At 41.6% G+C, this 288,358-nt stretch overlaps 3 protein-coding genes and 1 pseudogene across 13 annotated transcripts in view; 3 read left to right on the forward strand and 1 right to left on the reverse strand.

Annotated features, from left to right (window-relative positions):
* The first annotated feature begins 25,904 nt into the window (after window positions 1–25,904).
* Window positions 25,905–95,901, forward strand: SGMS2 (sphingomyelin synthase 2). 4 transcript variants are annotated; one of them, XM_074950721.1, is made up of 7 exons: window positions 25,905–26,388; window positions 34,872–34,970; window positions 80,182–80,854; window positions 82,037–82,154; window positions 86,010–86,163; window positions 91,188–91,354; window positions 92,108–95,901. In XM_074950721.1, exons 3-7 carry the CDS (start codon window positions 80,400–80,402, stop codon window positions 92,309–92,311), a joined length of 1,098 nt encoding a protein of 365 aa, XP_074806822.1. In that variant the 5' UTR covers window positions 25,905–26,388; window positions 34,872–34,970; window positions 80,182–80,399; the 3' UTR covers window positions 92,312–95,901. The 4 variants fall into 4 exon arrangements, with proteins under 4 accessions (XP_074806822.1, XP_074806819.1, XP_074806818.1 ...); XM_074950718.1 differs by lacking the exon at window positions 34,872–34,970 and adding an exon at window positions 26,432–26,569 and having other exon boundaries at window positions 25,905–26,197; XM_074950717.1 differs by lacking the exon at window positions 34,872–34,970 and having other exon boundaries at window positions 25,905–26,569.
* A 12,411-nt stretch (window positions 95,902–108,312) lies between these two features.
* Window positions 108,313–171,759, forward strand: LOC141986330 (hydroxyacyl-coenzyme A dehydrogenase, mitochondrial-like). 3 transcript variants are annotated; one of them, XM_074950722.1, is made up of 12 exons: window positions 108,313–108,724; window positions 116,799–117,434; window positions 121,524–121,685; window positions 123,573–123,740; window positions 124,368–124,525; window positions 142,273–142,401; window positions 147,576–147,733; window positions 154,891–155,017; window positions 161,709–161,798; window positions 163,449–163,521; window positions 167,969–168,085; window positions 171,252–171,759. In XM_074950722.1, exons 1-12 carry the CDS (start codon window positions 108,313–108,315, stop codon window positions 171,368–171,370), a joined length of 2,349 nt encoding a protein of 782 aa, XP_074806823.1. In that variant the 3' UTR covers window positions 171,371–171,759. The 3 variants fall into 3 exon arrangements, 2 of the variants coding, with proteins under 2 accessions (XP_074806823.1, XP_074806824.1); XM_074950723.1 differs by lacking the exons at window positions 108,313–108,724; window positions 116,799–117,434; window positions 121,524–121,685; window positions 123,573–123,740; window positions 124,368–124,525 and adding an exon at window positions 136,697–136,868 and having other exon boundaries at window positions 171,252–171,751; XR_012639251.1 differs by lacking the exons at window positions 147,576–147,733; window positions 154,891–155,017; window positions 161,709–161,798; ... (1 more) ...; window positions 167,969–168,085; window positions 171,252–171,759 and having other exon boundaries at window positions 124,273–124,525; window positions 142,273–142,384.
* Window positions 171,760–183,064: 11,305 nt separating this feature from the next.
* The window catches only part of LEF1 (lymphoid enhancer binding factor 1), a 106,790-nt gene continuing 1,496 nt past the window's right edge, over window positions 183,065–288,358 (reverse strand). The window contains exons 3-13 of one of the 6 annotated variants that reach the window (XM_074950724.1): window positions 285,798–285,861; window positions 284,245–284,378; window positions 227,684–227,816; window positions 222,739–222,829; window positions 219,614–219,697; window positions 217,693–217,815; window positions 216,418–216,580; window positions 207,145–207,252; window positions 202,506–202,554; window positions 195,538–195,561; window positions 183,069–184,087 (exon numbers count right to left, since the gene is read on the reverse strand). In XM_074950724.1, coding sequence (XP_074806825.1) covers window positions 184,008–184,087; window positions 195,538–195,561; window positions 202,506–202,554; window positions 207,145–207,252; window positions 216,418–216,580; window positions 217,693–217,815; window positions 219,614–219,697; window positions 222,739–222,829; window positions 227,684–227,816; window positions 284,245–284,378; window positions 285,798–285,861 — 1,053 coding nt within the window. In that variant the 3' untranslated portion in view covers window positions 183,069–184,007. Of the gene's footprint in view, window positions 184,088–195,537; window positions 195,562–201,814; window positions 201,856–202,505; window positions 202,555–207,144; window positions 207,253–216,417; window positions 216,581–217,692; window positions 217,816–219,613; window positions 219,698–222,738; window positions 222,830–227,683; window positions 227,817–284,244; window positions 284,379–285,797; window positions 285,862–288,358 lie in introns of all 6 variants that reach the window. The other 5 variants (XM_074950726.1, XM_074950729.1, XM_074950727.1 and 2 more) reach the window with 5 other exon arrangements.
* LOC141986048 (OTU domain-containing protein 7B pseudogene) lies at window positions 197,918–201,036 on the forward strand (annotated as a pseudogene).

Here is a 288,358-nt window from a genome sequence, read left to right on the forward strand (position 1 = left end):
CTGTCTCTGCCAGAACAGTTGAGAGGTGTGTAAGCGAAATGGCAGAAAACATTAACGAAAAACAGACAACTGCATTAAAAGACACAGCAGTGCTTAGCAGTTGATGAGAGAATGGATATAAATGACGTTCCATGTTTGGCAGTTGTTGCAAGATATTGTGCTTCTAATGAAATCCAAGAGGAATTTTGTTGCCTAAAACCCCTGCATGGCACAACAAAGGGGAAAGATATAGTGGAAAGTTTTGTAAACCATTTTGAAGAACGAGGAGTTGACATCAGAAAAATATTTTGTGTGACAACAGATGGTGCTCCTGCTGTGGTCAGAAAACAGAAGGGATTTGTAAAGTTACTTGAAGATCAAATTGGCCACCCGACAGTCAAATTTCACTGTATCATCCATCTAGAAAACCTGTGTGCTAAAATTTCTAATTCAGAGCTTAATAATGTGATGAATTCAGTGGTGCGAATTGTGAATTTCCTTGTTGCGCAATCTGCATTGACTCGCAGACAGTTTCAAGCACTGCTAGAAGAGATTGACAATGCTTATAACGACATTCCACTTCACAGCAGCATTTAGTGGCTAAGTTGTGGCAAAGTTTTGGTGCGCCTTGTCAACTGCTTTGATGCAATCAAGGCCTTTTTGTCAGAAAAAGGACAAAACTACCCCAAACTGGATGATGATAAATGGCTGTGTAAGCTCATGTTTCTAATTGACATCACCGCTCACCTAAACGAACTCAACCTCTGTCTCCAGGGTGCAGGGCAAACGGTTCTGGATCTTTATGAAACCTGGAAGGCATTTGTTGTAAAACTAGCAGTTTTTTCTCGGGATATTCGAACTTCGACTTTCCGCTACTTCCAACACATAAAAGAGCTATTGACATGTTGCACTGTCAGTGTCGATGAGATTGAAATGTACATGGAAGAACTGAAATCAGAATTTTCTGACAGATTTAAAGATTTCCAGCAATTTGGCCCAATGCTTTCTTTTCTAATTAAACCTGAAAAGTTCAATGAAAGCGACTTGGATTTGTCTGTATTTCAGTGGATGGGTGCTGAAGATTTCGAAATGCAGCTCATTCAGTTAAAAAGCTCAGAATTGTGGGCATCAAAGTTTGGAGATCTGCGGAGTGCACTTGAAGCTACCCAGAGAGATCATGGGGCCTCTATTCTGACCTGCTGGATGTCCCTGCCAGTGAAATTTAATGGTTTGAAGAAAATTGCGTTTGCAATGCTTTCAGCATTTGGATCCACATACCTGTGTGAACAGGTATTTTCACATATGAAATCTGTCCTCTCTCCCTCTCGGAGCCGGTTAACTGATCATTCAGAAGCCTGTGTGCAGGTTAAAGGACCCAAATACGTGCCAGACACTGGAAAACTCAGCAAGGAAAAGCAAGGGCAAGAATCACACTAAACTGATAAGATCTGCATTTTAATTTAATTTTAAATGAAGCTTCTTAAACATTTTAAAAATTTTACTTTACATACAACAATCGTTTAGTTATATATTGGAGAGAGACCTTCTAAAAACATCAAGCAAAACCTTAAATTAGAGTGAATAAATGAAGACTTGGCACACCAATTCTGAAAGGTTGCCGACACCTGTTATACACACTCACATGTAAGATTTCTTCCATATAAGCCAGCCTCTCATTTAAGCAGTGTTGAAACCAATAGTATTGACTTGTCTACAAGCACTCCACCCTCTCACCCCAAATGATGAGTGGAAATGTATGCATAAATTTTGTAGCATGTACACTAATATATGTTGTTAAACGTGTAACAAACGGGCACAGAAGATTCTGTAGCAAGCTATACTTCCTGTAGTAACACTATCATGGGCTGACTTGCACTCGTGATGAGCAGCAGTCTGACTAAATCACAAGACTGGCTGTACAGTTTGTGTTGGTGTGTTTTTTTGGGGGGTTTTTTGTGTAAAGTCTAAACTTTTAAAAACACTGTTTTGTGAACAAATGGGGTGGGATAGGATGTGGAGTGAACTGTTGGACTATGAAGCGAGGTAGAATATCAAGAGAGATAAAATTTCCCCCTTGATATTTTCCCCACACTCTTTTCTTGCCTCGTAGAATTCCAAAGCCAGAAGATGATGAAGTATGATAATCATGGGAACCATTGTGACAAAGAAGACAACAGGTAACAAACAAGAAACAATTTAGATTCCAAACTCCTCTAATCAAGGTAACTCAAAACATGAGAGCGGCACATGAAGTTCTCTCCAAATCAATCATTTCATTTCTGCTTGCTGTGAAATATTATTTCCCCTCTCAATGTTTTAAATTGCTTGATTCAGGTACAGTGTTTTCATATAAAATTCACTATTTTGTTTGTATTTGTTCCTAGTCTTGCTGATTTCTTGTCCTATGGTTTGGTAAGTTTGGGGACATTTTTCCTTACTTGGCTTGAGGCTGATCTTGCTTTTAAGAGTTTATTTTGAACGGCTGGCTCGCCACCAGCCATTGTTTATACTGGTTACAGTTTCTCTCCCTGTGATACCAAGCATCTGTGTCTAATACCTTTGATCTGGTTAAACTGCACGATATTATAAAATTACCTCACATCTTTCTTCCACTCACATTTCATGCTGATTTGTGTGCCTGGAATAATATCCCTTTCCTTATGCACTAAAACACATACCTCCCTCTCACCCTCCTTTCATTTTACTCTCTCTTTAACAAAACACTCTTTATGTAGTCTTTCATGATAATCAGCGCTAATCGTTATGGATCTCTCTCTGTATATAAACAGTTATCAAATTAGGATGTAATTTATCTCCCTGCACCAAAACCACTGGGCATTTGTCCACTTTGGTCCCTGAAATCTGCTCAGTGACAGCTGCAGAGGGGACCAAGAAGAAGGCAATACAACTCTGAGTTGAAGTAACTTTTTGCTTAGATTTCTGCATGGAAACCTACATAAGAAGGAGGAAATGGTGGTATCCTTCCTGCTCCCAGCCATTCGCGGAGCCTGAGGGCATCCTTGGATGGGGGTAGAGGACATCTGCTCAGAGACAGGGAAGGGGAAAATGGGGCCATAGAGTCAGCACTCCACCTGCTACTCTGAAAATTCAGAAATCCAGACAAGAAAGGAGTCCTCAGGGTGTGGATCGACAGAGGATAAACTGGGGGCATAATTTTTAAAGTGCTTTGAGATAAAGGGTGCTATAGTAAATGTAGAACTATTACCACAGTACAGTCTACTTCATTGGAATAAGCTGTCCAGACTCCCTCATCAATATAAAGTGAATAAAATTTTCCAAATAAAAAACATAGGGCATCTGTCAGTCAAGGTACAGGGTGGGCAGGCGAAGGTGTGGTACTTGTCATATAGGCAGGATCAGGCTCTGTGTTGAGGAGAATCTCCTCAAGTGGCTGGGAAGAATGTCTTCCAAGAGCCCACAGCAGCAACCTGTGCTATGGAAGAAGAACAAAGGGAGCTGCTGAGCATAGAATGGGAGACTTGCTCCAAATTCTGGGACAAAATCCTGAAAAAATAGGACTGTCCTGGAGAAAACAAGATATATGCTCACTTTATATAGTCTTATGAAGTTACTAAGTATTGATTTTAAGGTTGTTTGATGGCTACTGTGACTCTTTATTCTAATCTTTTTTGGTTTTATAAAGAGCTAAAAATGAACAGAGGGATTTTCCTAGAACCTGTAGTTAGGGCAGCAGATGACACAGTCAGTGAAAATTGCAACAGATGAGAGCCTAGTGCAATTACTGTGGGAAACCACATCAAGCACCAGTCTGTGTTTATTTACACAGCAGCCAATAAAACATATTCTGATCTGACATATGACAGTGTCCTCCATAATTTTTATGTGTAATTTAAAGTTTTAGAAGCACACTTTAATGGATCTCTCTTGGCACAGGGAATGCATTCGTCCTCTGAGAATTTAGTATCTCTTGGGACATTTCCCAGAGATGCAAGTAAGCAGGGAAGAGGTTTCCTATCAAAAAACAGGGGGTAGAAAAGTACAAAAGGGGGACAAGCAAGCCAAAATAAGCAAATTACACATAGTCTTCTTTCAAACTTTGGGGAGGGGGCAGTTGAGGGTAGAAATCTAAACCAGACTAAGATTATAAAGGCAGCTTTATCTGGTTTGACAGGTACTAACTCAGATAACAGGTACTAACTCACCAGATAGCCAAAGTCATGGTGACCACTGGCAGCACAGCATGGGTCATGCTTTCACAGAGAGGAACACTTCGTCCAGTGTGTAAGGTACAAACAAGCTTTTCTTCATAGGCTTTCCCACCCACCTACCCCCATCTCCCAATCTCCCTTTCAAACAATACAGAAGAGTTTTTAAAATGTAATTAGCTCAGATTCAGCATTTGCTTTTCAGTGGCTTGCTGCTTGGTTAAATTTATAGCAGACTAGGTTGAAGTACAGAAAGGTCATGGTCTTGCCCCAAGGTGGCCCAGGGAATCAGCATCTCTCATTGGATTAGAAAATGGGACGGACAACCCCTTGTTGAAATACAATAACCAGCCCAAAACTATGTGCGTCCCATACGGAATAGAATCTAAACCTTCTTTAGGTTCAGATAAGTCACCCCTGACCCCACTATAGCTTCCCTCCTTCCAACCTACAGCCATAACTTCCAGCCCATTAATTTCTCATGGCCCCATTAGAGCATTAGATGTTTGACAATTTCTTGTGTTGCATCCAGATGCTATTTCTTCAGATCTTGTAATGACATTGGAGCTTCCCCATTAATGATACTTCAGAGTGTATAATACATGTTTGAAGTGCCTTAGCCATTCAGATTTAAAATGCTTTGAAACTATAGGGCACAAAGTCCACTCTTGAGTAATGATGAAGTCCAAGGTTTTGCAAAGAGTGAAAGAGAGCGAGAGCCCAGAGGAGAGCCACAAAAATGATAAAAGGTTTAGAAAACCTGACCCATGAGGAAAGGTTTGAAAAACTGGGCATGTTCTGTCTTGGGAAAAGGAGGAGGACTGGTAATAGTCTTCAAATAAGTTAAGGTCTGTTATAAAGAGGATAGTGATCAATTGTTCTCCACTGAAGTTAGGACAAGACGTAATGGACTTAACCTACAGCAAGGAAGATTTAGGTTAAACATTACGAAAATCTATCTTGATAAAAGAGTACTTAATTTCTAGAATAGGTTTCCCAGGGAGGTTTGTGGAATCCCCATCTCTGCAGGCTTTTAAGAACAGGTTGGACAAACACCTGTCAGGGATGAACTAGATATACTTGGTCCACCCTCAGAACAAGGGGCTGGACTTGATGACTTTCAACCTTACATTTCTATGATTCCATGACCAACATTCGATGACAAGACCAGCAATCTGTGACGCCAAGCACATGGAGGCCAGTACAGAGATGAATCTTCAGGGTCAGGGTCTTAGAGGAAGCTGCCCTGAAGAACCAGAAAGCCAACTTAAGAGCTGAATGGGATGCTCACAGAATCAGTAGAGAGTTACTGGCAGCTTAGGGAAGAGCTATTTTACTAAGCCAAGTGGCGGGGAAATGGCCTCCATTGAAGACCAGATCCATGGGCTATGCTTCCAGCAGACAGATCTCTGAAGGGAACTTGTTTTTCTAAAGAGTAGATGGTTAAAGGGGTAACTGCACTGTTGGGACAACTGGTGGACCTGACTCAATACTGAAACTATCATAATTAATTTAAAGGGTCAAGAGGTTTTGGCCTTCGTACTACACACACAGATGTACAGATAGAGATTTAAGATTTACCTCCATCCTGTTGAAAGCAGAGGTTTCTCTCACCCATTAGTGCTATGGAATCTATTGTAACTATACACTTTAGAAGGTCCCATCAGGGCTAACTCTCACACTAAAAATCATGAGATTTTAACAAAAATAATGAATTTGGGGATCTGGTTCTTGAACCTTTCGGGTACACTTGGTCACATTTTCAAGCTGTTCTTCACAACTGTGAGGGCTCAGTTTCAAGTTTTGGAGAACCTGATGAGTCTATTTTTTCCTATAATAAATAGCATTCTCAACAGTTATAACAGTGTCAATACAGTGACATTTTCCCAAGCCGCTACTGCGGGTGCATGTGTCCCCCTCCATTTTGGCAATTATGCTTTTGCTCCTATCAGGGCAACTAAGGGTTTATCTTCACTGTGATAAAGACTTAGGGCGGGATTCTATCTGCTACTATTGCACCTGTACAATACGATAAAAGACCCTTAGCCAGCACAGGCATCCTTGCAAGTCCTGGCATGGGGTGAGGGCTTGTCATGGGAATTTCCTTTTTACCCAAAACATGTGTAGCTGTGGAGATCCTTCACTGCTGCGGAGCAGCCCACAGGCAGCAGGTGGAAGGTGGATAATTTAGAGCAGCTCCTGGCTGCTCTGATTTATGCTGGGGACTGTTTTGGTCTCCAAACAGCCTGAATCAGATGAGTGCAAAGGTGACATAAATCCACCTTTGCTACCTCTCCTCCTGGGCTGTGCCTCACTGTACTGTGCCTTCTGGAGGTTCAGCACAGATCTCGGCCCTAGTTTTTAAATCACCATTTCTGAAGTGGTGCTGAATACAGTGTGTCCTTGTCTACACTTGCAACCATGCAATGTTCAGCACTGGTTCAGCTGCACCTATTGCCGATGCCTGTGGTCAGCAACCTGTCTTTTGCAATGTTGAAAAGGCTTAAGAGTGGTTAGGTTTTTTAAACCAGTTTTATTTGAAGCACTGAGGTGTCACCAAATAGGGTTGAATGGCCAGAGCCTACTGAAGTCAACGTGAGTGATTCCAGCTGTGGATAAGGCTCCGAACTGTAATGGACTGGCTGAGCCTTAGTGTCCCAGCATAGTGTGGTGAATCTGCTGGGGGTGAATCTGCTGCTGCTCTTTTCCTCCTGCTTAGCAGGGATACGGGTCACCAGGAGAAGAAGTTGCCATGGCAGTTGGAAGGCCGTTGGTGAGGAGGGGGGTCAGGGAGGCGGGTGCCTGGGGACCTTTGAGTGGTGGCTGGAGGCACTGGGCAGAGTTCTGTCTGGAGCTTGCCAGGTGACCAACCGTCTAGCAGCTGAAAGCCCTGCAGCACTTGCCTAAGAGTGGTACCTGTCACCCTGTGGGGGACTGATGACTGCACTGCAACAGCGCTCATCATAGTGGGTGGTGATTAAAATTTTTTATTTAGGGATACATTTTATAGCAAGGATATTATAAAGGCATAGGAAAATTCCCTCTCTCCTCCCTCCCAGCCCCAGTGTTTATATAGGGATGTAAAATAAACAGCAAAAGGCAACATTTACAATTTCCAGAACAACTATGCCCTAAACCAGTAATAAAGAGACATCTGTCTAGAACTTTGAAATACTGTCATGGTTTCCAAGCCCAACATTTGCCTCTCCTGGCCCTTAATATGACCAACTGGGTGGAGCTTTGGGCTTTATATTTGTGTGTGTATACTTAACCATCTGCCTCTCCATCAGTGAACTTTTTTAAAACCCATTGTTTTCTACATAGAAAAAGATAAAATATTGTTAAGGGGAGCTGTATTTTCAAGTTCTTAAGCATATTACAAAAACTTAGAGTGAAAGTAAATTAAAACTGACAATATGTCTTTGATTTACACTTGAATTATAAATCAAACCCTGCTTTAATCTCACTTGAGAAAAAGGAAGCCTTTACAACAACTTTTGATCTCCCCCACCAGGCACACATACAAACAATCTGCTTAGGAATTTTCCTCCCATTGAATGTTTTTCCCCCATAATTTCAAACAGGAACACTTTTTTCTTTAAATTAACGACATTGGATCCCAGGATGTTCAACAGGGTAAAAACAGGGAAAAAACAAAACAAACAAACAAAGCAAAATACATAGGGAGACAGAATTTAGGATCATCACATTTGGAACTCCTCTGTTGCTATACTACCCAGTGTTGTGGTGTTTAACATACAAAGATTTTAACAACTAGTATTCAGAGGATATTACTAAAGCCACTAAGTGTAAGGAGCTAGAAAACAGCCCTGATGCAACTTCATTGGTCTGATTCTTCTTTCACCTAACTTTTGTCTGTTAGAAAACTTGCACGGGTGAACCTAAAATTGATCCAGTTACAATGGTGCAGCCCATAATATAAATGCACTTAAACAGATTTAAATTGTCCTTAAACCAGTTTAAACTGATTTAAGTGCATCTCTATTAGGGACTTACAGTGGTGTAACTGGATAGATTTTTAATTACATTGATGAAAGTTTTGTTATCTAGACAGTGCCGTGAACCCATTTTACCCTGGTGTAACTGTTTTCAATGGAATTATTCCATTATAAGAGAGAGGGAATCAGGGCCCACACATTAGAACTACATCTGAAAAGAGGCTCCAAAGGGCCTTAAGAAAATATTTATTTTATAGAGTCATTGTGTTGTATTTAACTATATTATTTATGTTCCATTTATTTAATTTCTTAATCTGTGCTTCAGATTTATTTACTTTATGTTATTTATTTTAGTGAATGTAGTTCTCTTGAAAGCTTCTGAATGGGCCTGGACACAAATCTTCTGTTTGTCCCAGAACAGTTGTAACACACACTGTGGCAATGCAAGGTCCCTACATTGCCTCACAACTGTGCCACATTCCTAACCTGGATCACGTTTGTGGTGAGAGGGCAACTCCGCCTCCATGTCCATTTTTAACTTGGCATGCCTTCAGAGAGAGTCAACATTTCTTCCAAATACTCAAGGGTTAAATTAATAGAGAGTGCGCTCTTCTTCCCCTGCTAAAAGCAAGGGATCAGCTCCCACTCCTCTCTTTGGCTGGGGTAAGCAGTGCTCCCCTTTCTCCTTGGCTGGTGCAGTGAGAGCTCCCCCCTCCTGTTTGTCTACTTTAGCCATTGCAAATAGTCACAATCGCAGTGATGTTTTGTGATGTAAGCATATATCCACTGGAAACTGGACTGTGAACACCAACTAAATTAATACAGAACTCAATTGGTATGGCATTCTGGTCCCTTTCAAACTGTGTTGGATTAGAATTAGTATCCTATCAGTATTAATAGGTCTAGACCACTTCAATTACCAGTTCCTGGATCCATCTACCGGGGTCGGTTCCAAATACATATGGGGATTAGTGGTCAGAGCACAGGAAGTTCCAGAGCACAAGAAGGTCAATTGTCTTCTTCTGTGACAAATTTATTAACCTTGCTGACACCTTTTCCCAATCTCTTAAATGGGAGAAATATTTACCTACTTCGCAGGATTGATGTAAGGATTATTTCCTTAGTCTTCACTTTGAAGAGAAAAAAAGTGCTAATATTGGGATGCTTTAATCTCAGAGCAAATGGATCCTGCAGCATTTTATTTTATACTGTGCACTTATGTTAATATCTTTTGCTCCTTATACTCGAACAGAAGACACCACTTGGTGTTGGGCATTTTACCAATTGGTGTAATAAAACAATGTTGTGCACTGGGGAGATTTTCCTTCCAGTGGTGTGATTCACCACGCTCTGGATTCTACTGAATCATGCCTTCTGGAGACAGCTTTTAGTTCTGGAGCTCATAAAAATATTTCAGAAGAGTAAACAGTATTTTAAACTTTTGGAATGTATCAGATTGCACTATCAGATACTGTCAACTTTTTTCTGTTGTAGAATGCACCCAATCCCCATTCCTTTATAAGGTCATCACCCTGCCCCAATCTGCACCCCTCACTTCACAATATACAAGTTGAATAGTGTGTAACTATACATTGCTATCAATACACTTACTATATATCAGGGGTTCTCAAACTGGGGGTCGGGACCCCTGCGGGGGTAACAAGGTTATTACATGAGGGGGTTGTGAGCTGTCAGCCTCCACCCCAAACCCCACTTTGCCTCCAGCATTTATAATGGTGTTAAATATATTAAAAAGTGTTTTTAATTTATAAGTGGGGGTGGCACTCAGAGGCTTGTTATGTGAAAGGGGTCAGTACAAAAGTTTGAGAACCTCTGGTATATGTGAGCCAGATCCTGAAATACTCATTCACAAGTAATCTTTACTCATGCAGCTTGTCCTAGTGATGTTCATGGGAGTATTTGAATGCATAAGAATTACTCATGTAAGTGATGATTGAAGATCAGGATGTATACTGTTTGAGACCAAAGGGAAATTTTTGCTGCAGAAGGGCACTTAATATAATTGTTTGCCAGGTGGTGAATATGAGAAAGCCTTTTCATTTACATAGGAAAACATATGAATAGAGTCCCCAATTCACCTCTCATGTCAGCATGGTCCTGCCTACATGGGGTTTATCAAAAGCTAAAAGGAAAAATTTATGTGGGAGCCCTTCATTAAAATATTGCACTGTCAGCACATCATTGGACTGTTATTGGAAACACAATAGTAAAATATCCTATTAGCAAATGAACTAATTTACAGTTACTACCCAAAACCACCACACATCTTACATCTGTTATGAAAAATAATGATGTTATAAAGATTTATTGAGCCCTTTCAGAAAAATATGGTGATTCTTAATCATAAGTGGAAAGGCCAATTTAGATGCTGTAAAAAGCAACTGAAACAAACCATTGATTGAAATACCTTGAGCCTGCGATGCTACACAATCGCATGTGTCCACACACAAATGTAATCACCATTATTTACAACTGTTGATTGTACCAGGGGTTACAATGCTTTCGATGAGGTCTTTAGCTCAGGTCTACATGAAGTGATATAATCTACGATAATTTTGCCCCAATGTGAACAGGAATCCAGAGGCCTGTTGTTGGTTCTGTTCAGCCAGTCCTCCTAATTCCATCCCACAATACAGAACCTTGAATTTAGAAATTACCCAAAAGCCAAGTGCTAGATAGGTATGCCATTTGCTAATAGATAGGTGCTCCAGACATCCCAGGGTGCACTGGTACAATTTAAGGGGAAAGAAGGAATAGCTTCAGGGACAATGTTGTCTCATATCTGATCAAATTCCTTGTTACATGCTTGAAGACAGTGGCTTTTCTGTGATTTCTTGTCATTGTCACATAACACCTCTCCAAGTACTGACCCAACCTGAAACCTGCTTGGCTTAAGATCCAATGGGATCATAACACAAAGTGGCATAGCTGCACACTATGCCAGTTACAAATATTCAAGACACATGCTTTGACCTTCCCCCCACTCCCAAGAATCACCAAGTCAATGGCTGCAATCCAGAATTCCTAAGAAACCCCACCCTATGCCAACATTTAAGTGTGTGTGCAGATTGAAGGGAAAGCCAGTTGGAGTAAATTAAAAGGAGAGATTTTCCAGCTGCCACTGAGTTATTTTAACTTTAAGTAATACCTCAATAACCGTCCTTTCAAAATGGAAAAAGCAAATTATATCTACCTGTCATCTCTTTAGATTACAGGATCCAGCTCAGATTTCTGGAGCAAATAGCCTGAAGACAAGATATATTTGTAGCTACCAATTTCAAGCTATCACTACTTATCACAAAAATATCTATCCACTTCATTTTCTGAATAGGGAGTACGTTATACTTTTTATTGCTACACATTATTGGATCCATGCCTTGCATTCCCAGAACACCAAGAGGAGCTTGATCCTGCAACAGTTGTCCACATGTACAAATCTCCCACTGAAATAAACAGTGGGCTTGTGTTCACAGTGACTGCAGGATCAGGCTGCCAAAGGAAGTTTACAGAAATGCATATAAGCAAACATGATGACCTGATATGTGGAGAGGCCCATTTGAATGAATGACAAATTATGTGATAATCTGAGGGGCAGGGTAATAATTAATAATGTTTTTGATGACAATTTCTAATTCTAAATAATTAGAAAGGATAATTCCATAATGGGCAAAAGAAAATGTTAACAGCATTTTACTGGTTTCCTCTATTTTTACAGGTTTTTCCAGACCTGCTGCACTAAAATGAAGGGTGAGTAAAGACAAATATTTGGATTTAGTACAATGTATACTTATTTCAACCTATGCATTATTCAACCTATGTAAACTATTGAATTCCATCAAGACTTGCAAAAGTGACAAGTGATTTTGGCTGCCTCCATTTTTGTGTGCCGAGTTTAAGACAATTTAAAGAGCCCAGATTTTCAACAAATGCTCAGCATAAAACCTCTGAAAATCAGGGCTCTTTAAAGTGTCTCAAGCTGGATACTCAAAAACTGAGGAACCCCAAATAGGGTGACCAGACAGCAAGTGTGAAAAATCGGGATAGGGGTTGGGGGGAGGAGGGGGAAATAGGTGCCTATATAAAACAAAGCCCCAAATATTGGGACTGTCCCTATAAAATTGGGACATCTGGTCACCCTTACCCCAAATCACTAGTCACTTTTGAAACTATTTGCTACTAGTTATTCAATGTTGGCTCAGTTCTGCCACCCTTACTTACACTGCATTGTATCTTACTGCAAAGTAAGGGTCTAATCCAATTCCTCTTGAAGGTTGATTAGGCCCATAGTCCCATTCAGTGAGACTACTACGTAGTGAGGTACTATTCAATGTGATTAAGAGTGACAGAATCAGGCCCCATGTGATTAATTTATTTAAGTCACATGCCAACATGGTATTGTTTCTGGTCCCTGAGACAGAAAGAGGGCCAGCACTTTTGGCACAAATAGAGAATAACCATATATGCACACAAATACCTATGTATGTAAATATAGGCATTTGCACAAACAGGCTTTCCTCAACATTAATGTGAGCAAAAATCCACCCACACAAATCTTTTTGGTAATGTGAACATAAAAGAGTGCAAACATGGCAAACTGGAAAATGATTCACAAATCACAAAAATATTCAGGAAAAAAATTCTCACTACTTGGCCAGTTGTACTCATTATGCATCAATAGCTTTATTTTTCAATGTTTGAGAATAGCTTTTCGTATAATTGGTGGAGTATTATTGGTAACTGAATGGTTGTCAGAAATCACTATAGAAAAGCCAGCTGACTTTACAGTTCTGTTGCTCTTACATGGATTGCAGTCAGGTTCTCTTCAGGTACCTGATTTATCTTAGATATGCATAATTTATGGAGTGTTTACAAAACACCATCAAGGATCAATGCATATATAAAATATATCAACTATTGTAAATTCGTAAACAACAGCAATTGCAAAATGTCATGCTGTTCTTTTCCCAGAATGAACTACAAACAATAATATGGATTTAATACAGATTGTTTTCCTTAAATTATGCAATCCCTAACTGAAATTCATGACAGTTCTGTGGAAAGGGCTACCCACACATGCATCAGATGAGCTAGTAGTGAATGTAAAGACTGTTAGTTCTTATAAATTTTTACTAATTATACTGTCAGGTAACAAGAAAGAAGAAAGATGTTTCTTATCAATGTTCAGATTAGACAAAAATAAAGAATGGATATGCTCTTCTCAAGAGCCATTCACTTTTTCTAGCTACGCCCATAATCCTAGAGAGCTCCATGTTTCTGCCTAAAAAATCAGTAATGAAATGGTAACAATGTTGACAGTTAGAGCCTGATTTTTCAAAATGAAGGTTGGCAAGGTGTTTTACATGTACATTACCATAGCAACACATTTGTGTGCTAAATACCCAGAAGTGCATTTGAAAATTAGATATTTTTAGTGCAAATAGTTAGGTGTCCTACTATCCATTTGCTTGCCTTTCTATCCAGAGATAGACATGCAGCTTGGGTAATTGCACGTAAATGCATTTGAGGGAGCATCTGTTTTTTTGGGGAGGGAGGTTGTAAAACAAATTTAAAAAAATAAAATCAGCTCTTTTATTGTCGTAAATAGGCTCCAAAATCAGCATTAGTATGAATGGGGCTATGCAGTCCTGTTTTAGATCATTTGGGCCAGATTCAGAAGTTCTTTTCTAAGGCTGAGACACATAAGTGAGGGAACATAAGCAATCAATATATGCAACAGAATGGAGAACATATCTAAATTTGTTCCATAAGTACCGTGAATCATCAGTGTGTAAATAAAGCTTTGAATTGAAGTCTACTGTCTACTCTAAATGACATGTGTTTAATACCAGAAAATCCCAATGTGAGGATGATGACAGAACTAGAGTGGTTAGTATCTGCAAATAGCAACATGTTCTGAAAATGTATTACATATACAACACACCCAGAATTAATGGTTTTAGCTGTGCGGCTTTCTATTTAAACCTCAGAAACTTATGGCAGACTGCATACGTGGAGAGTTCTCTGCCCATCAGTTACAGTATAATACCATTGTACCAGGGGTTACAATGCTTTCGATGAGGTCTTTAGCTCAGGTCTTCGCCTGGTTGGGGGGAAAAAAAAACAAATTGATGTTTCTGTAAGCCATTTTGATAAGAGAGAAGGTAAAGATTTAACCTAGTTACATTTCTGCATACAATTAAACCAATATCACAAATTTTGCCAAAATTGGGCCAGAAAGAGAGAATGACTCTTTAGCCCAGTGGTTAGGGCACTCACCTCCCACCGGTGGCCCCGCTGATCAACTGCTCAGGGTACAGACACCCTGCTCCAATGAATGTTTAATTAAGAATCAATGGGAGAGACAGAGAGACCTGCCCCAAAATACTCTGTAGCCTCGTAGTTTGGACACACACCTGGAATGGAGGATGACCAAGTTAAAATCCCTCCTGGCTGAATGCCCTAACTATTGGGCTAAACAGGGGCGTGGATAGCAACCTCTCTTCCTCTGGCTATTTTGTGTAACTTTAGGTATGCAATGAGAATGCCTACTTGATCACAAGGTCCCACAAGGGAATGCATAGTTTGAGGGTCCCACTGAGGTTTACACATGGGATACATGCCTAGACTAAGGCAGCTTCTTTCCACGTCTCTTTAGGGTGAAGAGGCTATCTCTTGAGCCAGCTGAAGACAAAATTGAGTGGTTTCCAGGGGCTTATATGGTCTTTCTCTTGTGGGTGGAACTCAACTCCTCTCCTGTGTAAAATCCCCTCAACAAGATGGAGTTTTGCAGTCACCTGGGAAAGTCACATGTCTATGAATGATTCAGCTTTTTGCAGGCCGAAGCTATTGTTTACATGTTAGTTTGAACATTCCCAGGAAAGCTCAGATGTGGATTGGTGTCTCTCAAGGTTCATTATTCGCTGAGTACTCCCAGTTACTCGAATAACCCCTTCACACTATGTTGACCAAATCTGCCTTATGTGCTTCCTACAGCAAACACTTTAAATACAAGCATAGAGCCAACACTTATAACTTCAGATATAAAAATGATACATGCATATGGAAAGGATGAATACATGCAGTGGAACATAACCTTTGCAAAGATATGTTACACGGCATATCTAGCATAAAACATATTCCAGTTATGTCATATTTACACTCATAAGCATATTTCTGTAAAGCACTATGGGGTTCAACATCACAGGGAGGTCTGGCCTCAGAAGGAATTGAGGATGAATTCTGTTTGGGTGGGGACTATCTTGGAGCATGGGGACAAGAAAAGGGTGGAAAGGAGTGGATAAAAGTAGGAGAAGGTGAGCTAATTACTCCAGCTGTTGGCAGGTTTGTTCACAGCTCAGTAGTCTTCTCTTGTTTCTGGTGTATTTCATGTCATTTCTAGAAGACGATTGTGAGTGCTGTGGATTCACCTTCATAGTCTGCTTTCTGCTGCCTGACCGTCATCCTTTTGATTTACTAGTTATTTCCAAAAATATGTTTTTTATTTTTCTCAAAGAGGGTGAGCATTTCCCCTAGACCTTTTTCTTTAAACTGTTTTCTATGGGGATGTCTATCTTTAAACTTCTCAATGCAGAGAATAAGCTAGAATTGATCCCGTGTTGCCCCTTCATTTCCTATTCCCAAACCTTTCAGCCAGGGCTCTTGCTTCTAGGATTTGTTTTCCTTTCAAAATGTCATAGCTGAGATTTAATAGCTCTACGAAACCTTGTGGTCCCTCATGTGGAGCCAAAGCATTTTTTCAAGAGATGTTTCTGTACCTAAAAGCACTACAAAGCTGGAGTCAATAATTCTTGTAAATCTGGCTAAATGTAACAAACCAAAAAGAGTATATTTGCAGGGATTAAACAAGCCAAGCTTCAAAAAAGTTTGTGTTGCTCCCAATAAAGGGAAGTTTGGGAAAAGCGTTTTTATTTTTAAGCAAATAAAGGTATAACTCAAAAAGTGGAGAGGAGGAGGGTTTTCAGGCAGAGAATACAAAAGCCATCTGAAGTGGGTTGTAGTTTCTGTTGTCTCCTGTTACTTATCTAATTGAAATTTGAAGAAGAAAATGGTTTGGGTTTTTTTGAGAACTGTATTTTTTGTTTTAATCCTTCATAGCTGTCAACATCAGGCCATTTTTTCACAATTATTCATGGGTCGTATTGAGCAATGCAGGTTTAGTGAAGCTTCAGCAACTTTTACCAGTAATTATCCAAGAGGAATATCCTCAGTAATTCAACATGTATCTCTTTAGACTTTAAGGGCATTGGAAGAATTCTGATAGCCCCTGTTAAGACACTTCTGATAATGCAAATGACTAATATCCCAATCTCTGAAGAACATCCAATGGACAAATATATAGTATACAACAGTATGATTATTAAAAGGGAAGAATGACAACAGATCCGCTAAGTATCAGATATGAATGAAAAAAAACCCACTTCTGTTAATAAAGCAAATGAAGGAACTCTCATGTTAACCATACACTTTACTTCCAGCAGTCCCAGTTTGGCCAGGACAGCTTTCACTACTTTTCTAGGTGAACTGGTGTTATTACCAATGGCCTGGGACAGTGGCAACAGTTATCTTCCATACTCTGCTTCTACCCTACCTCCAGGAAAACAGTTAGCAGCTTCTTGTCTACTGGTTTTGTGGGTGGGTGGGGGGTAGAGAGGATGGGGTAGCTAAAAGGTTAAAAGCTTACATAAGAAATACTGTGAATGGAGTATGTGTGGTGTGACAAGCAGTTGTGGCCCAGAGCCTTGGACGTATTTAGGTTCCTAACTTTCATTGATTGCAATAGAAGAATCTGGGCTTCTGCATTCTTAGCACAGCCAGTACCTCTCCCACCTACTCAATCTCCCCGTCCCCCATGGCTGGCTTCCTTCCTCATAGTAAACCTGCAGGAAGCTATCTGCCAGCTCCACCCCCTGTTGTAGGCAGAAGATGAGGCAGCCAGTTCAGAGGACCAGTTTAGGAGTTTGTGTGCAATGCAGGCAAAGAGGTGAGATTAGTACTGGTGGCTAGAATGGGAATGTGCCTTCCTTCCCTGGAGGGATAGCTTGTGAAATAAACAGTTGGGGGAGGGCTTTCAGTTTATTCTGCTGGGGTGGGCTTTTTTCCTCTCAACCTTCTAAAAAGAAAAATCCTAACATTCACTAGAATGAGTACACGCAGTTACAAGAGGGGAGCTAGTAGTACCTAGACCCTTGGCTTTTTAGGAAAATTGACTCTGGCAGGAATAGTTACATATTGGTAATTGTGCTATGGGTCATCACTACTAGCTGAAGTTTTGACAGTTATGTAGAAACACTGTCAAATTCAGAGCAAAAGTGTTTTTATGTACATCAAATGATTAGGAACCTGGGTTCAGATTCTGATTGAACTCATTAACTCATTCTATGGCTTTAGGCAATTAGTTTTGGCTTGAATTTCAGAAGTGCTGACCATCTCCAGCTGACATCAGATGGAATATCTGGATGTTCATCATCTTTGACTCCTTGTGTCTATCAGTCTTTGAAGTGAAGTTAGGTTTAAAAAAAATCTTCATAACTAGATACTGTTGTGACGGGTTGGATCACAGAAACCCCCTGGGGCTGCCAACTGATGGGCCAAGACTACTTCTGCCCCTGCCTTCCCTGATAGCTTGGGACTCCAGAACCCTGCCTGGTTGTGCTAGACACGCTTGCCGACCACAAACACAGACCCAGGTCTGAACCACGTCCCACAAACTGCAGGCTTAACTGAAAGCAGCTTACGAAGTGTTCCTGTCTTTAAGACTCAGGTGCCCAACTCCCAATGGGGTCCAAACCCCAAATAAATCCATTTTACCCTGTATAAAGCTTATACTGGGTAAACTCATAAATTGTTCGCCCACTCTAACACTGATAGAGATATACGCAGAGCTGTTTGCCCCCCCCCCCCAGTATTAATACATACTCTGGGTTAAATAATAAGTAAAAAGTGATTTCATTAAATACAGAAAGTAGGATTTAAGTGGTTCCAAGTAATAGCAGACAGAACAAAGTAAATTACCAAACAAAATAAAACAAAAACATGCAAGTCTAAGCTTAATACAGTAGGAAATTAAATGCAGGTAAATCTCACCCTCAGAGATGTTCCAATAAGCTTCTTTGACAGACTATACTCCTTCCTAGCCTGGGTCCAGAAATCACTCACACCCCCATAGGTACTGTCCTTTGTTCCAGTTTCTTTCCACATCTCTTTAGGGTGGAGAGGCTATCTCTTGAGCCAGCTGAAGAGAAAATTGAGGGGTTTCCAGGGGCTTATGTGGTCTTTCTCTTGTGGGTGGAACTCAACTCCTCTCCTGTGTAAAATCCCCTCAACAAGATGAAGTTTTGCAGTCAGCTGGGAAAGTCAAATGTCCATGCATCACTCAGTTTTTACAGGCAGCATTCATTGTTCACATTCTACCTTGAACGTCCTCAGGTAGACTTCTTATGTGGATTGGAGCCTTCCAAGATCCCTTGTCCATTAAGTGTTTCTCGATTGGACACTTAACTTGCACATTCCTCTCTAAAGAAGCTGACCAAATACCTTACTAAAACCTACTTAAAATCAAACAAGTATACAGCCAATATTCATAGCTTCAAGTACAAAAATGATACATGCATACAAATAGGAGGAATGTATTCAGTAGATCATAACCTTTACAGAGATATGTTACATGGCATGTGTTGCATAAAACATGTTCCGGTTATGTCATATATACATTCATAAGCATATTCCCATAAAGCATTATGGGGTGCAATGTCACAACTGTATCTGAATGAACTCTTCTGAACAAATAGAAAAGGAGTACAGACTAACACGGCTGTTACTCTGAATTCTGAACAAATAGTTCATCTTTATTCTCTACATACTTCCTTTTTGCACAACCCATCCTAGCCGTTCTCTTAATATGTTGCCATGCAGTAACAATGATTTATTGAATGTTTGTTTGTGTCCCAGCTTTCTGGAAATGCAAAGTCAGGCTTTCCATCAAAACAGTTTAGACAAGCCAGGACCTGTACTGATTACTATAGCAGATAAGCATCTCTGTTTCTTACAGTTTTTCCAATCAGTATAGCAATGTAATGTTTGTATAGCGCAAATCACAACTATAGTTTACAGACTGATAGTGAAACATTTGATTAAATTAAAATGTTTGTTCTGAGTACCTTTTCTTAAATGCTATATTCATTAGGCTACTCTAGCCCTTTTTAGAGGATAAGATTTCATTTACTGGTAAATCAATTAGGCTGACTTTTTTGTAAAATGTTTTGAGATATCTAGAGTGTGAAGAAGCTATAAGAGCCTTGTTCTATGGAAGGGATAACAGTTAGGAAGATGGAGCTGAAATTGTGTTGAATAAATAGCATTCCTGTTCATTATATATCTGATTCTAAAATTTTGCCATTTACTTAGGTTTGTAGAAAATGGGCATTTCACACATACCAACTTGAGCTGGAATCTACTAATGTGCTGGTTTTCTATATAAATATGGTCTAGTACACTTCAATTCCATTCTTAAATCTTTGCTTCATGACCAGAGAAAATTAACTTCCCTTTGACTCAGTTTACCCATCTTTAAATTGGGAATAACAAATAATGTGTACCTACAGTACATAGGGCTGTTGTGAGAACTAGACTCCAGTTTTCCAACTGGAACTGTGTGGGCACATTGCTGGATCAGGATCTTGGTTTTTAAAGCACCTAAAGATTGTCAGATGAAAGAGGAGCTCTGCTCTAAGGATGGGTTTATGCTACAAAAAACCGTTGTCTTTAAATCTCCCACTGGTGCAGCTGCACAGCAGGAGTGTAGCATGTGTGGAGCTTGGGAGGCCAATGGTTGTAAAACTTCAATGGGACTGAACAAATAGGTAAAGTTAAGCATGTTCATGCATGTTTGCAGGATCTACCCATTAGGTTTGCATCCTGAAATATTCTCTGAAAGGGTGGCCCCCTGTGTCCATGCAGAGCCCCATTGACTTCCACATACCTGCCAAAGTCTGCCTGCCTGTATCTTATTGCAGGATTAGGCCATAGTTTGTACCCCTGTTTACCTTGACTATAAACTGTAAGATCAGTTTGAATGAGAAATTCCTATAAACTTATTCAGTATTCTGATGCTTCCCCACACCCCCTCATCACAGATACAGCTTTAGTTCTGTCCCATGGGCCATGTACAGCATTCTAACTGCAGTGTTGCCTTTGAAAATTGCCTGGCATCTTTTTGGAAACACTGTAATTACAATTTTAATGCACAAGCTGGCTTTGTCCATTTATAGTATTACGGTTTCCAATAATATCCCTGATGATCTCATGGAAGAAAAAACAGTAATGAAAAAGATGCTTGGGTTTGCTTCAGCTGACATGAACAGTAAGCTCTCTCTGATCTTTCTTTTTCTCTCCTCCCCACCCTCAAAAATGCTTAGGGAAAAATTATATACTCTGATCTGCCCATGTTGGAGAGAGCCACATTTTGGAGAACAGATTTTTTTCCTTACAATGATAATATCCTTTGAAGATCTTAAAGGGCCACGTTCTCCTATAGTTATTTTAAAGGGACAGTCTCAGCTTAAAATCTAATTCGTTTCAAGTAATGAATTTATGGTCGTTTCAGAACTATACTGTCCCTGAGTCCCCCTGCCAATTTTTGTGACTTCACAGTTATTTACTTATTTTTAATATGTTTTTCTTCTCCTTTCTTGTTGTGTGAAAGACTCCTGCAAAAAATAGAGAAAAGCAACTCTGGCCCAGATCCTGCAAGCTGATCTGCACGGATGGATCTTTGTGCTCACACGGAGCCTCAGTGATTTCAGGGGTTCCACACTGACACAAATGTCCACCTACATGGCTCAGCGCTAATTTGGTATAAGCGAAGTGCTGTCATGGACATAATAAATAAATGAAAACAGTGGATACACATTTTTTTCCCCTCAGATGATCTCTTTCAGCTATAGTAGTCTAAGGTATTACATGTAACCAAAGTAAATGTAACATTTTCAAAAAAAAAAAAAAAAAAGGCTATTAACTGTTCACCTTGTTTCCTTTACATAATAAAATGTATCAAAGACAAATGAGTTTTAAAAAGAAAAATTTGACAGATTTGTTAAACTAAATGTACTTCTATGCCCACTGTAAGAAACTCTTACTACTGTAACCCTTATTTTCCTGGCACATTCCTCTACCCATTCTTTGTTACCCTCTCATTATATCGCATCTTCAGCTAAGATCCAATCCTATACATTTGAGCATAAGTAGGATCAGGACTTTAGGCTTTAAGTCCTTCATAGGAATCATAGAATCATAGAATATCAGGGTTGGAAGGGACCTCAGGAGGTCATCTAGTCCAATCCCCCTGCTCAAAGCAGGACCAATCCCCAACTAAATCATCCCAGCCAGGGCTTTGTCAAGCCTGACCTTAAAAACTTCTAAGGAGGGAGATTCCACCACTTCCCTAGGTAACGCATTCCAGTGTTTCACCACCCTCCTAGTGAAAAAGTTTTTCCTAATATACAACCTAAACTTCCACCACTGCAACTTGAGACCATTACTCCTTGTTCTGTCATTTGCTACCACTGAGAACAGTCTAGATCCATCTTCTTTGGAACCCCCTTTCAGGTAGTTGAAAGCAGCTATCAAATCCCCCCTCATTCTTCTCTTCTGCAGACTAAACAATCGCAGTTCCCTCAGCCTCTCCTCATAAGTCATGTGTTCCAGTCCCCTAATCATTTTTGTTGCCCTCTGCTGGACGTTTTCCAATTTTTCCACATCCTTCTTGTAGTGGCCCCTATGTGGGGCCCAAAACTGGACACTGTACTCCAGATGAGGCCTCACCAATGTCGAATAGAGGGGAACGATCACATCCCTTGATCTGCTGGCAGTGCCCCTACTTATACATCCCAAATGCCATTGGCCTTCTTGGCAACAAGGGGACACTGTTGACTCATATCCAGCTTCTCGTCCACTGTAACCCCTAGGTCCTTTTCTGCAGACCTGCTGCCTAGCCATTCGGTCCCTAGTCTGTAGCGGTGCATGGGATTCTTCCATCCTAAGTGCAGGACTCTGCACTTGTCCTTGTTGAACCTCATCAGATTTCTTTTGGCCCAATCCTCTAATTTGTCTAGGTCCCTCTGTATCCTATCCCTACCCTCCAGCGTATCTACCTATCCTCCCAGTTTCGTGTCATCTGCAAACTTGCTGAGGGTGCAATCCACGCCATCCTCCAGATCATTAATGAAGATATTGAACAAAACCGGCCCGAGGACCGACCATTGGGGCACTCCACTTGATACCAGCTGCCAACTAGACATGGAGCCATTGATCACTACCCATTGAGCCTGACAATCTAGCCAGCTTTCTGCCCACCTTATAGTCCGCTCATCCAGCCCATACTTCTTTAACTTGCTGGCAAGAATACTGTGGGAGACTGTGTCAAAAGCTTTGCTAAAGTCAAGGAACAACACGTCCACTGCTTTCCCCTCATCCACAGAGCCAGCTATCTCGTCATAGAAGGCAATTAGATTAGTCAGGCATGACTTGCCCTTGGTGAATCCATGCTGACTGTTTCTGATCACTTTCCCCTCCTCTAAGTGCTTCAGAATTGATTTCTTGAGGACCTGCTCCATGATTTTTCCAGGGACTGAGGTGAGGCTGACTGACCTGTAGTTCCCAGGATCCTCCTCCTTCCCTTTTTTAAAGATGGGCACTACATTAGCCTTTTTCCAGTCATCCGGGACCTCCCCTGATTGCCATGAGTTTTCAAAGATAATGGCCAATGGCTCTGCAATCACATCCGCCAACTCCTTTAGCACTCTCGGATGCAGCGCATCCGGCCCCATGGACTTGTGCTCGTCCAGCTTTTCTAAATAGTCCCGAACCACTTCTTTCTCCACAGAGGGCTGGTCACCTCCTCCCCATGCTGTGCTGCCCAGTGCAGTAGTCTGGGAGCTGACCTAGTTCGTGAAGACAGAGGCAAAAAAAGCATTGAGTACATTAGCTTTTTCCACATCCTCTGTCACTAGGTTGCCTCCCTCATTCAGTAAGGGGCCCACACTTTCCTTGACTTTCTTCTTGTTGCTAACATACCTGAAGAAACCCTTCTTGTTACTCTTAACATCTCTTGCTAGTTGCAACTCCAAGTGTGATTTGGCCTTCCTGACTTCACTCCTGCATGCCTGAGCAATATTTTTATACTCTTCCCTGGTCATTTGTCCAGTCTTCCACTTCTTGTAAGCTTCTTTTTTGTGTTTAAGATCAGCAAGGATTTCACTGTTCAGCCAAGCTGGTCGCCTGCCATATTTACTATTCTTTCTACACATCGGGTTGGTTTGTCCCTGTAACCTCAATTTGTTACATTTGAATCTCATTTGTTTTTATTGTTCCATTCCTGTAAAGGAACTAACAAACTTTTGGATGCTGTAAAAATAATAGATCATTTTTACAGCACCAAAAGACCATTTTGCACTTTACAGATGGAAGTATAGACGTATTTCTCACTGTTGCAGGAATATTTCTGCATATCTATTAGTGATAGCACAAAGAGGAGCATTAGTATAGATCAGTTGCCATTGCATAAAGCATTCTCATCCAGTGCTGCCCATACTAGCTCTGACTCTAGAAGATGCAGTACTTACAACTTTGATGGCCACCAGCAATCTGTGTATACTAGCATTTCCGCTGTTGCTACTACTGCTTGTGCAATCACAAGACATTTTAAGAAAAATGCTACTGTAGATAAGACCACAAATAGTAAGAAGACATGGGCTAAACCTGAGCTAGGGGCCCTGTACAAGTGCACATTGTGCACATGTCTAGTTGGCAGCCGGTGTCAAGTGGAGTGCCCCAGGGGTCGGTCCTGGGGCCGGTTTTGTTCAATATCTTCATAAATGATCTGGAGGATGGTGTGGATTGCACTCTCAGCAAATTTGCGGATGATACTAAACTGGGAGGAGTGGTAGATACGTTGGAGGGCAGAGATAGGATACAGAGGGATCTAGGCAAATTGGAGGATTGGGCCAAAAGAAACCTGATGAGGTTCAATAAGGATAAGTGCAGGGTCCTGCACTTAGGACGGAAGAACCCAATGCACAGCTACAGACTAGGGACCGAATGGCTAGGCAGCAGTTCTGCGGAAAAGGACCTAGGGCTTACAGTGGACGAGAAGCTGGATATGAGTCAGCAGTGTGCCCTTGTTGCCAAGAAGGCCAATGGCATTTTGGGATGTATAAGTAGGGGCATAGCGAGCAGATCGAGGGACGTGATCGTTCCCCTCTATTCGACATTGGTGAGGCCTCATCTAGAGTACTGTGTCCAGTTTTGGGCCCCGCACTACAAGAAGGATGTGGATAAATTGGAGAGAGTCCAGCGAAGGGCAACAAAAATGATTAGGGGTCTGGAACACATGACTTATGAGGAGAGGCTGAGGGAACTGGGATTGTTTAGTCTGCAGAAGAGAAGAATGAGGGGGGATTTGATAGCTGCTTTCAACTACCTGAGAGGTGGTTCCAAAGAGGATGGTTCTAGACTATTCTCAGTGGTAGAAGATGACAGGACAAGGAGTAATGGTCTCAAGTTGCAGTGGGGGAGGTTTAGGTTGGATATTAGGAAAAACTTTTTCACTAGGAGGGTGGTGAAACACTGGAATGCGTTACCTAGGGAGGTGGTGGAATCTCCTTCCTTAGAAGTTTTTAAGGTCAGGCTTGACAAAGCCCTGGCTGGGATGATTTAATTGGGGATTGGTCCTGCTTTGAGCAGGGGGTTGGACTAGATGACCTCCTGAGGTCCCTTCCAACCCTGATATTCTATGAATCCAGGCCTGATTTCTGTGGGTACAGTTGCACCCACAGCATGGACCCAAGATAAAGCTGCCCCAGGTGAAACTTTAAAAAGTGCCTAAGTCCCAATGACTTTAAGTGAGTGTTGGACTCCCTTTTGAAAATGGGATTTAGGTTCACTAGTCACGTTAGCACTTTTGAAATTTTATCCTCAGGTGCCTCTCCCAAAGAGTCTGTGGCTTCAATTTTGCAAACAGGCATGAGCTTAACTTTGCACACATGGATAGTCTCTTGGAGGTCAGTGGAACTTTTCACATGCCTAAAGTTAAGCACCTCTGCAGGATCAGGGCCAATGTGACTGAGCAATGAAGTTTAACACACATCTTGTTATGGTTCTGTAGTCTTGGATATTCTGTGGTTTGGATGTTTTTTTAATATATATGTATTTTTGTCAGCCAGTTGAATATGGCTTTGAGGGGGAGGGTTTAGATGTCTCCTGGAGGAAAACTGTTTTAATCAGGAGAGGACGTGGGCATGGAGGGTTAGGATAGGGAGTGGACTTCAGCATAGGGAGAAAGCAAGGAGGTCTGCCAGAAGCTCACACACTGAGCTCATTTGTTTGGGTATTAATTTTAAGGCAGCTTATACACGTTCGGAAGAGCTTTGCGGTGCGTTTTGAGTCAGACAAATGCAATTTCACCCATTCACATTGTCCCTGCCTGACAGCTCTCTACCTCAAGTGCTTGTAACAACAGTAGCAAGTAAGCAGGCAGGCACTGAGCAAACTCATTCCTTATTTCAGTGCCAAGCTCTCTCTCCACCTTTAGTTGGGGGGTGGTGGGGGGGGTTCTTTACCGGTGTTACCAGTTTTTCTAGCCTTGCCTTTGAATAGCGGCAGCACTGGGGTGAGTCACTGTTTGGAAATGGAGTGGGCGGGAGTGTGTAAGAGAATTAATGATGTCAGGCAAGATCCAGGCTCGCGGGGGGGAAGCAAAGAGCATGAAACTGAGTGTAAACACAGCAGTAGCACGCAGAGAAAGCTGCCTCGAGTTTACCCCCGCCCTCCCTTCTGCCTGGAGCCGCCCTCTATCAGGAGAGCTTCTCCAGCTGTAGCATTGCTGAGGTAACGGTGCATACGGATCTGGCAATCATTTCAAGGAAACCTTACTAAGAAGTGTCGCCCTCCCCATCGCCCTTAAGGCCAGTCCCTGTTGCCAGGAAGGAGAAGAGGAGTAAGAAGCAGTGAGAGAAGGAATTGCAGGGGAAGATAAAGGTGTGGGCAAACTTTTCTAGCTGCTTTTTGCTTCAGCTACCACCCCAGAAGTGGGAGTGTCTGTGTCTTTGGCCATAAAGAGCTGCAAAGCCCAAATGTCAAAGAGTCCTGAGGCTGCAAAGGAGACTTCCCTGCTGCCTTTGGAGGAGGAACTACCTTCAGCTCCAGTGTTTCCATATACAACTAAGTGGGTATGTTGAATGACACAAATCAATACAACTTTGTATTCTGCAGAGTAAGGATGGGAATGCTGGAATGTGGCTTGTTACCGACGTGTACCACGACAGCTTGAGAATTTCACATAAGATGTCCAAAACTAGATGGACAGAGTACTAGAAATGCAACTGTAGAGAGCAATCCTGCATTGGCAAGGTAATCTAATAGGTCTCTTCCATTTCTAACATGATTTATTAATTTCTTTTACAGACTGTTCACTTCCCTGCGTTTGCCTCTGCCAAATAATTTTTACTTTAAAAAAAAAACTGTTACATTATTTTCCCCCGTTAAAGAAAGTGTATGAGTGATACTATAGGCTGCTTTCAGAGTAGTAGCCGTGTTAGTCTGTATCCGCAAAAAGAACAGGAGTACTTGTGGCACCTTAGAGACTAACAAATTTATTTGAGCATAAGCTTTTGTGAGCTACAGCTCACTTCATCAGATGCATAGGCTGCTTTGTTTGTCTTGTAAATATCTATTTAATGTGGGGAACATATTTATGTATCTTTTAAAATGTACATTCGTTACCCAAGAGTTATAATGGGGCCCTCTGGAGCTGTGCTACGTGCATATTTGAGCAATGGTTTGTAAGAACTTTTAAATGTTTGAACTTTTTAAAATGTTTGTACATTCTAGACCACAGTGGCTTTGTAAAAGTCAGTTTCTTGCTCCTATTGATGCTGATTGGAGTCTTGCCATTGGCTTCAGTGGGAGCAGAGTCTGGCTATAAATCTTTATGAACTTACCTTCTAGATTCATTAGATTAATGCATACTTAAGAGGCACCTTTTGCAGAGTAAAATAAAACTTAAAAATCCTTATGAAATGTAGTTACAGCACAGGAGAAACTGATTGAAATGCAGAATCATGGTAACTTTTTTTTTTTTTCTTCCCAAAACCCAGGTGATTAGATTGTACTATGGACTCGTTGCTTTTCAACTTTTTTTTGCAAATGAAACTGTCTGATCTTAATGCTTTGAGCTTTATAAAATCAAATAAAACAACCCAAACTTCTCAAGCCAGCCAACTTTTTTTATATTCAGGACTCAAGAACCTGTACGGTTTGTTTTTGACATGGGAAAGAAAATTCTATTCTAAAAATGTCTGTCAAGTTTTGTTTGAATGAAAGTTTCCTATCAGATAATAACCCTATAAATAGATTTTTATAAATCTGAAATGTTAATATTGTAATGATATCTCAGTGGGACTACTACCGGTGTAAAGTTAACCAAGTACTTAAAATTTGCTGGATTGGGACCTACAGTAGCATTAGTGGTCGCGTTTAAATTAAAATGTAGTCCTCATATTTGGGTTAAATTAAAGAATGATACATTGTCCTGATAGAAAGTATTATGTGTTTTCATTCTCCCTCTTTGGATCTTGTATTTATAGAAGATGGTAGCTCTGTATAAGAGCTAGGTATTAGGCATTATAGTGTAGTTATGGTGTTTAGAGGTGCTGTTATTTGAGAGATTATTTTAGTGTATTTTTTTAGGAATAAATTATGTTACCTGTGTAATTTTTAATTTCATTTACCTTTATAAAATTAGGATAGGGTTTAGATATGTAAGTTAAATAAAAGCAGATCTAGAACCTGATCCATTGCCCATTAAAGTCAATGGGAGTCTTTCCTTTCCATTGGTTACAGCGGGCATGGTATAGGGTCCTTAGTGCTGTTGGGCAAGACCTTTGATACCTAAGAAATATATGGAGATGTTTGTGTTCTTCCCAAGGACATTTTAAAAATGTTCCATACAAAGTAGGCTCAGTAAGCGATGGCATTTGGAAAAACCCATAACATTTTAATGGAGATGGGGCTTTTCCCAACTGTATTCGATAAGTTTTATGATGTTGACCCAAGAATTGCAGAATGAAGAAACAACCAAGTCTTCCAGACTTGTCCTGGTGGGCATCTAGGGAGTATGATGGTCTCTAGATAGTGATACACTTTATTTAGTAACCAACTAAGAAAACCAATCTTCCAAATGAGCTCACACAGCAGAGAGGACAGTAGTTAGGGCACAGAATGAATATGAGAGGAAAAAGTATGACTGGAAAACAGGACTGTGACACTCAGTAACATTTCAAAATAAAAATGTTTGAGTTAGTCTATACGCAACTTGAGTTTTCACAAGCTTTCTGAAAGAACTCCTATTTTTGAGCTTTGGTTGAGGAGTTGACTTGCAAATGTCCCTTTCCAGGCCAAAAACCTCCTTCTGATTAACATTTCTTTTAACCTTACAAACAGGCTAGTTGTCACAATTAAGGGCCAAATGCTGGTTTAGGTTGCACTGATAACAATTGTCTACAATGGAGTTATTCCTTGTTTCCACCAGCACTACTGAGAATGGAATGTCAACCAAGGTATTTAGATTCAACAATGTAATTCTACTGTGGCCCTCATTACAAGACTTTGAAATTACATTCTGCATTACCAGTTTGGATTTCTGCATACACTGCGTTCTCCATCAGCATCTCCTGTCATTTTGTTTGCTCTCCTGAAAAAACAATAATTTATATAAAATCACTTATGCACCATTTTAGGACTCACCCTGTTATCAATCCCCACTGACTGAAATTTTCCATTGACTTCAAGGGGAGTTCTGTGTGCAAAATGATTGCTGATTGGGCACAGTAATTACGTATCAATATACTTTCACAGAAATTATTTCTTTTCTGAATTTTGCCAGATGCCTAGATTTTAAAAGTGCCTGTATTAAGAAAAATTTAACAGCAGACAATCATGTGAACACAGGTTTCAGAGTAGCAGCCGTGTTAGTCTGTATTCGCAAAAAGAAAAGGAGTACTAGTGGCACGTTAGAGACTAACCAATTTATTTGAGCATGAGCTTTCATGAATACAGTTTCCTGAAAGACTGTTCTCTTGTCAGTCACAGAACAGAATATTTCTCTGGAGACCCAAATTATACACCAGGAACACTGTAATTTGTAACATTTTTTGTCTAAATAGATCTATTTAGAGACAATCTGTGAGGCCACACACTTACACTTAGGTTTGCAAATGTCATGAGTTTTTAGGAGGAGTTTGCTTTGACAATGTACATTGATATATCACAGATGATGATCTACCATACCACCAGCTATTTGCCTCCTCAAAGTGCAAAGGTTAAATACCTAAACTCTCAGCTTTGATATCTGTGAACATAAAACCATTTCCCCGTCAATAATGTTCTCTTACAATAGGAAGACCTGTTAATAGGCTATGGTTATTTTGAGGCAATTGACACCCTTGGGCATTAAAACTATATAGTCACACCTTGTAAGGAGCCTGTTGTCTTGGCTAGTATAAACTTGGACAAAAGTCAAGTTCAGTTTCCTGAGAAGGAAGTACAGGATTGGGTCCACAAATACAAACCTAATTTTTATTCCTAGAACTTTATTCTATTTTGCCGAGTAATTTCTGTACAAAGGAAGTGACTAATCTGTTTTCATTATCTGTGCTGTGAAACATACATAAAGTACACAAACAGAAAAAAGTAGGAAACAATTATATTTTTATATTCTTCCTATTTATTGACACAAGTCAGGATTTTTCTTAAGGAACAGTGTTCTGGAATATTATTCTTCTAAATTTTCTTATCTAATACAAGACTTTACTGTGAAGCTGAAATTATTAGTAACCAATACATATTTTTGTTTAATTTATACTTCTATAGGCTATCAGCTCACAAGATAGTTTCACAATATTAAAACAGGATAGACAATGCATATGGTATGACACTTTATTTAGCATGGATACAATACTACAGTACTCCTAACAGATGCTGGGAAGATTAATATAACAGACACTACTGTCTTCATAGATCTGTGTCTGCTGGGAGAATTATTGTACCATGAACACTACTGTCCCAGATGATGCTGTGAGACTTTAGGAGCTAAAACAGGCATTGATGGGAAAGTTTATGTAACACAGATACTACTGTCTTCTCGGATCTGTATCTGCTGAGAGAACTGCTTAACCATACTGGGCATTACTGTTCCAGCAGGTGCTATGATATTTTAATGACAACAGGCCCCACTGTCCCAGCATATCTTTGTTTGCACTATCACTGTTACAGATTGTTAGTATGTGTAACATTCACACTAATAGAAAATAATGTAGCTAATGTGCGGGGATGGGGTGGGGGGGAAAAAGCTATATTAACAAATACTTATGGTCACTGTTACAAAGCTCAGTGGAATTAAGCCTCATTGTAGTGAAATATAATGTCCTTTACCCAAGTTCATTAGTAAGTCCTTTTGTATTAATTTTGTTGGAAGATGGATATTTGTATTGCCAAAGGTTCTAGGATGCTCAAACTACTTCTGAGCCTCAAGGGGTGGAGGGCCGTGCAGTCATTCATTATGGCTTCTCACCCTGGGGATGCCTGTGGTCTTGACAGATTCCTGCCCGACCCTGCCCCCTCACACTAGATGCAAAGTAATGAATAGATCCTCTCCGTAGTTTTTATAGTATGTGCTGTTGGCTTGCAGAACAGTCCCCCAGTATCAATGATGAAAATATATTCAGTTTTTAAAAATTCCCAAAGGGCGGTTTTCTTAGAGAAATCCTGATAATGCTACATTTTGTTTGCAAGGGGTTCTTTTTGTTTGTTTTTGTTTTTTAGTTCAGCAATTTTAGGACCCATGACAATTTTGAGTTTTGGGGATTCCTTGTATTTGATTTTCCCTTTTTGCAAAAGTGTAGGTATGATCACTACATGCCCCTTTTTTATCACCAGGCAAGATACGATAGAGCTACTGCCATGCTTTCTTGCTATTACAGTAATTATTTCAATCTAGTTTTAGTGAAACGGCCTTTACCAGGTATGGTGACCCATGTGGCCATGAACATGGGAGATGTCACAGTTCTCGGGGCCTGTCCCAGGCACTTTATTGAAAAAAAGTGATTGTTCAGGTGTCTACATAGTCTTCACTCTGGCCAGCTGAGCCGTTGAAATTGACAAGAGGCTATCTTAAAGCACATGTGAATGTCAAGGACCTCCCAACTAGGATATTTTTTTAAAAAAATTGGTAAACAAGAGAAGTTAATGAATCCCTCTCAGGTGAACTATAAAACTTCTAAAGTGTACACTTAACTAATATGTGCAGTTTTGCATTCCTGGAACTGTTGCCCTTGTTCCTACCTACTCCCCGCTATGCACCTGTTGCATCTTGTACCTATTTAGATTGTAATCTCTTTGTGGCATGGAATTGTTTTTTAATATTCATACAGTGCCCCACATAATGGAACCTCAACCCTGAATGAGGCATCTGGACACTAGTGTCCAAACACAAATAACAAAATATTGCTACTCTGTTTTACCCATGTATCGCTAAGTCAGTCTCCCTCTCCACTCAAGTCCTCATCAGTCTTTCAGTCTCCACATAATCAGATCCTCATATGTTCAGACTTATTCTGATTAAGGGCACTTCTGTGAGCAGCTCAGTTCAGCATTAACCCATTTTCTTCTGATCACCAATCTGCAAGCACACTGTTGGAGAGCCTCCTGGGTTTCCAATGGAGAGCAAACCAATCAAGCATTTTGCAAAATGAGCCGCTTCTTGGTAATGCGCATGGTGGGCAGCAAAGTTTTTCCACAGTGCACGATGGTCCTAGTGCTAGAGCATCCACATTTCAGTGGTAGGGGGTGCTATGGACTCTGGGATATGGTTACTTTGACTCAGGTTTGTGCACTGCAGAGTGGACACCAGAGCCCTAGGTTTGAGCATAGATTAGAAAAGTCTCTTAACATAGGGTTAAAATACAATGTAGATGCTCAAGCCCCAGGATTCCCTAACAAGGGTCAGCTGACTCGAGTTCCATTAACCCTGGTCTTATATTGCAGTGTAGACATAGCCAAAGTAAATTTGTTTTTCAATCCATGATCTAATCTCAGATCACTCTGTTTTCATTGCATCTGTGCAAAACTGCCTGAAACAGTTCAGAATTATTTTCTGATTAACTGAATGAGTGATAAATGTCAGAAGGAACTTGCCTAGACAAAGGTAGCTAACCCCAAGTTAATGGGTCAGTTGTCATTCCCATCAATGTGCCAATGTATCACTGCTGAAAATGGTAAAAGGTTATTTTACAAATTCTAGTAATTTTCAAGTGGCAAAAACTCCTTTCATCCAGTGTAGTTCAGTGATACCTTATTTCTAGGTAAGATATAACATCTTGTTGCTATTGGAACACTTTAAATTTGACCCCTTTGCTTTCCAAAATTGGTAATTTGTAAACGTATCTACATACATCATCATCTTGGTGTTGATGTCTGATTTTTCTGCTATTGCTGAACTAACTAGGTATAGAAAGCCTGAAAGTAGAATACATTTTAGGCCATAGTGTGAAGCTGTGTTCCCTCAAAACTAAAAGCAATTTGCATACCCAAAATATTATTTACGGTTATTTTGTGTTGTTTGTTTTTTATACACATTTCTTTGGTATATATCACCATTGTATCTGAACACCACAAAACCACTAATTTATCCTGACAACATCAGGGAGGTATTATTAGGGATAGACAAGTTTAAGTGATTAGTCCAAGGTCAAACAGGAGATCTCTGGCAGGAGCAACAATATAGAACTGAGATTTCCTGACTCCCAGTTTAGTGACCTAAGTATAAGATCATCCTTCCCTATATTTCAATACAGGTAGAGTTATTTGCATCAAGCCAATACTTTTCTTTATTTATTGTTCACCTGCTCTTCCTATATGTTTCCCACATGAAATGTTTATCCAGATTTTCAGGTGTTGAGTGCTTTAAGAAAGCTTAACTTATTTATTTTGTTAAGACTCAAAGTATCTTGCACTGCTAACCAATTAATTAACAGAGAGAGCAAGGAATACTGAATTGTTTCTCACAGTTTGTTACATTTAATTTACATAAACCAGTGACAAATTGTTTGCTTACTCACATCCCAAGATCCTACTTACATTGACACATTGAAGTTCAATGGTGCTGAGTAGTGAAGCAATTGTACAGACTTCCTGTATTATCTTAAGGAACATAATAGCTGTTAAAGTGGAATGACAACAGGGACAAAGGTCATGCTCCCATGGTAATTTTTTTTTTTTTACTTAGGGAGGGCACAATAAAAGTCAAACACCTGGTAGGTGGCTCTGTATATTTCCTGTCACAGCAATTCCAGCTTGCTTCTGCTGCTTTTGTCCCTCCCCCATATCAACCTCATAAATGGGGAAACAGCACTTGCTATTTGAAGATGCTTTATTAGGATGCCAAATGCTGCAGCCAGTGTCCGTTTGAATCTGAACACAGGCTGTATTGAAGCAAAGTGTTCCCATCACCACAGCCTCAAAAGAACATGTTAAAATTGGAATGCCACATTCTTGCCTTGGCAGTGCTAAAAAAACATGCTGAATGTCGTAATGTCCAATTATGTAGTTTGATCTCTTCTCATTATTCCCGTTTAAATTTCTATACCATACAAATATTTAATTCTAAAGAATTAAAAATAACTTTAAAAGACAGGTTTTCTAGTTCTAAATTTAACATCTAGAAACACGAAGTGCTAAAGTTTTAATTGGCTTAATTCATACTTATATGTTCAGATTTGCTGATAATTTGTTAGCGTTGTAGGGCTCATTTTGAGGGATGTTGATGATTTAGATTTTACTTCTAACCAACTATTTCAACTTTTAAAAGTGTGCCCATATAATTTTTCTTTTGTGGTGCTGTGTATTAAGGACCTGATCCAGTTCCCACTGGAGTCTTTCCATTGACTTCAATGGGAATTGGATCAGACTCTAAGGGTATTTCTACACAGCAACTACAAACTTGTCCCATGCCAACCAATTCTGGCTCATGGGGCTCGGGCCAGTCACAGGTGTCCTGTTGCTGTGTAGACATACCCTAAGAATGCTATGTAAATGACAGTGGATGAGTAAAGTTAAATTCCATTTTTGGAAGCATGAGCATGGTTCCTGGTGACTTCACTAGGAGCTTGCACTCAAATCCAGCCGCATAATGTGACCATAAGACCCCATTCCTGTCCTCCAGCATACCCATGCAACTTCTGTTGACTTTAACAGGGGTTGTATATGAGGATTGAATTTGGCTCTCACAAGCTTATTAGGTAACAAGGCCAAATAAAGATGCGGTTGCGCTGTTAAAGTTACTGAAGTGTAGATGCTGTAGGGTCTGCAGTCCGCACAGAGTGGTTTTGTTTTTATGTGTATGTATGCTTTGCATGGAGCTTTGAGGTGTGATTTGGAAAGTAAAATCAATTACACTATTTTGCAATGTGATGCAAAATTAAGAAAAGATTTCAAATGAAAAATAAGATGTCGTAACTACCATGTTGGTATTTTTCTTCAAAATAAGATAGAAATTAGAACACAGCTAGGAAAATAGTCAGTTCTTTTTTTCACAGCCTGAAAAAGAGCCTAAGGCTGACGCATTGTTTTGAAGCTTGCTTTTCTGTTTTTAATGCAGGATTACTTGGAACAATAAAAAATATATTTTTCCAGGTCATTTTAGAAGGATTTTGGGCTTTCATATTAGACTGCAGTCTCAACAACAAACAAACCCAAAGTAAGTCCCTTACCTTTTGAAATATAATGAATTGCTTCAAGGAATTTCTTCCTTCAAGCTTCTCAGACACTCTTAGATATTATGTCACAAGACCATTTACTGAAGAATCATTGACAAAATGTATGATGTGTTTTTTCAAAGATGATGTCCTCTGTTGCGATTATATCCTATATTTGTAGGCAGTTGTGCTCAATAATAAGTCTTTTTCCATTTCTGCTGCTATTTTATAAGGTGCATCCAACTTAAAAAAAAGTCAATTTATTCAACTTCATTTGAGGTTTCATGTCAAATATCTTTGACCTGCAAGCACACTGTTCTGAGTTACAATCATGGTTATCTTTAAAACTGGTAATTTAGTTTTAATATTAAAGAGAGAACATTAGCTTGAAATCTACTCAATTTTTTTAAATGAGTTAAAAGTAGATTCAGATTGCTCCTGCCAGTGATTTGTGGTTTTACAGTAACTTCTTCCTGCTCAATGTTTTTTTCACCTCCCTTTTGTATGAAAGACCCCTCTGAACAGAGGAAATGGACTATCAGACTGACTATATCAGCAGTTCTTAAACTCTTGCTTGTAGGCTGCAATCAATATTACTAAAATCTAGAATCAGAATAAGAATTGGTTTAAATTACACTAATTAAAATTAAGATGGCATACTAAGAACCATTTAGTTTTTGATGTGGTACTATACGTAGATTTCACGCAAAGTGCTGTCAAATGTACAAACTAAATAAACAAGATTAAATAGAGAAACTTTTGTTGTTTGTTTATCCCTTTCAGCTACAGTAGTAATAGTAGTTTTGAAATGATCACACTTCTATTTGAAAATTCCGTAGGAAAATTTTCCTCTAACATTTAGGCCCTTCCCAATGTTGAGAAGATGTTTTGCAAGGAATAGAGTAATCTGTCAGATTACAGCTGGTTTATACTACTATGGTTGTAAGACTTTATAAACAAGCATAGAGTAATCAGCAATTTTAGGAAATTAACTTGCATTGCAGCATGGATATTTTTTGTAACAGGTTTCTGTAGTCTTTCAATTTGAATATATGGACATACTAAAATATCATAGTTCTCTCATGCTAAAGGGAACATTTAAGCATACAAAAATCCACCTGCCTTTCAAATGATGTCGTTATACATGACGTTTTTTAATATATTGGTTAGTTGGAAGCTAATTTTGTATTTTACTCCTTCACCACTGAATATATTTGAATTATTGCTCATGTGCAGGGTGAATCTGGGAGTTGGGCGGGAAGTTCTTGAGGGGAACGAGGGCCATGTGCTGCACTCCTCTGTTTACATAGCTGTACCCATCTGGGGTCAACAGATTAAACAGTAGTGTGTTTTGCACAGATTCATCCTAATCTTATTTCATCCTACACTCGAGTCATAAAGCTGGTCTTTTGGTATCACAAGTCTTTCCAGAACAACAGACTGTCTTATGAAGACATAAACACAAGTTTGACTTCACTGGGGTATCAAGCTGAAGGAAAAGTTGACCTACGAGCTAGGGAGCTCTTGCAATTGTTAACACAGTTGTGACGCTGTAAGTAGAGTACAGAAGATGAGTACTTACGATATTTCTTCAGATATAGAAACTGTCAGTGTGAAAGTCCCTCTTCAAGTAAAATATCATTCCAGAAGTTTGTTCATTTGTTATTTCATCAAAAAGGCCAACATCTTGTAAATGGCAGGGGACTGTATTTGTCGTGATGCCTCTGTATAATGATGTGGCTCCGTAAATTGAGACCTATAATTTTGCTTTTAGTTGTGGAGAGAAAAATTTTACTTGTGTGCACCAGTCATCTCCTTTTCATGTCAGTCATGACTAATATGTTTAATCAATATTACAGATATTCTTTTCATTTCTCTCGTTTTCTTCCCAAACTCCATTTGTCACAGATCAGCTAATTCTTGGATAGACAGCTGTACTGCATCTTTTTTGTTACTGCTGTTATAAATTCTGTATTGTGTGGCAAGATTAAACTTGGGAAGGGATTTTTAAAAGCACTTCTTTGTTGGTTCAATGGACCATGCTCACAACTGTGTTAATTAGCAAAAGGGTAAAGGAAAGGTCTGTGTCTCCAGCTCCACCTCCCTCTTATCAAGTGTCTTGTTAGGAAGCTTGACCATCTCTGTGGACAGCATCCTCCTCAGAGCCCAAGCCTGGACAGTGCCCCCTCACCAGCCAGGCAGGAAAGATGCTGGGCAGGTTTGGAGAGACCAACTCTGCTATGGGAGATGCAGGCACTGTCTCAGCAGCCCAGTCCCAGTAGGGTCACCTTGCTTGTTGTCCTCAAACTCCCCCCAATCCTAGGTAGAAAACAAGGCAAGCAGGCAGGAGTGGAAAAGCTGGCTGCAGGGACAAGTAGCTCCCCATCCCCATGAAGGGGGCAACTCCAGAAGGGCAGCATGCCCTGTAGAAGGTTGCATCTAAATCCCTAGAACCCATCGCAGCAGCCATGCTCCTGATTACAGAGCTCAGCCACTTCCCCTAGTCAGGGCACAGTTGAAGGGTACTGAATGCAGCATGGATGCTGCTAGTTAAGTGCATTAAAAGGTCATCAAGCCCTATCACTTCTATAACAAGTCTTCCAGGGCTTTTCTGTTGATGTTCCAGGATAACGCCTTCAGAGGGAAATGCAGATTCATCAGTCTTGTGGAGAGTCCATTCTTGAATCACATCCCACTTTTTGAGAGACCCAGAATGACCCCATCCCTGAGTGACAGGGGAGATAATAAGCCCACCTTATTCAAGGGCAGGAACAGTCCTGATTAAACAGAAACTTTTCTGTTGTACTCCCTAAGCCCAGTTTCTTTATCACACTCTGAAGCAGCATTGGAGGGCCAACATTCAAGGGGGAAAGAAAATATTTTTTTAAAAACCCAAAACATCACCTTCATGGAATGCAGCAGTAGAGAGGAGGAAATATTGTTACAGGTTCGAATGAAAAGAGGAAATGAATTCCTCACACCTGGTTGAGAGAAAGGAGAAGACTGTTCTCCTGTTAATAGCAAAACTTGAACTTGCAATCTTACCAAAATCAAACAAGTAGGAAGTTACAGAACTATTTGGCTATGATAATTTAAAAAATTGTTTTTTCATGTAAAATACCACCCACCAAATCTATGAAACACAACAAAAGAACTCTGAATAAGGGTTTTCATACAAGTTCTGGTGATGTCACAAACCCCTCCAGCTTTGCTCTCATGGTTACCAGCATGTTATTGGAATCCTTTTATATTGCCTTTGAGTTCATTCCTTGTATGTAAGTTTTTTGTTTTGTTTTGTTTTTTTACTTCCCACTCAGGCATGTATATAGGAAGAACATGGATTAGATGGTAGTTAAGATAGACTTATGAGCAGTCACTTTTGCACACTGCTTCATGAAGCTCTGGCATCACTTTCAAAAAGATATGGAGTGAAGTAACATGCATTGGTAGCAGGTCAGACATAGTGGGGAGTGGCAGTAGTAGCTATGGGGTGGCTTTTGAGAGGAGGGAAACTTATTTTCCTGTGTCAGTGCCATTTGAATGTGGCATTCTCAAGTATCCAGCCCTTCACTCTCTTGATTGAGATCAGCAGTGATGCCTTAAATCTTACTAACTAAGGCACATGGTGATGACTTAGTACTTGGATGAAAGACATCCAAAGATCTTCCGAAGAACGTACGAATTGTCTCTCCCCTTGTGGGTTTCAGGAAAAGCTGGTCCAAGAAGCAGTTGTTTACAAATTTTATCTCTGCATCCCCTTTCTGAGGTGACACATACCTACTCAATAGGAGGATAGTATAAATCCCCATTATTATTGCATTTTTTGCCTTTGTAGCCTCTCCAGTCTCTCTGAGCATTTCACAATCGCCACCGCATCCTGGTCAGGTAGTCGGTAGTATATTCCTACTGCTGTACTCTTTAGTAATGGAGAATGGACTTAGTGATTTGGGGCAGGTGTACACAACAGCCTAAGTTGACATAATTTTTCACTCAGGATTATGAAAAAGCCACCCCTCCCCCGAGCAACACAAGTTTCATGCTGTAAGCACCCTTGCTACATTGGCAGGAGATGCTCTCCCACCGACATAGATTCTGTTTCTCGACAAGGTGGTGTAATTATGCCAATGGAAGAGCGCTCTTCCATCGGCATAGCGCGTCTTAACCAGATGCACTACAGTGGCACAGTTGCTTCAGGGCCGATGTAGTGCTGTAGTGTAGACTTGCCCTCAGTAAATGGAGCTCTTCGAAATAAATAATGAACAGGAATCTTTAGGGCTTCTCTATACAGGTAATGCTCAGGAAGGATATGCCAAATCAACTAAAGGTGTGAATTTAAAGTGTGTTAATGAAAGCACATTTAAACCTTTGTATGGATACTATTGTTCAGAAGTGAAATGGCCCGAGTTTGGTTTAATTTTATCCAATGAATTCAATTCTATATCTGTTAATTCACTGAATAAGCTAAAACAAACTAAGCCATTTTACTTCTGAAAGAGAGGGTTCAGACAGCAGGTTTAATTTGCTGTAACTGATTCACTTAAATTTGCACCTTAGTATACAAGCCCTTAGTATAGTGCTAAGAGGTGCAGTTGGAGATTCTGACTTGCAGATAAAATATGAAATGGAGGCCCTGATTATTTGTGGCTTTGACTATTAAAAACACGTTTTTTGCAAGAGTATGGATGTTGTTCCTGATATTCTGATCAAATTCCATTTTGAATTTATTACATTTGCCCTACCTTGTATATTGTTGCTGTGAACTGTTGGAGCTGTCACATTCAACCTCAGAGGTGAAGTGTGCGTCAACTGGTAGGCAAAGTGATTCCCGTGGTGCAAAAGATGGACCCTGCTGTTGAAGCACTTTGGACGCTTTTGGGATCAAAGAGGCTACATATTCATTCTTTGTCCATCACTCTTGAAGTTTTAGGTGAGTAGCTTTTATTGAAATATTTTTTACTGAAATATTTTCAGGATGAGACACAGTGGGTGAGGTAATATATTTTATTGGACCAGTTTCTGTTGGTGAGAGAGGCAAGCTTTCGAGCCACACAGAACTCTTGTTCAGGTCCGGGAAAAGTATTCTGAGCATACAGCTAAATACAGAGTGTTACCTCACCCACCTTATCTCTCTTCTATCCTGGCACCAACACAGCTATAACTACACTGCATATTTTCAGGATGTCTCATGCACAGAGTGAACTGTTATCAGGAAGTGCATGACTTCCTTTTTTTTTTATTAACTGCCGATTGACACACCCTATAGCAGAGGCACTTTACTCAATGCAGTCTCCACCCTTTAGACACAGTGACTAAACTCTTACTCTCTCTTTACATTCTGAGGCTCTCTGTTTCAACCTTTACCTCTCTGCAACTAGGGAAAAGATTTTGAATTGGAAAGAAGAGAGCAAGTGTTGTATGTGACAACTTTAACGTGGAAGTAAAATCCCTGCAAGCTGCGTGGAAACTTTTTAAAGACACCATAATAGAGGCTCAACTTTAAATGTATACCCCAATTGAAAAAACACAGTAAGAGAGCCAAAAAAGAGCCACTGTGGTTAAACAACGAAGTAAAAGAAGCAGTGAGAGGCAAAAAGGCATCCTTTTAAAATGTGAAAGATAAATCCTAATGAGGAAAATAGAAAAGAGCATAAACTCTGGCAAATGAAGTGTAAAAATATCATTAGAAAGACCAAAAAAGAATTTGAAGAACAGCTAGCCAAATGCTCCAATAATAGCAAAATATTTTTAAATACATCAGAAGCAGAAAGCCTGCTAAACAACCAGTGGGGCCACTGGACGATCGAGATGCTAAAGGGGCACTCAAAGACAATAAGGCCATTGTGGAGAAACTAAATGAATTCTTTGCATCAGTCTTCACTGTTGAGGATGTGAGGGAGATTCCCAAACCTGAGCCATTCTTTTTGGGTGACAGATCTAAGGAACTGTCCCAAATTGAGGTGTCATTAGAGGAGGTTTTGGAATAAATTGATAAACTAAACAGTAATAAGTCTCCAGGACCTGATGGTATTCACCCAAGAGTTCTGAAGGAACTCAAATGTGAAATTGCAGGACTACTAATTGTCATCTGTAACCTATCATTTAAATCAGCTTCTGTACCAAATGACTGAAGGATAGCTAATGTGAAGCTAATTTTTAAAAAGGGCTCCAGATGTGACCCTGGCAACTACAGGCCAGTAAGCCTCACTTCAGTACCAGGCAAATTGGTTGAAACCATTGTAAAGAACAAAATTGTCAGACACATAATTTTGTTGGAAAATGGTCAACATGCTTTTTGTAAAAGGAAATCATGCCTCGCCAATCTACTAGAATTCTTTGACGGGGTCAACAAGCATGCGCACGAAGGAGATCCAGTGGATATAGTGTATTTAGAGTCTCAGAAAGCCTTTGACGAGGTCCCTCAAAGGCTTTTAGGCAAAATAAGCAGTCATGAGATAAAAGGGAAGGTTCTCTTATGGATTGATAACTGGTTAAAAGATAGGAAACAAAGGGTAGGAATAAATGGTGAGTTTTCAGAATGGAGAGAGGTAAATAGTGGTGTCCCCCAGGGATCTGTACTGGGCCCAGTCCTATTTAACACATTCATAAATGATCTGGAAAAAGGGGTAAACAGTGAGATGGCAAAATTTGCAGATGATACAAAACTACTCAAGATAGTTAAGTCCCAGGCAGACTGCGAAGAGCTACAAAAGGATCTCGCAAAACTGGGTGACTGGGCAACAAAATGGCAGATGAAATTTAAAGTTGATAAATGCAAAGTAATGCACATTGGAAAACATAATCCTAACTATACATATACAATGATGGGGTCTAAATTAGCTGTTACCACTCAAGAAAGAGATCTTGGAGTCATTGTGAAGGAAATAGACTTCTAGGATGGAGGCTGGCACAACTGATTAAGAGAGCTTTAAACTAGGAATTTGGGGGAGATGGTTGGGAGATGTCCAGGTAATCTCCATGCCAGATTTTAGCATTGAGAGGGAAGAAAATGAAGTAAGAAAGGATACAGCTGTTGGTAGGAGAATGTATATAAGGAGGAAGGGCGGTGTGGATACCAGTCTAATAGGTCATACTGGCTGTAAAATGACCGTGCCTAATAGGGTACAGAATGTGAGCGAGGCCAGACAGCAAAAATTAAGATGTTTGTACACCAATGCAAGGAGCCTAGGTAACAAAATGGCGGAACTAGAGCTACTGGTGCAGGAAGTGAAACCAGACATTATAGGGATAACAGAAACATGGTGGAACAGTAGTCATGACTGGACTACAGGTATTGAAAGGTATGTGCTGTTTAGGAAAGACCAAAATAAAGGTAAAGGTGGTGGAGTAGCATTGTATATCAATGATGAGGTAGAATGCAAAGAAATAAGAAGCGATGGAATGGAGAAGACAGAGTCCGTCTGGGCAAAAATTACATTGGGGAAGAAAACTATTAGAGCCTCTCCTGGGATAGTGCTTGGGGTGTGCTATAGACTGCTGGGATCTAATTTGGATATGGATAGAGCCCTTTTTAATGTTTTTAATAAAGTAAATACTAATGGAAACTGCATGATCATGGGAGACTTTAACTTCCCAGATATAGACTGGAGGACGAGTGCTAGTAATAATAGGGCTCAGATTTTCCTAGATGCGATAGCTGATGGATTCCTTCATCAGGTAGTTGCTGAACCGACTAGAGGGGATGCCATTTTAGATTTGGTTTTGGTGAGTAACGAGGACCTCATAGAAGAAATGGTTGTAGGGGATAATCTTGGTTCAAGTGATCATGAGCTAATTCAGTTCAAACTGAACAGAAGGATTAACAAAAATAAATCTGCAACTAGGATTTTTTATTTCAAAAGGGCTGACTTTCAAAAATTAAGGAAATTAGTTAGGGAAGTGGATTGGACTGAAGAATTTATGGATCTAAAGGTAGAGGAGGCCTGGGATTACTTTAAATCAAAGCTGCAGAAGCTATCGGAAGCCTGCATCCCAAGAAAGGGGGAAAAATTCATAGGCAGGAATTGTAGACCAAGCTGGATGAGCAAGCATCTCGGAGAAGTGATTAAGAAAAAGCAGAAAGCATACAGGGAGTGGAAGATGGGAGGGATCAGCAAGGAAAGCTACCTTATTGAGGTCAGAACATGTAGGGATAAAATGAGACAGGCTAAAAGTCAAGTAGAGTTGGACCTTGCAAAGGGAATTAAAACCAATAGTAAAAGGTTCTATTGCCATATAAATAAGAAGAAAACAAAGAAAGAAGAAGTGGGACCGCTAAACACTGAGGATGGAGTGGAGGTCAAGGATAATCTAGGCATGGCCCAATATCTAAACAAATACTTTGCCTCAGTCTTTAATAAGGCTAAAGAGGATCTTAGGGATAATGGTAGAATGACAAATGGGAATGAGGATATGGAGGTAGATATTCCCATATCTGAGGTAGAAGCAAAACTCAAACAGCTTAATGGGACTAGATCGGGGGGCCCAGATAATCTTCATCCAAGAATATTAAAGGAATTGGCACCCGAAATTGCAAGCCCATTAGCAAGAATTTTTAATGAATCTGTAAACTCAGGGGTTGTACCATATGATTGGAGAATTGCTAACATAGTTCCTATTTTTAAGAAAGGGAAAAAAAGTGATCCGGGTAACTACAGGCCTGTTAGTTTGACATCTGTAGTATGCAAGGTCTTGGAAAAAATTTTGAAGGAGAAAGTAGTTAAGGACATTGAAGTCAATGGTAAATGGGACAAAATACAACATGGTTTTACAAAGGGTAGATCATGCCAAACCAACCTGATCGCCTTCTTTGAGAAAGTAACAGATTTTTTAAACAAAGGAAACGCAGTGGATCTAATTTACCTAGATTTCAGTAAGGCATTTGATACCGTGCCAAATGGGGAATTATTAGTTAAATTGGAAAAGATGGGGATCAATATGAAAATTGAAAGGTGGATAAGGAATTGGTTAAAGGGGAGACTACAACAGGTCCTACTGAAAGGTGAACTGTCAGGCTGGAGGGGGAGGTTACCAGTGGAGTTCCTCAAGGATCAGTTTTGGGTCCAATCTTATTTAATCTTTTTGTGGTGCCTGGGTTGCCAAGAAACCTTGACAACTATTCTGTTTTTCACAGGATAATCTTTTGTTATATAGTGCTGCACTGACACTGGCCAGTGCAGCAGCAGTAGAAAATCTGAGTCAAAGAACATGACTATGTTGATAAAAACAGCAGACCCCCATAAAAAGTGGGACCCATTGGACTGGTCATACAGAGATTTTTCCTTTTATTTAAAAAAAAGTGATTTTTTTTCTCTTCTCATTATGCCAGATATTCCTCCTCAGCAGTTCATGCCAGGGAGGCTTGCCAGCTAGCTGGATCCCCCTAGAGATAAACCTTGCCCATGTGCAAACTTCAGCCTCCACACTTTTTTTCAGAAAAGGGAGGGGGGGGGAAGCCCCTATAAAGCCATTCTCAGTACCATCCACGGAAGAGGTTTAGTCAAAATATATATATTATGTACAAACTTTCTTCAGTACCTCAAAACAAAAGCCATTTCAAATCAAGATTACTGGATTTTCTTGTGGCTGTAATTCCTTGTTCTGCTTGACCTTTTAAAATCTTTTCAGGCAGAGTAAAACTACCTCACCACCATAAGTCTATAAAGTTAGTTGTGAAGAAGATCTACACTTCTGTGAGTGGCAAGATAACTGTAATATTTCTCTGTAGTGTTACTGAATATACAGCAGTAGAATCCTTATTTATTTTTGCATTGACTGAAAGTTGTCTGGATTAAGAGGTTAATTGAGTGTTTCTGAGTCATAACTTTGCCTCTGCAGTTTTTAAATTTAACTTATTGCATTTTTCTGTTTAGATCTAACCATACTGAAATTCCTTTGACCCCAGTAAAGGACAGATGCTTTAAGATGTGGGATTAAATGCTTTTAGTAGCTATTATATGACCCACAGAATTTGTGGCTAGATAACAAAAGTGCAAAAGTTTTGTTAATAGCAGTTTTGAGGGCATAGTTGTTATCCTTAAAGTCCCTGGTACAAAGTTACCAATATCTGGCAAGCTCTAAGACAGTGCTCTGTATGCAAAAAGATATTCTAAATAAACCTATGATTTTGGCCAAATTGTGGAAGCTAACTTTTTTTTTTTTTTCCATTGTCTGAAAGGATGAGGAGAGGTAACACTTACCATTGATAGTGCTGCTCATCTTCAGAGAGCTGTAGAAGCATTAGCAGGGCGGTAGAGATCTGTCCCTATTTTATAGACAAGGAAACTAGGCAGAGACCAAACAGTTATTCCCTTTGCAACTATCAGAGCTCATGTAAGAACGCAGGTGATCATTACTTCCAGCCCTGTTGCCTCTTCCCCAGTGGGGTCTACAGAAGTGCAAACCCCACTGCCAAGGACTGAGTCTTTTGATATTTGGTGTTGGGGGAAGGGGGGGGTTCCTGTCCCCTGTTGCTCCCTTTCTCTCTGGTGGCTCCACAAGGGAGAGGCATAAAGGCCTCCTGGTTGCTTGAAGACAGGGGTCTCCGAGTTCCATGGTAGGCAGGAGGAGCAGCTACAGTATCTATCCACAACCCAATGTAAGAAGGAAGATCACAGCTGGAACATGGGCAAGCACAATGTGGCTGCCAAATAACAGGGTCACCCAAGTTGCAAGACGCTACCCAGTGCTGCAGAGCTACTACTAGTGATGATGCATAAGAACGAAAGAACGCAGCTAGACTGAATCCCAGATTGAGAATATAAAACTAGATGGGAGCCGAGGGGAGGGAGCAGGGAAAGAAATTATCCAACTTCTATAAACTGACAGCATTTGTTCTGGGAATCCTTGAGGGACAAATGTAGAATTCCAACTGCCTTTTTTGCAAAGTCATGTTTCACAGTGAAATAACTCTTTAAGAATGTACCTATGATAATGAGGTTCTGCATCTGTGTGCATGTCAGAACTTCTCATTATTCTGAAATGCACAATAAATGCAGGGTCAAGTTCAAAGACTATATCCATTTATGGATAGTGCTGTTGTGGCTTCATAAGAGCTCAGTCCCACTCCCACTAAAATCAACAGGAATCTTTCCATTGACTTCAGTAGCTGCTGGACTGGGCCTTCATTAAGGAAAGGAGCACTGAAAAACAATCCTCTATTCTGAAGAAAACCATTGTTTCATTCCAGGGAAACTGTACCATTGCAATCCAATCTTAAGTCTCCTATTGAGCTTTAGTTTGGGTGCAACAGCTGAACAGGCAGGGTATCAAGGAATTTCTCTCAATTCCTAAACAGTTCTCTTAAGACATCAGTTTATTCTCATAGACATATGTTTATACAGGTGTGGGTACAAGCATCAGTACTGCAGTTCTTCAAGTTTTCAAGTGAAGTACTGATGAGCATATTCACTGTTGGAAAATATTTTATGTAATAAGTAAATCTATGAAAATATTTGAGAATTTTGTAAACAAATTTGTTCACACTTAATGTTTTGTTATGATCTTGGCTCAAGTCAAGTCTGACAGTTTTTTATTTTCACAGACATGAGTTCTAGACTAGACATGAATGGCAGCACTGCAGATCTGAAAGCTTTCAAGGGCCCTGTCCAGCAATGTGCTGAGCACTGTCCTCTTCCATTGCCTTCAGTGGGAGTTGGGGGCACGGAGTACCTCTTTGTGTTCTGATCCCAGCTGCATCCTAGATCATATTCATTGTAGGAAAGTATGATTTATAATGTATGTCATAAGTAAACATTTGAGAAACTAGCAGTTTATTGACATATGTTTTGTATGATCGAAGATCAGGAAACATCATGTAAAAGATGGTTATTGGTGCTATACCTGATCTCTCAGAGTAAGTAGCTTAGCTATTTCTTAACTCTCTCCAAACAGTACATATACTGATCTGTCTCTGGCATTCCTTTCAATACACCTCAACCACCAAATATAAAACACACACAAATACTATTTAGAATTGTTTTCATAATTATGCACATGCCCTAATAAAGCAATTTTGCTTTGAAAATAAAATTATTGGGAAACTGATTTAAATTTAAATCTAAATTTATAGAACAGCACATATTTAACATGGAAACTAATGAAAAGATGCCCATAATAGTAATATTTATTTTAAAATCTTCTCCAAGGGCATTTTTATCATTGTAACAGGAATACCTGATTATCCTAGCTTACAGTAGCATAATTAAAAATTGAAAAGAAATTTGTAAGTTCAGAAATTCTCTGCAGGTGTTCCAAGCTTCTGCAGTAAAGAATCTGATACATGCAATAATCCTAAAATTTGTGTATTTTAAGAAATGCATGTTGGTTAAATATTTAAAAATCAGTGTAAATGTTTCAAATCTTGGAAATAACTAGCACAAAGAAAGAATGAACCTTGCATGAAAATCTTGAGATTGACAAAGAAGTTGAATAAATTGCATATGGTCTTATGCACTTACCTCTTCACACCAAAGCTTTCTTAAAATAACAACGTTGCTGAAAATAAAATAATTGATTGGTTATACAGCCCAGAGAAGATTTCTTGTCTGTAACAGTCAAGAGAGGACTACTTGCCAAGAATGATAAGAGCATTCTGCTACCACACATTTAGAAACTGCTTGTAGTTTATTACAGCCATTTACCTTTTTGTTTTATACTTGCTTTTTTTCTCTCCAAATTTGTCATCTTTGAAATACGTTAATTACATTAGTAATTCCTATTCTTAAGACAACATCACTAGCTAAGCAACTCTGCTTCTTGAAAAGGATGGGGGTTTTTTTGGTTTTTTTTTAATTTTTAACAGAAATGTCTTTCTGTTTACCTCAGTCTTTGCAGCTCAATCCTAAGTGGCTCATTTAGGGAAATTAAAATCTCATCAGCCATATTGTAGAAGGCAACATACCACAGTGATATGTTCTTATGGCTACGAAGTATAAGTCTGAAGGACTGGATCCCAAAATGATGCAAAGATGATATAGTTCTGTTTTTTCTTGGGCTTCTTCCAATGTTGCTATAGATACAATGGAACCTTTCCATTTCAGTCTTCCTGCAGTGCAGTCTATTAATAAAACAAAACTAAAGTTTGGCCAGCTAGATAACTTTAGTGGGTAGTTGTCACAGGCTGACTGGTTCCTTTTAAGAGGGAACAGTTGGGCCAGTGCACATGTGACTCAATTGGGCTTAAAAGAGGACACTGAGCCCTAGAGGGGAAAAGATTTGGTGAGTCAGAGCCTGAGAGGGGTCAGGAAGAGGCAGATGAGGCTGCCTGAGAGAGGCTACCTTTAACTTTTAAAGCATATGGAAGTTTCAAATATTTGAGGAAAGACAATGAAAACCTATATACTCTTTCCCTGGGGCTATGCTGACCTCTTCGTGTGAGTCCTACGTTAGGTGAATAGACCTCTTTCTTGAGTCCTTCTGTTGTCTGGGAATGGTCAGCCAGACAGAGAGAGCCTGGAGCAGATTCTGCTCTTAAATAAGGTCTTAGTTACCTCTCTCATGTGACCACCTGATCAGCTTCAGAACCCCAGTCAGGTGGCTAACTGGTAAGTGCCGGCCCCCCTTCTCCCAACTCCAAACTGGGAAGACCAGTTTCCTTTGGTCTGGCCACTTTCTGTAGCAAAACTATTGTTCTAGGGGTGGACCCCTTTGATTGGAAGACAATCAAAGTTGATTACTCTTGTGTAGCCGTTCAGAGCATTGTCAGGCATTATAGTAAGCTGTCATTGGTCTGTCCTTGACAGGTAGGTAATTATAATGTAGGTCACATTCTTAAAAATGGTGCAACTAGCAATTCAAAGTTAGTTTGATACAGACATTATACCGATCCTTCACACGACTGGAAAAATATTTGTATTGTTCTAAGAAGCAAGCTGAAATTCTGAAAGAATGTGATAGTTTATATTCTGTAATGGATTGTCAGCTGTCAATTAATCTTCAACAGTACTAAATATACAGAGTAACTGCTTACTGATTCACTGTTCCATTCACCTGTCTCTTAGAAGGTGCAAGCATCCCTGCGGTATAAATCTAAAGCTGTCATTATCATTAGTTGAGTTTGCCCTATGGTGAGTATTGGGGAGCGCAAAGTGCATTTCTCATGGTTTCCATTGATAGTCTATAGATTTAAAAAATATAAAGACTTTGTCTAAATCTTGTGATGTTATAGCTGAAATAGTCCAGTGTTATATTAATAGAAATGTGAAATTTATAATCTTTTCCTCTACTTTGCACATCTGAGATAACAACTAGTTAAAAAGCAATATTGCCATACTTGCATAAATACAGGGTTTGGGGGTATTTCTTAGGCCATCAAAACTGCCTCCAAAATCTCAGGATTCTTGTTTGGGCTACAGATACTGGGCAGCAGACTATGCGACCATGATAATGGCATGAAATAGGGTAAAGAAGAGAGTTGAAGGAGATTTCAAACAAGATAATTGGAGTTCTTGAGCCCTTACCATTATCAGTCTACCTAAAGTGGCTGTTGCTTTAAATTAAACCTTGACCACAAAGCATGCTTTGCTTCACATGATCTTGCTATACATGAAGCATGAGAAATGGAAGATCAATATACTTTAACTTCCTCAGTAAAGTTTCAAGAAACAAGCACTTCTCCCATAAACTTTGAGTAACTTTTGTTTTAAATACGCAGTTAATAAATGTGCCTGACTGTCCATAAGTTTGGTTTGAGTTAGGGTTATCCTTTATTTTGATGGTGATCTTCTATGTCCTGGAAGCTACACTTCAAAGTCATCAAGTGTCCTGAAAAATCAAATATCATTGGGGCCAAAGCATCGTCATCACATCATTGTGTATTGAAGACTGTTCTCTTTTTTTTTTTTTAATTAAATTGTAATGTGGAGGTGAGGGAATAAAGGAAAAACTGCTGTCTGGACCTTCTAGTATATGATGGTCATTCACTTTTGTAATTTTTCATAACTAAAACTTCTCTGCTTCTCTGGGACCATTCTGGGTATAGAAGAGAGCTTTTTTTTTTTTCCCCCTCCAAATCTTGTGGACATAATTTGATGTGAATAGAGGTCTTTATAATATCCTCTCAGGTGAATATGTAGGTAGATTCTAAGTAAAAATATTTTTGGGAATCAAGGGCAGGCTAAAGCTGGTAATTTTCCTTATATTGCCTCATATGAAGACCTAGAAAATGGAGCTCTTGGATAGCTCCACTAGATGTGTTCATCAGGTCAGATATCTTCCTCTAATCCTTGTTGAATGCATGTAGTATCATAAGGGATAGATATATTTGAGAGAGAATTTTGATTTTGGGGGGTCTCTGGGTTAGCCATTGACCAGTTTGTTTGGTTTTGTATAGGACAATGCCCAAAGCTATTAAGTATGGTGATGTATTATGTAAGTGTCTGTTGAACTCTCAAACTACAGATTGGAGCCCATAGTTGACTGTGTCTTTAAGAACAAATATTTTTAATGCATAAAAATTGTCCTAATATAGGAGGAACAATCCTGATATTTCGTAAGCAAAATATTTACTATTTTGTCATACTGTCCATCCAAAACACCTAACATATTTTAAGATTTAAAAAGTATGTGCCTATATTTTTCCAGCAAATGTCCCTGTTATTGCATTCAAACATTGGCGGGGATGAAAGATCAAGGGAGAGCTTTCAAAGGGTGACTTAGATCTTCTTGGCATTTAGGTATATGAAGTGTCTGAATTGTATGCTTTGGAAAAAGGGGACTGGGCTACCAACAAGTTAGATGACCTTGATAGGCAATGTGAGGAGGAGATATAGGTGCTGTTTTCAAGTACAGTTTTAATCTCTTTATCTGCTGGTTGACCAGGTTAATCATAAATGTCTTGGACTGGTCCAGAAGAACTAGTTTAAATAGTCATTTTACTGGTAGTAAAATTATAATTTCCTAGGAATGCATTCAGGCCTTCATATGTAGGGTATATTTAAAGAAAAGAAAAGAAAATACAAGGAACTAAATTTTACCCATACCGGTGCAAAGCCATTTACTTCAGTGGGATTGCAGTAGTGCAACTGAGGAAAGTACATGGCTCTGTGATGGGGCACCTTCAGTTCCCTTTCTCTTTGCCTTGCACAGACTGCTCAGAGACCTTCTTTTGTGTAGATTCCACCATGCAGTTTATTTACAGTGTTGCACTCTACCACCTTCTACATAGGAGTGCATTCACAGTATTTATGATGTCTTTTAGTTTTACTATCTCTTCTCCAAAGGGTGGGGAGAAAATGTGTCTCCTCCTAGAGAATGCCCTTTTGTCAGGCCCTACTAGCTTCTGTCTCTTCTGCTTCTCTCCCCTTGCACTTCCTTCCTGTGCTCTTTTGTCCAGTCTCCTAGTTAAGGGACTAATCAGCCCATTAGCTATCTGGCCCCAATCTGATCTAGTAATCAGAAACTCCTCTCCTTAATTAGGAGTTGGATTTAGCTTGGGGGGGAGGAGGGGAGATAAGTGTTCCCTTCTAAGATACTTTTTATAGTTAATGAAATCTGTCATCTAAATTCAGTCCTGCTTGGCCACCTTTGAAGTCAGTGGGTGTTCTCTGTGCAGACGACTTAAAAGATTCGGACCTTTGCTCTTCAGAGTATTATCGAAAGGACATGTAAGACTTTCTGAAGGATGGAAAGGGGATTTGAGAAGGCTACACTCAGGGTCCTCCACCCAGGAACTAGCATTTTAGTTGTCTGGCTAGCTTGAAAGGACCATGTACAATCTCCTCCAAAACAATACCAGAGGACATAAAAAAAACTTCAGTTGAGGGTGAGTTTCAGTCACCATATGTCTGGTAATCTGAGGTGGTACTGCTGTGTGTTAACAAGGCAGGATGTGGAATACATTCTTAAAATGTCACTAACAGGGAAAGAGGCAGTTAAATCCTGGGAAAAAATAGATTTTAGGTCCAATATTAGATAACACAGCAATCTTTATGTGCCTCCTTCCTTCGTATGAGTGTTTCAGTTAATACAAACGAAATTAAGTATAGAGCTACTCATGTAGCTTCCTGATAAAAATACCCATTATGTATCCATGTTAAAGTGACCTGACTGCTTAGAGGTTTCTTCAGATTGTTGCATTTTGCTTAAATCTCAGTCACAGGAGCATATTTAGATAGAACTTTTAAAAGTTCTCTTACATATCTTGTCCACATAGGTTAATACAATGCGTGCCTAAATATGTACAATATAAAACAAAATGGGAAAGGACCCAGACCTGAAGAAGAGCTCTGTATAGCTCAAAACCTTGAATAAAAGAGGATTTATAAATAGTTTTTGCACAAGGCCTTATCAAAGAAAGGGAAGCCCAGCAAAAACCGGAAGAGCCCTTCTCTTTTTGCTTCCTCTTTCTTTTGTCAACTCCCAGAATATAGAAGTAAAATCACACAAGGAAATGACCAAAATTATTAAGATAAATAGGATTCTTTACACGCTCAATCCAGACAAGACCGGCTTCTTCCCTAGGAATATTTTGAAACTATTAAGGGCAGTAGCTGCTCTTGACTCTTTCTTTTCCCTGATAAATCACTCAAGAGTTAGAAGTAGGAAGAAAGGAAAAGCAGAGAAATCATGCAAAAATATTTTCCCACGGGCTCTATGCTATATAGCGTATATCTTTATGCTTAAGAAATTATGTAACTAAGTCAGAATGGGGCTCCCCAGTAAACCTAAAATGCCTTCAGCAGCTCCAACTTGTTTTGCAAGAGCTATTCTGACATGGAGAGGTGACCTCATCAGTATCCGTGCCATGTAAAATCAAGAAAACACAAGCCTAGGGGCAAATTTAGAGATCTCTGGGCTTCTTTATTTTTGACACATTCCCCGGATACACTACATTCCTGACTGGTCAATAACTTCTCATGCAAGCACATGTGGCTCTGGAAGTGGAAAGCAGCTGTTGGATACTTCAAAATTATTAGGAGATCTTTTTGAGGATCCATTAGACAAGGCTAAGAAACTAAAAGATTTCTCCTACCCACTTGGTAATACCTAGAATAGAATATTACAAAATTAAGTAATCTTTTTGACCATATTAATTCCTCAAGGAAATATGAAAAGAGGAGAAAGTCAATGAAACAGGATGAGGGTGATTCAGGAGAGAAATATGTTAAGTGACAAGGTGATCCTTGGTATGCAGTATTTTGTGAAAACTGTATACCAAGGAAGTCCTGAGCAAATGGTTCATTTGGGTGAAGGATATTACATTTCATCCTTCACCTTTCATCCTTCAAATGGTTCATTTGGGTGAAGGATATTTTTCCTTCCTGAGTTGTATACATCTCCTCCTAAAAATCCTGCAGTGAAAATCTGTGGACTTTCTTATCATGAAGAATAGAAAATTCTTTTTTTACCTAAAATTGTTTTTCTTCAAATCAGCAGGTCCATAAATCTGACCCACCCAAGATCAATTTGGGACTCAGGGAGAGTTGTCACTCTGCAGTAGCACAATTTCTCATTACATTATCTGACAAATTACAGTCTCCCATTACCTAAGCTAGTGTCCTCACCACTGAACCATCTTTCCTCTTCTTGTATGATCACCATATTTGGGGTCGGGAAGGAATTTTCCTCCAGGGCAGATTGGAAGAGGCCCTGGAGGTTTTTCACCTTCCTCTGTAGCATGGGGCATGGGTCACTTGCTGGAGGATTCTCTGGTCCTTGAAGTCTTTAAACCACGATTTGAGGACTTCAGTAGCTCAGACATAGGGAGAGGTTTTTCGCAGGAGTGGATGGGTGAGATTCTGTGGCCTGCGTTGCGCAGGAGGTCAGACTAGATGATCATAATGGTCCCTTCTGACCTTAATATCTGTGAATCTATGGAAAGCTATTCAAAGGGAAAGATTTGGCCTGTTACTGACTGAGGGGCCTAGAATTACTTCCAGAGTTGCAAGTAGACTAAAGATCCACTGGGCGGATCTGTGGATCTGCTTTATATAAAGAGAGAGGAGAACATTCAGGTAAGTGGAAGCACATTTATCCTAGAATAAACATTATGGGCTCAAGACAGCTAATTTTCCTGAGGCTAAAATGACACAAAGATATTCTCCTTATTGTTAAATTTGGTAGTATTTTTCTTGAGTAGGACAGTAAACCTTTTAAGCAGTCATATTTTTTAATCTTGCTAACGTATCAAAGTCTGAGTATATAATTTCCAACCGTGTTAAGAGTACAGTTTTGCTTTACTTCTGGAGCCTCAGCAGCCATGTCCTGAATGGCTTCTGTAGAGAACAGAGTTAATCTTTTATTATCTGTGTACAATTTGAGTACAGCACAAACAGAGCTTAGGTGGTTGATGATATAGGTGAATGTGCATTTTATACATATACCCACTTATGCCCCAATCCTGCTAATACTTACTTGCATGCTTAACTTTTATGTGTATGAGAAGTCTTGTTCAAGTCAATAGAAATAATCCTATGAATAAAGACAGGTTTCAGAGTAACAGCCGTGTTAGTCTGTATTCGCAAAAAGAAGAGGAGGAGTACTTGTGGCACCTTAGAGACTAACCAATTTATTTGAGCATAAGCTTTCGTGAGCTACAGCTCACTTCATCGGATGCATCCGATGAAGTGAGCTGTAGCTCACGAAAGCTTATGCTCAAATAAATTGGTTAGTCTCTAAGGTGCCACAAGTACTCCTCCTTTTCTTCCTATGAATAAAGTTATGCACATGCTTAAATGTTTGTAGGATCTACAAATTTAGAAGATCAGAATAAACTGATAAGTCTTCAGATATGTTATGGGCTGTTATAAAAAGGATGGTGATCAATTGTTTTCCATGGCCACAGAAGGTAGGACAAGAAGTAATGGGCTGCATCAAGGGAGATTTAGGTTAGATATTAGGAAAGGCTTTCTAACTATAAGAGTAGTTGAGCTCTGGAATAGGGCTCCCAGGGAGGTTGTGGAATCACCACCATTGGTGGTTTTTAAGCGCAGGTTGGATGGACGACAAAACACCTGCCAGGGATGATCTAGGTTTATTGGCCCTGCCTTAGTGAAGAGGGCTGGGCTAGATGACTTCTTGAGGTTCCTTACAGCCCAGCGTTTCTATGATTCCAAAATATTTTATATGAGATGGTAATATAATGGCAGTTTCTGAGCTGTATTCCACTGATCCATTTGACTCTTCTGGAGTAATTTCCAGGCACCATTATTTATTTCAGTATGTGATTGAATGTAACGATTTGTAAACAAATAATCTTGTAACATAAAATACAAAATATGAAAAATTTAGGGAAAATATATATATGTGCTGCTGCTGGCTGCCTTTTGGTTTTATATTTAAAAATAAATTAAAACCAATACAGTTAGGTGCCACACATTTCCAGACAAAAAAAAATTATTAAATTAGTCACAGTTGCTACAGTAATATACACCTTGCAAAAAATACATACCAGAAACATTCCTGTTAATGGGACCTATGGAATAAAAAGTATGGAAATGGTCAATTAAGGAAACAAGGATAAATATTGCAATACCCTTACAGTTCATAGTTTTTCTTAAAATTGTAGATATGAAAATTCTAACTACTTGAGTCGCTTCATTGAAGTGGACTGGAGAGAAAAATATGCTCCTAAAAATACTGCTTATTTATTTATTTCTTGAAAACAATCCTGTATACAAGATTATGAGGAAGATTATTTACTAAGTAAGGCCTTGATCCTGCAATCTATTCTTCGGGAGCAGATCCCTATGCCCCCACACAATGCAAGTTCAAGGCCTAAATCTTTAGCTTGATAACAAGAAAATGGTAGAAACTTCACAAATTTCAGAACAGTCATTTCTAGAACTGAAAAAATGTTTTTCTCCAATTTCCTTCACATTTTGAGAAAAATTGCTACTTTTGACAGCTAATCTTAGTGAGCTGTAGCTCACGAAAGCTTATGCTTAAATAAATTTGTTAGTCACTAAGTACTCCTAAGTAAGTGCCACAAGTCCTCCTTTTGTTTTTGCGAATACAGACTAACACGGCTGCTACTCTGAAACCAGACTTTTCTCAGTGTTACAAAATGGAGAGTTAAAGGTGAAAAATCACCATTACAATTTTCTCCTCATCTATGGCATGATATCAGTCTACTGTCTGTGCAGCAATAGCTCTTCTATTTTGTGCTATACATTAATATGGTAGGAGCAATTGCCTTTATGTAATAAGTACATTTTGCTTTTTTGATATAATCAGTGTCTCAGAGATCAAGTTAAAACAGATGGAAATGGAATCTTGACTGACATGATACACAAATGTAAAATGTGTGCCTAAACAACCTGGCAGTGCCCTTTTTAATACGCCATCTTGAACTATACTGTCAGCTACTTAAATAATGTCTGTGCATCTTTTTTTACTCTACATGCCTTTTAGAAGGTTAATAGAACAATCCCATTCACTGACAATTGTCCTTGTTCTATTTGTCTTTTCCCTTTGTTTCTAATGCTGCAGCAGCTCACTCTGTTGTTTATGCTGGTCTTTATTAATATACATATACAGTATCACCATAAATAACAGAGTGCTTCTGCTGCATTTTGTATACATTTAAAAAAAAAGGCTCTGTCATCCTTAGTGACGTCCATCAGGAATATGTACAGCTCTGGGAGCAGTGCTTGTTGGATAGAGAGTCCATACAAGGGGAACAAGAGAGGATTGTTTCAAAATAGTTCTATTTTTGGATTTGTTTATCTATAAAGGAGTGGGAGAAACACTGTGGTTCAGTGGCTCGAGTATTGTCCTGGGAGTCAGGACACCTAGGTTCTAATCATGGCTCTGCCGTTAACCTGCTGTATCACCTTGAGTAAGTCGCTTCACCTGTCTGTGTGGAATTTTCAGAAGTGCTCAGCTTTGGTCTAATTCTGCTTCAAATGAATTTTCTAAAGCACTGTGCCTCCATTTCCCCATTGGTAAAATGGGGTAATGGTTCTTTCCTTTTTTTTTAATATATATAAACACTTTTGAGATGTATGGAAAAGCTCTTTTGTAATCTCAGTAGCTGTTATAATGTATTTGGGAAGGACAGACTTTGATTTGATGATTACAGATATTCCGCATCACACTGTAAACCACTGTAAGACAGATGCACGATTCTTTGCTGATGTACATCCCATGATTTCAGTGGAATTATACAGTACTTGTGGCAGGGAAAATGGGCCACGTAGATTCAGTTTGTACCCTAATTTGAGTCTCCTTTTAAAAGAAAATATGGATTTTTTGGAAGGACAAAACTATGCATCTTTTCACTACTGTTACAGAGGAGCAATCATTTGTAGGCATGAGCCATTCAGATGGCTCGTATTTCATTTAGGAAAGCAGTATTTTACCCAAGAGAGTACCTTTTTATTGTTCCAAATTTCTTTCACTAGCTGCTTTCCAAAAAGAGGTGAATCTCTTCAACAGCCTCAGAGGCTGGGTGTAATAAATTTCACAGTGCTATAGTTTTATGTTGTTGGGGAACTGTTGCTTCTGCTGTTGTACAAATCTTCTGCTCAAAATCTCTGCTTTCCACAGTAAGAAACACTATTGCATTTTTTTAAAGGGAAGGAGGATTTTAAACTGTTAGAAATATGGTATATTGTTTAATCTATGTACTTTGTACACAGTTAAACGGAAGGGAGGGAGTGTGAAAGGGGATACTGTGTGCAGAACGGGGGACTAGTTGCTTTGGAGGACTCTGCAGCTTCCTCTTCATAAGGAGATTTTCCTCAGATCTACTGTGTTTCCTTCAATCAACCTGCTCTTAATTCATTACCCAGTCTTAATTTTGTTTATATGCACTGTAAAAACAACCATGTCAGGGGACTTGGTTAAAACATAGTTGTCCCCTGTCATGGTAAAAACACCGTTGCATTAGGCAATGTAGATATGGTACTTAATTGTATCAAGCATACTACAGCCTCGGTCTGTCCCGCATCCCACAGACATAAAAATCACAAATTTGAATTTGGGTAAGAAAATCCTCAAGCATCTCTCATGGCATTGTGACACACTGCTGCTGGATCACCACTAACCTTATGACATAAGATTTTTATCTCCCACTTCCAACAGGATAAATGTCCAGGGTGATGACCCTATTTCAGAGTCTCCTCCCTTTTCTGATCTCGGTGCTTTATTGCTATTTTTTGAGACTAATTAGAATACTTTCAGAAGTTTTATTCACGATTACATCTCTTGGTAACAGTGAGACTAAGTATTTGAACTCTGAAACTTGGCAGTTTTGGGTCATAGAAATTTGTACAGACTTTTTTTGTTTCTGTTTTCTGTTCATGTGGATTTATATTCCCTGATTTTCACTCTGTCTTTTGTGGTACTAATTATTGAAGCTAAAAACAGAAATCAAAACTCAAAACCACCAACTTTTACCTAGTTTGGGGTAAACATCATGTGAGATGGCCTAGCTTTTCATAGTTTTAATTCAAAATGGTAACTGGTCAGATTCGCTGAACACCTTACAGTGTTGGCCTGAGTTTCAAGTTGGTAAGATGACCCTAAAAGCAGTTTCTTTTTGCCACATGTTCATTATTACATTAAATGTTTCACAAAGTTCCATTTGGTACACAAAATAGAAGCCAGCCTTTCTGTGCATGAAAGACACAGCAGCCAACTGGCGTAAGTAGAAGTCTGTGGTTGCTTTTTTCCTGAGATTGGGTGTAATTTGTGCGTAGGTCCTAGGCAGCTTGTAGAAAAGTGCCACAAGGTCAGGGAGGTGGAACAAGTGCTGGTTTTCAGCCCAGGCCTTGAGGGCAGCCAGCTTTATTGGCTTGAAGTATAGAGCAGGTGTCAATTCATAAGGGATTGGTAAAACTCAGAAGGAAACCAGTCTAACGTGCTGGCTCTCGTTCACGTTTCCTGTATCCATGTCTATTAAGCCTATCTCCAACGTATCAAGTTTTTTGTATACCCTAACATGTTTGGGATTAGTTTCAAACCCAGTAATCTTTATTATAATAAATCGGAAAGAGAAAGGGCAGGAACTCTTTCAAATGAGATGTTATCCACCCTTTAGTTGCATGACAAATATACATCACTTAATCTGGTTTTTACCTGTCAATATCTAGATTAACAAATCAAAAACAAAATAACTCAATACATACTGGAAAAAATCTTTGTCCAAAATATTTAAGATATATTAAAATATTTACTTAATAAATATTGACCTGCAAATTTAGGGGCCTAGAATCTGATCCAAAGCTCATTAAAGTGAGTGGATGTCTGTGTTGATTTCAGTGGACTTCAGCTCAGGTCCTTAGTGATTATGACAATGACCATTCATTTAAAATGAGGTACTCGTGGCAGTAATAAGAGTACCTGGTAATAAGTGTTTGTAGGATTAGGCTCTTAATTAGATTTTTAAATACCCTGTCCTTGTATAGATGTAAATTCACTGTTACACTGTACTTCATTAAATTGTCAATGCAGATATCATTAAAGAAAAAGTAAAAGGCAACTTAATAACTTATAATATTTAGGTGCTACTTATTTTCTTGCCAGCTTTCAAAGGAAGCATTGGTAGAAAGTTTAGAATTCCTTTAGTTTCATGGTATTTTACAATTGATAAATCCTAATTTCATAGGAAATGTTTACATATGTTTTTCTGCTGTGATTTGTACACAATTATATTTATACTTTTCTGCTTTTCATAACAATCATTGCTAACTGAACATTTTGAGAGTGTGTGCATGAAGAAGGAGGTGGCTAAAGTGTAGTTTTATGTATCTTGGAACAAATTTTTCTAAGGAAGAGTCTATATTAAAACAGACAAGGCTTTTGCCTCGTTTTAAGAAATTCAGCTATGTAAATTGTTCCATTTTGTGTGCACATATTATGTAAATATGAAAACCAAGTAGGAAAAAAAAATTTCAATGAGACTCTAAACTTTATCTGTGGAGTTACTCTCTTTTTAATAGTTCTACAAGATATTTTATCCTTTTTGCTTTTTCTCCAGTATGTTGAGTTCAGGAGATTATATTCTTTCATCTACAGTGACCAGAGGAAGTGTGAATCTTCTTGCTAAGTAGGTTTGTTTGTAGAAAGTGATCCCTGAAATATATACAGAAAATGAGGATTAAATGATGGGAAACAGAAAAATGAGTGGTTTTATTTACAAATGTTGCATTAGTATAATGTTCCATTAACATAATTTGGAGTTGCATTTAAATTCTGGTGGCAGAAACTGGAGCCAGACAGCTTAAATTTAGTTATGGGGGAGGTTTTTTTTATGTTGCTATTGTATTTTTGGATTTTAAAAATTGACTTCCTGCATATTTTTTTATTACTTTTTAGAGAATTAAGACTAAGTGCAGGTTGTATTTGTCAAAATAACACTGTAATGTAAGAACGACTTCCCTTCCCCTCAACCCCAAGAACAAAATGATGGTTATACATTTAGCTAAGCATAGAAGTCCCCAATTTCTATTCAGACCATTTGGAACAAAAGCCTAGGAGAAAATCAAATCCTTGAACACAGTGGGCTGAATTTACCACTGACAGAACTGGGCACAATTCAGTGGAATTTTGTTTTCTTATGATAGAAATAAATGTGGCCTACATTTTTAGGGTAGAATAAAAGGATATGTGATGTATTTGATCCTGTAGCTGTAATCTACACACATACAACACGACCACTCAACATGATACTGAGTTCTTTGCTCATTCAACGTGCTTCCTTAAAAATATACTAACTGCAAGTTCTGGGTTAGCTGCTTTAAAGCAATGTTTCAATAGCATAGAGGCAGGGTTTGGACTTTATTTATTCAGAAGTTATGTAATATATATATCTCTGTCTATCTCTAATACTTTTATAATCCATAGTACAGTATTTAGGCATCAGCTTTTGTGTTTGGACAACAGTAATATTTTCATTTTGACATGTATAACATCATTGTTCTACTTCAGTAGAGTTTCCAGATGAAGGGAGCAGTTCTATCCACTGATCAAAGAAATGTGAAAACAAAGGCGAGCCAGAGCAAATGTATTTAGTGATTAGATCATACAGCGAGTACCTGAGTCACAGATCATTCAATAGGGGAAACCAGTAAGTGATTCTGATCTGTCTACTTTGGGGCATAATTGTAACCTTTGTTCTCAGACTGCTACAAATATTTTATTTATTTTTTTTTTGCTTCTTAAACCAGACATCAAACAAATATGTGAAACTAGGATTAGGATGGCTCAGAAGCTTGATGATGAATGTGAAAACCTTTACTCCCAAAGTTAATGGTTTGAATCCATCCCTGGTCAAAAATGCCTTCAAGTCATTGGCCTCAGATAGCTGTTCATCCTATATCAAATGAGTTGTTGTCACCGTAATGTAGTTGTCCTTGGATATGTGTCCATGTCATTATGATTGTTGTTTGGTGATGCTCTTAAAGGAGCGGGACAGTCTAGTGATTAGAATGCTAGCCTGGGCTGATGACTCTTATTCAGGTGCAAAACCTTCCTTTGCCATATACCGTATGAGCCTGTGCAGATCAGTATCTCTGTACTTCGGTTCCCTATCTGTAGAATGGGAATAATAGCACTTCCCTTCCTCACAGGAGTATTGTCAGGATCAACACATTAAAAATTGTGAGGTACTGAGATGCAACAATAATGGGGGGTCATATAAATAGCTAAGATAAATAAAAGTGTATCATAAAACCAGTTAGCAGTCCCGGTAGGTCTTGACTGGTTTCTGCAGAACACGGATGAGTTAGTGGGGCATAGAGTGACCAAATAGCAAGTGGGGAAAAATTAGGACACTTTTTTGTAGGGGAAAGGGGTGTAATTGAATATATAAGACAAAGTCCCTAAAAGTCTGGTCACTCTAGTGGGGCAACGTATAGGAAGCTTGCCTTGCTGCTGTTTGTTCAGTATCTGTTCTGTAAATAAGCATGGTTGGTCGCATGGTACCTTTCCTAACACCAAATTCACTTTAAAAGATGTGTTCTACTTTTGGGAGTTGGAATGTAGAGCAACATTTAGTTTTCATAGGTTTATAGGTTCACAGATCTAGAAATGTATTAGGTAGAGTTGGACAGGAAATTATTTTCCCATTATTTCCCCTGTGAAAATTTTTAAGATTTGAAAATTTTCATGTTCTGCTCTGGGATGAACCTGAGGCCTTTTGGCACTTTTTTGAGGGGGGAACCAAAAACAAAGAGAATAACCAATAAACTAGGAGGTAGGGCACTCACTTTGAATGTGTGGACCCAGGTTCTAGTCCCTGTTCTGCCTGATTCGGTCTGCCTGATTCAGGTCAGAACCTGATTCTGCTTTTGACACGGTCTCCCACAGTATTCTTGTCAGCAAGTTAAAGAAGTATGGGCTGGATGAATGCACTATAAGGTGGGTAGAAAGCTGGCTAGATTGTCGGGCTCAACGGGTAGTGATAAATGGCTCCATGTCTAGTTGGCAGCCGGTGTCAAGTGGAGTGCCCCAGGGGTCGGTCCTGGGGCCGGTTTTGTTCAATATCTTCATAAATGATCTGGAGGATGGTGTGGATTGCACTCTCAGCAAATTTGCAGATGATACTAAACTGGGAGGAGTGGTAGATACGCTGGAGGGGAGGGATAGGATACAGAAGGACCTAGACAAATTGGAGGATTGGGCCAAAAGAAATCTGATGAGGTTCAATAAGGATAAGTGCAGGGTCCTGCACTTAGGATGGAAGAATCCAATGCACCGCTACAGACTAGGGACCGAATGGCTAGGCAGCAGTTCTGCGGAAAAGGACCTAGGGGTGACAGTGGACGAGAAGCTGGATATGAGTCAACAGTGTGCCCTTGTTGCCAAGAAGGCCAATGGCATTTTGGGATGTATAAGTAGGGGCATAGCCAGCAGATCGAGGGATGTGATCGTTCCCCTCTATTCGACACTGGTGAGGCCTCATCTGGAGTACTGTGTCCAGTTTTGGGCCCCACACTACAAGAAGGATGTGGATAAATTGGAGAGAGTCCAGCGAAGGGCAACAAAAATGATTAGGGGTCTAGAGCACATGACTTATGAGGAGAGGCTGAGGGAGCTGGGATTGTTTAGTCTGCAGAAGAGAAGAATGAGGGGGGATTTGATAGCTGCTTTCAACTACCTGAAAGGGGGTTCCAAAGAGGATGGCTCTAGACTGTTCTCAATGGTAGCAGATGACAGAACGAGGAGTAATGGTCTCAAGTTGCAATGGGGGAGGTTTAGATTGGATATTAGGAAAAACTTTTTCACTAAGAGGGTGGTGAAACACTGGAATGCGTTACCTAGGGAGGTGGTAGAATCTCCTTCCTTAGAGGTTTTTAAGGTCAGGCTTGACAAAGCCCTGGCTGGGATGATTTAACTGGGAATTGGTCCTGCTTCGAGCAGGGGGTTGGACTAGATGACCTTCTGGGGTCCCTTCCAACCCTGATATTCTATGATTCTATGATTCAGACTTGAACCTGCATCTCCCACGTTGCAGGTGAGTACCTTACTCAGTGAGCTAGTAGCTCTTCTGGAGTGGGTCTTGTTCTGTGGCCATCACCAGAAATTCCATCCTGCACCTGAGAAATCTTTCCTGAGAAAAGTTTCATTTTGACACATCGTAATTTTTTGAGATAACGCCATTTTGTTGAAAAATTCCTCACCAGCTCTATTATAGGGCCATGTAGCAGGGTTGTCCTCCAACTGACCACTGCCTCATGGCTAGAGGTCATGCTATAGCCCCTGCCTCAATTTCCCCTCTTGGCTGCTCAGTAACTCCACATCACCATCCAAAAGGTAATTAAAACTCTCTCCCCTTCTGGGGTCCAATTTATTTAATCTTTACACACACTGGCCCTCCAGGCCCCATTCAGTGTCTCTCTCTCCCCTAGGTAGGGAGTCCACAGCCTTCCTGCCTGGAGCAGGGTCTTGGTTCACCTGTTCTCAGTTCTTTACGTGACTGGACCTCAGTCTTCAGGCTCTGACTTCCAAATTCTCCTGGCTTGGCTTAGGTTATTCACAGTCCTCCTAGCTAGGACTTGAATCTCTCTGGTTTCAAGGTCTTCCCTGCAGAAGCCTTCCCACACTCTCTGTGCAGTCTCTGCCACTTTAATAATCTGGGTTGGCTAACTCCAGGCCCTCCGGCAGTCATTGAAGAACAAGCCATCCTGTTACAGACCATCTAATGCATTTTCCTGTTAGTACAGTATTGTGCCCTATCAATGGTTCAGTCACACCATTTAGGCATAGTCCATAGTAAGGAATTCCTCCCTTAGCTCTTTGGTGCATGGTAGGAGGACACCTGTTGCTGTAGCCTTTTATAGAGTGCATCACATTCCAACCTACTCTACCTCCATATTGTTCTTGCTCTGCAATCTGCAGGCTCACTCAGCAGCTTGGGGGGATGGAGCAAGTCCATGCCTCTGCCTTTGTGGGGACACTGTGCACCTCTGGGTAGTATGTAGTCTCACTGCTTCCTTGAGTTGTCTGGCTCTTACAGAGACCCCACTGAGGAGCAATAATGCTTTGAGTGTAGCAGTCACACTAACATACATTTTGTAATTTAAGTGTAACTCTTTTGATGTAAGAACTTAGTGGAATGTCAGCCAAGGCTATATCTTCCAGTGCCCTATCCCTTTTAACGTTTGGAACTGTGCTGACGAGATTCAAGGGGGGAAAAGTCTGGGGGGCAAGATATGGACAAAAGAATTGGGTGTTCCTGGAAAGCTCTCCAGTAATAGGACTCATGTAAGCTGTGACGTGTTGGATTCTGACAAGTTTTAATAAAATTCTTTAGTTTAAAATAACACTCTGGTCTGGTGGTGTAATAACTGCATACTTCTCTTCTCCTTGTATCTGCATCAGGGGTGGGGGAAAGGTACAATCTGACCTATAGTTTTTAATAGAGAATAATTAATATATATTAAATATAACCTGTTTCTGGATTCATCTGCTGTAAGTGGCAGCTAATAGCAAACATCCAGGCTGTCATACAATGTCTGTTTTCTGTTGTTGCATTTTGTTTAGAGACTGATTCTTCCTTGGATTTATTCTTGGAGGAGCAGTATTAACATCAGTTTGTTAAACAATTTGCTTTCCATTGCTAATCTGTGGATACTTGCCATAGGAAATTTAACACTGTGTGTTCTATCTAAACTACTGCTAACAAAGGTGTCCTGTGAGTCAGACTAGTACATAAGAATGGCATAAATGAATCTACTATATGATGACACGTTTGACATTTCTACTGGAACTTAGAATTTCTCACATAATACTGGGAGTGTACAAAACGTGGAACAATAAAATCTTTCTTGAAAACTAGGTTTTGATTTTTAAAACACATCAAATCAGATTATTAATAATACTCCTGAAATATGCAATGGCATTAGTAAGAAAGCCTTAAAACAATAAAGGCTTGATCCTGCTCACACTGATTTCAATGCTAAGACTCTATTGATGACTACTATGTGTTCAGGATTGGGTCTTAACTGGATCAAAAGTTAAAAGGTGGAAGTGTCCCTTGCGTGGTTTTTTTAAAAAACAAACACACACTGAGTAATGCTGTATGACTAGTTTCTGTGTTATGGTGATAGTTTGTTCAGGAAGGACCTGTGCAAATACGTTATATATAGAGTGTTCTTGTGAATTTTTAGAGAACATACACAAGAAGTTTGCTAATGTTTGTTGCTAGTAGGGAGCTATGGACTACCACAAAGAGCCTATTACTGCCCTAACCTGAATATCATTATACATACAGCTACATTAAAAGAGCATTATTAGGGTTGCAAAGTCAAGCATTCAAACATTAGGCTACATCTACGCTACATCCCCGATCGACGCTCTGAGATCAATCCACCAGTGGTCGATTTAACAGGTGTAGGGAAGACCCACCACATCGACAGCAGATCACTCTCCAGTTGACCCCTGTACTCTGCCCCCAACCAGAAGAGTAAGACAAGTCAACAGGAGAGTTTCTCCCATCGACACCCACCCCCCGCGGTGTAGACCCTGCGGTAACTCGACCTAAGGTACATCGAGTTAGTTGTGTAGCGTAGGTCGACTTACCGTGGTAATGTAGACATAGCCTTAGAAAAGGCAAGAATTAAGCTTGCCTGTGCAGTGTTAATTTAGCCCCCTTGTGTTTATGATTTATGGTATAGACCTTAATTTCATGATCATAAATTATTTTTTTTCTACAGGATCCCTGTCTCCTTTCAGAGCACAGGAAAAATGGTGCTCACTTAAGGACCTGCTATTTAATATTTTCTCTTCTCCTCCATTGTTCAATGTGTTATTCCAGGGTTTGTTTATTTCTCCCTCCCCCACCTCCCATTTCCCTCACTGGCTTTTTCTATTTCTCCAGTCTCCCCTCCTCACCAACTCCAAGTCTCCCCAAACCTCTTGTCCCAAACTGCTCTTGTCCCAAACTGCTCCTTTCCCTCCCCTCACCCTTAATTCAACTTTTATCTCTTCTGTATTCAAATTGGATGGCTTCTTCCTCCCTGGCTGCTGGATGCCAGCAGGAGGGTCATAAAAGAGACAGGCTTCCTGTTTTCGGTTCCAGTGTCCGACCCAGAGCAGCTGGGAGCAGTAATTACAAGGAAAGTCTTTCTGATTCCCCATGCACAGTTAAGTCACACATAGAAATTGAGAGGCTGGAGCATGCTTCTTGAGGAGGGATTATCTGGAGATCTTAGCTGTTAAAATAAAAGAGGTCTCTCCTGTACATAGGTGAGTCTTTTAAAAACCTTATTGCTCGGCCAATTCTTGGGCAGATTTTCATGGTGAAGGCAAAAAGTGTATCGCTGGACACCAAGTCCACCCTCTGCAAAACTTCAAGTCCCTCCTTCAAAGCATATGGGAGCTAAAGCATTTCAAAGAAAAAGTCTCAAGAATTTTTTAACATGGAAAATTATATTTTGCCCCTTGCCTCATTCTTGGAAACGGCTTAACTCGTTTTGGCTGAAAAGTCCTTTCTCCCCTCACCTCCTCTTCCCCCCCCAGAACAGCCTGAGGCAGATGCAGTTGTGGCCCAAATGGTTAGTTTTGCAAAGTTATAAGTAAGGTTACGATTTATTCACGGCAGTCACGGATTCCATGACTTTACTGGACCTCAATGACTTCTTCCACTTCAGCTGTCAGCAGCTGAAGCCAGGGCTGCAGCCGGGCTGTGCACCCCTGTCCCATAGCTGTGGCAAGCTCCAGAATGGGGACTACGGTGGGGCCGCATTTCCCTGCCCGGTGGCTGCAGTGGGAGCCATGTGCCCCCTTTGTGGCTTCCCAGAGCTGTCTCTGCCTGTCAGTCCCCTCCTCCTCATGGGACTCCATTCCCTCACTTACTTAGCCCTGGCCCTGGTTATTTTGAGTAAAGTCACGGGCAGGTCATAGGTCACTAGGAATAAACAAAAATTTACGGTGCCCATCTGTGACTTTTTTTTTAACTAAAAATAACTGTGACAAAATCTTAGCCTTAGTTATAAGCAACTGAAAACAGGGTCTTACTATGAGAAGTGTAGGGAAACCTTACTATCAGCCCCACCTATAATATTGTTCATTGCTAGTAATTCAGTTAAATTTATGAGAAAGTAAGCAGTCTTCAAACTTAAAAGAATAATCTAATAGTACAGATTGTAATTTTTTTCCTTTCTTGATTAAACTTCACCCAGTTATTATACTGACATAATTTTAGATCTTTCTCCTTTCTTAGTCTGTTATTTTTAATGTAAATTAAATCAGAAGCATTTGTAGGCGTGTTCATCTGCCTTCTAAATTTAAGGCCATAGACTCGCCTCCATTATTATGACATGAAGAGGGGCAGAACAGTCCAAGTCCCACAGAGGAGTACTTGGGGTGAGAAGAGGAATGTTCTTATAACACTACTGCATAGCTCATCCTCTCCCTTTTGCAGCTGCTATGCAGATGCATTCTCATCTGCTGTAGGAGGCATAGCTGAGAGAAGTCAGATGAGCAGCTGCTCTGTGAAGCCTCTTACAGCAACAGAACTTACAATTCAAAATAAAGCCTCAGAAGTTACTGCTGCCCTCATTAAATCCTCCTCTGTGGCTTTCAGACATTGCCAGAGGAATACTGGGGGGGAAAGCCAGCCAATGGCAGCATGCCAAGTTTGCTAGATGTACTGCAGTTACTGTGAGAGGCCTAGATGGGAGCATCAAGTAGAGTGGATTTTCATGATGTATTTTGTGTATTCTCACGGATCTCAGTCCGCTGTGTGTTTTGGAGGCCCTGCCCACTTCTCAGACCCAGCTCTGACAAGAGAAAGTGGTGGGTGGAAGATGGGACTTAAAACTGCCTATGTTAAATATTCCCCTGTGAGCCTGTTTTCAGAAGAAGGAAAATGTAATTGGTTCATTTTTAAAAAACAGATGCTTTGCTTGTCCATAAAATTTGCTGTATTTATAAAATTTTTAGACTGTGGAGATTCACAGTATGACTTTTTTTTTTTTTTTTAACCACCATTCTGTCAGTGAAGCAGGAAGAAAAATAGAAATGTTGTTTTTGACATAAGTAAAGCACACTTTTATTTTGCTAACTTACAAGCACTGTTCCTCAGCCTGCATAAACACACCTATCACAGGTTTTAGGTTTGTAATGAAATTGTGCAAAATGATTTTGGGCCTTGCTACAAATACTACAAGATAGTATCATGAAAATTATCTAGAGCCCAATCCCAAGAGTCCATATGCCGAGTATCTCTGAGGAGGCCCGTAGGTAGGCAATGAATATGCCCAGTTGTTCTGTCTGTAACCCTTCTGCCAGGCCAAGTTGATAGCAGCAAGGGCCGGGTTCAGTACACAGGGGTTCCCTCTCATCAAAGCAAATACAAAACTGGCTCGAGCCCCCACCCAGTGACCTGGGAAAATCTTACACACCCCCTGGGCGCCTCGAAGAGGCAATACTTCCCCTCTCGCAAGCACGGAGTCTCGGTGTAGTAGAGAATCTTTAATAACATGAGGTAAACGACATCAGCATTAAATTGGGAAAACACCACAACTAGTGTTCATTAACCAAACCATGAGCAAAGACCCACCCCAGAAAATTGGGCCACATCCTTTCCCTCGGGTTCTTGAGTCCCAGAACCCAAATGTCTCTTGAGTCCAGCAATCCTCAAATCACCCAAAATCCAAAAAGTCCAGCCCCAGAGTTCAAAAGTTCATCTGCAGAGTGTTACTCCCCAGTCTGGCTAAAATGTGCCTGTGTGTGGGGGAAAGAGGTAAGGAGTACCTTACGTGTCCTGAAGCTGACTGCCCCACAGGGCTCTGCTCTGCTACGCTGTCTCACGAACGGCTCCGCTCCACCACGACCGGCTCCACTCTGCACAGCTCGCCGTCTCACGAACAGCTCTGCTCAGCTTGCCGTCTCACGAACGGCTCCGCTCCACCACGACCGGCTCCGCTCGGCACAGCTCGCTGTCTCACGAACAGCTCGGCTCAGCTCGCCGTCTCACGAACACACCGCTGTCTCACGAACGGCTCCGCTCCACCACGACCGGCTCCCTCTGCACAGCTCGCCGTCTCACGAACAGCTCGGCTCAGCTCGCCGTCTCACGATCACACCGCTGTCTCACGAACGGCTCCACTCTGCACAGCTCGCCGTCCCACGAACAGCTCTGCTCAGCTCGGCGTCTCGCGAACACACCGCTGTCCCACGAACAGCTCTGCTCAGCTAGCCGTCTCGCGAACGGCTCCGCTCTGCACAGCTCGCCGTCTCACGAACAGCACCACTGCACTCTAGATCTTCCGGCTCCCCACTACTTGACACAGTGCTCAGTGATTTCAGCTTTTAGTGATTTCAGCTCTCAGTGATTTCAGCTCATAGTAGTGGGGGCCTTAGTGCTGGTGCACCATAAGGCCAAAGTGAATGCAGCACAGTACCTGTAGCAAGACTCTTAATAGACCCAACATTAGCTCTGACATTCCACAGTGGAGAGAGACAGAGGTGCAATTGGTGCTTCAGGCCCTCACAAAGGGGCCCACACCACCAGGTACTAATACCTGTCTCAAGTCTCTCTCCCTTCACAGAGTTTTGGAACCCATGTCCCTTGCCTAGCGAGTGCTACTCAGTTGATGGTGAGTCCCTCCATCATAACAAAAGGCCAAGTACAGTTCCAAGCACAGTTCCCATAATCAGGGTAATAACAATTTACTCTTCCCGCCCCAATAACAAAGACACTGGGGATCCCACAACAGCCAAAGTGACCATTTGGGCAGTTATGGCCTCATTCTAGGCGGGGTGGGTGTGCCTATGCAAATTGAGATCAGCCCCTGAAGTTCTTTTCCACTACTTGCCACACCTCACCACCAGATGTCAGGGTGGAGCCCATCCTGACTCTGCTTACATCCTCCCCCCAGCCGAGAATTTGGCGTCCCGACAAATCATACTCCCTTTATACCAACTCATTGGTTTCCTCCAAAGGGCCTCAGGAAGCCCACTTTGGCTTCCACAATCCTGTGTGCTAAATGTATTGGCTCCTCACTAGTCACCCCAGGTGCATCATAAGTCAACCGTTTTACTGGTCTTATCACCCTGTCTCGTCTATTGAGACTCTCTGTTGCCGAGGTAGGGGGAACATCCTCTTGATTGACGGATGGAGAGGCTTCCTTTGAGGGTCCCTTGGCTACTGGCGTAGGCCCCTGCACTCCTAGTTCTAACGCGGGAGGGTCCAAGGTGCCCAGGACATCCTCTACCTGTGTGTCTCCACTGGCCAATAACCTGTGTGTGTCATCACACGGGGGTCTCATCAGCGGCACAGGGGTGTCAGCAATGGGCCTAAATAATTCCGCCATGGGGTTTAGGGCGGAAGAGGGAAAACTCTCGTTTGGTTCAGCTGATCGAGACTGAAATCTTGTCTCCATCCCAGGATACACCAGGGTTGTGTCTTCCTCCTCAGACTCACTCTCAGATGTGCAGAATAGGGGTAAGTTAGCTGCACGGGGCCCGCTGTCTGTGTTGGATGGCGGCTTTGGTCTAGCCCCTCTGTTCTGCCCGGCTGCCCTGTCGTGGCCCGTCTCATAAGGGATGCTTACCAATTCCCCCACAGGGAGCAAAAGGTTTCTATGCACCGTCTTTATTTGCCCTGGACCGTCTTCAGGTTTGATCTTGTAGACTGGCAGATCTCCCAGCTTTTCCATCACCAGGTAAGGTATTGCCTTCCATCTGTCAGCTATCTTGTGTTTGCCAGCAATACCCAAATTTCGCAGCAGGACTCTGTCCCCCGGCTGGAGCTCCTGCGAACGCACTCTAGCATCATATCGATGTTTGTTGCGGTCTGCGTTTTTCCGAGCTGCAGCGGTAGCTAAGCGATAAGCATCCCGCAGCTTTTCTCTTAGTTGGGATACATATTGCTGGTGAGTTTCATAGCTATCTCCATCCTCTGATACACCAAAGCACAAGTCTATGGGTAATCTTGGTTCTCGCCCAAACATCAACAGATATGGGGTGACTCCCGTAGCATCGTTCTTTGTGGCATTGTAGGCATGCACCAGAAATGCGACATGCTGGCTCCAGGTTGCCTTCTGCTCTGGTCGCAAAGTTCCCAACATATCTAATAGGGTTCGGTTGAACCTCTCTGGCTGAGGATCACCTTGGGGGTGATAAGGCGTTGTCCTAGACTTTTTAATTCCTGCTATCTTCAGCACCTCCTTCAGAAGGTGACTCTCAAAATCCCGCCCCTGATCAGAGTGTATCCGAGCCGGGAATCCATAGACTGAGAAATATTTGTCCCACAATACTCGAGCGACGGTGGTGGCCCTCTGATCACGTGTGGGATATGCCTGTGCATACCGTGTAAAATGGTCAGTCACTACTAGAATGTTCCCAACATTCCTCTTGTCTACCTCTACAGACAAGAAATCAATGCATACCAATTCCAAAGGTTTGTTGCTGGTGATGTTCTTGAGATATGCAGCCCTCGTGGGCAGAGTTTTCCTTTGAACACATCGAGCGCAAGTCTCACATTTCCTGCGAACATCTTCAGCCATTCGGGGCCAATAGAACCTACTACGAATAAGTTCCAGGGTCCTCTCCATCCCTAAATGCCCAAAGTCATCATGCAGGGCCCTCATGGCCAGGGCTCTGTACTTTTTTGGCAGCACTAGTTGTGCTCGTTGTTTTTGTAAAGAGTCGGTGGTCATTCGGTGTAGCACTCCCTGAATCAGTTGTAGTTTGGTCCATTCTCTCAATAGTAGTTTACCCTCTGGGTTAGGTGGGACAACCGCAGCTGGGCTTCGCCCCTCCCTTTTGGCAAGTAGTGTATCACGAATGTCAATATCTTGCCGCTGGGCTTCTTGCCAGTCAGCCGCATTGAGCATGGGCAAAGGAGATTGGTCCAATGCAATATAGTTCACTGAAGCAGAAGGCATGCATTCAGGGGGCAGGCCCAAAGCTTCTGCAACACATCCTTGAAGGCTCTCACGGCCCTCTGGCTCTCGGCGACTCACACTGCAAATAGCTCTCACTCCATCTGTGGGTATCACAGCAACTTCTGGAGCCTGCGGACGCCTGGACAATGCATCTGCATCTACATTGCTTCTCCCTGATCGGTACTGAATGCTGAACTCATAGCTAGCCAAGGCGGCCACCCATCTCTGCCCTGTAGCATCCAGCTTAGCACTTGTTAACACATAAGTCAGTGGATTGTTGTCTGTCCACACCTGGAACTGAGCACCATACAAGTAGTCTCGAAATTTCTCAGTGACGGCCCATTTCAGGGCCAAAAATTCCAGCTTGTGGGTGGGATAGCGAGTTTCACTATCAGACAATCCTCGGCTGGCAAAAGCTACAGGTTTACGTTTGCCTTCCACTTCCTGGTACAGGACTGCTCCCAGACCCTCCAAACTGGCATCAGTATGCAGGATAAATGGTTTGCTTGGGTCAGCAAAAACTAGGACTGGAGCATGAGTTAGACAAATAATGATTTCTCGAAAAGCCCTTTCACATCTCTCATCCCACCGTGGCCCAAATGGTTCAAATGGGCCATAGTGTCTCTGCACGGGGGGCTTTGGGGACCTCCCCTTATTCTTGGACTTAGATTTGTTCTTGCTGGACTGATGTCCCCTGGTAAGATCATTCAGAGGCTTTACAATTGTAGCATAGTTTTTCACAAATCTGCGGTAGTAGCCACTAAATCCGAGAAAGGTCTTGAGTTCTCTGTAGTTACTTGGACGTGGCCATGTAGTGAGTGCTTCTATTTTATCAGGATCAGTACTCACACCCTCTTGGGACACGATGTGACCCACATACTTCACTGAGGTTCTGCAGAACTGGCATTTGTCAATTGAAAGCTTCAGACCATAATCCTCCAACCTATCAAGCACTTTAAGAAGTCTTTCTTCATGCTCCTCTAAGGTTCTTCCAAACACAATCAGGTCATCCAAATAAACTAACACTTGCAGTAAATTCATGTCTCCCACAACTCTCTCCATGAGACGTTGAAAGGTGGCAGGTGCTCCAGAAATCCCTTGGGGCATGCGTTCGAACTGATAAAACCCTAATGGGCAGATGAAGGCTGTCTTCTCCTTATCTTCTTCTCCCAGAGGGATCTGGTAGTACCCACTTCGAAGATCCAACACAGAGAACCACTGGCTTCCCAGCAAACAGTCTAAGGCATCTTGCACTCGAGGCATAGTGTACTGGTCGACCACAGTACGGCTGTTTAGGGTGCGGTAGTCAATACACATCCGGATTTTCCCATTCTTTTTACGGACTACCACAATGGGTGAGGCGTATGGGCTGCGGGACTCTGTAATGATGCCATTCGCAGCCAGCTCCTGAAGATGATGTCGCACATCTTCCATCTCAGAGAGTGCAATCTTCCTAGATCTCTCCCTGAAAGGTCGAGAGTCATGTAGTCTGATATTGTGTTCTACTCCTTTTGCACATCCCACATCCCACTCATGCAGTGAGAACACCTTGGATCTTTCACAAAGTTTCTTCCTCAGGCGATCTTTCCACTCCTCGGACACTGGTGAATCTCCAAAGTCAAACTTTGCTGGGTCTATCGTTGGAACTTGAGTTTCCCACTGGGGGGTTACAATTGACTCAGGCTCAAAGAGGTCTGCTATCTTTTGTCCTTGCTTCACAAAAATATCACGACTCGTTTCATTAGCAATCAGTATAGTCACCTCTTCCTGGGCTTCAGCAGGTAGGGTTATGACTCCACTAAGAACCAGCACTCCTTCAGGGAGCCCTCCCTCAGTCGGCTGCTCTACCACTGCTAATGTTCTCTTACTGCCTTTCAGGCAGGTACTCATGACAATCACCTCCTTTTCTGTCATTGCAGGCACCACTAAGGGGATCGGGCCTGCGTACCTCAGTGCTCCCACCGGCAAATCAGGCATCACTCTTTTTGCGTCCTCAATTTTTCTGTAGGCTGCGGCACAATGTGTGTGTATCACCAAGGTATTCAGGTATTGGTCCCCTGCTCGTTGTCTGCAGTAATCTGCAAGTACCTTAAAGAGGCTGGAGTTGGTCCCTATTAGCACGGACACATCAGAGACACCTTTAGGGTCGGGGCATATTAAAGCTGCAGTGTCCACCTCCTGTCTTACCCCAGCGATCTCTTCTGGGAATTCCAGGTGTACAATGACATACCCCTGATATGGGTATTCATCCATGCTGAGACCACATAGGCCAAGCCCTGTCAAGGGCTGTATAGGCAGATGCATAAGTATCTGCTGGTAGAAAGACTGGAATATGATAGTCACTTGGGATCCCGTGTCAAGCACTGCTCTACATTCTGTCCCTTCAACCTTTACAGTGACCTCTGCTCGAGGTCCTATCAATCCTGGGGGGATTCGGGTGGCATGGTTCTTCGCAGGGGAGCCTCCAAACCCTGCAGGCCTAGGCGGCTCCCTTCCCAGGCCCTGGGGCCGTTTCCCGACTTTCCCCAGGTGGTCCTCAGCTTTTGGTATACTAGCGGGGGATTCTCTGCATTCTGACACCTGGCAGCAATGTGCCCATCCTGGCCACACCGGTAGCAGAAGAAGGATTGCCCTTTCCCGTGTTGCCGGGGTGGGGCAGAGGTTCTAAATGTAGTCTTCTGGACCGTGGTAACGGGGGGTTCCTTGTACCCTGAAGTTTTTGCTGAATCGATAGTATTCTCTAGTTCAGCCACTTTCTGTGTCAGGACCTGCACTCGTTGGGTAAGTTCCTCTTGAGGATTCACCATCAGCGCCTTGGGTGTTCGTATGGATGTTGTGGCAGTTGCCTGGGGTGGCTGAACCTCCCAAACCTCACCAGCTGCCTGCCTCTCTTCCTCCTCTCGGACCTCTTTTATCAGTCGAGAGTAACCTGGTGGATTGTCTTGGCGCTCCCTTAATCGAAGGTGGAGAAGGATTGGGTTCTGATATTGAATTCCTCTCACAATCTGAGCCAATCTAGTCCGGTCCATTTGCTCAACCGCTACTGCTCCCCTCATGATGGCTCTCTGTAATAATTTCTCCAACCTCTGTATATAGGCAGAAACTTTCTCTCCCTTTTGTTGCCTGGCATTGAGGAACTTGCAATAAACATCCTCTGAGCCCTCGGTTCTCCCAAAGGCATGATCAAGGGCCTCTAGGCAGTCCTTTACCTTGACCCCAGGGTTACTGAGCTTCAGGGTGCGAATCACATCTAGGGCTGGCCCCCTGAGGCACTCTACTAGTCGCCTTCTCTTTTCAGCATCAGGTACTGCCCACTCCTGCAGCATTTCAGTGGTGTGTTCCAGCCAGGGTTCAAATGCTTCCTCCCCAGGTATTGGGGTGGGACCCCCAGAAAACAACCTTAGTTTACGATAGGGGTTTGCCTCAGGGTGGGGTGGCACAACCTTCTCTAATGCTTGCCCCAAAGCCTTCACCCACTCATCAGGTGATGGAGCAGCCTCCCGGGGTGGGACTCCTGGGTCAAGGCCCAACAGACCCGGCATATCAGCCAGGGTCTTCCCCTCTTTCCCCAAAAAGGCTGACATTTTCTTTAAAAACTCCACGTCAGAGGCAGGGGCTGGTGAGGGCTGGCTCCCAGTAGTTATTACCTTCCACTCACCATCTTCCACTGCTATCGTGCCTGGAACCTGTAGAGGGTCCACAGCCGACGGCAGCTCACACAGTACCGCAAAATCTCCGTCCTCCCTCACAAACATGCGCCCACGCATTTTACACTTACTCAGGTACTCAGTGGATGCCCTTAAGGTAGGCTCTATCGAGCCTTCATCGAACGCCTCCGGCACCCCGGTCACCAGGACACAGTTCCTAGGGTTAATATTCATCCCCCTGCACCAATCCTCTAGCAAATGTAGAGCCATTATACAAACTGTAATTTCTTTCCCAAATATAACAGATCAATACAACAACAACCAGATGCTGGGTTTTCCCAATTTAATGACTCACCTAAGATGTGCTTGCGAGGGGTACTGACCCAGTCTTATCCCGGACGAGCCCCCAAAAATGTAACCCTTCTGCCAGGCCAAGTTGATAGCAGCAAGGGCCGGGTTCAGTACACAGGGGTTCCCTCTCATCAAAGCAAATACAAAACTGGCTCGAGCCCCCACCCAGTGACCTGGGAAAATCTTACACACCCCCTGGGCGCCTCGAAGAGGCAATACTTCCCCTCTCGCAAGCACGGAGTCTCGGTGTAGTAGAGAATCTTTAATAACATGAGGTAAACGACATCAGCATTAAATTGGGAAAACACCACAACTAGTGTTCATTAACCAAACCATGAGCAAAGACCCACCCCAGAAAATTGGGCCACATCCTTTCCCTCGGGTTCTTGAGTCCCAGAACCCAAATGTCTCTTGAGTCCAGCAATCCTCAAATCACCCAAAATCCAAAAAGTCCAGCCCCAGAGTTCAAAAGTTCATCTGCAGAGTGTTACTCCCCAGTCTGGCTAAAATGTGCCTGTGTGTGGGGGAAAGAGGTAAGGGGTACCTTACGTGTCCTGAAGCTGACTGCCCCACAGGGCTCTGCTCTGCTACGCTGTCTCACGAACGGCTCCGCTCCACCACGACCGGCTCCACTCTGCACAGCTCGCCGTCTCACGAACAGCTCTGCTCAGCTTGCCGTCTCACGAACGGCTCCGCTCCACCACGACCGGCTCCGCTCGGCACAGCTCGCTGTCTCACGAACAGCTCGGCTCAGCTCGCCGTCTCACGAACACACCGCTGTCTCACGAACGGCTCCGCTCCACCACGACCGGCTCCCTCTGCACAGCTCGCCGTCTCACGAACAGCTCGGCTCAGCTCGCCGTCTCACGATCACACCGCTGTCTCACGAACGGCTCCACTCTGCACAGCTCGCCGTCCCACGAACAGCTCTGCTCAGCTCGGCGTCTCGCGAACACACCGCTGTCCCACGAACAGCTCTGCTCAGCTAGCCGTCTCGCGAACGGCTCCGCTCTGCACAGCTCGCCGTCTCACGAACAGCACCACTGCACTCTAGATCTTCCGGCTCCCCACTACTTGACACAGTGCTCAGTGATTTCAGCTTTTAGTGATTTCAGCTCTCAGTGATTTCAGCTCATAGTAGTGGGGGCCTTAGTGCTGGTGCACCATAAGGCCAAAGTGAATGCAGCACAGTACCTGTAGCAAGACTCTTAATAGACCCAACATTAGCTCTGACATTCCACAGTGGAGAGAGACAGAGGTGCAATTGGTGCTTCAGGCCCTCACAAAGGGGCCCACACCACCAGGTACTAATACCTGTCTCAAGTCTCTCTCCCTTCACAGAGTTTTGGAACCCATGTCCCTTGCCTAGCGAGTGCTACTCAGTTGATGGTGAGTCCCTCCATCATAACAAAAGGCCAAGTACAGTTCCAAGCACAGTTCCCATAATCAGGGTAATAACAATTTACTCTTCCCGCCCCAATAACAAAGACACTGGGGATCTCACAACAGCCAAAGTGACCATTTGGGCAGTTATGGCCTCATTCTAGGCGGGGTGGGTGTGCCTATGCAAATTGAGATCAGCCCCTGAAGTTCTTTTCCACTACTTGCCACACCTCACCACCAGATGTCAGGGTGGAGCCCATCCTGACTCTGCTTACATGTCCATACACTCAGCAACTTGACTAGAGGAAATTTGGACTAGGTGGATCTTTCTAAGGGAGGGAGAATGAAAGGAGCAGTGTTGCCTCTAAGAACTGTTCCTTTAAGAGGGAATGAAAAGGAGCAGAGGACCCAACTGGATGGAAAGCCAAGGCCCTTCTGTGCATCCAAAAGAGCAGTATGGGCAGTAGTTGCAGAGGAGCTCTGCAATGTGGTGGGAACCAGCATCTGTTGTTGGTTTGATGTGGGGAATCATTAATTGAGTCGACTGGGGTAGCAGTGGTAGCCAGAATTAATTGGTTAAATGGATTTATTGGAGGGAGACAATCTGTCAGAGATGTTTGGTTTTGGTGGGGAGTTAAGATGTGACAGTATAATTAAATGGGTATGACTTTGCGGGGAGGGTAGCTTTGGGGGTATGGCAGCATAGGTTTCTCCCAGGTTAAGAGGCTTTAATCCTCATATGAGGTGTTGGGAACTCTTCAGTCCTTGAATGTGTTGGACTTCTTAAAGTCTTTCATCATATTTCAAAAGCTCAATAATTCCACTGAAGTTATTTTTAAGTAGTTTTTCTTTATATCAAACTCTGACATAACAGAACTCTGGCATATGTGATCTACTGATGTAAAGTGCTATAGAAGAGGCAGGTGATATTATTATAACAGTGGGACAGACTGGCAACTTTACTTCCATCATGATATAATACGAAAAGTATGCTACCCATCCAAGCTGTGGCTACTATCTCAGTATGATGGAACATGAGGTGATGAGAGTGCTGTGCCTCTGCCCATAAAGAAGGCAGAAAGGGTGAGCATTATGACATACACTGTTAGTTGACAGTAAACATTTTGCAGATAGGTGGAGTATTATTCATAGCTTCATCTGAGCCAAATTAAGAGTCATACAAATTTATGTGCCATAGCTAGGATATGAGTGTACAATAGCATAGGATTTTCAAATCCATAGGAAATTTTCAGCTGTTTGAGCACTACTGTCCTGGAGATAGACTAGCCGTTTCTGTTTTATAGATGTGAGTAGCATTTCTTTTTTTCTTTTGTAAAAGTTCCTTATAAAAGCCCATACTTGTGTAATGAAGAGATAAAAGGTAGGAGTTTTACTGAAGTATTTTTTTTTAAATGCAGCCTGAAACATTTTTACAATAGTACCAAAATATGCTTCCTATACTTACGTTATAATCATACTATCAAAAAGCTTGCATAAACATAGGAGTAAATATTGAACTCCTTTGGTATTTCCTCAATACAGAGTCAATGCTTGCTTCTGCTCTGCTGAGGAAATTCTCAAAATGTGAACACGTCAGAAGCGAATTAACAGATTTGCTGCTGAAAAATTGGTGTAGCTACACTGTATTTTTTTCATATAAAAAACACAGGTTGAATTCCCATTTTAAGCATGGGCATATTTGGGGGGCAGCAGATGGGATTGTGGGGGGGTGTCCTCCACAAACTGCAAGTCTTGGGCAAGTGCAGAATTTGCCGCTCCCCCACAACATGTGGCCCAGTTGTCCTCACTGGAGCTGCGTTCCCCCCCAAATATAGAAATCAAACTATATCTATGATTTTAAATGCAAAATCGAACTGTAAATGAGACTACTCACATGCTTAAACTTACACTTGGCTTTATGTGTTTGCTAGATTGGTGCTGCATGATCAGCACCTTGCAGGATCATGCCCAAATAGTGGATGTTTTGCTCTGAGTTTCTGGCCCATCCCCAGGGCTAAATAGGCCACTTGTCAATTTTGTGGACATAACTGACTAATTCCTCGTGTAATCTCCATGCAGTTGTGTTGAATTTAGTAGGGTTGCTGTGGGGTATAAGCCAGTATGGAATTCTGTTCAGAGTGTTTTAGATTTAATATGATCAATGTCTGAGAAAATCTTGACTCATTGTAATTCTGCTATTGACAATTCAGAAAATCAACACTATAATGTCAGCTGCTGTTGAAGCCATTTAATACTGGCTTTTTTTTTTTTTTTTAAAAGGCCAAGGTTGATACCGCCCACTAAACTGATTGAGTCAAGATCAAAACAAAGTTATTCCACTTAACTTTTAAATTAAACACCATCTACTTGGATTAAACCAGTGAGCATTTTTAATACTGCCTAATACTTGTCTGCTGTGTTTCCACAACTTCCACGTGAAGCAAACGGTGGTGATATTTAGAATGCAGATTTCCCTAAGCTATTTTGGTATTTCATTTGTGTATGGTCATGTTGCCAGCTGTACAGTTTCTGAATATGATTTTGTTGTTTTACAGATGATACAGTAAGAGCTTTTGGGGAAAGAAACTGAGATTTGTGTCAAAGATCTGTTGCAGAACAACTGAAAAGAGAAAGCAGAATGGACAACTTCTGAAAATTGTATAAGAGAACAAAAATCAATTGGAAACATACAAGGTGGATTTAGAGGAGTAAAGAATTTTAAAAAGCATCCAGAAATTGGTAATTCCCTGGTTTGGCTCCAGGTCTTGGGATAATGGATACCATTGAGACTGCAAAGCTTGAAGAGCACATGGAAAGTCAAAACAATGACACCTCAAATGGTTACGTTCGACCTACCCTATCTGTCAGTGAAGAGAGCGAAAATGGCAATGGCAAACCTAAGGGTTTACCTAATGGTTTGCGAAAAGGCACAAAGAAATATCCGGACTATATTCAGATTTCTATGCCTGCTGAATCTAGGAACAAATTTCCTTTGGAATGGTGGAAAACAGGCATTGCCTTTGTGTATGCTCTCTTCAATTTAATTCTAACGACTGTCATGATCACCGTTGTTCATGAGAGGGTACCTCCCAAGGAGCTCAGTCCTCCATTGCCAGATAAATTTTTTGATTATATTGATCGCGTGAAATGGGCTTTTTCTGTATCAGAAATAAATGGAATGATACTAGTTGGATTATGGCTAATCCAGTGGTTATTTCTCAGATACAAGTAAGTAGCTATATTTATCTCTGCTTCTACTTAGTAACAGAATTTGCTTCTGCCACCCTTGAGTAGCACTTTTTTCCATGAGTAGTTACAGTGATTTCCCAAAATGAGTACAGGTAATAGAATGTTTAAAGGAAATTTGCAGCTAGACTCTGCACCCATACATTGGAGTAGAGTTGGCTTGAAAACCACAATTACATTTCATGAAAAATGTTGAGGTTTCAAAATTTGTTTTCATTCTGATGCAGAATAAAAACAAGACCTTTTCAGAGCAGGACCTGAACCTCAGTCTCTCTCATCTCCACAGAGCAATTTAACCGCCAGGCGATTGTCTATTCTGAGATTAAATCTCTGGCTAGAAATTCCATTGTGGAACTGAGACCTTACAGATGAAATTTTCATTAAAGTGATACCATTCCCCAAAACATTTCAGTTTTGACTAAACTGTACTCTTTTTGACAGAAAGTACTGTGAGACCTTAGTAGCCCTAAGTAGAGCTTATTGAAACATTTTCAATTAAACTTTTTTTTTTTTTAATTTCTGACAAGGCACTAGACAGTTCACTAACATTAGACTGGATGCTCAAGCTAGTCACATCGCTGAGAACATCAGCCCATCTTTCCCTCCAGATCATCTCCTGTTTCCTCAAGAAACAATCTCTACAGATACTTTAAAGGAAAACCAACTTTATTTGACATGGGATTGAAAATGAAAAGGAAATTACAAAATAATTACAAGCAAAATAAAAACACTAGGAGAACACTAGTGCTATTAAATAGGCCTGAATTTTTACTTACCATCTAGTGGTTAAATGAAACAAAACCATTACATTTGCAGCAATTTCTTTCTCTCTCTTAACTGCAGCACATTCATGTTTCAATTTCGGTCTGTGACCCTATCTCTCTGTCTGTGACGTGACCCAACAAGATGTGTCCAGACATCAAATATTGTGTGTGTCTCTCAAATCTCACATGGAAGTAGTACCATTGAAACTTTGTTTTCATATTGGTTAGATCACAATTTAAAAGCTCTAATAACTTTTTAAAATTTAGGGTATTAACCATTTAATGAGGCTACAGCTATGCTGGAGGCACCGTACGACCCTCTCTCCTCGTGACAAGTAAATATATCCTGCCTTTCAGTTTATGCTTGCTTTCTTTTCTCTCCCTCCCTCCTTGTTTTCAGATCAATAGTGGGACGCAGGTTCTTTTTTATAATTGGAACTTTGTACCTGTATCGCTGTATTACCATGTATGTTACCACCCTACCTGTGCCTGGAATGCATTTTCAGTGTGCTCCAAAGGTAAGAAATCTTGGTATTGGCCAAAGTATTACATCAAATACAGTATCTGAAAAAGACATCTTGGTACATTCATTTATTTTAATAAAGTTAATGTTTTCTCCACATACTATATGATACTCTTCATAGATAAGTGTGGCTCCTGGCAGGTGATTATTTTGGTGATTGCTAGGTTTTTCATTTTATTTTGGTATATTGCTATTAGTAAGGCAGGATTTTGTGAACAGTGAGTATCTTTTAGGAGTAGAGACTACAAGGGAGTAGTACTACAGCAGATTGATTGTTTGCCCATTTTGTTCTAGGTTTTATGTACATCTAGATACGTCAGGATTATGCCAGACTAGACATATTTATTTTTATTTATTACTTTTATTTTTTTTAAAAGCCATCTAGGTTCATATCTTCAGAGATTTTTTTTTTTCAGCTGAGACCTACATAATAAATATACCTTACTGTAGTTTGTCAGCTGACATACAAACCAGCTACTTGGAGGACAAGCTAGTGAAGCCTTGCATTGCAGTTAGATTTTTGAGAGGCAATGGTGGCCTGCTGTAAGCACGTTTGCTAATGATGCTGTTTTGGCCAGGGCTGTCTGGGGCTTTTAAATCCAGTTTGGGCAGCTGACACTCATGGCAAAAGGTATGTAAATTCTCCAAAAAAAATTTGAGCAAATACTTGTGGAAATTTGATTGTGTTTGCCAGTGGTACTGCAGAACTAAATGATAGAGTGCTCTAAATGTTAGACCAATTGTGTGTGTGGTGATGGTGAAGAACTGGCTTAGGTTTCTGTTATGATTACTCCAGGTCGCCAAACTAAGATTCCATAGCCACCTTAAAAAGATTTCTTTACTGACATGTTAAGGACTGTTGAATTATTGCTTTTTGGAAGTTTTTCTAATCCTAACATTGACACGTAGCAGCACCTACAGTAGACTTTGCATTTTAAATTGCATATTTCTGATTTTTGCTTTCAATATTCATCCCATCCCTCAATGCTGCAATTAAAATGGGATATATGGGAATTAAAAACAGACTTTACCTACCAAGTATCACAGAACAAACGTTGGAGCCACTCAGGGGACAGCTTCAGAGGAACAGAATTTCGCCCTAGCAACTCGGTTCAATGAATTAATATTTCAGGGCTACTCTAGAGATGCCGGGGCATATTCATTCTTGATGTAATTGCTTTATCTTACTTGGAGTTAAACCAGGGATGAACTTGTCTCCCCCTCCCCCAAACCCCCAACAAGTTAATCTTAGTGAAAACTGATATGAAACTGACTGAGCGTTTGCACAGTATCAGTAAGAAATTTTAAATCAGCCCAAGCGTATTTGAAAAGTCTACAAACATGTCAACAAACCTAGGCTGACTTCTGACCATTTAACTAAGCCCCAAATTAGGCAAATTTCATGTAGTTTTAAGTCTTGATTTGTGAACGTTTTACTTGGCTCTGGACAAAGAGTGAGTGACTTGCATGTAACACCTCACACAATTTTTATATTGGTTCTATTAGAACCATTTCTCACAGTTCAGGGCAACTGTACTTGTATTTCCCCACAGTGGTCCAGCAAGGGCCCCTGCTCTCAGGCTTCCAGACCCCTAGCCATTGCATCTCTTGGGTAGAGACCTGAGTCTCTCTCCGTCCTGACCAGGGCATTTCCAGGCTGCACAGTCCCTTGACTATACTGTGATATCCCCAGCAAAAGATAAGCTGTCTAAGCAGGCTTCTCCTGCTTTCTCTTCAGAGACTACTAAGAGTAATTGCCAGCAGTTGTAAGTTACCACCTAACACTTCCTATGAAAGCATTTTATTCTTATGGTAAAAGCATTACAGAGAAAACCTATTAAAATAATAAAAGAACCTACACACATGCTAATAAGCTTACCAGAGATCACTCCAACTGCCTCAACATGGACTCTGGCAGGTCAGTCCTTCAAACCTCCCAAAGGGTTCTCTTTTGTGGTCGCAAGTTCATAACAGCTTCAGCTCAGAACTAGTACCCAGTCTTATGAGGCCTGAGTAGTCCAAGCCCCACCAACCCTTCCCTAAGGATTCGGGCCCTCCATGGACCAGAGTTCCTGTCTTGTTTGCTGGATCAGGAAGAAAGCCCTGAGTCACCTTAAACTCAGGCTAGTTATTCAAAAGTCCTTTCTTTGTTGCTCCCTGGAGAATCCAAACTGGGTCTTTGAACTGTCCTCAGAGCAACAGATGATCAGCAGACAAAGTCTCCTGCTCAGGATGAAGCTTCAAAGGCTGAGTTCATAGGTAATCCCCAGAACAGATGTGGGCAAACTATTGCCCGCGGGCCACATCCGGCCCACGGGACCGTCTTGCCCAGCTCCTGAGCTCCTAGCCTGGGAGGCTAGCCCCCTCCTCCTCCTCCGCAGCCTCAGCTCGCTCCACTGCTGGTGCAATGCTCTGGGCAGCAGAGCAGTGAGCTCCTGGGGCAGTGCAGCTGCAGAGCCCAGCCTGACCCGGTGCTCTGTGCTGCGTGGCACAGCTGCCTGTCCTGGTGCAGCTGCGCCGCCAGCCACCGGCGCTTCAGGCAGCGCAGTAAGGAGGCAGGGAGCTGGGGGATTAGATAGCGGGCAGGGGAGTTCGGAGGTGGTGATCAGGGGGCGGGGGTGTGGATAGGTGGCGGGGCAGTCAGAGGGCAGGGAACAGGGTGATTGAATGGGGGCAGAGGTCCCGGGGGGGCAGTCCGGAAGGAGAAGGGGGGTTGGATGGGGCGGCAGGGGGCAGGCAGGAGTTCCAGGGGCGGTCTGGGGACAGGGAGAAGGGGTGGTTGGATGTGGCGGGGGGGCATCAGGAAGGAGAGAGGGGGTTGGATGGGGCAGCGGGGAGCAGTGAGGGGCAGGGGGTCCAGGGGCGGTCAGGGGAGACGGGGGGGGGGGTTGAATAGGGTGGGGGATCTGGGGCAGTCAGGGGAGACAGAGAGGGGGGTGGATGGGGCAGGGGTCCCGGGGGGGGGCTCTCAGGGGGTGAGAAGCAGGTGGGGTCAGATAGGGGGCAGGGACCATGCCATGCCTGGCTGTTTGAGGAGGCACAGCCTCCCCTAACTGGCCCTCCATACAATTTCAGAAACCCGATGCGGCCCTCAGGCCAAAAATTTTGCCCGCCCCTGTCCTCGAAACTTTACTTCACGCACATTTTCCCAAAAGATCTATCATGTCTGCTATATTCAGAGGGGTAGCTGTGTTAGTCTGGATCTGCATCCGACGAAGTGGGTATTCACCCATGAAAGTTCATGCTCCAATACGTCTGTTAGTCTATAAGGTGCCACAGGACTCTTTGCCGCGTCTGCTATATTGTTTAACATAGTCTTTTGAAGTTCATATTATCTCTTTGTTCCTCCTAAACATTCAATAAGGTTTAACTTAACTCCATAAGGCTGGCCCAGGATACTGTCATATCTGTCACACCATTATTGAAAGAGAGTTCTGTGGTACGTGCCACAAGTGACAAATATGTAATATACACTTACACAATTCTTAATGTGTCCACCCTTTTGAAATATACTGTACCTCATCCTGATCAATATATAATGCATACAGAAAGCTTTGCGGTTATTTTTATGAAGGACCTGCACATTTTGATTGGAAAACAAGAAACAAAAAGGTTTAAAATCCAGCAGCGCATATCCTAGTCTAATCCTATAATGCCTAGCCTTGGTTGTTGACAAATTTTTCTGGTAAATATGCTATTATCTTTGAGAAATACATAGACAATAGACAAAGAAGATTCAGGTGTTTAGGAAATAGAGCTTTTCATTATTATTTTTAAGCACAAGTTAACTTAAACTTCTTGTCCAGACATATATATTCTTCATCATGTTGAATTTTTTCTCATTTTGCAGTTGAATGGAGATTCTCAGGCTAAGGTGCAGAGGATCCTACGATTGATTTCTGGTGGTGGTCTGTCCATAACTGGATCACACATCCTATGTGGAGACTTCCTGTTTAGCGGTCACACAGTAGTGCTAACACTCACCTACCTGTTTATCAAGGAATGTAAGTTACAGTATTTAAATATAGTTGTGTTGCTGATGCCTGTGTTACAAGAAGAGCACTTAAGCTAAAACCACATTGTTGCATTTTACAACCTAAAATAAATGGCAAAATTGCAATACACAGTTTGACAAAATGCACTTGACCCTCCTAGTGGGTGGCTTCTGGAATGAGTCTGCCATGCTTGTACATAGTATGCAAGTACAATAATATCCTAGTACATGGTGTGGCGCTTCAGAGTTTTTAGAAAACATCTGTGTGTTTTGGGAGATTGATGTGGGAGGAGTGTGTGGTAAGGTTGAGAGAGTGGCTGAATCAGCTCAGTGCACAAAATGATTATCTGTCTTATCACTTCTGTTTGAGGTAATCAGCAAATAATCCTCTAGTTAATGATTTGAGAGAGCGAGAAAGAGAAATGACTCCCCTTGCGTCAATGGGAATTATGCCCGCTTATACCAGTGCTGTATTTGGTGCTGAGTTTGGCTTGCACAATGGAGGATACTTTTTTATAACCTCATTTTACAATGGTCTGTCAAAAATCCAGCTCCTGAGTGCAGTAGGGAACTCTGTGGCTTCTGGAGTCTCACAATATGAGTTTCAAGATTATGTAACTGAGGACCAAACAGTAAGATGTAATATGCAGCATGCACCACTCGGACCTCAATGATTTGGCTACTTGTTTGTCCATATGTCAGTGCAGCAGCATTTTTCTTTTAAATTCACGGCATGGCATGTATCTAAAATTAGAATCTGTCCCTGTTTCATTGCTGATTTCCTGAGCACTTTGACTGAGGCATTGGACTTCATTAAATTATTTATCTAACTTCAGCACACAGGATAACGTAAAACATTCTTTTTTGTAACAAAAGAACGTCCCATTACTTGGTGAGGCAAACAGTGTTACTTGACAGTCTAAAGAGAGACAGAGAACTTCCATGTGGACATAAGACCTTTATTTCTTTAAACAACAAAGAGGTATAGCATGGTGACCATTAAGTCTAAGTCTTTGTACTACGAAATTTTCTGGCATTGTATTGTGTGTAATTAATAAATCAAACCTGCTAGAAGAACAGATGGCAGTCAGCCTAATGTTCCATGAGTAGGTGGCAACAGGATTTCCTGCTTTCTGTTTTATTAATTTTGTATGTATGTTTGTTATCACAGCTTAACAGTGGTCATTTAAATCTTATCCTGTAATATATGCCACAGGCAAGATATATTTAACTCTTCTTTTTAAAGATTATTTTTTTTTTCATACAGTAGCATAATTCAGATGTCTTTAAATAGCAGGGTAAGGGTGGGGGAGAATAACAACCAGACTGTACATATAATAAGCTTTGTAAATGCTGCCTAAGAATTGGCAGTGTATCCCATCTGAATTCTTCTGCTTTGTAGTCAAAGTGCTGTGTACATCAGAAGTGCATAATTTAGCCATTCCTATTTCCTGTGTAATTAGGAAAATGTAGTTTTCTAAGCAAGAGCATATAGTATATCATTGTTTTGAATTAGAGGTTACTTGCAATATGCTCTGCTGGTCTCTTTGATCAGGCATGTTTCTTGTGTGAGAGACATTGTTTATTTCTAGTTCCTGGTCTACACTACGAGTTTAGGTCGAATTTAGCAGCGTTAGGTTGATTTAACCCTGCACCCGTCCACATGACAAAGCCATTTTTGTCAACTTAAAGGACTCTTAAAATCTATTTTTGTACTCCTCCCCGACAAGGGGATTAGCGCTAAAATCAACATCGCTGGGTCGAATTTGGGGTAGTGTGGACACAATTTGATAGTATTGGCCTCCAGGAGCTATCCCAGAGTGCTCCATTGTGACCACTCTGGACAGCACTTTCAACTCAGATGCACTAGTCAGGTACACAGGAAAAGCCCCGGGAGCTTTTGAATTTCATTTTCTGTTTGGCCTGCATGGCGAGCTCATCAGCACAGGTGACCATGCAGTCCCAGAATCACAAAAGAGCTCCAGCATGGATCTGATCACTGTATGGGGAGACGAATCCATGCTAACAGAACTCCGTTCCAAAAGACATAATGCCAATATATATGCCAAATCTCCAAGGTCAAATGCGAGGTGTTTACAATGCTCACAACTGCAGCGGTGATTGGAACGGGCTCCCGCTTGCAGTGCTGTGGCGTATGCGCGGGCAATCCAGGAAAAAGGGTGAGAAATGATTGTCTACCGTTGCTCTCATAGAGGGAGGAAGGGAGGGAATGGTCACTGACGACATGTACCCAAAACCACCCGCGGCTACCTTGTCCGTTCTCAGTTTTTTTAATTAATAAAGAAAGAATGCATGGTTTCAAAACAATAGTTACTTTATTTTGAAGGGGGGAGGGTGGTTGGCTTAAAGGGAATTAAAATCAACAAAGGGGGCGGGTTTGCATCAAGGACAAACTCACACAACTGTCACACCGTAGCCTGGCCAGTCATGAAACCGGTTTTCAAAGTCTCTGTGATGCACAGCGTGCCTTGCTGTGCTCTTCTAATCGGTGTCTGGCTGCTTAAAATCGGACGCCAGGTGATATGCCTCAACCTCCCACCCCACCATAAATGTCTCTCCCTTACTCTCTCAGATATTATGGAGCACACAGCAAGCAGCAATAACAATGGGAATGTTGGTTGTGCTGAGGTCTGACTAACAGCGCCAGCGAGCTTGTAAACGTCCAAAGGCACATTCTACCACCTTTCTGCACTTGCTCAGCCTATAGTTGAACTGCTCCTTACAACTGTCCAGGCTTCATGAGCCATGGGAGCAAGGGGTAGGCTGCGGTAGGTGTAACCACGCGGTGCAGCCGGCTGGGAGAGCGGCCTGAGGCAGAAGCCTCCAGCTCGCAGGAGATCAGGATAGCAGAATTGCAGCAGAAGTGGTGGAGCGAGCAAAACACCATTGGTGAGGACGGCTAGCAGTCCTACTGCACCGTCTGCTGCAGAGTTGCCCAGATCAGGATAGCAGAGTTGCAGCAAAAGCAGATTGAGCCGTTCACCATTGATGCAAAGGCACCCAGGAGCTGCTACTGTGTGGCCAAGGCAAAGGAGTAAGAGCCCTGGAGCTGTTACATGTGGACTATACAGGTGCAAGATTTCTTCACCAGTGACAAAGGACAGGAATATGATGCACCTAAAATCTAAAAAGGCTTGCACATTTCCCAGAGTCACTACTCTTGGTAACAGAATGTCAATGATTGCATTGGCTATTTGGATCACAGCAGCCCCCACAGTAGACTTGCCTGCAACAGCAGTGGTGACAGTGAGCTGAGCGGGCTCCCGCTTGCAGTGCTATGGCGTCTGCGCGGTTAACCCAGGATAAAAGCCGCGAAACGATTGTCTGCCATTGCTTTCACAGAGGGAGGGAGGGGCGACTGATGTCATGTACTCAAAACCACCCACGACAATGTTTTTGCCCCATCAGGCATTGGGAGCTCAACCCAGAATTCCAATGGGCGGTGGACTCTGGGATAGCTACTCACTCAGAAAGTCAATGCGAACCAGGGTACTGTGGATGCACTCTGCCGACTTACTGCACTTAGTGGGGACGCACACAATTGACTGTATAAAACCGCTTCCAAAAAATTGACTTCTATAAAATCAACCTAGTTTCGTAGTGTAGACATACCCTTTGTGTAGTTCCCCCACCCACCCCCTGCTGCTTCCTACCCTCCCATCTTTTGGGTATTGTCGGTGCATTTTACTCAGGGGCTTTCCCCATGCTTCTTTCTCTCAGAACAGGAGATTATACTAGTGTGGAGTATCACTTCTGTCTGGAGCCTGCTTCCTCAACTAGATAACAGGATAGGACTCCAAATCCTGGTCCACAAATCAGTGGAATGGACTCAGCCTTAGCATTTTTGGGGGGATTCTATGATGTAGTCTTTCAGTTCCCCCCCACCTTCCTCCAAAACATAACTGAGTCCTGACTACAGTAACTAGGTAACACTATGCACAGGGCCAGCCTCTTTGGGTAAGATCACTGGTACAGTATTTACGGTATCCCAAACCTAACGGACTCATTTTACATAAAAAGTGGGGTGGGACTCTTAGGGGGGTCCACCACCAGCCTCCGAATGCAGGGGAAGTGGAGCCCAGCTGCCTGTCATGATGTCCGTAGTTGCCAACATCAAAAACATTTTTCAAGGAAAAATTTCCAGCTAAACTGCAAGACTGCCAGCTGCTGGAGGGTTGTGGGCATTCTGGATGACTTTAGCACTTGCATACTGCTTCACAAACATTAACAAATTAATTATCACAATGTACTCCGATATGTGGCATACAAGCCCCATTTCACAGACAAGGATACTAAGAAGAAAGGTTATGTGACTTGACTAAAACCACAGATAGTGTCAGAGCTGGAATTAGAAGCCTGGAGTTCCTTGCTCCCAGTTCCATGTCTAACCCATTAGAATAGATTGCCTCTTACTCCTATTGAGCTTACTCCTCTTGTGGCCAGAAGCCATTTTGGATGTTCAGCAGAAGAGCAGTTTCAGTTAAAGGTAGCTGGCTGGGAGGCATCTTGCAATTAACATCCAAAACAGGAGCTTGGACAGCACCACCCACCCTGAGCTGTGAATTGGTCTTGGTCCTCTGTCCACAAAATGGTGGAAGGACTCTGAATTAGACCATGATTTTTAGGAAAAATTACAGTGACAAACTTTTGAGTCTTAGTGGTCAACTTTTGTCCTTTCTTTGGTAATATAAACTAAAAACCATTTTAAAAATGAAAACTTAGATTAGTCTTAACCTTCATAGGTCCCTCAGCTGAACGTCTACAGGCCCTAATGGTCATATTTCAGCAGATGATACCTCTGCATCAGTAAGCTTTCTTAGTTGTTCAAAGAGCATTTTTACTACAGCAGAGATTTTCTCTCTCTCCATTAATATATATGTATAAAATACCCACACACATCACACAGATTCAAATTAAACTGCTAAAGTTAATCTTGGATATTTATTTTATTTATAGAAATATATAATTTATTTTATATATTTATAGAAACATATAATTCTCTCCTTTTGACAGACTCACCTCGTCATTTTTGGTGGTATCATTTGATCTGCTGGTTGATGAGTGCCGCTGGTATAATCTGCATTCTTGTCGCCCATGAACACTACACTGTGGATGTTATTGTTGCTTATTATATCACCACAAGGCTCTTCTGGTGGTACCACTCAATGGCTAATGAAAAGGTGAGTGCAAAGGATATGTATGTATATGTAATATGTATGTATATGTAAACCGCTATAAACCCAATAATGGCCTCTCCTTGCAAATCCACAAAAAAGGTCATAATGGCCTTAAAATTAGTAGATTAGATCTGGGGCAAAAATGAATTTTTCCACAGAAATTGAAGCACAAGTATAAAGTTAAGCAGGTGCTTATGTGCTTTCCTGAACAGGGGCCCATGTTAAGAAGTAGTCTGTCATTTCTGGCATGCATATGTTTTTAAAATCTATCTTCTTTCGAAACATGAATACTTTCACTGTTTTAGGTAGCTAGGATAGACTACACCATATCTTAATTGATTGATAGTAGCTACTAATGTTATTAGAGACCTTAAATTACCCAGCCTTTTTAAAATTTCCAGTTACATTTCCTACAGTACATTGGACAAAGGTTGGCTATATCCTCTGTGTGTGTGTGTTTTATCTTCTGTTGGCTTTAAATATACTTCTTTTCAATTTGAGTCTCCTCTTTATTCCTCTATTGTGTGACACGTTAGAAAGAAGTGTTCAGTTCTCACTATGCCATTTGTCATATGGAATACCCAAGTCACATCAAGCTGTTTTCCTTTCCAGGTTAAATAAACTTACTACTTGCAGAATTTCATTCAAATATACTGTAATTGTCATACACTTCTTTATGATTCAGCTAATGCGATTGGTTCTATTGTCTAAACTTGTTAAATTGTTTCTTCTACTCTCCTTTTTCCCCCAATATAGAATTTGAAGGTCTCTTCCCAGACTAATTTTCTCTCTCGAGCATGGTGGTATCCGATATTTTATTTCTTTGAGAAGAATATACAAGGCTCAGTTCCTTGCTGCTTCTCATGGCCAATATCTTGGCCTCCCAGCTGCTTCAAGTCTTCATGCAAAAAATATTCACGGGTTCAGAAGACAGGAGAGGACAATGAAAAATCCACCTGAAAGAAAGATGAAGAAAGGAAAGAAAGCATCTGCTCTTTATTTTACCAAAACATTAATGCGATAACCAAAGTTCTTAAAAGGACTAAACTGTAAGGGAATAAGTGGACCAAATTCTTGTGCAATTGTACAAGACAATTGTAGACAAAATATAACACCCCTTGATATGTTTTCTATTCATCACATTATACAGAGCTATTCTACTCGTCAGTACTAGGGGTCCACCACAGATAGGATTTATCCCCAAGAAAGAAAAGAAGCAGTAGTTTGGTTTACTTATGAGATTGAGGTGCCAAAGAACACACCACACCTTTCGTTTATTAATTATCACTCATCCACAAAATATCATCTTTAGAGTTCTGGAGTTTGAGGGCAAAAGCATACTAAAATTTAAAGTTACAATATCTGTCTACAATGGTGGGAAGTGGTTTACTGTATTATTCTTGCTAATGAAGGTAAGACTTATGATATATGACTGGTGAAGCCGGAAGTGAGCCTTGACATTTTATGCTCTATGGGAATGAATCTACTATGACCCTGAAGTACTCCCACCACCCATGTACTCTGATATACCAGTTTTTACATTTTGTATTGGTAATTTTATATTTTAAAAAAAAACTTTAAAAAAAGGAAAAGGAAAGCTGTTGTGATATGATGACACTGCAAATTAGAAATAATACCTGCTAACATCATTGGAGCTCTACAAGCATGGAAGTATTTTTATTTTTAAAACCTATATCTATGTAACAAGAAGAAAATTATTTCAAAGTCTAAACATTTAATGGCAAGTTAGCCTGGGTCTGTATGTATTATGTATATATACCTATATGCATTACATAGCTATATATACATACTTTTGTGTATTCACACACATTAACCAATATTAGATAAATGAAAAGAAAGCTGTGTATAATATGTTATTGTAAGCAAAACTCCCACTGATTTCCTTCACCTGCTTCAGGATTGCAAAGTCAGTCCCCAAATGGGAAATGTAAAAATCAAACATTTTAAATTTTTAGTTACTATATCTTGATGACACTATATAAGCATTGTGCTTGAGAGCCTGATGTTATGCATTTAGAGGTTTTGGGTTGTTTTTTTTTTCCTTAGAAATCGTTGGCACAAATCTCAGTGACTCATAAACAGGTGCAAGGTGAATACACTCCAACAGCAACACTTCTTCCACTGTTACCTAACCATATTTATTATTAAATGTTACTGTCATATGACTGAACTGCTATTCCTTTCTATCAGGAGTTGTGTAGATACTTTGGTTGGACAAACAAGTATGTTGGTTTAGTATGTGGGAATACACAACTTTGTTAGTGTACCACAGAACTGCAGATTAGCAGCTTACCTGGTCAACGTTGCTTTTCATGTTGTTCTTGGGGAAGCTAAGTGGATATTGGGCAGCCCAGAGTTTAACAGTTTATTTGTTCTGTATTCATTTCCTCAGCTACTCAAGTATTTTATTTTGAAACCTTCAGTAAAAGCTAATCGCAGAGGAAATAATTGCATTAATAGTTAAATTAACCTGTAACTTGAGTGAAAAAACACTCTTATTTTTAGAATGTCTTGACAAGTGTGAACACTGAAAAGAGAATTAAATGACATTCTCATTTTTAAAATATCCAGTTAGAAAAATTAGTACAAATAAAATGCAATATACAGTACCCAGATCTGATTTCTTTTTCAGTTCACAGGGTCAATGACTACAAAATTGTACTCCAGAAAAATATTTTTAACTTGCATTTCAGAAGATTTTTGTGCATTATCAAAGCATAATACAACAAACTGCATTTCTTACAGGACATCCTGGTAAAACATAGCAAAGTAATGATATCCAAGCTCTTTAAATTAAAAAAAAATAATAAAAAATTCTCCTCACTGACTGGGGCGTCTGATGTTGTGCACGTGGACACAAGGCTAATGTTTTGTTCCTGGCAGAACTTTAGTGGCTCACAAACTGAAACCAAGGACATACATTTGAAGAACTGTTCCTTCAATTATTAGCTAACCAATCCTATTAGTACAATATCAGCCTTTGCAGATCCCCAAAGTTGTTGTTTTATTTCTTGTTTGAGTTCATCTACATGGACAACAATGTCTTTGAAGTCAAACCAGACTACTATGGTTAATCTCCTAACTGACATGTTAGTTATTTTTAGTTGAACCACTTCTAATAGCAAAGTCTATGGAGGGAAATGTGGGTGAATTTCATTAGTAAACCTGCTTCAAGATAAGCACTGTAAAACTGTGGACTGAGCATTCTAGGAAGGATCAGAAACTATGCTTTTCACTTGGCAGCCTGTTAGGTTACTGAATAACACATCCATTGATAGCCTAAATAGATTACAACAAAGTTCCACTGAGATATTTAGAAGGGTATTTAGCTAATGACTGACCTATAGAATATATCAAGTGCTCTGCTCAAAACCAATATCCTTATCAGTACAATTTTTTTTAGGTCCCATTTTGTTTAGAGGGGAGAGAATTAAAATTGAGTGAGTAGTGTTGGTTGTTTTTAAAAAAAACAAACAAAACAAAACAAAATCAGTTGTAGTTTTGTTTTAGGCCCGCTAAGTGCTCAAATTCCCTCCATTCCCATATATGTCAACAGAAATTGTGGGTACTCAAGTTGCTTGCATACTTTGGCCTTTAAACAATACACGGAGTATCTCAAAAGTTCTTCTTATTGATACAATAAATTTACTACTTTCTTTGTATCAATTTTTTTAAAAAGTGCTCATCTCATTCAGAAACATTTTAAGCTTAAATGTATGCAAGAATGTAGAATTTCGGCGTTACATTTTCACACAATATAATTCTAGCCTATTCTTTATTACCACCCTGCACTAACAAATCAGGTATAGGCTACAGTCAGTATATATGAAAATGAGCTTAAAGAATTGACAGCAATTGTAATAAATGTTGGAATATAAAGTAGTTCCACAAAATTTCAAGATGGGAAGAAATGGAGTAAAGTGGATATAATCCAAAAGTAAAAAAGCTTATCTGGAATTTGTTCATAAACCTTCACGGAGTTGAGTGCAGGATTTTATTCCTGATTTAGGGTGACCAGATGTCCCAATTTTATAGGGACTGTCCCAATATTTGGGGCTTTGTCTTAAATAGGCACTTATTACCCCCCAACCCCCTGTCCCAATTTTTCACACTTGCTGTCTGGTCACCCTGTTTCTGATGCCTTTTTCTATACCTTTCATTTTATGTAATTTTTCCTGAAACTTTTCTTTGATTTAAATATTGTCTGTATCTGCTGCCATGCCATGAGACAGAGAATCATAGTTGAGCTGCAATTTCTGTCCTTTGAAGAGAGCCTGGATGGGCCCTTCTGAAATCAGTGGAAGTTCCATGTGTGCATCTGCCACATCACTGAAGACACAGGAGCTGCTGGGTCCTTGGCACTTCTGAAATCCAGGTCTCTCATCTATGTGTCTAACTGGATTTAGAAGCCTAAATTGGGCACCCATATTAAAAAAAAAATCTCAGCCATGGTCATTACTTAAAAGGGTACTATGATAGTGTTATGCTGAGTGTACTGCTGGTTTGCAACAGATCTGTCACATTAGCAAATAAACTTGGCCTTGTTCAACCACTTTAGATTTTATCTCCATGGTGTGTCCTTAATGCCCCCTTGTGACTATAAATGGTATGTGTTCAATATCACTCACTGACTTGTAAAAATGGTATTTTTAGGGTAATTATTATGGGTTGGGCAGCCAGTCCAGAGAAAATAAAACATTCCCCAACACTAGAACTGATTTTTTTTTTAATATTCCAATGAATGTGGTTAGGTTGACTGTTTTTATTCATTTGTCCATGTTTCTACATTACCTAGTTTTGGCCTGGACCCAGAAATAACATATGCTAATATGAAGTGGTGGTGTTCTTGCATTATCAGCAACTCAGCTAGAACTAAGAAGTGGCAGGAAAAAAAAAGTCATGAGACTTGCAGGCAAGATATTTGGATACCGTGGGATCATCATCTCCAATCGAATCAATCCTCCAAACTTTGAGTTTCACCCATTGCTAGTGTTTTCATCGCCGGATGGCTTGTCCTGTTTGTTTAAAGTACACATAATGCCAATCAAGATCTGTTTCTTACTATGCTGGATATGAAACATGGTCTAGTGCTTAACAATCTGATCCATCTCTCACTGAAGTGGGGAGTCTTCCCATTTATTGCAAAGGACGAGCCCTTCAGGAAAGGCCTGGGAAACTGCAGATTCTGATTCTGCTCCCAGCTCTGCTACTGACTCGCTGTGTGGATATGGGAAGCCATAACCTTTTCTTCCTGATTATCAGAGCCACCACAGTTCCATTTGTTTTTGCTAGGAATTGAGAGCTCAATACCTCTGAAAATTCTGTGTCTCAGTTTCACCATCTGTAAAAGAGAGAGACTGCTTTCCTATCTTATAACCCTACTGAGGCTTAGTGTTTGCAAAGAACTTCTAGATGATTGGATGGAAGGTGCTATAAAAGTGCAAATATTTTATTTATTGTAAACCACTCCTTTAAAACTAAGTCATGTGAGGTATGTTTTGAGAGTTAGGACGAGTCTACACTGGCAACGCTAAAGTGCTGCCATGGCAGCGCTTTAACATGGCTTGTGTGGCTCTTTTTTTTTTCTTAAGCTCTCCCAGTGCTCTTAAAACAAAAACAAAAAAACAAAAACCCACCACCTCCACAAGGGTTGTAGCTCCCAGCACTGGTGCACTGTCTACACTAGTGCTTTAGAGCACTGAAACTTGCTGCGCTCAGGAGGGTGTTTTTTCACCTGCCCCCGAGCGAGAAAGTTACAGCACTGTAAATTGCCATTGTAGACAAGCCCTTACATGGCTGCACCAGGCACTGTAAAAACCACTGTAAAACCAGCTTTTAAGCCACCTTTTTCAGTGGCTGAATTTGATAGTCAGCCAAATCAATATTGCTGTTTTAATTGCATCTGAGAATAACTTCCCAGTACAGTATTAATGCCATTTCATTGTTATAAAATTATGTTCTTAAATAGCAGTAATATGGATGCTGCAAAGCAGTGATGCAGAATTTTTTTAACAACCATTGGGAACAAAATCAAAATAATTTAGTCTTGTATTTCATGCAAATATACACTTCCACACATCCTTACAAATTGCTTATATAGTCTGTCAGCTTCGGTTAGCTGTATAGCATCCATCATGGTTAGAAATGAATCCAGGGAATAAAGAGTAAACCTTTAGTATAGCATGTGGTGATTGTATTGCTGACTTCCAAAAAGAGAGACTAGAAGAAACCATAAACACAAATTAAATCAATATTCCTATGTAATTGTTAATGCTACATAACATGAGAGTGCGTTGCAGAAAATGTATTAGTGGTTCAAAGGTAGCCAGTTTTGTATTTTTACAAATATACTATTTTAATGTGTTAAGTGCCTTATTATTCAGTTTTACATCTATATAATACTGTGAAATGTTTTTTCAATAGTTTCTGCTATAAGATATTATATATACAGTGTATGCTATTCTAAGTTATAGTTGTATTCGGATAAGCTTGCAGGTTTTAATCAAGTTTTACTATAACTTAAAATCTTTATTTCACACACTAACCGCTCCTTTTCAAACTGCCATTAACAGCACCATATAACAGAGCAGCACCTTACAGAAACACTGTGCTTCTATACTTGTGTGCTTCTATTCTAAGGGTGCATTAGCACTTTGGCTCAAAAGCTCCTGAGTTAACTTCATGCTGGGCTGAAATGTAGCAGGTGAGGGTTTCAGGCCAAGTGCAAATATTTCAACAAAAGTGGTGGTGGGGGGGTAGAGCCATCCTTAGGCATACAAGGCTGTGTAGGGCACCTGAAAATTTGGGGCACCCCTGGGTCTTAGTGTCCACCCTTCTGCCTCTTCCTATCCCTGTTCTGATCCTTCCTGCAGGCTCCCACCACAGCTGACTGCTGCACCCTGGTGAGTCTTGCCCCAAGTACTCCTTTTCTTCAAGTGGTCATGAAGCCATTTAACAGGCATTTGCCAACCCCCAGGTATCTGCCAGTTTCTGAATTTACTGACAAACAGTTGTGCACTACTGTAATATTTACTCAGAACATATTAGTCTACAGAACCTTTAAAATTTGCTTTAAAAATATTTCACTAGTGTGTTGCTGAAGATTATAAAATCACATCTCTAAAAAATCCTTGCATAGATTTTTAGATGCACAATCTGAGTATTCATCTTTAGCTTTAAATGCTTGGATCTTCAGACATATAGTTTTTTAAATAAATCTTTCAAAAGACCACCCTTACCTAAAATACACATGCGAGCCCAGGCTGCCATCGGGCATAAGGGGCACCAGTTTAATAATACTGCATAGGGCCCCATAAATCCTAAGGACGGCCCTGAGGGCAGGGGCGGGGTGGGGGGGGAGTTCTGTTTAAGTTAGATGTTTGTTTGTTTATTAATCTCTTATAACAATCTCTCCTCCCCTGCCAGCCCCCTGCCAGAAAAATCCCTCTGCTTCATTTTTAAGCTCAAAGGTTGAGGCTGTTGGCTTCTAATGTCAGGTTTCAGAGTAGCAGCCGTGTTAGTCTGTATCTGCAGAAAGAAAAGGAGGACTTGTGGCACCTTAGAGACTAACAAATTTATTTGAGCATAAGCTTTTGAGAGCCACGCTTAATGTGGATTTTAAGTGCCTTTGGGTGGGAGATGGCTGAATTTGCTTTCAGTGGGAACACTTTAAATCTAAATGAATCGTATACACGATTTTTATAGCCGTCTTCAGTGGATGCGTGCTTTGGGCTAACTTGTGCCTACAGTTGAGGACACAGCGTAAGCCACTGCACCCAGAACCCCCAGGAGGAATTTTAGCTGACTGTTTGATTCAGTACATGCTAGCCTGGCATACCACCCTAGGAGAAGGTGCAGCACGTGTTCACCTCCACAGCTGACATGCTTTTCACTTCACTTTTGGGATAAGTGTTGCTACTAACCCTGTACGGTCAGTGTGCTCCCAGGTGCACTTTCCAGCCACTGTACAGAGTCTCTGTGTAGTGGAGGGTCGTTGAACCCCCTCCCCTTCCCTTATTCACTTGCACAGGGTCAGTCACAATCTGGTTTGTTTTTAGTAAATTAAAATATTGTAAAGCTAGATATAATGCACAGTCACTATTGTAGGGTGGAAACTCAACTTCTTAAAGTGCCTGTATATGGGCTTGATTCTAGAGAAATATGTCTAGTTCCAAGCCATACAAATGTACTATTGGTTAATTCAGGGCCTGTATTTCGTATTTGTCCAATGCATAATAAGGGCTCTGAGAGGTTAACTTCTGTAAGGCTGCAGGGATTACCCACACATCAGCAATCTACAGTGTCAAAATTAGCCCTCATACTAAAACACTATTTTTTCTGGATAGATCTTACAATTGCCTGAATATGTATTTAGCTGATGTTGATTTTGTTTTTAATTACCTTTATAAAATTTTTCAAAAAGAAAAAAAGTTCAGGGAGTAGAAAATATGCTAAAAGATGAACTCGAATTGCTTCTTTATACACTCTTTAAAATCCAATCATTAAGAGCCCTATGAAAGGCTGCACAGAAGTCTGTGCTATATGTGGGCACATCCCTCTGCAGGATGATGTTCTAAAAAATTGTGAGTAGCCTTAAAGTACAGATTCATTTTAAAAGAAAACTAAGTATTTTGCTATTCACTAATTGAGTTCAAAATTCTGTGTTTCTCTTGCAAGAGTTGCTGTTATTAGGCACCTATGTCCTGATTCAGCAAGGTATTTGAGTATGTACTGACTTAAAGTGTGTGAGTAGTTCTATTGAAGTCAGTGGGACTATTCTCGTGCTTAATATTAAATACATGCTTAAGTACCTAGCTGAACACTGACTGCTTGGCATAGCACTACGATCATGAACAGTCCCGCTGAAGTCAGTGAGACTGCTCCCAGTAGTAAGTGCTATGCCCATTACTAAACGTATGCAGGATTCTTATTTTGTGTCCAACCATTAACATAATGGGCCAGAATTTGGTCCACAGAATGCAAAATGTGTAAGGAGGCTGTAGCTGTTTGTGGCAGATCTCTCAGTAAAGTGAACCGTATAGTAGACGCCCCCTTTTTGCTGCTTTGTGGCCTGTCATGTGCTATGAAATGTTGCATCCTCTACTACAAAGTGTTGCAGTATATACATGATCAATTTATTGTAATATTGGTGCTACGAAAATAAGAATCAGAGCAATAATCAGTAGCATTTCTAATTACACATTTCAATGGGGTGTTGTCCTCGCCTAATCAGTGCCTCACCTTCTACACTGCTATTTATACTCATGCTAGGCAGTGTGTACTCTGTACACCACCATAAGTGTAGACGTAGCCTAAGAAGGCCATCCTGTGAGTTTGAAACACATACATAAGCTGAAACTCTTCTATGTCCAATGTGAAGGCTAAATAGCCACAGTATATGGCACAGCTGTGTGCATGGGTCTGCACACCTACAGCTGTAAAATAAGGTAGAGTCTGATTCCAAGTCCCTACCTTGCCCATGTGTCATGTCGAAATTTGCAAGTTAGGGACCACATATTTGCCTCAGAGCTTCATGCAGAACCACCATTGACTTTGTGACCATAAGTATTGCAACTTTAAAAATAAATCAGGAACAAATTCTGTTCTTTTGAAAACTGTTAGAGTATTTTTGTTTGTAAATAAAGCTTTTAGTTTCTCAATTTTACTGTTAATTTGCAGTTTTGTATTTAAGTATAACAAAAGGAAAAAATATTATGTATAGGGTGCTGCAAGAGGAAATAGGGATAGTTCATGGATTTTAAATACATTTTAAACAAACCATACTTCTGTGAGATGGTATACAGGAAATCATGGTATGAGGTTGGAAAGAGGAGCTGGTTTAGAAAATCTTAGATATAACTTGATCTAAAAATGTAAGCATGCCACTAGGTAGGTTTGTGGCATGGACTAATGGCTGAGTTTTAAAAAAAAATTATACGGTTTCATCTGTATATAATAGTGCTTCAGTAACGATGTCAAGAAATAGATAAAAGCCTGTTTAAAAAGAGAGAGACGTTGGACATCATTCCTTTGTTCTTTTCTAGTTTTAAAATGTAGATTTTTGGAGGAGGAAAACTACTGAGTAAAATCTCTGGTCTTTTAGCTCCCATTGAAAAGCAGAATCAGAAGTATGGTCACATGATAAAATAACACACTTGGCATATCTGACCATCTATTCTCAAGAGAGGCCTACTGAGGAGCTAACTTGTCTGTGGCCTAACTGTAGTTAACCTCTCTTGAGCTGGGTCTTCCATGTCAAGATATGTGTCAGTGCCTTGAATAGAAGAAAGTTGCTTTAAGGAAGCTTACATTATGACTGCTTGGACTATCAACCAGAAACTTCAATTTCCTGTTCTACTAATGCTTAAGTTCCACAAGCACAAACGTCTACCAGAAAAATGGATTCTGTGCCTTCTGCTAGACCTGAAGAGGAAAAGTGTTTTTTTCAAACACACATCATGTAATCTAGGGCAATACTCTATTCAAGACTAAAAACATGAGGAAGTTGGCCAGCGAGTCCAGCTTTTGAGAAAAGTCGTTCCTGCTGATTAAAGTTGTGCTGCTCTGGCTGAGCAAAGTAGGGAAACACTCAAGGCAATACTACTCATCTCCTGGAGGATGCAAGGCCTATATTTAACTAAGAGTTTCACTGTTTAAAAATCCCTCATCTTGTATTTGCACAAAAGCTTTATATATAAAATGTCAATTATATGTATTGAAATCCTGGTATAGTGAACTTCGATTCAAGCAATTATTTTAAAAAATCTTACAGTTCTCGAACTCATTCTGGTTATGGACACAGGTGCATAGTTTGCTGATGGAATGTGTGCACAAACATATACTGAGTCAGGCTGCATACTTGCTTTGCCATACATTTTAGAAAACTTAAAATCTTACACAAACATCTGAGTGTTCTGTTGGTCATTTACATAGTGTTGTAAGATGCTGCCCTTGTGAATCAGCTAGGCAAAACTCCCCTTACAGGTCATGTTATAGATCTTTTTACTTGGGCATGGATATTTTATTGTATGTTTACAATCTTAGTAAAAAAGACAAGGTAACGGTTGAAAAATGAGTGAGGGGAAGTGTATTTTTGCATTGGATAGTGTGCACATTTTCCAGGTGAACAAGTGGTTGGGGTCTTTTTAGTTAATGGAAACAAATACTTCTGATTAGTAGCAGTAGTCTCAGCTCACCACCTGCCTAGCCATTCTTCTTTGGAACTGTTATTGACATCAGCGGGAGATTTGCACAAGAGTCCAGTTGAAAATTACATAATATAGATCCACACTGCTATTAAGCCACAGTGCAGATCCAAAAGCAGAATTTTGCCCTTACAACTTGTCTTTAACTACATGTATGGTAAATGAAAAAGTAGTTTTTGTTTTTTTTATTTCCTAGATAATAGTTCACTTAACAGGAATACATCATTGTCTTTGTAAATACATGCTACCTGTCCAAGTTACTGGTGTACACTTCAGAACTTTCATGCTTGGTTAGTGGATCACAGATGTCAGGCTTTAAACTATTCTGTAACTTATGGAAGATGTTATGTTTATCTATGGCAAGTGTTTTATTCTGAGAAATGTGTAATATTTTGAAAGGACATGTAACATTAGAACAGCATTTTTTTTCAAATAAAGTGCCTGGGAAAGCAAAGATCCAAATGGTTGTCAACAATTTGAAATGAACTTTATACAGCAAATAAAAAGACAAGCTCCTTGCTTAGAAAAGTCTACAATCTAACTCAAACACTTTACATTAGTCAATAATGCAAAAAGTGATAACATTAACTGAATTGGAACCTACAGAAGTCCTTTGTATCCATAAAACTACAATGGTACTATAGTTTTGAAACAGAGAGAGACCAAGATCTGGATAGTTTAAAAGAGTTTGATAGTAAATTTACCAGTAAGTTAAGAATTATTTTTTTACTAATTAATAGAATTTCAAAAGTTTTGCAAGTTTAATTTTGTAACTATTCTCAGTTGCTTTTTATAAGTACAGAATAAGTGACTGTTCTGAATGTATTGGATATTTCCTTATTTTAAAAAGTGTGGATGGATCATTATGATGCTAATGCACTTCTATTTTTGTCTGCCCAGAGTAGGGGGAGCAGGTAAATTGTGTGTGTGCTGTGCCACTGAAAGGGTTCTAGAGGCTGGGGAGAGTGTTTGGGAATGGGTTTGGTGCCAGTGCTCTGGCATTGAAAGGGAAACACTTCTGTAAGTGAGAGAATGGAAGGAAGAGGTGTTGTCTGTGCTATTGTAGGGGTCATACCAGCTAAGAAGTAAATGGGAAAGTGGTGCCAATACATTAACATGAGTATTGAAAGGGTTACATCTGCAGGAAAGTGAATAGAAGGGAAGTTGAGGCCTGTTTTAGCCATTCTATTTTTCCAGTGCTATGACTGACACCCTAATTTCTGCCATCACATTTCCAGTCTCCATCCCCCAAGCCTTCTAGACTCTCTGCCTTCCTTTACTTATCTCCAGCCTCTCTACCTCTAATTCCTGTCCACCCAAGCTTCCCTAAGATTTTGTGATTTTTTGTGCCTTCCCTTCAATGAAGCTGGTGCCCCGCTCCCTCTTGTGAGTTCTGGTGATGCTCTGCTTCCAGTGACTGATGCAGTCACCCTCCTCATTCAGTTGTTCCTTTGATAGTGTGCTCTAAACTCAAAGACATCCTAATCTGTTGTGCTTGGAATGTGAGTGGGGCAGATTAGATGGAGACAGAAAAATGAAGAGGGAAATAACTTACTGCCACATTTACTTGTGACAGAAAGGAGCCCAATTACTGGAATCTATGCGGGTGCATCTCTGGTGCCCTGGTCCTTCTGAAACTGGAGGGCTTAGCAGCTCTTTCACTCCTCGGGGGGGGAAAGGCATCAAGATTTCAAAATTTTAAACTTTAATGTTGTCATAATTTGAATTTTAGCTTTTTTTTTTAATGTGAAAATCCTATTTTATGAAATTTCACCCACAGGTGAAATTTTACGTGCACAAAGTCACCTGAAATGAAATCATGAAAAATGAAGGACATATCCTGTTCAGAAGAAATGCAAAACTCATTGTGGCTAATTTTTTCCTCAATAAATTTTTCTCACACCCACCCCAACAGAAAAATAAATAAGAAGCCTGTAAACTGATCAAGCTACTTCTCCAACAGATTATGAAAGAAGGAAGAAGAGAAGTTATTCCTATTTTTAAAGACATGGGAGATACTCTGATTTTAACATAATGGGAGCCATATAAATATGGGGATAGATAGGGATAATCTTACTATGCCATGTGGAGGGGGTTTGATAACTCTATATACCTTTCTTCTCTAATTTCTATGGTGGCAAAGTTGAATTAAAATAGTGAATGCCGCTACAATGAGTGGAGAGGAAAGAGGTTAGGAGAGGGCACATATTCATCTGATACTGTTTCCCCCCCATAAAAACAGCAGAATAAAAACAGCAGAATACTCTATTTATTGGTTCTTAATGCTTTAGCCTCTCTCTTTCCGAATTAAGACTGCAAAATATACTGTAATTTTTCCTTATTCTGATAAAATGCCTGCTCAGCTAAACTGCGTGCCCACACTGTTTCATGCTGTTTTCTTCATATGTTCCAAGCTATCCGCATTCTTTTAAATGTTACTTCCCTATTTATAGAAACATGTTTTCTGCTGACCGTTCTAATTAAAGTACTGAGAGTTTCAGGCAAATCCAATGGAAGAGGCTGCATTAGGCTTCTTTTTCAATCTGATTTGTCTTTGTGAACTTCATTTCTTTTATATTGCATTGTATGGCAACAGCTAATAAAATATATCAGCCCCTTATATGGAGCAGATTAGAGAGAGACTGTATCTAACTGTATCTAACAGTTTCATGTTTGTTTGAAGAAAAATTGGCTTGACTATTTGAAATTTCAGATATGCCCACTTCAATAGACTCCTTTTATAATCACCATAAATTGTTTTTAAATATAGCTCAGCTAATGTCATGGAGCTTTTTGTGGTAAATTGCTGTAGAGTTAAAGAGACATTCTAATACTGAAAAAATAAACTATTTGGGGTCGTCAGCAACCCACTTCCTCCTTTACAGCTGCTTTATTGGAGAATTAAGGCTACAGGGCTGGTGTATATGTGCCCTTTATCAATAACCTTGTTTAGTAAATGCTACTGATATTCTGCCTTAAAAATAATGCATCAATTTCATAACATAATATGGTTGTGCAGTAACATGTCTTCCAGCACAGTGTCCAAAGATGGGCAAAACACACACTGTGTGTTATGGGAGGTGCAAGAGTGCCTTTTTAGATGTGAAGCTCAGAATTGTGATGACCAGTCATGGAAGATCCCCATCAAGCCCTCCTTCTCAGAGAGCAGGCCATTATAACAGCAGGGTCTTAGAGCGTCACAAATTAAAAAGATAGGTGAAATGGAAAATATTTCTGAAAAGATACAGTTCTGTTCATCAGAACTTCTTTGGCTCCAACTACAAGCTTAGAGTGGAATCTCCCCAAAGCAAGGACTGTCCTCCTGAAGGCTTTGAAAAGCATCTATAACATAGTTACAGTCATGGCAAATGAATAACTCCAGGCTGATTCCAGATGATAGTAGGTACACCCTGGTCAATAATTAAGATAAGAAATTGGTCAAAGTTCTATAAAACAAATACACATTTGTCATTGCTAACTACGAATTCACCCCTCCTCTGCTCCACCATTCCTACACTCCTGTCTACATTGGTGGCATCTGAAGGTGAATAATTCGGGGGTGAGGAGAAAAGCAATGGCTTAAGACAGACTCCATGCTATTAGATTGACCAATGAAATGAAAAAGAGGATCAATTCTTATTGAACAATTAGTGAAACTGAGCAGGAACGGAGGACTTCTTCCTTTTTAATAGTTTGGCGGCATTCTGAGTTGTGCAAATCATTCATAATAAAAACAGGTGAACCATGGTGGCCTTGGCTGAGTTTTGGACATTGTCCTAACCACTGCTCAGGCATCCTAGCCTCTTCTTCATTAACAACATAGTAGATCTTTCCTGTTTCTGCATCCCGATATGGTTTGGGGGTTATAGCTCGAGTTTGAAGGTCTAATGTTACTGCAAACTTGCAAACTGTTCTTGTGAGATTTTACCCCAAATGATGGAAAACTCACCAATTCAGCTGATTTAATGAGAATTCTACACTCATGAATAGTGCAACCTACTTGAAGTCCAGCAGTTCTCACAAGATTTGAGTTCTGTGCCAGAATCTCATGAAAATGGAAGTTCTTGTGAGATTTTGGTCACATGTGAACTAGAGCGGGAACATACACTTTTAGTTGTAGATCCAACCCAGAACCAAAACAGCAGGGACAGGTTCACACCTGGGAAGTTGAATCAAAACCTCCTCCTGAAATTGGAAATAGGTTGGACTTCAAATTGTGGTTTTGGCCCATCTCATATTACTTGTGGCCTTTGGCATCAAACACACTAGAGGGTGTGTGTGCGCGCAGGGGGGAATTTTGTAAATCATACTTGAAAAATACAAAAAAGTTAACCAGTGATATTCCTTGGTGAAATGTTGCACCTGTGCATGACAAATCTTGTCACAACGGCTGATATTTGTAGTTCATGCCTATAAGTTTATGGCATCATAGACGATAGTGTAGGATAGGCCCAGAAATGCACAGTTCCAGTGCCAATAGAAGCTTGTTGTGGACGCAGGGTGGTGCTCTAGATGGGGAGCAGGGGCAGTAGGAGCAGAGGGGAAGGTTGGGGTGTTGGGGATAGGAGAGGGAAGGGGTGGTGCTCAGTGAGGGGCATTAAAGACACTCAGTGTGGGGGGGAGATATTGCAACCTATTCCCCATCCCAGATGTGATAACCAGTCCTGCCCCTCTGGGTACTGCTTTTGCCTCCATCCCACCTTGCACCAACTGTGTGCAGTTCACAGACAGTGACAGAGGGGCAGAAACATAGATCAGTCCCCTCCCCCCGTCCCCTTCCCCGCCCTATATTTCCACTGCAGAGGCGCTAGCCCCCATTCCTCCCACCTCTGGTTTTGCTGTTCCTCAAACTATGTCTGTCTTTGGGACATTGTCATCACTGGTGGCCCACCAGAGCTTCACGCTGATTCAGCACGGCACATAAGTGCTTTGGTAAATAGGGATGGACTGAGGCACATGCTTAAGGTTGATGTGCTTAATTTATTCCTTTAAAAGGGATTTAAACTGACACAAACTAAGGCTTCTTTACTTCTGAATAAGAGCATCCACACGGGGCTGATACACTTTAGCTAATGCACTTTAAATTCGTGCCTTTAGTTAATCTGGTTTAATGTTCCTGAGTGTCTCTGAGCAGAGGTACCCCCAGACTGTTATGCTGGTTTTAATTATTAGCACACCAAGGTGCCACGGGAGTGGGTGGGGTCAAGAGAAAAATGAAAGCGGATATTTACTGACCCTATTTATAGACAGTCCCATTTCCAAATATCTGAATATCTAGGAGTGGCTGAATGGATTAGACAGGTGCCAAGTTCCTTCTTTCCCCTCTGCCTGCCACCACCCTGGGCAGGAACGGCAAAGCAACGTTTGGGGGCGGAGACCATAATTCAACCAGAGCCTGGCGCTGCTTTATTTGCTCTCTTCCCACCCCCGATCTCTTTGCGGGGCTGGGGGCCGCTGCTGCCGCAAGGGGCCACTGAGCGGAGGCAGGACTAAGGAGAAGCCTGGGGGCGGGGGTCTGGGGAGAGGGAACCCCCCCGAGGCTGGGGACGTCACGCGGCCCGCTGGGGAGCGGAGTCGAGGACTCTCCCCCGCTTCTGGGACGAGTGGCGAGGGCCAGAGCTCCGCCCCCAGCCGTAGGCGGCCAACCCCCGGACGCGAGGCGGGCGGGGCGCTGGCTGGCTGGCTGAAGCCGCGCCTCGGGGAGGTAGCGGCGCGCGGCGGCGCTCCCGGGGCTGGATGGCCTGGGGGGTGCTGGCGGGCTGGCCCTGGCCGCCCCGGGACCCCGTCTGGTGCGCGCTGCTGGCGGCCGCCGGGCTCTTGCTGGGGCTCTACTGGCTGCTGAGCCGCCCGCCCCGGGGGCTCCCGCCGGGCCCCAGACCCTGGCCGCTGGTGGGCAACTTCGGCTTCGCGCTGCTGCCCGGGCCGCTGCGGAAGAAGTGGCAGGGGGGCTCCCGGACGCTCTCCCCGCACCTGCTCTTGACCGGCCTGGCCAAGGTCTACGGCAGCGTCTTCAGCCTCTTCGTGGGCAGCCGCCCCATGATCGTGCTCAGCGACTTCGAGGCGGTGCGGGAGGCGCTGGTCAGCCAGGCCGAGGTGTTCAGCGACCGGCCCAGCATCCCCATCGTGGCCAGGCTCACCAAGAAGAAGGGTGAGCGCAGGGCCTGGGGGAGCAGCTGAGCGAGCCCCCGGCCCGGCTTGGCTACTGTCCTGGCGCCGGCCGGCGGGGGCTGCAGATCCAGGGGTGCCTCCCCTGCATTGCACGGGGGTCCCTGCAGGAGGGAAATGTGGGCTCCCTTCGAGGTGGAGCGTCCTCTCCAGGCAGGTCTTCCCAACCGGCCTTGTGGGAGGGGGTGCCAAGAAAGGGGCAAACCTCACCTCTCCAAACAGGGAAGCCCCTAGCCCTGGTAATGGAGCCTAAAGGGGTGGTCAGATGGATTCCTTATCCTCACAACAAAAAAGGCTTGAGACACAGTGCGGGGAAGAGATTGGCCTTTATTTCCTGGCCCCAGTCAATTGACATGGGTCAGATGATTAAAGGTCAATAGCCACTGACTGTGGTGGCTGTTGTTACTTCCCTTCCCCCATGTATGCAGGTACAAACAAGCGTAAGACAAAATGTGTCAGGGTGTAGGGTGTATCCCGAAGAACTGGCTTGCTTACCTTTCCCAAAAGTCTTAGGCCCTGCTTGCAGGGAGGAACTTTGGTGTTGCAGAGGCCTCATCTACACTCAAAGTTGAGTCAACCCAGCCACGTCACTCAGGGCGGTGAAAAATCCACATCCCTGAGTGACGTAGTTAAGTTGGCCTAGCCCCTGGGATAGACAGCGCTAGGTAGATGGAAGAATTCTTCTTTTGACCTAGCTACTGCCTCTTGGGGAGGTGGATTAACTAAGCCGACTGGAGAACCCCTCTTGTTGTTGTAATGAGCGTCTACAATGATCGCTATAGCAATGCTGCTATAGTGTTTAAACTGCAGACAAGCTCTAAGTCACTGAATCAGGTCTTAGGATATCTGGGTTCAATGATCAGATCTACCACAGACTTCCTGCAAGGCTTGGGCAAGACTCTCTCCCTCTTTATTCCCCATCTTTAAAATTGGGAGAACAGTATTTCTGTACGTAACAGGGGGAGGTAGTACAGTAAATTCAGTACTTTTTTGCAAGATGTTTGGATACGACAGTGATGGGTTGGGACCTACATAGATAAAAGTTGGATAGAAATTGGTTATATTTAGGCCTGGTCTATACTAGAAAATTAGGTTGGTTTAACTACCTTTGTTGAGTGAAATATCCACACCTCTGGGCACCATAGTTAAACCAACCTAAGTACCCCTGTAGACAGCGCTAGGTCGACAGAAGAATTCTTCCATTGACCTAGCTACTGCCTCTCATGGAGATGAATTACCTATGCCATCGGCAAGCTCTGCAGTGGCATGGCTGCAACCGTGCAGCTGTCTCTCTCTAGCATTTAAACTGTACACAAGCCCTTAGTGGGGATGAATGAGAAGAACAGGGACTGTTTTGTATTATTAGTCTAGTGTGCTAGACTTGATATATTTAGTTCTAGATCAGTGCTAGAATATCACTATCATTCTGAGGGGCCAATAACCTCTAATCTGTCCCATGTCCATCATGCTGGTATCTTGAATGTACAACAATTACATGAAATAAGTGGTTTCCTGACATTGGGGGTGTCTCCTTCTATTAGTAGGTGTTAGAGTTCTTAGGCTTTGGCACATACTACTTTTGGGAAATCTAGGTTTTAGAGGGGGAGTTTTGTATTTTGTCCTGACTGTGGCATGTTCTGCAATCCAATCCAGACATGGAGCTCCATGTCTGAGGGCTGGCTTCTGAGAACTCTTCCCTGTCTCTTGTGAATTTCATCCATTGACGTTTTTCATTATTTCTAATGAGTATAATAGATTTAGTGGCTCTTGATTTCTGTAGTAGTCCAGGTGTGGCCGTGCTCAGGGCTTTAAATGTCAAGTCCAGAAGTTTGAATTTGGTCTGTATCTCAGGGGGAGCCAGTGAAATGTGCAGAGTCTCAAGGTGACGTGGTTGTGTGGGCTAGAAAGCAAGTTGCTGCATTTTTAACCAGCTGTTGATTTTATCAGACTTTAAGTTCTGATGCCTTGTGAACCAGGGCTGAAAAATTCACTGGACTCCTAGTAACCAGATGTGAAAGGTTGGGGCAAAAATGCTAAAGGCCTATGGTAGCATCTTTTCTCCTCTTTGGACCCCTTGGTTGCTATGTATACTTGAGAGGAAACTATCAACTGTCCCTCCCATCGAAAATTTTGCCTGCTGTTAGGATGGAGAGTGTCTGTCGCTCTCCCAGCCTCCGTTTGTTGGGTCCTCTCATGAATAACTTCAGTGCCTGCTTCTGCTGCTGTCTGTAGCTTTCTTGAGCAGCAGCAGCAGCAGCGGATAGAAAATGGAGTGATCTTTGACCATTTCACTGCAACCCGCCAAGTTCTGAATAGAAGCTATGAAACTAACTGTTTCTGTTAGCCCATATGTACACTACACTAACATTTTTCTTCACGTTTTCCACCAGTAAACTGCCAGAGCTCAGCTACACCTGTGGCAGCAATGTGGGGCATTAATGTAGACTGGCAGCTTCTGGCAATCTCTTTTTTAACCACCACATCATCCAGACCTGCTCTGAGTGTTAGACAAGGTGGTGATAAAAGTACCAGCAGCAAGTCCATCCTAGCATTCGCACCATTGCTGTGGCCACTGAAGCTGCACCAGTGGCTATGCAATGATGAGAAGGCTGATGAGAAATGCTAGTGGAAACAAGGCCTACAGGTACAGCTGTTAGTTTTTTGTCAACAAGGTGAGATGAGGTCTGTGTTGTGTCCTCTGCAGTTTTTCTGCTACAAAACGAAGGCTGGACCATAGCTCTTTAATACTACCATACACCTTAATTCAATAGGATAGCTGGTGTATTTGGGGAAAATCTGGGCAGGTAACCCATAATAAATACTTCTGTAGGGCACATCCCTGACGCCCCACTCTCCCTGCTTCTCCTCTAATCCAATCCAAATTTTTTTAAAAAGAGCCTACATTTTCAGTTGAATGTAACTACTGTGTTTGTCCTATTTACATTACCATAAAGAGTTTCATTTTTATTTCATAAACAAATACATGATGCAAATTGCCTAGAAAGTAAACATGATACATGTATTGTTTTTTGTAATGCACATTCCCCATAGACAAATGCCGCCAAAAAGTAAAATTCTCTTGCTTCTCTATGTACTGATATAATTGATCTTAGATAAAGTTAATCCTGAAAGCATAAATAAGTTAATTAAGTTCATCATCTCGTCTAAAAACTTGTTGTGGTGACTATTACAACTTCATTTCTGGATTTAACCCAGAAGTCATGTTGACATAATTTAAAGTCATAGATTTGTGTTTTATGGGAGGTCACCAGACTTTGTGCCAGTATTTGAAATTCTGACCCCCCCACTGAACAAAGGTTTTGATACATATTCTTAGCTTGCGATGATGCCTTTAGTCTCTGTACTCCAGATAAATCAAGGCAATTTAAGGTCATGATCCTGCAGTCTGGCCCACGTGGGTGGACCGCTATTGAAGCCACTGGGGCTCCACACAGAGAGCCTAAGCCTACCCGTCTAACTAGCACTGATATTAACTTGTGTGGAAAAACCTTTCTCGTATATATTGAAATAATAAGGGAGAAAATATACAGTTTCTCCCTTTATTGTTTCCATTTTTTACCTTATCTTGTCAGCGTAAACTACAAAGGGTGGTTAGGCTTGGGTCCCCCTCTCTGCAGCTTTATGGTGTATAAAGAAGAGACAGAAGATTTTCCCCCGCTGTATGGGTGCATTCTCCTTTCTCCCATCACTGTAGAAATATTGGCAACATTAAGTACGGTCTTCCATGTTGTAGTACAGGAGCGGGCAAACTTTTTGGCCTGAGGGCCACATTAGGTTTCTGAAGTTGTATGGAGGGCCGGTTAGGGGAGGCTGTGCCTCCCCAAAAAGCCAGGTGTGGCCCTGCCCCATGTGCCCCCCCTCCCCAGGACTCCTTGCCCATCCACCCCCCACCCCCGGAACACTGCCAACCCCTCCTCTCATTCCTGACTGCCCTGCCAGATCCCTGCCCCATCCAACCATCCCTTCTCCCTGACCACCTGCACTGGGTCAGGCCGCGGCTCAGCAGCTGTGCTGCCTGGCCCCGCCACCCAGAGCATTGCGCCAGCGGCGCAGTGAGCTGAGGCTGCGGGGGAGGGGAACAGCAGAGGAGGAGCAGGGTGCTAGCCTTCTGGGCCAGGAGCTCAGGGGCTGGGCAGGAGGGTCCCGCGGGCCAGATGTGGCCCACAGGCTGTAGTTTGCCCACTGTTGTAGTAGTTGTTGGAAGACATCTTGGATAACTCAGAAATATCTGCTGGGAGATTTCTGAGCCCATAGCTGAACGGTTGTGTGGGTTTCTGCCATAAGTGGTAGGCCTTGCCTATAGATGTGGAGGTTTCTTGGTTCAGACTTTTTGGCCAAAAAACCCAACCTCTCACTGATATAACTCCAACAGTGGTAGCAATGGTGTGAGCTCTAGCATTATGAATGTAGAAGCCTAATACGACTGTCTAATTCTCGTTGCTTGATGCATTTTTATGGCTTCTTCAAATTCTTCCTTGTATACACCCATTCCTGGGTACACTTGGCTCTCAGCTCATGTACAGAGCAAGTGCTGTTTTCCCTAGCTGCTTTTTTCAGTGATCTTCTGTTAATAAACAGAAGTGCTGAATTACTCCTCTTTATTGTTACCTGGCACTCAGCCAATGGGTTCAGGTTTCTTCTCTGATCTCCGTTGTTGCTCTAACCTAGTGCTATTTTAATCTGTTTCTCCATCTCTGTTAGTTTTTGCCTATAGTGAGCTAGTTGTCAGTGCTCCCAAATGAGCTGGGATTTTTGTGCTTTTGATGATCTCATATGACAGTTTTCTCTGTGGAACAATGTCTGAAAAGACTTTTTACACCATAACCTCAGAGTTATGAACACTTTGGGAATGGAGGTTGTGCGTAACTGAACAAAACGTTACGGTATTCTTTCAAAAGTTTACAACTGAACATTGACTTCATACAGCTTTGAAACTTTACTATGCAAAAGAAAAATGCTGTTTTCCCTTCATTTTTTTAGTAGCTTACGTTTAACACGTTTACTGTATTAGCTTTTTTTATTTTATTTTGTTTTGTCTCTGCTACTGCCTGATTAGAATCATAGAATATCAGGGTTGGAAGGGACCTCAGGAGGTCATCTAGTCCAACCCCCTGCTCAAAGCAGGACCAATCCCCAATTTTTGCCCCAGATCCCTAAATGGCCCCCTCAAGGGTTGAATTCACAACCCTGGGTTTAACAGGCCAATGCTCAAACCACTGAGCTATCCCTCCCCCCCAAGTATGGATTGCATACTTCCAGTTCCAAATGAGGTGTATGGTTGACTGGTCAGCTCCCAACTCTGAGGTTCTACTATAATATGAAATTGGGACAGTCTCAGTTCGCCAGATCAGCTTTTAATGCATAAATTGAAGGGAGTTTGCTCCCTTAAAAGATTATGAGACTGTCTTCACCTGTGGATGGTATTCATGTCCTCAAACTACTCTTTCCCCCTCCCCCGCCCCCCTTCTGGAGTCAGGAAAAGGTTGTGCTGAATTGTGGTTTGGTTTTGTTGCCGTACTTGCTTTAGGCCAAGATAGAAGTGTTCTGTTTCACTGGAATGATTAATACGTTCTTGGTCAATTTCAGTATCAGATGTGCCTTAGTTTTTCACCTGTCCTAGTTGATGTTACTGCTGCTACCTAGAAACACTGCCCTGGGGAGGGTAATCTGACAAGCTAAGAAAACCATCAAAAACAAAAAGTGTTCTGTACAGAGAATGTATTGCTGAGAAGCTGTCCTTCAAGGCATATTTATAGGAGACAAAATGAGGTTCATTTGAACACCTGTTCACTCAGTTGGTATAGTACAGTGACTTTTTTCTTAATCAAGGACTGATCATAATACTGTGCTTACTTTGTTCAAGATCTTTGGAACTAAACAATGAGTTCAGATTTTTCAGCCTAATACGGTCACTTTAATAGATAGTTCAGTCAGAAAATCTAATCATGAAGACCAAATACCAATCTTTATTTTGCCCTTTCATATCTCTTAGATTGTCCTGACTCTGAATAGTTTACATTCTCTTTGGCATATGCTATTCTTGATACATTATTATACCCACTCTTTTAAATAACTTTTCTGGATTTATTTTAGGGTTAACTCATTTTCATGTTTAGCGTTTCGACTGTGAGGTCCTTTTATCAGAATGTGGATGCCTATCCAGTATCAAGAAGACATACCTTTCTGTTACCAATTTCTAATGGCCACTGAGTTTCTCTCTTGTGTTGTTATATCTGGCCATATGTTAGATTAGGTATTAAACTCTTAGCAAACTGCCTTTCACAAATCAATTAATTTTTAAAAAAAGATCTTTGAAACTTAACATTAATAGTGAGACATGTGGTTGTCATGTAGCTTTTGTGAAACAAGCTGCTTTTTCTAAGAAAACATAATGTGAATTCACCATAAGTAGCACTAAAATATTGGTTCTTGCTCTGGTGGCTTAAAATACTTTTCCAAGTTACTCTGAGGTTTAGATTAATTAGCTGTTTTTTTTGTTTTGTTTATATCAGAGGTGGGCAAACTACGGCCCGTGGGCCACATCCGGCCCATGGGGCCGTGCTTCCCAGCCCTTGAGCTCCTGACTGGGGAGGCTAGTTCCTGGCCCCTCCCCGGCTGTCCCCTCTCACCCGCAGTTACGCTGCTGCGTGGGCAGCGGGGCTGTGAGCTCCTGCCGCTCTGAGCGTCATGGTAAGGGGGCGGCAGCGGCGGTGTGCGTGTGCAGCAGCGAAGGGGGCTGGGTAGAGGGTCCTGGGGGTAAGTCAGAGGACAGGGAGCAGGAGGCGGGTGGATGGGGCGGAGGTTCTGGGGCGGGGTTGTCGGGGGGCCTGTCAGGGGGCGGGGGTGTGGATAGGGGACAGGGAGCAGGGGGGTTGCATGCAGGTAGGGTCCCGGGGGAGGGGGCGGTCAGGGGACAAGGAGTGGGGGGGGTTGGATGGGTTGGAGGTTCTGAGGGGGGCAGTCAGTGGGTGGGAAGTGGGTGGGGTGGATAGGTCACGGGGGGCCAGGCTGTTTGGGGAGCACAGCCTTTCCTACCCAGCCCTCCATACAGTTTCACACCCTGATGTGGCCCTCGGGCCAAAAAGTTTGCCCACCCCTAATTTATATAGTTAGTACTATAAATGTGTACAGCGTCTATTGTCAAATCCAACAAGATGTATCTATTTGCATGTAAATTAATATTTATAGTTGACTCCAAAGAAGCCCATGAACAAAAAAAAGTTTAAAATATTGACTCGAGGTAGATTTCATAATAAGAAATGCCCATGGAGAGCATGTATCTAATGTTTTGAAAACTCCCTAGTGATGCAAATCCAAGGGCATTTTTACCAAGAAGTTTTAAATACATAGTCACCTTCCCAGTCTGTTTGCAGCTTTTATATCCTGTTGCCTAATTGTTTTATAAAAATGTAGGGGTTAACTTGAATTTTGTCTTTGATGGGAGTTGCATGCACACAGACAGTACTGGGAGGTGTGTACCATAGAGAGAGTCATCCCGTAATGTTACAGTGCAAAACAAATTGTTTGAATATTTGGTTTTCTCCATTTTGCTCATGGCATTTGTGTAGGAGGTCCCCCTTTTTTTTTCTTTTCTTTTTTGTTTATAGGATTACTGCTAACGTATGTCCAAAATTTGACATTCCTGTGAAATGCTTACAAGATGGTAAGCAATAATAATAGTTCTATAGTGCCTTCCAAGTGAGGATCTCAAAACGTATTTCAGACATTAATTAAGCCTGTTGAGGTAGCCATTATATCCAATTTACAGATTGGAAAACTGAAGTACAGAGTTGCCCAAGGCCATATAAGAAGTCTTAGATAGAGCTGGAACAGAGTCATCTTTCTCTGGCTCCTAGTTCTGTGCCTTGATCACATGACTCGCCTTCATTTTTGGAAAGTTCCTGATCTGGTTGTGAGGGGTTTTTTTTTAATTTGTTTTGTTTTTGGGTGGGGGAAGTGGAATTAAATGTGTCACCTTGAGAATATAGCTGCTCAATTTGGGATTCACCTTTTTTTTTTTTTTTTTTTCCTTTCAGGTGTCGTTTTTGCACCATATGGTCCAGTATGGAGGCAACAGAGGAAGTTTTCTCACTCAACTCTTCGTCATTTTGGATTAGGAAAGCATAGCCTGGAACCCAAAATCATTGAAGAACTGAAGTATGTGAAGGAAGAAATGCTAAGATACGGAAAGGATCCATTTAACCCCTTTCCCATTATCAGCAACTCTGTGTCCAATGTTATCTGTTCTATGGCCTTTGGTAGGCGCTTTGACTATGAAGACATTGAGTTTAAGACCATGCTAAGTCTCATGTCACGTGGGCTAGAGATTAGTGTAAATAGCCATGTACTTCTGGTCAATATTTGTCCTTGGCTGTATTATCTTCCCTTTGGCCCTTTCAGAGAACTGAGACAAATTGAGTTGGATGTCACAGCTTTTCTAAAGAAAATAATTGCACAGCACAGGGAAACCCTGGATAGAGAAAATCCCAGAGACTTCATCGATATGTATCTCCTCCAAGTGGAAGAAGAGCGAGAGAGCAACAGTGAGAGCAGCTTTAACGAAGACTACCTGTTTTTTATCATTGGTGACCTCTTCATCGCAGGCACTGACACCACTACCAACACATTGCTTTGGTGTCTGCTCTATATGTCTCTCCACCCAGAAATACAAGGTAAATGAGACTTTTCTAACCGTACTTATTCTACACTGGACTACAAGACTGTGTTGTTGTTTTTATATAGTGCTGTATTTTATCAGGAAGGCAAACAGGCAAGTAACCCAAAATTTTGTTAATCTGAAATTCAAGTTATAAATAGGTATAAGTAACTTAAAGGGCTAATACTCAGTAGATCACCTCAATATCCTAGTTTTATTATATATGTAATAAAATCAAATACAAGTCCCCCCCCAAAAAAACATACGTGCCCCAAATGGCATTAACGTTGCCCATGCAATCCCTGCCATACTGTGCATTTGCCATGTAAGTTTTCTAGATATGTATCTAAGGCAAGTATTGCAGCTAGTTGACATGTCAAACTTGGATACATTGATGTTTTGGCCAGGAACCCCCTCTCTAGGTTTCAGAGCCTGAATTCCAGCCCGAGCTGCAATATCTACTAGACAAAGAAGGTTTAAAGTACGAGGCACTGTGACGTGGCTGTAGTAAGTTTTGCCTACAACACTTCTGTCAGTGCCTCCTAATCTAGAGTAATCTTTTTAAAAAGGTCAAAGTAATAGTTTATTGGAGAATAAATCGTCTTCAGGCAAAGATTGTACAATAGGACAGCAGTTCAGCATTTTGGAGATAAATGAGTTCATTCAGTACTAATTTAAAACATCATTTTATTGCCTGTTGTTAGATTGGAACAGGAACAGCCAAACACCGTATCACCTAGGGACAAACTCTTTTCTAGGGTGACCATATTTCTTAAAGTAAAAATGGGATAGTCCGGGGCTTGCCCAAGCCATTGCATTACCTGTGTTGACCTTAAGTCTTCCAGCAGCTGTCCCACAATGCCCAATACTGACTGCTCTGGTCACAATTCTGAACTCCACTGCCGAGGGCTCACAGGGAGCGGAAATCGCCCCCCTCCCCCTTAAAACCCTACAAAATTTTTAAATGCATTTTCCTGATTGTCCAGCTTGGAAGTTGGTGAGCACACCTAGCAGTTCTCCATTGTTGTGTGCAATGCCCCAGCTGACCATGCCGGCGGCATGCTCTAGACATGCTCTGTTCTGGAGCAGACAGGAGATACTGGATCTCTTGGGCCTGTGGGGAGAAAAGACTTGGCAGGCACAGCTGTAGGCACAGCTACAGACCAGCTGTAGAAATGTGGACATCTGAAAGCTGATTGCTCAGGGAATGCAGGAGAAGGGGTACGATGGGGATCAGCAGCAGTGCCTCATGAAAGCTTGTCTCTGTCACCAACAGAAATCTGTCCAATAAAATATATTTCCTCCCCCAACTTTGTGTGTCTCATAGGAGTTGGGATATTTTTACCACTTCGGCTAACAGAGCAATAATATGAATGAAAAGCCTTCTAAAATTCACTTCATGGGCTGGGGTTTAGAAGGTTTTTGTGAGTTTCATGTCTTTAGCCTCTTTATCCACTTACACATGCTAGTAATTTTTCTCCTTTTTTTGCTGTTGATTTGAACCATTTTTTGTCACTTGTTTCTGAACCCCATCTTTCTTCTGTTTTGAGATGAGATGACCAAAACTGAGCATAGTATTCTAGGGGAGTGTGCAACATTGATTTATATAACTACACTATCTCCTTACCATATCATGCTTTATACATCATAATATTAGAACATGCCATATCATGCTTTATACCTCATAATATTCTTCTCTGCTTTCATTTGGCCTGCCTGGGAGTCTTGCTGTGCCACCTCTTGTTCCTGACCATGAGGCTTCTTCAGCTCTTATGAGGACGCAGCATGGTCAGGCAGTTCACAGAAGTAGCACTTGCTGGGGGCAAACTCTTCCTGTCAAGGAAGAAGCTGAGCTAGAAGGGAGGCAAGGTGAAGAGAAAGAGTTGGTCTCGCTATCTGCTGGAAGGAGGAGCCCCACTTTTAGCTCTTGTGGGAGCTAAAGAGGGAGAGACATGGGGGAGGAGGAAGAGAGAGAGAAAGGAAAGAGACATACATGATCAAAACTAACTGGGCTCCAGTCCTATCTGGATTCCAAAGATAAGTATATTTGTCCAGGATCTGAGGGACTTTTAAGTACTGATATTTTTTTTTAATTAAGCAAAGATAATGTAGCAGTTTAGGCCTGCTATTAGCTTAAAAAGTCAAGAAATCTTGCACCTTGCAGTCAGCAGTGCAAACAGGGCAAAGCATCTAGGTGGTTTTATTACAGTCTCACAAACCTCTGCAGGATCCTACAGACTGCACCATGGGGATACAACACTTTGGTGACATAGTGTGTGTAGACAAGTGAACAACCCAGAGATGGCTCATCCTCAAAATAAAATTATTTTCTGCCCCTTGAAAACTGTTTTCCATTGAACCACTCTGAAAATGCCAGAAGGATCAGAATCAAGGATCAGAATCTATCAATGTGAAAAGCAACTCTGGTATTTTAAACAGGCAAATGGGTAAGCCACTGCCATCACTGCAAAAAAGTTTTTCATTTTGTGTTCCTCATTTGAGCAGCAATTTCCTTAACAAATCCATAGATGGCAGCACGTGTCTGTTTAGCAAGTGACAATTGCTGAATCCCTTTCCCTGCCTTAGTGGTAATACACAGAACTTTTTCTTATGCTGACTGAGCAGATAATTAACCTTAAATCGCAGTTGAGGAGATGGCAGGTCTAATGCTGAAAGGTAGAACCGGTAAGCAAAACAACCACTACAGGCACAGGGTTTCCAGGGAAGTTGTGGATAACTAATATTAGCTATTACTTAAAATCCAAACTGTGTTTATTTTTTCTCCTCTGGCCTGCCCTTCATCGCTTGCTTGTCTTTTTAGGTTGAGAGTTCTTTGGGGCAGGGTCTCCATCTTCATAGTGTGGAAAGCACCTAGTTAATGCTGCTATAGTGAGCTTAATACTATATGAGGAGCCCTCAATGCTATGATAAATAGATTGAAAGAAGGAGCTTGCACCTTCCTCCATTACTTTGGGCCTGATATACATGAATGGGTAGGATAGAGAGTCGGCTTTCAGTTATCCTTTGGTAGGTTGGGTGAGATGAGGCAAGGAGGAAAGAGAAAGTGGGTAGAAACTCTTTCCAACACTGTGGCTGGTCACAGATTTTTGTGTACTGGTAATGGGTATGGTGTTTTTTGTTAAACTATTACCCACAACTCTGAGGAAGGCTGTGCAATCCCTGAGCCAAGGAGAGTGCTAGAGAGCCAGGACTGAGAACCGCAGGCCCAAAGGGAGAGACTTTAGTTCAAGTTGATATTTGGATTTAATAAAGTAGAACCCCAGTCCATTACTACAGAGGTCTGCTGTGTATCTGAGAGGGCTATTGCTGCTACTCAGGTACTCATATACTAGAGCTGGAACCCCTACAGCTATGGCTGCCCCTCCATATGCCAGTAAAGGAAGGTAATCATCTTGCAGCTAAGGAAGGTGTGCCTGGTCATCCTTCCTTGATCAAAGGGCCAGGTAAGAAGGGGAGTCTCAGAATCCCACTTGTGGTACTAGATGTCGTGGGGTATGCCTGCCCTGGAGCACCCCTGCTGAGCTAGTGGGGCTCTGCAGGCACTCCCTGCCTTCGTTTCATTTCTCTGAGGGACATTTAAGACCTCACGCAGCCCACCCAGGTATAAAACACAATCCCCCTCTTGAGGTTTTAGTTTAGTTCCAGATTATTTTGGGTTTTAAAAGGGCTCTTTCCCTTGTCTCAGGGGTTGCACAGCCCTCCTCCTGGGGGCCTGTGGGTCTCAATCCTGGAAGCTCCTTTCCTTTGGGAGAGGTTCTCTCTCTGTGAGCATCTACCTATAACTGAGCTCTGATGACCTTTTATTGGCCCAGGTGCTCATTAGCCAGATGGGATCTTTAATTTAGCTCCTCATGGGTAGTCTGGGCACAGACTCCCTTTAAAGGACCAGCAACCTCTGAACTCTCATTAGAAAACTCCTATGCACTTGGCTTCCTAGAAGTGAAAGTCTCTAGCTATCCTATTATCAGTACCCATAGTTTTCCTCAACTATATCATGATTGATGGTAATGTAAATATGAAAGTGCGACAGTGCCTTTGCACCTAGTTTTCATCTTTCTCTTTACTCCTCCCTTCTTTTGTATAGAAAAGGTTCATGCAGAAATTGAACTGGTCATCGGGCGTGACAGAGCTCCCTCTCTCACTGACAAGGCTCATATGCCCTTCACAGAGGCAACCATCATGGAGGTGCAGAGGATGACTGTGGTTGTTCCTCTTTCTGTTCCTCGAATGGCCTCAGAAACTGCTGGTAAGTGTTTGTATGTTTGTTCATTTGGGGTTTTTTTTTTGTTTTGTTTTTTTGTTTTTTTGTTTACATTTTGTGGCTGAAATGTCTGATGGGACAGGTGGTGAGAACTTTATGAAGATTGCAGTTATGCAGGTATAGATGTAAATTCAGTGTGTAAAATGCCATCTGTTTAGAAAGAAGGGCCAGGAATGTTCATCCGATCATCCAAAGTGGTTAACTTAAGATGCCCAAGTATTTCATAATTAGAGTCCTATCTGCTGATGAACAGGAATTGTGTGAGCCTTTGTTGATAGACCCAGCCTTTGGGAACAGTAAAGAGAATCTCCGCTTTAATTTTACAAAAACAAAAAAGTCTCTAGCCCTTTTCCTGGCACAAAGAGTCTTGAAAATATTAACATGATGTAAACCAATTGCTAAGATGGAAAGGAATGTGCTGCTGGTTTTTATTTCTACAGAAAACAATAATCTCACCCTCCTCCAAAGTCCTGTTGCTGGTCCCTATTGTCAGGGGTGTGATGGTGGTAGACAGGAATGGGTTAACTTATGTGGGAGGTGTAGCAAAAAAATCATCTTGCAAGCCACCCAAAAGCATATCCTCTTTTAAATTTTTTTTAACATCTGCTACAGTGGTGCTGGCTGCTTCAAGGAGAATTCCCTCCTTTTGTCCCCCAGCAGTGTCTCAAGGTGGTCTTGGAAAGATGAACTACATAGTTCCCTTTACCTTCCGCTAGACTCTACAACAGTGTATGTGGAGGAGGAGAGCTGATGCCAAACCACTGCTGCTTTCAGTGGGATTCCTGTAGCTGTTACAGGCAGACCCTCTCCTTGCCAACGTTTGCCTTCCCCTCAGAGTCTTACGAGCTGACACTGGGTGCTCTGGCCTGGAGCTCTGACACCTCCAGCACAAAGCCAGAAAGAATCCAACTGACCACTGAACTGGACATCAGAGGGGACATCATTCCCACCCAGTCAAATAGCTTGCAGACAGACTGCAGGACAAATTGCTGGTTGCAGTCAGCTTTTGTGGGATGGCTGCCAGCTCTGATAAACAGCTGCCAGATAGGGGAGCCTCAGTGAATTACTAGGAACCAGAAAGGAGAAACATGATAGGCCAAGACTTACTAGACTGGAGATTGGGTAGGATTACGTGTGTGAGGATGGGGAAGGGAAGATGAAATTAATGGACATTGGGGAGAGGGCAAGGTTTTTGGAATAGATAGATTTTTTGTGGGCAGGGGAATATCGTTGAAGTGGAATACATTCTGAGGAAGTCCTGTGTTCAAAATGCTGGCAGTATAGGCCTGGTCCAGTCTGTGTTCCTGTGAAACTTTTTGGGTTAGCTTAATGGTTGCACAAGTAGAAGATCTGAAATGTCTCTGCTATTCTAGATAACGGTAAATGATTTTAGTAAACTAAAGGGGTTCGTGCACATCATGCAGTGTTTGCTTTGCACTGCATCACTGGTGAATTCTAGTTTTATCAGCATTAGCTAGTCATGGGAGGATCATCCCAATGTAAGGGGTTCCTCTGGTGGGACAACATCTTCTGTTCAATCTTCCTGTCTGCTGCTGGCATGTTGAGTGAGACTTTCTGGAAACATAACATGGCTGGGACTTTCCCACACCCTGTTGATCCCTGACTGTTAGCATAATTTTAGTATACTTGGGGCTGCTCTAAGTTGTGCTGAGAGACTAAGCTGGAGCACAGCCAGCCCAGAATGAGGGGAGCACAAGGACCGTTGCACCCAGGCTTCCACCCTCTGTCCTGAGATGTGGTGGGTGTTCCTTGTCTAATTACTATAGTCCCTCTTTCGTTAAGCGTGAAATCTCTCACATTTGCTCCTAACAAACACCTATCAAATCTCCTGTCTCTGTTCTTGTTTTGAAGTGCTACGGGGATATACTGTTCCTAAGGGCAGTGTGATTGTGCCCAACTTGTGGTCAGTGCACAGAGATCCAAATGTATGGGAGAGACCAGATGACTTCCAACCAACAAGATTTCTGGATGAAAATGGCCAGCTAATCAAAAGAGAAACGTTCATTCCTTTCGGAATTGGTAAAATATCTAGATACAGTTGGAATGGGCTTTTTTGTTTAAAGTTTGGGGTGAGAGTTACGCTTCCGAAAAGCCTTTAGCATTTGCCATTTTCTCATTTCATCAGAGAAAATATTCATTTTTAAAATAAAATAAAAGTTGAACATATATGGTGCACACTGATTACTTAAGCTTTTTATGTTTTTTTTTAAACGTCTTGGGAGTGTCCTGCAAAACACAGTAATTTAGTTCCTACCAACCCCAGCTGCCTGTTTAAATAAGTGCAACCTTCTCCCAGTAGTTTCCCCAAGATGGATCAGGTGATACTGTTAAAGTGGTTTTACTGCCATAAAGTGTTAAGACTGTACGTGCTTCTAATGTCAAGCAATCAAACCAAGTGAAATCCAAACCAAGACTCTGAATCCCAAGTTTAGAAAGTTCAGCTCTGAGTCCTTCTCTTCTTGGAACAAGATTGTAGGGAAATTGTGGGCTGTAATTGAATGAGTCAACAGTATAAAGATCAGTAATATTTACCTTTCTAACCTCTTGTTAGGTAAACGTGTGTGCATGGGAGAGCAGCTGGCAAAAATGGAGCTGTTCTTGATGTTTGTAAATCTCATGCAAAATTTCACCTTTTTGTATCCTGAGACTGCTACAAAACCAGCCATGGAAGGAAGATTTGGCCTAACTTTAGCTCCATTTCCATTCAATATAATTGCTTTGAAGAGATGAAGAAACTTCAAAAAAGACTAAATGAAGAGATACTGCACTTAGCAAATTCAGCTTCATATTTTTATCATTCTAAGGTATGAAAACATGTTCAATAAAAATGATTGGTGAACATTCCTTGATTATGAACTAGTAACTCAAGTTTAGCTGCTGAATTCCAAAAGTGACTTGATGAGAGCATGTCAGCCAATTTAATATTCTTCGCCTTTTTATTTCTTTAAGATACAGTTACCCAATCTGCTAACGTTAATTTTGGGGCAAAGGACCAAAATAACACATGACGCTTTACAAGTATCAAGTGTCATTTTGGTCAGTATGTTCTCAAAGTGTTTTGTGTATACACTTGCCAAACAAAAGGAAGGACGTGATCAACTAATACTAAAGGAAGCATAAAATGATTTAAGGGATTTGTATGTTTGTATGAAGAAATATGGTGACTAAATGCTATGTTGCTGAAGAGTGTTAGAAATGACAAGAACAGGGATACTCAGACTAAGGCTCACAAGTGGCTCTTTAATGTTTCTCCTGCGGCTCTTTGCAGCACTAGATATTAAAACTGTGTGATTTAATTATTAACCAATCAGGATGCTTTTACTATGTTATTAACCAATTGTCGGTGATAAAATAATACTTTGTCAGTCATTTTGGTGTGAGAACTACATATAATAAACTATATATTTCCACATCATGCTATTTAAATATGAGTGTTTTGAAACCATGAATTCACACTACTGTGGCTCTTTTGGATAATGTCAATTGCTACTTTGGTTCCTGAACCACTGAGGTCTGAGTATCACTGGACTAGACGACACTTTCTGTAACTTGAGAGGATTTTTTATTTTTTAATTTAAGTGACTTCTAATTTATAGATAGGGGCCAAACCAAAATGCCTCACTGGATCCTGGATCAAAACACTCCTGAGTATTGGGACTTGGTGAAAATTCAGGTTCACATTCCAAGGAGAGCCCTATCTCATGCCGTCTCTGGGTACCTCTACACAGCCAGTAGGAGCGAGCTTTTGACTGAGTCGATAGACTCGAGCTCACGCTACTGTTCTAGAAATAACTCTGTAGATAGAGCTTAAGTTGTGGGTTGGCATCTTCCCCCGCCCCCAGGTTTAAGAGCTTGAGCCCCAGCCTGAGTTGCAATGTTGTCATAAATATAAAGGGAAGGGTAACCACCTTACTGTATACAGTGCTATAAAATCCCTCCTGGCTAGAGGCAAAACCCTTTCACCTGTAAAGGGTTAAGAAGCTAAGGTAACCCCGCTGGCACCTGACCCAAAATGGCCAATGAGGGGACAAGATGCTTTCAAATCTGGGGGTGGGGAACAAAGGTTTTGGTCTGTCTGTCTGATGATTTTGCTGGGAATAGATTGGGAATGCAGCCTTACAACACCTGTAAAGTTAGTAAGTAATCTATAAGTAATCTAGCTAGAAAATGCGTTAGATTTTCTTTTGTTTAATGGCTGGTAAAATAAGCTGTGCTGGAGGGAATGTATATTCCTGTTTTTGTGTCTTTTTGTAACTTAAGGTTTTGCCTAGAGGGATTCTCTATGTTTTGAATCTGATTACCCTGTAAAGTATTTACCAACCTGATTTTACAGAGGTGATTCTTTTACCTTTTCTTTAATTAAAACTCTTCTTTTAAGAACCTGATTGATTTTTCATTGTTCTTAAGATCCAAGGGTTTGGGTCTGTGTTCACCTGTACAAATTGGTGAGGATTCTTATCGAGCCTTCCCCAGGAAAGGGGGTGTAGGGCTTGCGATATTTTGGGGGGAAGACATCTCCAAGTGGGCTCTTTCCCTGTTCTTTGTTTAACACACTTGGTGGTGGCAGCATACGGTTCAAGGACAAGGCAAAGTTTGTACCTTGAGGAAGTTTTTAACCTAAGCTGGTAAGAATAAGCTTAGGGGGTCTTTCATGCAGGTCCCCACATCTGTACCCTAGAGTTTAGAGTGGGGAAGGAACCTTGACAAATGTCTACACAGCTATTTGTAGTATGGTAATAACATAAGAATGGCCCTACTGGGTCAGACCAAAGGTCCATCTAGCCCAGTACCCTGTTTTCCAACAGTGGCCAGTGCCAGGTGCCCCAGAGGGAATGAGTGTTGCTCATTCCCAGCTTCTGGCAAACAGAGGCTAGGGACACCATGTGGGCCCAAGTCTGTCGATCTGAGCTCAGAGGCTTGCTGCTGTGGACTGTGTAGACCTACACTAATAGACCAAATTAAAATCCCAGATCCAACAACCATCAAACTGTGAAAGTGAAAAGAAAACTGGAAAACGTATATACAATATGACTATAAAAGAAGAAATAACAAACTGTAATTTAATGAGCTGTAATATGTCTTTTCAAACAAGCATCCTCAAACAGTTATAGGATAGTAGAGTTGAGTTGGAACCAATACTAGCAATGTTAGTTGTAGTATATTTAACTTTGCCAAAAATTGCCTGCTTTGAAATATTTACTTTATTTACTTGACAGAAACCTTCATGTGGTGCTCCCGTTACATGTGGTTTGTTTGTTGTCAAAAGGCTATGAGACATCCATTTGTTGATCTCCAGGTATGGTTTTAGCAATGTGAAATTTGAGTCCTTGTCAGGGACAGCATTGAAGAACCGTTGGACCAGCTCCACGTGTGTACCAACTGAATTCTAGTAGGCTGTCACATGCTAAGCGTGACTATCTTTCAAGAGTTCTTAAGGAGACTGACATTTTCTTGTAGAGCAACAACATCACTCATGCTGCAGATTACGAGCAAGAGATAAAATTCCTATCTATTAGCTCATTGCCACCATGAACGACACAGCGTATTGCCGTGCCGTGTACATTAGGCACGGTCTTAAAGATGTCTCAGTCCTGGAGGAGTCCAAGACCGTGGGAATCTCTATTGCTGCACGAAGATTCAGACAACTGATCATAACTAATGTCTACCGACTTCCAAATCTTGAATAGCTGAAGCAAATATTACCATTTCCCCCTCACCAAGCTGTGTATCTTGGTGATTTTAATAGCGACCACCCACAGTAGGGCTATAGCAGAAATGATGCAGCTGCTTAGCAACTCACAGGTTGGGCCTTGTTTGCACAAGTCCATCTTTTTTGACCCTAAAACTATTGACTTTTCACTTGGCCAGATGGAATACTCGACCTATGTTTTCTGATTAAAGACAATTCTGGTGTTCCTCTGCAAGCTTCAGGAACAGTCCTTAGAAATTTTCTTGCAGCCAACAGTGGCACATTATTCTGCATGTCTGCTTTGGAGTTCCATTTATTTGAATCAGCACCGAAACCATGCAAGAATTTCTGCAAAGCAAACTGAGTTGCATACACTGCAGAAGTTGAAGACTGGATACACTGTATCAAACCAATCCCAGAAAACTGACTGCTTTGTTCATCTTATTAAACGCATTTCTCACAACTACCTATATTTCTTGCTGGCAGTTGGAGACAGAAGCACTCTTCAAAGAACATGGGAAGAGTGGTGATCTAGACACCGAAAAAGCAGGAATAGAGTCCTTGAACTCCGCTTGCCTGAAGAGATTGAATGAAACCATGGAGGATCTGGACTTCACTCATTTCAGTTGCAAAGCCTGGGCATTCCTCCATAAGCTTGGAGCTGCTGACTTAGTGAAACACCATCAACTGAAAATTACAGCCAATTCTGTTGCCGCATACCTTCTCTGTAATTCAAAGATCAAAACCGACAAGGTGACTAGACAAAAGATTGAGGAAAGAGTTCTTTTCAAATGTCCAACAAAGCCCTGCCACTTTGCTGCGATCATCTCCTTATACTGCAGAAGAAATAAACAAGGCCTTCATGGCCTCCAAAAGTAGAAAAGCTGCTGGCAAGGATGGCATTTATCCTGATTTTCCTTAAGAATTTGGGACCAAAGGGACAAGTATAGTTGACAGACCTATTCATTGCCATGTATTTAAACAGGGAAGATTCCAAAAAGCTGGCATGAGACAATAGTTATTGGCCTCCTCAAACATGGGGAAACCACCAAATGATGCTGTCAGTTATCACCCAATATCACTCCTCTCCACAATCTGTAAGTTAATGGAGCGGGTTTTACTGCCCCATCTCACCCTTATCTTTGAGGCCATCCTGCCAAAGGAACAGGCCAGTTTCAGACTGGGACAAAGTGGCTGTGACCAGGTTCTCACCGTTAATAGTTACATCCAGAAGAATCTAAAACCCAGAACAGCACTAATAGATTTATCCACTGCCTATGACATGGTATGAAGAGATGGGCTATGGCTCAAGGTATCGAGGGTCATCAAATACTATAGCTCTGTGCAACTCCTGGCCACAATGTTGAGCAACTGTAAATATTGCATCCCTTTTGAAAGGGCAGATCAGCAAAGCATGCATCCTCAATGATGACTAACCTCAAGGATCCCTGCTGGCTCTTTTACTATTCAAGATCTATATTAGTGACTTATGTTACACAATTTCACATACATTGATTTATGCTGATGAAATTCCTCTTATGGTACAAGGCAAAAGGCCTCACTATCACGGACAACATCCTCTTCACCAACGTCAAGATAATGGCAGAATACTTTAAATATTGGGAACTCTGCCCCAGTGGCTCCTCCAAAAATCCTGATAACTGCCTTTCTCCTAAACAACAAAGCTGCTAAGAAACTACTTAGTGTGACCTTCAGCAATCAGCAGGTCCAAAATGAGCCCTATCCAAAGTACCTGGGTGCAACTTTGGACAGAAGTTTGACTTTTAAAGTTCATGTGAAGAAGACACGCAAAAAGCGAAGACTAGCTTTGTCCAAAAACATGCAGACGCAATATGGGGTGCCACTACATGCGGACATTTCAAACAGTGCATCTAGCACGTGTTCTTAATTGCTGAATATTGTGCATCGGTCTGGACAGGCAGCTTAATGCTACAATGAGAATTATAACAAACATGGAAATCAACACCTGTTCCATGGTTGCCCACTCTGGCACATGCACTGTCACCCAAGATCCAAAGAGAGAGAGACATACAGCTTGTGAGTACAAGTGAACCACGTCCAACCTGAACTTACCAGTTCATCAGGACCTCTAGAACCTTCCAAAGACATGCCTGAAATCTCTCCATCCTTTTTGGGATTGGGTAAAGCTCTTAAATTGTCCTCACTCAATCCTGAGGCCCACTGGAAAAAAATTTGGGATAATGTCTCGAACACCTGATTGCAGACACCAGAAAAAACTTCTGGGCTGCAGTCTACCCCAGAAACAATATTCCACTTTGAACTGTTTGAGAACATCAGATGGCAGATGCTGTCAACTCTCTCAACTCTGGAAGATGAGAGACCATGCACGATGTGTCTATGGAACCCAGCTGCAAACTGTGGGACCAGTCTGTAAGTCAGTGCCCACTTCAGTCATTTGCCAGTGGTATCTTAGGGTTGTACCAGGCCATCTCTGAGACTACCCGTTGGCTCACCAATCTGGACTTGGCTCTACAAATGTTGCTAATTACCCCTCTTACCATACACAAGAAATCTCCTTAGAGCAGGTTGAGATGAAGAGGTTCCTGCACAGCTGATTCTAGAAATCTTCAGTTGCAAAGCTACAATAAAATGCTGATCATTTTTTATCTGACTTCTGTTTAAATGCCTACCCAAACACCATGGCTATGCAACTGATTGATTGATTATACAAAGTACGTACACTTACCCTCTTAAGTAGAGGGTAAGTACTTTAAAATTTTGGCAGAATCCAAAGAAACGACACACAAAATAATAGGAGTACCTACATATTGGTTAAATGGATTTGCACATAAATTGCTTTTGCTGCAGTCTGCCTTCAAAACCAGTGATCTGCAGAGAAATTTGGTATGTAAAAGTCACATTACTTCTGAAAACTGTTACTTTACAAGTAGTTCCGTAAGAGTTGTAGCTTCTGATCGTACATAGAATCCAATGCTGCATAATGTGAAGTGCTGCTATACATACGCTATAGGGGTAACCATTATCACTTCTGCCAGAACTAGTTGCTGCTGTAACTGACACAAAGGCCTTTCATCCCTGGCCAATAAAATTAAGGCTTCCACGAGTTCCTGAGAGAGAGACTGGAAACTACATGACCCAGAGGAAGTAAATTACTCTTGTTTGTGTAATTTATACCCATCTGCTGTGGAGCAAAGTTAAATTGGTAACAGATGTAAGCTGAGAGGAGAACTGGATTGTGCAATATTGACCTACATTGTTTTTGCAGCAGATAAGTCTTGAATGTGCCCTTGCTGAATGGTGCCTACCTTTATTCAACTTGAGAATTAGTTTCACTGTAATCTTTTGTTTAATTTTTTAATCAAGTCTTTTCTAAAGCTATTACACATTCCATTTTATTCACTAGGAGACGCATAGCAGTGACGTTGACATCTGGTTAGCAGAGCTACCAGCTTCAACCACCTCTATGCCAGCATAAGAATCCCTTTTATTTTAGTACCGCCCATCCTTCCAAAACAGTTTTAAAATGTTGACACCCTGAAAAAGGAAGAATGGTGGAGTGGGGAATAAAGAGGCATGGGGGGTGGGAAAGGGACTGCACAGAGCCCCGGCATGGTGGGAGAAAATGGGGTACCTTGGCATGGGAGTTGGGGGAAGGGGTGTTGCAGAGAGTCTTTGAAATGGAACAGGGTCAATGGTGGCACAGCGGGAGCTTGGGTAGAATAGAGGGATGTAAAAAGCCCTGGCACATTGCTTTTATAGACTGAACTCACTTCACAACTAGTGTAAGTATCTTCAATTTATCTTCATAATTTTACATTGGACTACTTGCTCCCCTCTGTACTCCTAGGGGAATTTTTGCTGCTGTTAGCATTGTAAGTATAAAAGTGAAGCTACTATAACATTAACTTGGCCTGATTTTACTTGTATGACCTACTATCAGTACTGCAAAATTGTGGGGCTTACCTACACGAGATTTAAATATAATAGAATTAGGCTTGGTCTAGACTTAAAATTTAGGTCAGCATAGCTACAGCACTTAGAGCTGTGAAAAATTCATATCCTGCAGCGCCATAGTTATGCTGCAGTTACCGCAGTGTAAACTGTTGACTAATATATGCTAGCCAGCATCTCAGTATATATAGATAGTATGCATTAAGCACAAATATTGTAACAGTGATATAGTGTAAACTGTTTTATACCATAATCCTGTTAATTTATTTTAAGTATCCCATAACACCTTGCATTTGGTGCAAAAAATTAGGAAACTTGTCAAGATACGTTCGTTCTCTGTCCTAGTACACAGCTAGGGAGGTACCTTCACGCATAAGTACTGTACCTGGAATGCTAGTATCCAAAAAGAAGATAAGGAAGGAACAGAACAACAAGTTAGGGAACTGGAACAAATGGATGGGTTGGATTTTAGTGATGCATGGGTGGATTTGGGTTGGATTTTTATGTGTAAGGAAATGTAACTTGTAAAATCATATAAATAATGGCAGCTGACGTGTAACTTGGGGCACGTCACTACCTGGGACGGCTCCTCACAGACGGGTATTGTATAGAACCTTTTCCCTGTACCATATTAATAACTCTCACTAAGTGGTTATTTGGTTTATTAGTTCATTATGAAATATATGGTCAAGAGACCAAATACCCAAAGTGTGATTTTAAGCAATTGACTATACAATTTCTCAACAAGACACAGCTGGGTCTATGCTTGTCAACCTAACTACCACCATCACTCAGGGAGGTGGTGTTCCTAAAACAAAGGAAATACCTTTTCCATCACTGTAGGCTCTCTCTCCACTACAGGATTATGCTAGGATAGGTTTGGTGACAAAGCTACGATGCTGTAGTCCCTGTAGTGTAGACATGGCCTTTGTAAAGATAAAACTAAATTGGTAACTTCATGAGAGCAAACAAGTTGAACAGGGTCACACCCTGGCACAATAGGTTAAAGTAACTTAAATGCCAGTGGGCTATATTGCCTACTTGAAAAAGGGATGTTAGTTCGGATACCATTCAAGCCAAGCAGACCATGTGACAAATTACCCATTTAACAGGGCAAGAATATTAAAGATCATTATTGTTACTGTTTATACAACGCCACACTTGGGAGTAGGGAACGTGGCTACTTAATAGCACTACTGGGAGTGTCACCTTAATAGCACCAAGAATTGGAACCTTGTCTGTACCAAAATCATAATCATTCTATATTATTTGTATTACTGTAGCACTAGAAGCCCTAGTTATGAACCAGGACCACCTTGTACTAGGCATTGTACAAAAACAGAATGAAAAGATGAGCCCTTCCCTAAAGAGGTAACAATCTAAGTATAGAAGATAACTTTAATCATGCCATGTAGGCTAGCAATGCTACCTGAAAACCCCACCCTGTTACTTGATGATCCTGTCGAGAGAGGATTTTTTTTTATTTGAAATGGAAGAGGAGTAGAAAGTTAGCAATGGGGGTGTATGTTTGGTTGCAGCAGCAGCAGCAGAGGAAGACCTCAGCAGAAGCATTTTGGAGATACTGTAAAGAGAGAGATTATCAAGACATGCATCAGATAAAGGGGAGAGCAGTTCTGTTTCTCCTGCTGAACCTAATAGGAGAGCTCTCCTCTCCTCACATCTTTCATACAAAATACTGTGGGGTCCACCTGGCTGAAGAGAAGCGGATCTTCTTTTTCTCTTGTGCTCCTGGGAGTCCTGACTAGGGAGCTCTGCTTATTTTGCTTAATGTTGTTCTGCATATGTGAATAGGATTTGAATGTTTGGTAGTGTCTCCCTCAGGCAGAGCTGGGGTGAGCTCAATGCAGGCGTTCAGTTCATATCTATGAATACTGAGCAAAAGAATTTCTGTTTGGGTGAAGCTTGTTTCCAGCTGTAATTGGCTAGTCCTGAATAATCTTCAATCAGATAAAGTTTACTAAGGAACAAAGCACCTCATCTGTATCTCAAAACGAACTTTTGTTGCAGTGATCTTTTAGCACAAAATGCCAAAGATAGTTGAGTGCACTCAGTTTCTCCTGAGGAACCAACTTAATTTGGTGAACTGCTCAAATAAAATTTGTCACAGTATGTTGCTAACTGGTGGGATTTTATAGAGAGTCTCTTAATACTAGGTGTTTTTCTTAAAGTCCAGCACCTACATTCTTGTGATTCAGATTGTAATTAAAAAAAAAAAAAAAAAAAAAGTTTATACCCATATGGTTGGGAAGAAAAACCTGAAAGTGTGATCCAAGTGTAACCCAACAGACTCAAAACGCTACATAGATTCTAAGGCCAGAAGGGACCATTGGATCTAGTCTGACCTCCTTTATATTGCAAACTGTAGAACTTCTCCAGAATAATAAGCTGCCCAAGCAAGCACTTGAAAGCAAATAAAAACACACTATACTTGTGACAGCCTGACACCCCAATAGTCACCACTGTCATATAATTAGGATATGTTTTGTACCAAGTATGTCTTGTGAGGTGTCATTCTAAAAGTCTTGATCTGCTAGACATTAATATCTCATTGGTTTGTATGTGCTATCATTGTATGTGAAGTTATGAAGTTTGGATGTGTATGCGTTCCTGAAACATGTTGTGAGTTTGAAAGCACCCACAAGCAGCCTCTCAGGTACAACAGCAGAAAGGCCAAACAATGTTAATGGCTTATTGAGGAAATGCACACAAGCATTACCCCAGGAACTGTATACAATAGAAACCTCTCAGAGATAATACTACACAATGGGAACTGTTTGACCTAGGTCACAGCAAAAGAGCTTTCTAGGAAATGGGAAGAAGATATAAAAGGGGGGATCTCAATCTCCCTGCAACAACATACCTGGAGACACCTGGGGGGCAAGGACTGAACTGTGGGAAGTGGTGGTCCCAGGCTAGAAGGATCTTTAGTCTGTGTATGAAAACCTGGGAAAACTAAGGCAACTCATGCCTTAAGAGTCTGCCAGCCTGCTTATCACACAGCATGAGAATTTGTTACTAGATAGGTAGGATATAAATTATGTTAAGCTCAGTTTGTGGTTTTAGTTTATTTACTAAGGTAATCTGCTTTGATCTATTTGCTAAACCTTATGATCACTTTAAATCTATCTTTTATAGTTAATAAACTTGTTTTGTTTTCTCTAATCCCAGTTTGTGGAATTCATGACTGGGGGCGGGAAACTGCATATCTCTTCCCCACATTGAGGGAGAGGGCGAATTTCAATTTGTTTATGCTGTACAGTTCTCTGTGCAGCACAAAACAATTTTGGGTTTACTCTCTAGAGTGGGAGTGCACTTGAGTGGTGGGCAATTCCCTAGTTGAGTCTTCCCAGACAGAACTGATTTCAGTGTCTGTGGCTTTCTGCAGCTGGGTGTGTCCCTACTTGTGTGTGTGTGTGTGTGTGTGTTTTGGAGGAGGCTTGAGGCCCTGGCTCATCAGGACAAGGTAAGGGAGTCCAGGCTGGTGAATAGGTGGGATCATTGGTACCCACTGCATCAGGTGGCACCCCAGAATGGGGGGTAACCCATCATAATACTTTTTTTTTTTTTAATAAACACTTTTTTGGTGGCAGTACTGCAGTTGGTGCTTGCTCAGGCTGTCCTTAGTAGATTAGAGAGGGAGAAGTGAGATTCCTGTGTATACCAAAGTTCATGTAATCACTGGGATTAAGCCAGTAGAGTTGAGTACGCTTGTGCCAGCATTGAGATTGAGCTAAAATCTTTAGAGTGGTCTCATCGCAGGACAGTTGCTGGTGAAACAGATTTATCAATCGTGGAAAAAGCTGGGTAAAAGGGAATGTAAAATTATTGCTTGCCTTGAACAGATGCAGAATGCCAAATATTTTTGTTTTCTTTTTAAACTGTTCCTGTGAATTTAAAGTTTGTATTTTTTTCCTACACAAACTCAGTATTTCCTACAAATGTTTAACAATCTTTTGAACTCAACAAACATTGGGGTAATGCTTGTCATATACAAGCAAAAATGGTTCAATTTGTTTTGAACAGGTCAAATAAGATTATACAATCAGCTTTAAGGGCCTGAATCTGTACCCTATTTGTAGGTGTAACTCAGGCCCTAAGCTTTTACTTAAATTGATGGTATCAAAACCTGCCTCCAAGATCGATTATTATGGTGTAGAAGACCAGTCCAATTAAATGATTATAAATAATCATGTTTAAAGCTTGTTTCCTGAGTCCTCTGAAGGCCGAGTGAAGTCAGTGGGAATTGATGGAGCTTGGTGCCTGGTATAATTCAGCCTTCAGTATCCTACAAAGAAAAGATCACCTGTTAAATAAGGGATTCATTTTTGTTTACTGCCCATTAGAACTAACACCAAAACTTACTAGCCTAAATTGACTAGTTATATATTATAGCATATAACTATTGTTATATGTTATAGCATACATTTTACTGTGAGGTTTTACTGTAATCAGTAACTGCAGTTGTGATACCCTTGCATGCAATCAGATTTGACCTTTGCTATAGTATTTATCTTAGGCAGCTGCTTTGTTGAGTCCACCAGTAGCAGATTCTACCAAGCGGGCTGTTTTGAACATGCATAGGATTTTTGTTGTAGGGGATTTTTGTTTGTTGGTGTTGCTGTTTCAGTCCTTTTGAGGAGTCAAAATAAGGAGTGGTACCGTGGAGGGTGCCACGCTTCCCCTAGAACACCTCATTCACTTTATGAAGTTGGTAAAACCTTTAAGAATCAAAATGAGGGCCTCCATTCTATGCAATTTTCTCTCTCTCTCTTTTTTTTTTTTTTAAACTGGTATAGGAGTGAAGGAGGCTTGGCTGTACTGACGCTTATCTCTAGCACGAGAATTCCTGCTAACCATGGCTTGTGGATCCACTAAAGAGCAGAAAAAAGGGACACGCATTTTGAGGCATGGTGCAAATGTAACCGATTTTTTGTGTGTGCACATTTTGCCTTTTGCTGGTGGTTATGAAGTAAGGCTAGTTAATGATCACGGGGGGGGGGGGCGAGTCAGGGCGGCAGCGCATGCCTTCGGGGACGGTGCACTGAGGGGTGGGGGGTGCTTGGGGGAGAGGCGGGGGGGATGCCCAGGGACGTGGTATGGGTGGCTCTTGCCCCTGTGGAGGGCACTCGGCCTATTTTCTGCCCCAGGAAGCCACGCGGTTGGCTCTTGCCCTCTGGGCCGGGCGGGCGGCGGCCGCCCTTCAGGGCCGCGGGGTGGCCGGTGTCGCGGGGGGCCCCCGGGGTGGGCGTTGCCCGAGGCTGCCGCGGCCCCGCCCCCCGTGACCCCGCCCCCCCCCCGGCTGGGCGGCGGCGGCGGCTGCTGCTGCTGCGTGCGGCCGCCCCCGCCCGCTCACTCCGCTCGCCATGGCCTTCGCCACCCGCCGCTTCGCGCGCGCCGCGTCCTCCGCCGCCACCGCCAAGAAGCTGATCGTGAAGCATGTGACCGTGATCGGGGGCGGCCTGATGGGCGCGGGCATCGCCCAGGTGAGCGGCCGGGCCTCACCCCGCTGGGGAAGGGAGACCCGCGGCGCGTCGCAAGGGGCGCCTCCCCCCCCCCCCCCGGAGTCTTTGCCCCGCCGGGCCCGTGTCATTAGGGACAGCGGGAGGCCCAAGCAGCCCCTGGCCCGCTTTGAACTGCACCCGGGCGCCTTGGCCTGCGCTATCCCCGGACGCCGAGCTCCCGGGGGCGGGGCGGGCCTGCCCAGCCCTCTGCGCCCCCCCCGGGCACGGCACGAGGGGTCTGTGCTCCGTCTCCGGAGGCGCCTCCCGAACCGGCTCAGCCAGTTGTCACCCCAGCCACTGTATGTGAACTGTCATAGATTATTTGAGAGCAGGAACCTCCTGGTATGTGTTTGTACAGTGCCTGGCCCCCTGGGGCCCTGATCCTGACTAGGGCCCCTGAGGATTACCATAGTATAAACAACGCTGCCTCTGCCACCTTTTTGCTCTTATGGTTTCTGTTGTTATATCTTGTCGTTTCTGGCACAGGCTGTCTTAAAAACTTTTCTGGCATGAGTCACTTACCTTGGCTTGATATTTTAACTCTGAGCATAATTAGCTGCATAAATGCTCTATGTAGGCAGGTCTTCAAAACTTTGTTCTTAAACATCTGATAACCTGAGACTTTGGGTTTACATAAACACTCTGTTTCAACTTTTGAATACGTTCCGACCTGTATGTGGTCATCTCTTATCTCTGCATAAAAATGTGTGAGAAACTGCAACAACCCGTTCAGCATAGAATTGATGCATTCATTTTCTTCGTCCCCTTTGTGCTCCACGTTCGTGTTAGAATAGATATGAATTGGATTCAGTTTCAGTAGGGACACAGTAAACATGTAGGGTGGTCCATTTTCAAAAAATGAATTAAAAGTAGTTTCAGATATTGCACCTACTGCTGAGTTACCCTGTTTTGTGATTGTACAGTAACATTTTCCAGTCTTTTAAAATGTTTGTGGGGATTGACCAAACAATGGAGAAACTGACTATGAGGGGGAAATGGTAACTATACACAAAGTGTGGTTATGCACAAAGCAAACGCCGCAAAAACAAATATTTTTAAAGTCTTTCTTATAGTAATTTTAGACCCCAGTCTTGAAATTAGCTCCCATGCTGTCCCACTGAAGCCAGTGGGGTTCTGTGTGAGGCATGTAGCCTGTCCATTTGGACTCAGTGCAGGATCATGCTAGAGGGATTACTTGCAACACTATGAGGTACAAAATATGTAGATGTGATTTATTTATTTTTTTAAATTTTAATATAAGCCATGCCTTTCCAATGTATATTTGTGTTCAGAGTGTTCCTTGCAATGCTCCAATCTTTATTTTTCGCGGAAGAGTACAAAGTTTGGGTTTTTCTTGTGAATCTTTCACACACTGCCTGACTGATAAGGCAGAAGAAGAAAGCCCTATGAAAATGATTTAGTACCAGATTGACGAGGAACAGATTGATTGACAGTCTCGTTAAATTGCAAGAGAACTAAATTTCATTTTGTTAAGATACTGTATCCTTATTTGTAATCCAGTGTTTTACAGTGGGTTAATATTTAAATGGGATTTGCTTGTTTTCCTTTAGTGTTCAGCCATTATAGCCTTTGACTCATAAAGTTCACTTTTAACTTGACATTTTTGTCCATCAAGTGGCTGATTGCTAAGCCAGGGACAGGACTATTTCAGATATATTTACTTATCTAACAAGGAAAATAATACTTTGAACATCTACAGCACCTTTCATTTACAGATCTCAAAGCACTTCACAAACAATAATTAAGCCACACAACACTCCTGTGATGTAGGTTGCTGCTATTTTCCCAATTTACAGACAGGAAAACAGGCACAGAGAGGTATAGTGATTTGCGCAAGGTCACAAAGCAAACTAGGAGTAAATCCCAGGAATTCTTAACTTTGGATTTCCTGTTTTAACAACTCATTAGTGCTCCCTCAGCAGTATAGCTTTTTCTGATATTCTTGTTGCATCTATTGTGGAAGGAGGTCCACACATTTGTCTGCTACCTAAAGTGAGGTTAGTCATCTATAACTTTAATTTCTCTATAAAAATAATCTCTCACACCCTTATCAGTGGAATTTCGGATTTCTTCTGAAAGAGCCTTCAAGGCCTTTCTCAATAAATGCAGTGCCACATGAGTGTGTGGTGAAATCCATAAATATGTGCGCTGAAGTTTCAGGAAGGTGCACACTATTTAAAATTCATTAGTTCAGAGAGACAGCTGAAGTCCATTGTGAATTCTGTTACATGTTCTGACTCTTACTGGCAATTGTTTATAAAGAGAAACATGCATGGTTCTTGACAGGGACCCTAGTGTGAAGGAATGCAAGTCCTCAGGGTGAAGGGATGCTTTAGGGTGTTTTTGTTCCTTGTGCTCACTGCATCCTATTGTAATTATAAATATGGGGGTTATCCCAGAGCCACGGTGACTGGGGTACTGCCTGGGAGCAGCACTTTCTTTCTTTCTGTGCAATGACTTGTTTTTTCTTTTAAGGCTTTGGAAGATGCCTTCTTTTAAACCTTTCCGTACTGCAGGTGGGGGAGGTTGGCTGTTGCTCAAGTATAGGTGTAACATACAGTAAAATCCAGACTAAGAAGCAGCTGTGTCACCCCTGCCCTGCAACCTGGGTTGCCTTGCAATGCCTTGCTTTACAAAACCTCACAAACAGCCTTCCAGCATGCGTGCCCCACCCTCAGTGTCTGTGTGCAACTGTAGCCTGCGGGCTTCACTTGGGTTACACTCTTGCTCTCACTAGTCTTGGTTATAGTGCAGGGTGATCCCAACAGACCCCTAGTCCTAGATTTTCCTGCAGAAATGTATGTCTTGTACTCCCCAGCCCTCTCCTGCACAATACAAGTTATATTAAGCCTGTTATTCCTTTAATAGAAATAATATGCACAGAACTTGTAACCCCAAATGGAGTTTCCCACGAACTTCAGTTTAAACACACTGGATTAAATAAAACAATAAAATTTGTTTATGAACTGCAAAGAGAGAAATTTTAAGTGAGCAGAAGTAATGAGGCATAAAAGTCAGAATTGATTACAAGAAAAATAAAGATAAAATGTTGGTGGTGCTTATTTAACAAATTGTTAAATTAAAAAAAGTTTTCTCACCACATGCTTTCAGCAGTCTTAGTGATCAAACTTCTTATATCAGGACCCCTCCCCCAGTCCAACAGCTATTTTGTCTCTTCCGGTGCAGTGAATTGATGGGCAGGGGGTGGGTGGTCCCTTGGTGTGTTTCTCCCTCCTTTTTATAGTCCCCCCCCAGCCCCCTTGAAAAACATTTCCAGCTCAGTACCAGGAGACAAAAAGTTTATGTGGAAGGATGTTCCCTGCTGCTTTTTTCTCAGCTGTTAGCTTCCTTTGTTTCCCTTCCTGCTTGATGCCTCTGTTTACTGCTTAAATGCAAATTAAGCAGTGCAAGTATTCCTTTGTTTAGGACAGACTTGTTTCTCAACTTCTGTTTGGAACATGTGTTAATAACACAGTGGAATCTTGTAATTTCACATGCAGTATTGCCACACATATTTTACCATTACAATAACGACCAGCAAATTATGAGTTTTTAAGTAATACCTCAAAATACATGATTTGTACAAAGATTATTACAATAGTGTGTAGGGGAGTGGTTCTCAACCTGTGGCCCAAGCAGCGCATAGCAGCGGCCCATGTGATACAGTCAGGGACATGCAGGTAGTATATATATATTGTTTGGATGCAGCCCACATAACACAGAGAGAGCTGCATATGTGGTCCACAATGGTAAATAAGTTGAGAACCACTGGTGGAGGGTGTGAATACAAGAGTACATTCTGTCACAATGGGATCAGGAACCGGGATTTTTTTATTCTATTCCTGATTTTGCCACGTGCACCTTGTGTGACTTCAGGCAGGTCACACATTTCTTTCTGCCAGTTCCTCTTGTAAAATGGGGACAGTACTACTTAACTCTCAGGGAGGTCTTGTTTCTTATTGGCCATTTTAAAAAGCTTTGGCTCCTTGGATGGAAAGTACCATTAGTGCAATGTTACTACAATAAATTGACCGGCACCTCTTCCTGTTTTTCTTCTCTTTTTTGAAAGAGGAAACTGTGAATGTGGCTGTGTAAGAGTGGGCCTGAAAGAGGTGGTGGTCTTTTTAATAAGTCCCTTCTCTCTACTAGTTTCTGCCACCTGCTATATTTTAGTATAGCACCTTAGAAAACAATAAACTAGTTCAAGGGAATTTTTGTTGAATAATTTCTTTCTCCAAGTTGGAAGCATTACTTTGTTCAGCATCATTCAGAAAGACTAAACAAAAGACAGGGAATACATAGTAATAGCACATTGCAATGCAGCCTCGTAGAACAGTAATTTTCAACCTTTTTACATTTGTGGACCCCTAAAAAATTTCGAATGGTGTGCGGACCCCTTTCAAAAATCATTACTATCCATGCCTCTCACAACATGTGGTGTACCTCATCCAGTGCATCAAATGCCCAAAAAACTATGTGGGTGAAATCTTACGATCAGTATGTCCTTAAAGGAACTCTCACAGAAAAATTATTGAAAAAGACACAAATACTATCTCTCCTGTGGGCAAACACTTTTCACAAAGCAGCCACTCCATATCTGACCTCTCAGTACTCATCCTTTAGGGAAACCAGCACAACACCTTCAAAAGGCGAGCCTGGAAACATAAAGTCTTAACTTTGTTAGACACTAGAAATCATGAACTCAACAGAGACACTGGTTTTATATCTCATGACAACAATTTGTAACCCATCCCTTTGCCTGCTAACCCTCAATTGCCCACTTCATTTTAAGTGGTCTCCCACCATGTGTGTTTAACCCCTTACGTTTAGCAGTCTGTCCCAGCTTGTATTTAGCTCAGACGCTCTGGTTTCCTTCCCCAGATATGAAGAAGATCTCTGTGAAGTTCGAAAGCTTGTACCTTTCAGCAGTAGGGTCCAGTAAAAGATATTACCTTGTCTAGCTTGTGTCTTGTATATCCTGGAACCAACACAGCTGCAACATCACTGCAAATAAATAATGAAGTAACATATATAGTAAAAAGCTGACTTTTTAAGATTGTGTTGTAATAATCTGAGCTGTTTGTAACATAAGTAAGAACATTAAGTGCTTTTTAAGATTTTGAACTGACAGTGTCACTTTTTTTTTAAATGTTGTTTATAGATGAGGCAATATTTAGGTGCCAAATACAAAATCAAGATTATTTGATATGAACTCAGTTCTCTTTATCCTATGGTGTAACTGCTTAAATTCAATTTTCTCCCCACCCCTTTCTCATTTTTCCTCCTATTAGCCCAATTGACTTGTCTGTTTTACATTCTTAATAGCTCCTTTCTCTCTCTCTCCCTCCCTCCCCCTTCTCCCCAGGTTGCTGCAGCAACTGGTCACTCTGTGGTGTTAGTGGACCAGACTGATGAAATCCTGAAGAACTCCAGGAAAGGGATTGAGGATAGTTTGAAAAGAATTACAAAGAAGATGTTTACAGACAAGCCTGAGGTGACATCTTGGTATTTTTAACCACTGGACAAACTTTATTGAATTTGATAGAATTACTATTTTAATGTTGTGATTGTTGGCAATTAATGCACAGATGAATACAGGAGAATCAGATTGGTAGAATAGTATTATAAATACATTCAAAAAGCTGGGAAGATAAGAAGTTAAAATACTTGCAGGGTTTTTTGATTGGGAAAATTGGTATATCGTGTCTTTTTCTGGTTTTTCAGGTTGTAGTCTTAAATGACAGATTAACCTCAAAAGCTGGGAAGTCTTTGAAAACTAAGGTTAAAGCCCAAAGTTTGAGTGGTACATTACTTATCCTTATCTAATAGTAAGATTTCTTTAAACCATTATAAAGTACTACACACCAACTTTACCCAAAAGCAGAGATTACAAGATCGTAATGATACCATTTAAGGAACCTCAGATAGACTTGCTTTAGTCACTGCATGGGGGAAGGGAGAAGCATAGCTTTGCATTTTACGGCAGACATGTTCTCCCTTTGTATCAGAACTGCAGCTTACTGGTGGGCATAACTAATGTGCCTGAAATAATTGCTGGCTTTGAAAGAGTGGGCTTTCCAAACTGCACTGGGGCCATTGATGGCACCCATTGGCCCATAATGTGCCCTCCTCCAGGAGCAAATGAATATGTCAACCGCAAAAGGTAATACTTCATTGTTCTGCGGGCCTTGGTCAACCACAGAGACAGGTTCCTGGACACTGTGAGATGTACTGGTTCTGCGGACGTCCCATGGACACTGAGATGCCAGGGTTCTGTGGAGATCAGGCATTTTCCATTTTGGACAAGTGAGAACCATGTCCCCCCCCCCCCCCATTATTATTAGTGGGGTCTCAGTGCCCCCTGTTCTATTAGGACACCCTGTATACCCTCTTCTGCCATGGTTCATGAAACTATACCCTACTGTTAGAGGACTTGGCAAAAGAAGGTTCAGGAGTTGCCGGATGTGGTGGAGTGTGCATTTGGCGGACTCAAGGCAAGATGAGACTAGAATCGTGGAACCATAGGGTTAGCAGGGACCACAACGGTCATCTAGTAAAACGTTTGGATGTCAGTGTTGTCAGTGCCATCCATATTATTGTGGCCTGTTGTCCACTGTACAATTTCTGCAAGACAAAATGGAGAATGTTTTCACCTGAAGTGGACTCAGAATGCTGCTGGTTTGCAAGCCTGGTACAGACAAGTAGACAACGCACCTGACACGACTGAGGTTGGATCCAGACAGGCAGGGGAAATCAGAAATGCCTTGTGTGTTCACAGGGTGCTATGCATGAGAGGATGTGATTTTTAACATGCTAACGAACGGGGCACATTGCAACTTATGTGCCACTGCTTTATTGTATGTAGACATTAAGCTACTGCTATGTCGTGGATTTTGATTCTTTGGGATTTAATAAATCCTTTGGATAGAACTTTGAGACTTATTCTTTTTGCAAACAAAATAGTTTATTGAAAAATGTTCATTCCAATTACATTGAAAAATCCTTGGCATCCTAGCGGCCATCAAAAAGCCAAAACAGACACACACAAAGAGCAGAATAAGCAAACCGCCAGACAGAAGTAGCAAACTGTGTAAGTTCAACCACTACAGTTGTACTGGTAGTGAAACTGAATGTCTCTTGCGTGCCTGTTCTCCTTTGCCCTGGTGGGGTATGTTGTGTGCGATGTCTGTAGATGTACTGTTCCGTGTGTGGTTCATGTCCCACGGAACCCCTGAATTGTCCAGTTGCTGTACAGGCTGCAGGAAGTCGTAGCATGGCCGGGATTCTGTGTTTGCTAGAGTTGGGACTTGCTGCCTGGTGGCTATGAGTACAAGCAGCCTCTCACACGGGTCCTTCTGCTGCACTCTGTCCTCCTCCCTCGGTTTCTGTTCATGATCAAGGAATGATGCCACCGTTTTCTCTTCCACCTTGGCTGTCTCCCTCCCCCTCTGAACCTTCCAGTCCTCCTTCCCTTTCTGGAAGGCCAGTTGCTCATCTGCCATAGCCACAATGTCCTGCAGCATTTTGTCCCGGACACTTTTCCTTTTGCTGGTTGCGTGTCAGCTCCCCAAGACTTCTAGTTTGATGCCTAGAGGTGGAAAGACCTGCCAAGGAAATGAAAGGGTGCATTATTTTGTGTCCATGGGCGGGGCGGGGGAAGAAAGCAATCCCTTTCCCCTTTTTACATTCTGCATTATGGCAAGACCACAGGCTGATACTTTTATCTCCTTGATGGTGTTATTTTTATTATTATTCATTCTTTAGTCACTGGCCTGTTAAGAAGGTCTAGCCAGCTACATTGCTAGCCCAGATACATTATAGTAAGAATTGCATATTAGAGTCATTTAAAAATCATCTTTAAAAAATTTCACCCACAGCGGGGGGTGGAGCGGGTCTTCATACCAAAGGGCCTGTTATAAGTTTCTGTTTTAACATTATTTCAGGCTAAGTAAGTCTTAGAAGACATACATCTGCCAGAGGTGGCAGAGGGATCTATTCAGGCCAGCAGAGAAATACCATTCCTCTGTGCAAAGGAGCTTTTCCAGTGTCAGGTGACTGAACAGCATATCTATGAAAGGAATGGGCTAGTGAGCTACAGAGTTGGCGGTAATAAGTTGCCCTGCCCTGGAATCTGACCAACCATATAGTTTCTGCTGCATGAAAAGTTTTCAAGCACTTACCAGCTAGGAGTGAGTGAAAATTCAGGCAAAAATCAGTAAGATGCTGAACTAGGATGGAAATGCTTTATAGCTATGGAAAAGACCACCTTCCACTGCCACTTCCACCCTGGATGATTCTGGACAGCATGCCATGAGTGGACAGGGATCCAGGCGACGAATTCAGCCACCGCAGCCATTAGGACTGGTAATCCAGAAAGAGACCTGCACCAGTGCTGGCGGTGATGAAACTCAAAACAACATGCTGGAGTGACAGAGTTGCACACGTAACACTACGTGGTGAAATATGCACCCACACTTGCTGAGACTAATACCCCTTTTCTAACAGTAACCATATAGTCAGTAAAAAGTTATCACTAGCTGCTCCTTTTAATTTTTTTCCTTTCTTGACATCCATCATGGAACCCACATGGAATTGAGGGGTGGGTGGGGAAATGGCCTGACTTGTGGTCTCAGTAAAATACAATTCCCTGCATGTAATTTTTCTTTATACCAATAATTATATTGGTCATAGCCTGGAAATCTCTCCCACTTGTTATAATAACCAAGATTTTGGGTGCCATTTACCAGATTACAGCTCCTGCTGCATTGTCACTTCCTCTCCTGGCAGTTTCAGATCAATCCCCAAAGAGTTAATGTGAATATGGGCCCAGGATGTCCCCTAATTGATCCAGTTCCATGACCTGGTGCAGACCTGATGCCAGCACCCTGCTGTGTTCGGGGTTTTGCTCCTGTGACTCTAGTGGTCTCCCTCTCTCTGCCTCCAGGATTCTAAGCATATCATCCTGACTCAGGAGACAGGACTGTAGACTCTCTCCTGGGGTGGTTCCCAGCTTTTGATTGAATTCCTTGTAATAGAAGTGGCCAGGGAGTTCCCGGGCTGACCATTCCCATCATTTGCTTTGCAGTAGATGATCTTGAGGTACATGATTTTCACTCCGCACTGGACAGTGGTCTGGTTGATCCCTGACTCTACCAAGCTCTTGTGCTGGTTTTTGTTGCTTTTGCCAAAATCTTGGGCCTTGCGGTCCTCACACCACAGACTGACAAGAAACCTTGTATGGACTTCTCTCTGCTTTTTGGACAAGCAAGGCTCAGCTGTGTTTGAAGTTGAGCAGTCTGCATGCAACGTAAGTTCAAATGCAACTGCTCTATATTTAACCCAACAGGTTGCTTTCAATGCATTGGGGGTGAGTGAGAAGTTGAGAGGTAGAAGAGCTGGAGTATACAGGCCCCAGGAATTGTGGGATAGCGTTGGTGGTTTATCAGAACACAAGCACTGCAACACGTGCTTTAGCTATGTCCTCACTGCAAAGTGGGAAGGCTGGGACATGGGCTACAGCAAGACACTTATATCTATGCCCCTGCATGAGCCAGCAAGCCTGTGTTCTGAGGCGGTAACAAGTATATGTTAGAAGGCTTTATGTGTGGATGGTAGGGAGGTTGGTTTTAAGCATGTGTCAGAGCCTGTGTCTGCACTACCACGTAGACATACCCATGGCAGGAATAAGGTCTTGTCTGCATGAGGAAATTTACCAACATAAAAATACCAGTATAATTATACAGCTATAGTTATAGCGGTATAACTCCCTGTAGGAACATTCATATTCTAGAATAAGGAATGTCTTTTTCCACTTTAGCTTATGTTGCTCTGGAACCGGTATAAGCTAAATTGGGAAAAGGCACTCCTTATTCTGGAGTACAAGTGTCCACCTGAGTTATACCGGCTTAACTATCGCTGTATAATTATAGTACTGTAGTTATGCTGGTAAATTTCCCTGTATAGACAAGTTCTTAGACTCCAAAATGTAGTATACAAGTGTCTTTTTTCAGCTGTACTGGATCTCTATTCTCGTTTAAAAAGCCTGCCTTTGTATTTGATCTGTCCTCATAAACTGTGTCAGTGATTAACAGTTCTGGCAGTCACAAAAGAGATTCGAAATTTTGTTCCCATTCCCAGCAGAACTTTAATACAGTGGATGTTGCCTGTAAGCCATTTCATTTCCTGAGGTGTCTGTGAAGGGCTTTGAATTATAACAGTGAGCTGTGAAACCAGATAGTTTGCTTATGGAAGGAAAAACAATATAATGGTTTAAAACCAAAGAAGTCCATTTTCACTGAGGGCAGGTCAGAATTCTCTTGGGAAAGTATTGAAGTGATAAGTCAGTTGTTCACTAGAACTCATTCTGAAGGTTGAAATAAAGGGTGGGGTGGAGAACAGTCATCGTAAAAGAATGAAATAAAGGATCTCTTCCTTGCTTGTGAGAAGACTTGAGTTGCTGTGAAAGTTTAGTCCATCTGTGGAAGTATAGTACTCTCATAAACTTAAAGCTTTCTAACTGATCTGGAAATACAGTGCAAGTTATAACGCCTAATATTTTTAAGGCTCAAAAAAAGCAACCAGTGAAATAAATTGACCTATGAGAACTTTCATACCAAAGAAATGAAACCTTTTAGAAATAGGTTTTGTGACTTCTGTTTAACCTTTCAGGCTGCTGCTCAGTTCATTGAGAAGACCTTAAAGAACCTAACAGTGAACACAGACCCAGTAGCAGTGGTACACAGCACCGACCTTGTGGTTGAGGCCATTGTGGAGAACCTGCAAGTGAAAAATGATCTCTTCAAGAGACTGGACAAGTTTGCTCCAGAGTATGTATGATTAAACAGAATGAACTGGAATCCATCACCACTTGTCTCTTACGTTGTTTTGAAATTTATAGCTAATATCTTTTTCTTTAAATGACAGTTTCATGTCATTTTCTTAGCTTCTACACTGAAGCAAGAAGCTTTTCTTAGGCTCCCTTTGACTCCAGACTATCATGTGATATGGAGTATTTGACATGCCAGTTGCTGATTTTCTGAACACATGGCAAGTGTAGTTACCCAGTTTATTTTCACGTTATGCCTCATTCAAGAGATTTCATGGTATGCATAGACAGAAAATGAGTTCATTGCAAATTCCTTCTGTTCCATGGATTTGTAGTATACTTTTCCATGTCATGTTAAGGATCTCTTTGTTTGTTTAATTGTTCCAACAATATGTTTTTCAGGTCAAAGAGAAACGTTAGGCCTGAGCTTTTCTTTTTCTGTAGCAGTGGTTTTAGGGTTTTGTTTTTATAACTTTTTAATATTGGCAGTTGTTTAGCATGGCAGCCAGCAAACCAAAAGATGTAATTGTCCAACTTATTTCTGTGTAATATTTTACACATATTCCATCTTTCACCCAAATATTCTTCACAAATTATATGCATACAGCACGAGTGCAATGCAGAATTCTTTCCCACCCCACATTAAAATAGGAATTGACTTCTAAAGGGAACAAAAGGGAGAACAATTCTCCAGTCTCAGCTTGTAAGCAAAGATTAAAAAAATACAGAGAAGCCAGTGAACCAATTAGAATGAATTATTTAACTAAACCCTTCTCCTGCTCCCCTCCTTTCCCCCCTTCCCCCCCAGCTGGTCATACCAAAGAGGTTTAATCTTTATTGGTGTTATAGAAATGGAGATCTGACAGGCCCTGTCCTAAAATGGAAAATATTATCAATTACTTTGTCAGGCTGATAAATAATCAATCAAGGTGGCTGAAGAGGCGAGAATCATGATTCCAAACTCATTTTGTCATGTGCTTTGCAAAAATGGCTGCAGAAGTTCTGATCAGTAAAGGATTAGCAAATGTCAGAGTTGCATTTAGGCAGCTTGTATCCTCTGAGATAAACATCACTTACGTACAGTGGCTGGGGTGGGTACCAGCACTCATACAAATACTGTTGGTACCACTGAGTTGTAATCCTGCATTAAAGTGGTTGAACTAGAACTATCTGTGCAAGACCTAACCCAAATATACCCACAGAACGATAATTTAAAGTTCTCCTGACACAGGTATTGGTAGGATTATTATACAGATAATACTAAGAGCATACAATATGTCAGTTCTAGTCTGTGGTATTTAAATCAAGTAGGGCTCAGGGAGAAGATGTGAGATTTCCCTGCATCTAGTGAAGATGGCTTCCTCCTTCCTCTCTTGCTAGGTACAGCAAACCATCCAGGGTGGGGTGACATTTTATTGTGTGGCTCACAAAGTTACATGTGAATACAGTCCAGATTCCACCAACTGGCAAGTATGGGAGGGCAAGAAATTCCCCAGGGAGGAGAATTCCATACAGAATCCCTCCCCCTTTAAAGAGCTTTATTCCTTTCCTGCTCCTCTGCAAATTATTCAGTTCAGGCTATGGAGAAGTGTTTGTATTTGGGGGAGATTGTCTACCTGGATAAGTACCCAGGATCAAATAATTTTGTTTGTATTATAAAGATAGCATAACAGTTGAAATGAAGGTATAGAGTGTGCCTCAGCCTAAAGTGCAGTGTATCTGATTTCCTTTCACTGGTATCACTTGTTCGAAAAAATTCAGGAAATGCACTAAGTGGTTGAGGCACTCTGTAAAAATTAAAAAAATTAAATTAATATGTTAGCACAGTATTTACCAACTGCTCTCATTCTTTGCACCAGCAGTAGTGGCTGCATATTATATGTTTAAACATTATGTAGCTTTGGATGCCTAGCTCTCTCTACTGAGATTTAAGGTAGTGATCTACGACTTCTCACGTGGAGAAAATGAATGGTAAAATGGAAGCGGACCTATCTCTGATGGGTCGCTAAATAGATATCTGTAAATGCTAGTAGTTGTGGGTTGTTACTTTTTCTAACAACTACTGCATTTTCCCTACTGTGTATTTTGATTGATATTAGGCTTTTATTTTCATTATTGGTGGTGAAGGAAAGAAAGAAGATCCTCCTGCCCCCACGCTTTCTTCAAATCTGCACAGAAATCAAAGGATGGTAGCAGAAGGGAATTATGTTACTTCTCAGTGTCTTTTTTCTCCACTGGCTCAATAAAGTGATAGGATTGTAGCCAAAAGGAATTCTAATATATTCCCTACCCTAGAATGAAGGATTTTGCTTTTATTTTTATGTCTCCATCTTCCTGTGCCTTCCCCATAGCTTGGAATAATTTTGGATCCCTGTGCCCTGTATGTGCACATGCCTGTAATTCTCATACCCACAAAAGAGCTGCTAGTGGAAAGGAGACAGTTTCCTAAGTTGCTTCCTTTTTTCTCCCTTCGTTAACCAGCCACAAGCCTAATTGGCTTAAGAGCTGGATTTGGATGGATTTAAGAGCTAATAAGGTGTTGGGTTAGTTGACTTCTGTCCCTTTCTTCTTGCAGATCATGTACGTTGCTATATGTCAGGTGGAAGGTTGGGTCTTTCCTTGTAACCCAAACCACTGACAGTGGCAAAGCTGGGCAGGGTCAGAGCCGAGACTCCTGCTCAGCAAATGTGGTGGCAGCTCCTTGTGAAGGCACTCTGAGCGGTTACAGTGTTGGAGGGTGAGCCAGGTGTGGTCTACTACTGCTTTTCCCTCAGAACTCCAGCATGCTCGTAATTAGCCAAAGCACTGAGCAGCATCAGCGCTGCATGGAGATATCAGCCCATTCTCCCTTAAGAGAAGAATCCAAGAACTGTGGGAGCTATTGAAAACATACCTAATACCTGTGACAGTGCAGCAATCTTTAAAACCCTGACTGATCCAGTCACAGTTTTTCTCTGTGGCAAGGGGCGGTACAGACCTTTCCTCCCCAAAATATCTGTAGCTTGCTTAGGTTGAAGTGAAGACCAAGAATTGTATAGGTAGGTTTGAGCTGGAACTGTAAACTAATTTCACATAAGTAAGCTCAAGTAGCATTTCAGCTTATTGTTAAGAAAACGGTTTGAGTTGACTTAAAATAAGTTATTTATTGTACTTTGCTGCCCTTACCTCCATTTAGTATGCAGAAGCAGGTATACATCTGTATCCATACTGTGCATTTGCCATGTAAGTTTTCTAGATATTTATCTAAGGCAAGTATTGCAGCTAGTTGACATGTCAAACTTGGATACATTGATGTTTTGGCCAGGAACCCCCTCTCTAGGTTTCAGAGCCTGAATTCCAGCCCGAGCTGCAATATCTACTAGACAAAGAAGGTTTAAAGTACGAGGCACTGTGACGTGGCTGTAGTAAGTTTTGCCTACAACACTTCTGTCAGTGCCTCCTAATCTAGAGTAATCTTTTTAAAAAGGTCAAGGTAATAGTTTATTGGAGAATAAATCTTCTTCAGGCAAAGATTGTACAATAGGACAGCAGTTCAGCATTTTGGAGATAAATGAGTTCATTCAGTACTAATTTAAAACATCATTAGTTCCAAATCCCTCTGTGTGGAGAGCATAGTTTTCTACATAAATTCTCCAAGGAGTTTGGGCACAAGAAACATTGTGTCAGGTGAATTGTTTTCTACTGTTGAAGGCTTAGGGTTCACAGGAGGGGAGCCTGCTGCTGTGAATCTTCTCAGGAACTTGTAGAGGTAAATTAGCTTATAGCTCAGCCAAGTTAGTGAGCTTTAAGCAGATTTGCTTCTACAATCATAAGCCTTTAAGGTGCTCAAATAAGGTGGGGCTGCCTCTATCTCTCTGTGTGGTGATGCTAAGCTTCATTAAGCTACCTGGCAGCCCCACGCAATTCACTACTTTGTGGAGCTGCTGAACTCTGTTGGGGGTGGGAGGATGGGACATTCAGGCTTGCCAACTCTCCATTTGTACAGCTTAATACTTTTGCAGGGGAATGAAAGCTGCATGGGGCAAACAGGTAGTCCGTGGGACTTTAGCATCCCCAGAGAGCACTGGGGAATTGGGGTAGGTATTGTCCCTGCTGACTGCTTGAAGTTTTTTGCTTGTAGATACAAATTGACTTAAACTAAGCCAGTTAAATGCTTTAACAGTACAGAAGTTTTGTACAAGCACAACTCAAAGCACTAAATCTGCACCCATCAGCTGAAGGGGCTCTGGCTGCAGCTGTCACCCAGGATTTCTATTTCAGCTTAGATGAATCATGCCATTGATTTGTATGCGTAGTCCTCTGCATTCTTGTGGCACCTTCCATTTGAGGATTTGGTGGCACTTTACAGACATTAATGAATTTACCCTCATAGCAGCACTGTGTGACAGGGAAACAGAGAAGTGTAATTACTTCCTGGAGTTTTGCCTAACTGTGTTTGCAGGTTATCTTGTTTTCAGTATTACATTTGAGAATCCTCCTACTATTTGGAAATGGTTATGATGCCTCCTCTTCATACATAATCAGTGACCCTGGTAATGTCTCTGAGTTTCGTTTTCAGAATAGTGATATGGGTGGGTTCCCCTCCTTATGCACCACACGTTCTACTGTCATTGAATCAGTTCCTGTCCTGCTCTAAATGGGCCAGTGCAGGATTGTCATGTCACTTCCTGCGTCCATTATTATGTGTGCATTTAATTTACGTTGCTTCTACTTTAGACAGGCGCATCAGTCGTCATATAGTGAGAGTTCTTCATTATTTCTTTTTCTGCGAACCCCCCTGCCTCTTCTCTCTGCCTCCCTAACTGTACACTGCCAATTTCTGTGCAGTGGGCATTGCATATCATCATTTCTGTTGATCCAGGATTTATCTTTCTGTTAGGGCAGCAGCCCCAGCCAGGAGCTGGCTGATGTGTCTGGATTGTGGTTTGTATTCTGAAATTGTGTTACAAAACTGGCCAGAAGGAGGCATTCTTTCATCCACAACTTCAGCATTTTTAAAGAAGGAGCTGGACAGTCTGGATAACTTCATGGAAGGCGACATTTCTTTTCTCTTGTCTTTTGAGTTTTGAGATTCTGTATGATTCTTCCTGGGCCCCACTAGGTGGCACTGGAGGCAAGGACACCTGATTCCAAAAAGATTTCATTAAGGGTTTGTCAATATTTCCATTTACTAAATGCTATTTTCAAAGGTTGTTAAACATTGCTCTAAGATGGAACTTTTACTATCTAAATTTGGTTTAAACCAGTTTATTAGTTTAAGTAGATAATGTGGGCAAGGTGCACTCGGACACAATGTAGCTTTAATGAGGATTTTTTTCTAATTGTATCTATAGAACAATGCAAAGCTTTACTTTAACAGTAAGGTTCTGATTTTTACCCACAGAAGTGGGCATTTCAGAGATTAGAAGCTTAACTAAAAAATTCTGACCCTGCAACCATTAGTTTGTGAGAAGGAGTCTTGTCTGTTAGGTTTGCGTCTGGGTTTGTTTATTTATGAGAGACTTCTGTATGGAAATTCATTGGAAGCAATGGTGAACATTCTGAGTAAGGGTGGGTCGTGAATTGTTGTCCTTCATATTCTTTGACCTTCAGAAATCTTAACTACTGATATCAGAATTGTGGGTGCAAAACATTCTTTCAGTGCCCTGCCCAAGAATAATCTGAGGGTTTGTCTACACAGTGCATTAGTCTGCCTAGAGAGGTGTAAATGCTAATGTGCACTAGCATGTTGCATACTAGCTGGCCAATGCGGACCCTGCAGGCACTCACTAAAAGTTCCCTAGTGCACATTAATGTAAGGAGTGCAACATGCTAGTGCACACTAGAATTTACATCCCACTAGTGTGGACTAGTGCACTGTGTGGACAAACCCTAAGGCTTGTTTTGTGGTGCTGTTGCCAGGGAGAAATGATTAAAGGATAGCTGCTGGAGAGATGTGTAGGTAAGACTTTTTAGAGACACTTTTGTGATTGTCAGACTCAGAAATTCAGATATTTTACATAAAGTAAAAATGCAGTGGCTTTCACAGTCTCTTTTTTCATAATAATTGTTTTTCTAACCCCTCAAGATCTATGATGCTCTCCTGACTCAAAGAAGAAACAGTTTCTCCAAAGCTTTTTCCTGTCCAAGAACATAGTTATATCTAAGTGAACTATGGTACAGAACAACATTTGACTGACCCAAGGGGATATTTTTCTGGGAGAGAGTCTGTTTAGAGCAGGCAACAGGAAGTAAGGACTTCATTCCTGACTTTACCACGGACGTGTGTGACCTAAAGCAAGTCAATTAATTTTTCTCTTCCTCAGTTTCCCCATCAGTAAAATAAGCCTTATCGATCTAACAGGTGTTATGAGGTTTGATAATTGAAAAGTGCTCTGAAATCTCATTAACAGAAGGTACTATATGAATTATTTAAATTTAAGAACTGGTTTATGCCAATGGATGGATTTCTTTTCCCTGCCATTATAAATCTAAAAAGAACACCCCACCAACCACATATCTGGATATGGTCCTGTCTACTGAATGACTGTGCTGTATGCAGCAATTCTTGTCTCTTCGTGGCATCTGTTTTCCTGCTCTACTTCTTCCTTTTGCAATATGTCTGCTGTCTAGATCTCTCAGTGTATACTGTAAAAAGATTATTGGCAAAAATTTTCAAAAGCTAGACTCTTAGATCCATATTTAGGTTTCTAAGAATAGGATTTTCAAAAGCATGTAAATGACTTAGCAGCACAAGTCCCATAGGCTCTTTTGAGCCAATGAAGAATTTTCCTGAAATAAGAGATTTGTGATGGGGACTACAAAACTTTTCTACTTTTCATGGAAAAAAAACTCTTTTCTTGATCCAGTGAGGAGACTTATATATTCTTCTTGGAGTTACAAATTCATACAACTTTCAGAGACAAGCTTAACTATTGGTCATTGGGGTGCTATTTTTAGTTGCATGCTATGGAAAGACCAGTGAAGGGTAGTGTCAGCTATGTATGATGGGGTATTTTTAAAAACAGTTGGCCTACAATAGGCTAGCTGAAAAAAAAAAAAAGACACATGATTAGCCACTGAATGCCCATTGAAATCTGTTGATCTTTAGAGCACAGACCTTCTTGTTGACAAAGATAGCTGTCATTTTTACACAATCCTCACTTCCTTTCCCCACAGAAACACAATATTTGCGAGCAACACTTCGTCTTTGCAAATAACAGACATAGCCAACTCCACCACTAGGCAGGACCGCTTTGGTGGCCTCCATTTCTTTAACCCAGTGCCTATGATGAAGCTTGTGGAGGTAAGTGTCTGATAGTATTCTGATAATAAATATTATAGCAGGGCAATATACTTGTACTTCACTGACAGTTCATTAACGTAATAGGATGTATCCTAGTGTGTAGCCCTCATGACCAGGAGGCACTACCTTTAGAGATAAGAAGATGAAATGACCTCCATTCCAAGAGAGGGAGATGGACTGAACAGTCCAACAGGACTTTTTCATCTCTGGTTGATCCATCTCCATGCCCAATCAGCTTCTGGCCTCTCCGCTGAGACTGCCAACAAGAGCGTCAGGTTTGATGATGATTTCAGTCACATGGACAACTGTCTGATAAGAACTTTTTGTGTTTTAAGTCATCAGGCAATGGGCAGAGGAATTTGGGTTCCTATGAGCCCAGGCTGGATATGAACTGATGTTAAAAGAGGTGAAAGACCCCACGTCCTGTTGCCAGTCCCCTGAGTCATTAGCTCCTTTATTGTGAATGTTTCAGAACATCCTAATCTAATCCTTAGCATCTTTGAAACAATATGTATTTTTATGCTTCTGATATGTTTCAGGTGAAGTGTGTGGAGATTTTGAAATAATTTGTTTTTAATACCAGGTTTGGATCTTTATTTCTCAGTTGTATTAAGGTACAAAAAATACAATTATTTTAAAGCTATTTGACCATTCATCTAATGGCACATGTGCCTGGTGTCTGTCGTTTTAATAGATCATAAAATATGTATTCATCTTGCTACTTAGAGTAGAATAATAAATGCATCCCCTGTGGAAGTGTACAGGAGCACATGAAGTCCGTCCCAACATTACTATAATCCTTACCCAATTTATCCCCCTCACCAAAAAATAATGACCAACATAACAATTTTTTTAACATCTGATGCCTATGCAGTGGGAGTAGGGGTGAGCCAGAACCCCAGATCTGAAGCACTTACCATAATTCCCTCAGACTCGGGGGGCGGGGTTGAATTTCACAGCTGGATCTATCTTTGAAATAGGTCAAACCAAAAACTGCAGAGACAAACGCATATGAACTTTTGGGTATGTCTGAAAGTGAACTTTGGGCCCATCTCTGCTACGAAGCAAGATTTCCTCCTCCCCATGCCCTCAAGTGCTGTGCTTCTTTCTCTCTCCCCCGCCCCTCTGACCCCCGATATATGAATAATTCTAGAGTTTCCTCAGTAACAAACATTCACCTGTGTTGTGCCTTCTGTTATAACTTCCTAGTTTTTTAGGCTTATTTTTTTGTAATAATTTTCTGGATGAAATCTTCCATGTGTTATCTCAGTCCTAAAATAAATGATATTTCAGGAAAGTTTGAACAAAATCTGTCCGTCTGTTGTGTTCTGAAAATGCCAATTGATACACATTTTCTGCTGTAAAAAAATACTTGAGTCTCTCTCTCTCTCTAGATGCATTAATCATATGGCAGATCTTTGCAAGCTGAAATTTTCCACCTCAGTAGTGAATACTGAGGACTAATCTTCAGGCCAACTTACAAAGTGGTATTTACAGGACTGTGAAATAGCAGAGATGTATCATCACTGGAGCTGGTCAAAACTCAGGATCAATGACTTCCCACGGAAAAGAAATTCTAAACAAATTTCATTTTGGAAAACTCAAGATGTTTCTGTTCAACTTTTCCCAAAATGAAACCGAGCAGCCAGCAGCTCCTGGCTCCAAGGGACTCTGAGGGCTGCCTGGAGAGTCCCCTGCTATGAGTAGGGAATCTTAAAAATCCTGAGAGCCCTGGTTCAAGCCGAGGCTGTCATACTCCTGGTTCCACAGCAGGGAGTCTGGAAGCCCTGGGGTCTGTGACTGAGGCAGTCTGTATGGCACAGCTGCCCCAGAGCTGCAGGCTCTGGAAGCCCAGGCTCCCTAGCAGTTCCGAGGGAGCTGGTAGAACACCAGGCATGTAGCCGGCAAGTTTCCATCAGGACTCTTGGAGTGCACTGGCAGAAGTTTGTCAAACTGAAATGGTTCCACAAACATTTTATTTGAGGAATTGGCATTTTCCGATGAAAAAAAGTTTTGTTTTAAAATTCCCTATCAGCTATAATTGTCACTAGCCTGATCCGGCAAAGGTTTTTGGCGTTGGGACTTTATGTGGGCATAAATATCTGCCTGGGATCTCTTTGTAGGGTTGAAACCAATGTTAAAAATTGAAAGAGACATATTAGTTTTTCCTTTTGTCTAGAGGCTCTTTCAATTTCAGGCTGTCCTGCAGCACCATAATGTTTGGATTGGCAAACGCTGCAGACCTGTGTTGCCTAGGTAGAATAAGTGATTCAGATGGAAATAAAGAAAAACCGTAGAAATGTGTGTTTTATTATTACAATAATGAGCTTTTGTTTAGAGTCATTCTATAGTAATACAGTCATCAGACCCCTCTAACAGGAGGTTACCATATTACATAGTGAGCATCTTTACACTACCCATGGCACGTCATCTCCAGTGATTTTACTGAATTGAGTGAAAACTCTGATTACACATTTAACAAACCAGGCATGGCTACAAATGTTAACATTCATAAAAATTGGACAGGTACGTTGGGGTTTGGAATGTTCTCTCTCTGAATATTGAATAAGTGGTAACCAATATGTAGAAACATTTCAGTTACCGAAGGTCTCATGAGGCTTATTTTTGTGAAACCTTAATTTGGTGCCTAATTCCAGTTGACATTAAACATTTATGTAAAGAAATACAAGTTCAGATTCCTATAATAATATTAACTCATTCATATTGCATATATAGAGTATATTAGATTAATAGTTTTGCTTTTAAATGGTTGACATAGATCTTGTCAACCCATAGTTTTGCACTGATTTAATTAAACTAGTTTACTTACATGTGCAAACCCCAGTGTGAACACTTTGATTAGCAGCGGCTTATCTCCGTTTAGCTTAAACATGTTGCCAACTTAAGTTGAACTGGAATAAGCTTTTTTTAAATTGAAATAAAAATATCCACATGGCCTTTTGAACTGGCTTAACTAAATCTGTTGAAAATCACACTTTAATCATAAACTCTGTGATTCTAAGGTCAGAAGGGGCCATTATGATCATCTAGTCAGACTACCTGCACAACGCAGGCCACAGAATCTCACCCACCCACTCCTGTAACAAACCCCTAACCTATGTCTGAGCTATTGAAGTCCTCAAATCATGGTTTAAAGACTTCAAGGTGCAGGGAATCCTCCAGCAAGTGATCCTTTATATCAGTCCTGGGCATCTTTGTGTATAGTGTGACGAAGTTCCTCCTCTGTCTTAGTGGGTCTTGCGCTTATTGGCGGATTTGCTCGCCTTGGAGCTTCATGGCAGCCCTCAGCTCGGCTGTTTTCGTGAACCTGTGTCTGACCAGGAGTTGGGAGGTTTGGGGGGAACCTGGGCCTGCCCTCTATTCCGGGTTCCAGCCCAGGGCCCTGTGGAATGCAGCTGTCTAGAGTGCCTCCTGGAACAGCTGTGTGACAGCTACAATTCCCTGGGCTACTTCCCCATGGCCTCCTCCCAACACCTTCTTTATCCTCACCATAGGACCTTCCTCCTGGTGTCTGATAATGCTTGTACTCCTCAGTCCTCCAACAGTATGCGTTCTCAGCTCCTAGTGCCTCTTGCTCCCAGTTCCTTACACGCGCACCACAAACTGAAGTGAGCTCCTTTTTAAACCCAAGTGCCCTGATTAGCCTGCCTTAATTGATTCTGTCAGCTTCTTGATTGGCTGCAGGTGTTCTAATCAGCCTGTCTGTCTTAATTGTCTCCAGAAGGTTCCTGATTGATCTGGAACCTTCCCTGTTACCTTACCCAGGGAAAAGGGACGTACTTAGCCTGGGGCTAATATATCTGCCTTCTATTATTCTCCTGTTGGGGAACAGCGGAAAGTGAACCAATCAGAACAAATGAACTCAAAGTGCACTTGTTAGTGCCACGTTTTATTTCGTGCACTAGGGACAGGATGAAGAACACATTGGAAAGCTTTCACAGGAACCGATCCTGTGCATTGCTGAGATATTGTAATGGCAACGAGACTCAGCACTTCACAAAATAGGGACCATTTTTTTTCACAGAGCTACTTCATTCCAATCCAAAAGTCACTATGGGGAAACCGAGGCAGGAGGTGGCGAAGTGATTTGCTCAAGGCCCAAGGTCTCCTGTGTTCCAGTCTAGTGCTCTGTTATCGTTGGCTATGTAAATCATCCAATCAGAGATGAGCAACAAGACCACATGACTCCAAACTCACCAACACAGCATGAATGGCAAATATTTGCAGTTTGTGAACCACCTGCAAACCAAGTATTATTGACCCAATAAATGTGTGAGTAATTTTGCCAAATTAAAAAAAAAAAAAAAAATTACTCTCCTGTAGCCATCTGCCTGGACCCTGTCACAATAGACAGGTCTTAATGTACAATGGGTCTGATACTATTTTTCCAAAAGTGCCATGGGATCTTTCATGTCTGTTTAGAGAAAATAAACCTGTGTGTCTTTTAAGGCTGAAAGGCCCTATATGATGACTGAATGGCACTCAGTTTCTTTGTTTCAGAATGACAAAGAGCTGAGGTCGGAACAGGTGAAATCCACTTGCATTGCGTTACCTAAAAGTGGAGGTCTGGAAGAAAGCAAACATCTTTGAGGAGGAAAGAGATTCAGAACAGAATTGCAGGATGAGCGATACTTTTGATTATACATCTGGAGAGAACGTACCCAGGCCACTGCAGCAGGCTTCAGTATCGATTTGAAATGTTCTAGTGTATTTAAATTTGATATAGATTTTTTCAGTGGGACGTGCATTTTGACCCTGTGACGCTTAAGCATTTGCTTTAGGGATCAACGGTTTGAACTCTGGACATGCCAGTGCCAAATGGCTAACTAAAACTACACTGGTTTCAGAGTAGCAGCCGTGTTAGTCTGTATTCGCAAAAAGAAAAAGGAGTACTAGTGGCACCTTAGAGACTAACCAATTTATTTGAGCATAAGCTTTCGTGAGCTACAGCTTACTTCATCGGATGCATCACGAAAGCTTATGCTCAAATAAATTGGTTAGTCTCTAAGGTGCCACTAGTACTCCTTTTCTTAAAACTACACTGTTAAAATGCTGTGATGCTGGGGTCAAATCCGTCACAAATTTCTTTGAAGACTGTCTAAAGGGCACTTATTTAGTCCATGCAGAAATTCTCACTGAATCGAACGGGACACCTTTCACAGACACATATTCTCTTACCTGGCTGGTTCTTATTTGCATGCTCAGGGTTTAGTTGATTGCCATATGTGGGGTTGGGAAGGAATTTCCCCCCAGGTCAAATTGGCAGTGACCATGTAGGGGTTTCACCTTCCTCTGCAGCATGTGTGTGGGAGTCACTTGCCAGGATTATCTGGATATATCTCACTTAATCATTTCCCTGCCATTGCAGGGGTCTCTGGCTTTGGTGCCCCTCAGTCCCTCCTGTTCTCTGTCTGTGGCGTACAATAGTCTAGTCTAGTCTCCTATGGACCATAATACTTGATCTAATTTTGGTAGTTGGAGTTAGTATGTGGGTGCTGGGTGGTGTTGGTGGCCTGCGGTGTACAGGAGGTTAGACTAGATGATCTGGTGATCCCTTCTGGCCTTAAACTCTATGACTCCTTTTCAGAAAAGAAGAAGAGAGTTTTTAGAGATTTTCCTTTGACAATTTGAGAGACTAGTATTTAGGCTTCAGAATTCCTAGAAGTAAAATAAATTTGAGCTTCCTTGAAACTGGTGTACGGTCTTATGTGTGAATGTCTTCCAGATGCTTAGATCTAACTTCAAAAGAAGCACACTATCATTTTACTGCTGAGAAACAAATCCTGGTGCTTTTATTCCACGCTCACTGTTTGTGTTGGTATCAGTGGTCATTCTGGTGCTTAGGAGACCAAATTCCACTGAAAATCTTGTGATGATATAGTTTATCTGTCACTGCTTATGTAGCATAGTTGATTCTGCGTGGATGCATAGAGAGTCCAAGTTAACTAAAATGTTATTTCCAGAGCTGCATTGGCATCATTTCTCGTTCTGGGGCACTAATAAATAAGTAAACAGATACCTTGTTAAGTTCAAACTCTGTTAAACTCTTTAGAAAAATCCAAGTTTGCCAAAGGGTAAGGATAAAATTGCTAAGAAAATAACTTGGGTCCTTCCTACTCTTAAGCTTATAAGAGGCCTTTACGCAGTTTGAAAAGTAGAAATGAAAAACTGTTTTCTTTAGACTTCATGTGTTGATATAATACAGTGTCTATGTCTGTCCACCTGTTTATATTGGCCAAGGAAGCCATGTTACACCCTTTCTATCAAGAACTGTGTGTAAATACGGTTCTCTAGAATGTCGCCAATGTGTTTCCCTGGGCATTAGGGACCATATGGCTTTTGAAGTTTTTATACTATCCACACAGGAGCCTTTGCAGTAGAATTCTAAAAAGATGAACTCCATTGCTTTGAACCTGGTGCATGTTTTAAATGTCTCACAGTAACAATTTCAGAATGTGGAGGGTACTTTGGAGTGCTTTAAAATAGGTTTCATTGTTTTATTGTTACATGTATATTAATTTTGGTTAGTGTGACTGTTCTTTGTAATATAGGTATTTTGTGGAATATTCAGAGAACATCCTGAATCATGGTTTAATTTTTGGCACAGTTATCGGGGTGGGGAGAGAAAAGGCTTCTGGTTGCTTATTAACACATGTCGGTTCCCTCCTAGGTCATCAAGACACCAATGACCAGCCAAAAGACTTTTGAGTCGCTCATGGAATTCACCAAAGCATTGGGAAAGAATCCAATATCTTGCAAGGCAAGTAGGTCTAGATTGTGAGGAGAGACGTGCAATGCTCAGGGGACTTCAGGTCTGCTCATTTAAAAAAACTATTCATTTTAATGTGGTGTGTAATTGCATGAACACAATGAAAATTTTCTACTCTGCTTCTGGCACAGATTATCCATTCTCATGCAAATCCCTTCAGGAGAGAAAAACTTGCTTGCTAAAAGTCCTTGAAAGAAAGAGAGATCCCAATCTGCCATATCATTGTGTGAATGGAGTGGGTCTGGCTGTTGCGTGAAAGAGCAAGGGATAGTTCTGGCAAACCTAGTGCGGGTCAGGGATCGCAGTTAACTGCTCCAGTCCATTCAGACCCTAACTACAGTGGAGAATCTTGGTCCCCTTGCCCTCCAAACACCTGAGGCATCACAGCCAGTTCATGTGCTGTGTTGCTTTTGGATCCTCCACTATGGGTAGTGTATGCACATTATTCTCTCTCAGTGTGGGTCAGAGCAGTATTAATCTTCACTGCTTTTTGCTCATTCGCCTTATAGAGGGCTTCTGGGGACTGGAGTTGTGGGGTGGGGGAGGCAGCGCGATGGCTCCTCACCTTTCATGGAAGCATCTGGCCCATAGAAAGGAGGAATTATTGTCAAGGAGTTGTTGGCATCCTGGGTTCTGTTTTCAGCTGTACCACCACATTGTTTTATGGTCTTTGGCAGGTTTTTTTAAATCTCTGTACTTCAGTTTCCCAAATTGTAAAGTGTAGATAACTCTTTCCCTTCTCATCAGTTACTGTTTGTAAAGTAGTTTGACTTCCATGAGCAAAAAGCACGATGGAAGTGAGACCTTGGACAAGTTCCTTCGCCATTCTGTGTGTTAATTTTCCCCTTTGTAAAATGGGGATTATAATGCTTGCCCAACATTGTGAAGCACTTGGAATATATACTTGCTGTATAAGAGTGTGAGGTGTGGTATTTTGTACTATTATTTATTATTATCCTAACATGTGATAGTATATTAAATAATACTGGTGTTTACGGTACTCTTTCATATGTTCTATTTCTCATTTCCCTTTACATTTTTGATTACTATAGAAGCTTACATTAAAACAAGATCTTGGTTGTTTGGGAGTCAAGCTGCCCTTGCTGCATAATTCTCAACCCAGTTCACCACTTTCTGTTTGCAAAATTGACACTGGTTGCTGTTGAAGTGATTATGATGTCACAGAAGTTTGATTTACAATGATGAATAAACAGCAGGAGTAGATAAGCTCTTAAACCATGAATGTGTTTGTTAATAAATTCACACACGAAAGGGAAGAACTCCTCTCCCTAGATTAGAAACCCAGAATCAGCAGAATTTTTCTGACTAGCTAGTATTTTCCAAGTAGCTTTCTAAGAGGCAATATTGAGTCTTTTAAGATCAGTTAATAATTAAGAATGGGGATGAGGCCCTTTTATGTTCCTCAGCCATATCTGATCACATAATAGCTCTTAGTTATGAGATTCATTTCTGTTAAACAAAAGTAGTGAACAGGTAAATCAGGCAAAAGACCGGTAGTCCAGAGTGAACTGAAACTTGGTGAGCTAATAAGCAACTTCCTTATTGAACTTGTAATACAGCATTTGGCAATAGTATCGGTATAGAGGGTTTATTTAGAAACTCTGTGCGTTTTTTTTACAGGATACCCCAGGATTTGTTGTAAATCGTCTCCTGGTGCCATACCTGATGGAAGCAGTCCGGCTTTATGAGAGAGGTATTTACCAGTGGTATTTACTTTGTGAGATGTTGACATTACTCTGCTAGATATTAATCTCTTCAGATAAGTGTTGGGATTCTTATAAATGTTTGATCTTTTAGGAATCAGTCAGATGATAAAAAAAAGTTGTGATCATGTCAAATGTCAGCCTATAGATGTAATTAAAAGAATTTCTCATCTGAATTTTGAGATGCTGAGCAATCCCTGGATGCTGAATCAGTATTTATAAATTGCTTATTTGAATTTTCCAATGGCTGGGAAATGCTTGACGTTTAGAGATGATGGGGAGAGTTGGCTTGGTTAGAACACCTGTTCTTGGGTTAAAACGGGTGAAGTTTTTGAACGTGTTTTAGAATCTTAAGAGCATATTTACACATGAAAACTAATCCAGGATAAGGTAGGATATGGATTTAAAGTGGATTAACTATTCCAGATTAACTCCAAGTGTGGACGCTCTTATTTCTGGAATAAGAGAGTCAGCACCTGAAGTTAGTCTGGAATAGCATTCTGGAATAACTCCTCTTCTAGACAAGCCCTAATACCCATTTTCAAACGTGTCTTGGGCACATAGGAACCTTGGGCTTTCTGCCCTTGAAAGTTATATCTGCATAGCTACAGTGGTCAAGGATTTGAAAAAACCAACCCCCTGACCGACATAGCTATGCCAACAAAATTCCTAGTGTAGGTGCAGCTGCTATTCCCACACCAACAGAAAAACTCCGGTCGCTGTAGGCTGCATGTATACTAGGGTGTTATGCTGACTGACATACGCTCGATAGTGTAGACAAAACCTCAGTCCCATTGCCTCCCAGTAACCTCCTGCTCCTCTCCCACTAGCTCTAGTTGCTTTGGGAGCTCCTGCTTTAGTGGTAGTCTCTTTTGCATTAGGATTTGGAAGGGAAGGAATCCTGACTCCCATAACCAAACCCAGCTAATCTTAAAAACCTAAACCATTTAAAAAAACAAACAAACAAGCTAGTAATGTGAGTGGATAAAGGGCAAGTTACAGATGCCATGTCTACACTAAAAAATTAAGTTGACCTAACTTACACTGGCATATAGCGTCCGCAGTAATTACATTGTGCCTATCTACACTTTTCTCCTTGTATCAGCAGCGTGCATCCTCACCAGAAGCACTTGTATCAATTGCATTGTCAGTTTGGGGCATTGTGGGACAGTTCCTGAAGGCCAGTAACAGTCAATGTAAACAATGCAGTGTCTACACTGACACTGCGTTGACCTAAGTACATCGAACTTGACTTTATGCTACTCATGGAGATGGAGTTAAGTCAGTGTAGCGGGGCAGTTACGTCAGCAGGAGCAAAATTTAAGTGTAGACACTTCCATAGTTAGGTCGACATAAGCTGCCTTGCGTCGACCTAACCTCGGTAGTGTAGACCAGACCTTAATGCAATTGTTCTTATTTCAGGCACTCTGTTCGTCACTGCATGCTATTAACAATGTCTTTCCAAAGTTTTGTTTTTGAAAGCAGCATTTTCTTACAGATGAAAGCATTCCATTACCAGCATTCCAGCTAGTACGTTTTAAATATTAAAAAATCTCCTTTATAGCTTATGGAAGTGATGGTTTGATCTCCAAGAGAAATTTAAACTTGTGCTACTTGTTTATCCATCAACAAATGTATCTAATTACATCTCGAAGGGAGAATAGAGCAAATTACAGTGACTTGAAAGGCAAAGGAGCGGGGGTGGAGAGGGACAGCTTTTCTCTTAGTAAAATATCACAATTTGGAATACATTATGTGGGTGTTCTAATGTGTTAAGGAGATTGCTTTGTTAAACGATAGATGTCATTTTATGCACTTAGGGAGACGATAGATTTTTAAATTTATAGAAAAAATTCTCAAAGATTTTGTAATAAAATCAACTCCCCTTTGCCTAAGCAAAAACATTATTTTGATTTCAGCTTTGTTCTGGTTGGTCTTTTTTGTTGAAGAATACAAGGATTCTACACTTGTTTAAAATTTATTAATGAACTTTAATTATTTAATGAATAAATTTAGGGGGTTGATTGAAGTTGCGTTAAAGCCTGAAGACCTGACATTCACATTGATTGATATTCTCTGTTGGAATGTGTTAAACTTGTATCATGTCTGTTCCTCTTGTGTTGATCCTCATGGTAGTGACTTGAATCAGGTTAGAAAAAGAGCATTACTCTACTAACCTTGGCAGGGAATCTAGGATATTGCTTGACAATAATAATCATTGAAACTTTAATTTTATGGGGTCAATCACTGAAGTCCTTAGGCATGCAAAGTATTCAGGCACAATACACATTTGAGTCTGTGGGTAAAGATTTCAGGATTTCAGCTTTTGCACAGGCTTTATTCCTCTAATGAAACGGTGCAAGTAATTATTTAAATTGGTGCCTTATTATGAGGATTAGTATAGGAAAGTTCATATTGCACTCTTTTTATTGAAAAACCAAGAAACCCCAGTAAAGTAGTCTGGCTTACATGGAATTCCTGTATTTAGGTAGCTCTGACTATGAATTGGGGGACAGCTTTTTTTGTACTGTTGTCCTTCTAAGTGTATTCTGTCTTTATTGTTTCCAGGGGGCAGGGAGTTCTCCTGCAACTAGTTAATGTCGGTAGGTGGTCAGGCATCTAAGGCTTTGTCTACACTGGACTTTTGTCAGCAAAACTTTTGTTGTTCAGGGGTGTGAAAAAATCACACACACCCCACCCCGAACGACAAAAGTTTTGCTGACGAAAAGCATCCGTGTGAACAGTGCTTTGTTGGCAGGAGAGTTCTCCTGCCAACAAAGCTACCGCCACTTGTTGGGGGTGGAAGTTTTTTGTCAGCGGGAGAGCTCTCTCATGCCGACAAACAGCAGCACAGCTGTCGCTAAAAGGTGCGTAGTGGAGACATAGCCTAAGTGGTAAAGTGTCTACTATAGCAAAGAAAGTGAACCAAATATTTTGCTGTTGTAAGTAGGTATAATTCCATCAACTTCAATGGATGAGTTGCATCCATTCTGCTGTGATGAATTAGGCCCAATAGTTTAAATCACATTGAAATTAAGTGTCATTAAAAAATTATTTTCCATTAGTGAAACAGGCTAATTCTTATCATTTTTCAAAAGTAAAATGCGGATCCCAAACATTTCAACATGATTTTTTTTTTTAAAAGGGCACAAAAGAACATATCAGCCACAGAAAGGGAAATGAGTCTTATCAGCTGCTTTAGAAGTGGATCAGCAGTTGAAGATGTCCTGCTTAAATAAAAGGCAGTTTGGAAACTTCTTGCTCATGTTCCACAATTCAAAGCATTCTCATTGATTTATGAAAAAGAATGAAGCCCAGGGGCTTGAATCCTACAAGCTGCTGCGCACTCTCCTTTCTCATCAACCTTAGTGGAAGTTGACTTGACACTTCACAGAATTGGGCCCTTTGAAACTTGTATAACTCGATCACTTCAGGCTTGAACCAAAGTCCCTGGAAGTCAATCAAAAGATACACAAAGTTCCTTGGAGTCAAAGGGAAAGTCCCTTTAATGGCTAGCCTGTCTCTGACCTCTTTCTCTGTATCTAATCTCTATATGGCTGAGTTTTATTCTACGTTCCGTTCCTTTCCTTTCCTTTTTTTTTTTTTTTTTTTTTAAACCACATGAAATTATTTTTCAGATTCACATTATAAATTAAATGTCTCAAGTCTTGGTGTTTTGGAATTTTATTAATGACATTTCTGTATATTTTGTATTTTTTGCAAGTCTGAAATGTATAGACTTACACCAGAGCAAGATATTTTTACGAAAACTTAAAAATAATCAAGCACAAAATTTCTTCAGAGTGACTTGTTTGCAAGGTTTCAAACAACTTTAACTTTAGTTAAAATGGCTTTCTCTTCTTCTCTTGTTAGTGTGCCCTGGATCAGGGGTCTTTTGTATCATTATCCTTACATACAGCAAAAAAGCCTCTACTGAAATAGGCAATACGATAAGGACGAAGTCAGGAAAATGGGAATTAGGCCCACAAACATACTGTGGGAGAGGCCCAGCTTTGTACTCTTCTTTCTAGCTCTTCCTGTCTGCTCCTTCTTTGCTGGCTGGGCCCACATTTTGTAGCAGTTGAGTCCCCAGGGATCTATTGGTTTATTGGCTTCTGGACTTTTCTCACAGCTTTGATCTATGGGTCCATGTATTTGTCCTTAATCTGTCCTTGAAAGTATGCCAGTGAGGATACTTAGCGCTATTCTGGATACTCCTTAATGTTTACTGTTTTATATTTCTGCTGATAACCATGCCAAACACAACGCTTATTTCCATAACATATTTACTATGTGCTGGCTCAGTTTTAGTGGACCTGCAAAGATTACTGTAAAGAGCTGTGCTAGCATGAAATAACACTGTGTTAATTATTTAAAAATGATGGCAAATGGATACAGAATCTTCTCTGTTCATCAGACTGTCAATATTTTCTCTAGGAGATGCATCAAAGGAAGATATTGATGTTGCCATGAAGCTGGGGGCTGGCTATCCCATGGGTCCATTTGAACTGCTGGACTATGTTGGGTTGGATACCAGTAAATATATTATAGATGGTACTGTATACACATTTTCTTTCTTTCTTTCTTAGATAAATTGTAAATGGAGGTGTCAACTTAAGTCTGACTTTCCTCAGTTTAAATTGAGTGTAAGTGACTTTGCCTGTTAATGAATGATCAGTCAGCATCAATAATAACATGCCATCGTTTTCAAAGGCATGTGTTTACAACATGGGGGAGGTTCATGCCAAGTGACTATGGTTGTTCTGAGGGTCCCTTTGTGTGTGTCTGCACTAGAAAAATTAGTCCCCTTGTTGCAGCACTGGTAAAGGAGCACTGGTGTTTGGCTGCTAATGCAGCCATGGCTCAGGCTTTGAGCAGTTTGCTAACATTGGCCACTGCTGGAATATAGGTGCTTTTCAAACCGAGACCAGGCAACAGTGTGTTGTGGGGGTGAGAGAAGCATGAAATGAGGCTAAACTGTTGAACTCTTCCTCTTAAAGAGTGTGAGGAGAGATGTTGTGCTCCAAAGAACACCCATAAACTCACTCTGTAAAATCCCTTCCAAACTTCTCTGGCTTTAATTTGTAAAACTGACTTACATTTCCTTGGAGAATGGTGCATGTGTATACATGAAGCGAAATAAGAAACCCTTTTGCCTACGCCATTTTTGTTTTGATTGGAGGAGCTCTACTAAGTGATTTACAACAGTTATTTTGGAGAGAGAAACCCACCTCTTTAAAATAAATGTGGTTTCTGCAACTCTAATCAAACAATTAGGAAAATGGATTTCATACTGTATAAAAACAAGTTGGCTGCTTTTGAGTGCCCGAATGACTGGAGAGTGTGGCAGTTCATAGCAGCATAAGAGGGGAAAGCTATAAAGATTGAGCAAAAATATGTCATGGGAATCACAGCATGATAAGGACGTGCACATTCTAAATGCAGGCTTGTGTTTACTGGAGGTAATTATGAGAGGTAACTTGGAAGTTTGCCATAGAGTTAAGCAAGTTGGGAGAAGGGGAGCTCCATCCTTGTGGAACAGTGTAAAGATTGTGTGGAAAAGTAACTGGGAAACAGTAGGAAGAGTGATCAGAGTCCTCAGTTTACAGACACTTTTCTTGATACTATGAGGGAAAAAGTGATCATTGGGAATCATCTTAAACTAGTCTCTTTGTCAAGGCGATCTCCTGTGAGTGAGCTGAGAGTATAAGTCTTCAGATTGTGGGTAGTAGAGGCTTAAACAAGAAGCATAAATATGTACATACCACTTCTAATGAATTTCTCATATAAATATTATATAGCCTTCCTTCTGTAATAAATGTGTGAGAGAGTTCCCAGTCATGTGTTTGTCATTGTTGCTCATACTCTACCTCTGGTGTTAAAATGTTTATTGCTGAGCACTATACTTAAGTGCTAACATTCTGAAAGCCTTTTTCAAACAAGAGCTCAATCCTCAAAACATCTCTGTGAGGTGTAGGGAAGTAGTAGTATCCCCAATTTACTGATGGGAAAACCAGGAATGGTTATTTGGCTGATTTAGACTGTGTTTTCAACAGAGAGGTATCAATGCGGGTTAATAATCCTAGTGAAACTGGAGAAGCTAATGAAAAAGGGTGAGGAAAGGGAGAAGAGGAATGAATTGGAAGTGACAGATATTTAGGAATATATTCCCTCCAGTCCATTTTCCTACATGTTTTACAAACCATATTTCCCTACAGAGCTAATAGGGAAGTCATTTATATGTGTTAAAAGTTGAATGTTTCATCATTTGTAAGTGAACAACAAAATATGAAGTGCTAAAGCTCTTGGCTTTTCAATAGCTATAAGATGTCAAACCCCAAAGAAGATGGTCTTGCAGAAGCACCTCAGAGATGGGATGAATGTTTGAGCTGATTAGCCAAATGGGATCTGGAAAAACTAAAACTGAAAGCCAAACTAATTGGGACTTTTTATCACCTCAGACTGAGTTTGATTCCAGCCTATTATCCCTAACCTAATGCCTCCCCTTGCTGCTTTGCTGTGCTCAATAACAAGGGCCCATAGTAATTGTGTTCCTGTAGAATTATTCTGGCAAATGTATTTTGAGGAGCCAGGTATAAGTGCTGTCCTTGCAGAGGTTACCATAGTGACACCTTTCATGACAGCTGCTCCCCAGCATGCAGTGGGTCTCAAGGTGAAGGGAAGGCCCCCTCTCACCACAGTTGATAAATGGTTGGACACTGATTTAATGACTGGCCCTGCTTTCCTGGTCAGAAATAGGAGGCTGAGGTGCAATTGATGACAAATTGTCTGACTGTAATTGTTTAAACAGCTCAGATGTATTCGGCTGGTGTTCTAAAAAGGTCTGCTTGAAACAAAATCTCACTTCCAGAAAATTCTCTTCAGTAAATCACTTGGCTTTCTATTAGTCAGTACTTCTGAGCAGTGTTACATTTTCTGACTGTTGCACAGATTAAAATCCTTCTTTCACCCTTGCTCTTCCAGTATTTTTATTACTATAGAATATCCCAGCTGCTGGGACATTGGGGATAACCTCCTTCAATAATATGTAGAATATACTTAGGGTGTAATCCATTAAGGTACATAGGTGTCTAAGTCCTGTTTTTAGACCCCACTGCAATGCCCAAAACTTCCATTCAGGTGCCACCTAACCCTATAGATACCTAAGCTCACTCAGCACCTAAGCTTCTGCATCTGGACGTGCACACTGCAGCCTCTCTCTAGGGACTTGGGCAATTCACATCTCAGGGAAGATGGCCATTTAAATCACATGCGGGGACTTGATCCAGTAGGCATGTTCAGTGGTGTGCTCCACCTCCTAGGTCGGCCCCCTCAGGTGAGTTCACACAAAACAGCTGGAGGGAGGGAGGGGGAGAGGAGGATAACCTTTCATTATCTTTAGTCTAGTGGTTAGGGAACTCCCCCAGGATGTGGGACCCCTGCAGTTCAAGACCTGCCCCCCTCTGCTTGATGAGGAGAGAGGATTTGAACAGGGATCTGCCATCTCAGATGAGTGCCCTTATCACTAGGCTTTACTGTCACACTAACTTTTTCTCTGGTCCAATTAATTAAAGTGGAAGAATTTAGATAGGAGAGAATGACAAGACCCACATGAGAATATTTCATGGAAGAGTACTGAAGTGTCCCTGACATCTAGGAGACTGTCCTCTTTGCAAATAATAAATATCACCACTAACTTATTCTTCCTTTCTCCTACCAGGGTGGCATTCATTAGAGCCAAACAATCCTCTGTTTGCTCCCAGCCCACTGCTGAATAAATTGGTAGAGGAGAAGAAGACGGGTAAGAAGACGGGTGAAGGATTTTACAAATACAAATGAACTCCAGCATATGAGGGGTTGTCAAGCCATCCATATAAGCATGTGCCATGCAGCATTTCTCCTGCTACACTAGGAATGCTGCTTGACCAAGCCTTTCCTAGAATGTCTCAGGCGGTTCTGTGCATTTTGATTGTAGTCTGTCTCTGAAGTGATTGTTTACACCGGTTAACAGTTTCTGGGCTGAGGGCCGATTTGGTAGATTAATTTTTCTTGTAATTCTGAAAGCTTTACACACATGGTGCCTTTGTGCAGATGTTGATCTTTCAGGCACAAGACATTTTCTTGCAGACAAAAATGAAAACAGCATTCATGTATTTGAACAGTTTATTATATTAACAAAATAACTCACGCACATTTTAGTGAAAATAAAATTGTCAGCAATTCTGTATTGAATCCACTGGTTTTGATTGGTGTACTTGGTTCTAATCCACCAGGTGGCAGTCTGTTTGCATCCTGGCAAATGTAGAGGCAGAAATGCAATGTCTGGTTTTGTTTTGACATTTTTTTTTTAAATTATGCTAATCTATAGAACATAGTAATAGCTGGATTACAATATAATAGTACCTTAAACAGATTATTTTTATAGGTTCTGTATTTTTAAAAATTAATCTTGAAATGATTTATACTGTCATTTGTGGCTGACTCCTCAGGAAAAAAGCTGCTTAATACTGTGTTTTAAAGCAGTAATAATTATTTCAATTGGGGTAGCACTTAAAGGCTCAAATCATGGATCAGGGCCCCATTGTGCTAGCCACTGTACAAGTGTATAACAGAGATAGTCCAGCCCTGAAGAATTTACCATCTTAAGTACATGGATTTATTTTAACCAGCTAGAATAAAAAGCGTGTAAACATTTTTATAAATGCTGGGGAGTCCTTTAAGCTAGCTTTTTTACTGGAACTTCTTCAAAAACTTCTTCAAAAACTAAAAAAAAATTATTTTTGTAGTGTCACTCTCCTTGTACCAGGGTGCTGTAGTTGAGCTCTTTAAGATCAGGTCCCATCTGTGTAAATGTATAGGCAGGACACTCTTTGTAATGGGTCCTTGGTTTTGGAATTTTCTTTTCCCTGGGCTTGCGAGGGAGTTTTGTTAATATTTCATGCCTGGTTCAAAGCCCCCATTTTCTCAGGCTATTGTGGAGGAAATGGGTGGAGGGTTGGGGTGTTCATTTCTTTGGTAGCCCTTTTCTATTATTTAGTTTGTGATACTTTATAGGATGGGTGTCTATAACATAAATCGGAAGAAATATGAGGACAGTTCTTCCATCCAAAGATCCTGCAGAGCTTTGCAAGCTCTCATTGTTCAGATAGAGAAACTGAGGCACAGAGCAGTTGAGTGACTTGCCCAAGGTCACACAGGAAGTGTGTGTGTCAGAGGGAGGAAGAGAAAGCATTAACTTCAGTAAGACCAGGATTTCAGCCCACATCTGATTTCCAGTCCTGTGCCTTCAAAGAACAATGTCACATTAAAGAAATCTTACTGTCAACAAAAATTGTTGGTACTGATCACAACTTAGCTTGTTAAAACTGAATGAATTTTTAAATTTTAGTTAACTTTTCATGATCGGTGGTCTTCACTTTTTGAAATTCTTCCAGCATGGACACAGAAATGGAGGAAATCAGTTTCACGTTAAGGTTCTCAATGTTTGAATTGTGAATCTTGTGTTTTGTGGAAGCTTTTTTGTTTTAAACACAAAATCAATATTTGGGGCCAAATTTGAGTTGATAGTCTTCCCTTTAATCATAAAATCATCTTTCATTTAATTTGAAGGATTGATGTTTAAAGTCCTGCATGAGCTATTTCATCATAAACTTAAATATAATCAATCATCAGTAAATGTGATATTCTGGGAAAACAAACTTTCCCTTATGCAATGTTTTCTTTTCAAGAGCTCTAACAGATACACTTTGTATGCGTGTGTACGTATATATAAAATATATACCCCAAATCTGCAAGTGGCATTTGGAGGTTCAGCCTGCTATTCCTGAAAAGTTTTCCCTCCAAAACGAATGGGACGTTTGGAGGTGCTTAGTCTGAGGGAGTGGTGTTTGTGTCCGTCAGGAGTGCTTGGCGTGCCAGACAAAGCAACATAGGTAAGAGATACCAGGTCAACATTTCAAACCTGAGTGCCTAAAGTTAGCCCCATAAATCCATGTCAAGGCACAGAAATATAGAATATGCATAAGTCCCATTGAAGATACACTTTTGAAAACCAGTCTACTTTTGTTGATGCATCTTAATATGGATTTAAGGGGCTAACTTTAGACACCCAGGTTTGAGAACATGGGCCAACAGCCATCTTAAAAAATAGCTTATTTTTGATTTGGCTTACTGTTCTCAGAAATGCATAAAACTTGTTGTAAGTAACTTGTGTTCAAGAGATTATGATGAAACAAATCTGAAGTTATAACAGCTACAAAAAGTCATTGTGCTACAGTTCAAATGTCCCTTCGCCAAGAGAGGATTATGCAGTAGTCAGAGTCAATTTAAGATTCACATTAGGGCAGTGATAATGCACGAGGGATCATAATTTGAGTTGGGTTGAGTTGAGTGATAATGCACGAGGGATCATAACCCTAAAGGAACGATTTCTTTTAAAATGGGATTCAAATCAAGCTTGAAATGCAAATAGTAAATGGAAAATTGTGGAAGAACTTTTTCCACCATTTTCTGGCGAAAACTTGTTTAAAGGCACCTTTGGGAAATTAGCTTAAAATGATGACTAATGAAATTCAACAAAGGAAACACCTGTTTGCACCTCCCCTTCCATCACTAACGATTGTCCAAGGATTCTGCTCCTTGACCTCAAGGTGTTGAAAAGAGGATGTGGTATCCTGGCCCTGCTAACTACTTATGCTCTTTCTGATAATGTAAAGGAAAGCAAATTGTGAAAAACTGGGGAATAGGGAAGAACAAAATGTTTGTTGTTGTTTTTCCTTCTCTACTTGCTTTTAAACCCTTTGTCTTCCTTGTCCTTTTTCTCAGCAGGAGCATTCATTGCATTTCCCTCAAAGCTTTGAGATGTGTGCATGGCACACATCTGGGGGGCAGCTTGACAGTCAACAGCTGAGGTGTCGGACACAAGCCCAGATACTGCAGCTGGAAAGATGGCTCAGAACTTAGCATCTGGGTCATCCGGCTGCCAAACATGTTCCCTCTATGGTCATCCTAGCTGCTGACTCTGTTGGGAAGAGCACAGGAGCACAGCCTATTTCACAAATGTAGTTTTAACTAGAACCTTAATGGGGCTGTCCTAGTCGGAATGCTTTGTACTGCTCCGTGTCGAGAGGGAGTGAGGTGTAAAATGCAAGCCATGGCACTGAGTGTGACAGGGATGCTAAGAAGGATCAAGCCTTGTGCAAAGGTTGTAGATCTGGCTGCCTGTTGGTAGAGGAAACACTCCCTATGTTGTATCAGCACCAAAAGATATATTCCTTCTAATCTCTCAATTTGGCTCATAATTACAGTTGCCCAGTAGATGAATGCAAGCATATTTTGGTTGTAATGTTTGTACTTACAGGTGTCAGTCTGATTCTCTAGCATGTTACTGTGTGGGATGGGTGCACTACTCTTTGCAAGATGGCACCTCCTGGCAGTTCTGGGGATTAGCTCTGCCAGGCTGACACACCTTCTAATAGTTACGCTCTGCCACTCTCTCGCTCCAGGAACTGCAGAGTCCTCTTTGTGACTCAGCCCTTGGGCCAGGTCACTATGTGGTTTCCCCTTCCAGGGATGTGTATCAAAGTCCCTGCTCACCAGCAGTCTCAGGCAGTGCACCCATTTGCTGCCCCAGGTGCCAGTCCCTCAGTGGCTGGTAGGGGAACCCGAGCCTGCCCTGTACTCTGGGTTCTGGCTCAGGGACCCTCTAAACAGTAGCTAAGGTAGGCTCCCTTCTGTGCCTTGCTGCCTTTCCCTGAGCCTCTCCCTTACCTCTTGGCCCTCCCCGCTGCTCTGGATTTGCCAGATTCTCAGCTCCCTCCTTTCAGGGAGCTTTTTGTCTCTATATACCCACTTCCTCCCAAGGAATGACTGCAGACTTACCTCCCTGCATTTTTTGCTGTCTTTCTGCCTGTTCCCACACAGGTGAGCTTCCCTTAATTAGAGCTTTCCACCCATGCTTAATTCTCCCAGATTGCAGCCCAATTGACTGATTGGGGCCACTTGGCCCAATTCAGCTCTTGCAGGCCCAGTGTGGAGTGTACACCCCATCACACTGTGGTAGATATTTTCCTCCCTAGATAGTGAGGACAGTAGCTAGATATGGATATTTAATTGAATCTAGGATGGGCCTATATGTAGTTGTTTTTTAAATGGTGTGGATGACATTTGAGAACACGTTGTCCTATGCACCACCTTTTTCCATTGGCAATCACAGAACATCTCTGTGGTAGCTGTAGCAGTGGTTTAGATGAAAAAACAATATTACAAAAACAATTACATGTATTGTAGCTGTTTTTAGATGCACTTTTGGCAGCTGGAAATGTGAATTCATCACCATGTGACCTAGCAGCTCTCCACTGACCACAGCTTCAGAATCTCTGTTGTATTTTGTATGCCAGGAGGAAAGTTTGATGGTGCGGCCAAATGAAGCTACTTGAAAAAGGTAACCCTTTTATCCCTTAGACTGATTGCCCCTTGTGTCTCTCCCAAAAAGTGTTTGACCTAGTGGTTTTGGAGCTAAAATGCAAATGTCGTTTTAAACTAGATTTTTGTTTTCTAAAATGTCAGAGAATTGTGACACAAATGGGGCTACTGCAATAGTTAGGGCAGGGGCCCTTAACCTGTGAGACACAACCAGGTGTCAGGGACTCAGTACCACAAGCCCCAAGCATTCCACAATCATGAGTCTGGCCTCAAAAAATCATGATGTTGGCTTGAAAATCATGAGGTGATTTATTTTTTTTTTAAATGATAAATGCTTGTTTCATTAACGTGGTTTCTGAGCCTTTAGTGTGCACTCTGGTCACATTTTCAAGCTTTTCTCTACAACCATCAAGCTGGAAACTTACTCTCTTTTTAAATGAATGCTGAGATTCTCAGGTAATTGCCTGCGTCCAGGAGCTTTAAGAAAATTTCCTGTATCATGAGAGCTGGCAGTGTGGGGTTGCAACTACTCTTCCCTTCCCATATTGCTAATACGGGTAGATCCCAGCTAGATGGGAGAGGGGCCTCTGGGGAGTCTTGTTAGGGAAAGTGGTAAGAACAACTAGTCTAAGGCAAAGCCTTTTTACCCGTGTTCCTCTCCTTTAGGATGTGTGGAGTTGTAGTAGCAGCTTCCACATGGTGGGATTCCACCATTCCTTTAAAAAAAAAAAGGGGGGGGGGAATTGACCACAGTTAGAAATCTCTGTACTGTTTGTGCTGTTGCTCTTTGAAGGGCATCTGCTAGCTTTTATATGATGAATTATTCCCATTCTTGCAGGAGAACTAAACTGCAATTACAATCTCTTAAATGCAGTCTTCCTACTCTCTTGGATACTTGGAGTATCAAGGAGCTAGGATTTTTTTTCTGTCTCATTTAGACTAGTGCTCTTCAAACAAGTGTTCATTTTGATGTATCCCTGATGCTGATTTCAAATGTTTAAAACCCTCAGCTAAAAAAATATCAGCCCATAATTGTCAGATGACATAACATGCTTTTTCCATTCTCAGAACTGGAAAAAGCCACTTGCCAGTAGCATGCTAGAAACTGTCCCTGCAAAGATGAAGGGGAGTTGTATCTTGCACTGTACTTCAGGAGACTGCATATACACCATACATTCCTATTGGTGCATGTGGAGGTCCCTGTGTTGATCTGGGTCAGGAAATCTACATAAGGGCCTGGCAGTGAACCAGTGCAGAGCAATGGGATTGCTGCTATTTATGTTAATCCACCATCCAGTTGTGTTTCTGTAGAGCAGCTCTGTGCTTGTGTTATAGTTGTGTGCGTTTTTGTCCCATTCCTACCCCTTTGTGTTAGTTTCTAGTTTTAGTATTTTGTTTTAAATTCTAGTGCAAGTACTTTGGGGCAAGGGACAGAGACTTCTTGTGTGTTTGTACATGGTCTAGTGCAAATGGGACTCCACTCCTGCCTGTGGCCTGTAGGTGCTCCTGATGGATAAGTAACTTAATAGTAAAGTGCTATTCCAGGTGGCTAACTCATGTATTTCTTCTGCACGTGGTGATGTTTATAATAAAAAGGAAGCAGGAAGTCAGGTTTGGTTTTCAGCCTTGGTTCAGATGCTGCAGGTTGGGCAGAGTGCAGGAGGATATTTAAATACAGTTCAGCAGCTTAGCAGGCACTAAGGGCTAAATCCACAAAGGGACTTGAGTGTTGCAATGCTGAGGGCCCTGCTGCCCAGTTAGACATGCAGGATCCCCATGCATGGTGTGGGAAGAATTGAGGCCTAAGAGGGATTGTCAGAAGTCCGCAAGATGAGTGGAGTGTTTCCTGAGAAAGGCAGCGGAGGGTTTAGGTTCCACCCCTCAAAGATAGTTGAGTGCCTAATTTTTGGGCTGAAGGGAGGCACCTGTTGCTGCTCAGGATTCGCAGCTGTGAACCCTCTTCTGGAGTTAGGCACCTATGCCAGGTCAGTCCTTTCCTGAGAAAAATGAGAGAGATTTGGCTATAATGGAGTGGGAGTCACAGTCCAGTGGTTAGATCACTCACCTGGGATGTGGAAGACATTTTTTCAAATCCCTGCTCTGCCTGACTGGAACTTGGCTCTCCCATAATCATGGTGAGTGCACTGAGCACCAGGCTTTTGGTTTTTCTGGTGCAGATATACACATATTACACTGTCTTCCTGATCTGATCACCTTGGCTCTCTTGGGTGGGTTATCTGTGCTCTCTGAGCATGGCCCTTGGAGCAGGTCTGGCAGGCTAGATAAGCAAGAGAATGTCTAGTATAAGAATCCCACTGGGCCTTAGGTGACTTTTGAGCATGCCTTCTGGCACTAACATAGGTGCCAAGGGCATTTAATTGCCTTCAGGGTTAGGTGGCAGCTAAGCAGATTGAGGATCTCAGTCGTACCTAAATGTTGGACTTAGGCACCTAAGTCCCTTTGTGGATCAAGCCATAAGTAACTGTGCATATCCTGACTGCGGTGTTGGCTGTTCCAGACAATAGGATTTTTCCTATGCTGGTCTCTGATACTATTTTGTTGGTGCATTTCTCTGCTGCCTAGTAACAGCCTGAGCTATTCTGGTCATACATTTCTGCCAGCAATCACTTCTAGGGTGGTTTTCCATAAGTGGACAAACCCTTATAGTAGACACACCATTCAAAAGAATGCAAAACGTTTGTCACTGGTAACCTAACCTCCCACTGGGGGCCTTAGCTCCAGCATTGAAAGGTTTGCAGATTAACCACTTTTCACCAGCAAGCAGCTCTGCTGAGTTGTGGGGAAAAGGTTGGAAGTGTGCTTTCGTGAAGGTTGATCTGCAATACACAGCTGGTACATGTATATGGGGAATTAACATCAACTAAACCCCCCCTTTATGCTTTGTCCCTGTAAGTTAGCATAATTGATTTAGTAAACATGTATACAGTACAGCAGAAACTTGCTCAACTGCACATACAATTAAAATGGATTTTTGAGTCTGCACTGACCAGTGAGATTTGGCTGCTGTGATGAAGGCAGGGGTGGTATCGGTAACATAATGCTCCCATTAAGAGAGCATCACGTCCACTAGCCCTTCTTCCTCTTGACATGCAATAGCACGCTTTCAATCGAGCATGTCCACATCTAGTCTGTAAACTTCATCAAGCCATTGTACAGCTACTCTCTGTTCTGGTGCCTGCTCTCTTGATTCTTCTGGGAGGTAGGTTCAAGTACCTCATCCAAATCGGGCAGAGTGAAGATTTGAACCCTGGTCTCCCACATCCCGGCTGAGCGCTTTAACTATAGGGCTGATGGTAATAAATAAAAATAAAACCACCCTGCTGCTAACCATCACCTCCATATTAGTGAGAAAGGGCTGAGCAGGAGATAGGCACTTCCCATTTCACTCCTGGCTAGTTTAGGTAGCTCCCCCTCAGCTTGCTGGGTTCTTTGGATTCCATGGTGAAGGAAGGTGCCTAGCTGTTGCAAGAGTGAGCCAGAGTCCCCCTTGGTGGCTAAAGTCTTCTCAAAACTGGCCCTAAGGCTGAGATTTTCAAATGTGCCTAAAAGATTTATCTGGGAGCCTAATCTTAGGTAAGCAAGAAGAGTTTTCAACAAGTTCCCCACCAAGAGTTATTGGGAAGGCGCAGGCCTCCCTTAGATATCTCAGTGCATAAAGGAAAATGGAACAGAATTCCCTCTTAATGTTTTCTTTGCTGGCCTGCTCAGACACACTCTAGGAACAAATAAATGCCTACTGAGGCAGCTAATTAGTCACTTCAGCCAGTAGCAGTAACAGCAGGGCCCTTAGGGCAGAAAGAATACTGAACTGTCCCACTACTGCGACTGGATTTGTTTGTTTGTTCGTTCGTTCAGCCAAATGGTTACTAGATTTTAATATGAATTGTGTACTGTCAGAGTATGTGTGTCAGCCTGTGAGCTTCAGGAGTTGAAAACCAAAGCTAGTGTTTGGATGTTAAATATTTCATAGGTGTAAATGTTGCCTAAACACCGTCTCTTGTGAAATGAATTAAATGAAACATCCCACCAAGTGAACCTTGAGTCGGATCGCTTCAGAACAAGTATCAATGTGGAGTTTGAAATGAGTCCTGTGACAAGCTTCTGGTAGTTTGCTCAAGAATTGGAGGTTTATTAAGAGAGATTGATTGATTGTACCAAGTGATTGTTTCTTTGGTATTAGACAGATGTTTCTGAGGGTGGTAAGTTTCCCTGGAGAGAGACACTAGTGTGTGGATGCTCTTATTTTAGAATAACTAATTAAGCTTGGTGTTTGATTAAATTACACCAATCTACTCTTTCCCCAACAGTTAACATGTGCAAGTGTTTAGAGAAGATCTGGTAAGGGGTTAAGTGCAAAAGGGTGTAAACAGAGCCAAGGGAAGGCTGTGGGGGGCTGGTCTGTAGTGTACATACTGTTATATGGCTTAAGCCCCCAAAAGCAAAAACACAGTGTTGCTACTACCAAGATGCCTGACAAAACTACTAACTGCTTCCCAGTGAAATGGTGTTAGCCCTAGTATCCCTAGATATACCTTGCATACAGGAAGTGGAAGTCCTAATATTATAATAAGCAGTAGTAGATATGGATTGAATATTTCACATGCACTAATTTGTACCTTATTCCATAAAACAGCGGTTCTCAACCAGGGCCACTGTTAAACTCACTGGGGCTGAAGCCAAAGCCTGAGCATTTTAACTTTGTGGGGGGCCTTGGCAAATGCACTGCTTGCCCTTAATGCCAGCCCTGGCTTTTATAAGCAGAAAACCAGTTGTGGCACATGTGGGCTGTGGAGTTTTTATAGCATTTTGGGGGGCCTCAGAATGAAAAAGGTTGAGAACCCCTGCCCTAAGAGACCCAGACTACTGCTTAAGTTACTACTCACTGAGTTGTCACCACTGGGAGCTGTCTCACTTCCAAACCACAAGAAAGATAATCATTCTACCCCGCCAACTGTCAGCATAAAGCAGAGTTGAAGGTCCCTCCCAGCTGGGTGACTAATGCATTGCATGTCATCCATTTGTTTCTGTAATCTCATGGGGGTAGCAATAGCTGTATGATAGCTTACATGTATCATGCAGCTTTGCCTGTTTTACCCAGTCTGCCCTCTAATCCATCTCCCTGTGACTTACTCTAGTATGACCATTACCACATCATCTCAGTTCCTCTCAAAATCCCTGAGCTTGGGACCTGGTGAGGAACTGAAACATGTTAAATGATCTGCCCAAGTTGAAATTCAAACAAATTATTTTTTTCACTTTAAGCCCTTTCTTAAATTTACTTTCCAGAGATGTTGCTTCTCTTTTCCCAAATAGCATTTGGTGAGAGGCATTAGATCAAATATAGTCTCCCCATCCTGTAAGTGTGACCTTGTATTTAGCTATATTAACACGGTTTTCAGTTTGAGGCTGAAATCTTGGAGGGTAGCACACTGTTAAAAGCACAGGCAGAGTTCAAACTACGGTGTAAGTCCTCATGGATGTAAACAGAAGCAGAGGAAGTTCTACTGAGGTCCCTTAGGTATTTGTTCTTGACCTAGTGCTATTAAGTGTCAGTGATCTGGAAGAAAAAATTCATTGTTGGTAAAGTTTGCAGATCACAAAAATCAGTGTAGTGATGAAGACAAGTCAGTTCTATATAGAACTATCACCTGGTAAACTGGGCTCACTTGAACAGCATGTATTTAATGTAGTTAAATGCAAGGTAACACAGGATGGGGAACTATTTGGGAGAGCGGTGACTCAGGAAAGGATGGAGTGAGGTCATGGTGGTTCACCAGCCGCACATAAGGCAATGCTGTGGCTAAGAGAGCAAATGCAAGCCTTGGATGTATAAACAGAGGAACAGTGAGAAGAAGTTGGGAGGTATTACCATTGTTATGGGATTTGTGAGATTACTGAAATATTGTGGACAAATTGGAAAAGGTTCAATAAATATCTACAAGAATGATTCAAGGTCTGGAAAACCTGCCTTACTGTGCAATAGTAAAGCAACTCAATATTTTTATCTTAAAGTTAAGAGGGGCCTTGATCATGGTCAGTAACTACCTAGGTGGGGAGATAGATGCCTCTTTAATTTAGAAAAGACATGAGCTGAAGGTAGTCATTCTGATTTAAGGAACACTTAATAGCGATGGTATTTAATCATTGGAGCAACTTACCTTGAAGTGTGAGCTCTTTCTAAAAGATATGCTTTTGACGCAGGAACTATTGGATGAGGTACTATCACCTTTTATGAAGGTGGTCAGACTAGAGATGATTGTAGTGGTCCCTTCTGATCTTAAAATCTGTGAATGTCTGATAACACCAATAAATACTACACTCCTGCATTTTTCAGAATACAGAAGAGCTGTTTGTGTGATGCGGTTTCCAGAAACCCTTCTGTGTGCATTTCTTCCAGCAGTGAAGTCAACCTCATGTTGTCCATGGCAATGGGTATTCACGGAAGTACCAACTTTCAGGAAAATAGTTCAGAGATAATACAAAAGAAGCTGACCATACCAGCCAGGGCCCGCAACCTCCAATTGGATCCAGCCCCATGGACATCAATAAGATTCATATTTAGGCACTAGCCTCTGACTACATGAATTCAGTTGGCAGGTTCAGGACCCTTGCTTGTAGGTAAGTTTTTGGACTCAACAGTAAGAATGGAATATGTGCCTCTAACTTGCAAGGCTAACGCTGACCATTCAGTACCTCTCAATAGGAAACTGAGAAAAAGAGTGAGGGCCCTTTAGGTCAGATGTCTGAGGAAGAGCCAGCCCCACCTCTTCCTCATTCCCAGGATGAGATTATGAGGACAGGTGGTTTCAGGTGCATTAAAAAAAATCCTATCTTTTCCAAGACCCTTAGAAATGCAGGTGGGTGAGTAAAAGAATCATGTTACCCATAAAAGGGATGTTGAGCTGAAGATCTGTAAGTCCCAAAATATGGATTCAGCTAGAACAATCCTAAGAATTCTGCAGTCCTTTTAAACTAGAGATGGCTCATGCTAGATCATGTAATCACTCTTAACCAGACAAGTGATGTTTTATTACAAAGCTTTTATTAAAAAAACAAATGCTCAGCACATTAACTCAAACTGGAATGACAAAAAAAAATACAGTTGACAGTATTTTTGGCAAAGGCTGTGCCTTACTATTTTAAAAATGGGTACATCGATGCTCATTTCAGTAACTGGCATAAAATCCCACTAACAGGCTAACAAACAGATACAAATACAGAACAAGTGAAGTAAATTCAAGTGCTCGGCTTTTTTTTGTTTTTACAAGGAGGAGGGAAAGGGGTGAGAACTCACTGCAGTTGAATTTACTGGATGTATTGCTTATGTTTATAGAGTGTAAATGAAACAGGAGTGACATGCCTACTGACCAGCTGACTGTGATGTTACATTTATTTAGTTCTCTAAGACACTCTATTACATAGACTGAGAGGCCACTATTTGTTACAAATAGTTTAACAAAAAGCCACATTTTCCATATAGGTTTTTTCCTCGGGCAGAAAAAAAAAACCCTTTAAAAAAAATCAGATACTTGAAGCTTATTTAAAAGCTCACAGCTAGTAAAATATACACCAGTGACATTAGAAACTAAAAAGTTAAAATATAAAAGCATTCAAGTTTCTTAAAGCTAAAACAAAATTGATCCTTTTGCACCATTAAATAAAAAAAGGGTGAGCGTCTTCCTCAACCAGATGAATTCCATTCTTCAATGTGCTATATGGGGGTAGCTGTTAGTCTACATTATTCAGTTGGCTGAAGCAGGCAGAGACAGCTGACCTACCTGTTGCCGACTCAGTATGGAGAGAGAGGCTTAGGAGTGCAGGGAGAAGATGAAAGATGTTCTGCTGACCTGGGAGTTCTGAAATGCTCATTTGTTCCTTTTTATAAATCAGGGTTGGGGTCCTGCGGTAGTGAAGGGTTTTGGCAGTGATTGTCTTTATGATTCAGTGTCTTTAGCAGTGACATCATGGTGAATTCGACCTCCTAGAAAGACCCTGGGGGTGGTCTGTACAGATGAAGGACACACCTGGGGTTTTAACAAGCTTCCATCTCCAGAAGGGGTCCCGGCGTCGCTGCCTTTACTTTGCATGTTGAGAAAGCACTTCTTTTCCCACCTACAGAGGGAGAGGAGAAAAGTGTCAACCAAAACCAATGTCCTTGAAGCAATCTTCAAGGAGCCCTCTGAACAAATACACCTTAACCTGTCTTCCTCTGGGGAAGCCTATGATGATGGTCACAGTAATCTCATGGACCAGCTGCACTAGGGGAGTGCTTTGGGAATAACCTGAGTTTCTAGCAGTGCTTTGGCTCATGTTGGAAGCCAGGTAGAATGTTCAGAGCTCTTGTTTTATATGTTCACCAGATTATTTTGCGTTATTAACATTTAAGGTCCCCATAGCTCTAGAATGGGGAAGTCAGAAAGTGTTAGGTGATGTCTAGCACTGTGCACCTTACAACGGCGTGGCTGTATCACCAGAAGAGAGCTCTCCCGGTAACAAAATAAACCACCTCCACCAAGGAGCAGTAGCTTCCTCCATGGGAGCGCAGCTCCTGCCAGTGAAGTGCTTTCCATCAAAACTTGTCATGGGGTGAGGTGGGGGGTGTTTTCACACCCCTGAGCAACAAAAGTGCCAGTGTAGACCTAGCTTTAGAGAAGTAATTCCCTTTTGTGAGGGGCTTTATTTCCTTGCAACAATTGACCTAGAAGTTTGTTAGAGAATTAGACAGCCTCACATCTCATTACAACAATAGTAGGCATCAATTAGAACTCCAGCTTGGTTGGTGCCTCACTCCCTACTCTCTTTAGGCTATGTCTACACTACACAACTTTTAGCAACATGGCTGTTGTTGCCACAGCTGTGCCACTAAAAGTCACACAGGGTAGTGGCTGTTCAGCAGCTCTCCTGCTGACAGTGCGCTGTTCACACTAGCACTTGCTGCGACACAACTTTTGTCTTTTGGGGTGGGGGAGGGGTTAACACCTCTGAATGACATAAGTTTTGTCATTCAGTTGCCAGTGTAGACATAGCCTTAGAAACAAAGAAATTGTATCTTTTTTTTTAAGCAACTAGGGGGAAGGCCAGATGGGAGGCTGCTTAGCAGTGTCCTCTGAACCCCTGCCATAGCGTGAAACAGAGAACAAGTTGTCCTATCAGCTAGGGGATGGCTTGTAGGTCACTCAGAGACCACAGGGCTCAATTATCTGACAACAGAGTTTGTAAGGATTTTAGGAATGGCTAATATTGTGGCATGCAGAAGGTCAGCAGTGCAAGCCTTAAGTACTGCTTATTACCTGTCCAGAGATAAACAATCCTGATAGTTAGCCAGGTTGAGGTAATACAGAGACCTATAAAGACTAACAGCTACCCCTTTCAAACAGAGACCTATGTAACTGCTGATTCAACAGTCACCCATGCCCTCCTGACCCAGACAGCAGGATTATAAAATAGCTCCTCCCAGTGCTTGTCTAGTGAGTCATGCCACAGTGCTAGATGGTGAATCAGGTATTTTCAGCATAAAGATCAATCTTCAATGGTGATCTCAGTGTTGCTGTTATGCCCTCAACATCTACTTGAACTGTAACCCTTCAGGTACTGCACAACTGCCAGTCACTTAAACTTTCTCATTAGAAGAGCTTTTTAAATTACTGGAATTATATCAGGCACAGACTTCATAGATAATCCAAAGATTTCTTCAGCTGTCCATGAGAAGAGGTGATATCTTATTTGACAAACTTCTCATGGAGAGAGAAAGAAGCTTTGGCGTTTACACAGAGCTGCTCTATGGGGTCTGGGAAAAGGTACTCAGTGTCTCTGCTAAATAAAAGGTGAAACACATGGTTTAGCATAAGCAGTTAACTGGCCACTTCACCTTCTGTGGTCCCTTAACATCTCCAGTCATTTGGGGGGAGGGGCGGAGAATTACAAAACACTAAAGAAAAGGTGGTAGTGATTTAACAAACGAGATAGTATAGCACTGTGGATGAGGTAAGCCAAGAGATGGTAAACCCTTTTCAAGCAAACAAATGGGTTAAGTGTACACATTATTCCAAGGGTCAGGAATGCTCTTAGTTTATTATAATATGTCAAATCGGACATCAGGTTAGAGAATCATATTGCTGAATGGCTCTATCATGTCATCAGAGCTGTAACTAAAGCCTACTAAACTTAGGGTGCAAATATTTATCCGATGTGCCAGACTGGAAAATGCGAAGTACATTCCTGCCAGCAGTTTAAATTGAAGTCTCATTATAGAAGGTGTTTGTACACTGCATGTTGGCTATTGGTTAGACAGTGGTTAACTTATTAATTTAACTCAGCAATTACACAAGCTAAAGCTCTCTAGGGACCAAATCCAAACACACACTGAAATCAAGATGTTTCTTTACTTTAGTAGGTGCAGGATCAGGTCCTAAATCCCAACCAGTAAGTTAAATTATCAAAATAGAGTCCACTAAGAACCATTATTTTGATGGAAGAGAAAAGGTGAAGGCTGACAGACACAGAGTAAACAAGGCTGCTTCAGAAAAGCAGAACTGCACTAGAATGAAAATGCAAATCCTGCTGCTAAATCCATTCAGATCTGTAATTTGAGGGAGAGCTGACACATTCTGTATCACCCTCCTCCCTGCTTAGCTGAATAAGGGAAATTTTCCACTTGGTGCTGTGCTTCCTAGCCACAAAAACAGCATGTAAAGCTGTTGTGCCCTTTGCAAAGAAACAGCTGTTTCAACGGACGCAGTCTGTATTGACTAATTCAGTTCCTATTTCCTTGGAAAACCATCCCAAGCCCCAACTAAAAAAAGCCTCTTCAGTTTCCTGCATTTTTTTTTTAAGTAGCACATTGCTCCATAACATATGGGGATCAAAGAGTTATGAAGGGCTCTACCTTTCCAAGGAGCACGAAAGAGGCCAAGCAAACAGCAGAGGAACACTGGTGAGAGCACCCTGCAGATTTATATTTACTTTGTGCCTTTTCATCCCAGGTTTTCAAAGGTTTGGTCCAGGTTGCTCTTCCTGAGAAGGTTTTCCTCTCAGTCTTACATGAAAACATTCAGCTTCCTGTTGAGGAATGGCCTTGAGGCGCCAGGCCAGTAGTTCACAGCAGTCTGATACAAGTGCTGGGATTCAGAACTACTCCCCATTAGCAGCCACCAATGTCTACTTCACTGAAGGAAATGAAATGCTCTTCTGTTGAGATGATTCCCTACCTCCTCCCCCTTCCCTTACCAGCAAGCCGTCTTTGAAGTCATGAGGTTAAAATAACGACCACGGCCTTGCTCTGGCCTTACATTTTTAAACTGGGACCTTTACTTTCTGAGTCAAAGTACAATCGTAGCAATTCCTGGCTCACATTTTCAAAACCTCTCCTCATTCCTTTTTCCCCACCAGTAGAAGGAGGCTGCTTATGTGATTCCAATTGTACAAGGGGGTGTTAAAAAGGAGGCCTAAAGTTACTGTTTCCAGGGTAATACTACAGAAAATTACACAGTAGTTACCCTGAAAATGAGGGCTAGGATATGGTTTTCCATAGCTGCCTGTTTTTTAAGGCTATGGACTTGAAAGTAACTTCTACTGCTGATAGACCAAACAGTACCTTTAAAAAAACCTGAACAACTATGGAGTTGCCTTAAAGATATAAAACAGGTCAAATCAGGATTCTTTTCAAGAAACCACAGGCATGTGCTAAGGAGACTGAAGACTTCCCACATCTGAGACTTCACTGGGGGGCTGCAGCTGAAGTCTGTCCAAGCCAGGCATGCCCCAGCAAAGCCCAATCCACAAGTGAAGTCGGCGCAATCAAAGACTGCAATTACAGTTCCCTGGCTGTGGTTAGGCTTCAAAGAAAGTGCTGCAAGTCACATTTTACATATGTGAAGTCTTGAGCCTGAGCCACAGCCTGCCATTTGCACTGTACATCAGACTGCAGAAAACACACACCCCTCTCTGTCTTTGGAATAAGTAACTTCAATGGAAATAAAATCAAACATAAAAAAGCTCTTAGATTTTGATAAAGCTGAACTTCAGCAACTAGCAACCCCAGACTTATGATTCACAACTGGCTGTTGGTGAAAAAACAAATGATTTTTGCTTTCCAAAAAAAGTGACCAAAGTTTTGCACCTTTTTCCTCCCTACTCCTTGCAATGAAATGGAATGAATCCTAGTCCCTGGAGGCCTTATGAGCTTCATCTCACAGAACGTTACAAAATAAAGTTACTCATCTTCATGATTAAACAAAGTTTAGGGAGGATGATGGGGATTACAGAGATTCATCCAATTCAGACCAGTTATTGGAAGCGGGGTGTGTAAATAGCCTTACAAGAAGTGGTGGATAAAAGGGAGAACTACTAGCCCTCCGGAAAAGGCTATTTGAGAACAAATGTGCTTTAAAATGGGCTGTATTTGCCTGGTTTTTCCACAGCACTTTGGTGTGGGGCAGTGGAAGGAAGGGTAGGGTAGAGGGTGGGGAGGGGAGGATTTCAATTACAAAACCTGCTTTTTATTCATGTGTTTTGAATGACATGTCAAACTATGTCCTGAGCAAAACTAATTAGAAATCCAAATATGTTATTTTCTTTTGGAGTTTGCAGAACTACGGCTAAAGGCCCAACTTATTGCTACTGTTTCTCAATATTAAAGACACAAGTAAACAGAAGAAAAAAAAAGCCACTAGTACATTCTTAGACTGAAGCATTTAAAGTCACACACACACACGCACACACACTGAGGCCTTATCTACCCAGGAAATTCTTAGTTTCTTCATCCATGCTAGCACCAGTTCGGCTCCATTGCTGGTAGTTACAGTGGGATTACTAGCGTGATGCTGATGCAGCAGCATCTGCTGCTGTTTTATACGACATGAGTCAAACCTACTCCACAGCAGAGTTAATGACAGGGCTTAAAGTGCCAGTGGCTACCTAAAGCCCATGGGCTCCCTCCCACTGGTGGAGTAGAACCAGCAGCAGATTTTGTTAAAGGCATTCTAGAGAGCCTGAAGATGACCCTCAAACTATCACTGTTACAGTGTTTGAAGGGATGATACTGGAAACTCTGGACCTGTTCTTTCCATTTCAGACAAGGAACTGTGTAGTTTATAGTAAAAACTTCAGGTTACCTCGAGGCAGCCAAGACTCCAGCAGCTTCTTTGAGAGAAGAATGATCAGTATATTAAGACCTGCAAGGGAGGAAAATGGGTTTGTGCCCTTTTTGCTGCTTTATGATGTATAATGAACATTTGAAGGAATGAACCTTTCAGAAGAGGTGGGGGGGTTGCTTTATTCTACACATTAGAAATTCAGTTCGTGTCTACACTATTCCTGCTGAAAGATTTGGTCTGATAGAAGAAAGAGTATAATATCACAAGTATCAAGGAAGTAAAACCTGCACAATTGAGAGGAGATGGAAATTTAGTCAAGGTTTCAAATTTTGTAACTCACAACACTAACTCAAGCACCTGACAGTGCCAGGAGGAAAGATTCCCTTCAATTCTCTTATGTTCCAAGAAAGTAGCTTGCAATAACAGGGAAAACTGGATATTCTTGATACTTTAAAAGTAAATCAAGTAAAAATTTCTTCAGATAAAAAAAAAGCAAAAAATGGCAAAAACTTTTTTCCTTGTAAATCACATTTAAGCTATACATTTTTTTTCCACTGCATGCATCCGATGAAGTGAGCTGTAGCTCACGAAAGCTTATGCTCAAATGAATTTGTTAGTCTCTAAGGTGCCACAAGGACTCCTTTTCTTTTTGTGGATACAGACTAACATGGCTGCTACTCTGTAACCTGTCATTTAAGCTATAGCAAGTACAGTTTTTGGTTAGACTTTTAACACTGATTTGAAGAACCAACCTCAAAATTCAGCCTATGCTCATGAATGAGTTAATTCAGAAATTTTATATTGGAACAAAAATCTCTCCGATGTTACAGCCATCTGTTTTTACATAGCTCCATTAACTCCCTCTTTCCCAAGTCCAAAGTTTCCAGTGCAAAGTAGCAATGCAAAGAACTCACTATCCCAGCACCATGGATTCCAAAGGCTCAATCATCATTTCCTAAGAACCACCAACTGCTACAAACAAACAAAAACCTTATCTCTGTTGTGATCTCAAGTGGAGTACGTACATAAGGCAAATAGCAATAAACATTTGTCTCCAATTCTAACAAACAACAACAACAACTCAAGAGGGGATAAATTTGCAAGAAAAAACATATCACAACTATTTTAACAAAAAGCATTCATCAACTTTCGAGTGCAAATTTTTCCACAATGGAACCTGGAGCTATCTTCTGACCTTTGAATATACTGAGGGAGGCTGTGCTTTCCAAAAGCATATGCTGGGAATCAGTGTCAAGAATTCTAATTCCACCTAAATGAGAGCAGATTTCATAAACATTATCCCTATTTTTATAATGAGGAAGCAGACTCAGAAAAAGTAAATGGACCTGCTCACATAATAGCACAGACGAATCTACATCAGCAGATCCATGCAGGGGAAGAGGTCCCTGTCCTTCCCCATCCAGGCCAGGACTAGCAGCTAGGAGCCCCCTGGCTGGGGTGCTCCCAGCAGCACAGGGGAGATCAGACCCACCTCCAGAACCCTCCCCTGACTTCAGGAAGCTGTATGGCTGCTGCTGTCAAAGCTCAACTCTGAAGGTAGTGCAGAAGTGACAATCCCATCACACACACACACACACACCCCCACCCCCCCCTCCCTTCGTCACAACAGCTTTGCAACCCGCCGACTTCTTTTTGTATCGGGTCTCTCACAGTTACAACATTGTGAGCTTTCAGATGTAAACATCTGAAAATGACTAATTTTAAAGCCCTCTGGCCATGAAATTGATCAAAATGGACCATGAATTTGGTAGGGCCCTACCTATATGTATAGCTGTGGAAGCCTTAACCCTGCACACCTTCAGATTTTTGCTCATGGGTCAAAGACTTTAAACTGGGGAGAGGATCAAAGATTAAATAAACAGACTTGTCTGGGGGGCATTGAGAGCTAGTTGTTTAAGTACCAGATCAGGCTCAGGAGACTGTTGGCAGAAGTCACTTTGCCAAGTCAAAACCTCTGAGCCTCAGGTTGCTTATTTGTAAGATGGTTGTTTTCACGTTTACTTTACTACATAATGTTAGAGTGTTTCCTAAGTGCAAAGTACTATAAAATGCCAGCCAGTGGAAGAGGGGAAATAAAACTCAGGACTAGAGCTGGTCAGAGAAACATCAATGGAACCATATTCTGTTGGAATATGCAGTTCCATTGAAACTGAAACGCTTCATGATTTGCTTCATTTTGCCAAAATTTCATTTCAGGAGGGAAAAAAAGAAAAAATTCTGAAGGTCAAAACAGGATGTTTTGAACATTTTTAGGACAAAATATTTTGATTTTGAAACTACTTATAACTTTTGTAAAGGAGAATTCTGAAATTTTCAGGTTTCCTTCTCATTTGAAATTAATCTAGATTTTGAAATCTTAAAATATTTTGTGAAACGATTTCCATCCTCTACACAAGGCTCTACTCAGAACTTCAGTTGCCTGTCTGGTACTAAATTCACTAAACCATGCGATTTTGAGCAGGTGTGGAGGTGGACTATCAGCAGCCTCCCCTCCTCCTTCCCAAAGGTCAAAATTAGAGCAAAAGTTTCCCATTCCCCCCTCATTCCAATAACACCTTAAAAGTTTTTGTTTGTTTTAATATTGTCTATGGAGGGGATCATTATAACATTTCAAGATCTTGTAAAACAACCCCTGCCTCACAGAAATTTCCTTTGAAATAGGGTTTTGTTTTATTAATTAAAAATGTTGGTTCTAATTAGTCAACACTGATTTACTTACTTTTTGGACTTCATAAGTTTGGAGTATGAAAAGGGACAAGTCAGTTTCACTTGTGTATAGCTCATCTGATTTCACTTTCTAGCTCTTGTAGCAGAGTATGTGGGTTGCAAATATTGCAAGTTGGGATTTCAATACCAATCAACTTAATAGTTTAAATCCATGGAATCTCTTTGACCTTAAATTTATAAAGAAAAAGGTTAGAAAATGTATATGTTCACCCTAGATTCACCTGCTACTGGTCCCTTAAAAATCAAAAGCAACAAACCACACACTATGCCCTAGGTAACAGATGGAGACATGGTACAAAAACTTAATAGGGTTATTCTGTTATCTTTTGGCATTTGTAGTAGATAGTAGAAGAATGCTCTATTCCTCATCTCTCCCAACAGGTGTCACCGTATTCTCTATGTGTAACCTGAATAGGACAATTTTTTTTATTTTTTTTTTGAAAAAAATGTTTGTCTTTTTTGTTTCTTCTTAATGTATGAACACCTGAAGGGAGGAGACTTATTTGTTTGTCTTTCACCTTAGAAATGTCACTATCAAATCTGATCTCCCCTTGGTTTTCTGGCAGACCTGCTGTATACGTTAAGTCCATATGTGCTTTTACACATTCTTTGAAGCTTCAACAAAAGATACCTATTTCCAAAATGTTAGTCCCTGATATTAACACCTGTTTCAACAAAAACATTTTAAATAGCTTGACAAATTATCTTCTGCTCAGTGGCCTGGTTCTCACTCAAAACATGATATTATCATCATTACCCTAGTTCTCCAGCCAACAGAGAGCTTCCAGGGTAGACAAGACCTAATTTCTCATGTGAGAACAGATTTTTTTAAAAATGTAAATAAGCTTTATACATCATAATGCATCAGAGGAGACCACGCACTTTGCTGGTCACTTAAGACTTAAAATTAGATTCACTGTTGTAGTCATATTGCCATTTTTAAGGGAAAGTGGCGGGGTAATTATTTTCACCATTATAGTTTAGGTTATTGATAAGCCATACTAGAGTGAACACCTCTCTCTTGCTTCTCTGCCAGGGTCACAACGTTTACACCTCAAAAATACTTTTGCTGCCAGCCACCTTGCCTGTATCCAAACACACTTTACTAGAACACCACTGTGAGCCACAAAGGAAATTTATAAGCATTAAAGTAAATAACCACCCCCCACAACTCCTGACACATTAACACATCCAGGGTCACATTTTTTATGTTCTCCACACCTACAGGATCTCTACTTATTGAGCTCTCCAATCTGTCACTGGATTGCTTTTATTTTTTGCTCATCTAACAGCAATTTAAAGAGCTTTACCACACAAGCGATAAGATGTGTACTTCATCTTTATGTTTCTACATGACATCGGCCAGGAAACTCTCTGACCAAGTTCTTTTCCATGTATTATTTATGGAAGTAGGTTTGATCTAGTTTACATTATTCTTGTCATCGTCTCACTCATTTCCACTACTATTTAGAAATAAATTTTCTTGTTTTGGATTAGTTAGTTACCCACTATTTAAAATGTCATCCCCTTTTTTAATAGCATTTTGTTCCAATATTCCTGTAAGGGAATGGATACTTAAATGTAAAATAATTCATCTTCCACTTAAACTTCACACACACACAGTCAAAATAAGCCTCTTTAATATGTTTTGATTGTAAATAAAAATTATTCAGGTTTTGTCCTCATGTTTGAGAGTGCTGCTGAACTAAATGCTAGTCCTACCAAATTGTTGAAAGCTGCAAATAAGGATATTTAATTCTCCCAGCTTTATTCGTAATTATTTTATCACTCCTTAACTAGTGGAGAACTTGACAAATGGCAGGGTGCAAATCATTAAGTGATATGCCAGTCGCAATTCTTGTACATGTCAAGTTAAATATTTCCACATTTCAGTGTAACAATCTAGAGTAGGTTTTTTGTAAGTTTGTTTTTTAGTTGTACCTTTCCAGCAATTTAGTAGTTATTCTCAGTTCATAATGAGAAAAAGCAGCTTTTTTGATTCTGTTAAAATAAAAATTCAATAAAGGAATCTGAAATCTCCACTTTCTGTACAGAAGTTGCTGCCATTTATGGGTTTGCGAAGGATGCTTGCATTCAGAGTATACAAGCTGTCTCACCTGCCCCCTCAAGAAAGATGTTTTCATTATCAATTCATTGATCTGAAGCCACCCTCTCCACCAAAAATGCAACTTTTACCATTGGTAAGTTGTAACCTTAAGATTTATTCTAGAAAAAGCATTTTCCCAACAAATAGGCAATATCTGTTTAAAACCACCACCACAAAAATACATTTGGAGACCATTCTGTAATGCTTTCAAATCTGCCATATGCATTTGAGGATCACAGAGTAGTTTCCAAACACTGGAAGGCCAGGCACCGAGCTCAGCATTGCAGCATGCCATTTTCAAACAACTTTATTAAGCTTAGTCAGAATCCAGTCTCCAAGTCTCATGCAGCAGACAGATCAGCATGAAGCAGGGTTTCAAATGAAAACTAACTTTAAATCACCAACAGTGGAGCAGTAACAAGTTTACTGGTATTCACACGTGGAGAGGTGAGCAACTCGTAAAGCAATTAGTTCTCATTAAATGATGGATGAGCAAAAAGTTTGAGGCCCTGGCTTAACTTGGATACACTCAAACAGGTGTGGGCACACCTTTCCCTATACCTTAACTCAGAGGCTCTCAACCTTTCCAGACTACTGTACCCCTTTCAGAAATCTGATCTGTCTTCAAATTCAAAGCTTCAGCAAAACTACTTGCTTACAAATCAGACACAAAAAGACAAAAAGGTGCCACAGCACACTATTACTGAAAAATTGCTGACTCATTTTTACCATAATTATAAATCAATTGTAATATAAATATTATACTTACATTTGAGTGTATCATATATAGAGCCGTATAAACAAGTCTTATATGAAATTTCAGTTAGTATTGACTTTGCTAGTGCTTTTTATGTAGCCTGTTGTAAAACTAGGCGAATATCTAGATGAGTTGATGTACCCCTGACTGAGAACCACTGCCTTAACCCATCTCTCTTTGAATGTATCTTCTGCATCTTTCTTTTTCTAACCCCTCCCCCGTCTCATCCTTCTTTCAACTACACTCCCCTTAGTACAGAAATCTCAGGCTTATCTCCCCTGCTTAGACCTAAGGATTCTCTCTCTTTGCTCCCTCTCCCAACTATCCTCAGAGCCCTGACCACTTGCCCTCTGACCTCCAATGGATTCCCTACATTTGTAGAGATGGTGTGTGGTGTGCCAATTTAGCACTTTCTGCTTCCCTGAGATCTTCAGTTCTCAGACCCTTTAGTGAATCTCGTTTTAAGGGCACTCCCAAATGCATCATCATCACTCATCCCCAGGGAAGTCCCAGAGACAGATTTCACAAATGTCTGGCCAGGACAAACTGCAACAGCCCTATTGTGGGCTTTGTAGTACATTAAGGAAACTGATGCCTATTGTAGGCAAACTATACCCTGGACTGGGTTTGGAAAGGACACCTATCCTAGCCTTCAAAGTAAACGTTGTCCAGTCTTAAGTTTGGTGGACTTATGTTTTCTGAATCAATCTGCCCATTCGTATTTCTCACTGGAGCACATTTGCACTGCCCTTATAATCACACACAGAATCACTGTATCAACAAGCGTCATTCAAAAAAAGCTATCTGCAAGGAACAAACAAGACAGCTCAGCTCCAATGGAGAAAAAGATACCTACCATTCTCAAATTCCATGTTACAAACTGCTTGAGGATAGAGAAACAGGTATTATAATACTTCCCACGCCAGGTAGGGGAAAAAAAACACAAACACTTGCAACACATTCATCCACTTCTATTTCAGCTTGTAAGAACATTCTCTTTGTTATCTACAGAGTTCACAAAAATATTCCAAACACAAATAATTCACTTGAGGCAGAGCATCTGTTCTGAGAATCAAAGCAATCCAAGAAAAAATGAAAAATGTCCCAATATTCAAGAGGTTTAACTGTTTTATCTAGAATGGAATATATTGAAGTTTGGTAAGTCCTACACGTTAACAGATTTTAACCACTTAAGTATTTTGCCCATCTACAAGAATTCAGAAAAGGTTTAAATTTGGACCTGTGATGATAGTAAGTCAAAAGATCAGTTTTATCATAACTCTAAAGCCCAAGATTAAACCATGTACATGACATCTTTATTAAATTCGTCGAGGAGATAAAAGTTGAGCCAAGCAGGATATTTAGTCACATACTGAAGTATAATGGTTTGTATCTCCCAATTTTAATACTTGGGCCACCATTGTTCTCTTATTGAGCAAATGATTCCATGAAAACAACAAGAACCATCCTACCTGGTATACCTGCATAATAAAAGTAGACAAGTTCCACATGATCTACATGCATATAATCCGCAAAAAATGACCCTTCCTAAGTATTTTCAATTTCAATACAATTGACAATATTTACTAGAGGCTCCTTTTTCTGTTTTATCATTAGGGATATGATATTTGCTGTTTAGGCATCAATCTGTTCCTGCTTCTTGTTCCTCATGAGCTTTTCACTATATAAATCACCTCTACAAATAATAGGGAGGTCTCAGAGAAGAGGATTTCAGGTGAATAAGCAACAGGACTTGCTTGCAGAGGAGTTTCTAACAAAGAATGAGCCTGTTTTTATGCATGGTACAGAGCGTGTGTTTTAGCACAGTACTCAATAAAACTTGTATTTAGAGATTGCTAGGAAGGAGCTGCTGAGTCTAATACTTAAGGCATTCACTTTTACTTCTGAGAAATCTGACTTCCGAGCAATATTTGCTGTGCAGACTCTAATAAAAAGTCAAGTTTATTATAGAAAGGAGTCAGGGTCAGATTTTCTGAAATTTTGCATAAAAGGCAAAACATCCAACCCTACATTTACTTGTATATTTTCCTCCACTCTATTCATTTCGACAAAACAGCACCCCTCAGATTTCACTATTGAAAACAACAAATAGCTCTTCAACACAACCCACTTTAGACTGAACAACATGACAGCATAACGTGCAGAAGGGTAGTGAGTTGCATTCTGAGTGGCATATAACACAAAGGAAATAGTAGAGTAGCTTAGCTTGTATTCCTCTGGTAGAGCACAAGCAGCTGTACATTCAGTAGATAATAGTTTTACTGGCTACTTTCAAAGCATGAAGTCAGCCATGGAAACAAATAATAGAAGATTCAGTAGCTACATGCATTCTCTTTCTGTAGCAAGAAGTTTTTCAGGAGGTGGGAGAGAAAGAAGGGACCTGGAATGTGGTTCATACTCCACACTGGCAATGAAAGGGTTAAGGGGCATTGGTGAGCTCAATTAGCAACTAAAAGCCATCTCAGGCTCAAGTAAGGCTAATATGTAGGGGAGGAGCTTCGTGGCGAATATAAAGAGAAGGTTTCAGGGCACAAGGGGAAAGAAGCCCAGGAAAGTAGGCCCTGGAGTTCTCTCCTGAGAAAAGAGCTCTGAATTCGTCAGGAGAGAGACTAAGAAACTACAGGGGTGGATAAAAGAACCAGATCTCCTGGGGGAAAAGCTCTGGGCAGTATTGCTCACTACCAGAGACAGAAAGGAGCTGGGCAAGAGGGCCTAGGAACAGACCAGCATAGGAACAGCAGGGAGTTGGAGGGAGCAGACGCTGGCTTTTCACTACGTCTTAGGACCAGAACCCAGAGGGGTTGGGGGGATCTGGGTTCCCCTCCCAAAACTTAGGAAGGTGGTGTGAAACCCCCTGATGCAAGATATAAAGACTACCGGAAGCCCTGAGACAAGAAAGTGGAAGGACTACTGGACTCAGGTTTAGGGGCCAAAAACCTGACATAAGGTCATTGAACTCAGAGGGCCGAGCCTGAGAAGCAGCAGACCGCTGCAGAGCCAAAGAGGCTGTAAGGAGGGGGTGACAGAGGAGGCGATCCTGCCAAGCCCAGCCATGAGAGGGCATGCTGGCTGGTGAGTCACTGCTCTGTAGGACCTGTCCATATTAGTATTTAACCTTGTTATGGTGCCTGAAACACTTGGACTTTTGTAGGTACAATCTGGGCTAATTAGATTGTGAAAATGAAATATTTCAGCTGACTCAGTGTCCTCTAAAAATGGATCTCCTTACAGAGGAGGAAGCTGAACGTCCTTCCAGCACAAAGATAGAGAAACAAAAATTCTGCTGTGGTACAGTCAGTGATGAGCTGCCAAAAATCTTAACAGGTTCCCTCCTCACCCCACGAGGGGGTTGTTGCCCACCCCCACCCCCCGGGACTCCTGCCCCATCCAACCCCTCCCCTGACTGCCCCCAGAACCAGGCAGGAGGGTCTTGTGGGCCACGGTAGTGGGTGCCCACCCCTAAGTGCCAGAGGGACCTGCCGGGGGCTGAGGTGGGGAGTCCCAGAGATGCTTACCTGGAGCAGCTCCCAGGAAGCATCCGGCAGGTCTCTCTGGCTCCTAGGGGAGCGTAGCTGGGGGGAGCAGGGCTGGAGCACCCATGGGGAAAATTTGGTGGGTGCAGAGCACTCACCAGCAGCTCCCTGCCCCGCCCCCAGCTCACCTCACCTCCACTCCGCCTCCTCCACTGAACATGCTGCCCCGCTCGGCTTCTCCGCCCTCTCCCCCGGCTTCCTGCGAATCAGTTGTTTGGCAGGAAGCCTGGGAGGGCTGAGAAGCAGGCGGTGGCTTCCCGCTCAGGCCGAGGGTGGGGGAGGTGAGTTGGGGCGGGGAGCGGTTCCCCTGCACCCCCCCGCCCCCCGGGTTACCTGCTGCAGCCCGGGCATGGCCCTCCTCGTGCCCCCCCCCCGCCCACCTCTGCCTCCCTGGGCCTGAGCGGGAAGCCACGGCCTGCTTCTCAGCCCGCCCCGGCTTCCCACGTGAACAACTGATTCGCAGGAAGCGGGGGGGGGGGGGGATGGAATCATAGAATCATAGAATATCAGGGTTGGAAGGGACCCCAGAAGGTCATCTAGTCCAACCCCCTGCTCGAAGCAGGACCAATTCCCAGTTAAATCATCCCAGCCAGGGCTTTGTCAAGCCTGACCTTAAAAACCTCTAAGGAAGGAGATTCTACCACCTCCCTAGGTAACGCATTCCAGTGTTTCACCACCCTCTTAGTGAAAAAGTTTTTCCTAATATCCAATCTAAACCTCCCCCATTGCAACTTGAGACCATTACTCCTCGTTCTGTCATCTGCTACCATTGAGAACAGTCTAGAGCCATCCTCTTTGGAACCCCCTTTCAGGTAGTTGAAAGCAACTTTAAATCCTTGGAAAAAGAAGCTGCTCGACCAGTGCGGCCACCGCTCCAGCGGCAAGATGACATTGTTCAAGAGAAACGTCTGTCTCAGGGCATTTCCCATGCTAGCTCCACCATTGTCTCTTTGGCCCACTCCCACGTCTCCAGCAATGGTAGCAGTGAACATCTGCTGGAGATGCCCATTTGCACTTTCCAGTTACCCGATCTCACCGTGTACACAGAGGACTTCCGCAGTTTCATTGAGCGAGATCTCATTGAGCAATCTATGTTGGTAGCACTGGAACAGGCTGGTCGCCTGAACTGGTGGGCTAACGTTGATCCCAGCTGCCAAAGGCTACTTCCTCTGGCGACGACAGGCGACGGGAACTGCCTGCTTCATGCTGCCTCCCTTGGTATGTGGGGTTTCCATGATCGAGATCTCATGCTGCGCAAATCGCTTTACACCTTAATGGATAAAGGTGTGGAAAGGGAAGCGCTCCAGCGGAGGTGGCGGTGGCAGCAAACACAGCAGAACAAAGAGTCTGGCCTTGTTTACACAGAAGAGGAGTGGCAAAAGGAATGGAATGAGCTAATCAAGCTTGCATCCAGTGAGCCCCGCATGCATTATGGTACAAACGGCGGCACCTGTGGAGGTGTTGACAGCTCTGAAGAGCCAGTGTACGAGAGCCTGGAGGAGTTCCATGTCTTTGTTCTTGCCCATGTGCTGAAGAGGCCTATTGTAGTAGTGGCAGACACTATGCTGCGAGACTCTGGAGGAGAAGCATTTGCTCCTATACCATTCGGAGGCATCTATCTGCCCCTGGAGGTTCCAGCCAACAAATGTCATCGCTCTCCTTTGGTATTGGCATATGATCAAGCCCATTTTTCTGCACTAGTATCCATGGAGCAGAAGGAACCCATAAAAGATCAAGCAGTGATCCCTCTGACTGACTCTGAACACAAACTGCTTCCCGTGCACTTCGCTGTGGATCCTGGGAAAGAATGGGAGTGGGACAGAGATGACACTGATAATGTCAAACTAGCAAGTGTGACATTATCATTGGAAGCAAAACTACATTTGCTGCACAGTTACATGAATGTTAAGTGGATCACCTTGCCGTGTGAAATGCAGGCCCCTCTAGCCCAGCCAGAATCCCCTACTGCTTCCGCCGGAGATGATGCCCGCTCAGCGGCGGAATCTGGGGAGTCGGACAAGGAATCTGTCTGCAGTAGTACCACCAGCAACGGTGGCAGTAAGAGCAGCAAGGACAAGGAGAAAGAGAAGCCAAAGAGAGACAGAGAGAAGGACAAAGACAAGGAGAAAGAGAAGAAACGGACCGACTCGGTTGCTAATAAGCTGGGCAGCTTTGGCAAGACTTTGGGAAGTAAGCTAAAAAAGAACATGGGTGGCTTGATGCACAGTAAAACTGTCAAAGGAGGAGTGAGCAATGGGCAGGGGGAAACCTTGGAGAAGAAGAAGAAAGGATCCTTAAAAGCGAGGAAAGGCAGCAAAGAAGAAACTTCCCAAGGGGATTTGTCGGCCTCTGCTGAGAAAACCTGCCCAGGCCAAGTGAGCACCGAGAAGCAGTCAGATCCCTATAAATACAGCAACGACGTGAAACTTAGCCTAAGCATCCTGCGAGCAGCCATGCAGGGTGAGCGGAAGTTTATCTTCGCTGGCCACCTCAAGACCAGCAACCGGCACCAGTACCAGGAAGAGATGATCCAGAGGTACCTTTCTGATGCCGAGGAGCGCTTCTTGGCTGAGCAGAAGCAAAAGGAGGTAGAGAAGGCGGCCTTTGCAAACGGCGGCACTGCTGCCAAGAAGCTGGAACCGGAGGCTAATCTTCACAAAAGTGAGGATGTGCTACTGAATCCATCCTACCCCCAGTTGCCTCCTAGTTACAGCAGCCAGACCTTGGGATGGAGAAGCAGAGCGGGGCGGCACGGTCAGGGGAGGAGGAGGAGGCTGGAGCACCCACTTTTGGCCGGTTAAATTTAGAAGCCCTTTTAGAACCGGTTGTCCCTCACGGAACAACCGGTTCTAAAAAGGGCTTCTAAATTTAACAACCAGTTCTAGTGAACTGGCTCCAGCTCACCACTGGGTACAGTCTATACTGATAAGCATACCAGATGCCTTTAGTGGATATCCATTGTGTAAATTAATAGTGATCTACCTTAGGAGAGTGAGATGGAGAGAAGAATCTCTAAAAATCTCTAAAATGGAGAACAGATTTTTTTTTTTTTAATCACTTTGAGACTTAGCCAATCATTATGGGAGAAAAATTCTTAATAGCTGAAATATAGTCTATTTTCTTATACCTTGCTTTTCATTAGTGTTTATGAATCATTTTCAATTAAAGAAAGACTATGAGAAAAAGCAAACCAGTGCACCCAGCCAACCAGCAACAAGTTAATTGCAGTGCTATAAAGCACAACTCTAACCTGCCCTTTATGAATTTTGTGTGGCGTGCTGGCTGGAAGGGTTTACGTTGCTTAATAAAGCCATCCTTGTGCTTCACAGGCAGACTTACAGCTAGTCAGTGAGGTATGGTCTGTTTGAAAAATGTAAATAAGAAAAGGGAGGTGGTAAATCCCTAATACATAGCCGGTATAAAAACCATCAATAATCAAAACAAGGTTTCTTTGGGATATGGTATTTCTATAATTTGTGCTAAATTTAGATTTAATTGTAGCATTAAATCTAAGTAGTTTTACTAGAGTGTCTCTTTTACAACTGAGTTTTAGCAGTAAAGCTTTAGAGATGTTCTTACCATGCTTCAGATGTAGGCAGCTGTCATTCTGGGGCCTGTACCTGTAGAAGATTGTTGTTCTTTAACAAATTTCCATTGAAGAGATTTTGCACATTCCAAATAAGTTTTATGATACAATATTATATAATTTGTTTTGTTCTTTTTTATGGTTCTTATACCAGCCATTTTGTTGTTTTTTAAATATATTTTTCAAGTAAAAGGAAAAGAAAGACCTCACTGATGCTTTGAGCCAACCTATAAGGCAGCTGTTAGTGTACAAAAACTAAAATGTAAAAACGCAATGGAAATACTACAGTGGCTACTAAAGTTACATGAAAGGATTATTTAGTGTCAAATCACAGGTCTGATACACTTTCTTCTAAGTCTAAGTATGATAGGGAAATGGGCGTAAAGGAAATAAGCAAGCAAAACAAGACAATAAAGATGGCAATGGATAAGTTCATCCAAAGTGAAAATATTCAGTTACTATCTGAGAGTGAAAATGCCTATTTGATGCATGTTTAATCACTCACATTCAAAATAAAATATTTTAAATATAAAAAGATGTGAATCAGAAACAAGTGAAAGAAAGCTGAAATGGAACAGTCAGTGCTGGTGGGTGGGTGGGTGGATGTGTGTGTGTGTGTGTGGTTGGTTTATTTAAAAAAAAAAAAAAACCACCACCACCACAAGAGAGCCACTCACAACATACCTGCTGTTGACTCCTGTAGCTTCTCTCTCTTCCTCTTCTTTTTCTTCCCCTGGAAGATAGATGAATTTACCATACCATTCTATATATAGAGACTTATTTTCCCTGTGTCACCTCCACCCACTAACCATTAAACGAATTCTGTGCATAACATCCCAAATCGGAGGATATTGTGAAAAAGTGGCATTGAAGCAATAGCATTTTCAATGTAGTTAAACCCAATCTCACATTTCTTCCAGCTGTTCCAACTGTAGTCACAGTTTTACCCTTTTCGTGCTTATGGAGAAACAGGTGCAAGGGCCTTAGAATGCGTTTTTTAAATGTGACAAGTCTTCCAGACACCTAGCATTTGCCAGCATTATTTGGTCACAGGTAGACCACCAGCAGAAATATTTTCTTGGTGATGTAGAAACACTAGGTCAGTGCCATAATTTACAGTCCTAAGATGTCTTCATAGATCATCTTAGAATCTAACAGGAAAGAAACAAACAGTCTCATGTGACACCAACAGAAAGGTTTTCCAGGTGCAGAAATAGCTGGCAACTAAACTTGCCCTCATGTTATAAATCACCCAGTAAGAGTTTGGTCAAGTATGTTAACTGTAAAATCAAGGTCCTGTGTGTCCTGAGGCTGAAGAATTTGCCATAGAAGCCACCCTTGGAGCAGAATTGTGTTCCGGAAACTAAATTTTCATTAAAAAATTGCTAGTCCTTGTGCTTGCAAAGATAACCTTTTAAAAACATGAACCTAGTATAAAATCCATGCAGCATGGTCTCTGAGTTTGCAAAGAGCCTGAAACAATATCTCAAAGAGTCATGAACTGCCCCACTCATGTAGATGTGGTACTAACTGCGGAACGTTACCTCTGAAACATAATGACATGCATTTATATGCACCATAATAGATGGAAAACAACAAACAGTAAGACATTCTGTCTGGAACAACTTTTGTTACATAAGCGCATGCAATATTTGTGTTATTGGTATTGAGAGAATGGATTACTCCTTTGAAGCTCTCCATGATCATGCCAGTCAAATTGTGGTCATGAAGATTGCTGTTCACTCACGAATGCCATTTCAATTGACTACAGTATTCTTACTCACTATCAAACTGTTGGATGTATAAGTGTTCCATCTCCTAGTCAGCTGTATTTCAGTGATGGACAAAATAGTTTATTATATAGATTGCTTTGGCATCCTTCAGAATTAAAGATACTATACATAAATATAAGGTAATATTTAGTTTTCAATCCAGTTTAGGGGAATCGAAAGTAAAAGAGTTACCTTCTAATTGAGGTTTTATGCTATAAAAAGTTGTACTACTTTTAACTCGGGCTAATTTGCTTTCTGCTGCCTGATGGACTGATAAGTAGTGGCATAATAAAAAAAAAAAGGTAGGTATAGCCAGTCCATCTGAACAGGGACATATTTACACAGAAGCCCTCCTTGCAAATCAGATCTTGTCTACACTTGAAATGCTACAACAGTACAGCTGCGCTGCTGCACCATGTAGTGCTTCAGTGTAGACACTACCTATGCAGACAGGAAGGGTTCTCCTGGCGGAGTAAGTAATCCATTTCCTCAAGAGGTGGCAGCTAGGTCAATGGAAGAATTCTTCTGTCGACCTAGGCGGGTAGGTCACACTGGGGGGTAGGTCAGCTTCACTATATTGCTCAGGGGTGTGGATTTTTACACCCCAGAGCGATGTACCTGAGTCGACCTAACTTTTTAACATAGACCAGGCCTAAGACATTTTTAAAATCAACTACATGATACCAGAAGCTTGCTCGGAATATACTGAGTTCAAATGCAGTTTGTGTTTACCATATTACTCATGAGTGGCAGGATAAAGCTCTCATGTTAATAGGTAAAGTGATCAGCCAAAAGGATTGGTGAACAACTCCTGATTTGTATCAGCTCCTCTATTCAAGTATCTCAAAGCACTTTTGCAGAGACACTAAATTCCAAATACACGTGTGTTAGGTATGTCTACTTTACATGTAGAAATGAAGGCACAAAGTGTTAGATTTTACAAAGTTTTTTAGCCACTGAATGCAACAGAATGGATAAGGATAGGCCATGAAAGGCTTTACATGTGACCAGAACTCCTGCCTTCCTTTAACATTACATGAGCACTTATGTGATCACATGGCAATCATGCCAACCCACACAGTAGAAGAATGTGTCAGTAACAGTTTCCCCCTTCATACATGAAAGAGGGCAGGGCCCCATCTGTGATCTTTTACAAAGCTTCCATTTTTAGCTAGCCCCACAATTTTAGCTTCTGTTGGCCTTAGCCCATTCTAACTGCCATCTCTACATCCTTCAGCAACGTTTCTTTCCTGCCCTACATTGCTATCAAAACTCTGGTCTTCTAAACCTCCTTGGGATGGTGACCCAGCTAGTATTTGTTAAGCGTCTGTTACCAAACGTTATGCCAATTTCCACACAGCACTCTTCCAATCCTGGCCTGCATCACTTCTGGTGTTCACCTCCTTGCCTGTCCTCAGCAGAGCGCCAGTAGCACCAGATAATTGGATATGAATAAACTTCCAGAGGCTAGATCAAGACCAAACACTTAACTCCTGAGCTAAACCAAACTTCAAGGTCTTCAAAAGCGCATCAGCACCCTGTGCCACCTATACCGCTAGAGAGTGCCTCTTTACAGAGCAGTGGTCATGATGCAACATGCAGTTTGGGAATACCAGGAGAGCAAGACCTTTTTTGCTTGACCCTGTCATCTGAGGTGAAGTTATGAATACACTGGAGCATTAAGGTAGATGAAAACTATTTGAAATTAGATCAGGAAATTCGGGAAAAGCTAGTTGTCAGCATTCCCCAAAAAAGGTATTAAATTCTGGCAGCTCAGACATTGCTACATTAACACTATTTTCTTGGGTCTCCCATAATGGTGTTGTCAAATGACAGATGTAGTTTTGCTAGCAATTTCTCCCTCTTTACTGACGAGGATCCCAATACAATGTCTTTTCAAGAATACCATGAGAAAATTTTTTTTTGCCAAGAATCTTGTCACCTTAAACAACAATGCACTTGGGAAATGTTCCTTCTCATGAGATTTCTGAGAGCACCCGAATAAAACAAAAGCATCACCCTGAAGGGGGGGGGGGGGAGAGACTATGTTGTGTAAAACTAAGCCACCAGTACATTAATAGCCCCAAAACATAGTGACATTCAAGGGTATTTATACCTCATGTACTAGATGTATATTGACCAGTCTAAAGTCCAATTCAAACATAACCAGGCAAAGTGACCATTTAAAAAAAAGCAAATCACTGTTGAAGCAATTTATTTTAAGTGATAAACTGCTCTTTACTGGGCTCTTTTGCTCATCACCTCTGCTAACACAGAACTGTATTCTGATGAGAGAAAGGTACTGCAACCTTGCGTCCAAGAGCATACGGTATCATATGCTGTGTCCATCATATGCATGCCCCCAGAGAAGCGTGATCGAGTACTACACAAAACAGTTGGTGACACCAAAAACAGGAATGCCCTCATTTGCAGTATCAGAATACCCAAGAGTCTCAACATGGCACTTCTGCCTCATTGTCAGAATGTAATGGCTAGCAGCACGCTCTGATTTGGGGTTGAAAATAATGTCGACACAGTCATTAATCTGGATGTGCTGCACTGGAGATGGACATCAAACCTAATTTCCCTATATCTTGTAGTTGCCCAGGTTGAAAGGACAAGTGTATTAGGGTAACTAGTTTATTGCCAGCGTTTCCTCACACAGGTGCTGGTTCTCCTACCCAAGGCACTGTTACAGTAAAGGACCATCCGATCAAACACTGAAAATAAGTCTTTTCCTACACTTTGGATCTTACTCAGGGTGGCTTCACATGCTGAAAACCTTCGTGACAACTTGATTTGGTATTTCAAAATAATTTAGGATTTTTGGAGAAATGGAAAATTTTAAGATTTGAGATAAAGATCTGTTTGCTGCAAACACACGGATTTTTATGTTCTCCTATAAAAGTGGCCACTCTGTGGAAGTTCTCTCAAAAGATGAAGATTTTTGGATAGTCATCGGCCAAGACCAAATGGAAAACAGCACGTGAAATTTGAAGAGAGTTACTTTCACAGGGCTATACATAGTAATACAAGAAATTGTATAGGACATATGATAATCTTGGGGAGGGGGAGGAAATCTTAATGCAATAATTCTACATGTTGAACTTTGAGTTTCCTCTTTCACAAAAATATGAGGCATCATGCTCATGCATTTCAAGACAGAATGCCTCAGTCAGAAAGTATTAAGGCTACAAAGTTTTCCAAACTTGGATGTTTAAAGTTTTGGTCTTCACATCTATATGTATTGTCATTTTAGGCTAGGATTTTCAGAGAAGTCTAAGGGACTTAAGGTGCCCAAACTCCCTTTGGTTCTTTTGACAATCTCAGATTTATTTAAACATTAAATATCTACTTCACTCACTCAGTTCTACACTAATTTGTTGTGATGTAAGAAGCACTAATGCAACAAGCAAGCAGATTTCCTTAAAGGAAAGTAAATACAAGGCTAAATTTTTATGGTCCTTGACCACCCCACCTCCCAGAGCCTTTCACAGTAAAAATCAGTTAGGAAACACTAGTTGAAAATATCCATCAAGTGAATGACTTACATAGTTATCTCTTGCAGACCAGCCTGGGTAAAGCTGCATATGTAGCTGCCTTTCTTTCCGAGCTAGTTCATAATATTTAGCTTGTTCTTCACGGGAGAGAGCATGCCACTTGATATAAAACAAACAAAGTGTTAAATTAGGAAATACATCATACCCAAACAATGTGTCTCATGAACAAATGTTTCTGTGACCCTTTTTTGGTCCTTTTCCACTGCAAGTGGAGAAGAAATTCATTACTTATCACAAGCTCTTGCATTTCCTACCCAACCATTTGAACATTTGTCAGCATTATAAATGTCAGCTGCCTGGAGCTGGACAAAATTTGTTTATGCCAACTACAGGATTCTCCATATAATCTATTCAGGGAGCCATGATTGCCCACCATCACGTGAGAAGTCCACAGTACTGGTAATAAAAATAAGTTTTCCTTTATGCTATCTTCTCCATTTCACATATCTGAGTGCAAACATTAAAGATACATCTACACTGCAGCAGTCAAACTCTGCAGTTGTAGCACCATAGTGTAGATGTTTCTAACAATTGACAGAAGGGTTTTTTTCATCAGTGTAGTTAATCTCTCTCAAAAGGAAGTCGCTAGGTCAATGGAAGAACTTTTCAACAACCTTGCTGCATCCACTCCAGGGATTAGGTCAACCTAACCCCAGCACTTGGTGCAAATTTTTTCACAGCCCCAAGCAACGTACAGAGACTGGTCTTTTTTAAGTTAAGACTAGGCCTAAGGCTTGGTCTACACTCAGATGTTAGGTTGCGATAGCTACGTTGGCCAGGGTTGGGGGGGAAAGCCACACTCCTGACAGACACAGCTATGCCAACCGAACCTTCAGTGCAGGCACAGCTGTGTCAATGGGAGAATGCTTTCATCAGCAAAACTAACTTCATTCAGGGAGGCGATGTTCCTAAATTTATGGAAAAAACCCTCCCATCAGCATACAGGACATATGCCTACGGTACAAGGGAATGCTGGCATAGCTATGCTAGCATACTCTCCACAGTGGAGAGAGAGCCTAAGTAAGGCTCCAATACAAGAGAGCCTCCTGTCTTAGGTTTAAAAACAACTAATATATCCATATTCCTATAGGCGCGACTAACTTGAAGGCTGGTAAATGAAGTTACAGAAAGAACGTCGGAAGCTATTTGGGGAAGGGACTTTTTGTTTGGTATTTGTACAGTGCCTAGCACAGTAGGATCCTGTTCCATGATTAGGACTCTTAGGCACTATGGTAATATAGAAAATTAACTTTTGCAGGTTTGCACCAGTAAGGCAACCAGATAGCCCAACTGCATCCTAGTAACCATCAATTCAGCATTATAGTGGCATCTGCAGCTCTGCCTGTGACCTGTCCCCCTGCAAACTAAACCAGTCTTTTGCTGGCTCCTTGGTGCAGAGAAAAAAGTTTCTAAAAATACTGGAACAAGGACATTTCTCCTTTTCATCTTCCTAGCTTCATTAGCGAATTTTCCAAAGGCCAAAAAAGGGATGCTTTGTTATTACCCACATTTAAAATCTAACCTGCATAGTTGGTGGGGCACTGCCAGATAACAGGGTCAGTGTCCAACCCTTTTCTACTTCAGAACTAAAGGGTTTATATAACTTTTTTGTGCAGAGTCAAGTTCACTGTTTTCCCCAGAGGAGCCATTTCCCTTGTTTGTTTGGATTCTTCACACAACATGGAAGAGTTGTTTTTAAAAATAAATGATGTGACAAACTAGCAGGGAGACTCAGAAGCAGGAGTGCCCACCTGAAATTAACTACTTTTAACAAAGGACTAGGATTTCAGGTCAACAATGTCCTTTTAATGTCTTTCTTTTTGACACTTAGGTTTAAGATGCACAGTAAAGGTTTGGGTTTAACTTAGCAAGTTCCAATATGTAGCTGAAAGCATAACAATCTATCCTATTTATGGCTTTCTACCAGGCTAAATGCATGGTATCTCAATGCTATCCAAAGAGCACTGACTACTCCAGAATAAATAATGTTTGTCTTTTACATCTGAGCAGTCAGTCAATCTGGGGACACCCAGTAAAAGGAAAGTAACAGCTAGGGAACAAATTCCACACAAAGAACGCCATTCAGGCAGCAGGCAGACACAAACTACGACAGCCAGCTTTCAATAGAAAGAGAGGCTAGACTAGAAAGGTCAGAGTACCTCAAATAGCTGCCAGTTTAGGCATTTCTGCTCCAATGCACGGAAAGTGAAAATCCTTAGGAAAGTGTTTAAGACAAGACACATTTTTGGGAAGATTATGCTGTTCAGAGCAAAATGATGCATTGAATATAGCTGCCATATGACCATGAAAATAGAAACATCTTTCTAATAAAAGAAGCTCATCTTTCTGTTCAAAACTTAGTAGGAAGTTTACATGTAACATGAGGAGGTGAAAGTGCAGTGGCACGAGGAATTCCATTTTATTTTTTGGGGTCACCGGTTCCTAAAGGTCATGTAACTGTTTCTGATGTGGCAGAGCAGCACAAGTTTCATTTCTCATTGGCTTAATTGTTCAGACTCCTGGACTATCCAACAAAGCCTGGACTTCAAAATCTTGCAGAAGATTTTCTTGTACAAGTGCAGAGGCCCCTTTGCATAAAGGAGATGTTCTCCCATATCACATCTCTTGCAAGTCAGCTACACATGCAAATTAAGGTTTCATTTTTTATTTTTATATATGTCAATAAATAAAAATATAAAGGATTTAAGTTCAGGGTCTAAAAAAAGAACTCAGGACATCAAAAGAATTCAGAGTTCAGAATGCACATTGGAGCTGGCACAGAGACCTTCATTCACAAAGTCATGCCAAGTGTGATGGGGGAGTTGAGAGGGCAGGCATAATGATGCTAGTAAGGCTATAATAATAGCCTAGATTTGCAGCCTTAAGGCTACATTTCCTGGCTTTTATGGGCATATAACAATGCCCTATTATATTATCTGATACTGATCTTTAAAAAAGAAAAAAAAAGCATTAGGAGCCATCATAATCTGTAGATAAATTATAATTCTGCTACAGAGTAAACATGAAAGACCCATAAAGCTGCATTTGGTCAGATTCTGCAATTTTCATGGGTTTTTTTCTTTCTTTTTTTTTTCTTTAAATCAGAAGACATATCTAATATTTGCCTGTGGTGGGTGCAACAGTTAACAGTTCTGACTGATCCCAGAGTGCTGACAACTTAAAACCTAGACTCTCGAGAGGCTCAGAGAATAGGAACTCTTCCCACTTGCACCTAGGAGTTTGTCAAAGAGGTCACCGTTCCACAATAGCATCAGAATGCCCAAAAGCCTGCAAAGGTGTCAAAATACAAGCTCTTTGAGACAAAGACCACATCCCTGTGTTTAATTGACAAAAGGCAATGAAAGGGGATGAAGGAGAGATAGCAAATAAGGGCTCATCTGCACTTGACACACTAGAGTGGTGCAGCTGCAGCATTTCAGCATAGACACTACTTACACCAACAGGAGGGGCTCTCCAATCAGCACAGGTAATCTACCTTCCCAAGAAGAGCTAGCTAGGTTGACAGAAAAATTCTTCCATTGGCCTAGCACTGTCTACACCGGGGGTTAGTTGGCTTCACTGTGTTACTCTGGGGTGTGGATTTTTCATATCCCTGAGCGATGTACCTGGATCAACCTAACTTGAGTTTAGACCAGGCCTAAGGTTACAAACACTCAAAAGGTACATGTACGTACGCGCGCACACACACACACACACACACACACACACACACACACACACACAGCATAGGTTTTGTGTTTGTTTTGTTTCGTTGAGGGAGATGGGGTGGGGTGGATTAGTTAGAAAGTAAGAGCCACATAAAGCTGCTGACACACCTTAAAAGTAGGTCTTGAGGTACATTAGTGAGATTAGTGGGGTAGCCTGAATTAAAAGATTCTGAGATTTGTGAGATAAACAAAATGAAGCATCAAGGCTGGAATGATTAGTGGAGAGGAGGAGAACAAGTCTCATTAGGCAGGGCCATGAAGGCAGTAACAAGAAACTTGAGTTTGTGATGGAGAAGGGGCAGCCAATGAAGTGATTCAAAGAAGAGGGGGAGGGGTGTGTGGTCAGACTGCCAGGCACAGGAGATACCGTGGTAGTTTCATTTTGTAAGTATTCAAAGGAATAACATGAATGTTGTAAAACTAGAGAGAAGAGCTAGAAGAAGAAACTAGACTGGAGGAGAAGGGTGTGATGAGAGACTTCACTGTTTAAACAGATTTCTTCATTTGGAGGGAACAAGTAGCCATGTTATAGCAGAGAAACAGCTCTGCTATAGACATAGTTAAAGTTGTTTCATTTTCTGTTTTAAGGTGGATTCTACAGGCTCTAAAACCCATACACAGACTCCGACGGTCTTGAAATTTGCTGCGACCCATGGGAGTGCTGGGTAGTGTTAGTGGTCCAAATTTGGGGTCATTGTTCCCAAGATTCATCCCTTCTAAAAACCCAACATTTTACAAAGTCGTATAATTCATGGAGCAGCACGGGGATGTTGGAGCAGTGAAGAGTGTGCAGAGATTGGGAGGGGAGATTAGGAGACAGGGCTCTGGGGCTTTGGCAAGGGGAGAGAGATAAATGGGGATTGGTGGCAAGAGAAGGAGATCAAGGGGAGACGATGCAGATGTAGGCAGGATGAGGTGTGATAGGGAGATATTGGGTGGGCAGGGATTAGGGGCAGGGGCTCTGTCAGTTCCATATCTTCCCCTCTTGTTTGAAGTGCCACCCCGCCCCCCCGCACTCTTCTCCTCTTGTCCTAGCTGAGCTGGGAAGTGGGGGCAGATGCCTTCCATCCACAGATCCATCAATTGGGCAACAACTGAGGGCCAGACGGGGAACACCTCACATAATGGGGAGGATGAAATGGCAGGAAATGATCCCTTCTTTCCCTGACCCCCCGTGTGCCAGCATCTGAGAAGGCTAAGGGTACACCAGCATAGCCGTGCCACCATAATCCCATATAGTTCAGAGCTTCTTCAAATCCCCATTTACACAACTGGGGTCAGCCAGCTCAGAGATGTGTGAACTGCTCCACTAATCTCAGGCAGAGAAACAAGGAGATGATGCAGGGGCAGTGAAGGAATTAACATGCAGCCAGTTCATTCTGTGGCCAGGTTAATCACTGCCAAGGAGCCAGGGGCAGTGGTACATGGGGATGCAGAGAAATTATTGTTTTAAATAAACCAGATTAAATTAAATACCCCAAAACTTCATTAATGTAGAGTTAAGGTTACCTAGTGGTGCCTCGTGCCCTTCCAGAACATAAAGAGTGGCTAATTTTAAGCCGCTAAATACCAGGAAATGAATTAAGGTACATGTTACCCCTTCTTTGGGCGGAGACAATCGGTATATTTCTACAGCACGTAGCACAATGGGGCCCCAACCTGGTTGGCTTCTAGGTGCCACCACCATATAAAGGTTAAATAATTTTTATGTCAAGTACTGTGTATTTAGAGGAATATTCCAGGGAGAGGACAAAAGTTACACAGGTTGACTGCAATTGCGTAAACGGGGATTTGCAGAAATTCTCACATCTAAAGTATTGCATAAGGGAGGAAGAAAATGTTCAAGATGCACACAAAATAGCTTATTCAGTCTTTGTTAAAGCACAAATGGGAATTTTCAATCTTCTGGCCACATTAAAAAAGAATAATCATAATCAAATAAAGCATGCTTTGATGGAGTCAGGAAGCAAAGTTTACAATATTCTTTACAAACAGAACCGGAATCATATTGACACCAAACTCTGTTTTAAAAGCCAAGGGCTTTAGGTAGCTGGCACGCACAGCTCAAACTAAAGAAGTCCCAGAAGAGAAAGAAAAACTGTTGTTGGCAGTCTTAGAACTTGCACAGACAGACAGAGGCATTTTAATCACGTTACTTGGCACGTATTCTGATCTGATAATCTCTAAAGTAAAGTAAAAATGCAAGGTACCAAAGCAACACAGCTTCACTATATCTCCTTGGCTAGTTTAATCATGCTGGGCATGGATAGTTCTAAGGTCTGATCTACAGTAGGAAGATAGGTTGGTATAACTACATCACAAAGTGGTGTGAAAAATTCACATCACAAACAATGCAGTAAACCAACCCAACCCCTGGTGTAGACAGCAAAGATTCCTCCTGTCAACCTAGCTACCACCTCTTGACGATTATCTACAACAATGGGAGCATCCCTCCTCTCAGCACAGGTAGTGTCTACACTGAAGCCTCAGCTATGCTGCTGCTGCATTTTAAGCGTAGACAAGTCCTAGGGATGGATTGCTCAGAGCTCCGGTACGAAACTGCAGAAAAACCTGAGTGTCTCTGGATTAAGTTTAGAAGTGTGAGCAACAAGAGTGATGTAGTGGTGGGAGTCTGCTATAGACCACCGGATCAGGGGGATGAGGTGGATGAGGCTTTCTTCCGGCAACTCGCAGAAGCTACTAGATCGCACGCCCTGGTTCTCATGGGTGACTTTAATTTTCCTGATATTTGCTGGGAGAGCAATACAGCGGTGCATAGACAATCCAGGAAGTTTTTGGAAAGCGTAGGGGACAATTTCCTGGTGCAAGTGCTAGACGAGCCAACTAGGGGGGGAGCTTTTCTTGACCTCCTGCTCACAAACAGGGAAGAATTAGTGGGGGAAGCAAAAGTGGATGGGAATCTGGGAGGCAGTGACCATGAGATGGTCGAGTTCAGGATCCTGACACAGGGAAGAAAGGTAAGCAGCAGGATACGGACCCTGGACTTCAGGAAAGCAGACTTTGACTCCCTCAGGAAACTGATGGGTAAGATCCCCTGGGGGACTAACATGAAGGAGAAAGGAGTCCAGGAGAGCTGGCTGTATTTCAAGGAATCCCTGTTGAGATTACAGGGACAAACCATCCCGATGAGTCGAAAGAATAGTAAATACGGCAGGCGACCAGCTTGGCTTAATGGTGAAATCCTAGCGGATCTTAAACATAAAAAAGAAGCTTACAAGAAGTGGAAGGTTGGACATATGACCAGGGAAGAGTATAAAAATATTGCTCGGGCATGTAGGAAAGATATCAGGAGGGCCAAATCGCACCTGGAGCTGCAGCTAGCAAGAGATGTCAAGAGTAACAAGAAAGGTTTCTTCAGGTATGTTGGCAACAAGAAGAAAGCCAAGGAAAGTGTGGGCCCCTTACTGAATGAGGGAGGCAACCTAGTGACAGAGGATGTGGAAAAAGCTAATGTGCTCAATGCTTTTTTTGCCTCTGTCTTCACTAACAAGGACAGCTCCCAGACTGCTGTGCTGGGCATCACAACATGGGGAGTAGATGGCCAGCCCTCTGTGGAGATAGAGGTGGTTAGGGACTATTTAGAAAAGCTGGACATGCACAAGTCAATGGGGCCGGACGAGTTGCATCCGAGAGTGCTAAAGGAATTGGCGGATGTGATTGCAGAGCCATTGGCCATTATCTTTGAAAACTCGTGGCGAACGGGGGAAGTCCCAGATGACTGGAAAAAGGCTAATGTAGTGCCAATCTTTAAAAAAGGGAAGAAGGAGGATCCTGGGAACTACAGGCCGGTCAGCCTCACCTCAGTCCCCGGAAAAATCATGGAGCAGGTCCTCAAGGAATCAATCCTGAAGCACTTACACGAGAGGAAAGTGATCAGGAACAGTCAGCATGGATTCACCAAGGGAAGGTCATGCCTGACTAATCTAATCACCTTCTATGATGAGATTACTGATTCTGTGGATGAAGGGAAAGCAGTGGATGTATTGTTTCTTGACTTTAGCAAAGCTTTTGACACTGTCTCCCACAGTATTCTTGTCAGCAAGTTAAAGAAGTATGGGCTGGATGAATGTACTATAAGGTGGGTAGAAAGGTGGCTAGATTGTCGGGCTCAACGGGTAGTGATCAATGGCTCCATGTCTAGTTGGCAGCCAGTGTCAAGTGGAGTGCCCCAGGGGTCGGTCCTGGGGCCGGTTTTGTTCAATATCTTCATAAATGATCTGGAGGATGGTGTGGATTGCACTCTTAGCAAATTTGCGGATGATACTAAACTGGGAGGAGTAGTAGATACGTTGGAGGGCAGAGATAGGATACAGAGGGACCTAGACAAATTGGAGGATTGGGCCAAAAGAAACCTGATGAGGTTCAATAAGGATAAGTGCAGGGTCCTGCACTTAGGACGGAAGAACCCAATGCACAGCTACAGACTAGGGACCGAATGGCTAGGCAGCAGTTCTGCGGAAAAGTACCTAGGGGTTACAGTGGACGAGAAGCTGGATATGAGTCAGCAGTGTGCCCTTGTTGCCAAGAAGGCCAATGGCATTTTGGGATGTATAAGTAGAGGCATAGCGAGCAGATCGAGGGACGTGATCGTTCCCCTCTATTCGACATTGGTGAGGCCTCATCTGGAGTACTGTGTCCAGTTTTGGGCCCCACACTACAAGAAGGATGTGGATAAATTGGAGAGAGTCCAGCGAAGGGCAACAAAAATGATTAGGGGTCTGGAACACATGACTTATGAGGAGAGGCTGAGGGAACTGGGATTGTTTAGTCTGCGGAAGAGAAGAATGAGGGGGGATTTGATAGCTTTCAACTACCTGAGAGGTGGTTCCAAAGAGGATGGTTCTAGACTATTCTCAGTGGTAGAAGATGACAGGACAAGGAGTAATGGTCTCAAGTTGCAGTGGGGGAGGTTTAGGTTGGATATTAGGAAAAACTTTTTCACTAGGAGGGTGGTGAAACACTGGAATGCGTTACCTAGGGAGGTGGTAGAATCTCCTTCCTTAGAAGTTTTTAAGGTCAGGCTTGACAAAGCCCTGGCTGGGATGATTTAATTGGGGATTGGTCCTGCTTTGAGCAGGGGGTTGGACTAGATGACCTCCTGAGGTCCCTTCCAACCCTGATATTCTATGATTCTATGATTGTGGTCCTACTTAGAACCTGCATTTATTTTTAGATCAATTGAATCTAATAAAAGTCTCTTTCCACTTGCTTTTTACTCCCAAGATGGAGTTAGTAAAATATTAAGACAGTCCTTGGTAACATACACATTAGACACAATCACAACTTTTTGATTGCAGCACTGGACCTAAAAGAGAGGGGTAAGTCTAATGATATGACTAACTCCCCTGCATGAAACCAAGATGACCGTTTTTATTTTTAGTTGCATATCCTTGCTTCTACTAACGATGTTAATACGTGTATTCTAGTCAGCACATCAAGCCAGGAAGTTAGCCTTTTTAGAGGGTTTTTAGGCAATATACACCAATTACTAGTATATACATATTACTGTACATACCCTTCTGCCAAGAATCTGGTTGATAGCTGCGCTCTCTTTCAGAGTACACTCTGCTACGACGTTTGCTCTCATTTCTTTCATGTATAACATAAAAGCATTCAGAGGTTTTTTAATGTGAGGTCTTTTCGGCTCTTGCTCTTTTCTCTGTTCGTGCTGAGGCTTCCTAAAACGTGGTGGGGGAAAAGACACAGTATCTATTTACCTTTAGCCTAAAAGTTATTGAGAGGAATATTTCCAAGCTTCAGTTTCAAATTAAGGATGTGCTACTGTATGTTAAGTGTGAGAGCTCGTGTTTTATCTACTACTGCAACTTTCGAACTTACAGTAGAATCTCAATGTTACGAACACCAGAGTTATGAACTGACTGGTCAACTACATGCTTCATTTGGAACGAGAAATGATGGAGATGGAAGGCGGAAGAGGAAGATGAGGAAGATGAAGAAAGGAAAAGCAAATACTGTACACTACTGTGTTAAAGTACTAAAAAATAAAAGGGAAAGTTTAATAAAAGTTTTGATGAGGCAAGGAAATGGTTTCTGGGTTGTTGCATTTAAATTAAAATGGCTAAAAACAGCATTTTTCTTCTGCCTAGTAAAGTTTCAAAGCTGAATTAAGTCAATGTTCAGTTGTAAACTTTTGAAAGAACAACCGTAATATTTTGTTCAGAGTTATGAACAACCTCCATTCCTGAGGTGTTCGTAACTGAGGTTCTACTGTATTCTGTATTTAGAACTGAATTTAGTGCTCAAGGAGGAGAGTGTTGGATTGGCAGTCCTTGACGATGAATGAAATTGTACTTTATTTATCCATGAAACAAACACTCTGCCAACATGTTTCCACAGTGCTCCGGAAGGCCATCTTTAGGGGTGAAAAGGTAGCTCAGTCTCCTTGCCCATTTATTTCTTGAGCCCTTTGTGTTCTTCTGCTAAAAAGAATGCCAAAGTATAGTGGTGGTTTTTACAGTCAACACATTTGCACTAGAAACTGACTATCAGCTCACTAGCTTCAGATAAGCCACCAAATGACAAAACAGCTTTCGGCAGCTACCACCTTAGATAACATTCGAGGGAGTGGCCGAGAAATAAAGGCTTCATATCAATAGTGCTCCCATGAGCCATCCACTCCCCACTTTAGTTATGGTAAACTTTTACAGAATCATAATTCAGAGTGACCATGAAGGACACTTGTTTTGTTTTTTATTTCTCAGCTCTCCTTTTAACTATTAATCTGCAAACACTTCAGGATTTAAGGGCTAGCACAGAGAGGCAGACTCACACATGCATTAAGTCGCTGTCAGTGTGTGGATGTTCTTGTTTGACTTGAGGTGTTACAATAGCTGGGTGAGGGATTCCAGTTGTGTGAGGGCCTGGAGGACCAGGAATCATATGATGTGAAAACCTAAAAACAAATCAAGTAGAGAGTCTGTAACAATAGGAAGAACAGGCTGCATATCCAAAACTTGTACTTTAGCAGTAGAACACTACAGAGCTTGCAACGAAGAAGATGTAAAAATTAGTTAGCAAAGATTCATGCATTGTATCTAAGCTTATTCAAAATAGGCCAACATTTTGGACTGAAGAAGTTATTTTATTACCTCTCAGATAAAGAGATGGCAATGTGCACAAGGAGGTGCAACATATCTATTGTTGCACTAGACATCAATAAAAATACACATTCCCTTAACCAAAAAGTGCATTTCCACAGCAGCATATAAATACTGAAAATATCCATCACCAGCCAACAAAGGAGGGAACTGCCATGCGGGGGGGGGGGGGGGGGGGAGCAAAAAGGAAGAGAAGAGTCCTTTAAAAAAAACCCCATAGGTACGTCTGTATTTAGTTTTGAACCTTTTGCTTTTCAAAACATTTTAAAGTAAACATGTAAGGGTCCAAGATCATTTCCCCTATAACCCTACTTCTCCAACACTCTGCGCTAATCTTTTAACTCTGAATGCAAATCTGGTATTCTGGAAGGAAAAACCAACTGGTTCTTCCAGAACTAGATTTCTTTCCCTTTCATTATGTCAAGGCAGAAGAAAAAAAATCATCCTCTTAATCAGGGGTGCGCTCCTAGAAGTGCTGAGCATTCTGACTCCAGTCAAGCAATGCACTTAAGCACATGCTTATCTTTGAGCATGCGAAATAGTTTCACTGCTGTCAAAGCAAGCACGTGCTTCAGTAGCTTGCTGGATTGCCGTCCCAAGTGGTCAGTACTTGCAGGATCAAGCCCAAAAAGAGAGCAGTTTACTGCATTTGTTAGTGTTAAAGCTTATGCTACAGTGATTTGCACAAGAGAACGTAGTAACCCAACAGAATGAGGTTGGGAAGGGGCAAAGTTTGTTGTGGGGAGAGTAGCTGTTTTCCTCTTGGATACCCTGACTGAGACATGCTTGTAGTTTACCTGAAAAGGAGTAGAGGAAGAGTAATTAAACAGAGAAACCCATATAAAAAGTTGCGAGGAGACCACCACTTAAGTGGACAATCCAAATCCCAGTGTGAAAGCAAAGCAAAATGCAGAGATGGGACATTGCAACCTTGTGTACACCAAGCACAGGATGTGTAAGGCATCTTTCCAGAGTGCAAAAGCATTACACAGAGAAGATTTGGAGTTTGGCATGGCCAAGTCTCAGTTAGCATTGCTTGCTTGCTTGCACTAATATGCAAACATAGTGCCTGATTCACACACCAGTACAGACAGTGTGTGTATTTACAGCTTGTTGGCATCCCTTTCCTTCTAATAGCTCTGGGCTAAGAAATTCCAACTTGGGAGTAGTTCTGCATATTTCCACATGGCACACTACCCAATTTGAACTATTTAAGAGTGTAATTACATAATTCAAACTAGAATGAGAAGTTTTGCCTGGTTTCATATTTGAAGAATAAAATCTTGGGTATTTCCTAATATAGTGTGTCTAACAATAATGCCCATTTTATATTAAATGGTTTGATTAACGGTTAACACAGTTCGTAAGTGTTTCTAATGTCAATACTTCACTGACTGTCAGGAAAATGCTGAATGAGACTAGTGTGGGATCCAGGCAAACTGTACATACACAAACATTTTAAATAAAAATTATACATACATTTTTCGCTGACTGAAAAGTAAGCAAAGGCAGACCAAGATGCAAGCAGAAGAGCAACTTGCCCTTTAATGCCAGCAGTTACTCCCCATTCAGTCATTCACCTCCTACACCTACCTGGACATGGAAGGGTCGACTGAGAGTGAGGATGGGTATGGCTGCCTGAATCCACTCGAGATGGGATATACAGGCTGACCTTGCCTGAGGTCACAGAAGAAAGGAACCCATCAATAATATGATATTGTATTAAAAGATACCCTAGAGTCACAAGCACTTGATGGGAACTCAGCATGGTAGCATAAACAGTTATCTGCCATGTATTCTGTAGCTCATGGGTGTCTACATGCTTGCACTGAATAAGATTTCTCTCTCGCCCACTGAAAAGATATTCATTATCTAGGTTTTGTTTAAAAAAAAAAAACCAAACCATTGCCTAATTTTAAGTCATTGGGCCAGATTCCAGTACCCTCAACTCCTGTGTAACAGTAGTCCCAAAGCAATCAATGTACGAGTACCAGAATCTGGCCCACTGTTAGTGTATTTACAGTGAGTCCCACAGAACTATTTGGAGAGTTTTTTGGGGGGGGGGGGGGAATCTTTGAAACCGCAGGACTGTCTTCATTTTGCATCTTGTATAACATGTCACAAGTTGTCAGCACTTTTAAGAAGCTAAAGAAAACTTTATATTTATTAATAAAATATAAATAAAATGAAAGTACATTTTAGTCACTTGGGCTTAAGGCTCTTTTTTGTTTTTGCGCAATCAAGTGACTAAAACCAGCTCATTTGAAATCCCTCCATTCTTTAGAATTTCTTAAAAGATATTGTCTCTCTATATGGAATTCTATCACCAATTAATGCTTCAAAACACTTTGAACTTTTTCTGCTTAGTTCACATCATCTTTACTTCCAGTTGGTGTTGATGCAACTCTTGAACAAGGATTAATGCACTTAAGTAACGAAGTTCAGACAGAATAATTGATCCAGCTTTGAAAGACTAAGCACAATCAATTCTATTCAAACACTTATTGATAGACAGATTTAGTGTTAAAACTGGGATTTCCAAAGCTGCTAGTATTTATAATGCTCAGGATAACAGTTTTCACACTTCAAGTGAGCGTGTGTGTTGGGGGGTGGGGTGGAGAACAGTGCTCAAAACCAGAAAAAAAAAAAGTGGTAGAAATCTCAGTAATGCTGCAGCACAGAATTGAGCTGGAAGGAGGCAGAGCATAACGGACTGTGGAATATGTTCAGGTATGAGCGAGCACTGCTGAATAGATTTCCAAATCTGACAATTAGCTAGTCTCTCCTTTTCTTCCTTCTCCTTTCAGTTTCCTTCCTCCCTTCCACACCCTCCCACTTTCTGGATCAAGAAACTATTCAGAAGAAGTGTTGTCACTTAACCAAAGCTGGCAAAAGGACCACTAGAAATCATCTGGTAGTGGTGGAGGCAGCGGCTCAGTCTCGAGACCAGTGAACATTAAACTGGAAATCAGGTGCTCTGTCTTTGCTATTAACTTACTATGTGGCTTTCAGCAAGTGATTTTTGTCCTGATTCCACAAGGCCCAGAGCTCAGAGTCAGACTTTACGTCCAGAAGGGACCATCATGATCATCTAGTCTCACCTTACCTCTTGCACACTGCAGACCACAGAACCTTGCCCAGCCACTCCTGCAGTAGACCCATAACCTCTGGCTGAGTTACTTAAATCCTCAAATCTTGATTTAAAGACTGCAAGTTTCAGAGAATCCACCATTTACTCTACTCTAGTTCAAGCCAGCCAGTGACTTGTGCCCCATGCTGCCAAGGATGGTGAAAGACTCCCTGACTCTCTGCCAATCTGATCTGGAGGGAAATTCTTTCCCAACTCTAAATATGGCAGTCAATTGGACCTTGAGCATGTGGGTGAGACCCACCAAACACCTGAGAAAGAATTCTCCATAGTAACTCAGAGCCCTCCCCATCTAGTGTCCTATTTCTGGCCATTGGAGATATTTGCCACTATAAGCAATCATCATACCATCCCCTCTATAAACTTATCAAGCTCAGTCTTAAAACACGTTATGTATTTTTGCCCCCCTTGGAGGGCTGTTCCAGAATTTCATTCCTCTGACCACCAGAAACCTAAATTTCTAGTCTAAACTTCTTGATGGCTAATTATATCCATTTGTTCTTGTTCCAACTTTGGACCTTAATTTAAAGACTCTTTCCCTGCTGTTTTATCCCTCTGATGAATTTAGAGCAATCATTTCTCCTCAATCTTCATTTGGTTAAGATAAACAAGACACGCTCCTTAAGTTGAGAGGCTGCTCAGCACCTTGCATATTCTGGTCTGAAATGTATGTTGGTTTCCCCTCAACCTAAAATTGGGATGATAATACTTACCATTAGGTATAGGGTGACCAGACAGCAAGTATGAAAAATCGGGATGGGGTGGGGGATAATAGGAGCCTATATAAGAAAAAGACCCCCAAAATCAGGACTGTCCCTATAAAATCAGGACACCAGGTCGCCCTAATTAGGTAGGGCACAGAATTGAGTGATAAGGCGTGGGATTCTAATTCACTTAACCCCTCTGCATTCAGTTTGTCCTCCTATAACTATATATATTTGTTATCCATTCTAAAATGCTTGGAGATTCTCAGACAGTAAGTGTCAAGCATTATTGATCATCCTGTGATGGGAGACACTATACGTAAATACTAGCTCCTGAAGGAATCCTACTGTGAGCATGGGAGTAGGATCCTTATACTGCTAGTGTTAAAAATTAACAAAATATATGAACTCTCCAGTAACTGCGTACTTATCTCAAATCTTACCGTTTCTGTAAGGAATGTAATATAAAGTTTGTTCTCTATTTTGGTGCAGTTTTCAGTTAAAAAAAATCCGTACTTGAAAGTTTGTTACAAGTCATTGCAATTTTGGGTTGTTAAAAATATTGATCTTTAGTTCCTTGAGACCTGTTTTTCTGCAATCCTACCAAATGCCAAGAGCCATAAGTGTGAGCCATAAGAACTATTCTCACTTCAAAGTGAAATCTATGTATTTCAATTTCTGCACGTTAAAAAACAGATCCAATTTATTTCAAAGATCAACATTTTTGATCTTTCAAGCTAAAATAAAATAGTCACTTCTCTCACTGTAGTAATGTTTTTCTTAGTTCATAAATTCTACAATTAATTCAATAATCCTAGAGCGGATGTGTGTGAACATATGTCTAAGCAGCAGCAAGAGGATCTTACCAGCCAAGAGGTGGCGTTATCTGTCCTACACCACCAGGAGACAAGGGATAGAAGGTAGGGATATCAGGAGCTGGAGGATGTCTGGACATGCCTGTCAGAGAGTATGAATAAGAAGTTTGGTATTTGAGTGAAAATGTGGTGATTAATGCTATAATACAAAACTAACATGGTGAACATCACAGTAAAAAACTGTTGTTCTATACAAGAAAGTCTAGCTTCATTTTTGGTTAGTATTAGAAGAAAACACCATTAATTCCAGCCTTTAGAATAATAAATAGAGCTTGCATCCTCGACTAGGGTCAGGATTAAAAAGAAAAAAAAAACCTTGTGGCAAAAGTAAAGTGGAAGGAGGGAAAAAACAAACATGACTATGAATGCGGCCACCATGAGATCTAAAAAATGTATGGATATGTTTTAGCAATACTTCATCTCTGAAGTGTTGCACTGAAACTACTGACAGAGTCTTGAGCAAGTGTTCTGAAGAGCCAAATGAAACAAGAAAAACAAAGCATTTTCAAACAGGCAGCACACCAGAGCTAACAGCTGAGGTAAATTGTTACTTGTACATTTTTCACTGGTTCCCTTATGAATTTACAGATTTTGGAAACTTGCTACCACAGAGGATCAGTAGTTAATTAAGAAGCATTTTCAGGCCTGTAATGGTCACACTTGATATGATTCATTTGGCTTCTGATTGTCACTCCAGCTCCAACTAAGCTCTTCATCAAGTTGACTCCTGTGGGCTCCAAGGTCAATCTGAGTTGCACTGGTAGTGTTTCATGGAAAAAAATAAGAGTCCCATGAGAAGTGATCCATCAGTTCACATTCCCCAGAATACAAAATCCTACAACTGTAAAAATCACCTCAAGATTAAAGCTAATCCTAGTCCCAACTGGGTCTGTGGTTTTCATGTTTTACCTAAAACTCATGCTCCAAGGAGAGAAGGAATTATGGTTAGAGGCCAGAGAGACATTGGTTTATTTAAAATGTGTTTCAGGAGGAGGAGGGGTTTGGAACAGCAAGAATTGCAAATTTAACTTCACATGTTAAATCAGCTACTTTAAATTCTATATTAAATATTTATATAGGGACACTCTAAAGGTGAAAGATGGAACATTGTGATCTTTACTTTGAGACTCTTAATGTTGATATTTTGACCATAAATGGAGATTTAAAAAATCAGTTTAAGATTAAGGGATTTAAAAGGGTAGGTTAGAAATCTTAAAATTGTATTGGGGGAGGGGGTGAGGATGGCAAAAATGTCACCCTAATGGTGTTGCTGCTACTCTCTCAGTTTTGAGATTTCAGTTGGAGCTGAAATGAACAATTTAAGACCAGAAACTGAAAATTCATCTGTGTTAAATTCATGGTTACAGGAAAAGTGATGGCTGACAGAAGAGAAATTTCATTTGGCTTATTCCCAGAGTACTCCATCTCCCTTTTACAGATTCTATAACATGAATTGCCATACTGAGTGAAAACAAGCCCAGTGTCTCGCCTCTGGCAATGGCCAATCCCCAGTACTCCCAAGGAATAAGAGACCACTATATTGTGTACAATCAAATTGTTCAATTTTACATAAGGGGCTGGTGCTATTCCTTCCCCAAGCCCCGAAACATGCGATTGGATTGCCCTTATTGAGCTAACATACATGAGTTACTCCTGGTCCAAGCTATTCAGCCCTTTAAGGACTACAGCTTCAGTATAAAACATGTTGATCACTTGCTGTATGGCAGTAAAATGCACAGGCTGACTACATACCGTGTGAAAGTGGTACTTTCGGTTATTTGTGTGACATTTACTGACAGTTTGAGGGACCCCTTGTCGTCATATGAAGGGACGGCAAAAAGGAAGGACTGCTCTCCTTGGACAATGCCTTGTGCATGTGAATAAACACATAGCAAAGAGTAAGAGTTTTGTAACTATTTACTAACCCTCAATTCCCAGATGATTCACTTTAAAGTCAGGCTGCACATGCATGAAAACTGAGAAGAAATACTACATGTTAGTCATTTCTTCAGGAACACAACAAAGCTCAATGGCAACCATTAAAATCTCTGCCTTTAGTTAAGAATGATTTGGGTGTGGCAAAACCAGTTCAAAGCCAGCACAACTCTTGCCAATTCTGTACCACATGTTCCCAGAATTCATAATACAAGGCACCTTAAAAGAAGAGCGTAGCAAGAGCCAACGGTTTGCTGAGCAACACACCTCCATTGCCAGAGACACACCAAGTCCCACAGCCAGATGCCAAGGTCTAGCAGAGCTCTGAGCAGAGGATACCCAGAAACTAGGATCTGAAATGAGCAACTCATTTTATCGAGTCCTTAGATCAAAAAGTAACCAGGAGGTATGACACAAACACCAATGGAAGCATATAGCAGCAAACATTCTTGAAGTTTACTGGGGACATCTGGTCATTCTACATTTTACTAGGTTCTGGTGCACGGATAGTGTTTAAACTGGGAAACCTAGTTTGACTAAAACCGTGGAATGTGTCACCTCAAAGGCCTCCAGCCTTCTCATTCATTCCCACCTCCAGCAACCTCTCATCTGCTCATCAGAGGCATGAGCACTGCAACATCCCCCAGTTCAGTGAGAATAGGATCTATGCCTTGTGTTAAGGGCAAGAGAGATCTGGCAAGTAGGGAGAAAGGACGGACAACAACAGAAGGAACCAAAATAAATAAGGGAGGACTCTGAGCTAGGGCCTATGGTGGGGACAAGAGGAAAATAACTGTAGTACAGAAGTGCAAATGAAAAGCAAATCCTGGCTGAAGTCGCAACATCTTCTGAGTTACCATGCCATTTCAGTGCTGTGCACCCAATGAGCCACCACAGGCTGACAACTCTCTGAGATAAGGGATAAAATGTCAGTGTCATGGGGGAGGGGGGCGCATCAGAGCAATGGGACGGAGTAATTTGGTTGAAAGTCCCTGAGGAATTAATTCATATACATATTGCTCTCTGGGCATGAATGCAGAAGGTAAAGACTCACAAGGCCAACAGAGTCAGTACTATTGTCCATGTAAAAGGAGCTGGAGTAGTACACTGGTCTATACTTAGTTGCCCCAATACTTAAGTTCTGACTATCTCACAGGCTAGACTTTTAGGAGTTGAACAGAAATCACACAGGAGTGTGACTGGTTCTTGGATACAGTCCATTGATATTGTTGGCATAGGAAGGACAATGAGCACACAACAAGGGATACATGGATGAGTTTAGAAAACATCCCTCAAATGGACAATACTGACAAGTACTCAACCATTTTTCTAGAAATGGGCTTGCACCAGGACCCCAATCCAGACAAACCAGAACTCAATGGACCTTCACATTCTAGCTGTGCAGCTTGGCAGTCCTCCAGGCATATACAAGAGTACTGAAACCAAGGGGTGCAACAATTCAGCCTATAGATTATCCACATAGCCAGATCCCTACACAACCTGAGCCAGCTTCCACCTGTCCCATCACAAAGCCAAGTCTTCTGCCTTTGTTTCCCCAGTATAGACCATGACCATCACAGACCCAAGGGAGCAGCCTCTGAGCAGGCCCTCTATGGAGGGCCAGGAGCTCTGCTTTCTCTTCTCCAGTGGTACTGGCTACCCTAACATCCAAGGGAAGCAAGAGACTTTTCTACAGCCTCCTAACTACCTGTTTTCATAATCATAGAATCCGTTATATCTATGCCTCCGTTGCTCCATCTACTCAGCTACCCTGGCTCCTGAACCCTCTGTTCTTCTTTACCTATCTTCTGCTCTGGATCACGCCTCCACTCTCCCTATCTTAACTTGTTCATCATTGTGCCTCTGTGTCCAGCTTCTACCCACCTCGCGTGCTCCTTCCTTGTCCTTGCCAATCCCCTGCCCTCACCACACCAGACACCCCTCATCTCCCCTCTTGGGGATCTCATTGGGAGCTTGTTTCCTTGATCTCAAATCCACTCATCTCCATCGCATTCTGAGCATCTTCACTTCTCATGACCTGTCTCAAACCAGGTTAGTGCACTCCCACACCACGTTTTAGGTGCAGTTGAACCATGAGACTAAATCAATCAAGACCCACACGGTTTTAGGCAAAACCAGCACCACACCTGGTTTCAATCAAGGTTTGTGGATCTTCTCTAGTCTTTCAGTGAAGCCCCACAAATTGCATTCAGTGGCATGTTTATGTATTGCAGGACAAAGCTGCCCAGCAAACTGTAAATCTGTTCAATGGCCACTGCATCCAGGAGATAACTTACAAAACTATTTGGTTTTGAATGTTTTACGTGCACAGAGAAAGAGTTGACATCTTAAGATGCACAGTTCAACTACACGCCTAAGATTCTGTTATACTTACATTGCCTCAAATTGTGTGTTCTGAAAACTACACATATATTTTACAGACCACTACTCTATTAAGGTAGTGGCAATAAGGAGAGAAAGGGAACAGAGAACCTTCCTCTTACATGGCACTACATTTTGGAATATGATGAAATGCGTGAAGGAAATAAGGACATGAAATACAAGTTTGACAAAAGAAGGAACTTAAGGTTTTAAATATAGAATTCAACTCACCTTCCTGGGTCTCAAATCACTGACATTTCCTATTATGCCTGTATACTGCAATACCTGGGCACAACAGGGGGCGCCAAGGACTAAATTTTTTTTAAATCATTTTAAAATATTTTTATGAGCAAAATAAGGCAAAAAGTGGTAAAAATGTGCATTATCATCCAACTTTAAACAGCCAAGACATTTATATGACGCAAGAATAGCTGTCCCACACTAACATGTTACATGTCAAATTTCAGAGGAAGATATTTTGCTAAATTATGAGACCCTCAAAACCAGGATTTACAATAGATCCTTTGATATGTTGGCGGGCTCCAGGGTACTTGAGCTCCAAAAACAGCATTCACAGTTGTTTCTTGTGCTTTCCTTTAGTTGTTAGAAGTAGCCTCACCTTGTTTTGAGTTGACATCTGAGGGGATGTGTGAAGGGTGTGACCCTGGTGAAAAGTGCTCGTCGCTGTAAGTGATAAGTGGCGTGAGAGGGTGAACCGCATGGGAAGGCTGCACCACTGGAACCTTATTTGACTGCAAGAGAGTAAAAACAAGCAGCATTAGTAATAATTCTCAATTCTCTAACAGGTTTTATTTGGGGGGGGGGGGCGGGGGGGGGCGGGGGAGCAGACACTCACGGAAACTTGTTTTTAAAAGATTCTTATTTGTATTACTAACCATATTTAACCTCCTTGCTCCTGAACATACAAAGCATGGAATCTTACCTGCTGGGGCAGAGTGCTTTTGAGGGGGATGAGACATGACAGTCAAGCTTGTAGTGGCAGCCTGAAGACTGTTGGGGTGGACCAGATAGAGAGGGTGCTGAAGCAACAGCCAGGAAGTGGCTATGGTTAGAGAGACAGCTGCAGCTGCTCTTGGGAGGCCAAGTGGAGTGGGAAGAAGCAAGAGGAGGAGCTGACTAGTAGGAGGGCAAGCAGAGGCCAAGCAGTCCACATAGTACCAGAATAGGACCAACTTACACAGCAGAAATGAAATTACAGGAAAGCTCTACACCACCAATTACAGTTTGCATTTCTTTGGCCTTGAACAGTGAAACCAGTCTGATCAGTGTCATTTTTGTTTGAAGTCACTGTCTGGTTCTTATGCATTAATACGGTGCTATACTGTTGAAAATTTCCAACACTGCTGGGGTATCATCTCCTTCCTTCTGCCCTACCCCCACTTCCCCCAAAAGAGTCAGGAAATTTTAAATACATATTTCAGTTCATAGCAGGGAACAGAACAGTCCCCCACATGAGAGTAATTTAGGGTATAAGGAGTTGACAGTGTCCCTTTAACAAACTAGGTTGCTTATGAGCAAAACATACCAGCTCAGTTTCTGGAGAAGGGTGTCAACCTAAGCAGCAGGGGTCTGGTACTATTTACTAAGTTTCTAAGAACAGAAAAGTGCTAAAAATGCCTGAAGACCAGTATTGTTATGTTATGCTCCCAACTGGGTGTTGGGGGGGGACCCCACAGATATAAAACAAAACACTTATATTTGATATTTTCTACAAATTAGACACAGCCATTAAAAACAAAAGTGTTTGCCTGATACATGCAGGAGTGCCCTGAAGCTAAAGAAACACCACCAGCAGTAATTCTTCTCACAGCCCAACATTATCCCCAACTCCTTACAAAAAACACAAAACTAGAAAACAACTGTTTTGGGGACTTATGTGCACGTTACCTGTTTTCCTATATTTTAAATCCTCATTCCTCGTTTCTCATAGCAGGACTATGCTATAGTAATTCCAGTATGTAACAGATAGATTACTCATCATTTCTACCCCAGAATTCAGTCTGCTGCCCCTCTGCAAAAATAATTATGCCACAAACAGAGGTTTTTAATTAAAAACGAAGAAAGTCAGACAAAAATGCTCTTAAAGCTCAGCAAGGACACTAACTGCCAAATATTTGTAATTAAGAGAAAAAAATTAAGAGCCCCTTGAAATGAATTTTATTTGAATCCTAATTCTCAAATCCTGGCATAATAATAGATTTTAGGACTATATTTAAAAGCATAAATCAAGGATTTGTTTAGACTTCTAGAATGAGAAGTGGTAAGTGGATAACTAAATTTAAAAAAAGGCTGATAAAAGTGCATGCAGGAGTGTGGCTGGGAACCAGTGCAGTATTTTCTGCTTTCCTTGTTTTCAGAGCACCACCTTAAGGAACTTGCATTAGAAGGCAGTATCTTCTTAATGTCTGACCTATCCCTCCAGTCATATAGCTCAGAATCTAGTGCCATGATATTTTGCTAAATTATGCTATCCTTGCTCTCCTCTTAATTTTACGGTTTTCAGCACAGATTTGCTTTCCTGTGGGAAGGAGATAAGAACCTCAGGATTTTAATTTAAGCTTTGGCCTTGTCTTATATTTTGCAAGATGGAGAGAGAAAGCAGCGCTAGTAGGTGTTTTAAAGCCAACAAGCATTAGGTCCATTTTTATAACCAAATAATAGAAGCAATATGAATTTTCAATAATATGAGGAGTTCAGTTCTAAAGGTGATCGCTCAGACTGCTGTTCATCCCTCCTTTTTGTATAAATTAAATAAAATAGGTGCCAAATTTCAGATGATTTGCAAATCATGTCTCAGTCTTTAGCTGCAAGATTCGTGCATTGACTCTCCAATCAGCAGTTACTTTAGCTACAATAGTCAGTGTATTGTAGGTCTGTAGATGCGCTGACGTCACACGCATCAGTTAGGCAGTATTGATTGTTCAAGTTTGGTAACTAACCTTTTGTACCAGTTGAGTATAATTAGTCTGCATGTTCCACAGTAGCAGGGTTACTCACGAATTAGTTTTAGATATTATCCATTTATGCTTTTAGTTAGCCCTTCCTTCTATCCTCTCGGTCTTCAGTGTCCTGGTGACTTATTTAAACATCTTACTTCACACACCATAGACATCAGGTTATCCAGCGTGCCTGCCACCTGCTGCTTTTAAGTGCTTGGAACAGGCAGAGCAGGTTGTTTACCGAGCCCCCTCTCAAGAGCAGTGAGGGCAGCACTCAGTAGCTTCTGTAAGAGGAATGGTGGCATCAGTCCACTTCCTACTGGATAGATGTTTACACCAAAAAAACATTAGCCGGCATGGATGGCAAAGCCCCCAAGGACTGAATGGACAGACTACTGAACAATCCACTCATCCCTAGAGATCGTACCTTGTATATGAGGGACCAGACACTTTGGTGATGGGACTGTGGGGATGGGAACTTTATTACCACTGCTTGTGCCATTACCATCCTAAGAACAGAGGAATTCTCTCTAGACCTCTCCATCCAGCTCTACCAATGAACAGAAAATAAGAATCAATGGATACTCTTAGAAGTCTTACATTCCCAGAAGTACCAGGTCAAAAAGTGATCTTAATTGGCTGATCCATGCATAGACACCCCTTCAAGTCACTGCTTACCAGAAGTTGCATTTCTGGTAGTGGCGGTGTTTGAGACCCCCACAGATCAGAGGTGGGCAAACTATGGCCCGTGGACTGTCCTGCCCAGCCCCTGAGCTCCTGGCCAGGGAGGCTAGTCCCCAGCCCCTCCCCCGTTGTCCCCCCCGCGCAGCCACACTACTGCGCGGGCAGCACTCTTGGCAGCGGGGCTGCGCGCTCCTGCAGGGCAGAGTGGCAGCATGTCTAGCTCTGGCCGGGGGGCGCGGCTGCCAGACATGCTGCTTTGAGCATCATGGTAAGGGGGTCGGGAGGTTGGATATGGGGCAAGGGATCCCGAGGGGCAGTCAGGGGATGGTGATCAGGGGACAGTGATCAGGAGACGGGGGGGGGGGGGGGGTTAGATAAGCGGTAGTGTCCCGGGGAGTGGTTAGGAGACAAGGAGAAGGGTGGTTGGATGAGTGGGGAATTCTGAGGGGGGCAGGCAGGGGGCAGGAAATGGGAGGGGGCGGAGGCCAGGCTGTTTGAGGCTTGGCGGCCCTCAAGCCAAAAAGTTTGCCCACCCCTGCCATAGATTCAGATTACTTATGGCAAGTAGCAAAGATGTACCCTATTCTACAGATATCTAGATTTCATTTCAAATCTGAGCACTGAATCAAACTCTGCTTGGAAAGTTTCATGTTAAGTTTCAATATTTTTTTTAAAATGTATTTTATCAATGTTCTTCAGGTGATCACTGAGGAACGCCAGCGTTCCACAAACTCATTCAGGGAAAGGGATTCAACCTGGGCTCGGCTTTCATTAAAAGCCTTTTGTAAGTCTGGTACTAGCGGAAGAGTGATACTGTGCTTTTATTCATTTCCCTCAATCTTAAGGTCCCTGACTGGGATCTCCAGGGCATGGGCCCTCATGGGCTGATAAATCTGCCAGAAGCAAGGGGCAGAGAGCAATGCAAGTCACCCAAAATCTCCACTCTACTGAAGAGGCCAGAGTCATCCGACCTGCTAATATAATGGGATAGGCCAAACATTCAATCAGGCCTTGTCTAAATGGGTGGGAAAGATTCAGAACAACATGAATGAATATAAACGGATATAGTTATGCCACTATTATCCCCCACGTAGACACTTTTTCCAGGATAGGAGAGGGCCTTTTTTCAGTTCAGGTCACATATCTATACTGTGTACAGCTATACTGTGGTAGCAAGCTCTTGGTGCCTCTTCCAGCTGGGTTCTTATGGAGCCCTGATCAGTTTTAGAGCTGCCTCTCTCCTGGTGAAATTCCTGAGGGAGGACAACAGGTACAGGTTTCTAAGGAGAGGGAAGTGGAGTTACAGAAGTGAAGCTTGCCTATACACACACACAGGGTGTTTTAAAGTTGGATGAAAATTTATATTTGCAGATTATGGCATTTTATCATTATATGCTGCATCCCCCCCCCACCCCCAATAACCAATCTAACAGGAATATTATTATTATTATTACTACTATTATTAAAAGTTGCTGCCAAGTCAATTTGCTTAAGCAGGATTTGTATCATGTTATAAGTGTTATCGCTTAGTATTGTGGTTAATTGCAATTAATCCTGCTCATGCTGGAAAGCCAGAAAGGTTATGTTTTTCACTCAGAGGGTCTCCTTCCCAGAGTGTGTTTTATTCATGTATAATGTGACAAGACAGTTAGAGGGAGGGTGGGGGGGAAAAAGGGTGGGGAACGTAGATTTTTTCTTTGCAAAAAGAGAGGACTAGCTAAAACATGTAGGGAATGTGTTGAGTTCCAGCTCTCTCCAGGTCACACTCAAAGGTAATAGGATGTTGTACTTAAGAGCATCAACAGACACAATGGCCACAATCTAGGTCATGTAGAGTAGGAGAAGTCAAATAATTTGGTTTCCTTTATCAAGCTGTACAAAAAGAAACCAATCTTCAACCATTTTAGAGATTGGTTTCCCTTTATCAATCTGTATTATGGACTGCGCACATCAGCCTTTCCCCAATTATTCTATGAAGTAATGTATTTTACTGCAAAAGACTTGAGCAATTCAAATAGATCTGAACCTAGAGCCTATCACAGTTTGGGTCACAGATACTGTAAGCTCCAGGAAATGGGGACTATTTATGCCTTCTATGTTTTGCACAGTATTCAGTATACACTCAACGACTACACAATTTAAAAAATGGCCATTGCTACCATATGCAAGTTTTGAGGTTTAGATTTTTATACTGGTGTGACACTTTCATCCCAAATAATTTACAAACTTGGAATCTAATCCTGTAAACCCTTAATCATTTTTTGATCAATCCCATTGAAGACAATGGAACTATTTGAATGACTATGGATCACTTCGGTGGTGAAAGTTTCAGGACTGTTCCTATACAGGAAGTTGAATCCCTCATTGAAATGCAATGTTTGGGTACAATACCATAAAGCAGTTTCTGATGAAGTTCTTCTTATAGATTTGTCTTTTAATAAAATCATACATATGCTAAAATGGCTCCTCGCCCAACTCCCAGATTGCATATAAAACAGACTGAAGCCTATGTATTTGGGGGAAAAGTGGGTAGTTAAGCATGTTGGTGTTTGTATATACACAAACACCTATTTCATCATTGTTTTGAAAAATATAGTTGAACTTAAATTTTCTGTGGAATTTGAGGAAAGTTTAACAGCCCCAACTGTTTTGTATGTCAATCAGTGTCAAAAAATGTCAAAAAAATTACATGCCTTTTAGGAGAAAAGAATCAGTCCAGACTTACTGAACAAAATATTTCCTTCCACTGGTGTTTAGAAGAATGCTATAAGACACATACATAACCTCATCTTTGTGCAAAGGGTGGAGGATACCCTCCCATGTGACGACCAGCAAAAAAAAAAAAAAAAAAAACTCTCAAAGAAGCAGAGGGTCACAGATTTTCAAACCTAAAAACCTGTGTTATGCTTTAAACTACCTTGATGTTATACCAGGTTTATGAACATTAAAGGTTAATTGCAAAGAAACACTGAAGTCCATTAACCTGAGTGTGTGCCAGTTATGCTCTCACTGACCAAGCTCAAAAGGGCAGTCACACCAGAACAGCTAAAAACTAACCCTGCTCTTTAAGGTTGAACAGAGTCATGTCACTGGCTCCATCTCTGTTGTTACATAACAAAAAAACTCCAGTGGAGCATGGTGCTGGCACATAGGGTCTCAAGTATGCGGTGTGATTTTCAGAATCTCTTTTGGAAATAGTAATGTACATGGAATAGCTGGTACTTACTGAACCCTCTCTGGGCCACTTCCACACTTCATGGAAGTTTTGCCATTACCTGTGGCCTCACAGAATGATGCATCATTATTTGTTACTAGCATAGTGCTAACAGACTGCTAGAGACTTTGCAAGCAGGTAAGAAGGTCCCTGCTCCAGGGAACTTGCAATCTAGACTGAGAGGTCACAGCAGAGCTGGCTGGCCTGACAACCAAAGAAAAACAAAACAAAACAAAACACAAAGAAAAACAGTTTAGCTTAACTGTGTATGCTAAACTCCTCTTACATCTTGAGACCCCTCCTGGGCATTCAGACAACACTGGTCAAATTACTAGTGAAAGATTGGATGTTGCCTTAAAGTCATTCAAAATGTTACAACTGCACTATTTCCACAAATGTAAACCAAAAACATGTTTAATAGAAAAAGTAAATGCAGCCACAAAAGAAACCACAATTTTCTAGCAGGATCTTTCCCATATACAGAATGTCAGCTTAAAAAAAAAAGTTATGAGTTTATGATCAAATGCAGAAAATTGTTAAGAGTTCATACAAAGGCAAACAGGTTTCCTGGCTGATGGCTTTTTCTTTCAGAGACTACTGGGGCTTATCTACATTAGACTAAGAAATCTACCATTATGATATTACCACAACTGGAATTTCACTGCTGACAATTTCCACAAAACACTCCAATGTAAGAAAGACTTTAGAGAATATATGCCACATATTTGCAAAAAGAAGCTAAGCCAAGGTTTCAGGAGTGAGTAGTGATTTTAGGTGCCTTACTCCTTTGGGGCCCAACCTGAGATATCTCAGAGGGGCCTGATTTTCAAGCAGTGAATGCCCAGGACTTTCTGAAGAGTGCATTTAAAGGTGCTCCAAGTTGAGCAACCAATAATTGGGATATCCAAAAGTAGTCACTTTTGAAAAAAAAAATCTTGGCCATAATTTTCACTTTCTTTTTTTTAAAAATCTTTGGATGAGCACTCTTCCAACACCACTCAAGAATACATTCAAATCAATTAATCTGAGAAGACTTTGGGGGATAACAATGCCATATATTAGATTCAGTTTAAGCTCTAAACGTTTTTGTTCTATTTTTAAAGGTCTGTGAAGGAAAAATGATTAATTGAAGCTTCAGTAAAAGCTAGCAGCTGTAAGATATCCTATATACAACAAGTGTGCAAAACTATAAAAAGCCCAAGACTGAGCCACCGCAAAAATGTTTGTTGGTTAACACTAGCGATGAGTCAAGCTGTTGTGGAAACTTGCATTGAGCTGAATGGAGACTCTGTTCCACCAGGTGCTGAGAGAAAGATATTAATTTAATAATCTTCCAAAGGGCTCTTGTATCCATGACGACAAGGTGTTAACAACTGGACAAGGAGTTTAAAAAAAGATACAACCTGTGATCCAAACACCATGAGCAAAAGTGGAGAATATTGTGGTAATAAGTGGACTGATTACTCATCTTCAGTAAGGTTAAATTCATGCTGTCATCCCCATTCATTTCAATGGTAGTCACTGCAGGTATTAAATGTGTATACACAAAACAGACTCCAACAAATAGTAGGATGGAGTCGAATCAAGTTCCCAAATTACCTTTGCTGTTCTGGGCAGTACCTAAACTGCTAGGTAGCTCTGATATTTTATTCTTGACATCCCTACCACCACCCAGCATCTGTTTGCACACTAGAGGGGCTTTAATCCTAATCTTTGTTTGAAACCATTCCAGAGAATCCTCATAGCCCTTCATTTGACGTAATCCAGACTGACCTGATCTCAGCTACACAAGTTTCTGAAGTGCAACCATCAGTAATTACTCTGATTAGTTCCCTGCCTCTAGGCTAAAATAGCTCAGAACCTCAGCCACTGGATGGATACAGTAGCATCACAAAAACATAACAAGACTTAACAAGTCAGGAGTATAAAAATGATTTAAGAGTAAAAGATAGCCTGCCTGTACTTTACACAGAAAGGAAACACCAAAACGCAATTGTTGCACTGGCTGATTTTTATGTTCTGTTAAAATACTATCTGCGCTCTACTTGTTTCATGCTGCTGTTAAGAGATGAAGATACTATTATTTAATACAACAATTATATGAACTTGCTACAGTGACACAGAATTTAGTAGTACACCTGTTTTGTAGCCTACCTCTCCAACCCTATCCCGTTGGAACCTCTCAGACCACTCTGCTTTTCTCAGCAACTGTAGAATATTTCATATATCATTTATTTTCTCTTTTTTTCAAGCAAGGCATGTTTATGCAGATTTAAGTTATAATTACAGCTGAAACAATAGTCAGTGAAGTACTGTTATTATGTTACGCTCACAAAATTCATGGACCAGGGTGAAGCCACTTGCGGGGGGTGGGGGAGAAGGGGGCAAAAGGACCTGGAAATCTATTAATTTGATCCCCAACCAAATTAAAAACATTCGGTCATTATCAATGAGAGGCACCACACCCTGCCTAGCAAATTCATGTTCAATATCCTTTGCAGGGAATATTCATACTTTGTTCCTGAAAACAGAGTTGCTAATTTTTTTTAAACCAACCCAATATTTGACACTTTAATGAAAAGTTTAATAAATAAATAAATAAATAATTTGGAAAATTTCAGCTAGCTCCTCCAAAAAAAAAAAAAAAAGCAAAACAAAACACTGAGCATTGCTAACATAGCAAGTGTTTTAAAACTCTCTTGAAAGGAACGGAGACCTTGTGGGAGGGCGATCATCTCACCGGAGAAAGATTTGGGGGGGAAGACATCTGTCACTCGGTATCTAATTTAGTCAATTCCAAGAGCGAGTGTTGTGCTCCGATATATCAGAGATTAAAATTATTTTTGGTAAGGAGTATTTAGCAGATCAAGAGAAGGGCAACTCCAAAGGCAAGGGAAATTATCCCAATCTTCCCATCAAAACACTGACTGAATTGTAATGGATTAGCAAATCCTTAGGTTTTTCCATATGAGGACTGTTTTTGTTCTAATAAATGTAGTTTTGAACAATGTAGGAAGTGACGAGCCTAAAAGACCTTCAGGAGCTTAGCCTCCCATTGCCACAAAAGTTTTACAGGCAGAAACGAGACTTAACAAGTGGGTGAAATGAACATGTGGACTGGGTGGTGGGTGGAGAGGATGTGGGTAACAAGAATAGAATGTTTTAGCATGAACTAGCTACATGTAGATATAATAAGATCATCAGTGTCATAGTAATTGAAACTCACCACTTTCCTAGCAGGTATTAGATAGCAGCTTTATGGGGACATCATGGCAGAGATGTGGCAAGCTTGAGATATCTAAAGTTCAAGTTATTTTCCCTCCTCCCACCTAAAAAAAAAAATTTACTGACAGTAATAATTTTTATATAGAATGAACACTAAGCATCCTTCTCTAGGTGCTTGCAGAATGAGGACTCCTGATCTGACTTGCAGAGATTATTTTAAAGAGACAGAATAGAAAATAATGCTATACTCAGAAGGTATGGCAGTCTCTGAATTACTGCATTGAGTTTTGATCACCTGACCGTAAGTGAACGGTAGCAAAGATGAAGAGGACCAGACAAGGGCAACAAAGATAATTAGTGATGCAGCAAGAACTAATGTAAGGGGTGTCCACACACACACACACACACACACACACAAAGTTAATATACCCTGTAAAGGAAAAGAGTCACTGGTGGCTTCAGGAAAGCATTCAAAGTTGTGAAAGTCACTGTAAAACCTGACCCAGACCATCCTTTTGCCCTGCTTCATAACATGACAAAAAGCCACTTCCATAATGTATATGTATAACTAAAAAGGAAAATGTTTAAGTGTATCAGTCCATGGATTTGCTATTACAGGAGGGCAGAGTCAAATACTGCAGCCACTCTGAAATAAGGGATTGGTTAGTTTTATAAAAACTGAAAACGAAATCTCATGCTTTAGGGGATAAACTGATCGCCTGCAGAGTCAGAAAGGAATTCTTGTGCAGTTGCTGTCAGTCAGGTAAGTTACTGGAAGGGGGTGGGGGAAGAGAAGGATTATGCTCTGAATTAGGCATTCACAACAGAGGCAGAGGCAGATACCCAACTTGGACAAAGGAAGTGGTCTGAAATGGTATGGCAAATCCTATATTATTCTTATGCAGAGGACGTTGTGAGGGTGCAGTAATTCTCTTCATTCAAAGGCGCTAACAGCTCATTTTGTAAATGAAGTGCTACACATTCAATATCACTCTCCATTTGGAGCTTTATGCAAGACAAGATAGGAGCTGCAATAGCATGGGAGACCAAGAGGATGGGGGGGGGGGGGCAGAAACCAGGACTAGGCCACCAGAGCCAAAAACAGATGACCAGTAGGGGGCAGGGAAATGTGCTAAAAATCTCCACCTTATTGCAGAAAATTCCTGCTGTTGCTAGGGTGCAGAAGAAAGCATCTGGTAACGAATTAAAAGGAGCCAGTTTGTCTTCTAGCTGTCCCCTAGTTCCTGGGCAACCCTGTAGTAACTGGCCATAGCCGCAAACACGTGGCAAGACAGCCTGGGAAAGCAGCAGCCAAACAGATGTTTTTACCAGTCACCAATGGGCTAAGGCGGCAGACAATAAGGAAAGACACAGAAATGCCGGGGGGGGGGGGGGTGTGTTTAATATGTGGATGAAGAGGATGGGAAAGCCCCCCTCCCGAAAAATGGGGGTGAGGGGAAAGCAAGGGTGGCAACTTAAGAAAGGCAGGTTGTGGGAAGTGTTGGAGGCAACAACCCTAAATTTGTACTTTGGGCCCATCAGCTGCATTGATTTCAAGGCCAGAAGGGGCCATTATGAGCATTTAGTCTGACTTCCAGTATAACACAGGCCAAAACCCATAACTTCTGTTTGAGTTATATCATATAATTTAGAAAGAGAATATATCCAGTCTTGATTTAAAAAGACTTCAAGTTTGGAGAATCCACCATGTTGCAAAGTAAGCTGTTCAAATGATTAATTACCCTCCCTGTTAAACAACGTGCATCTTATTACTAGTCTGAATTTGTCTGGCTTCAGTTTCCAACCACTGGATCTTGTTATGTGCTTTCCTGCTAGAAAACTATTATACCCCTGAGAGACAGTGTTTCCAGCATGGCCAGTTCAGAGAAACCTGTGGGTCTGCAGAGTGTGACATGAGATGGGTTACATTAGTAGATCTGGATTTGCTTGCTGTTGGTATGCTTCACAGTCAGATATTTTTAAATCTGGCAGAATAGAGTTTGCAACACATTGGCCAGGGACACAGACCAGCATACAAATCAGAGTTTTAAGCATAAAAAAACTGGAGCAAAGAGCTGGAAAATAAAGGCAACACATAAGCAGGAGGAGCAAAACTTAAGTGCAAGCCAGACTGCAAAAAAGAGGTTCATTCTGTAAGGTCTACGTAGTTAGAGCATATTATGATAAGTGAAGCATGGGAGCAAGCAGGGGAGCATTCCTTTCTTCCTTATGTCAGGATCCTGAACTCGACCATCTCATGGTCACTGCCTCCCAGGTTCCCATCCACTTTTGCTTCCCCTACTAATTCTTCCCGGTTTGTGAGCAGCAGGTCAAGAAGAGCTCTGCCCCTAGTTGGTTCCTCCAGCATTTGCACCAGGAAATTGTCCGCTATATTTTCCAAAAACTTCCTGGATTGTCTGTGCACGCTGTATTGCTCCCCCAGCAGGTATCAGGGTGATTGAAGTCTCCCATGAGAACCAGGGCGTGCGATCTAGTAACTTCTGCGAGTTGCCGGAAGAAAGCCTCGTCCACCTCATCCCCCTGATCCGGTGGTCTATAGTAGACTCCCACCACGACATCACCCTTGTTGCTCACACTTCTAAACTTAATCCAGAGACTCTCAGGTTTTTCTGCAGTTTCATACTTGAGCTCTGAGCAGTCATACTGCTCTCTTACATACAGTGCAACTCCCCCACATTTTCTGCCCTGCCTGTCCTTCCTGAACAGCTTATATCCATCCATGACAGTACTCCAGTCATGTGAGTTATCCCACCAAGTCTCTGTTATTCCAATCACATCATAATTCCTTGACTATGCCAGGTCTTCCAGTTCTCCCTGCTTGTTTCCCAGGCTTCGTGCATTTGTGTATAGGCACTTGAGATAACCCGTTGATCGCCCCTCTTTCTCAGTATGAGGCAGGAGCCCTCCCCTCTCACGCGCTCCTGCTCGTGCTTCCTCCCAGTATCCCACTTACCTCAGGGCTTTGGTCTCCTTCCCCCGGTGAACCTAGTTTAAAGCCCTCCTCACTAGGTTAGCCAGCCTGCTTGCGAAGATGCTCTTCCCTCTCTTCGTTAGGTGGAGCCCATCTCTGCCTAGCACTCCTCCTTCTTGGAACACCATCCCATGGTCAAAGACTCCAAAGCCTTCTCTCCGATACCACCTGCATAGCCATTCATTGACTTCCACGATTCGACGGTCTCTACCCAGGCCTTTTCCTTCCACGGGGAGGATGGATGAGAACACCACTTGCGCCTCAAGCTCCTTTATCCTTCTTCCCAGAGCCACGTAGTTTGCAGTGATCTGCTCAAGGTCATTCTTGGCAGTATCGTTGGTGCCCACGTGGAGAAACAGGAAGGGGTAGCGATCCGAGGACTTGATGAGTCTCGGCAGTCTCTCCGTCACACCGCGAATCTTAGCTCCTGGCAAGCAGCAGACTTCTCAGTTTTCCCGCTCGGGGCAGCAGATAGATGACTCAATCCCCCCGAGGAGAGAGTCCCCGACCACCACCACCCGCCTCCTTCTCTTGGGAGCGGTGGTCGTGGAACCCCCAACCCTAGGACAGTGCATCTCATGCCTTCCAATCGGCGGAGTCTCCTTCTGCTCCCTTCCTTCAGACGTATCATCTGGCCCACTCTCTGCATTAGTACCTGTGAAGTTCAGGATCCTGACACAAGGAAGAAAGGAAAGCAGCAGAATATGGACCCTGGACTTCAGAAAAAGCAGACTTTGACTCCCTCAGGGAACTGATGGGCAAGATCCCCTGGGAGAATAACATGAGGGGGAAAGGAGTCCAGGAGAGCTGGCTGTATTTTAAAGAATCCTTATTGAGGTTACAGGGACAAACCATCCTGATGTGTAGAAAGAATAGTAAATATGGCAGGCGACCAGCTTGGCTTAACAGTGAAATCCTTGCTGATCTTAAATACAAAAAAGAAGCTTACAAGAAGTGGAAGATTGGACATATGACCAGGGATGAGTATAAAAATATTGCTCAGGCATGCAGGAGTGAAATCAGGAAGGCCAAATCACACCTGGAGTTACAGCTAGCAAGAGAGGTTAAGAGTAACAAGAGGGGTTTCTTCAGGTATGTTAGCAACAAGAAGAAAGTCAAGGAAAGGGTGGGCCTCTTGCTGAATGAGGGAGGCAACCTAGTGACAGAGGATGTGGAAAAAGCTAATGTACTCAAAACTTTTTTTGCCCCTGTCTTCACGAACAAGGTCAGCTCCCAGACTACTGCACTGGGCAGCACAGCATGGGGAGGAGGTGACCAGCCCTCTGTGGAGAAAGAAGTGGTTGGGGACTATTTAGAAAAGCTGGACATGGCACAAGTCCCTGGGGCCGGATGCGTTGCGTCCGAAAGTACTAAAGGAGTTGGCGGATGTGATTGCAGAGCCATTGGCCATTATCTTTGAAAACTCATGGCAATCGGGGGAAGTCCCGGACGATTGGAAAAAGGCTAATGTAGTGCCATTCTTTAAAAAAGGGAAGGAGGATGATCCTGGGAACTACAGTCCAGTCAGCCTCACCTCAGTCCCTGGAAAAATCATGGAGCAGGTCCTCAAGGAATCAATTCTGAAGCATTGAGAGGAGAGGAAAGTGATCAGGAACAGTCAGCATGGATTCACCAAGGACAAGTCATGCCTGACTTACCTAATTACCTTCTATGACGAGATAACTGGTTCTGTGGATGAAGGGAAAGCAGTGGACGTGTTGTTCCTTGACTTTAGCAAAGCTTTTGACACGGTCTCCCACAGTATTCTTGCCAGCAAGTTAAAGAAGTATGGGCTGGATGAATGGACTATAAGGTGGATAGAAAGCTGGCTAGCTTTTCGGGCCCAACGGGTAGCGACCAATGGCTCCATGTCTAGTTGGCAGCCGGTATCAAGTGGAGTGCCCCAAGGGTCGGTCCTGGGGCCGGTTTTGTTCAATATCTTCATAAATGATCTGGAGGATGGTGTGGATTGCACCCTCAGCAAGTTTGCAGATGACACTAAACTGGGAGGAGAGGTAGATACGCTGGAGGGTAGGGATAGGATACAGAGGGACCTAGACAAATTGGAGGATTGGGCCAAAAGAAATCTGATGAGGTTCAACAAGGACAAGTGCAGAGTCCTGCACTTAGAACAGAAGAATCCAATGCACCACTACAGACTAGGGACCGAATGGCTAGGCAGCAGTTCTGCAGAAAAGGACCTGGGGTTACAGTGGACAAGAAGCTAGATATGAGTCCACAGTGTGCTCTTGTTGCCAATAAGGCCAATGGCATTTTGGGATGTATAAGTAGGGGCACTGCCAGCAGATCGAGGGACGTGATCGTTCCCTTCTATTCGACACTGGTGAGGCCTCATCTGGAGTACTGTGTCCAGTTTTGGGCTCCACAGTACAAGAAGGATGTGGAAAAATTGGAAAGTCCAGCGGAGGGCAACAAAATGATTAGGGGACTGGAACACATGAGTTTGAGGAGATGCTGAGGGAACTGGGGATGTTTAGTCTACGGAAGAGAAGAATGAGGGGGGATTTGATAGCTGCTTTCAACTACCTGAAAGGGGGTTCGAAAGAGGATGGCTCTAGACTGTTCTCAGTGGTAGCAGATGACAGAACAAGGAGTAATGGTCTCAAGTTGCAGTGGGGGAGATTTAGGTTGGATATTAGGAAAAACTTTTTCACTAGGAGGGTGGTGAAACACTGGAATGCGTTACCTAGGGAGGTGGTGGAATCTCCTTCCTTAGAAGTTTTTAAGGTCAGGCTTGACAAAGCCCTGGCTGGGATGATTTAATTGGTGATCGGTCCTGCTTTGAGCAGGGGGTTGGACTAGATGACCTCCTGAGGTCCCTTCCAACCCTGATATTCTATGATTGTGAACAAAGAATGAAGGGGGAAAAAAATGCAGAAAAAATGAGTTGATTAAATACTAGAATAACCACCACCGAATTGGCCAGTTTAGAGTAGCTACTGCATTGGTTCAGATTGTGCATCATAGAGAAACAGCAACATTGCAGAAAGGTGACCTGTAAAGAATTTTTTTTTTTAAAAGAGAATCTGTGTCATTTTGCAATTATCATGCTACTTATTTATTAATTGCTTTAAGATTTAAAAAGAATCCGGCCTTCTTTGGTTTTGCTGGATGACCTCTGGTTGGGGCAGGGAGAAGAGGAAGACTATCTCAGATATGTTTATTGTGAACTGACGCCTTAAAGAGACATGCCTTTATTGCATGTGTTCAATAGGCACTGGAGTTGAATGAGTGATTTTAAAAATAAAAAAGTTTTGAACAGCTTGATTAGAAATTCATTGCCATATCAACTGTTATTATTAGGCACTAGGACAATGCAATCAACAAGACATTCATTCTCTGGAAAAGATATGTATTTACAATGTGAACTACATCACATTAAAAAATAGTCCTCATATCTAAACATTTATCTTTCATTTTCATCATCTAGTTGCTCTGCAACTTGAACACCGATTAAATAATTTACTTAAAAATCAGTATTTTTCACTAGTGATTCCTTTAGTTTTGTCTAGTCTTAATACAGTTTATATTACAAAAGACATAAAAAAAACTATGATAAAAATATCAAGGTTGCAAAGTCAAGCACTCAAGTTAGGAAATGTCAGAATTAATGTTGCCCATGCATCTTTAATTCAGCCCTCTTGTGCATGTGTTAGGAGAGTCTCTTTAATGACATGTCACACACCTGTTTCCACAGGACTCATGGGCAACCTTACTTTTGGCATTTCATAGTTTGAGTTTTTGACTTTGAAACCTTAACATTATGAACAAATTTTAAACGTTATTTCCTTTTTAAAAAATAACTTAAAAATGTGAAAATATGTGGAATCTTTTTAACCCCCAATTTGGGTCAGAGTTTGGATCCTTGGATCTGCAGCACAGTCCTCTGCCACTCTAGAAAAAGGAGTAACTGGTAGCAGTAGTAGGGGTTTTATCCTCTCTGTGGAGGAGCCACTGCCAGAGGGTTTCACAGTTATTTCCTTACAGCAGAAGAATTTGGAGACTTGGGACTCCTGGGTTCAGTTCCAGGTTCTGGATGGGAAAGTGCTCTAGTGGTTATAGACCCTTCTGTCCCTGTGCCCCCATCTTTCCACACTCCCATTCTGCATCTTTCCAACTCCTCCTTTGCCCAACCTTCCCCTCCCCATCGTGCGATTGGCAGATCCCCTCATTTCAAGGTGGTCTGACCTCAGCTCACACCCTTTGTCCTGGGCTTTGTTATTTTTATTGTCTCAGAGGAGCACAGTTCTCTTGGTTTATAGATTGAAATTTGATCTTCAAAGCAATTAATGGACCAAACTCCAGAAACACTGAAGATTAGGACTGAAGACAAACTCGCATATGAAACTGCCTGGAAGCAATGCAGTGGACCGATGTCCTTCCTCACATGCTCTTTTTATGCTGCTTCAGCACTGCTGCCCAGACTGGATTTGGTGAAGTAAGGATGTGCACTGCATGCAGTGGCAGGAAGCCAGGTACTTTGCTGGGTGCCCGATCCCAATGATCATCACCACCCTGTGAGACAAAGGTGACACTGTGGCTATTCATGTCCCTATGTTCAAGAGGTTAAGAGGCTGCAAGTTTTGCATACTGTGTATAATTTAATTGGTTAGTACTAAGTGTCTTGATAATCTTTAGACATTAGGGTAGAAACATTTTCAGGGCTGTCATCTTCAAAGTCTTGGAGTCCTTCAGTTTAGGATAGGACGGTTAAACAAAAACCCCTCAAACACTAGAAGCTGGTCCAGCAACAGACAGTTCACATCAAGACTGTTCAGGAAGGACAGGCAGGGCAGAAAAGGTGGGGGAGTAGCACTGTATGTAAGGGAGCAGTATGACTGCTCAGAGCTCCGGTACGAAACTGTGGAAAAACCTGAGTGTCTCTGGATTAAGTTTAGAAGTGTGTGCAACAAGAGTGATGTAGTGGTGGGAGTCTGCTATAGACCACCGGACCAGGGGGATGAGGTGGATGAGGCTTTCTTCCGGCAACTCACGGAAGCTACTAGATCGCATGCCCTGATTCTCATGGGTGACTTTAATTTTCCTGATATCTGCTGGCAGAGCAATACAGCGGTGCATAGACAATCCAGGAAGTTTTTGGAAAGCGTAGGGGACAATTTTCTGGCGCAAGTGCTAGGGGAGCCAACTAGGGGGGGCGCTTTTCTTGACCTGCTGCTCACAAACCGGGTAGAATTAGTGGGGGAAGCAAAAGTGGATGGGAATCTGGGAGGCAGTGACCATGAGTTGGTTGAGTTCAGGATCCTGACGCAGGGAAGAAAGGTAAGCAGCAGGATACGGACCCTGGACTTCAGGAAAGCAGACTTCGACTCCCTCAGGGAACGGATGGGTAGGATCCCCTGGGGGACTATCATGAAGGGGAAGGGAGTCCAGGAGAGCTGGCTGTATTTCAAGGAATCCCTGTTGAGGTTACAGGGACAAACCATCCCGATGAGTCGAAAGAATAGTAAACATGGCAAGCGACCAGCTTGGCTTAATGGTGAAATCCTAGCGGATCTTAAACATAAAAAAGAAGCTTACAAGAAGTGGAAGGTTGGACATATGACCAGGGAAGAGTATAAAAATATTGCTCGGGCATGTAGGAAAGATATAAGGAGGGCCAAATCGCACCTGGAGCTGCAGCTAGCAAGAGATGTCAAGAGTAACAAGAAGGGTTTCTTCAGGTATGTTGGCAACAAGAAGAAAGCCAAGGAAAGTGTGGGCCCCTTACTGAATGAGGGAGGCAACCTAGTGACAGAGGATGTGGAAAAAGCTAATGTACTCAATGCTTTTTTTGCCTCTGTTTTCACTAACAAGGTCAGCTCCCAGACTGCTGCGCTGGGCATCACAGAATGGGGAAGAGATGGCCAGCCCTCTGTGGAGATAGAGGTGGTTAGGGACTATTTAGAAAAGCTGGACGTGCACAAGTCCATGGGGCCGGACGAGTTACATCCGAGAGTGCTGAAGGAATTGGCGGCTGTGATTGCAGAGCCCTTGGCCATTATCTTTGAAAACTCGTGGCGAACGGGGGAAGTCCCGGATGACTGGAAAAAGGCTAATGTAGTGCCAATCTTTAAAAAAGGGAAGAAGGAGGATCCTGGGAACTACAGGCCAGTCAGCCTCACCTCAGTCCCTGGAAAAATCATGGAGCAGGTCCTCAAAGAATCAATCCTGAAGCACTTACATGAGAGGAAAGTGATCAGGAACAGTCAGCATGGATTCACCAAGGGAAGGTCATGCCTGACTAATCTAATCGCCTTTTATGATGAGATTACTGGTTCTGTGGATGAAGGGAAAGCAGTGGATGTATTGTTTCTTGACTTTAGCAAAGCTTTTGACACTGTCTCCCACAGTATTCTTGTCAGCAAGTTAAGGAAGTATGGGCTAGATGAATGCACTATAAGGTGGGTAGAAAGCTGGCTAGATTGTCGGGCTCAACGGGTAGTGATAAATGGCTCCATGTCTAGTTGGCAGCCGGTGTCAAGTGGAGTGCCCCAGGGGTCGGTCCTGGGGCCGGTTTTGTTCAATATCTTCATAAATGATCTGGAGGATGGTGTGGATTGCACTCTCAGCAAATTTGCAGATGATACTAAACTGGGAGGAGTGGTAGATACGCTGGAGGGGAGGGATAGGATACAGAAGGACCTAGACAAATTGGAGGATTGGGCCAAAAGAAATCTGATGAGGTTCTATAAGGATAAGTGCAGGGTCCTGCACTTAGGATGGAAGAATCCAATGCACCGCTACAGACTAGGGACCGAATGGCTAGGCAGCAGTTCTGCGGAAAAGGACCTAGGGGTGACAGTGGACGAGAAGCTGGATATGAGTCAACAGTGTGCCCTTGTTGCCAAGAAGGCCAATGGCATTTTGGGATGTATAAGTAGGGGCATAGTGAGCAGATCGAGGGACGTGATCGTTCCCCTCTATTCGACACTGGTGAGGCCTCATCTGGAGTACTGTGTCCAGTTTTGGGCCCCACACTACAAGAAGGATGTGGATAAATTGGAGAGAGTCCAGCGAAGGGCAACAAAAATGATTAGGGGTCTAGAGCACATGACTTATGAGGAGAGGCTGAGGGAGCTGGGATTGTTTAGTCTGCAGAAGAGAAGAATGAGGGGGGATTTGATAGCTGCTTTCAACTACCTGAAAGGGGGTTCCAAAGAGGATGGCTCTAGACTGTTCTCAATGGTAGCAGATGACAGAACGAGGAGTAATGGTCTCAAGTTGCAATGGAGGAGGTTTAGATTGGATATTAGGAAAAACTTTTTCACTAAGAGGGTGGTGAAACACTGGAATGCGTTACCTAGGGAGGTGGTAGAATCTCCTTCCTTAGAGGTTTTTAAGGTCAGGCTTGACAAAGCCCTGGCTGGGATGATTTAACTGGGAATTGGTCCTGCTTCGAGCAGGGGGTTGGACTAGATGACCTTCTGGGGTCCCTTCCAACCCTGATATTCTATGATTCTATGATTCTAGGACAATAAGAGGACTACTTCTGAAACTCCTGGTGTCTTTCCATGATATATGGTATTGAAACACTGTGGGAGAGTAAAAATCAATGTGGCAAGATTCTGCTAATTTGTATTAATCGCTAGGAGATCCTTTACAGATTGCTTATTCCACATGATCTAGTGAACAAAACAAATTTAAAATCAGATGCATCACAAAACATACTTTGCTCATTTATTTTGTAAGGTGACATTTAAATTTACAGCATAGCATGTTATAAATGTTTATATACTATGCTATATAAATATTAAAATAGCAAGGACTGAAGAATTCTGTAATGAGGTCTCATTACTGAGAATGAGGTGAGATTAGTAATAGTATTGTTTTTCTTTGAACAGCAAATTGTCAGGTTTATGATTAGAGGGGCCTTGGTTTAAAATATGCAAGAATCACAGAAATTGGAAATATTCCCCAGTCCTGTCTTTTGTCCCTGCTTACAATGCAGAAGTTCTTGTGGTTCAGAGGGGTGTTTATGCAGACTGTGTTTATATATTTGAAACATCTGAAAGTAAGAAATGTATTCACTATGTTTGAAGTTGTGATTTTTTTTTTTAAATCAGAAAACCAGACACAGACAGGCATCACCTACTAACTTTTAGCCAAAAAGCACAAACAAAACTATACAAGCTATGCTAGTACACTATTAAGTGTAGTGGGAAATTGTTCTCAAGTGTTCTTGCCTTATTTCAAAATGGAGTCACAATCTCAACAAGCCAAAAACACTAATTCTTATATTGGAAGTAATAATGCTGGTAGAGATCAATACACAAAAAGCCAAAGGAGCAAACTGCTAACTGCAGCAGCTGCTCAGTGATCAGACTTTGCTTTTACTAAGTCTTCTTCCCTGCAATGCCTTCATTACTATTACACATTTTATATTGCGGTAAAACTCCTGGAGAACCACCAGATTAGGGCCCCATTGTGCTAGACATGGTGTAAAAACTTACCGTCTCTGCCCCAAAGAAATTGAAATATATAAAAACTCATGACATAATAGGTGGGTGGGACCTTTCCCCCCACCACACTGTTGCTAACTTCAACAGGGTGCTACCAGACACTGGTCTTTTTACCACCATCTACACTTGCTCCGAGTCTGCCACAGAATACATGTCCGCTTGAAGCAAAGTACACAGACCCTTGATTATGTGGTGTAGGGTCACAAGTCTCAGGATCCTGTTCAATGTGGTTAACATGCTGGTCACATAATATACAAAAAGGCAAGAGAAGCAGAGGGTCAGTTTACTGAAATTCAAGACTTCTGTAGACACTGACCCTGCATACTCTCAGTGGGGAAAAAAAACTTTTTAAACTAACTTTGAGTCCAGTTAAATCGTATTAACAGATTTATCCAATAATATGCAAATTTGGGTTTAAAAAAAGTCTTAAGTCTCAGCTCTAAGTGATTTGACTTCCCTGCTGATGGAGTCTGCTAATGGCTGAAGATTTAAAGCATCAAGTCTTAGCATGCATCAGTGCAGACAACAGTCATTTACTGAAGGTAAAAAAGTCATCTCATTAGACATCCATCATTGGATATGGTCACGATGGTCCAATGTCTTTAAATAAAATATTCATTTTAAACTGAAAAAAATCCACTACAGGTATAATGATTACACCAAAAGCAGCAGTTTAACAATGCAAGCTGCAACACATCTGGAGGTAAAACATCTGCAAGTACCTGAAATTGTGCCTTCTGTGGAATAGTTCTACAGAATTTAACAGAAATTAACACAACAGGGTCCTACTGCAGTTACTCTATTAAAGAAATCTCATTTAGACAGGTTATTTGAATCTTCCTACAGAATTTTATTGCCAGGATTAATTTTCTACTAAATGATATAAGAATTTGTAAGAACTGCAGAAACCTGTTGAAAAGATGTGGCATTTGAGAACAGGACTTTTCTATCAGAGCCCATAATTCAATTGTGACAAGAATAAGATGCAGATTTGACTTGATTTGTAACCACATCTTAGTTATGTTTATAAGAGAAGAACAAGAATAATTTGGAAGAGTTTAGGTACTTTTATATGTAAAGGGCATTCAAATCTACAGGTAGAAGACGACTTGTAACCCACACAGTATATATGGGAACTGACTCTGGCTAACAACTTAGTCTTCCGATTGGCATCTGAATACTAACTGAACCCCAAGCTAGCTAGCTATATCCTAGATGCCCAGTGCTTTTACCCATCATCAACATGCCATCTCTCCACCACATGTACAAATATGAAATGCTAATGGAAAGTAACAAGGGAAGTCAATGGGATTAGCATGCTTAAAGTTAAGTATGTGCTTTGCTGGATTGGTGCTAGAACACTCAGCATCTTGCAGAATAGAGCACTTGGAGCAATTTTTAGAGAAGATTCTATTAACATTTTCATTTTACATGTAAAGGAGATGCTTCAGTATGAGTTTTCTGTGAGTATCAGTCAAGCACTGAATATCCCCAACACATACTGAGCAGATCCATGAATTTGTTTGTGCAGGGAAGAGAGGAAAGCAAAAGAGAAAAGGAGAGTGGCTTGAGGAGGATTCACATGTGCACGCACACACACACACACCTTTGCTCATGTGTGCAAAGATCAGAATTTTTGCAACAGTCTCCAAATGCTAAGGAAGGACTTGATTGAAGCTTGCTTAACAATTCAGCAGCTCAGACTCTGGATAGACATCTGAATGCTGACCTGCTAGCAGTTTGAGATTCGTCCATCATTACTAAGAATACAGCTCCAGGATTTATCAAGTTAATTAAGAAACATTACACAGCTTCAGTACTCAATAAGTCAAGTTTACAGTACTTTGGAAAGTGAAAACTTGCACTCTCTCAGCATTACCGAAACCAAAAAAAGTGTCTTTTAATTGATCTTAGCATCTGTTTAACTTGCTGTAGGATTCCATCTAGTTTACTATGTATCCCTTCCTCTTCCACACTGACCAGATGAACGCTCGGGGTATTAATCCTGAGGGTGATCTGGACTGCTTTTCTAATCGTGTTGCTTAGGTTTTACAGAGGAGCCCAAACTGCACCTCAGGCCTGTGACAAAATGGACACTCTTCTGTCTATGTTTAGGCATTGACTATGCTAGAAAAAACCACCAATGGTTGAAAACTGACTTTCACAGGTCTGCTCAGACTATTTTCAGTCATCACTAGGAGTCAAACTGTTTTTCAAGGCAGGAAGAAGGGGTCCAGAAGACCTGTGTCATGCATCTATTAACTAAGGATAAAATCAGGCACAGACTGAGCCTTAGAAGCCCCGACTCCTCACTGCTGGCAGTTGGACACTCCTGCTGCTTGAATGCCATACCTGCATGCTAGACCATGATCTGCCACATCAAGCACCTAGAGGGAGAGGCATGAACAAACTTCACAATAGCTGAGACTGCAGCAATGCTTCTTCCCAACCTTCCCCTCCACCCCACACCCAGTCATTTCATTCGGTTACTCCTGAGCATCGTCATCCAGCTGGCCAAAAGGCTTTTTTTTTTTTTTTTTTTTTTTTTTTTTTAAAGTTGTTGGTATGCACAACAGAGGTGATGCCTTTTAAATTCTATGTAGGACCTTCCTGTCTGCTGCTAGGCTTAATTTTTTATTCAAGAGCTGCCTTTTTAAATTTAAAGGAGAAAAAATATTTTTAAAAAGTTTGAAGAGTTAAACAATTCTAACCTTTGCTCACTGTAAAGTAATCCTGTATACACTTGTCTGGCATATAACCAATACAAGGTCTTTTTGCAAGGTTTAGTTTTTTTAATTCACCTCTTTAATCAACACTACTGGATGTAATTCTGTTGTATACAGACCTGCTAGCATTAATAGATAATTGCAGACTAAAGTCAATCCTACCGAACTCTTTGGAACATTATAAAACCTGAATTATGCTTTTAAAATTAAAAAAAAGAGAGACTTCTGAAGTTCACCATTATCCTTCCATTACAAATGGCTCTTTCAATTTTTCATGCAATTAGCACCTTCCCCTAAATATGTGAGGAGGATGGATGATTTTCAATCATAACTGCTTTCCTCCTTAGCAGTTTATAAACAAAGACCATAGTATCCTCTGGGGAGAAACAAAAGCATTATATTACGAGGGGCACATTGCAAAACAATTTTATCAGACACAAAATTAGCATGTGTCAAAACAGCTTTTTAAGGCAATAAACTGTTAAGATTTTTCCCCCCATCTCTCTTCATGTCACACAAAGCTACAGGAGGTTACAAAATATAATCTTCAATAAGGGATATTCTTGCTTTAAAAGATTCTCACACTTCTTCCTCATCACTAGATCTGGGTTCTCACATTTATTCTATACATTAAAGCAGTGCCATTACCACCAAAAGGAGTTTAAGGGTTCAGGATTTCTGTCAGCTCTTTCATTTGTTCCAGGTTAAAATGTTTAGCACATAAAAGGTCTTAGCCAGGCTGAGATTTGAAGGAGAGAAAGAAAAAATAAAAACAAACCCATGACAAAAAAAAAAAAAAGAAAAGAAAAACATACAACCAGCCCAGCTTTTAAAAAAAGCTGAACAAGTGAGAAAGTGTTGTGACTGGCAAGCAGGCACTGTACTTTTATTCATCGTCCCATCCCCTACAGCCTCTACTAATATCTTGTTTTGACAAAAAAGTGAAAAGATATTTTAGGGAGCACAGGAAGCAAGAAATATTTGATTGCTTGTGGAAAAAAACCAAGAACTTTTGACCAGAGCCCACAAACATGGAAGGTCTATCACCTCAGGGGACAGAGGAACAGCAAAACTAAGACAATTACTGAGTCCAGGAATAAACAACAACATTCAGAACAGGGATGGAGGGGTGCAATTCATAAAAAGTGCCAGCTCGACAGGCTTAGAGACTTAAATCCAGTGTAAATTTCACCTTGTTACTCTGCCAATAAGATGACCCACCATGAACCCAGATGGACCACCTTTAGTGGCAATAGTACAGTTCACTTCAATACTCATCACCAGGTCTCCTAGACCTCGGTCTATACAAGGAAGGGAGTCTGCATTAGATGAACCGCTGGGTTCAGACAACATATTTCTTGTCAGACCGAACTCTCAGCTGTCAGTGTCCTTGGGTGTCTTAAGAGCCAATTTGAACGGTTTTTCTTCGGGGTTTTTTGGTTTTGTTTTTTGTTTTTTTGCACTGTAAAACTGTATTGAGACCCACTCATTTCCCACAGGCCACTGCATACCTGTCACATAGCAAAACATCAATATTGCGGTGGAGTCTGGTGGCCAGCCAAGGTAGAGCCCCATTGTGCTAATCACTGCACAGTCAGTGACCATTACCATCCAATAACCATTTCAGTTGCTACTACCAAAGTTAGCCAGATTTGAGCCAGTGACTAGGAGTGACAGGTTCTGTCCTATTAACTGGAGATAAAGTAGGGGGAAGGGGTAGGGGGGAGAGAGGAAGGCAAGGTGTCTGCTTAAATATTACTGAGATACTCTTGCAAAAGGAGCAGCATCCATCCACAGAAGCTATATCACAAGGAAAAAAGTCCGGCTTTGAGAGAGTCGAGTTGCTAGGCAAGCAATTAGGAGCAGTAATTATTTGAGGTCTGGTGTGACCATAAACCAAAATGCAAAAAAGGGGTTATGTTGCTGACAAGGGGGGATTTGATAGCAGCCTTTGGAACCCCCCCTTCAGGTAGTTGAAGAGAATGGAGCTTGGCTGTTCACTGGTGGTAGATGACAGAACAAGGAGCAATGGTCTCAAGTTGCAGTGGGGGAAGGTCTAGGTTGGATATTAAGAAACACTATTTCACTAGGGCCTGGTCTATACTACGGGGTTAGGCTGAATTTAGCTGCGTTAGGTCGATTTAAAAAATGACTGCATCCACGCAACCAACCCCATTCTGTCGACCTAAAGGGCTCTTAAAATCAACTTCTGTACTCCTCCCTGACGAGGGGAGTAGTGCTAAAATCAACTGTGCTGGGTTGAATTTGGGGTAGTGTGGATGCAAATCGACGGTATTGGCCATTGGGAGCTATCCCAGAGTGCTCCATTGTGACCCCTCTGGACAGCACTTTGAACTCTGATGCACTAGCCAGGTACACAGGAAAAGCCCTGGGAACTTTTGAATTTCATTTCCTGTTTGGTCAGTGTGGCGAACTCAGCAGTACAGGTGACCATGCAGTTCCCCCAGAATCGTAGAGCATAGAATGTTTCTATGCTCCCCCTATCATCTCCGTTCCTGAGATTATCGCAGATTAGAAGGCGGAAAAAAAAAATGCACTCGCGATGACATGTTTTCCGAGATCATGCAGTCCTCCCGCACTGATAGGGCACAGCTTAATGCATGGAGGCATTCAGTGGCAGAGGCCAGGAAAGAATTAAGTGAGCACAAAGAGCGGAGGCAAGACACGATGCGGAGGCTAAAGGGGGAGCAAACGGACATGATGAAGCGTCCGTTGGGGCTGCAGGAAAGCCAACAAGAGCACAGCCCCCCCACTCATCCACTGTATAACTGCCTACCCTCCACCCCATAGCCTCCTCACCCAGATGCCCAAGAACCCACCGGGGGGGGGGGGAGGGAAAGAGAGGCTCCGGGCACCCAGCCACTCCACTCCAGAGGATGGCCCAAGCAACAGAAGGCTGTCATTCAAGCAGTTTGATTTTTAGTGTGGCTACAATAAGCCATGTGGCCTTGTTCTTCCCTCCTCCCCCACCCCACCCTACACAGCAGCAGCTCCTTGCCTTCGCAGCAGATGGTGCACTAGGACTGATAACCGTCGTACGTTATCTCTCTTTTTTTTAAAAAAAAAATAAAGAATGCATGGTTTCAAAACAATAGTTACTTTCTTTCGAAGGGGGGAGGGTGGTTGGCTTACAGGGGATTAAAAACAACAAAGGGGGTGGGTTTGCAGCAAGGAGAAACACACACTACTGTCGCACCAAAGCCTGGCCGGTCCTGAAACTGGTTTTCAAAGCCTCTCTGATGCGCAGCGTGCCTTGCTCTTCTAATCGCCCTGGTGTCTGACTGCTCAAAATCAGATGCCAGGCAATTTGCCTCAACCATAAACATCTCCCTCTTACTCTCACAGATATTATGGAGCACAAAGCAAGCAGCAACAACAATGGGAACGTTGGTTGCGCTGAGGTCTGACCTAGTCAGCAAACAGCGCCAGCGAGCTTTTAAACATCCAAAGGCAAATTCTACCACCATTCTGCACTTGCTCAGCCTATAGTTGAACTGCTCCTTACTACTGTCCAGGCTTCATGAGCCATGGGAGCAAGGGGTAGGCGCAACCGCGCAGTGCTGCTGGCTGGGAGAGCAGCCTGAGGCAAAAGCCTCCAGCTCACATGATATTCCAGGCAGGACTGAATCTCCATGAGATGAAACTTAAAGAAGAGAATGACCTGGAGTCACTCCCATTTGGTGCTCTAAGAGGAGAATAGCCATGTCTATCCAGGCACCCCTGATCGACCTCACCGAAGTCTGCCAGGAGCACCCAGGAGACGTATGACAGCTATCAGTCCTACTGCACCATCTGCCGCAAAGGCAAGGAACTGCTGCTGTACAGCAATGCAGTACCACATCTGTCAGCAGCACCTAGGAGACGTATGGTGGCAGTGAGGTGAGCGGGCTCCATGCTTGCCGTGGTATGGCGTCTGCATGGGTAACCCAGGGGAAAAAAGGCGCAAAACGGTTGTCTGCCATTGCTTTCATGGAGGGAGGGGGGCCTGATGACATGTACCCCAAGCCACCCGTGACAATGTTTTTGCCCCATCAGGCATTGGGAGCTTAACCCAGAATTCCAATGGGCAGCAGAGACTGTGGGAACTGTGGGATAGCTACCCACAGTGCACCGCTCTGTAAGTCGATGCTAGCCACGGTAGTGAGTATGCACTCCACCGACTTAATGCGCTTAGTGTGGACATACACAATTGACTGTATAAAATCTATTTCTAAAAATCGACTTCTATAAAATCAACCTAATTTCATAGTGTAGACAAGGCCTAGGAGAGTGGTGAAGCACTGGAATGGGTTACCTAGGGAGGTGGTGGAATTTCCATCCTTAGAGGTTTTCAAGGCCCAGCTTGAGAAAGCCCTAACTGGGATGATTTAGTTGGGGTTGGTCCTGCTTTGAGCAGGAGGTTGGACTGGATGACCTCCTGAGATTTCTTCCAACCCTAATCTTCTATGATTCTATGAACCTTCCAGAAGGCTTAACGTTTTTACCAATCTTTTTTTCAGCACAAATTGGCAGAGTCTTTTTTAATGACTATTTCAGAAAGTGGAAGCCAGGATCCAGGGATACATCAGATCCTCCCATATTCCTCAGAGAAGGATGTTCTTTAGCCTACCATTCTCAGATTTCAGCGGCAGTTCAAGGTTTAGTTCTTATTTTAAGAAGGAACACTCCGAACTTAATCACATTGCTGTCTGAATATTAAAATAAGTAAATAAATAAATACATAAACAAACCAACCCTGAAAGGGAGGGGAGAAAGCCTTTCTGTTTACTATATGCATTTGACAGAACTTTGTATCTAGGTAGTTTCACAGTTTCCCCAGGTTACTTAGCATTCAGCAACAAGGAAGATATTTGAAAAAAGAAAAATGGCATTATGAAACCACGGAAATAAGGAAGGGGATTCAGACATCTGAAACTACCTTTATGTTAAGACTGACAAGATTTAAAGTTGATTGGCTGGAACCAACAGTTTTGGGAACCACTCCCAGCACAAAGTGCCTCTTGCCCTGTAAGTTTATGTATGCTACCCATTCTCTCAGGACGTTGCTTGAATTTGTATTTCTATGCCTCACTCCCAGTCTAAAAAAGAATCTGCTTCACAAATCTACAGATCCCAACACATTTTCATCAGCTGCCTTGTGTCAGTACCAACGGGACAGCATGCCATGAAAAGCAGGCAAAGGCATCAGTTAATCCTCCACCTATTGCCTCCACCCTTGAGGATTAAACTGCAAGAACAGTTTATGCTGAACTGGTTTTTTAAAAAAAACAGTTTAACTAGTTAAGGCTGACACTAGTTACAGTTTGCCTGGTTGCTGTAGACAAAGTTTTAAAACCATAATTAGGTAGTATAAAACTGAGTTCTTTAGAAGACTAAAATCCCCACCACAACCACTGAGGCTAGGCATATTTAACTAGAGCCAGTTTAAGGGCTTGTCTACACAGTTTTTGTACCAATCTAAGTAGGTGCAACCCCTTGCTGTGGGCACAAGTACAGTAGTAACTGCATCTATTTACTCGCGTCATTTTTACTACCAATTAGATAGATACAAAAAACTGCATGCAGCCAAGCCTTAAAACCACTTCAGCTAAACTATCTCAACACACACTTTTCTCTCTACCACCCTTCTCTCCTCCCACACATTCTTTAACAATCGCTGCCCTTGTAGGACAGCTGGCAAGAGACCAATATTGTACCTAAAACTAGCAGAACAATGCAAGTCAGATTAAGACCATTCTCCTCCTACTGGAGAGCTTCTCAGGTTTGTAAACTAAATTCTGGAATCCCAAACAGTATAATCGAACACAGCCAGATCCTTAGAAGTCTACGTTATTCAGTTGCTTCAATATACCAAAAGGATACACCCTCCTCAGCACACTATTTATATGTTGTTTGGAGGGGGGGGAGGGGCAATGCTGCTTCCTCCACAAAACTAAGCAGCTAAGCCCCCACCCCACCCCCAAAAAGTAATTTTTTATACATACAGGGAGATGGCTTTGCCACCTCAGAAAACCCAGGCCAGGTGTTTCATGCTTTAGACTTCAGGGTAAGGCCAGGCCAACTAATCTGTAGGCTCACTCAGTAACGAGATAAAGGATTTCAGTTAGGTGCTGAAGCTGCTGCTGTGAGAGACATGGGATGGAGCAGCGTTTAGCAGGCAGCAGTGTCTCACTCCTACTGGAATGCCTGACCTTTCCCAGGGCTTTGATCATGCTGACTCACAGTGTGCGATAACGAGCCCTCTGCAGAATCTGGTGGTGTATTAAAAAAAAAAAAAACCAACCCACACACAGGCCACCGCACACCAGCAGCTTTGAGGCCTCATGTTTTTAGTGCCAGATAGTTACTGTATTTCCAGCACTCTACCCAAACCCCAGCTTTCCTTTCTAGATATTGTTTCTAGACCTGAACTTTAAACGGATCCACTGTCAGTATTTACGCTGAAGAAAAAGTTTTAGAAGGGGAGCATGTTAGCCCCATCTTCAAGCTTTTGCTTAAGACTGGTTTGTTTAAGAGAGCAACAGTCACACACAAACTTGCTTGTGGGCTGAAATCTTTAGCCCCACTTCCATTTTGAATATTTAACCCATATTATTTCTTATATATGGGGCTGCTATTAAAAATAAGTTACATCTAATTTATCGGCATCTACCTCAGAAAGGCTCATTTGGAATAATTTAAAATTAACAGCTATGGTACTAGGTTAGTAAAGTATGAAACATCTGGAACCCTGGGTAGACTGTGCTGAATATTGTAGGTGCTAATCACATCAAACCTTGAATCATTTTCTTTAGTAAGACCCAAATCCACGTAACACCTAGTCTATTTTTGGCTTTGTTTTACATAAATTTGCAAGGAGATCATCTGAAATTATTTTTGCTCATGCAATTTTAAAATGATTTAAAAAAAAAGTTGGTTACAATTCCTTAAATGGTATGTTGTGGACTGTATTGTCTACAATGGTTTTACCACAAACATGGGTCACCGAGCAGAGCTCTCATCTGCTGCAAGCGGACTGAAGCTATATCTAGCAAACCTGGATGTTATCCCTGTTGAATAAAAAGTTGTAATCAGTCATGTTGTCTTCCTCTAGGACAGAGGTGGGCAAACTACGGCCCGCACGCCACATCTGATCTACAGCCCAATCCCTGAGCCCCCGGCCCCTCCCCCGCTGCCTCAGCACGTGGCACAACCAGCGCTCTGGCCTGCCACTCCTGCCAGGCAGTGCGGCGGCATGGCTGGCTCCAGCATGGTAAGGGGGCAGGCAGGTCCTGGGCAGTCAGGGGACAGTTGGATGGGATGGAGGTTCTGGGGTGGGGGGGTGGTCAGAGGACAGGGAATAGGGGGCAGTTGGATAGGTGTGGGAGTCCCAGGGGGCCTGTCGGGGCGGGGGTGCGGATAGGGGTTGGAGTAGTCCGGGGACAAGGAGCAGGGCGGGGTTGGATGGGTTGGAGGTTCAGAGGGGGGCGGGAAGTGGGAGGGGGCGGGAGCCAGGCTGTTTGGGGAGGCACAGCCTTCACTACCCGGCCCTCCATACAATTTTGCAACCCCGATGAGGTTGCAAAAAAAAAAAAAAAAAAAGTTTGCCCACCCCTGCTCTAGGAGGTTAACTATGTAGATTTCAGATGCAAGTTTTACTTTAGGGCAGGCTCTAGGATATTAAGAAAGTCTCCTTTAGCCTGCTGAAATTTCATGTGTATACATACTAGCACTCTCTCATCTCTGTTAATTGGGTTTTGTGAAATCTTATGGGCAAGAGGGAGGGTTGCCTATTAAAGTGTGCTCTGTAGAAGTGGATACAGAGGTGTTACATACTACAGTACCAGGAGAAAGAAAGACAACTCCTCTTAGTTACTTGTCTTAGTAAGCATACTATTCAACTTTTGGAAGAACCTTTCTTCAGGTTTCAGGACAGATTTTCTTGAGTGTTTGAGGAAACCCTTATGCTGCTGCTTCTCGCCCTGGTCAGAGCTATGCTGACCTTTTGTCAAGGCACACTCCCCTGGAACCACAGGTGAATTTCTGTACCTTTTCTATTCAAGTTTCACAGAATAAAGATTTCATAGATGTTTCAGAGCTGAATCTCCTCACAAGTCCAGGTAAAGCCATCTCCTGGAATTAATACTTCCTTAAAATAGCAGTTATTACACCTAATTAGATAGCGATCCGAACTCTAAGCCTTTGAACCATCAATGAGCTGTAACCCCTGCATAAAAAAAAATTTAGCTCGTTTTCCTCCTCCCATACTATGATCTGATACATACGACTCGGTCATTAAGGACACAGTGGCCTTTTTAGCCACAGACTCATGTGCAGAATACATGTTCGCTTTTACATTTGATAGAACTGCAGCAGCTGGTTTTGAGAGGAGGGAAATAGAGAGAATAAACCTGCATGCCCAATATGTCAAGGCAGCCTGTGTCCATGCTTTTGTATCTTCTGCCTCCATATGGACACAGGCTACCCTGGCATATTGGGCATGCAGGTTTATTCTCTCTATTTCCCTCCTCCCAAAACCAGCTGTTGCAGCTATTATGAGGCTTACCCTCTTGCCAGGATGCTGGAAGGCTGGCCTCCAAGGCAGTCATTAATCTCTCTGTTAACCAGCTGAGAGTGGGTGTTGCTTACATAGAGTCAGCTCTCTACCCTCCAAAACACCACTGGCATCTCCTACAGCCATATGACAGGCCCCCAAAAGCTCACAGTATACAATGTAAGCCTTAAGGCTACTGCCCAACCCAGGTTTCTTACATACCCGGATAATGCACCAGTGCTGCTAAATCACTGGACAGGCTAAGATAGCCTCACTTTAGAAGGGATGAGCAGAAATAATGCAGGAATATTAATGTATGTTTTATCTACATTTTGATGAAGCAAGCTTTGATACCATGGTGATGAACACTATAGAAAACCCTGTGGTAGGTAGATACAGAAGGCAGAGGTGCATGGCGTTTCTGAGGGAAGTGCCTAATGGTCTGGATCAGAGATGGGTTTCTCATAAGTTTAGAGAATCATCCTAGACATATGAAGCATATACAAGGGGAGAAACAGGTACTTTTAGTGTAGGTATCCAATATATACAGGTCATGCACATGAAGAGGGAAAGATGCAACATTTACATGCAATGTGTGAAACATGAAGACAGTTAAGACCGTTTGACCATTTTACTCTTGCTGTTCAGCTAATTCTTAGTTTTGACCCAATCAGGGAAGAAGAATTCAGAAAATGGACAGCCATTGGTGTAATTAAAAATCGAAGGTGCATCAGTCTTAGACAGTTATGAGACTTGTACAGTTGCAGTTCATTGAAGTGATGATGTAGCCAGAAAGTGGGTTTCGTTTAAGTTTTACTGTAAACAAAACGGTACGTCACTTGTGTTCCAAGATTAACTAACTGTACTTTCCTGAGGTAAGCTGGAATGTGTAGGATTGAGTTATATAGTGTGCTGTAGAGATCTCCCTATTCAGTCTGCACCATCACTCAATCCCTATCTATCTCAGCCTCTTACTGATCTATTCAGTTACTGCTTTTTAAGAGCACTAGCTGTAAGAAAAGTAAAAGCCTATTGAGAACTCTAGGTACACATGTCTGCAGCTACACAATCTACTAATAGGATTGTAGGGTCTCAGATATAGGAAATCTATGTACAGATACTAAAATGTTTGGTCCGCCGGAGATACTGTTTATGTAAACATTTGGGGGAAGAAAGCCTGTCCAGCAGTGGGTTGGATATGAATTAGGTGGTATGCCAATTAATTAAATTTTTGTCACTGGAGTGTGAAAGGTGATGCATGTGTGAGCAAAGTTTATTGTAATTTCACCCACTGCAGCATGCTGCTGTGACTGTTGTGGTCCCCCTCTAGATGACTGGTAGCATTTCCTATGTCACATAATCTCAGTCAACTGCTGTTGGCACTCCAAGCATTAGGCTCCACTCCCCCAGGCGCTCTCTCTCACACACACACACACACACACACACACACACAGAGTAATGGAGGATTCCTTCATTAAGGCTGCCAGAAATAGAGGTGCAAACCAACCTAGGCAAGACTACTTTAGCAATTACAACACGATCACAACAGTTCCTCACTCAGCCCAAGGGCATCCAGCATAGGGGGACATCAAGTGAGACTTGGGACCCCTCCACACTGCTTGCGTTCTCCTGCTGTGGTTACTACTGACCTCCCACCAGCAACATGCTGGATCTCTGCCCAGCCTTCTTCCATAGCCCGCTCCCCCAACTCACCCATTCACTATGCAGTCTTGAAAGGTAAGTTTAATTAAAGTCTGGGCTGTCAATTAATGGAGCCACATTCACCTCTGACGTGAAGTGGAGCTGCATCAGCTTGCACTAGTGGTGATTTAGCTCTATTGTGCTGGTTATTTTTGTAATTCAATACATTTATTTCTGGGTGCAGCTGATCAAACTTTTCAATTTGAAAGAAAGAGAACCGAGCTTTCTTTGGCATTGCTAACTGATCTGAAAAGGAAGGCAGCGGGGAGGGGAATTGAGATGAGTAAAGAAAAGACAAATTAAAAAGTTTCCTATAAAGAAGTGTTCAAGGTTTGGTTTAAAAGTAAAGGATCAGTTTGAAAGTTAAAGCCCAATCATGTTACTGTGATTCACTGATAATACAGCAACTCTCAATCTACGTATCTTCAGGAACTTGGGACAGCTATACAGGAGATTTGGATTTCCCCTATTCCTGCGCAGCAGCAACAGTCCTCAAGAAGTTTAACTGCACAGCAAAGCAAGATGCATTATAGAGAGAGAGCACTTCAGCCAAGTTTTGATAGTACAATTTCTATAATGCATGCTGTACCACACACTTTATGCATACAACTGCCTGTCACTTAGAGTTCCACTCCATCAGGATACAAATGGACAGAATTTAAAAACCATGGATGTATTCGAGGCAGCATAACTACACAAACTTTTTTGCTCTCTGAGTAACAGCAGAGTTGTGAGAAAGACAAATGCAGAAATTCAGAATTAAAAACTTAGCTTATTCACACTCCTGTGCCATTCTCAACCAGTGTCACAAACTTATCTTTGAAACCAATGGTGAAAAGGCAGAAAACTCATACTATTAACATTTCAGTCCATTGGTTAAAAACTGGGGTTTACTTTAAAATGTAAGCAGGCTGACTTTCAGTGATTGTGTCAAGGCTGTCACCTTGTTAATTCTTGCTTTCAATGCACTGCTACTAGCACCCGCTCAGTGTCCCAGCCCCATAATGTACATAGTTAATTTTGAATTTGGGAGAATTGCTTGTGTTAAAATTTTTTAATCTAATTTCAACTCACAGTCAAGGTATACATTTCTGATTCACTACACACTGTGCAAAAATTACAGAATTGAAATCTGCTCACCGAATGGTTGGTTGATACAGACGCCAGTAATTTAATTAGCTGATTGTAACTGAGATTCTCAGTTACAGACTGGATCAAAAAGAGATATCACGTTTTACTCACTACTGAGGATAGGAACAGGAACTGGGGATAGATCACCAAGGTTTTCATCTGAGGTGCTTTAACCCAGCCACACCTAAAGCAGCATTATCGGAGGATTGCAAAGGAGCATTAATGACTGCTTTTTAAGTGGCTTCCCATGACGGAGACTTCAATTAGTTTTGGCGTGTGCTTTTTTTTTTTTTTTGCTGTAGAATGGGGAACAAGGGGAAAGAATGAAAGTCAAGAAACATGGCATTACTACACTTCTTTTTAATCATTATTTAAGTTGAATGTCAAAGTTAAATAACCCCATGACGATAATGTCTCTTACTTCAGATTAAATCATTTTAAGTCATGTGCTTCTAGTCAAGACACCTCTCATTTTGGTTCAAACCAACTAATTATCCAGTTATTCCTGCACCATCCACTCTTCTGCTATGGCTGGCAGGCACCAGATTCAGTTCAGCTTCTTGTACAATTTAACTACAAACATTCCTGGTGATAGATACCACACCACTGCTCTATACTACAAAGTGTAAGGCAGCAAGGATTCCAATTAAAACAGGATTCAAAATAAAGTGATCTACAAGATGCTAATTTAATTTGTGACGAATGTAGTTAAGTTTTGAACAGAATTTGGGGGGGGAGGGGAAGGAGGAACAATTAAGCAGTCCTCTGACATTTTGAATTGGTTAGAGGTGCTGTAATTTAATGCCTTCGGCCTGTCAATTTCAGAGATCCCCGACTGTCACAATATGGACCACAACTTCATACAGAATGCCTTGTCATCCCCTCCTTTCCCTCCCATTTGTGAGCCCATAACATCCTTCTGGCAGCTCCTGAAACTGCTTACATGGAAAAAGCTATGAATTTTTAGCTGCCTTTAAATGCAATTTAGCATCAGGCAAACAGCCAGCTCTCTGCAGATCACTAGCAAGTACTCCATGGGCCACCGTTTGAGAAGTGATGCAATTGTATTCTGTTACTATTGCATGTGCAGTACTTTCTAAGGTAATGAGTCCAAGTCCATGCCTTTTTTGGAACAAAAATTCCTTTAGGAATTCTACTCCCCATATTCTCACAATTAAAAGCAGGAGCTATTGTATTTTTTTGGTACAGGTCTAGTCCTGAAACATAGTGAGATGAGTTCTTGATCTTTGGCACCTACATTTCATCAAGTACCACTTAAAAATGAAAAGGAGTACTTGTGGCACCTTAGAGACTAACCAATTTATTTGAGCATAAGCTTTCGTTAGTCTCTAAGGTGCCACAAGTACTCCTTTTCTTTTTGCGAATACAGACTAACACAGCTGCTACTCTGAAAAACTTAAAAATGCTACTTCATAGGTTGATTGATTTTTAAAATTAGCATTAAGAAGCACTTTTAAATACAAAAGATTAGATGTTTCAGGAGTCTGTTTAAATTTAGGGCCTAAGAAAGATCTTTCCTTTTAGCCTGGAAAGGTAAAAAGTTTTGATTCAAACAAAAAACAATTACACCTTCGAAGTTTTCCTACAAACCTTTGAAATCAGAGCTCCAAAGGCCTGTTTTTCAGAGGTACTGAGCACTTACTCCTACTCCAATTAAGGTCAAGTGGGCATTCTGTACCCACAAACGTCAGACATACATCACTGATTGTGTCTCATTAAAGAAACTAAGAACAAAGTTACATTTTTCTTTAAAAATGCTCATTACAAAAATAGTACTAACAGAACTGGTTTGACCAATTCTATTTTACATAGCATGGTTACATGATAATATATTTTCCACCCCTTTTTGTGATACCAAAGTTTAATTATGGTGGCAAGTCTGTGATCAGCAAAGTTAACAGGTTTGTTTTTCTTTAAAGAAAAAACCAAGCCCTGAGTGCAGTTTTAAACTCTGCTACATTTGAATACATAGCAAAGCATGTGTCTTCACAGAATCAGGGAATGGGCTTAATTTTATACTCTGCAACTTCAATCTTGCACTGGGAATAGTCCCTCTGGGGTTTAGGATATTAAGGCCTGGTCTACACTTAAAATTTAGACTCACACTTAAGTGCCACAGTTATGTCAAACATCCACTCCCCCTTGAGCAGCATAGCTTTGCCAACCTAACCCCCAGCGTAGATGGTAGCGAAGTAGTCAGAAAGAGACCTAGCTGCCTCATTCAGGAAGGTGGTGTTCTACTGCGACCGGGGGGGGGGGGGGGGGGGGGCGGCATTTTCTTCACTGTAGGAAATATCCACACTATGGGGTTATGCTGGCATAACTAGGGTGCCATAGCTTTACTGCTATAGGCTTGTCTATGGTTCAGGGACTAAGTCATGCACCAAGGTGAATCAAAAATGCTTCATTAAGTTGGCACACACTAAATTTCAATTTTAACCACTGAAAACAGAAAAACCTAGGATTTCTCATCAGTGCAATTTAAGATTTGGAGGGGGGAAAAAGCACTACAGAGGTTTGCCTCACTTTTCATTCAGGCTGTCAAGCGATTAAAAAGAATAATCGCGATTAATCGCACAATTAAATAAATGGTATTCCATTGTTTAACAATGCAATTAATTTTTTTAAATAATTTGCATTCTACATTTCAAATACAAAATACAAAAAGTGTACAGTGCTCACTTTATATTTATTTTTGACTACAAGTGTTTGCATTGTAAAAAAACAAAATAAATAGTATTTTTCAATTCACCTAATACAAGTAATGTAGTGCAATCTCTATCATGAAATTTGAACTTACAAATGTAGAATTATGTACAAAAACCCCTGAATTCGAAAATAAAACAATGTCAAATTTTAGAGCCTCTAAGTCCACTCTGTCATACTTCTTGTTCAGTCAATCACTCAAACAAGTTTGTTTACATTTGCAGGAGATAATGCTGCCTGCTTCTTGTTTACAATGTCACCTGAAAGTGAGAACAGGCTTTCTTATGGCACTGTTGTAGCTGGCATTGCAAGATATTTACGTGCCATATGCGCTAAAGATTCATACGTCCCTTCATGCTTCAACCAGCATTCCTGGGGACATGCATCCATGCTGATGACGGGTTCTGTTCAATGACAATCCAAAGCAGTGTGGACCATTGTGAGTTCATTTTCATCATCTGAGTCAGATGCCACCAGCAGAAGGTTGATTTTCTTTTTTTGTGGTCGGGTTCTGTAGTTTCCACATTGGAGCGTTGCTCTTTTAAGACTTCTGAAAGCATGCCCCACACCTCATCCCTCTCAGATTTTGGAAGGCACTTCAGATTCTTAGACTTTGGGTCAAGAGCTCTAGCTATCTTTAGAAATCTCACATTGGTACCTTCTTTGCATTTTGTGAAAGCGTTCTTAAAATGAAGATCTGCTGAGTCATCATCCGAGACTGCTAGATCATCAAATATATGGCAGAATGTGGGTAAAACAGAGCAGGGGACATACAATTCTCCCCCCAGGAGTTCAATCACAAATTTAAATTAACGCTGCTTTTTTTGTTTTTTTAAATAAAACGAGCATCATAAGCATGGAAGCATGTCTCCTGGAATGGTGGCCAAAGCATGAAGGGGCATACGAATGTTTAGCATATGTGGCACAAATACCTTGCAGTGCCGGCTACAAAAGTGCCATGTAAATGCCTGTTCTCACTTTCAGGTGACATTGTAAATACGAAGCGGGCAGCATTATCTCCTGCAAATGTAAACAAACTTCTTTGTTTTAGCAACTGGCTGAACAAGAAGTAGGACTGAGTGGACTTGTAGGCTCTGAAGTTTTTCATGGTTTTGTTTTGTTTTTGAGTGCAGTTATGTAACAAAAAAAATTTACATTTTTAAGTTGCACTTTCACGACAAAGATTGCACTACAGTACTTGTATGAGGTAAATTGAAAAATACTGTTTCTTTTGTTTATCATTTTTACAGTGCAAATATAACATTCACTTTGATTTCAGTTACAACACAGAATATATGAAAATGTAGAAAAACATCCAAAATATTTAATACATTTCAATTGTTCTATTGTTTAACAGTGCGATTAAAACTACAATTAATCATGATTAATTTGAGTTAATCATGTGAGTTAACTGCAATTGACAGCCCTACTTTTCATTTAAGTTTATACCTTTCACGAAACATTTCAAAAAGAAATCTGTATTTCTATACAAAATATCAGAACCCCTCATATATTGTTGAAGTCTGCAGCAAAGTTTTATACCTTAAGTAACATGCAATCTAATTCCTGTGTGGTTGTATTTAAGGGGGTGAGGGGAAGCAACTGTATTGAAGCCAATGCTTCAGGCAGCCCTGGAGCAGACTGGATCCAGTCTGAAAAGAATTGGCAACCCTAAAACTTTTTGAAAAGATAAAATTTCATTGATGTTGGCTCACACTAGGCCCACTTCAACTCTGCACTTGTCCTCTGTGTTTCCTTGGCATATCTGTTCCTTTCCTCTATCTGCTTTAGCATAACCTTATTTTTCTCTTTTATCTTTAGATAACTGCACCCAAGGACCGGAGGGATTGATTTTTTGTTTTGACTTATTGTTTGAAGATCTGTAACTCAAAGCAGCTCTCATGCCTGTGATGTCGAAGCTTGAGCAGCATAAAAGGTAAACCTAGTCCTGTGTATCAAACTAAGCACTGATACTATTTTATAATCTGTTTTATTTTGCTTTTTGTGGGAAAGGAAGACTATTTTAAGGCTTTATATTATAGGTAACAAGATTTTGAATAAGGAGTACTGGCATACACAGTAGTCATGAAGACTTTTATTTTAAAAAGAGAAACTTTGTGAACCGCAGATTACTGCTCGGGGAAGGGAGACCCTTATTCTCAACATAAGGACACCATTACAGGTCATGTTATGTATACTACATAAGAGACTGCCACAGTCAAAACACTACCATACAAGTCTCAAAACCACCACACACAATTACCTGAAGATTAATCATATGAAATAACTTAATACCCCACAGAAAGGGGGAGATAGTAAGAGACATTTGTGTAGAAACAGTAATGTGTCAACACAAACATTACTAGCATATTCTGAGATAGGAAATCAAATCAACCGACAATTAAAAAAGTCACTTCTACATTAAACCTCCTTTGTAATGATCTGAGATTCTCCTCTTCACCTAGCAGTTCTCTTCCTCCCCTTCCCCAAAGGTTGCTAAGATGTTTGAAATAATCAGTTCTGTAAAATAAAAAAAAGCAGGCACTCAGATTTCCTATACTGGTGATATATTTTGTATTACAGAAAGCCAACACACATAACACACACATCCCTTGTTTATGATAGCCCATCTCATCTACTCCCTGAATTTGCCCAGCTTTCTGAAATATGGTTACATATGCAAACATTATCTCCCAATTGTAACCTCATTTTCTGCTCTGCTGGACAGCGTGACCAGCATTTGTCATCATGCCTCCCCCGCCCACATCATTCAGATGTCTATAATTGTCATCAAGATGTGGCATGTCAGCAGGACTCCAGCGTTCTCTGTTCCCCATCTCCACACAGTAAACTCAGGTAACAAACCCATAATCTCGTCCTGTTTTCATGATGGTTGAATTACACATAATTGTTTCTGCACAATGATTGATTTCTGCCTGAATAGAGACCTCTGCCTTTTTTCAATGCAAGCGAGTGGCAGCCAAGTCTCTCCATCTAGGAGGAGGCAGCAGCCTTTGAAGAGATCAAAGCCAAGGCCGCAAGCAGTTGTGCGCCCTGGGAATATGGAAAGCCTTTATGCTCTCAACCCCATTTCTAACATCACGTTGGATTGCAGCTGCATTACATTCTGCCAGCATTCTTAATGCTTTTAGTATTGACTCTGACATCACCAATAGCTGTTTTAAAGTAATAAAAGCAGAAAGATAACTTATTTTGGAACATGCAAAGTTAAGCATTTGTTTTTAATATGAAATAATAAAAGAAAGCACACAAATTATACACATTTCACACAATTAAAAACATGTTTTTCATATGGAAAGAACAGAGGGGGTATTTTATAGCCTGGACCACACAAAATGAGCCAGTCATTATGCACCCACTTTTTCAAGCGTAAAGACTTCAGTAAAAATACAAATGGATAAATGAGTCAAATTGGAGAAAATATTTTTTACTTTCTAAGCACCTGATGTAAGGTGAAATAATAGACGTCTAAGGATTGTCTCCCCTTCCCATCTTCTTGTAGTAAGCAGACAATGCTTCATTTATGCATTTGTAATGCATCACGTGTCCATTTTAGAAATGCATAAAATCCTCATTAGTTATCTAAAGGACTTAAAAACAAAACAAACAAAAACCCACGCAGCTTCCTTCAAGGCTTTTTCTCCACAGAAGCGCCTGTACAGTCTCTCTCTCACCCCATTATGCCATCTTAAAATTGTTCCGGCCATATCAATGTTTTTAGAATTGCCAAACACTCATATGCAACCCCCCATGCCAAATTTTGACAGTGCAAACCAAAACAAACTGGATTTGTCTTTATCAAGACAAATTTTCCAGATTCTGATTTTAAAAAAACTTGCATAAACCAGATAAACTTTAAAGTTTTCTTCCAGTAACTTAACAATTTGTGGAAACAGAGGTGAGGAGGAGGTAAAGAGAAAAGGAGAGTAGCATCAATAACCGCTCCACAACTCTAAAAGAGTACTCTGGCCACAGATGTGCAGTACTGGGTATTTTGGTAAATACTTTATTATTCTGAAATACTTGGATGGCAGCTATCTTAAAAATATAACAGGAATCTAATAGAAACGGGTCAGCTGCCAGCTAAAAATTGCTTAAATGTGTGGGTGCGCTAATGCAGGAATGGAAGAATATGTAAAAATACAAGCAATGCAACTTTAAAATATTATGAACATCCATTTGTTCCTTAAAAAAAAAAATACACATACACACACCCCTCCTCTTTTTTCCTGCATTGTTTTAATGTTTGCTTTTTTATTTATTTATTCATAGTGACCCTTGTCTTGGGGATTCTTGATAGGAAATATTCTCTGCTCTAGTCCCTCTTTCTTATGGATGCAGACCTTGCCGTTATATACCTTTGTCACTTTAAGATTAGACTACTGTAATGTGTTCTGCATGGGCTACTCCTTAAAGCCATTCAAAGGCTGAAGCTGGTGCAGAACATGCCAGTCCAATTTTGATTTCCTGGGCATACTGTAAAAGCCATTTATATATTACAGGGCTTTGAGGATATGTTCTTAGGGATGATTTTTCTGGAGGGAAACAGGGGCAACAAGTGGGGTTTTCCATTTTCTTAGCTGGCCAAGATACACTTAAATAATCAAATGGAGTTAAATTTATGGAGTGTGAATATAGAGAGCGAGATTAATGCTGCTGTGTGGTAACCACAGATTTAATTATTATCGTGCTCAGCACTTTTCTATGAGCATTTTTTTTTTATTGTTGTTCAATACAGCGATACAGTATTCTGCTCCAAACCAGTCCCTCTCATCCCCACCCACCCTACTAAACAAGTTTGTAGCCTTGCACGGCCAGTCCTGCTCTCCTGAAGATGGACTGGTTCTTCACAGCCCGACTGTCTACTGTGAACCTCTCCCTCCACACCTGCTGATTCAAGATCAGAGAGAGAGGGCTCTGATTCAGTACACAGTCTGGCCTTGAATCCCAAGTACACTGCCTTAACCCACACCTGCTGTAACGAGCCTACATGGTACATAAAAAGATGCAAGAGGCACTTTTGTAATATATACTACTATTAACAATGAAAAGGATGTAAAAGTCAACACAAGTCTATTTTTCTGAGCCTTGAGTTCTCTTCAGTTGGGGAAATATACATTTGATTCCATCATGGAGATAAATACTGTTCTACTGTGGACAACACAGGCCATACACTTTTTGTTATTGTTGAGCAAAGAAAGGAGGCAGAGATCAAAGTGTTAGATACAAGGAGTTTTTGTGTGTGTTTTCCACTGGAAAAAAAGGGAAGGAACTCTACTTAACCCAACATACACAAATCAGTTTTGTTGAGAAACTGGGAAGTTTTTTTGGGGGAAAAGCTTTCTATAATTTTTTATTTTTCCAAAAAGGCCTTTGTCAAGAAAGTTTTTGAACAAAATATTTTAGCCTCCTCTACTTGGTGCCCTTATGGCAGTTCTGTTCATACCCCTTTGCTACCAAGAACAGTATCAGTCAACTTTTACATGTCATTCTGATAAGAAATGCCATCTATCCTATAGCCATGTACTGCAATAGTTCCCAGTAAAAAATCCAGTGCATTAGACAACAGTTAGGTGAAGGAATCTGAGTGAAGCATATCCTGTTTATTCTCCTCCTTTGTGCCCATCCATACACCAGTCACTCTCCAGTCCAAAAGCTTAATGGCACAAAGACCCAGTTTCAAGCCTTATTGCTTTATTCCAGTGGTTCTCAAACTTCTGTATTGGTGACCCCTTCCACACAGCAAGCCTCTGAGCCCCTCCCGTATAAAAATTAAAAAACTTTTTGTTTTTTAATTTAACGCTATTATAAATGCTGGAGGTGAAGCAGGATATAGGGGTGGAGGCTGACAGCTTGTGACCCCCATGTAATAACCTCACAACCCCCTGAGGAGTCACAACCCCCAGTTTGAGAACCACAACTTTATTCCTTGAGGTGGGATCACTGCAATAACCCACCTGCACAATTTAGTTAAAATATTTACCAGTCACAAGACTTCCTCTTCTCCCAGTCACAAGGGGTATAGGATATGAAAGTGAAGGAAAAAGAGGGATTCTAATGCGAACAACCCAAATCACTATTTCAGTGAAGTGACAGTTCCTATCATACACTCAGCTTTTAAGAGATTACTTAAGTTCACCAGCAGAAGGGGACAAGTTTTAAGAGCTTGAATATTAAAATTTCGCAGTTTGGTTTAAGCTTTGGAGGAGCAAACGTGGGTGTAAGGCCATATCTACCTGATGATGTAAGACTACTTCACCATTTGTGCCCTTGAGGGGGGAAAAAAAAAATGGTTTCTAGAGACACTTTTATCAAAGTGTTTTTTGCACTATTATTTTGCTATTCAGTTCCTTTAAAAACAAAAAAAACAAAACACAGTTCCTTTGTACTTCTTATCAGATTGACATAGCACAATGTCCTCAATTAGCACTGCACATGTTTACATATGGTTCTTTATATAAAAGATTCTTGAACATTCTTGTAGACTTTATTCTAATGTACATTGAAAGGCTCAATCCAACCTAAAAATTTTTGCAGTTGCTGGCATGCAGAAGTTCTCCACCCACAGAAGAAGTTGTTTTGTATGGCCATCTCTAACAATCTGAATGTTAGATTAGGCATTCTGCAGCCATCCCATCCACAGCAAGACTTAGGTACCCTTAAATGACATCATACTCCATTGGGGGGGAGGGGAAAGAGAGAGGGGAAAAAAAAGTGTGTTCCTTCTCACCTGAGCTCACTCAGTCCCAGAAAAATGTTCACAGAAGCTGAATCTGAAGTTGCTTGGCTTCCCACAGCTGGCAGCTCTATTTTAGCAGTCAATCATCAGGGGAAAGAGGAAGGAACCATGCAGCTCTAAAGGCCACAAAAGGCAACTGGGTGAGGGGTGAGCCACCTCCTGAAGTCCAGCAATCACAGACAGTATAGAAAGTTTTCCCCTCCCTCTCAGGAAGTTATTGATTTGTGCTTAGTCCAGCCATCTGTCTCCAAACCCTAGATTGCCAGGAGTAACAGTATCTTGTGGTCTGCATAGCCCTAGATATTCGAAGTGGAGGAAGGAAACTCATTGCAAGTTTTTCCACTCTTCCTCCTTTGCCTATTCCCCAGAGGTCTGCAAATTCTTATCATCTGTGCAGGCGTCAAAGTATCTCGTCCGATCTTGCCCTGCATATACTGACATGACAAAGCCAGAATGAAACTGTGCTGTTAGAGTTTCGGAAGGAGCTGCAGATATAGTCTAGCAAGATTTTCTCCTTTTACCAGGCAATTCACATATAACAGTCAATACCAGAAATCAGCATTTCCTGAAACACTCAGGAGTTTCTACATGAAATTAGAGTAGTCAAACCTCAGTCTGCTTTCTGCTTCCACTCACCAGTGCCTGTACAAGCAGTTTAAAAAAGCACCACTGAATGCACTGAAGATAGGTCTTACTCTGGGGGCAAAAAAAAAACTGGAGTTTAGTCAAGTTAAAGGGGGCAAGTGTGATATCAGAAAGGTGAAAAGAGAATTGTTTTGTAAAAGTAGCCTATTACAACCATCCGTATTCTCTTTAGTCATAAATAGTTATCCAGTGAACTTAAAAATGGTGTCACAGCAGAAGAGACAGCCTTACTCTGCAGGGCAAGACAAATGCCAAGCTTTCCTCAGGAAGACTGCTTTTAGACTGCTCCACTGAAGTTGCAGCCATGGTGGGATCAATCATAATTACAATATGCTTGGGGTGTGTGTTTGTTTTTTTTAAACCAATCCGTCTCATTCCCCTCACCACACCCCCTCCCAGAGTCCATCCCCAGCCATGGTACCACATTAACTACAATATGATATAATCATTCAAAACAACAAAGTTTGGGTCTTTTAAAACACTGCAATAAAGCCTCACTAATGGCCAGCACATGCACTGCAAGTTACTGAACTTTGTAATTAGCTAATCAGATCCACATCAGGGAGGCAACTTTGTCTGTAAATAAAGCTACATATTCTACATTTGTAAAATGAAGTACTGCACTAGTTAATAATCTGTACTATAATTTCTAAAGAGTTTTCTTCCTTGCGTTAATCCCACAAACAGCATCTGCTCTACAAGTCCTCTACTTCAAGGTACTCTGTTCAATGCCATATTCTCTATCACACCACCTGTTAACATGTCTTCCTTTGTGATATCCCACCACATCTTCTTGAGTCTTCCTCTCTCTTTTATCCTTCAGTCTTGATCTATTGGACTATTACTCGCACAGTTGTCAGGACTGCGCTTTATATGACCAAAGCATCCGAGCCTGCGCACCCTCATTTTTCCCTTTATTGGTGTTACTTGTCTACACATTCCTCAATGGTATTTCTTGCTTACACCATTCATCCATCTCAACATTTACATTTCTGTTGAACAGATCTGCTCACATTTCTTCTTTGTTGCCAAACATTCAGCACCATACATTACCACTGGACGGACCACCATGTTATAGACTTTCCCTTGTAAGTGTAATTTCTAAAAGTAAAATGTCTTTTTAAATATTAGACCTCACTAAGACACTATTCGATTCATAGATTCGAAGGCCAGAAAGGACTATTGTGATCATCTGTAGAACACAGGGCAAAAAATTAAAAGCAGGGAAGTGGGTAGAGGTGCTAACATGTAAGACCCGTGGGGGACAAATGCCACCCAAGTCACTTTCATGAGCACTTTCCTATAAAAACAAAGGGGAAGAGGCAGGGCAGGCGCTGGAGCAGCACGCAGCTGCGCAGGGCACCAGGAAATTTGGTGCCTCAAATTTCCTGGTGCCCTACGCAGCTGCAGACTTTGCGTATGGGTAGGGATGGCGCTGCTTGTATCCATACCCTACAAAGGCTACCAGACCATGTTATTTCCCCCCCCCCCCCCCCCCCCCGTTTGCGGTCCTTCCCAGATACCTACCTACCTACTTGGGCACTGCCAGACTGGCTGTCATCTCATCCCTAGCACCGGCATCTGTTCTACATCTACTGCAAAGGATCGCCACTTAGGGCCCAAAGCCAAGGCATGCAGAGGAAAGTAGAACTCTCATTGAGATTAGTGGGAATTCAACTTTCTTCACCTTTCAGCATCAGGCTTTTAAATCCCGCTAAGTCTCACTCTCTGGTGTGTTGTTTTTTCCTTTGTTTTAATACTTGAAGTAGGTTTAAATGGCAGGGCAGGGAGTGTCTTCTAGAGTTTGAGCGTATGTACAGAGTCTAGCATAGTGGGGCCTTTCGGTTCTGCTGTAATAAAAAATAGCATGTATTTTCATTAAAATACATTATAGGCCTCCCTTATCCTCAAAAAGGTGAACAAAGGATCATCTCCAAAACAAAAAATATTTTGCTATTTGAGACAGCATTACTAGAATTCCCCAGCAAACACACACCCCACACACACTGCAGCAACTGCTGGCATAAAGCCTAGAAAATTTCTAGAAGGCATATGTGCCTACATGCTGTGAATTGGAATCACAGAATCCCAAGAGACCCAGTGCATCAGTTCGGGTTAAGTAGGATCTACCTAAACCCTTATGCAGTGGCACTTGAAATGAAGCCCTGAGTGTTGATTACAGAAACTCTTGTGTGGATGAAAACCTTTGGGAGCACATCAATCTGTGTCTCACATAATGAATACAACTAAAATGGTTCTATACACAAAAGTGTAAGGTAGTGTCAACAGTATGTTTGCTATTTAAATTACACTTAATAAAAATGCAGTAAAAGTTAAGTAACACTTAGCCATATTCCCAACTACGTTAAAAAAAACAAAAAACAGAACAAAACAAAAAAACCCCACACACAGACATTTAAGTCTGCTTTCATCTCCATGGAGGACAGTTAATTATCCAGATACAATCTTATTTTCCTAGCTCAGAAATAAAATATGTCACAAAACTGGGTGACTGGGCAACAAAATGGCAGATGAAATTCAATATTGAGAAATGCAAAGTAATGCACATTAGAAAACATAATCCCAACTATACATACAAAATGATGAGGTCTAAATCAGCTGTTACCACTCAAGAAAGATCTTGGACTCATTGTGGATAGTTTTCTGAAAAATCCGCTCAATAGGCAGCAATCAAAAAAGCTAACAATGTTAGAAACCATTAGGAAAGGTAGCTAATGAGACAGAAAATATCATAATGCCTCTATATAAATCTATAAATCATGACACACACGTCTTGACTACTGTGTGCAGATCTGGTTTCCCCATCCCAAAAAAGGTGTTAGAAAAGGTACAAAGAAGGGCAACAAGAATCATTAGGGACATGGAACAGCTTTCAGATGAGGAGAGATTAAAGAGACTGGGATTTTAGTTTAGAAAAGAGACGACTAAGGGAGGAATATGACAGAAGTCTATAAAACCTTGACTTGTGTGGAAAAAGTGAACAAGAAAGCATTAGTTACTCCTGCATACAACATGCGAACTGGGAATCACCTGATAAAATTAATAGGCCTCAGGTTTAAAAACAAACAAAAGGAAGTACTTCTTCGCCCAACACACAGTCAACCTCTTGGAACTCCTTGCCAGAGGATGTTGTGAAGGCCAAAAGCATAACAGAGTTCAAAAAAGAAAGAACAAAAATAAGTTCATGGAGGATAGGTCCATCAATGGCTATTAGCCAGGATGGTCAGGGATGCAACACCACGCTCTGAGTGTCCCTATCCTCTGTTTGCCAGAAGCTCGGAGTGGATGACAGGATGGATCACTTGATTGCCCTGTTCTGTTCATTCCCTCTGAAGCACCTGGCATTATCCTCTGGGCCTGAAAGTGGATAGTGGCCAGATAGACCGTTGGTCTAATCCAGTATGGCCGTTCTTTAATCTTCGTTAAAAAACAATTACAGTTTTAGTTACTTATCGGAATCTAAGTCAGTGAACACACATGTCCGCTGAATACACTCAAGCTCCTCTAAAATCATTCACATCACCATTTTTCCTCTTGTGGGAGTGGACAATTCCTGGCTGATTAGCACAGCTGGGGCATATGTTAACTCAATACTGTACTTTTAGTTCAAGCCCAAAGATTCAATGAATATATTTTTATTTAAGTGCTCAATCGCTTTCTTGCTGAGTGGACAGATTCCTTTGAAGTGGGAAGCCAAAAATAAATAAAAGCTATCCCACAAGATTAGAGTCTCAAAATAGAAACTATTAGGCTGCTAAATTAAGTTATTTTGCATGTAATTTTACTATTAATTTAGTGCTTATGAGGGCCAAAACAATAACTAGAGAGGCTAATCCTAGACACCCAGGGTAGGAACAGCATGCAAAGTAGCTATACAAGCTTCTCCACAATGACCTACCACTGATCCTGATAGATCAACACTAGTGGCAAGAATGACATTCAGACTTCTTGCCCAGTCTAATCTCTTTTCTCTCTGCCAGCAAGAATGCCAACTATGTATCCCCACCAGGAACTGCCCTAGCAGTAAAACTAAAGCACCTTATCTTCAGTCTTGGCATAGCTAGTACACATTCATATATGCACCTCCTTCCCCCCGATCCCGGTGGAAAAACCACAGCATTTTTAGCTGTGAAGGCAAGCCCATAGAGTGTAATTAAGCCCACTGTAATGTCACTGCAAGTGTGGTGGTGTACCAATCCCCTCTAGATGCGTGCTAGTATGCTAAGCGTACCACAAGCTTAAAGACAAAACACAAAGTGCCAAGCACTAGGCTCTTCGATTTCTGGTCCTTAGTTGTTTCCCTTGAACATTCATGCTTCAAGTAACAGGATTCTTTTTATTAATGCCACCAAATACTACAAAGTGCAAATATTCTAGGCACAGTGACTTTAGCTTATAACAAACAGTAAGCCAACAGATCCAGCCACTCATGACAGTCCAGGATAGGTTACAAGGATAACTATACCTATGGGGACCCCTCAAGCTACTACTGACATGGCTAGCATTCTGCCAGCAAAAGGCCACTTCTCTGTCCAGCTTTCAGGCCCAGCTCTCAAGCTATCTGCATCCTCTGGGCTTACTACTCCTGCTCACATGAAGCCACTGGCTCTCAACCTCATCCTCTGACTTAGGCTGTCCCTTCCTATACTCTGGGAAAGAAGGATCCCTCTACTTACTGGCTTTCATATGGGGGTGGTAACATTGCATAGTAGTGATCAGGCAGATTTGTTAAAAACACTTTGTCCTCATCTACACAGTCCAGTTAAGACACACAGGGTCATTGTTTAGCCATGCCATAGTAAGAAGAGGAGTTAATTGTGATTTAGCTAATGTAGACATGGCTTAAGTTAAGTACTAGAAGAGATATTTTATTTGTGGTTCGACAACTCAAAATTACTAAAAAAAAATTGTTCTGTATACTAGTGGTAAGAGGCAACTTTCCATCACTATAGCACATACATCTAACAAGGTTTTTAGAAGACATACACTAACACTTCACTGTTTTAGTGACATTTTCTTCTCATATCAGAGGAGCTTTTTATACCCAAGACAGATGTTAGAAACTTAGTCAGTCAATCTTGCAGCTCTTCTGCATCCAGACTGAATGACTGTAGGCATTGAAGAATATGACATGTATTTGGCAAGGTTTCTTCCCCTTTTGCTTTCATGAACTCTAGAGGTTCATGCTTTCTTCTTGGCATCTAACATTATGGATGGGATAACAAATGAATGCCCGTTTCTTTAGCACCAGATCCTGCATGGTACTGAGAGCCTGCAACAAGCAATTCTGATCAACATTTTCTCTGGAGCATGACTGAAAAAGAAAAGATGACCAGCACACCAACGGGATGACATTTTACTTTTACACCTCCTTAAAATGAAAGTTGCAGTCTCCAGTTTTTAAAAGTTGCATTAAATTTGCTTGTCTATACACAGCCTCTAGCTATAGGGGGAAATAAGAGATTATGTTCAATAACCAGATCAACTAAAGCTATGAAGAATCAAAAGTGGATCAAGGAGCGATTTTTTTTTTTCCTATAGCTCAGTCCAAAGCCAGTACGGTGTCACTGACTGCTTTCTATTTCTCCACAGCCAGTAAGGATTTTTAACAACTGTTCAGTTGTGGAAGTTCATTTCTAAGTAAGGGTCACCCTGATTGCACAAGCTTACGGAGGAGACGAAAGCAGCAGTAGAAAACCACTATGTGCTGAATGCCCTCATTAATGGCAGCAGAAGGACAGTCAATACACAAGTGAAAAGTCTGTCTTTTTAAAAAAGTGCACTGTATATGCATAGGGCCTTCATAAGGCCCCAGGCAGCATCATTCTACATTGTCACAGCTACTACAGTAGTCCTTTGAAACAGGGGCAAACCAGAGGTACTCAGGTAACTTCTGTTCTGTCTCACCCATTCCTCTTCCCAAATGTCCAGCGTACTTTGTTTAACAAACAAGAAACTGAACCCCATGTAGTTCGTCTCTCTGTTTCAAAGGACCTATCTCAGACATCACAGACTGATGCTCCATGCGGCATCACAGCTGATCAGAGCCAGGCCAGCTGGCAGGAATGCTTGAAATAGTAAGGTTCACTTGTTCATGGTGAGGATTTCCCTTTTCTCCCCTCCATGTACGAGCTGGATGCCCACACTGGAGTAAAAAACAAAATCAAATTTTCCATCTGTACCAATGAAGTACCAACTTAGGTACCAAATTTTGGGCAGCTCCACACATGATTTTTTTAATGTATGGTATTTAATAAGCGAATTTGCTTAACCCCAAAGTTAATCTTAAAAAACAAAAAATAAGTGTGGAATTTCAGTGCTGGTGAAAGAGTGTCTTGATAGCCTTTGTGAATAAAGTCCTCTGTTTACCTATATACTGCCTACCAACATGCCACCACTCTGATTATTGTAGGTGGAGAAGGGTGAGGAAGAGAGATCACTGTTTAAAAACAAAAAAAAAAGAGTAATAGGAGTAGTTTTGTCTAGGGCCCATACAGGTCTTGATCTCAATTTATTCCCGCTCCCCCATCACTCATCTTATCTTGCACTCAGACTCACAAAACATCCATTAGAAAGTTAATTCCTGAATTAGGCTGGTTTCAAACTGGTGACTATCCAGTCTCCCTGTAAGTGCCAACGTTGACACCTTCAAGAATGAAGCTTGCTTTCTCGAAAGGTAAGTTTAAGAACTCAACTTTGAGTTATTTGAAGCTTAGCCAGGCAACATCATCTACTCTGGATATAGAGGCACCAAACCCCCACCCCAAAATCCCATACTGTTATTAGGCTCCCACAAACACTCAGTAATCAAATGCCCTACCCTGTTCTTGAAGGGACAGCTCCCACTGAACAAAACTGTTAGTCTGTATAATCATTTTTTGTCTTAAGCCGTCTCCCAGCTCTGTTTCACTCATCTTGAGATGTAAGCTCCACAAGGCAGAAACGGTCTTGTACATCTGTACAGTACCTAGCACAACCTGGGCTCCAAATTCAATTGGAAATTTTGAACATCACTGTAACGACTTTCCACATTAGAATTCCTTCCTGTGGAACGTCTAGTGAATTCCATATGCATTGTCCATAGGGGACCATATCCAAGCTTTTTCCAAATGTTTCTGAGAATATTCTTCAGTCTACTTAATAATTCCAGCTGCTAATCAAAAACCAGTTTGGACATTAAAAGAATTCTTACTTTCTGCTAAGCATGTATGCACGCACATGGGGGGGGAGGGCGTGAGGAGAGGGGAGAAGGGTGGAAATAGAGTTGCAGGAATTCTATACCATACAATATAAAGCCTAATCCCTAGGAATGAGATGCATTTAATAGCATAGTAGGAATTCATTAAGGAATTTTAAAAATACAAAGGTTTTTATGAAGGTTTTGCTCCAAGAATGCTACTTGAAACTAATCTTGCTCAAAAGGGCAAAAAACACACAGCTGCCTACTTTTCCTGTCTTCAACACCCATGCTACACACCAACAAAGAGAAACCACTAAAAGAACTCTCCACTTCACGGGACTCATTCACCAGGTGTTATTGTGGTTTTCATATTATCCTGTGTGCGCGAGCATCACTTTTGCTGCAGCTACCTAAACGTATTTCTTTGCTCTTTCGCCTACCCAGCTATCTGATAAGGAGTATACTGTTATAGTGGCTTCTATTCTACAGTGCTGGAGGTGTAGAAGAGCTTATAGCTTGTTTTTCTGCAAGTAGTAAATGAATGATCAGTTACTGGGGGGGCGGGGAGGAGAGAATGCAGGAGGAGAAAGTAGCCTAATCCTAGTAAAAATTGAACGCAAATTTGACTTTCATCTCTCTTACATCAGTGGTTCGCAAACTGGGGTGCCACTTGTTCAAGGAAAGCCCCCTGGGGGGGCCGAGCCAGTTTGTTTACCTGCCGCATCCGCAGGTTTGGCCGATTGCGGATCCCACCGGCTGCGGTTCGCCACTCCAGGCCAATGGGGGCTGTGGGAAGGGCGGCCAGCACGTGCTGCTTCCCGCAGCCCCCATTGGCCTGGAGCGCCGAACTGCAACCAGTGGGAGCTGCGATCGGCCAAACCTGCGGACGCAGCAGGTAAACAAACCGGTCCAGCCCCCAAGGGAGCTTTCCCTGAACAAGCGGCGCCCCTAGTTTGAGAACCACTGCTCTACATCAAGAACAATGTCAATATCAGCTCATCAGAAACTAAAAACTCTATAGTAAAGTGCAAGATGTGTACTAAACATCGAAAAAGCAAAATTGAAGTCCAAAGAATCAAGTATGCATGAAGAAAATTTTAGCATTTTAAACATCAGTCTTTTGAGTCATTTTTCCATTGTTCTGAAATTTTCAGTAATCTTGACTAGTTTTTTCACCCAGCATCTTTTCTAAGCACGATTACTGACAGTATTGTTCTTCCTCTCCCAAATCAAATTAATCTTGACAATAACTGCTTGAAAACTTAGCTACAAACATCACTAGTACTCCCCTGGCCCTTGCATACAAGTCTGTACATATTGCATATAAAGATCCAGAGAAAAAAGCGCAAGTTGAATGCCTGGACACAATTTGCCCACCCCAAACTGCAAGCCTCAGGCAGGAGCAGCTCCATTGGCGTGACTGGTGTCCCCCCCAGGCAAAAAATAGAAGTTATTCAACCATGGGTGTAGTTTGACCCAACCCTGCTGGCAAATAGTGCACAGCTTTATGCATGTACCTAATTCCATTAAGATCAGTGGAATTATTCACATGCATAGAGTTAAGCATATGTAGCGTTGGCAGGATCAGGGCCTGAGCTTGTATCCCTGTCCTCTGAAGGAAGAGCTGGTTTTACACTATTATGTCGAATATAATGAAATAAAATTGTGTTAATTAGAGAGGGCCACTGCAGCTAATATCTATTCAGTTTAATGAGCATTTTACTGGATTATCTGAACGTAAGCAAGTCAGACTGTTCAGACAGCGTGGGGGGTGGGGGGAAAATCAGAATCCTGAGGTTGTTTCAAATTCTGTCAACGGTAAACAAGCAGTTGCTTTGTTATGCAAATGAAGAATCTCAGGTGTACCACAAGGTTACTCCACACGCAAATGGTCAGACTGACACCACTGATGAGAGCTTGGGTCTCTTAAACCGACTTATCTAAACTGTTTTTCAACCTTGCTATCTGCAAGGAAACAGAGGGAAGTTGAATGGGTGACAGTTAGAAGCCCAACAAAGGTAGAGAGCAGAAGTGACGAGGTGGGAAGGCATAACTGCTTACCACATAGGTTGTGGTTAATAGCAAAGTAAGCGAGTATAATCTTCTGGATGCAGTGTTTTGATCTCTCTCTCTCACTTACACACACACACTCTCTAAAAGACAGCTGTCAAGTATAAAAACAAAGATGATAGTTCAATTAAACAAACAAATAAAAAAAGATTAACTCAAGCATGTAGCCTTGTGGTTAAGTCTGGAGATTTCAGTTTATGGTCAACATTAGTATATTACAAGAACACTATTTTACAGGAATTGTGGTGCTGCTCCAATACTTTCCCTTAGACATTAGGCTAGGAGTATTGCAATTAAATGCATCTGCTTTCTATCCCTGCCAATATCACAATAGCCACTCAAATATTTCTACAGTAAAAGGAAGCTGATCAATTTAGTCTGAAATATTGTTATTCTACTATCTGAAGAGATGTACCAGTAGCGTGCAAGTAAATAACTGATGTCCCACTGTGACGCATTTAAGAACAAAACATTTTGAAATTTTAAATTCTCTAGTCATTTTTATAGGGCAACATTAAGAAGTTGGATTTATTTTGCTTCCAAATCTTGCACTCATGTATTGTTTCTTGGAGGAAGAGGAAGTAGCACAGGGTCTTATTAAATTCCTGATCTTCAAGGAGACATGGATCTGAATATTAAAGACTTCCAACTGACTGCATCCTTTTTGTCAGCAAGACAGAACTGCAGTTTAATCTATCAATAATTTTTATTTTACATATCTTTCAGCAGAAGCCAGTATACAAAGACTACATGGGATATAGTTTGAATGCTTCAGAATTAAGTATATATAGACCTCCAAGCAGAAATAAAAAAAAAAAAAAAAAACACCCCAAAAAAACCAACAGGTTTTTCCATCTTCTTATTCAAGACAGATTTTTTTTTAAAGACAAAACTATAAAGCAGTATTGTATACACCTTTTTTTTTTATTCTTTCAAATGTAAATAAGGTTGCAGAATATAAGCAACATTTGCAGCAGGGTTCAGAATGCCAGAATCGATTGTGTCATTCTGAATTCAAGCACCTATATTTGGTGGAGACTGTCTCCAATGTTTAAGTATAATGTTTTGCTGTTAAAAATACCAATATGGATTAATTCAAAGTTTTTCCAAACAAGTTTAAAAAAAACAAAAAACACAGAAATAAAGTTAGAGTAGAGAAGTTGCCAAACACTTTTGCATCTTACTAGCTCTCCATTACTAAGAAAAAAAATGCAAAGCATACAAATGAATAAAATGTATGAAACAATTTCATACCATCAGTGGAATTCTACAACAGGAGAGACACAAACAACTTCCGGTTTTCCAAGGCAATTCTGCTAATGTGATTTCCTCAACTAGAATTAAATTTACAAAAAATTCCCACTAATTTACAAAAACAAGTGGGAATTTAGTGTACAGATGTTAATCAAGCACACTTCTACAACAACCAGAGAAAATTACTCATCTTGACAGTAAATCAGGGCCAATGGCCAACACATGGTAGAGCACAAACACAAAAGTTGCTCTCAGCTACATCTTACATAGTTAACTTAGTTCATCCACAATTGTTTCACATGCTATATCTTCAACTATGGTTATTTTTCCAGGTGACAGACCGGCAACTCACAGACCCGACAACTTCACACAGAGCAGCCTGTGTTAGAAATAAATATCAGCTAAGAACAAGTAGATGAGGAAAAACATTTGTCAGCTCTTTTTGAATGTCGTGTACAGATTAGCAATTCCAGTAGTCCTACCCCCAATTCTCTATTTTCCCTCCTAAGCAGGAGGGACTAAAGCCAGTATAGGAGTACTTCTGTCCTTCCGATAACTGTAAAGGTAGCATTTACACCATTCCATCACAGCTTATTCCATAAAGTCACATTAAAAGGTATCTTTTTCAGCCTTATTCAAACACAAAACTCAATACTTCACTTACTAGATTTGCAGCTTTTCCTCCACCAACCCAATCAAAATCCTCGGGAAGTTTATACCCCATATGAAAGCAGCATACAGAATAGCAATGTATTGTTCATCTTAGTTCTATTTAACATATAATATCAAAAGTGTAATATACTGAACAGAAAGCAATTTGTCTCTCCAAAGACTATTTGTATAACAGGTAACTCACTGTTCTAGGGATGGGTGGAGACAGAGATCCATTAGACATGTAGGGGTCATTGTTCATATTTGGCATCATGATATACCCAGAATAACCAGAGTATGATGGGCCTTTGCTGTATAAACCACCATCCGGATGTTTTCCTGGGAAAGAAAATAAGGGTTGTTAATTTAGCTTCCACTTAAGTTTTTCTGGTACATTAGAGGCATTTTACAGTAAGAAATGCACAATATCTTTATTTTTAAATCTTTGGAGAGGTAGAGGGGGGCAAATTGCTAGGGACTTCCAGTTTATTTTTATTGCTTTCTGACAGCAGTTACTCACTTAAATGGTTTATTAAACAGGCATTTGTTAGGAACTGCACTTAAGATATGGGAAGACTTCAGTATAGTCAGTCTATTTTATGAGTCTATTCAAACACAAACACAGAGATTGTACTAGGATGATTTGCATAAGAGCCTGGAAGAATAGACACACATGTAATGCACTACATTAGATTCTAAAGCTACTTGGTGGTCTTTGGTTTTTGCTCATAATTTTTAGACACCATAAGAGAAACACCATTTCTAGGCTGTGTTGGTGCATTTCCATTGCATGAACAACAAGCAATGCTACAGACATCAAATAACAGCAATGGAGATCAAATGTATAAAGCAGTAATTCTTTCATTTTAGGTAGCATATGGACTTCTCCCATCAGTTACACAGCTGGTTGCAGGAAAGTGCAGTATTATGGTTAGACAGAGCCACTTCCTTCACTAGCTGACATACTGCATGTATGAACAATTCTTTCTGGTCATGCTAATTGAAAGCTATTAAGGAGAATAGGAATACAGGCTGGTGTGCAAGGATACCCTACTGCTTATTGGGGCCTATTCAAAACAAAGGGGGTTCCACTTCCAATTTGTGGAATATCTAATTTAAATAATAAAAGGCTATCAACAAGGACCAGGACTGAAGAAAAGCTGAAGACCCAAACTCTCATTTTAATTCTAATGGAGATCCTCCTTCTTATGAGCTAAACCCCACTATAATAATATACTGAAGACAATCCTACATTACTGTCCAGCTTTCTAAACTAAATATGTACACTGTCAGTTTCACTCATCATCTTTAATGAAGTATTAGAGTTCACTAATTTGCACATCAAAACATTAAAATGTTGTTCCTGATTTTTTAAGTGACAGACTTGGGTTGGAAAGTGAGCACACAACTTCTTAATATACATAACTCAGTAGAATTGTCAGAATGAGGGAAGAGAAAAGATTTATATACGAACTACTTATATTCTAAAAATAGTTATTTTTTCAGCAAAAAGATCTGTTTGGCCTACTTACTTCAACTGGCAAACAACTGAAATACCATTTAGTTACTGAAGTTAGATGAATACACACCAAATCTCAACTTAGAAAATGTTTGGATTTTTTCCATAAATACAGATCACATTTTATATACAAGTTCAACTGATTAATATTGCCTTTTAGTAAGCAAAGTTACATTTGTGTACACATTGAGAGGGACATAGGAAGTAACAATGTAGCGTAAAGAATAAGCACATCTCACCTTCTTCAGAATGTTCTCTGCCTTTGTCATGATAGGATTCCTGAGCTTGGCCTTGCCTGGAAACCTAACCACACAGAATCCACCATTAAAAAACAAAAAGAAAACACACAAAAAAAAAAAGGTATTTTTATGCATATCTGTTCACTTTTGCTTAGCACTTGATCTTTCAAAAAAAAAATTATTAAGTGTCTAGGTCAGGAGAAGCGATTGTATATTTGTCCTACCTCATGCTAAAAAGGAAGTGTGCTAAAACATAGAATGGTCATTTTTATTCCCAATGTAATAACCATGTGGTTCTACAAAGCAGTTCTAGCACAAGTAGTGCAGTAATTTACTGAAGGGCCTTATTTCTTAAGAATACTTTAAGCTTTAGGAATCAAAATAGTATTCCTAAATTGGTATCAAAGAATAATGAAAATTGAGTGCGCCCACTATATGGGCTTTTAAAAATTCCATCCTTGTTCTTAAGTTGTTTTCATGTTAGTAAATTGCTACCAAAACAGTTTGTGCAAATCCTTTAAAGAGTTTACGATTAATGCTCTGACCTTTGATTTTACCGAAGAAATTTCATGGCTACTTTAGGCCTAATGCTATTATAGGATCCTGTGACTCATATGAACTTGCTTGTCCTGGGCTATGGAAACGGACATCTGAAGGAGAGAGAAGGTCCTCCTGCATACACACTAAAAAGGTGTTTAGCACTCACTTGAAATATGACAGTGCAACACTGCAGATTCCTTTATTTATTTTTTAAAAGGCTATTTTTACAACATGCAGTTTGGCTTGATCATGAGACAGCGTGGAACTGGGAAAAAGCCAGTTAAGCTTTTGTATAGTCCCCTAGTGGAAGTTGCAATAGAAGCCAAGAACCAGCATGTCAACTCTGACTGTAAGTGAAAGGTTGTTTGTTAGTTGGCAGAATCAATCTACAGTCAAAAATAAGACTTCCGGAGTCAAAGCAAGGTAACTTCTAATGTTTTTATTGGCAGCTGATCTCAGTATTGCAACCCCAATATATTAGCTTATTGCAAAAGAATTCCCAATCAATATATCAGAGGGGTAGCCATGTTAGTCTGGATCTGTAAAAGCGGCATAGAGTCCTGTGGCACCTCATAGACTAACAGACATATTGGAGCATAAACTTTCATGGGTGAATACCCAAAGCTTATGCTCCAATACGTCTGCCAATCAATATAGTTACTACAGATTCACCTTCTATTACTCCCTCCCCCCCCCAAAAAAACCCACCACGCCCATTCATTAGTTACTAGAAGTAGCACGATATTAACTCCAGCAGTTCAGTCCATTAGTTGCTCATTCTAGTTTCCTAAAATCATCACCAACTGAAATGCAGGGATTAGGGAGAAAAAAAAAAGGTTAATAAAATGGTTGAGATGTGATCAAACTTGAATCGGAGTCTTCACAAATCTTGTCGAGCAATCTCAGATTGTTATTCAAATCCACCACTTAAACCTAAACACCAGAAATTCATGTAGTGAATGCATCAGATCTTGGGCACCAGATATTAGCCATCTACAAAATCTGACTCCCCAATGCAATGAATTTCCCCAAATCCCTCTGTGTTTGAGGGTAAATCTTGGGATTTTTCTAGGTCTGCCTCTTAAATGTTTTCACAGGCCAATGCATTTTAGTAAGATAGAGGGGTGACCTCCCCGCGAAAATTCCTATCAGATGCTGAAAGATGATCTGCAACTTTTCCCCCCACCTTTAAAAAAAACAAAAAGAAAAGCCTAGTTAGCTCCCTCCCACAGGCACCCACGTGTCTCTATTTACTCTGCTCTGATAGCTTACTGTACTAACAAGGCGTTCGAGCCGAAGGAGCCCCTAAGCAAAGAACAAGTTTGATAATGCACAGCACATGGCTCCAAAAAGGGGGTTTTATCTCAAGACGGGCTGGAGCACACGAGACAGACCGGGAGAGAGCCGACGCGGCCGTGCTGAATCAATCATCCCGGGTCTCCCAACAGTCTGTGCCCAAAGTTGGGGGCAGATCAAAGAACCGCCGGCCCTGAATGAAGTAGTGCCATTGCCCAGGCTCTGCACACATCTCTCCGGTTTGCAAAGAAGGTCTCAGTGTTCGCTCTTCCACTCCCCCCACCCCTTACACACACTCCCAAGCGCCTGCCCTCCCATTCATGGGAAACTTGGCGTATTCGTTCACAAAGCGCGTTGGTCAAAACCGCATCTCGCTTGGCGGCTGACGACGTCCTGTTTCCCTTTGCACCCCCGCCGTCCCCTTCCTCTCTCCGGCATTTTTAAGCCTTCGCTAAAAATAGACGTGCCAGGAGAGGTGCCCACAGTGCTGCTTGCATTTGACTGTATCGCCTTTAATTCATCCAGGTCTATTAACCCGATCCAGGACCCTGGAGGAGTTTAACTGTAGAACCAGAGAGGCCAGGCTGGAATCAAGGTGCTTCAGAGCCCTTTAATGAGCAAAACCGTGAAGAGGCGTGTTGGTCTTCCCTGGCCGAAGTCTCTAGAGCTGCCCCCTCCCAAGATCCCTGATCAGTGGGTCTCTGAACACTTCGTTGGCATCACGA

The sequence above is a fragment of the Natator depressus genome, chromosome 4, assembly GCF_965152275.1.
Source record: "Natator depressus isolate rNatDep1 chromosome 4, rNatDep2.hap1, whole genome shotgun sequence".
Lineage (NCBI taxonomy): Eukaryota > Metazoa > Chordata > Testudines > Cheloniidae > Natator > Natator depressus.

Coding starts and splice junctions, on each gene's coding strand:
- SGMS2 (XM_074950717.1), top strand. CDS start 80,400: ATGGATACCATTGAGACTGCAAAGCTTGAAGAGCACATGGAAAGTCAA. Junction 80,855..82,036: donor TGGTTATTTCTCAGATACAA/GTAAGTAGCTAT, acceptor CCTTGTTTTCAG/ATCAATAGTGGGACGCAGGT. Junction 86,164..91,187: donor CTACCTGTTTATCAAGGAAT/GTAAGTTACAGT, acceptor TCCTTTTGACAG/ACTCACCTCGTCATTTTTGG.
- LOC141986330 (XM_074950722.1), top strand. CDS start 108,313: ATGGCCTGGGGGGTGCTGGCGGGCTGGCCCTGGCCGCCCCGGGACCCC. Junction 161,799..163,448: donor AGAATCCAATATCTTGCAAG/GCAAGTAGGTCT, acceptor TTTTTTTTACAG/GATACCCCAGGATTTGTTGT. Junction 168,086..171,251: donor CAGTAAATATATTATAGATG/GTACTGTATACA, acceptor TTCTCCTACCAG/GGTGGCATTCATTAGAGCCA.